This window comes from Fundulus heteroclitus, chromosome 20, assembly GCF_011125445.2.
Source record: "Fundulus heteroclitus isolate FHET01 chromosome 20, MU-UCD_Fhet_4.1, whole genome shotgun sequence".
NCBI lineage: Eukaryota > Metazoa > Chordata > Actinopteri > Cyprinodontiformes > Fundulidae > Fundulus > Fundulus heteroclitus.
This window is the reverse complement of record NC_046380.1, coordinates 9,225,887-9,510,795: the sequence shown is the minus strand read 5'-3', so window position 1 is coordinate 9,510,795 and position 284,909 is coordinate 9,225,887. Positions and strand designations below refer to the sequence as shown.

Genomic DNA, 284,909 nt, shown 5'->3' with positions numbered 1-284,909 from the left:
AAGGAGATACCAGTGTGTTCTGTGCCCTAATGCCGAGATTATTATCCCTCTTATTTTGACTTGATTTATCTGTAAATATGGAGGCATTTTATGTTATACAAGACTTTGGCAAACACTTGTTATTTTAAAATCTTTAAAATAATTTGATTAAACTTGAATTTGTGTTATCTATACTTCTCAAGAAGGTTTTCAGAGATATATTAAATATATTAAAAATATTACTCAGAGAAGTTATTGAAAACTTCAGGATTTTGAAAACAGGCATTTTTACCTGTTTATGTTGTATTATTAAGAGATATAAATCATGTATAATTAATATAACGAAACACATTCTGTTCATGAATATTTCTTTAGATTATTACGTTCATATTTATGGTAAACAATTACACTGATACAAAAACTAAAAAAAACACTACTGAATTTATAATAATGTCTTCAGCTTTTCACTCTGCCTGCCACATCTAGCATAACCCTGGTGTACAGAATGCAGAGATATGTCACCATGTTTTATTTACAGTTTGCTTGAAAATGGCATTCAGATTTTATAGTCTATGCATACAAACACACTGAGCAAGCCTGGCACCTCAGAGATCCTACACATGACGAAATCCCAGATTAACCCCTTCTTTTTTGAGATGCTGCAGCGGATGGCTGCTGGTAGAGAACGGCAGCAATGCACATGAGGCAACATGAGATGATCTGGCAGTGAGTGAAAGAATGAGGCAGGCATAAGTAGGCTGGGGTACAGGTGAGTAGAGTTGACACTAATTGATTGCAGCAGGTGGAGCGGATCAGGAGCTGAATGACTGATGACTGAGGAGCGGACTGAGCTTATTGGATGGTGACAGATGGTCGTTGGCTGAGGAGACTAATAAGTCCAGAAAAGTCCAAAGGAAACAAAAACGTCAAATCATGACATGTCAAATTGTTACAGAAGACACATAGGACTCGTCCACACAAAGACAGGTTTAGCTGTATCCAACAAGTTTCTTGAAGAGATAGGAGGTCCCGACCAGACAAAGTGGCCACGAAACAACATTTGAAACCTTCTCCCAGAGTGGGAAAGTTTAAAGTCCCAACAAGGCAGTCCCCACAATTAATTTTAGTCTGTTAACTTTTTTTATTCAGGGAGGGAGTTCTCCTTTTTTTACTCTAGCTGGTGTTTGCATCCCAGCACAAGCCTCATCTCACCACAAGCCTCAGAGGCTGAAAACATTTTGCTGACACCAGATGTGGGGGGAAATTTTCTGAGTGTTTTTGTTTTTCACAAAATATAGACAAATGGACAATTGAGAAATTGAGAATATTAAAAAGATTGAGGATTTCAATGCAAATATTTAGGTTAGCACTTCAGTACAAAATTACATGTTACGAATGCCTAGGTTTTAAAAAACGGAAGTTTCAAAACATTCACATGTAAAAATATGAATTTTAGAAATATTTTTTCTCTGATTATGGCAAAAAGCAAAGAGAAATAAGTCAGAAATTATGGCAGCTGTTAAGTCTTACACACGATCTCAATCCCCCTCAATTAATGCTGAGGAAATGAGTGTTGGTGAGTGAGTCAACACAAAGGTTTAACTTTTTTGCTAGTTTATCTTAACTATGCAGCAAATCTGACAGTCATTCAGAAAGTTATGGTTATATCTCTGAGGGTATATCAGCTACAGAAATTGCTGTTTTAGGGGATTTTCTTTATTAAAATTATCTTTTTTTTTTCTTGTCTTTACTTGCTGGAGGAGGTAAGAATAGGTGAAGTGGAGCTCTTTGCACAGTTTGACAAGTGTGGAGCCTGGAGAGATTACATTGCAGTGAAATCTACAAAAATATAACAATTTCTTACCCCTGACCTGGAGGCTGTAGTTGTCATTCTCAGATACCTTCACTTAAAATATGGAGATTAAATGCTTAACAGCTGAAAAGCATATAAAACTGGTTACATTTCCAAACATCTTTTATCTAGTTTCTGTAACTTTCTAATTTAGATAAACTAAAAAGGGTTTTGAGGTTGGACAAGTAGTTGTTGATCAGAAACGGTTGGCATGATGGATGGTGAGAGATATAAATAACAGAGATATTTATTTCCTAGGTTTCTTCCAATTAAAGAACAGCTAAAATCTTATGAATAATCCTCAAGCTCCCAGGCCTCCCAGGCCAGATTAAATTCATGGTAGGAAATAGGCATAGAACTTTTCTTTTCTCTTGAATATAGAACTTATTGCAAATTTTAAAGCAGGGTACCTTGGTACTACTAAAACTGATTTCATGTTCAAACAGTTTCAGAGTCAAAATAATTACATGATGTTTTATTAAGCTCCATGTCTCTGTTTTGTTCATCTGATGTAACGCAGACAAATATGCAAGAAAAGTCCCCATTTAGAACTCTAAAAAACTAATACAGGGCTTGTGAGGCTCATCATTTTAAAAACCGGTGTGTGAAAATTTCAGGGTTAGCAGCGCTTGAAATATAAAGTTTGACAGTGATATATTTTTTTTAAATTTAACAAAGAACAGACAAGCTTACTGTATGAGTTGGGCAAACTCATCACCTGGCGAGGCAAATTACAAAAATATTTCACGCTGACATCATATAAATAAATAATCTTGTTACACAGTGTATTTCTAGTTAGAGAGCATGTTTTGGTGCAGAGAATTCTCAATTGTAATTTTTTTTTCACGTTACAGGTAGCTGGTTTACGTCAGCGTACAGGCAACATAGCACTAATCAAACAAACAAATGTGTTATGTATTCTTGAAGCAAGATAAGGCAAGGATAACATTGTGAAAAATCCCATGACAGATCTGTGTCAGCTAAGCAAAAATACATTTAAAAAAAGGACACTATTGAATTATTGAGCTGACCAGGATTCAGTATGTTATGGTGGATATGAGGGATTGCTGCAAAGCCATGGACAATGCAGACGACTGTCCCTGTGGCTCTACGCTCTTTCAGGAGGAGTGAATGCTGCTTGTCAAGACTTGATGCAATCTACTGGGTTTCCTTAGAGAGGAAATTATTTTTGACCAATCTGGAGAATCTGATTGAATTTGCTTTTGAGATGGCATGTTTCATGAATTGGTGCTACATAGATAAAATTTAATTGAATGGTCTTGGCAATGGGCATAGTTTCTGAGGAAGAGAATGAGTCCATTCGAAGTAATTCAATCCATATTTTGCTCATAGGCTTCAAATATAGAATGTTGTCTGGGATCGGAATATATAGATAATCTTATAAAGTTTTGTTGTAAACATATCCAATTTCTGATGTAGCCTATATATCTATATAGGCTGCAATAAAGTGATGTTTTTGTAAGAACCCTTACAAAAAAGTGATGCCTTCCCCCTGCGATAAAACGAGAAATGTGGAGCATCTTGTAACGTGATATCAGTTTCACAAATACGGAAATCTTTTTGCACATCGGCATTAAATCAACTTGCGATCCCGAAGAGGTGTCTCGTGGCCCCCCCCAGGGGCTCCCATCCCCCACTTTGGGACCCCTTGCACTGAAGTAGATCAGCCTGCTTGAAGAACTTCACATTTTTGAAGGTGCAATACCACTGAATATCATCAGCATAAAACAGATCTTCACTAAACCCCACTTTGCTAATTCAATGTGACTTTTATTGATAAATGGATTTGAATTAACCCCGCCTCTTGCCCAGTGAACGCGCTGGAGATAGGCACCAGCAACCCCCGCGACCCCATGAGGGATTAAGCGGGTTAGAAAATGGATGGATGGATGGTTTTGAATTAAAATAGGTCACTAACCAACACCATCACACCTCATGTGATGTTCATAAAGTTGGCAAACGCAATAGTCAGGCTCAGATGTGCATGCTACTGGTGAATGAAATTCCTCCACAGTGTGGAGAATTCAGTCCTATGGATTTCTTTTCACATGAGACTTCCAAGAGAAAGGTCCTTTACTTTAGAAATATTTCTATATAAGGAATATATTCCTACCACAAAGGCTAGTCTGTCATTACTGCTGTGCAGGGGTCCATTATTGTACAAGAGTTATTGTTCCTGTCCCTACTAACACTGCAGTACTCAACAACTCCTATAAGGATGAGTTATGGTGACCAAGACGGAGAGATATATTACAGCCAGGCATCACATGATGGATCACCGCTTTGCCTGGGCTGATTTTGTTGGTACTTAGGGCTGGCTGTGATATATACCAAAAGCTGTGGCCCAGTACAAAGGCGGATTGTCTATCAGGTCAGTTAACATACAGGCCATTAAACTCAGTGGAAGAAGGCAGAACATAACGATAAGATTTATTTACTTATTTATCTGTTTTTTTGTGTTTTTTACTATTAAATAGGCAATTATTTTGCCATTCCACCAACTCAATTTACTTGCAGCAGAAATGCATTTAAAATACATTATTTGAATTGCTGAAATATTAATCTAGTTTCAATAACACATGCACAAGTGCAACAATAAATATGTGAATGCATTCTTATTAAGGAAATGCTCATCAGTAATGAGTTTCTCTCTGTCTCATTGCCAGTATGAGAAATATAAGTGAAACCCTCATTGCTGTTAATTCATCAGTTCAACCCTTTAGTCCCAATTTTCTTAAAATGTTAACAAAGAGCAAATGTTACCAAACAATTTTTGTCATTGCAGGTTTTATGTATTTCTCTATTAATGTTTATATTCTAACAGTAACAAGCCACTTCATTCCACTTCTCTCCAACATTCTGCTGGTGAAGTCTCAGTTTTTTGTTGTTGTTTTTTTATTATACATTTATGGATAATCTCTATGCGGACTACAAAAAAACAACAACAGTCATCTCGTACATTGGAATTCACACACTGAAACAAATCAGTTAACATGGGACCTTTTTATGCATCACCATATCCATATTCCACTACATTGGGGCTAATAACATAGATTAACGGCTGTTAAGAGGAGACAGGAGGCAAACAGTCCAGTGTTTTCCCATTTGCCCACACAACCTATTTGTGACTAAAAACTTGTATTATGTCTTTTGAAATATTCAATGTATCTTTAATTTAAAAACATCAAGCAAAACTTTTGCATGTGTAGCAATGGTCAGTGAAGCTCTATTCTAGGATTGGTGGCCTGGTGTTCTGCTACATCTAGACTCTAGCTCATTTTCATCATTTAGTCTAATAACTCTAAATACAGGGAACATGATCATGTTATTCACTTGGGAAGGTCTTGGGCTGACACCTGAAAAAAAAAAGATGAAGTTATTGTTTATCAATGATGTAAAGTTAAACAAATTTGTATTTCAAACTCATTTTGTGACAAAATATCATAATTATAATGAAATGGATTTTTAAAAAACCGAATCATTCAAATGATTTGCTTGGCCATATTTGTAGCAGAACATTTTAAATGCAGAACATTTAAATGCAATGAAAATATTTTAAGGGTAGTTAATGTCATTACATTTTCCATATGTATGTATTAAGAGAGTGGTTACCATTCAGGCACACATGATCTTTATATATACACTAGTACATTGGCATGTTGTGTAAGGTCTGGCCAAAGGCTAAAATTTATTTCTTGGGTTTTATAACATACATTAAAAAAACCTGTCTGAAATGAGGGAAGGTATTTTCTTAATAATCCTGTTCAATCACTGGTGTTGAAAGAACATTTCTAACTCTGATGCTTGAAATTATTTTCTCAAAAATAATAATATGCAAATTATCTTAAAAGTGCCCTGTGGGGTAATTCACAATGCAGCCTTTTGTTAGATTACACATTAAGGTGAAGGCATGAATTCAGCAGAGCCACTTTTAAAACCATCTTTACAAAGTCGCTTTATAATGTCCTTTCCTTTTTCTCCTTTTTGCAGTTTACTGCTTGGATTTGTGCTTCAAGAATAAAACAAGCCAAATACTAAAATATTCAAATAATATTGCAACCCTGATGGAATCCATCCATCCATCCTTTTTCTGACCCGCTTAATCCCTCATGGGGCCGCGGCCCTGGTGGAATCAAACAAACTATTCCAAAAAACAAAATTGAGAAAAAGCAACAAAAACTTTAGGTCAACTGTATCAACACGGTCTTTATAAAAAAATAAAAAAATACTTGGGATAGTTTTCTAATCTTGGGTTGAATTCTGTTAATGTTTTTGCCATTTCACAATGAACATTTTAGATATGTTCTTCTTTCATCATTACCAGTCCACAAATCAATCCATCCATCCATCCATCCATCCATCCATCCATCCAGAATATTTTTATTTCGCTACAATAAATGGCAACATGTAAACATTGTCGTTTAGTTTTCGTCAGTTTTACATTTCTTTTGCTTTATTACTTGTAATACTCTTGCATAAAATCTGTTTTATAATCTTATTTCTTGATAACAGGACAGAAAAGTTTTTATTTTAGCGAGCCTTATTTATTTAATTTTGCAAATCTTATTTATGTGGCAGACTTCAATTGACCTATCACTTTCGAACTAAAATAGTTTTGGATTGTAACCTGCCATTTTAGGGACCAACAACAGAGACTCATGTCATCTATGAAACAAGTTTGTTAAAGTTCAGACCCGTCCATTATTTTCTACACACTGACTCATCAAACCACACTGCTCTGCATCTCATAAGCACTTGGTGACCATTTAAATATAGAAGTATTTTATAATGCTCTTGGATTTTCTAAGATGCATCTTATTGAATATATTTTCCTTTTGAAATACCCTTTATATAGGCCCTGTGATGAAGTTGTGGCCTCTCCAGTTGTACACCTTTGACTGGTGATAATGGGCACACACCCACCCTGCCACCCCAGCAACTCTGGACAGGATTGTGTAGGAATAGAAACTGTGTGGATATATTATATACATTATTTCAAAAAACAAACAAACAGTAATGCACCAAAGGTGGTTCAGACTATAGTTTTGTCTGTTTGTATATGGAAGTCCCACAGGATCTTAGCTCTGTCATTCTCCACCACCTTGGGAGGTGACTCCCATTTTAACCTGGGGGTCTGCAGTTGAGACTCAGACTGTAAAATCTTCATGTTTTTCTGAGGACTTCTCAAGCTGAGCTTTCTTTTTAGTATATAACTCATTAATTTCTTAGCAGGATGCCTATCACTGGAGGGTAATATAATACATTAAAGTGTAACAATGCCATCTAGTGGCAACCCCAATAATATTAATGAGTTCAGCCATAAACGTGTGCCTCTGACCGCTAATCCTTCCTCTCTGAAAGTAACGCAAGTTTCTCAGTTCAAATGAGTTTTTCAATCATTGATCCATAATGTTGTTCCATAATGCTGACAAGGTCCTGTATGACTTGTCCTCATCTAGGCACTCTGTGGAAATTGGATATGTGTTTTTTTTTGCTGCTGCTCAGCACTATCAGTTTTCGAAGAACTATTTTAAACCTCAGTGGCCAAACATAGACTACATACATGGGAACCAAACCTTCATCTCGCTCTGACACTGCAACCATAAAGGTTCAAGACAGAAGGCATAAATAATGCTCTTAAGGTTTTGATCAATATCAGACCTGAAGGTCTAATGCTTCTTGTGCAGTTTTAGCCAAATGTATAATAATGTTAATATACACTTGTGCTACTGCGGTGGTGGTAGATTTAATCAAGTATTTAACAGTTTACCTGTGGGTTAGTACTTGTGATAGATTATAATGCACTTCCTCTCTTTCCTGGTCACTAATTCAGTAGCTATGTTTATATGCACATACTTTCCCAATCAGATAAAAATGTGTTTGGATTAAAAAACAAAAAATAATTGTACCATTTATATGGGCACACAGTCAATGAATCAGATCATAATGTGCATTTATATGTACCTGGCTTTATTCAGAATAGAACCACTCTGACATGCACAGTTATCAAATTCCCCTAAAAACAAAAACAGAGAAGAACTACCGTCTTTGCTGAACAACAAAAAATAGAAAGCAAAACAGTATTGAATGAGTTTGTTTTTCTTCCGACAGCCCAGGATGGACTTGCACCAGCTTCTTATTATGGTTAAGACGTTACTGAAAAATAATTGGAGCTCTTTCAATGTTTCAAATAGAAAGGTTGTATCGACCCAGCAGTTTTCAATTCAATTCAATTCAATTTTATTTATCTAGCGCCAATTCATGAAACATGTCATCTCAAGGCACTTTACAAAGTCAAATTCAATCAGATTATACAGATTGGGTCAGATTATACAGATTGGTCACAAATGTCCTATATAAGGGAACCAGTTGATTGCATCAAAGTCCCGACAAGCAGCATTCACTCCTGGAGAAGCGTAGAGCTACAGGGAGAGTCGTCTGCATTGTCCATGGCTTTGCAGCAATCCCTCATACTGAGCAAGCGTGAAGTGACAGTGGAAAGAAAAACTCCCCATTAACGGGAAGGAAAAACATCCAGCAGAACAAGGCTCAGTATGAACGGTCATCTGCCTCGACCCACTGAGGGTTACAGAAGACAGAGCACAAACACAACAAGACAAAAAAGCACAGAAGCACACATTGATCCAGTAATCTGTTTTACATTAGATGGTAATAGTGGGTGATCTGTTTACCCTGGATGATGCCACATGTAACAGAACGCCAGACCAGGTGTACCTACTATGAAGAAAAAAAGAGAGATAACAAAAAGTTAAAAGCTGAAATGACAACAGTCATTTCAATGTAATACAATGCAAAACTGGAGAACAGCAGACTGCAGAACAGTAGAAATCAGTAGAGTGAGAAAAATAGGCCCTGATGTCCTCCAGCAGCCTAAGCCTATAGCAGCATAACTATAGAGGTAGCTCAGGGTAACATGAGCCACTCTAACTATAAGCTTTGTCAAAAAGGAAAGTTTTAAGAAGTTGCTTGCCGATGTATTTCCACTACACAACAACGCGGAACTACGTCACGTTTACGTCGGGCGCACATGCACACTCGGGTCAGTTTGCTACATTCAGAATAACTTGGTCCTGACAAGCGATTATATGCACATTGAGCGGTTTATCAATAAGCATAAACCACCCCTCTCATTCAGATTACACTTTGATTCCAGTTGAGCTTAATCCAATAACAATATTCAGATTGGCTTGTTTACACATTTTTACGCATTTTTTTTCCCGATCGGCCCTTTATTCCAATTACTTTAGTCTACATCAATGTAGCCAATGTCAACCAACAGTATCTACAGTCTGCCTTTAATTCCTACCACAATCTACCAATATAAAGGAGATCAGAACTTTTTCATTAAACCACTGTTTTACAGTTTTTCTGAAAGCATAAAACTAATCTGCAAATAATGCTGCTATCTATGCTTCACAGTTTTCTTTTTAATCAGATGACCTTGATTGTCTTCTTTACTAATATGATCACTGTAAACATCTACATAAACATCACGTTACATATACCACTGGTCTTTAATTCAAAACAGTATATTCAGGATTATATTTTTAGCTGTAAAAATATACAGGAAACTCTGGAACGGAATCTTTTAAAAAGAGTGAAACTGTAAAAAATGGAAAGGCTGTCTATATGAGGGTGTGCAGGCAGCTCAAATGTCAAAGGCGCCTGTGTTTACTGTTACACAGGAATTAAGTTGAAATAGGTCAGAAGCTCTGGAGCAGAGTATCATCCATCATCTTCTGGGCAGAATAGGACAAGGGGAAACTGGTGACACTCAGGCTATTCAAGCTAATGATAAAAAATTAAGAAGATGCTGAGAGATTAATCACTCCATAACATGTTTAGAACCTGCAGGTTAGGGATGGGTAATTTATAAAAACTGACCATCTAACAAAACTGGATGATTTGGCAATCATTAAAATGTTTTTTCAAAGTTGTATTGTAATCTTAACATATCTGTGTTATGATGTCAAAATGATACAATTGTTGTTTTTCACTGATAGGTTTCTCATTAAAATGCCGTAGATGTTACGATATACAGAAGGACCTTGATATAATCTACCATTAGTTGGATTTTGCTCTGGTTTCTTTGCATTTTATACAATGAAGTGGGGAGACATTTTGTTGGGTGAGCTGGGGATATTAGGAATTCATGTGTTACTTGTTAAAAACTACCATAATTCACTCACTTTACCTATACTGCAGCAGTAAACTATTGCTTCATCATTTTCTATTCAAACACAAGCAATATAAGGATGATTGCTAGAGAAAAAAAAGTTATAGATACAATTAATGTAAAATATTAACGCAAAATCCCCAGCAACAGAAATGTTGAAATGTTTAAAACTACAGAAAATGTTCACCGCTATAATTATCAAAACACTTTTCAAATCCCCCCCTAACAAAAACAAAATAAAAAAAATATTTAAAGACATCATAAAATATTCTTCTGTTTTTGAAAAAATTACTCACTGCAGTTTTAAACAGTCATTTTCTATAATAATTGTTAGTTTGAACGTAACACAAAACAGACCTAGAAGTTGAGTTTAGCTATATTATTTAAAAAAAAGTTTGACATATAATACATCCATGTTTTATTTAGTAAAGCTAAGTTGCTATAGTATTCAGGAAGGGTGTTAGTTCCCCTGCTAGTGGTTATAATGTTTTATACATTTTTGGAGCTTTCTATTACTTTTGTAGTTTTCAGGAGGAGGTAAACGAAACAATTGTGATTATGAATAAGGATAAGACAGCTTGATCTCACAGTGTCCCGATAACGATAAGAAAAGTCTTTAAGCTTGGATCAGTTTCCACTGTGACATCTAATGACAACAAATAAAGTGTCAGGAATTTAAGATTCAAAGTTTAATAGCTCATGTGTTGCTTCACTTTATTGTTTCAAACCATTTAGGGCTATTTCATCAAGTTTAATTTGTGAACCTTCTAAATATAAGCAGAAGTTGTTGTGTGATTTTAAGAAAACACATCAACCTAAGCTGCCTAATGTAAGTTCTTTTCATGTTATCGACTTCACTCTTATCATTTGTCATACTATAGATATCTACAAAACACAAGTTTCAAATTATTGTGCAAAAGAAACTGTAGACATTGTGGGAATTGGAAAGTTTATCCATCTATCTATCCATCTTCTCTAAATGACGATTGATATATGTTCAAGGAGAAAAACAAAGCCAGTCCTGGCGTGATGCAAGGCAGGGGATAGAGAATGATCTTTGTTGGGCCAGTTTTGAATTTGACCCATTATGATTTTTGTAATAATAAAAACATTATGTGTCATTAGATTCTCCTAAAACATTTTAAAAGTACTGTATGTGTAGGAAAAGCAGGAGCTGGGACAAAAGCTTTTCAGCTTCTGATCTAAAGTGTTCATGTTAAATCTCCCATCTGTTAGCAGTGGATTTAGTAGCAATAATTGGACTCATGTCACCGGTAAAAGGATACTGTTGTGTAAGGAGTAGATTACTGGTGCCAAGTTTGCAGTATCCCAAGTTAAGTGTTGCGGCATGCACCAGAAACAGGTGGCGCCGTTATGAGTGCTCCAAGTGTTGCATGACATAAACAGCTATGGGTTTATTGCCATGAGGGGAGAGGAGGAGGGAAGAGAAAGCTAATGCTAGTGGAAGATAAGCAAAAACTGTTAACAAGAAAACAGTGAGAGCACAGAGTATAATAAACATACAGGAATTCTTTTTTTCCTTTTTTCTGATTTATTATATGGTTCAATGTTGCTTCTAGGCTGAAAATGAGTTCTTACAGTCATTCCAAACTTCTGTCTACGTGACCTGTAATGAATTCCAGGCAAGGGATACTATCCTCGACCTCAGGGACCCTTGAAGCTAAAACAGATTCAGGTTGTGACTTGAGCAAAAAAAAAAAAAAAAAAAAAAAAGACATAAAAATAAAATGGAAAATATTCAAACAAAACAGAATTCTTGTCAATGTCAAAAATATTAATTAGCCAGGTATAATGTGTAACCAGCCTGCATAAACCAAAGCAGTAATGATAAATATAACATGTAATGACTAAAGAGAAACCATATATTAACTACAAATCAATCCTGATCCATGAAAAATGGCAAATGTAAAACTGAAGGAATTTGTTTCTCTTTTCTATCCATACCGAGCACTAAAAGTGCTTACTCTGAACAACCGCACCCACAAACATATACACAGCCATACAAATAAACACAGATCAGTAGGCCACTTGAAGTTTAGTGCCTTGCCCGAGAGCACATTGACATGTGGCGGTGGAAAACCAGGCTTGCAATCTTTTAGATTGCCGACAGAGCGAAAGGCATTGTTAAGAAGAGAGGAGGGGGTCTTTCTGGTCGTGTTACAATTAAAGAGATACTTCGCTAACTGTTGGGATGCAACCTTATCAGCTCCCTTGGGATAATGCACAAGTTCTTTCGATAGCAGTGTATGCTCCCAAGTCTGCAAAACGTGGAAGCAGCCTCTGACATGATCCACAGTGTTAGCAGCAAAGTACAAAGAGAACATTCTAAAGCCCTTTTTCTAATTTCAGGGGACTTCAACCATGCATCCTTGTCCCCCCCCCCCCCCCCCCCCCCCCCCCCCCACCACCTTAAATCAATATGTTACCTGCAACAGTAGAGATCATAAAACACTAGACTTACTGTATGTAAATTTCAAAGAGGCATACAGTTCATGAGCCCTCCCTCCCCTGGAGGCTAAGATCATAACCTGGTGCACCTCATCCAGCCTGTGTACACAGAGTACACAGAGAACCAGCTGTAACACGCATAGTGAGGAAATGGTCTGAGGAGGTCAAAGAAGCCCTGAGAGACTGCATCAGCTCCACCGCGTGAGATGAACTCTGCTATCCTCGCGGGGAGGACATCAATGGAATTACTGAATGCATCACGGACTATATCAATTTCTGTGTGGACCCTACTGTGCCCCCTCGTGAAAGTCAGGCGTTTCTCCGACAACAATTCATGGACAGACCCTGACATAAAAGCTTTGCTCAGGGAAAAGACGAGGGCTCTCAGGTCAGGAAAGAGAGAAAAACGGAACGTTTTGCAGAGGGGGCTGAGGAAAAAGATCAGAGAAGGAATATACAGCTATGGGAAGAAAATGGAGGATCTGCTGCAGTAAAACAACATCAGACGAGCCTGAAAACAATTTCAGGTCACAATCAGAACACCCAGACATTAGGTGACTTGGGCTACGTGAATGAACTGAATCAGTACTTTCTGACGGTTGAGTAGCCAGACGTTCCTCCCTCAACCCAGTCTAACATGCTGCAGACACCCTCATCTCTGACAACTGCCTGTTCTTTTACCCAGAACTGGTACATTGCTCAGCACCCCCTCTGCTTCACATGACTCCATGAAACAGCACCCTTCTACCACTCTGTCTTTCTCAGCACTCCAGGTGAGGAATGTACTGGGAAAGAGCAAAGTTAGCGCAGGTCCGGATGCTCAGGTTGGCTGTGTGGCATCATGGGACACATCTTCATCATCAGTCTGAAGCTCAGCAAAGTACGAGATCAAGAAGACCTCCTGTGTGGTACCGGTGCCTAGGACTGTACACCCAAAGGACCTCAGCAGCTACAGGCCAGTAGGAATAACATCACACGGCTGTTTGCCTACCAGCCTGGCATCAGGATGGATGATGCCATCATCTTTGTGCTACACTGAGCCGTGGCCCACCTGGAGAAGTCTAGGCGCACTGTGAGGATCATGATCTTTGATTTTTCCAGTGCTTCCAACACCATCTAACCACAGCTTCTGAAGGATAGCTGCAGAGGTCAGGAGTGGACCGCCACCTGTCGTAGTGGATAGTGGATTACTTCACTGGTTGACCGCAGTGCGTGAGGATACAGAGCTGTGTCTCTGACAGGGTGGTCTGCAGTACGGGCGCACCGCAGGGAACTGTGCCGATATCGTTTATGTTCACCTTTTACACTGCAGACTTCTTCATCAGCTCCCCAGGCTGCCATATACAAAAGCTCTCTGATGACTTAGTCATAGTCGGCCTCATCATAGATGATGTTGGTGGACTTTCAAAGGCACAGACCAACCTTGCGGTCACTAGTGAACATCCAGAGAACTGATGTTGAGATAGTGGACTCTTACACATACCTGGGTGGTCACCTGAACAATAAACTGAGCAGGAGTCACAATACTGACCCTTTATAGGAAGAGTCAGAGCAGACTATACCTGCTGGGGAGACTGGTATTTTGGAGTACAAGGGGCACTCGTGAAGACCTTCTTTAACTCTGAGCTTTCCTCTCAGCTGCTGTGGGACACTAAAATCTATGCTGCTCCCAGCAAACTCAATAAAGAGTCTAAAACATGCTACTGGTTATGGTGGTATTTATTGGTGGTATTTATTTTCTTTCCCATACATTCCATTACAATTGCTCAACGTGTAAAATTAGCTTTCCTCTATTTACCCTCCTTTCCCTCCTCTACCACACTACCAACCCCAAGTTTCAGTATCTGTACAGTATGATGTTTTTTTTTCTGAAATTCTTTGTTAGTTTCATGCCATATGTAACAGAATGCACACTTTCTCAAACGTTTCACTTTTGTCTTATCAGTTCACAGCATACTTTTCCAAAAGTCTTGGTAATTATCGAGATAGAAATCGTGAAGATGGGCCTTTTTAATCTTTTAGATCCACAGTGGTTTTCACCTGGGAACTTGCCCATGGATGCCGTTTGTGCACGACGTCTTCCCTTTTGTTGAAACATTAATACTGACTTTAACTGGGGAAAGAGAGACCTGGGGTACTATATATATTGTTGTGGATTGTTTTAGGACCTCTCGGATGGGTCTTCAAGGCCCTCTAGCAATAATTATGATAGTTAGGTAATCCTTTGAGGGTTGACCGCTGTTCCATGTTTTCTCTATTTGTGGCTATTGGCTCTCCCTATGGTCCACAAAAGTCCAAAAGGATTAGATATAGCTATGTAACCTCTTGCATTCTGATAAATGTCAATGACTTTGTTTGATATCTGTTCTTAAATTTCTATAGATTGGAGCTTGATGTGTTTTTGAGCTCGTCAGCCTACCTCATGTTGTCATGCAGGTTCTATTTCAATGATTTATTGATTGTACAGGTCTGGTAATATTTCTGCCTATGTGTGGCAATTCCAACCTTACACATACATTTTAATGTTGATGTAGAATAGCTTTACTCATCTTCAAGATAATGTTGTTCCCCATACTTTTCCTTTTTTTAATGTTTGCCAGTGCAGTCTCCTATTTTATACAAATGTTTTTCATGGTGAAATTTTCAGCTATAGGAATGTAAGCCTGCTTTACAAAAAGTCATTTTAGGTTTTAATTCAGGAACAGAGACTTCTGTGGGAGAAAATAGTCATCAGAGCGGTTTTCTCAGGCCTTTTGTGATTTTGGGTTCATGTTATATGTACAAAATGTTAATAACTGCACTTGTCTGACTTTCATATCTGAAGCAGCATGTGTTCAGCTTACTGCAGAAGCCAGCTGTGAGCCCTGTTTTTTTTTTTTTCTTCTTTACATGTTTTGGGTAGTACAGAGCAAAACGGGATGGAGTTTTTCAAATTAACAAGCAGATAATGGGTATGTTTTATGTGCAAAGTTGCAGTGTTATCAGTAATGATGCACTGCTCTCTAAAAAACCGGCAAGCCTCCCACTCCAGCAGTGGGGGGTTTGTAAAGACATTGACCGAGAGACTGGTTAATTTCAGCTTGACTATAGATCACAGTGCACCACATTCAAAGTTCAATAAATTTCAACTTTCACCACAGACAGCGCATGGTTTGCTAAACGTCACACTGTGCCTGATGCGGCACAAGACTGGAGTTCAAGGACGTGCAATAAAAATGTCACTGGTGCTGCTTTTGTTGTGAGAACCTTTTTTAGAAATACTTCCTAAGCACGTTTTATCCAAAGTTAGACAGAGCTAACACCGCATACTCTACAAAGAGGGGGAAAAAAAATATTTATTTTGGTGTGATAAGACTTTTACACAGACAGGTGTCTTTGATTAGTGTCTTGTGGTTCTGCAGTGAAGCAATATTTTAAAAATGTAATTCACCCCAATTTGAGCTTTCCATGCTGTTGAGTCCGTGACAGGGACACGATGAGCACCACTTAAAGATCAGAGAAGTGTGAAGAGCAAACATTAAATTATTCTAGATCTAAAGTAAGAGGTTTAGCAGCTTCTTATTCCACAGTGGATGAATATGTGACGGCTTGAAAAGAGGAGTTCAGGGGTCAAATGGAGGCCAGCTGTAGCCAGACACAAAACATTTTTACCTTACTGCCTTTAAACTTGTAAATAGCACAGAGACATATTTTACACCAACAATTTTTTTCACATTACATGCACTCCAAAGATAGAATAAGAACTGATCTATAAAACATCTATAAAATCTGGTATATCTAAGACAAAGGAATATAAAATGCTTCCTGATTTATCTATATGCTGCTGTGGTCTGAGTCCCAGGCTGTGTGTGTGTTAGTACTGTAAAGCTAGCGGAGCAGTAAATCAAACTCATGTTGGGACCTCATCAGACACTGCCCGCTTACAAGGACTGGAGGCATCAATTTCCCTGATCGCATGGTGCATTCCCCAATGCTTTAAAACATTATGAGAGGCTGATAAAAATGTCTCACTGATTATGAGACTATTAAAATTATCTAGATAAAAAGATACGGTGCAGTCACCCAGAAAAGGAGAGCTAGTGACCCGCACAGCTGCCTGGAAGAAAAAGCGTTTCATGTTGAGCTGATCTTAATTATGAATGAACTCTGATATTCTTTAATTTGTAAAGTTTGATCAATCAAAAGAAGCAAAGGGAAAAAAAATAAAATAAAATCTTAACAGGTAGTAATAAAGCTGTGAAATACTGTTGTGACCCAAAATGATTAATTGAAAGAGCAGGTAGGACACACATGGAGGGAGCGGACTGCATGATATTTTAAAAGGTTTAAAGCTGGATGGAGAAATGAAAGTGAGAACTCTGAGAAACACCATTAGCTGCCAGTAAAGAGTGACTTCACTTGAGATTTGGTGAGGTATACACCATTAAATAAATATATTTCTGAATAAGAAGAAAATGCCATAACATAAGTCATTTGTAATTGTACTTAAAAGTAATTGTTCTGAAGACAGCAAATATCTCAAGTAAAGGGACGTTACAGAGATACAAATCTAAATCATGTTACAAACATACTGCATTTACTGCGTGTGATACACACTCCTCAGTGTAGAAACTGTTACTGAGAAAAGACGAGTCAAAGGTTACTATGTTCAGCTACAGCAAAGTGTTTAAATATTAAAGTCAGAGAAAGCACACAGATGAGAAGCAACTCAATAGAAAACTGTACATGAAAAAGAAAAAGAGAGATTAACAACGTACGATTTTTGATAGTTAGAAGTCCTAAAGTCCTTAACTAAGTACAGAATATGTGCTTGGTTTGATCCATTTGTGCTTTAAAAGGTAAAGTGGTCAGTTTTTCCAGAAGTTTCTTCAAGTCCCTTTTTGAATAACTGCCCACCGTCTTACCTTCTCTTCCGCTCTTCCGGGGGTTCATGTGAAACAAAATCTCCCAAATCCACTCTGGTATCATTTTTATTCTACTGAGGCCTTCCTCTTCTTTTCATAAATATGAACACGGTTTGCTTCTTGCGACTCTCACCCATGTTCAAAGTACAGTATTTCTTGGACTATAAGGCCATTAATTCGATGCGCCTTATGGTCCAACAAATATGGTCAATGGTTAGAGCAGCGGAGCTACAATGAACGGCTAACACCACAGCTAACCGGATACATAAACACTAGGAGTGCGCATGTGCAGCCAGCAAGTGGAAACTAACAAGGAATGTGCACGCACAATGGTGTTATGTGAGCGCGTCAGATTGATTGGCATGTGGGACAACCAATAGAAAAGGTGATACCCCCAGAACTTGAGGGACAGAGGGAGGGCAGGACCAATCAATATTTTTTAACCTGCTTTTTCTGAATGCATAATATATTTACTACTGTCAGGATGGAAGGACCGTTTCACCCAGAAAACAAAAAGTGTTTCCTAACAGGATTACCAACTATAACTTTAACTTCAGTTTTCCTTGTAACCTTTTAGAAATCTCAGTTCTATCTTTATATAAAGTACATGGCGAATGCGCTTTAATAAAAATATATATATTTCTGTAGTAATGGACTCTACTCAAGCCAATTGCTAATATAATGCTAAAGGAATTTTAAAATGTTACCTACATAATGATATTTTCTTTGTTTAAAAAAATAATAATAATAAAATAAATGTTTTACATCGACTCTTATCCAAAAAATTACTTCTCTACTGACTTGACTGAGCTACCAAAATACTTCATAAGAACTGAAAATGTACTACCAGCAAAGGTAACAGTTTCCGATAAGTACTGTTATGATCACGATTTCATGCAGTCTTCAAAAAAAGAACACTATAAATCATGTTGAATTATCATTAACTTTGTAATTGTGAGTGCACTAATATTTGTTTTTTCTCATGTCCGTATTTTGCTTGCACATTGTGTGAATGTTTTCTTCTGATCAAAGCCGGTAAAAAAATAGGCCTTTGGCTTTTAAATTTCTAACCTAAGGACCTTATCCTGCAAAACAACACAAGGAATTAACCCTTGTCATTAGGTTAAAAATTGTATATCCCTAAACATAAGAAACTGAAAAACCTGACCAAGTCAATGTATCAAACAGCAACATTTGTCAGATGTGTTTGACGGTCAATAAATAATTATCAAGCAGGTTAAAAAAGCACAAAAACTGAAAGTTTCTTTCTGGTAAATGGGTATGAAGTGTAACACTAACCCTATAATAATTTACTAGTCATGTTTCTGAGCCTAAACAGACATTTCTATAAGAGCGGCTCCTGAAAAATGACACTTGGAAGTAGAGTTCTTTACGTACCGTGTTTCAGATTTATGGCAGTTGTGTACTGAAGTCAAACTTTACAGCTAAAGCCATAAAGGTTGTGGGAATGCAGTAAGACTGGCATGTTCTTAAAAAAACACATTTAAAGGGCTTATGCTATACTGTGTCTGTTTGCTCAAGGGTGTTTGGAAATACTTGTGGGTGGCTTTACTATCTTCTATATGCATTATATAACATTAAACCAAAACACATTTGAATGTAAAATATGGTTATGCTGATACTACTGGTAAGGTACACTTTAAACATTATTTAGTTAATAAGACTAACCACTGTAAGAATTAGATATTGTGAGTATCTCCGTCATTGACTGTTAAACAGTAAGTATCAAATTGCCCTGTCTGTCAAAAGAGTCTTTTAATAGCATCGTCCATTCTATGTGCATTTGTGAAGGTGGATGTTCAGTTGTCTGAGCAACCCGTGCTTGTAAATGCTTTAGATCAAATTTCAGATGTTAATAGAAACAACATAACCTTCCTGGCTCCGGTAGAAGCAGCACCTGCGATGAGTGGAACAATGTGAGACAAGCCCTTTGCCTCTTTATTTAAGCCTTTCTGGACAGCAACCGACAACTCTCTTCTCTTAAAATAATTCAGCGACTGACATTGACTAAATGTAGTATCAGAAGCTCTGATACAGCACGAGACACAAACATGTTTCCTACTGCAGTCCTCGAGCTTGATTTGGAAAAAGTGTTTTTTAAAGACGTTTTAAACTTGCTGTTGTCTTAATATTATTACACGATAACTAGCTCAGTTCTAAAGACTCTGCAATTTTTTTTTTAAAAAGAGCGCATTCCCCTTTATATCAAATTTCACCCAATAAACATTTTCATCATTGCTTTCACCCCAATTTGTCAAAAATATATCAACCATTTAGAGACAGCTTATTTTGTCAATTTAAGTTGTCAGGATTGTAATCAGTATATTCAAGTCATCAAGGATCTATTACTTTTAATCAATGTCTAAATCACTCTGTGAGTTCATAAATGCATGAAGCAGCACTGAGCAAATACTCCTGTTTATGTTTGATATCCTTGAGGCTTATTAAGCCAACAAAGTGATTGTACCGAAGCATCGTACGTCTCATCATGAATGTTGTTTCTCTAGTGAAGCCTGCTGTCTTGTTTGCTGAATGTATTTTGTAATTTCTATGAATAAAACACAGAAACAAAATTATTTAAAATCTATTCAGTAACACCTTAAGAATAATAATGTCAGACTTTAAACATTCACTGTTTGTATCCCACAGGGCATATTTTCACCTCTGCTCTTAGACTCCAACTTAAGAACCCAGACTTTGAGCCTACAAAAAACAACCTCCTCATTTGTGTCACTTTATCTGCTCCATAAGAACAAATGATCCTTTAAGAAGCATTTAACGTGATCTTTGACCCACCCTTAATACCTCCCACCCTGCTTCACTGCCCACTTGACCTCCATTGCCTTTGGAGTCATCACAGACATGAAAAAAAAGAAGCCTAAATGGCTTTTGGCAGTCGCTGGGTCTGAGCAGAAGTGAAGCATCAAGCACCGGCTTGCAAGCTGCAAGAAGGATCTATTACGCTTTAAAAAAATAGGGGAAGGCACAGCGTGACCAGAGTTCTGTCTGAAAGAGAAGAGAGCAGGTAGGTGGTCCGGAAAACGAAGGCTTAATCAGAAATTTTACTCAGCTAGGGAGAAAAATATATTTTAAAAAGTTGTGTATGTTCCCACATGCTAATATCCAGATAAATGCTATATGTCAAATTACTGTGACTTAAACAGATAAGTGCATTATTCTAAGCAGATGCAGCAAAAGTGTAGGAAAGCATGTTTTGGTAATCTCATCAAAGAATAAAGCTTGCTGTTTTAAACTCAATACATTGCACACTTGGAAAATAACATTTTTATTTGGAATTACATTGCAGACTGTTTCAAAATCATTAAGCTATAGATTCAATGTTAGATATGTATTGCTGATGCATGAAATGACCTTAGCAAGACATGCTTGCATCTACATTTAAATTTCACTTTATTAAATCTGGGAAGTTGGATCCAAGCAGTATGGTCAGAAATGTGAAGCTGTTTGGTGATAACTAATTTTAGACAGAGGTATCAAATCAATATGTAACCTGAGATTTAGGGACCTGCAAGGAAGGAGTCGGCTGCAGTTTGGCAGATGATCAATTTCTTTTTACATTAAAGAATCTGCAGAGCCGCGGTTCATGTGGTCTTCTCCATACATCTTTAGGCTCTGCACTTTAAAAAGTGTGCGTGCCAAGACTGTTGTAAGCAGCATAAAAAGGCACAAATATTACATGTAAACAATTAAAACAAATGCACAATTCTAAAGGGAGAAAAATGCAGAGAGGCAAAACATTCTTTTTTTCTTTATTTACTTCTGAACACAAGAGCAAAGGGATGTTCATTTAGCACCGCTGGAGCTCATTTGTCACCAAAGATCTTCCCATCAAGACAACGTTTGTGTTCGTTACATTGCTGAAGCAGCTTTCTGTCTGGTTCACTCTGCTGCGATCACTGACATGTTGGGGGGAAAAAAAGCAAGGAGTGACATTTGAGAAGCTACTAAATGCCATTTCCAGAGTACATGGTCAGTGGTGCAGTCAGCTGAAGTGGGTGGAAGCCTGATGTCACCTACTGCTAATATATTAAGCATGTTCTGACTTTGTGTGTGCGAGGAGTTTAGACACTTTTATTTACTTTAAGATGGAGTTTTTTTCTTTTTATAGGAAGTGGTACAGCAGAGCCAAAGGCAAGTTATAAAGACAGTAAAAGAATCCAAGATAATTAACCTGTTATTTATGCAAATGTTAATCTTTTCTATGTGTGATTATCTTAGGTCATATGCTATCAAAGTGCATACTAAATTACCTACAGGGGAAAAAACATATATTAAAATTAAAAGTTTGCAATCCATACCTACAAATGTCAGCAGAAAAATTATAGAGTTTTATACCTCAAAGGTTGTGAGATGACCTGAAACTACAAAACTCTTCTGGACCAGATGTATCAAGGCAAAGAGTTTAAAGAGTTTGAACTGAATTATCAAGACGTGGGGTGCAAAGTAGCATCACAAATGTGAAGACACTGTTTAAGTATGCTGATGAAGTGTATGGGGACTGTCTTTGAAGGAGTGGGCCGCCTGGAAAGAGAAACAGCAAGACAAGGCTGGGATATGTCAATATTACTCAAACGCTGAAATGAGATTTTGTAGCAAAAGTCTTTTTTGATTAGTTCAATGTTTTTGGTTAATCAGGTTTTGAATATGTACACAGCAGATCAAATATAAGTCCAACTGTTAGTGGCATGGTTTGGTGTAAGCATTTAAGCCAGTGCAGTCAAAACTGATTCAATCACAAATGTAGGAACAACTTAGCAAAGAATTGTTGATTAGGTTCCTAATATGCAACACTTTCAGAAAAGGGTCTGATACACGACAGCATGAGAATGATCCAAATGAAGACGGGCAGTCACTGAAAGAAGGTTTGTGTCTGTAAATGTCAGTTCAATTCAAATCAACTGAGCTTATTTATGTACCACTAACTCAAGACATTCCACCAGGCACTTTACAAAAACAGATATTACATAGACAGAAATATTTAACCAATTTAGTAAAATTATGGAGGTTGATTAAAGTCGATTAAATACATACCAGTTCAACCCTAGTTACAAAACATTGCAGTCAAGTTTGGTTTATCATGTCGATTGATGAAAGGTTTTCTAAGTAAACCCAGCCAACTGCATCAAAGGTTCTGGTTATTTTAAGGAGAAAAGTGAAAATATTCACTAAAACCTTTCAGCATCATACAGATCTCTTTTTTCCCTATGCATACTGTATACATACTTAATGCTCATATTGCACAATATATTATCATACCTGATTCCTACTTGCTTGAACAAACATAGTAAATAAGGAGCAGTTTAATGTAATATCCTGAAAACAGATTTTCAGCAGTGAAGGGAAACTGCAGCAGAAATGCAGAAATATGGTTTCTGTCTGCAGAAGTTCAACATTTCAGAAAGTCTTTATCTTATTATAATCCCAACAACTTTTTAGGTTATCATCAGTGACAATCTGACTTGTGGTAGGCTGGGTATGTGTAATGATGTTAACAGGCATGCATTTTTCCCCTCTCTCCAAACCATATAAGTATCTGCTGAAATGTAGCCTGCAGCACAAATCAAGGAGAGTGATGTTTAGGGTGGATTGAAAACTATTTTGTCTTGAACACTCCTCCTCTACAAGTCAGAATGTGTTAAAGCAGATAGAAAATGCCTAACGGTGCACTCTACATGCAATGAGCTAAAGCAAAGCTGGAAATGGAAATGAAGGGTGGATTTATTTCACTGCACAGAACCTTTGCTTTTACTATATGTGGTTTATATAAATATAACATTTCAAAAAGCCAACCTTGCTGTGAGAGACATTTTATTACCAATGCAAAAGCACATCTAGTAAAAAACATGCAGCAAATGTGTAAAAAAATTTAATTGTTAAAAAGTTAATTTTAAAAGTAAACAGAAAAAACAATACAGATTTTTCATTTAGGATGAATGTCCTAATAAAATATGGAAAAAAACAAACAAACAGAAAAACTAACCATTTAAATTTAAGCTTTAAAAAAAATTGTGCAGTCCCCATAATATCTAAATAAAAAATCAAAGCCATGTAAGTTATTCTCAAAAGGTATTTTAACATAGCTCACCCTCATCAGGGTGTAAATGGGTGAATGTAGTATAAAGTGTTTTGGGGTTGTCAGACTAGTTAAAGTGCTGTACAAGTACAAGCCATTTACCATTTAAGGATTTAACCAAATTAGTGAATGTAAAAAGAATTGTGCAATTGTCATTTATTTCAGTTTGGTTTTAAAAATGTAATTTAGCATACATACCAGTGAAAAAGCAATGGAGATCTGCATAATGTATAAGTTATCCCAAAAAATAAATAAATAAGTATCAAGAATATTTTATTGCCACCACATGTTACCGCAGCAAAATTTCTCTTTGGCCACTGCAGTTCACATTACACATAATGAGGTACTGACACACAAACAGCCAATGAACAAGGGATACAATTATTTATTATTTTTTTAGGGTTCAGGAGAATCACAGATGACACATAATGAGATGGTAGGGTTTAAAATTGTGGTTAAACTGTCACTAAACAGCAACACAATGTTACATTTTTATTTTAAAATAATGAACCAGCGTACTGATTTAAACCTGAAATATAATCATTGCAGGGTGCCAGAGATTAGGGTGATGGTCAGGAGGCCTTTGGAGCTCACTGAAAAAGAAAAATTGTCAAATGCCAGGGGAAATAAACAAATAGCTGGTCAGCAACAGCTGCGTAATTCCTATAAGGGAAACAAAAATATTTCCACAAATTATTGGGAACGGTATAATTATATTTGATAATTATAGTCTTATTAAATGCAACAATGTTCCAACATTTGGTCTTAAGTGTGTACTCTGCAGTTGTGATAAACAAGAGTGGATTTTACCTTTAATTTGCTCAGTTACAGAGAGGAGCATAAAAAAGATTATCTAAAAATGTAGAGTAAACACAACCACTCTCTATCATTTGTTCATCTATCCAAAAGGGCTGTCCTTGAGAGCGACACGGGAAAAACAGCATGGAGCGTTTGTCAGGCCATCATAAAACAACCACAACAACAGGGAGAGAAAAAACAACAACCAATGAACCAGTTTTCCCACAGTTTGGTCACAAAGTAGCCTAATGGTTACATGACATTGACCAAGACCCCGATGAGTTGCTTACACATGTTTGTTGCATGTTCATGTGTCCCGATACATTTTTCATTTAAACGACTGTGCAAAAATAAACAGGGAAGAAATAACAGGAGAACATTGAAAAACATAATTTCAATTCAATTAGATTCAGTTCAAATATACTTTATTAGTCCCAAAGGGAGATTAAATGCTGTTGCAACTCATGTTTTGGGGTTTCTTCAACGAGTTATTGTAGATACGGAAGCAGGAAGAATCTTCTGTAGCGGTCTGTCTTACAGCACATCTGAAGAAGCCTCTGACTGAAGACACTGCTGTTGAACGACAGACTGATGAAGAGGAAGCTCGGGGTTGTCTCTAATATTCTTTATTTTATGAAGAATACTTCTTTGTAAAATAATCTGCAGAGGTTCCAGAGGAGTACCCAGAACAGAGCTTGCCTACTTCAAAAGCTCATTTAGCTTCTTTAGGTGAATTGTTCTGATGCAGCTTCCCCAACAAATGATGGCAGAGGACCTCACACTCTCCACCACAGACTTATAGAAGATCTGCAGCATCTTGCTACACTGAAGGACCTAAGCTTCCTCAGGAATTACAGTGTGCTCTTTACCTTCTTGTGGACAGCTTCCCAGTTGCGTCTCCAGTCCAGTTTGTTGTCCAGGTGAACACAGAGGGATTTATACTCCACCACCGCCTCCACTTCTCCCAGGATGGTGATAGAGCTGAACCTACAATCCTCTCCTTTGTTTTATCCACATTCAGAATGAGATGATTGCTTCCCCCTGATGCCACAAAGCAGTCCACCAGCTCCCTGTACTCAGCAGTGGAGAAAGCAGAGCAGGGTAGAGCAGACTCAGCACAGCGTGAATATCTAATATCCAACTTATAAGAAAAAAAAAATCATTGTCGTCAAAAGTCCGCAGTTTTGCCCTTTGAAGTCCCTCTCGATGTTCTTGCCATGGAAGAGGCAAAAGCCCCCTCAAGAAGGAATATATGGAATAGTGTAGGGTCTGTGTAATAGATGCTATAGATTCCTGTGATGGAAAGTATGACCCTTGCAGTCAGTTTGGGGTTTGCATAAAGACAAAGAACACAATGTTGCTTCAGTTCAAATACCTCTACAAGGTTCTGCAAAGCTCCCGAGGCACGGTACCTGCAAATGTTATTTTCGTCCGCCTTCTCGGCATGCTTTTTTATCTTCTGCTGTACATTTTTCACACCAAGCTTTAGATATAACGGTCGCCCAGACAATGCCACTTTGTGTCGTATTTGAAAGCAAAGCTTAATTCTTCTTGCTGTATTTTTTTTTAAGGCTTCTCTGAGATCTGGGCTTAATTTACAGCTGCCTACGAAGACATCATGAAAAAGGAATTCAAAGCATGTTATGACCAACGGTTACTGTAAATAGCACCGGCTGCTGCCTCTAACTGACGGGTTTCGGTAACTGCACCCAGTGTGGAGGAGTGGTGTGACCAAAAAGCTTTCTGAGCATTAAATTAAAAAAAAAAAAAATCTCAGAAAATGGTTGCTATTTCTGTGAGAATCTTTTACTTGTATGTGCCTATATTTTGAGAGCGAATCATCAATAATAAAATATAAGCCATCTCAAAGATAAGGCCATCTCCTCAACATCTAAAGAGAATACACAAATGTATGAGGCGCTAAGGATTTTTGTGTTTTATCTCTCTGTCTTTTGTTCAGAGCCCCCTTCTGATTCTGCTGATCTCAAGGAGAACTAAAGATGTGGAAGAAGACAAAGGTGGCGGACGAAACTGCCGCTGGGCAGGCGGGTAAGTGCAGAAGCCGGGCAAAGGTTGGTATTCCAGCTGCCTCTCCCCTGTATTTTCTTTTGTCCCAGAGATGGTGATCAACAAGATTCAACTCAGCTACACGTTTCAAGGAAAATGTATAGATTCATTAAAGGTTACAACCAGGCATAAAAAAAAAAATTGTACAACATATGGAAAAGGCACAACAAAACAGCAGCAACAAAGAAGACAGTGTGTCAGTGTTGCGTAATCTTAAGAGGAACACAACATTTTTGGTTAATGCTGCGGAAAGCTGATCTGCTGAGATAAAAACACAGAGCAACAAGTGGAGGCACCCCGAGTATCAATGGCAACTTGTGTGCTCGTTTATCTTTAACGCTAAGAAAGCTTGTCAAAGAAGACCTTTTCATACGGACAGAAACGGGGATGACACCGTTCGACGCCAATTTCCCAAAGAAGCAACTATCAAGTTACACCAGTGAGGATGCTTCTCTTCCCCAGAGAACAGAAACCACCAAAGTGTCCAAGAAGATGAAATGGAAGCAAGCTGTTATCACCAAAGAAAAATCTATTAAAAAAAACTTTGTTCCTGATGAAATGTGAAAACAAAGGATTCCTGAAGGTACAACACGGGACCTGATGGCCACATGGGAGTCAATGCACCACACTAGGGACCCTTTCAAATATGCACAGAAATGAAACAATATCTTTATAAAATTAATTTTCTTACAGCTTCTTTTTTCCAAGTATTACCTGAATTTATGTCAAGCACCACGCAGGAATCGCGCTGAGAAGTCTGCCATGTGAAACTATGTAAGCGAGCTTCGTGTTGAGTCAGATCAACAGTTGCACGGCACAACTGTTTGTTTCCACGCTGCGGGAAACGCCACCCGCTAACACGCTGTATTACCTTTCATCTGTCACTAACGGTTTCTGTTGTGTTGTCAGTCTCTGCATATTTTGGTCTGCGGGTATTCTGTGTTGTGTTTGTCTGCCCCGGTCTTGGGTTATAGATTGTATATTCTGTGGTCTCTTGTGTTTCTTACGTGTCCCACAATCCTGTCAAAGTTCCAACCTGCCATGGTGCTTCTGTCAGGATTTATATTTACCTGTCCTGTGCCCTCTCCTTCTGTCATGTTGCGTGTTAAATCGACGGTTCTGAGGGAGTTCACCAGGACGACAAAGGTACGCAAGAAAAAAAAAAAAAAAGGAAATCAAATTCCAAATGATTCATGTTCCGCATGCATGATGCCATGTTCGGCTTAGTTGCATGAACAATGACATCTTCATCATCCTCATTGTCACCTTCACCATCCTTGAAAGGTGTTTTCCAACAATGGATGGCACACCTTTCTGTGGCACAATGGATGCATTTCATTGTGACTTTTTCCATCAACCTCCATACTGTGTGAAAACTTGCGACATGCTGTTGCAAGAGGGCGCTGTGAATGATTGTCATGTCTCTACCATAGCTTGTGAGTCAATGGGAAAATGCCACTTTTATTATGTCGACATGTTTGAATCCAGATCAGCCCTGTGAAAGATGTGGTCACAGCTCGATCTCAATACATGGACTTACTTTGCAGAAAAATAACGGATCCAATAAGCCATTGTTATTCCATTTAAACTGACAATAATGATAGATCTAAATTTTGAATTTTTATCAGCAAAGTTCACCCACGTTAAATTTGATATAAGCAAAGTTAACCATATGATGGCTGTTACTTAGAGAAAAATACCAAAAAAATATTTAAATATCAACTTCCCAATCATCTGACGTGTTCGTGCTCTCTGACATGTAGCTGTCAAATAGTTACCTGATGCAGTCATCTTCATACATTGAGGGTTTATGAATAAAAAAAGCTGAAAGAACAGTAATCTCTCTCTCTCTCTCTCTCTCTCTCTCTCTCTCTCTCTCTCTCTATATATATATATATATATATATATATATATATATATATATATATATATATATATATATACACACACACACACACACACACAAGCTCTGAAGCCTCATTTATAATACCTTGTAAAATAGTTTATCTTTTCATATTATTTCATGTTACAGCCTTCAATGAATGTTATTTGGATTTATGACAGGCCAAAAAACAATAGGGTCAATTTGTGATGTGGTTTTCATTTGTGTTGAGCCCCTCTAAGTTTTTGATTTTCTTCTATGGAAAAACAAACAGCTAACGTTATCTTTATTTAACAATGGGGAAATATTAAGGTAAATTCACAAATCATAAGCTAAAAGCTTGTAGCAACAGATAGGAAAGGGGGAGCACTCTGTGCTTTTGTGTGTGATTAGATTAAAAAGGAGTTTAAACATATCACATAATTTAAAAAAAGTAATAATTCAGTTTAATAATTTAGCCCCCAAACATCATCTCAAGGTACTTTACAAAAAAATAAAAATAAAATAACAAATCCAATATATAGTGTAAAAAAGAGATACAAAGAAAAATAGTCAACTCAATTAAATTGTACATACAGACTTCAAATACATTAGATACATTTTAATTTGATCCTAGTCATAAAAATGCTGTAAAATTCAGTTTATTTCAATTGGCAAAATAAATTTGTGTACCAGGAAACCCATACGACTGGATCGAGTCTCTGACTTTCCAGCAATCCCCCCTCCTGAACATGTATGTAGCTCTCACAATTGCTGTTTTAAAGAGGGTTAAACATTGAGAAAAAAAGTGTCAAGTGCATAATCTATAGAAAGGGAAGAGAAAATATTTGGCAAAAATTGTTGAACTGGTAAACCACTGCAGGAAGGTGTCACAGCTAAAAAAGATGCCATGCCTGTTGTAATGTCCATGAAGAGAACATACGTATAAAGCTTTATCAAAAAGTAATGCTTTGTAGCTTGTACTAATACTGGGAAAGGCTGTCTGCCTCACAGAGAGAAGCTTGATAACTAAAAGATAAGCCTTCCATCTGATATTCTGAAAGTTTAGACGCCACCAGTAAACCTGCAGTCAGGCAGCAAAGTGCTCCATTTGGAACATATGGACCAATCAGATGAATGATATACAATGCAGCTTGATTATTTAAGGATTTTTATACACAAATGGCATTTATTTATATCCTGGATGTAACTCAGAGCCAATGGTAAGAAGTTAAAATGAGGAATATCTTATCTTTGTTTTTTACATTTTATCAGAACTTCCTTCTGGGGTTTAAACATGTGATGTTTTTAAAATGCGACACATCTTGATAACCACTTTTCTGTAACCAGGTAACATAGAAAACTTGGAAGACAAAAGATGCAAGAGCAGGGGCAGAGCAAAAACCCAGTGTTTAAGTTTTTTTTTAACTCAGCATTAAGAATCTACATGTTTTTAATAAGTCTCCCTGAAGCAGCACCTCAGTGACGGACAAACTAGACTAAGACATTAGCTCTTATTAAACATTTGGCTCTTTGCTGTTTAGAGGACAGTAACATTATTTTCAACTAAATTTGTTTCTACATAAGGACTACATAAAACACTTGCTGCCCTTTACAGCAAGCTTACACATCTTTAATCTAAAATCCCTTTAAAATTCTTAAATAAAAACATTGCTTTTTCAGGACCAACATAAATTACAGACATGCATAAGTTTTAGAGTTCATGAAATGTGTGGGTCACACTAGTCCATTCCCAGAATTATGACTTTTCATTCTGTGTCATGAATCACCAAGGATTTATGAAAAATGCTCTTTATTTTTTACTGACACATGAGATTAATTCTACATTTATGCAATCTAAACTTAAATTATGATCGATATTTATATACAGACATGTTGGCCTTTAATTAGTTGCGATCCCAAACTGGGAATGTTCAACTTTAGCCTTAAAACGTATTTCTTTTATTGGATGGATACATTAATAAAACTAGTTAACTAGAATGGTGTCCAGCATTCAATGAAGTTGCTGACGGTTTGTCAGGTCTTGAAACTATGGGATCTTGGCACAGAACCACAACCTTGGATTCCAATAATTTATTGTAATCTATACAGCTCAGGATTTGAGCTACATCAAAGCAAAGCATTTCATGGCAATGTTGCATTTCAAAGGCACTTTCCACACGTCTAAATATCACATCCAAAAATTCAGCTGCCCGGGACAATATTGAAAGCACATTTACTCATCATCTTTGCAGTTTCAGGATTATGTACCAGAATGTAAAAATTCCCTCTATTTTAACCCAACTGTGAATATAGATTGTATTCCTGTAAAAGAAGAAGAAAAAAAAGAAACATTAAATAGTCTGTCTTGCTCGTTCGCAGGAAGCATTTTCCATTAACTCTCCTCTATGTTACACGTGTTGGGAAGGGTCAGGGAAAAGTGAATATAGAACAAAGCAAAGCAGGTAGTGATGGAAAAATAACCAAGCGGCGTTTATTAGTTCTCCTGACAACCCAGGGTCCAGACCAGAAAGCAGCCATAGTTTAGCACACATCTCTGCAGCTTCTGTACTGCTACCCACCCATTACCCCGTTTAGACAGTGGCATGCCCGAGGCCCAAATCAAATAGATTAAAAACCAATATAAAAGAAGCAAAATCTCATAAAAATATTATGAGTCATTAGAATTATGACTAAGAATGAACAGAAACCTGGCTGCAGCAAGAAAATTATGTTAGTATAAATGAGTCAACTCCTAATTATTTAAATTTCCCCATTCTCTAAAATACTGGGTGAGAAGGTAGAGTAGCAACCATCTTTTAGTCTGATTTATTAATTAGTCCATTAATAGCTACAATTCCTTTGAACAGTTAACCCTACGTTCCCCTCATCCAAATTGCAAAGCATTAAAACCACTACAGTCTGATGCTTTACATTGTCGACCAGGCCCTTACTCTCTGTTTCTAGATCAGCTCTTATCTGATTTAGTGTTAATTAAGCTCATTATAGGGGGGGGGGGGGTTTAACATTCATTCAACCCTGAAAGTGATTGCCTAAATGTAGTCGTTAAGGCCATCTTAGACTCAACAGGCTTTGTTCAAAATATCCGCTCACCTACTGACTTTCGTATTCATACTTTGACCTTGTCCTGACATATGGCGTTGATTGTTAAGAAATATTTCCTCATAACGCTGCCCTTTCTAAACGTTTTGTTTAATAAAACAGTTATCCTACTCTGAAAGAAAATATACTTATTGTAGCTCATTATCAAATAATGGTGTATACAATTTTAAAGAACGTATTTTATTTATAATGTTCTCAGTATCACAGAAAACCACAGAAAGGGCATATTTTTTATCATTATTAGTGGAGAATAAGAATCATCCTAAGGTTTTTTGTTAGTACATTTACCATATTTACACAGACTAACAGGTCTGTTGAGCCATCCTCTCCCTTAGCTCTCAGCAGCAATGACTTCTTTATGAATACAATTGATTCTATTACAAATAAAAATCACAAGTTAAAATCATAAATCCTGATGAATCTGAACAGACTGCAGGCATTTCTTGAATACATGAAAAACTGGGGGACATTTAATGTTCTGCTTTCAAATTCAGACATGACAAAAAAGAAACTGCTTAGTCAATTACTTAATCTAGTTGGCATTAAACAGCCCTCAGGTAAGGAGGTAAATAACTTTGGTGTGATTTTTGACCAGCAAATGATATTTAAATCTCATATTAAACAGGTTTCTAGAGTTTCCTTCTTTCACCTCCAGAATATTGCCACAATTATAAAGATCCTGTCCAGGAGTGATGTTGAAAAACGGGTCCATGCATTTGTTATTTAAAGGCCGGACTATTGTAATTATTTATTAGTGCTTCTGTTACCTTTTTTGTACGTATACTCTGTCTTCTCATACCCCCAGTAGGTCGTAGCAGATGGCTGGTTACATTCAGCCTGGTTCTGCTGGAGGTTCAGTTAAAAGGGAGTTTTCCTCTCCACTGTCGCTACGTGCATCCCCGGCATGAGGGATTGCTGCAAGGTCAATGACACAATGAAAGCGACTGTCCACTCTCGCTACATGCTCATCCAGGAGGAGTGAACGCTGCAAGTCATTGACTCAATGCAATCTGCTGGGTTTCCTTAGATATATTTTTTTTATAAACCAGTCTGTCTGTATGATTTAATTGAACTGACTTCATAAAGTGCCTTGAAATGACATGTGCTGTAAATTGCCGTTATATAAAAACAAACAGAACTGTATTATATTTTATTCTCATGAAAAGAGCTGTAAGGTTGATGAAAACTACGACTGCAAGCTAAAAAAAATATACTGGGTCAAACAACATCCATTCACTTCATATTGGAGCTGGCTGAGAGAGAAGTATTGGTTAGCTTAGTACCATGGTATTACTACAAAGCAAAATAGTGTAAAAACGGTCTTTTGTGGGGTTTTAAAATAACATGTCTGGGGCACAGTGTGATCTGCTATAGTGGCATTTTCCCATAAGGATCATACTTTCTCTTCAGATAAACATGTATGTCTGATATTAAGGTCCCCTTCACACCAGATTAAGACTACACACTAGCATAAAAAAGAAAACGTGCAGGGTCCAGGGAGTTCTGCTGTTGAATATTAAGAGCGCAGTGAACTTTCCTTCATGCATTATAGGGCATGAGGGTTCCCTGACTGTTTTGAACTTCGACACAAGTTTTGTGGGGGAATTGTGCCAAAGGTACAGTATATTGTAATGCCAGCATATTGTAAGTCCTTGGGGAGGCATGGGAGAATGTAGTGGCAGCAGTAGCAATATATTCATTATGTGGAGCGGACACACCTGTGAGGCTTGTTCCACAGACAATAAGAAGCTGCACTACCCACGCAGACCCCGTATGAAGGCTACTATAGCACTCATGTCATGGCACTGTGGCTGCCATGTACAGTGCATCATGCCACTTCTTTAGCCAAAAGGACATTATTATGTCGATGCTAGAACACTGTATTCAGAGTTACGTTTATCCCTCTGCAGAAGGGCACACAGTTAGGGAATATATCATACCCCTACAAATCTACCCCAGGCTGTGTTAATTATTGGGAGATTGAGGGAAGACTTGGATTTTTCAGGCTGTACTTTAAATTTAAAATGTACAGTGTGTACACTGAATGGTATACTGTACAGTATAATTTCACAATACTGTCTAAGGACTCAACCTAGGCTTTAGCCGCTTCGCTTGATTGGTCCACCATGATTAGTAAAATAGTATTTAAGATTTTGTGGACATGGTTCGTCTGGCTGCGCCCTCAAGGTGTCCCTCATGGAGATTACTATTTGTGCTCCAGGTGGAATGGTGCACAGCAGTCTGTATAAACTGCTGTATCCTCCCATGCTTTTAGGACGCTGAAAACAATACATGTTTCATCCCTCAAAGTAAGGCTGAAGCAGACAGTGCACGTATAAAGGGAAAGTGGACGTTTAGGAACTATTCAAAGACAATTCTTTCTGAAGATGTGCATCTCAAGGAATTGCTACTTTGGTAGGATGACCAGCAAAGCAGAAGAGAAAATAAAATGAGTCCAGGACAAGGAAAAAAAAAACAGAGGTATGACTAACTTTAAACTAAAAGGTTTTCCAAATAATCCGCAATGCAGTCATGTTTGAACTCTCGTGCAGGTCTTTGAGACCACACAGCGGTCATAACCTGGTGTGAGTGGGCCTTACAAAGACAAACGTATATCCTATTGTTAACTGTTGTTTGCTTTCAATATAAAATAAATGTGAAGGTAGTCCAATTGCTTTTTTAAAAGGTATGTCCCTGAATGGATAAAAAAAAAAAACAATGCATAATATCTGCCATGATTAAAGCAATCATATTTGAATTAATTTCTGCTTACGTTTAACTGTGCGCTTACACTTGGTTTTGCTACAACCTGTTTATGAGCTTTAACAGGCATCTTAGAAATAGTGAGTGTATCTAACGCTAATCCTCTTTGATTAATTTAGGCATCAAGAAGAAATCAAAAGTGCCTGGTGTCATGATTACCCAGTTTCTGGAGGAACTCCCAGAAGGAAAAACAACTCCAGATTTCACCCGAAAACCCATAGCCCTTACTATTCAGGAGGGTAAGATGTTCTACAGATATGGTGTGTTCTTTATCACAATAATTACCTGGAAAGGGGCAAAATGGTTGAGGACAGATAACAAGAGCTCAAAACCTTGAATTTGGGTTAGTTTAGGTTTAAGAACCAAATTTACCCATATCAGACAACTTAGAATACTTGCACCTTCGAGGGGATTTTGCACAGCCTTTTGTCCAATGAACTGCATTCCCACCACAAGGCACAGCTAGAAAATCAATACTCTAAGCAAGGATAAAGTACTCCAAAACACCACAAAGTAATATATTGTAAGTATTTTGTCATTGCAATATCTATTTGTGCAGTGCGAATATTAAAAAGGGCTGCTTGTAATAAAGTAATGGTTATTATATCCCAAGTTTCAGGAATTTAAAGTTTGCAAATACTATATACTGCCTGTTTGGCGGATTCCATAGATCCTCTCTCGTAATGATCAAAATTATAACAATTACATTTTTTACACTTAAAAAAGCATTATATTGTAAAAAAAAAAAGCATGACAAGGAAGAAAGAAGGTAGCGAGAGAAATGCTGATTTATTAAATTTGATATAATTGCAATATTTAACAATAATTTTCCCAATGTATGATTTTCACCATCCAATATTTAAGTATCTTGTATTCTCAGTGTTTATATTTTACTGTTCTCTTTCAGTTTTCCATATGTCTTTAGGGCAGTGTTTGCGGTCAAAACCTTGACAAACCCACCAGAGTAACTTATTCATATTCATGTTTTATTTAAAGCACTGCTCTTCATTATATCACAATAGAATGAAGCAGAATAAGTTGTGGCAAAGTAAAATGTTTTTTTTCCCCAAAACATTATTTGCACTGTCAGAAATAAAAAATCAAACGGAAACTACAAAAGCTCAGCTTCCCTATGGGAAGGTTGCACCTTGCCAAGGGGTATGACTCAGGCAAAAGTGGATGTGATTTCTTTTTTAAAGCTTTCAAAGTTTGTTTCCTGTTGTTCAAACCGACTGCTCACACAGACGAGCTCCGCTAAATATAACAGAATAACAAGCTGTTTGATCCTTCCAGGATGTTTTTTGATCCTTCCAGGATGTTTTTTTTCTTCTCTCATCTGTATTTCAACAGAAAGGCTCTTAGGCTAAAAGCACCAGATTTTTGTAGTTAAAACAGATGTTTTCTGACTACAATAATAATAAAAAAAATCTCAGTTGTTTCTAACATTGTCTAAAAAAACTAAACGATATTTTCATGTTGTCTTTCTCTTTTCATAATTCAAATAAATATTTTTTTTTAAATTTCACAATCAATATTGTTAAAGGCAATTAAAAACAATCTGCATTACTGACTGTTTCATTCTTAAAAGCTGGGATTTTTATTTAACTTTATGCAAAATTTTAATTTTATTGCAAATTCGTTTTAATTTATTTAACGTTAGACATTTAATTTTATTACATGTTGGACATTTTGCTAGACACCCACACTTTGGTGCTTTAGAGTCTTAAACATAACAGCCAGCAGTCCTATTAAACAAGAAACTGCAATTGAAATATAATCAAGTGACAGGCATAATGTGCTTTACAATCGTATTTAAAAAAAAAAAATCAACTCGCGTATCTACACGTAACTTGCACTTACGTATAGATACAACTATTGTTGTTAGAGACCAGGATCTACTATCTGCCAGACCAAACTGACAGAATGACTAAAATTGAATCCTAAAAAGTAAAAAAAAAAAAAAAACAATCCAAATGATTAATAGATATATTTAGCCACTTTAATAAGCAAAAGTCCAGTTTTACCTTTAGTTGCTGCTCAGCTTATTCTGAAGTTAGTTTTTTTTTGTTTCTTTTCATTTTTCATCTAAATACAAAATGAAACACAAAGAAGCGCTAAACTTATTTGTTGTTAATGAAGACTTTGTGGTTACAGGCAAATTTGCATTCTTTAAAGCCATTGTGGTGGGTGATCCAACACCTACTGTAACATGGGGAAGAGCGAAAGGAGAACTCGTTTTTCACCCTGATGTGTGCCAGCAAAAATACGATGAGGCATCCAATGAACATACCCTTGAGGTAAGTTTAGAAAACAACATAACCGGCAAATTACAGTCATCTGAAATAAATCTAAAACATTAAAATGCAATAATGAGTTATTGACAATATAAACTATAAATAAGTAATGTGTCAGACCCTTCATTTCCCTCTGTTAGTTCCCTAAGGTAGCTCCGGAGGATGCTGACACCTACAAGTGTTTTGCAACTAATGAATATGGGAGAGCGGTTTGCACTGTTGTTCTGAACGTTATTGAGGGTATGATTGATTATTCACTGTGTTAGACTGGAGTCTTTCAGTCTGACACACACACACACATACGTATACACACACATAAATATGTATACAAATGTTGACACATTGGGAAGCAAAATTACAAGTTTTGTATCATTGTTCACAGTTGGATTTTCCAAAGCAAGGGAGCTTCAGAAGGTACAAACAGAAGGTACAGTATCAAATAGAGACCTACATTTTGACATTATGAAATCATACTGGTACTTTATTTGTTCTTGTTAGTGTACGGATATACATATTCATCACATTCTAGAATTTTGGCATCCCTAATAAAGATGTGTAAAAGTCTTACAATCAATAAATATTTTATAAAAAACAGATTTTTGGTTTTTAATCAAATCAACCATTTGATTTCACTAATTTTATTCCGTGAGGAAAATATTCCCACATTTAGAGATAATGTATGTGTTTTCTATTGTTTTTGTAACACTAGGGCCGCACGTTCTGGCTCCTATTACAAATCCTATAAAAGTAATGTGACTGAACAATTTTGTACTTTTTACTTAATCTAGGAACTTCTAAAAAGTAATCTATGACTCTTAGCTTTCTTGTAGTATATTTAAATATAAGTACTGGCAAACAGATTTCTGTTAGCAACTGTTTAGAATGGTAAAGTCAGGAGAACATGCAATTCTTCCAGGCAAATGTGCGATAACTTAGGAAATAGTGACAAGAAAATATTTCTTCAGGAATCTTTATCGTCATTATAAAATTTTGGTAAGACACCATTTTATAATCCACCCAGATTCTGTTTACAAAACTGTCCCATATCTACAGTCAGTGCGATAAAGCAAATTTTTAACTGGAACTGCGAATATACTAAGCAGTTTTTTTTTTTGTCATGTTTTCTTAGATGCAACAGAGCTCAGAAAAAAACTTAAAAAACGGTAAGTAAAACATATCATTTAAGGCAGCCTTTTCAAGAGTTTCTTTTCTAGCATAAGATTAAACGTTTTAGTGGAGCTTCACAATAAATAAATAAAAAATAAATAAAAAAATGTCTCACTCTGCAGTAATCCAGATGGAACACGTGAGGAGAAGGCCATGGATGACCATGAAAAGGTCTGGGAAATCCTGCTTAGTGCAGAAAAGAAAGATTACGAGAAAATCTGTTCCGATTATGGCATAACAGACTTCCGTGGCATGCTGAAGAAACTCACTGAAATGAAAAAAGAACGAGAAGAGGAGATTGCACAGGTACAATGTCTGGAGCATCTTGATTTGATTACATATGTTGCTCTTCAACAGCGAAACATATTCTTGAATTTTTTTTTTTTTTACCATTTTAATAAGTTTTCACCTTTTCGTTTTTGCGACAGTTCATCTCACATATTAGGACACTCAAACCTGTTGAAGTCAAAGACAATGACTGTGCAACAATTGAGTTGGATATGGACCTCGTAGATTCTGGCAGCAAAATCTTTCTGTATAAGGTGAGGTATACACACAGATTTTATTCAGAATTTGTTGAATTGAAGTTTTCCAATCAGCATAAAAATATATCATATGTCTGAAAATCTTTGCAGAATGGTGTCATGGTGCCATTCTCTAAGGAAGAGAGTGAAGGAGTTAAGCACAACTTAAGACAAGTTGGCAAAAAATACGTGTTCACAATTAAAAACCTAAGTAAAGAAGATGCTGGGCTCTACTCAGTGGATGTTGAGGGAATCAATGTATTTTCCACAGATTTTAAAGGTAAGGCAAGGCAAACTTATTTGTATAGCACATTTCAGTACAGAGACAATGCAAAGTGCTTTACATGATTAAATTTTGGAAAATAAACAGAATAAAAAGTAGGAATAAAATGTAGAAACAAAATAGAACATAGGAGAAAAGAAAGTAAAAGAAAATATTAAAAACAGTTGGACTATGAAGTTGAACTAATGATGTTTCAGTAAAACTAGAACAGTTGAAGGCAGTCCTAAACAAATGTGTTTTAATCTTGATTTCAAGAAATTCAGGCTTTCAGCACTTTTACAGTTTTCTGGAAGTTTGTTCCAGATAAGTGGAGCATAGGCACTAAATGCTGCTTCTCCATGTTTGGTTCTGGTTCTGGGAATGCAGAGGCAGAAGACCTGAGTGGTCTGGAGGGTTGATACACTGATAACAAGTCTGTGATGCATTTAGGTGCTAAACCATTCAGGGATTTATAGACTAACAGAAGTATTTTAAATTCTATTCTCTGAGATACAGGGTAAGAACAGATTGGTAAGAAGTTCTAATCTGGTAGGAAAATTTTTATCCTGCCGTATGAAAATGTGACAACAGTGGTCTATTGATAGCAGCTGAGTACTTAACTTTTCAGCATTCCCTCACACGGATCATGCATATGACGACAGTGGAAAGGAAAACACACCTGGCTCTGTCTGATTACCCATCTGCTTCAACCAACTGAGAGATTGAGAAGACAGACCAGACATACAAAAACAGGGAACTGGTGCAGGTGGACTTGCTTTGTCAAAGAAAATATAGTTAGTGCCAGTAATAGCTCCTTTTGCGCTTTCTGATAAGAGGGAAACAGCCAAACAGATAAGCTGTTAACAAGTAGGAAAATCCATGGGATGAAAGGCAGAGTACCACAACTTAGAGGAAGCAACAGCTCCTTTAATTGCTTTTTCAAGAAGAAAAATAGGGTTAATAACTGAAAGACGAGGTCAAGTGTATCACCTCTTGAGAGAAGATATAAAGTTGCTGGTAGCAATATTTCGGTGGATGCCCCCTTTCCTGGGCCAAGACAGATTTAGCTTCTATGAAACGGTAAAAAAAAACAAAAAAACAAAAAAAAAAAACAAAAAAAAAAAAAAAAACTGCTATAAAATAATTTTGCTTTTGAAATAGTTAAAGGATTTAACTGACATCAAAAGGATGTTTGAAATGTAATCAAATGTACACAAAGAAAGTGTCCATCAATAAATGACTGAACCAAATAGGACTTTATGAAAATGTATAGAAGTAATGAAAGCTATTTGTCTTCTTTTGTGTTTTTTTTTCCTCTTTAAATTCTGCAGTGCCTGAAGTTGACTTTGCTGTCAAAATTCAAGAGGTCAAAGCCGAAGAACGAGAGGATGCTCTCTTTCAATGTGTCCTCACTGCACCAATGAATGAGATCAAATGGTATGGCAAAAGCGCTCTTCTGACAAATGATGAGAAGCATGAGATAATTGTATCTGAAGATAAACTCATCCACAAGCTGATTGTGCGGGACTGTCTGCCTTTGGATGGTGGTATCTATGCTGCTGTGGCAGGAATCAAGTCTTGCAATGCCTGGCTTGTGGTTGAAGGTGAGAAAACTTTTACTGTCCATTTCCCAGCTTTGAAGAGTTAAGACAAGAAACAATGAAGGCTTCCAATTAAATAAGCTGCTCAGAGTTTAAAGATAATTCATAAAACGGCATGATAACAGACTATTGTTTATTATTTTCTTCATATTTTTTACAGTGGAAAAAGATCCAGCCAAAAAGGCAAAAAAGGCAGCACGCAAAACCACCATTGCTGGAGCTGGCAATGATGACGAACTGATGAAAATAGCAAAGGAACAGCAAGAAAGATATCAGAAAGAACTGGAAGAAAAAATAGAACTTGCCAAAAAAACTCAAGCGGAGAAGGAAGTGGCAGATGCAGCTGCCCGGGCAAAGGAAGAGGAAGAGGCTGAGGCCAAAGCTGCAGCAAAGGCAGCGGCCAAAGCTGCAGCAAAGGCAAAGAGAGCAGCAGCTGGAAAAGATGGAGCTGTTAGGAAAACTAAGAAAAAAGGAAGTGGTGCTGCGGGAGCAGGATCCGCCTTAGATGGGGCCAGTGGAGCCACAGGAGGAGCTCTGGGGGTTGGTCCTGGTGGGGCAGGTGGAGTTGCAGGTGGAGCTGCAGGTGGAGCTGCAGGTGGAGCTGCAGGTGGGGCTGCAGGTGGGGTTGCAGGTGGGGCTGCAGGTGGGGCTGCAGGTGGAGTTGCAGGTGGAGCTGCAGGTGGAGCTGCAGGTGGAGTTGCAGGTGGGGCTGCAGGTGGGGCTGCAGGTGGAGTTGCAGGTGGGGCTGCAGGTGGAGTTGCAGGTGGAGCTGCAGGTGGGGTTGCAGGTGGGGCTGCAGGTGGGGCTGCAGGTGGAGCTGCAGGTGGGGCTGCAGGTGGAGCTGCAGGTGGAGTTGCAGGTGGGGCTGCAGGTGGAGTTGCAGGTGGAGTTGCAGGTGGAGCAGCTGCTGGTGCCCATGGTGCAGGTGGAGCTGCTGCTGGTGCCCATGGTGCTGGTGGAGCAGCTGCTGGTGCCCATGGTGCTGGTGGAGCTGCTGCTGGAGCATTAGCAGGAGTTAAAGGTGGCACTAGAGCTGGGACTGGAGGCATTGAGGGTGAAGATTTGGATGAATATTCTGATGAAGAATATGATGACGATTCGTTTGAGGATTCAGACGAAGACATTGAGGGACAAGGAAAAGGAGGGGAAAGAGGAAAGAGAGGTGTGGGAGGTGAAGGAGAAGGAGAAGAGGAAGGAGAGGAAGGAGAGGAAGGAGAAGGAGGGGAAAAAGGAGGGAAACGGAGGAAACGAGTAAGAGCTGGCCCACTGGTTCCTGATACAGTTACAGGTAAGAGAATAACCCTTAAATTGTATAATTCACATTCATCTCCATTTAAACTTAGTTTTCCTTTAGGTTTATTATGATCTAGCACAAAGTTTATAAATGTAGAACATGATTTTTTTAAATCAAATTTTAAAAGTTAATTGTTTTTCTTTTCTAGTTTTACAACATCTTGGACATTTTATTAAAAAAAACAATATTGACTTCCTGTCAGTCTATAATCAACATAAAACTACTTTACATTTTTAAATTATTATGGAGCTTTGTATTTCAAACAATGTTTATTGTTATGTTTTATGTTGACTTAAGATGTTTCTGTATATAAAGGCACTTTACTATGACTTATAGGAGCTAAAAAAATGTGAAAAATGAAAAATCCAAAAACATGGAAATCTGGAAAAAAAGAGAAAACATAAAATAAGTTAAGGACCTTCTTGCTGCAAGGCAACAGTGCTACCCACTGCGCCACTGTGCTGCCAATGTATAACATCGCTAGCACATCTTCATGTATAACTTTTTTTTTTTTGGACAAGCAAAATGAAAAAAAAAATACAGCCACATTGGTGTCCTGGCCACTTGTACAAATAGCCACAAGATATGTGAGTGGGTCCTTTTATTATATCAAGATGGTACGGAAAGGAGAAAATCAAATCTACTAAAAAGGTAATTGACTTTGAGTGCAACATTTACAATTCACACCACACAGGGATTAACATGGTGCCATCTCTGCAGAAAATTGTGTATTCTATACTTAATTTCTTTTTTAACCTTTTACGGTAACATAAACGTTTTATATATTTGCATTTTCTGTGTAATAAGTGTGCTATTATGTCTGTAGAAATGTTTGTCTTTATTCATTTTATAGACGTCTTGTTTGGTTAATGAGGATGGTGTACAATTAACCAGGATGTAAAGAGAAAAGAGGAAGAAAAAAAACAAACCTAGATATGCACTTAGATATATTAAAGGAAATAGTTTGACCCAGCAAATTGTATTTAAAGAAAGATACAAGAGAAATGCAAGGGTTCAGCTTTCGTACAACTGTTGCTGCTGTTTACCGTCTCGCTATTGGTTTTTACTTTAAATGTTTTTTTTTACTAATGTTATTTGTCGGGCTAACTTGACAGTAAATCAACAATGTTGGCTTGGTGTTATTTACCATCATACCCACTAAAATGAAAAGTCAGTAACAGTAGAAGATGTGGCCGAGGTGGGAGTTGCATTGGACAAGCAGCAAGCTGGGATGGTGAGGGTGCAGAAGGAGGTGAGCCAAGAGCAGCTGGCAAATGTTCAGGCCGTGCACGGCACGTCCCATTTATCAAGCAGAGAGTTTGTGGTAAGATTGCTGGCCACTGCATTCATTGCTGCATGGGGGAGGTATCATCACTGCGCAAATAATTTAATGCTATGATGACATTTACAGGGAATTGCAGGTTGAAAGAATAGGTTTGCAACCACCAAGGAAAAATGCTAGTTGTTTCTCACCATTTAACATTAAACGTAAAATATTAAACACTTAATTAAACCATGGTCATGCCTGAGAGGAATGCTAAATATATCCAATTCTAAATTATTTTTTTAAATGTTTGCCTCAATATATATCACTCATGCCTGTGAATATTAGAGACTGATTAGTTATTAACTGTGTTTCTTTGACCTGCAGGTTGGACATCAGCAGAAAAATCTTCTGTTTGTCTCAACATGTGCCGTTTTATGGAAAATTGGGATGCTTTTGTGCTGTTTGTGCCTCTGTGTTTATATTCCTGCTTGGTGTTTATGACATTAATTCAGGCTCCATTGAGCTAAATTATTTTAACACAGAACAAAAAAAGGATAATACTACTGAAACAGTAAGTGCGTACATGGGGTTTTACATAACGGAAAAATCAAGGAAGAGACGTGAAATTTACTGAACACTAATTTGCCATTAGTATATAAATACTTCAAATAAAGAAGGAACTGTCAGTACTGAGAGGAAGATTTCATTTGTTAACAGCTTTCTTAAGACTTTATTTTAAGCTTAGAAATTTCAACTTATCAAACTGAAGAAAGCATCTAGATAGCAGGCCACTTAAGTTTTATATTCATGAAGACTTCATCAATTCAAATGATGGCAAAACACACTCAAATGATATTGTTCTAACCTCATACATCACATCTGTCTGTGAAATGATGAAAACTATATTACTTTAAATGCTATACTTTGGCAGGTAAGTCAGCATACAGGGAAAGAATACCATTCATTTTTTCAAATTCACACAGTTAAAACCAGATATTTACATACACTGTTGGTATATTTAACTGCCTGGAATGAAATCAGGCTTTTGTTTTTCATTTTAAGGTCATTTAGGATTACAAATGCTTATTTCTACTTGCTAAATGCCAAAACTTTGATTTTTTTTTTACTTTATTCAAATTCTAAAGTTGTCATACATTTCCTTAGCATTTAGTCTAACTTCGTTTTAAACTGACTTGGGTCAAAAAGGTAACCTTCAGCTAGCTTTTAACAATAGTTGTAGAATGCTGTCTATTCCTGCTGACAGAAACGGCGTAAACAAGTCAGGGTTGTAAGCCACTTTGCTCACACACACATTTTCAGCTCTGCCAACACATCTTCTATGGGACTGAGATGCATAGGGTCAATGTACATTTGAAAGACCTATTTGTGCCCAAGCTTCAGTATTTCCAAATAATGTTATTTCCTGTTATTAACTGTAACAGGTGCATTCAAGGCAAAAGTTTAAGACATATTTCTTCCTGCAGTAATGCTTGTTTCCCTCTGAGTGGTCATCCAGCCTCTAGGTTGGGGACAAGAATAGTGACAATGTCAGTAATGACACTCATTACCAGTTTTAGCCAGCATTTCTCAAGGTCTTTTGTTTATATTTGTCTATTCTGGAAAATATTTGCCAGCTTCAGGCATCTGGAAATTGTACCAAAGAATATACACAATTCTTTTCCTGATATGTTAGCTGATTTACTCTGATGTCACCCATGGGAGTAGTATGCTTGAGGTGTTGGCTTAAAAAGCAAACAGGTGAAGTCATCATCTAGAAGATGTCATTGGTTTGTCAAATTATATATAAGCACAGAAATAAGGCAAGACTCTTGAATTTGGATTTTTTTTTTCTAATAAAATCTCTCTCTCTCATTATTATGGTATTTAGCAAATATATATAATATTGGTTAACCTAACTGACCTAAAACTGAATTGTATTCTGTCAGACAGTGACAAATATTAGGTATTTTTCTGGTTTTAACTACAGTCATGTGTTAATTTATTGTGGATATTAGTTCATACCTACACAAAGAAGAGGCAAATTAACAAAACAGGAATGTGCAATGATGGCAATATGTGCATTTAATAAATTGCTTGTTTCTCAGACCCAGGAGTTCACTTTCACGCTGGTCTTTCTGACTGCAAAGCCATTATGGGAGAAGCCGCCGAGCTGGAGTGTAAAGTAAGCAGCGAAGAGTGTGTAGGGACATGGTACAAAGACGGAGCTGAGGTAAGCTAAAAGTCCTAAAGCAGTCATTTTCAGGACTGTGTTCTTGAATGATACTGAACCAATAAAGAACAGTATTTTTTTCCTCCCAGATTCAGTCATCTGAGAATTTAGCAATTTCAAAAGACGGATGTTTCCATAGGCTGAAAATTCTCAAAGTCACAGAGGAATATGCTGGGAAATATAAATTTGAAGCTGATGGCCGGAAGACTGAGTCTGAAATTGTTGTTGAGGGTAAAAGTTGACATAATTGATCAGAGTGTGAATGCAGGTCTTTAATCTCAAATGTAAACATCTTTGTGCATTTTCTTGATTTCAGATCCCCCACGATTTGACACGGAGGAGCTTGAAGCATTTAAAACCGCAGTGACTGTAAAGAAGGGACACAAAGCTACTTATAAACTGTCCTACATTGGCAGGGAACCAATAAAGGTCCAGTGGTACCTCGAGGGAGAAGAGCTTTCAAGTGAAGGCAATATAAATATTGACACTTCAGACGGAGAGAGCCGTTTGCTTCTGATGAAGCTGCAGCGAAAGGACAGCGGTGAAGTCAAGATAAAACTCAAAAATGAGTTTGGCACGATTGAGGCTGTAAGCCAGCTAAATGTACTGGGTATGTATTTGACAGATGTGACATTTTAGTATAGAATGATCTGTTCAGATGAAACGATTGTGTTACATACTACACTGGATTCTGACAGATAAACCCACACCTCCAATGGGACCTCTGGAGATTGTTGAGGCCTCCTCCTCTGTAATTGAATTCAAGTGGAGACCCCCAAAGGACAGTGGCGGCTGCAAGGTACAAAACTACATCGTTGAGCGGCAGCAGGTTGGCCGGAACACCTGGAAGAAGATCGGGCCTATTGGTCCCGCGGCAAAATACAGAGATTCCGACGTGGACCATGGGAGGAGGTACTGCTATCGCATCAGAGTGGAGACCGAAATGGGAACCAGCGAGTTGATGGAAACAGAAGACATTCAAGCAGGAACAAAAGGTAATATCCAGTTAAAAGTACCTAAAGACACCTTTAACCTTAAAAGCAACCTGACCATACTAACGTTTGTGTAATTCCTCTCCAGGTTTGACATGTTCTACAACAAAAAAAAAAACAGAAATATACATTTTTTACATGGCACTTCACTGGTTATGGTAGTTAGAGACGAGCCAACAAGACTTTCACTGACTAGTTGACTGGTACATAGTTACAGACAGAGTGATGGTAAAAAGAACATGTCCCCATGCATTAAATATTGTTTTAATGCATGATCGATCTGGACTCACTCTCTAAAATAATTTAAATCTTATCCCAAGTACCTCAAACCACACACCAGAGATCTGACCATGTTATTTGTTACGAAGCACAAACACAAAATGGACAACTTAGTGAAATAACAATAATGTCTACCTTTCAAACTCATTGACATAAACAAATGACATACTTTCTTTTCACATGCGTCACATTTTCTAGTAAATCCCTATTCTATAATCTCATGGAATTTACACAACCAGGTCACAAAACAAGGAAAAATAAGGTTATCAACGCAAATATATTAAACAAAACATATTCCACTGGAATCAACAACCATTGAGGCATTTTATTTTATTTCTAGGTTAATCCCTGTATTGATATTACTTATTTCCCCCTTAAATAACCCTCTTGTTAAAGGAAATGACAATCACTTTTTGGAGCAAATAAACCTTACTTATTTGTTTTATGTTTTCATTTAGTTTAAATGTCAGGTTATTTATATTGTATAGATGTTTCTCCCCCCACACCTCATTAGTTATTGCCCAATAACACCAGAATTTATAATGTGACAGAGGAATCTGACATGGGGTTAAATCAGGGAATTAAAGCAAGGCTGTGCCAATGGCATACCAACTCATTTAAAAACAAACTTGAAACAAATGCATGCTTGTTGTGTGTACAGCATATCCTGGACCTCCATCAGCACCAAAGGTTGCCAGCGCCTTCAAGGACTGCATCAACCTCACATGGTCCCCTCCTGCCGACACTGGAGGAACCAACATTCTGGGTTACAACCTGGAGAAACGCAAGAAGGGCAGCAATCTCTGGGGCCCGGTAAACCCTCCCAATGAGATTATTAAAGGTTACTTCACCACTTATCTACGCTTTCAGTTAACTCTGGCAATATTAATAGTTTTCGGCGATAAACTAATGAGGTGTAGATATCAATTTTCCTGTTCAGGTAAAGGATGTGCGGTTAAAGAGGTGGTTGAAGGCATGGAGTACGAGTTCCGTGTGTCTGCAATCAATGGCTCCGGAGCTGGTGAATTCAGCAATCCATCCGAGTTTGTTTTTGCCAGAGACCCTAAAAGTAGGTGGATGATTACAAATATTATGACAGAACTGTCATTGTTAATCTACATAAGATATTAGTGTGACATCAAAAGTGACATCCGAATCATGTGTTTCAGAGCCGCCTGGTAAAGTGCTCGATTTGAAAGTGACAGATTCCACCTACACAACCCTATCCCTGTCTTGGAACAAGCCCAAGGATATTAAGGGGGTTGAGGATGAAGCGAAGGGATATTTTGTGGAGATCAGGCCTGCAGAAAATACAGACTGGGATCGATGCAATTCCAATGCAATAACCATGACTTCATATACGGCAAAGGGCATGAAGTCACTGGCCATGTACTGGGTGAGAGTTATTGCTACTAATGATGGAGGCGAGGGAGAGCCTCAGGAGCTGGACAATTACATTCTCGCTATGCCGCCTCCTGGTAAGTACATTTGCACCTAAATCAACCTCTAAAAATACATTTAAAGAAACACCAGGCAAAACTAGGCAGTCAGTATTGATTGATACATACATACATACATACATACACACACACACACATACACACACACACATATATATATATATATATATATATATATATATATATATATATATATATATATATATATATATATATATATATATATATATATATATATATATATATATTTCTTAGGGCAGAGATTCCCAAAACTCCCACTAGGCAGTGTGCGACATGAAAAATGTAATGGTGGTCTGGCAGTGTTTTTTTCCCCACACCATAAATAAACGAATAAATAAAATATGTGTAAATAAACATTTTCTTTGTAAAAAATTCAAATCAAAAACTAAATTTAATAAATAAATAAATATGTATTTATTGCTAAGTGCTGTTGCACACTTAATGGTTCTTTAAGTTAGGTTGTTTTGGGGTTATACTGGAAGAAAGGTGTGGCTCCCAGGGGGAGGAGTGGTGGTTCGGGGGACTGGCGGGGTGAAAGCTGTCCCGTTCTGTTCGCTTCACGTCATTTACGCCAATAAAGGGAGAATTGAATTTGGGCCAAAAGTTTTATTTACAAGATTAAATTCAGTGACTAGGTCTCTCTATCGATCGCGCAGCATCTACAAACAGCTCTGCCCATGGTGCCGTGACTCACCATGCTACAAGCACTGATGTCACACGCACACCGCTGCTGCTGTTGGAAAAATTGGTGGTAAACAGGATTTCTTAACTTGTATTACAGCTCTGAGGCTCACGCACAGAGTTGTAATACTTTTGTGATTCAGACAGGTGCAGTTAATTTTAAAGATGCAGTTTTAGCGCATATTCAGGGTGGAACAGGGAAACTGGCAACCGGCGGTGGGGGAGTGCGATGGTGGGGCTGCGGGGAGCTGAGGTGTATTGCCATGGCAGCGTTTACCTGCTGGATGTAACCACTATGAAAAAAATCTGAAAAAAGTTTTATTTCTCTGATTAATAACCGTTTTAGAGTTATTATTACTCTATGCCGCTCTGTCAAAGTGTTATATCCCTCTCTATCTCGTCATCGGGCACAAATTAAACATCTTCGTGTTTGTATTTTGCGGCATAAATCGTGAGTCAGACCCAGATTTAGAAGCTGGTAAATGAAATAAAGTGAGAACACACACAGGTAGATCATCAGAGTTTAGTCTGTGAATCCACCTGGATGGTCTCTGCTTCAGAGACGTTTCAGGTTGTCTGTGGAGGTGTGACCGATCTGAGAGTCTCTTTCTTTCTCTGGCTCCAGGCTGAGCCACCGATGCACCTGAAAATCCTCAGGATTCTGTTGTGGATATTGTGTATAACTTTATTGCAATTTAATTCAAATTATGATCTAATTTTATTTCCTTAACCTTTGTTATGATGGTTGTGTTATTCGTTATTGCAACTGCAATTTATTTTTTCTAATGTGTGTTCTGGTCATTCGAGCATGATTAAACATGCCGCCTTTAATATAGCTATAAAAAAAAACTTGTTCCACTTATTATTTTTTTGTGTTGTTCATTTTGAAGATTAGGGGTGTGTCAATCCGGTTGGGACACAGAAAGGGTTGCGTGGCTAAAAAGGTTTGGGAATCGCTGCAAGTTAGAAATTGAATTAAGGAAATCAAAAGATAGAAATCGAATTTAAGAAAAGAAAAAAACAGATCATCCCACAAATCAAAATCCTCCAGATGATCTTGAGACCACCTTTAAATCAGGCAACACACTGAATGCTTGGATCTTTTTCTCAATGATAGATGTTTTGTAAAAGTTGTTCTTCTGCTTTGTATCATCACATGTGAAAAGTGTTCTTGCTAAAAAAAAAAAAAAAAAAAAAAAAAGACTATGACTCTATAAACATATTCATATAAACTTGTTTTTTTGTCCGACATAGTGAGACCACGCTTCACTGACGCCAAAATCCAAAGTTTCATGATTGTGAGAGCGGGAAATTCTGCACGATTCAACATTAATTTTCAGGTAATTAATCAAGTGAAAATGCAGTCATATTCAATAAATTAGAATATGCATTTCTAAGAAACTTGTTTGTCAGATTAAAAAAAGCAACCTTTAAGCTGGTATTAAACATACTTTTCATCAAGTTCCCATTTCTGCATGAAAAATATTGCTTTTTTTTATTGGTCTGATACAATGCTGTTATCTTAAGTGCTACATTTTTATTAGCTGGAGGTGGAAGAAAAATCATAATTAGCAGAGATAAAGACTTTAAACATCATCACTCTGTGTTAATCTATATAATGTGTTTCCCTTTATGAATTGATTTACTGAAATAAATGAACTTTTCAATAGTATTCTACATTCTACCTGGGGGAGTGCTGGCCTAGTGGTTAGAGCAGTGCGCTTGCACTCAGAGAAGGATGCAAGTACCCGGTTCGATCCCCAGCGCCTGCACTCTGGGTCCCTGAGCAAGACCCTTAACCCCAGAACCTATCCTAGGGGATAGGTTAAAAGCAGAGAACACATTTCGTTGCTTGTACTTGTGACAGTTCAATGACAGTAAAATTTAATTATATTCTATTCTTCTATTCTGCATTATTAAGCATGGCTGCACGTAGCTCTAACCTAATTGAATGTTCTTGCAAATCTGAAATAAGTCAGGTTGTCATATTTTTTAGGCTTCACCCTGGCCAGAGGTAACCTGGCTAAAGGATGGAGTGCCAGTGTCTAAAAAGGTGACCATCAGCAACGCTGAGGGTGCATCCCAGCTTCTGATCCCTTCATCGGAGCGGACCGATACCGGCATCTATACCATCATTGTCAAAAACATTGTAGGACAGGAAACATTCAGCATTGAAATTAGAGTCACTGGTGAGTGAAATATAGTGATTTACTCTTTTCCATTGATGTAGAATTCAATACAGCGAGTTAAAATAAATAAAAAAAATCTCTCACTCCAGATGAGCCAAAGCCGGCAGGTCCTGTGGAGCTCGATGAAAACGTGCCTGGCACAGTAACCATCTCATGGGCCGCTTCTCCCGATGAGAAGCGCGATGACAGGCTGCACTACATGGTGACAAAGCGGGATTCGGTCAAGAGAAGCTGGCACACCATAGCGGATCGAATCTTCAACAATAAATTTACGGCCTGCAACATCTTGCCAGGCCGAGAATACCAGTTTAGAGTCTATGCAAAGAACGACATGGGCTCCTCCAAACCATCAGAATCAGCAAAGTGGCTGATTCCTGCCAAAAAAGGTGACATAAAAAACAGCTTTTCAGGTTTGCTTAAGAGTTTAGAGTTGCTTAATGCACTTGTGTCAATACTGTATAAGCGTTACAAATCTCAATTTAAATTCAATATGTTAACTTTTACTTGTGTTCAAATAATAGGTAATGACATATAACTTATAAAGACTTTTCTATACATCATGTCTGTCATAAGCATAATGAACATTAATAGTTTGAAGAATTGCTTCTTCTATTGTCATGTTTCGAAGCAGTCTTAATATATTTTTTCCTGCAGAGAAATTCACTGTGACGATGCCAGAGTCCAAGGCCTGTGACCTGCAGTGTGCTCCCAAATTCCTCGTCCCACTGAAAATGCACACCGCCCCTCAAGGCTATGAATGCTACATGAGCTGTGCCGTGAAAGGAGACCCAACGCCTCACGTGACATGGCTCCGTAACAACATCAGTCTGAATACCAACACCAACTACTTAATCTCCAACACCTGTGGGGTCTGTTCTATGCTGATATTGAGGGTTGGACCAAAAGACATGGGGGAATACAAGGTGGTTGCAGAAAATGCTTTGGGGAGAGCGGAGAGTTCAACTAAACTCACTGTCAGAGGTAAGTTCTTAGAATGCTTTGAAGAGCTAAACATGGTTGGTGCTGTTGTACACACATGTGCCTCTTAATAAAAATAAAAAAAAGCATAACATCCAAAACTCAATTTATTTTAGTAATTTAAGTAAAAAGTGACAGATGTAATCCAAAATAACATTTTCAAGTGTTTATTTCTGTTTTTCCTAAAGATTATGGCTCATAGCTAATGCAAACTGAAAGTTCAGTTTCTTTGAAAAGTAGAATATTTCATAAGTAGAGGGAGAAATAGCATAATGAAATAAAGTTAAACACAAAAACGTTTAGTTACGGCTTACCTGGTCTAGGACTGTTGGCACGACAGTGGTCATGCAGGCATAACCTGACAACAGCCAGCTGCATGTATCGCTCCGCCTAGCTCCACTCACATACATCTGGGACACCGCCATAGGCATTGCCTTTACTGAAGGCTGGGCCTTATCAAAACTCCTTGCATATGATTGGATAAGCCACTTGTCTGTCATCTTTATCGACGTGCTATTTCAACCACTCACACCGAAGCTAACCCGTGACGCTGATGAGACCGACGCCGGAAAAAAAAACCTTTTTTTTTTTTTATGTGTTTGCGGCTCTAGTCACTAGAGCCGGCTAGGGTTTCCCGCAGCGCTATCTTGGCGAGGCGGCCGCGGAAAACGTGTCGTCCACAACCCCCCCCCCCCCCCCCCCCCCCGCTCCCGCTCCGCGAGCCGGTCCGCGGAGAAAAAGTCATCCACCCACAGCCCCCCCCCCCCCCCGCGAGTCGGTCCGCCTCGCATAAGCAAATTCCTGCGGGAAACACTGTAGTGGCACACCTTTTATTGACAGTGAGCTGACAGGAAGAGGGGGGAGACAGGCGGCAAAGCGCCGCGGGTCGGAGTCGATCCCGCGCCGACCGCGTTGAGGACTAAAGGCCTCCCAATATGGTTAGCGCTAACCGCTAACCGCTCCGGGGCGCGTCCACGTTGCGCATCCGCGCCCCGGAAAACAAAACTTGCCAAATCCGGTCGGGAGAAGGGCGAAAACATGGTTTCCCCCAACAAAAGCCTTCAGAGGCGTTCTCTGATGTTCTTTTAATGAAACAATATCAGATAGATTGGACAACACGGAAGAAATAGCAGCATCAATGCTAACGCTTGCTTCCTCGATGCGAGCCGCCATTGTTGTTGGAATCTCACGGTGGCTTCTCCACTACGTCACATCCATGAAACACCCGCCCTGCGTCCTGATTGGCCAGACCAAAAATTTGGTTGGGGAAATCATTTTCAATGAGCCGTGTCCCAGATGTATGTGAGTGGAGCTAGGCGGAGCGATACATGCAGCTGGCTGTTGTCAGGTTAATGCAGGCAGGCATTGACGCCCTCCAAAAGTAGATTAACACAAAAAGGTTAACGGCTAAAGAAGCAAGCTTTTCACAGAGGGTCTGTAGCCAAAAATATTACAATAAAGTTAAGTGGAAGGAAAACATGGGGTAAAAGAAAGCTGCACAAACAGGATAACAGCATCCTCTGAGATGCATTTTTTTTTATTTTTTTGTAAAGCCACTTCTTTTAACTGTGTGAAGAGGAAAACAAGTTTTGTGCAGTCCTCCAAAGTCCCCCTTTTCAAATCAGTCAATTTAGCATTTTATTTGGGAATTCAGTTCCAAGAAACTGGATGAAGAAAAAATGTTGCATGGGGCCCGGTATGAAGTCTCTACAGTGATGACAAGGGGAAGCATGCCATCTGTTGGTGCAGACACAGTGTTTTTATATGTCTTATTTCGGTGCAGCTGTCTACCGAGACATTTTAAAGAACCTCATGCTTCTCCCTGCTGCCAAGCTTTATTGAAATGCTGATTACATTTTAAGGGAGGACTTGGCACCTGACCAAACAGCCAGAAATACCAATACCTGCTTTAAAGACCATGGTATCACTGTGCTTTTGGCCAGCAGACTGACCGGACTTAAACCCTACAGAGAATTTACAAGGAGAAAGATGACACAAACTGGACCCAACAATGCAGACGTGTTGGATTCTGCTATTACAGCAAAGTTAGCTTAATTAGTGCCTCAGGGGGGGGATCACCTCAATGCTGTGCTGTACTCCTGTCGTGTTTAATGCAACAGGAGCACCTATTAAACACTGAGAGCATGCAGCATGCTGTATAATACATGGTTATGCTCATGTACTATGCAGTATTAGAAATATATTTATTCATGTTATGCAGTATTCACATTTTCTGAGAAACTGAATCCTGGGTTTTTATTAGCTGCAAGCTAAATTAATCAGAATTAACAAAGAAACATTTGCAATTTTTCACATTGTGTAATAAATCTATATAACCATGAGTTTTCCCTTGTGTGTTGAAGTACTGAAATACATTTTTATATTAATGATATTCTTATTTACCTGGAAGTTAAACAAAATACACTAATGACATCTTTCTTTGCAGAATAAATGGATCCACAGAAGCCAAGTAGCTGGAAACTGACGTGTGTGTGTCTTACAGAGCCAAGCAAATTCCAATTTACATTGTGTAAAATGTAAATTCAATTCTGGTGAAACCGTTTTAACCTTAAACATTTAATTTTTTTTAAACCTTGAAAAATGTGTCAAGTCAAAATGACAAGGTTTCCACATATTCTCTAAAAATATATCTGATCTGTTGTACTTAACCAATTGAATTTTGTCAAAATAACAATTCCTGGTGTTATAAAAGACTTTCACGATCTTAACATAAAGGCAATGTGATCTCTGGCTGTTTGCCATCAGGCTCTTTGACAACATAACCGGCTGCCATCATTTTAATCTCTCACACGTTTTGCTCTTGTTGCTTTTTGTTTGCATTTGTTTCTGTTAGCAGGTTGCACAAGTATTATATTGACTCATGAGATATTGTGTAAAGACAAAACAACTATAATGACAATCAAGAATGAGTTGATACAGGAAGTTGCTTTTTGTTGTTGCATCAGAATCCAGTCACACATGTAGGTTTTGGGTAAATTTGTTAGGCTACTCTGAGGCCTTTATAGGGCTCCCAAATGCCGACAAGAGCTTAACCCATGTTAGTGCATGCAATGCTGCATTTTTATGATAATTTGCAAAAGAAATGAAACTCTTCATGGTTAGTATGTTTTTAATGTTCTAATTTGTGTGGAAAGTTTGAAAAAAATATTCAGTTTAAGTTAAAAGTTGAATGTTCCATTTTGATGAAACTTTAAAAAAAACTAATCTAAGTTATTCAAGTACTTCAGACTCATACAGTGCCCAGTATACACAATGGTTTCTTCAAATTAATTCACTAAAAATTACATGCATGACCCCCCTGTAACATGTCTTTATGTAAAATGTCTCAAAATTCATACCATGTGTCAAGCAACATTAAAATCTACCATTCTCAAGTGTTGACTACTAGAATGTTTTTGAACTGTCAGACGTCCGTTTTTTAGAGTGATGGGAGAGAGGGTTCACACTCTGAGCAACAAAAACACAAATAGCGTCTGTGTGAGACTTTTAGAAACTGTCCAATCAACAAACAGGTTAAAACGGGTTGGTTTGTAGAGTTTAGTTTTCATAGGAAATGCTCATAGCTCCAAGTTTGGGAAAGTCTTTCAGCAGCCTACCCATAGTCCAATGCGGGCGTTTTTTAACTTGAAAATCCAGTGAGGTATTGGAGTAAAATAAAAAATAAAAGTCTTACCTCTTGTGTAATGTAGAAAGAAATATGGCCGAGCCTTTATGTGTTTCTACCCATGAGAATAAAAAAAGCTACCCATGAGAACTCTTTCTACATCATCCCAAAGCATCCTGCTGCCATCCCACAGCTATGACTCCCAGGTTTGAGAAAAGGAGACTTACAGATATTCTCTGCTGCTGTTCCACTGGCGTTCCTCTTTCATCAACCTATAGCACTTTAGGGTGAGGGAGCATTTGCTAGTAAGCCTATCTCTATGTGCAACTGGAAAAAAAGCAGTGGGTTGGGTTGCTCGGAGTGTCATAAAAGCCTTTATGGCCTCTTAAAAGGAAGAGACCACACTCAAGAATCAACTGGATCCAGGCTGGCACCAGACTGCAAAGCAAAGTGGCTAACGATAAAAAATAGTAAGTACATGTATGGAAGGATCTGTTATTTGCAGCATATTTTGGGATTTCATGTGTGTATTTCATGTTCTGTGTATGTTGAATGTAAATTAACTTCATACATAATGTAAGCAAATGCAGCGAGGTCTATCAGTTGGTGAGAATAGCCTTAAGGTTTTATCATGAAATGTCAAAAATGGCTCCATAGCTGTGTATTTACGTTCCTTGTTGGGGGGAAATGAGGATAGTTATTGAAAGCCTAATTATTGATTATTGACGACGATATGCTCTGATTCCATATTGTTGTTAAAAGCTGTAGCTGCAAATTAAAATGATACTTCACCAGTGGGTCATGCTACGAGACACATTTTAATCCTGCAAAAAACCAATAAAATGCCTGCTCCGTTTTAAGAGGGAGCTCTGAAAGTAACGGTGGAAAGCTGGCATTCACAAATCATTTCACTCATAACACCCTTGGCAAAGGTATTTTCTCTCTCAGAAAATGTGGCTTCAAGGCAGCCCAGCATGTGTACTAAATTGGAAAATATGTAGCTACTTCAGTCACACGAGAGCTCTGCTTGATCCTTTCAGTCTAAATTTACTTGTAATAATTTAAACTGCTATTATGTATACTTAATTAATTAGAAAGATGTTCCTCTAGGACTGGATTCCAAATGGACTGAAAAAAGTAAATGAGGTCAGAACTGAGCAATTAAAATATAGAGAGAATGATAGAATATGCCATCAGTCACACTAATACCTGTAAATTATTGCAATTAAAAGTGTTTCTTTTCAGAAACTTTTTATTAATGTGAAGTTCTGTTTAGAATAAATTAGTTTACGGTATATGCTGCGTATCATCGCAGACATCGGACAATATAATTTACCAAATATTTCAGGGACTTATTGTGATGTCTAGAGGTCAAAATAGATTTAAAACACATGACATAACTGCATATAAAAACAGAACTTTTAAAGTACATATATAGCATATACTGTAATGATTTTTTTTTTATGTTCAGTGGCTAAAGGTTATAAAACAGGAGGCTTTTGTAAGTAAAACTGTAAATATAGTTTGATGAAGTATTTACCCAGGCACCTTTTTTATTTACGTAAAAATAATGATTCCCTAACAGAATTAAAGGTTGTCATGGCATATGTGCATAAAACTATTGCTTTATTCAGTACCGTGTACAACTTAAATTTGCTTTACATTTTTTGCAAACCTAGTGAAAAAAAATAGCTCCCTCCAACACTGCATTTTCTAAAAACACATCCAACCATAAACCTCCAGATTCCATGATGATAAGTGATACCCAGAACATATTTAGACCATCTGGAACACATAAATTATTTTTAAGACAGTGGTCAGCTTCAGAACTCGCTGGAATTCAGTAATATGGAGTGCACAGAATTGGAAGCAAATGGCCCCGGCATTTACTCAAAATAATGAAGACGAATTGTTATACAAATTGTAACGGGGGAAACATGACAGTGGCATATGTAGTTTTAAAAGTTTCTTGTAATATTTTTGCATAAACAGAGAAACTGGAGTGAAGATGTTTAAGATTCGCAAAGCAAAGGATGAGCAGCCAACTGCTCCTGGGCAGGGTAAGCAAAATAAACCACAAACAATTATGAAAAGACAATATATTTCTGAATGTGTAGCTAAATTATAAGTTATACGATTAAATCTGTAAACAGGCAGTTCAGACTGGAGTTCTTTGAAAAACAACTGACAGTATGAAATGTATCAATGCTCTGCTGGAATCTTTTTCTTCACAAATTTCTGAAATATCATCCTGTCTTCTGCTTAATGGCAGTGAAAATTAAAAAGAAGTCCCGGGTGCCTGGAGTTATGATCACTCAATATGTGGAAGAATTACCAGATGGCATGACCACTCCAGATTTCACTCGGAAACCTATCGCTCTCACGATTCAAGAAGGTGAAATCTGTTAGGAGTGCCATTTCCTTTAACTATGATATTATAATACCTGTTTTAAATTGTTTCTGGTATGTCTGTAGGAAAAATGGCCTTTTTCAGAGCTATAGTTACCGGTAATCCAACACCAACTGTCACCTGGGTGAGAAATAATGGGGAAATCGATGAGGAGAGATACAAGTTTGCATATGATTCAGTTTCTGGTGAACATCAGCTACAGGTATAATCACTATTTTTCATTCTCGTTTAAGGTATGAATGACGACACAGTTCTCTTTTTGCAAAAACTAATTTTCTTTTATTTCGTAACAGATGCCCAATGTATGCGCAGATCAATCGGATACCTACAAATGTTATGCTAGAAATCAGTTTGGAAAAGCACTTGTAACTGTTACTCTCAATGTCATTGAAAGTAAGATGTTTTGTGTTTAATGCACTTTTATTTTCTTTAAAATAACTATTCTAACACGATTCAATTTTTGCTTTATTTAGTTGGCTATAAGAAGAGCAAAGCGATGAAAGAATCCAGAACAGGTATACAAACTGCATCTTTTAAAACAAATGTATTATTTAACTTAATCATTTGTTAAAAATAATAAACATTTTGAATAAATATTCATAACCCAGCTGTTTGGTTTGTTTTTTTATTTTGTCTAATTGTGGTAATTTTAGCAATCCGAGAGTTACCCGAAGACTTCAAAAAGAACTTGAGAAGCACGTAAGTGGGCAACTTCAGATTTTGTCCTTGAATCTGTGTTTTCGCTTTTTCCAAAGCAAACCAGTGTTTTATGGATCCGTTGTTTGATTATTTGTTTAAGGACACAATGCAAGCGATATTCCACTGTCGCTGCAGGCTTGTCCATGACGAGTGAATGTTGCAAGTCGATGGAATCCGCTGGAATTCCTTAAATGGAAAACTTTTTGACCAATCTGAAGATTATACTTAAATTGACTGCACTTGAATTGGAATATGTTTATATGATTCTTTTGAATTTCCTTTCTTGTAAGATTCCTTGAGACGGCGTGTTATGAACCGGAGCTAATTAAGTAAACTGACTTAAATTGCATTGAATGGTTTGTTTGTTTCCCTTTTGAGGGCGGACATAGAACCCAAGGAAGAGAAAAAGCGGGAAGTTGATGACCAGTTCTGGGAACTGTTGATGAGTGCAGATAAGAAAGACTATGAGAGCATTTGTGCTGAATATGGGGTCACCAATTTCCGTTGGATGCTAAAGAAGCTAAATGAGAAGAAGATACAGAGAGAGCAGGAGCAGGAGAAGGTTTGTATTCACACTGTCCACAGAAACCAAATATGCAACCAAAGATTTGTAATACTGAATAATAACGTTTTTATACAATATATTTTTTTCATTATTAAAATGATTTTAGGTTGTTGAAAAGCTCTGTAACCTGAAGCCTATTGAACTGAAACCTACTGGTGCTGCAGAGTTTGAACTTGAGATGTCACTGAAAGACCCAACCAGCAAAATCTTTTTATTCAAGGTGACTATTTATCACTAATTATAGAAAGTGGTAAAACTAAAACTTCTCAATTTGTTCTAATATACCCCCAATAACAACGGAAAATCCTATTTTTATATCGTTTCATCTTCACGGCCTGTCTTGTTACAACAGGATGGAGTTATGATTCCTTTTGATGTCGACACCGAGGTGAAACACGGACTTAAGAGAGTAGGAAAGAAGTTTGTGTTTAGCATCAATGGAGTTAATCCTGAAGATGCAGGATTATACCAACTGGAAATTGATGGAGTTAAAATATTCTCAACTGAATTAAAAAGTAAGAGCATACACAACTGAATATTTTTTTTTAATATTTTACAGAACAGTGTTCATTCAAGAAGTTGTGCATAACCATTCTTTCAAAATTTGACAAAATATGTTAAATGTCATGTGCTAAATAACGTTCATTTTTGCTTCGTCTAGTTCCAGATGTGGACTTCTTGGTTAAGATTCAAGATGTGAAAGCAGAGGAAAGAGAGGATGCAGTGTTCCAGTGTGTGCTCTCACATCCAATGAAAAAAATCACTTGGATGGGGAAAAGTAACCCAGTGGAGCAGGGAGAAAAATATGATATTACCACGTCGGACGACCTGCTGATTCACACTTTAGTGGTGAAAGATTGTCTGCTACTGGACAAAGGAATCTATTCAGCTGTGGCTGGAATAAAATCCTGCAGTGCCTGGCTCATAGTGGAGGGTGAGGATTAATTATGTTAAATGATGCATTCGAAGTGTCAAGCAGGTTTATTAGGTTAACGCTGTTTTACATTTGAATTCCTATTCTGTAAATAGCCAACTGACACAAAAACTGGTCATTGCAAACGAACCGATCATTTGATTGGCAAAAAGATAATTGTTTCAAAGCAGTAACATTAGCCAATTATTGTTTACAACTAAGATGTTTGGATGGCTATTGTAGCTTTTACATATTAGAAAGCAACTGTACAAAGTGTACACACACACACACACACACACACACATATATATATATACACACAACAGACCTCTTTATGTAGTTCTACAGGTAGCGTATGGCTTTTTCTTGAATACAAAAAAATAAAAAATAAAAATAATATATATCCATATGCAAAAAGATACTAGGCTTCATGTAAACATCATATAACATTTTCCTCCCACTGTGTATTCTCTTTTAGGTAACAAGGATCCAAATATGGTTGGAAAGAAGAAAGCTCGCAAGACAACCCGTGCAGGGGGTGGTGGAGAGGACCTTCTCAAGGTTGCTCAGGAGCAGCAGGAGAAATTACAAAAAGAGCGAGATGAGTTGATTGCCAAAGCAAAGGAAAGGGCAGAGGAAGAGGCAGCAGCAGAAGCTAGAACAGAGGTAGAAGACAGACCTGAACCCCAACCACAGAAACAGGTGAAGGTGAAGCCAGAGACAAAAGCAGACGTGGTGGCAGATTCAGAGCCAATAGTTGTAGAAGAGGAAATGTCAAAACCCGAAGAACCTGCACCAGCAAAAGAGGAAGAGGATGTTCTTGAAGAAGAAGAATCCGTTCAAAGGAAAAGACAAAGAGTGAGAACCGGCCCACTTATCCCAGAAACTGTTATTGGTGAGATGCTTTAGAAAGCAAAATGTATTCAGGTACAGTTGGACATATTGTACTTGTATATCCAATGGTTTGACTGTTTTTCCTTCAGACCCAGGAGTTCATTTCACTAGCGGACTCTTAGATGTGACTGTGGTTATTGGTACTGATGCAGAACTGCTTTGCAAGCTCAGCAGGGAGGACTGCGATGCAATCTGGTACAAAGATGGAAAAGAGGTACAGCTCCTTCAAAGTAATGGAGTAACTACTTCGCCTTAATCGTATGTGATGCGGAACTCTTTACATTTGTGTGCATCAATTTCAGATAACAGCCACAGAGGACGTTAACATCATTAAAGAAGGCACTTGTCGCAAACTAGTTATTAAAAACTGTACAGAAGAGGATGCCGGGATGTATAAATGTGAAGCTGACGGGCGTAAAACAGAAGCCATGATAAATGTCTCAGGTAATATAATCTCTCTGAAGTAATCTGCTCAAGGTTTGTGGAAAGACTACTCAGCTAAAATGAGCCAGTTAAAACTCTAAGTTCAGCTAAGCTGACTTTATTTAAAAAAAATATTAAGTTCATTGTTTTTCCCCTCAAATAGATCCTCCAAGAATCAACCCCGAGGACCTTGCTGAGTTTATGAAACCTGTAACAATCAAAGCAGGAAAAGATGCGTCCTTTAAGCTAACATTCGTTGGCCGTGAGCCCATGAAAATCCAATGGTACAATGACGAGGAAGAGCTGATGGAGGAGACTAATGTTAAGATTGAGAAGTCTTCCTCACATAGCCGCCTGTGGTTAACCAAGTGCCAACGCAGAACCACTGGAGAAATTAAGATTAAAATTAAAAATGAATGTGGAACGGTTGAAGCCATCACGCAACTTAATGTCCTAGGTATGGTTGTACCACCACACTTTGAGAACTGCATGTTGTAGTCGCTTCAGAGTTAAAATATCAAATTACATACAGTCCATGTCTTAATACAGATAAGCCAACACCACCACAGGGGCCTGTGGATATCACTGAAAGTTCGTCCTCTTGCATTGAGTTTAAATGGAGACCTCCCAAAGACAGTGGTGGTTGCCCTGTAGCCGACTACATTCTGGAGCGACAGCAAATTGGACGTAACAGCTGGCAAAAGCTGGGCAACATTGGCTTGGAGCCCAAGTTCAGGGACACAGATGTAGATCATGGCAGGAAATACTGCTACCACATCAGGGCAGAAACCGATCACGGCATCAGTGAAATGATAGAGACAGATGACATCCAGGCTGGGACAAAGGGTGAGTTTTCTCTTGAGTGAAAACACGGCAGTTCAGAGAAACTTTTTACATTTGTAAAAATGACATCTACTTGTTAATTGATTTAGCATACCCCGGACCTCCTTCATCACCAAGAATTGTCAGTGCTTTCAAGGACTGTATCAATCTCGCTTGGACCGCACCAGCAAATACAGGGGGAACAAATATTTTGGGATACAATGTGGAAAAACGCAAGAATGGGAGTAATCTGTGGGGCATGGTCAACGCACCAGATGAGCCCATCAAAGGTTAAGACACTCTAATATTACTGATTATTTATGTCCATCTAAAAGTACATGCATTCCATTTTAATGCATTGAAATGTTTCATCTCAACAGCAAAGCAATATGCAGTAAAGGATGTTGTTGAAGGTATTGAGTATGAGTTCAGAGTGTCAGCTATTAATATGTCTGGAGTTGGGGAGCCAAGTGTACCTTCTGAATTTGTTATTGCAAGAGATCCAAAGAGTAAGTAATCATTACGCAAAAACAACAAAAACATGTTTCAAGACTTTACTCTCAACGTACACCTGATTACACTTTCAGAACCTCCTGGTAAAATTACTGACCTGAAGGTGACAGACTCCACGTACACCACCTTGTCGCTGAGCTGGACCAAACCAGTAGAAGAAGAGGGTGTCCAAGATGAGGCCAAAGGATACTTTGTGGAACTACGACCAGCTGAAAACCCTGAATGGGGTCGCTGTAACACCAGCCCCATCGTCATGACCACCTATACTATTGTGGGTCTCAAGTCCATGGCGATGTACTGGGTAAGAGTTTTAGCCACCAATGACGGTGGAGACGGTGAGCCTCAAGAGTTAGACAACTACATCATTGCAATGCCTCCACCAGGTGAGTCACTGAACGTTACAAAACTGTTTTATACCTTTTCAAACAATCACTGTCTAAAAGGCTTTTCTCATCTTTACAGTTAGACCCCAATTCACTGACAGAAAAATGAAGAACTTTATGGTAGTGAGGGCAGGGAACTCTGTTCGAATCAACTTCAACTTTAAGGTACCATTGTCTTAATAAAATTATAATTTACTTACTGTGTTGATAAGTCTAAATAGCTATTTAAGGATGGGTATCATAGGTTTGTTTCCTAATACAAATGCTAAAACAAAACCAGTGTTAGTTTTTTTTTTTACGCCGTTTATATTGAATGAGTTACTGCCCTTCTGTTCCATAAAAATGACTTGCTTTTTAACTGGAATGCAACATTTTGTGTGTTTGGGAGTGAATGTTAAAGTTTTTAATGCACACAGCAAAGTTAAAAAAATTTTTTTGTGAAAAACCTATAAAACAACAGATTTTGCTATATAGCTAACAACAGTGTACTGCAAATGAGATAGCAGGTAATAGCCGTTGTTGCCAGCTAACGATAGCTAACAGCAGGCAACTGCCAATAGCTACTTGTATGTATGCAGTCATGTGGACATGCATGCCTGCATGGCTACTCTATCTTTTACACCCTGTTTGAAGCCCAGGCATTAAAGATGAACTGTAGCAAGTTGTTAAATGCCTCTCCACTCATTTACATTCTGATAATTGAGTGAATGAACACAGGAAACCAAGATGAAAAAGTGGTGGCTTACAACAATACTTTGCTACTTTACATGAATACAGACTCCCATCCTTCATTGTATCTCTTGTTTGTTTTTTTTTGACAGGCCTCTCCAATGCCAGTGATCACATGGCTAAAGGATGGCTTGCCTCTCCCCAAATATGTGACAGTGAGCAACACAGACACATCATCACAGCTAATGATACCCTCATCAGAGCGCCATGATACTGGGATCTACACAATCATCGTCAAGAACCTTGTTGGTCAGGAGACGTCCAGTGTTGAAATAAGAGTCACAGGTACATAGAAACTGCTTTTATATCTATCAAAACAATCAATAAGCGACAATGAAATGATTCAGTAGATTTTTGTTCCCCAATAGTTGCTGAGCAACATTTGTTTTCACTTCTATAACCAGAAATAATTTATTGTATTTGTTTTTCCTCATTTTGGTCATAATAAGGGTAAAGATTAGAAGTATTTGTTTACATTTCTGTAGATGATCCTAAGCCTCCAGGTCCTGTGGAACTGGAAGAGAATGTGTCGGGAACTGTGACCGTTTTGTGGACTCCATCTCCGGACGAGAAGAAAGACGACAGACTGCACTATGTGGTCACCAAGCACGACTCTGTTAAACGCACTTGGCACACCGTGGCTGATCATCTCTTCAACAACAGGTTCACTGCTGTCAATATTATGCCAGGAAGGCAGTACAAGTTCAGGATCTACGCCAAGAATGACATGGGACTTTCTGCAGCATCTGAGTCACCGGTCTGGGAGGTGAAAAAAAAGAAAGGCAAGTTTTTACCACAATGCAGTAAACATATACAGTCCTTCAAGAACTGATTTAAAAAAACAACAATGTTTTCTTTTACTGACCTGTGCAGAGGCTAAACAAATCAAATATTAGAAAACACAAAGATTTTTAAAAGTTTTGACATAACTCAAATGTCCTTCGATAAAAGTTAATTTTATGTCTGTAACAGGTATTTGGATATTCCTCTGTAAAACTAATCCAAGTGTTATGGTGCGTTCAGACCAAACATGATTTCAGTTGTTGTTTTAATACAAAGTCTATGGTGGACGTGTGTCTCGGGGCATTGAGATGTCCTGCAGCATGTTTTACGTGTCTGGTGCAGCGCGTTTTGATGTGTTGTGTGCGTCGAACCGATCAGAGGAGGTCAGCCTTGTGACGTAGTGCTGAATTTTATCATGGGACGGAAGGACCAGGAAAGACCAGGAAGAATCTGGGAAATCCCTCATCTAGGCACAGCTCCTGGAGCAAATGGTGAAATTCACCAAACTCTGGTGAATTCAGACACGGTTCAGAATTGCTAGATGAAGACGTTTTCTTCATGTATTCTTGATTGCAACTGTACACGAGATTGGCAAAGAAAAAGAACGGAGTAGCTCCTCCTAAAATGTCAGATAGTTGCGTCTAGAGCATCAAAAATGCTCTAGATGTGCATCAGCCTGAATGCAACATTAAAGGTTAGAGTGTAAAAGCCTGTACTTGCTATCCCATTATTGTTAGTGTTAATAATTACACAATTTGCTGCAATTACAGATGAAAACTTTACAAATGACTACATTAAGGTATAAATAAAGATTTAGCCATTTAGTGAACTGTAGGAAGATAACCAAATCTCCACATTAAAATGTACAAAATGTAATACAAAAACTGTAAAACAACTCTTCAATGGCACCCCATTGAAGAGTTGTTTTAATAACCATTTGTTTTAACTTTGAGTCATGTACTTCATATGTACATGACTCAAAGTTACTCTGGAGAAAAAAATAATGGATGAATTTGTTTTCACTCATCCAGTAAAGTGTTGGCGTGTTATTGGAAACAGGCATACAGGCAATTTTTACTAACCTACATCCCATCTTTAAAAAAAGACAATTTCTGGATCTATTCTGAGAAAGTAACAGGCTACAATACCTGTGTTTTGCCTCACAAATAATTACTCATCAGCAATGCCGATGATACTTTGTCACTGCCAATGAGCATGTTGCTTTACTTACAAATCATGCATTTAGGAAGGTAAACATGTTAACTTCACAGCATATGCCTAATTTTGGTAACGTCATTAGCAGACAAAACAAACTGAGTTGTCACAAGTACAGTCATTATGTCTTACAGATGTTTTTTCTTCTTTACTTCCAGAGAGATTTTCTTTGAAACTTCCAGCTTCCAAGAACTGCAACTTTGAGACGCCTCCATCATTTTCTGTTCCTCTAAAAATGCATCAAAGCCCCGAGAGCTACGAGTGCCACATTAGTTGTGCCGTGACAGGGAACCCCAGACCCCATGTTACCTGGTACAAAGATAACATCAGCCTAAACACCAACACCAACTACTACATCACCAACACCTGTGGAGTCTGCTCCATGCTAATACTCAATGTTGGGCCCAAGGACAGCGGGGATTACACTGCTGTTGCAGAAAATTATTTGGGCAGAGCAGAGTGCTCAACAAAACTTGTTGTTAAAGGTAAAAAAATAATAACTTAATACAAAATGAAATACATTCAAGTTAATACCAGCTAAATAAAATAAATCATTTAATTCTTCTCCTCCTCTACTTCATTAGATTAGAATGCTGCAGCAGCCCTGAACTTCAAGATCCCTGATCCATCAAAATGAATTGAGCCGCATTCATTGGTTTGAAATCTGGCTGACATCTGTATTGATTTTGTCTTGTGTGTGAAATAATGTATTGTATTTAAATAAAGTGTGACAAAATAAAGTATAATACAGGAAATTAATACTATCACCGAAAAATAAAGTTTTAAATCACATAAAACTGGTAGCTTTATTAAAGTCTGATATTCAACCTTCTGATACTCAACCTTGCTGATACTGATACTCAATATGAAAATGATGCCTAGTTACATACTGAACAGAGATACATTAGATTAAATGACAGGTACATAAAAAAACATATAAAGTAAAACAGTTACAGATAACTGAGGCTGTCTCAAATTCTTTAATTTTCAACTTAAAAGCATTTAAGAATAAAAACTCAGCCAACTTCCAGTCCCCATTGTAAAAAAATCCACGAGCAAGGAGCTGCGTAGATAAAGGCTATCTTCCCTAGCTCTGTGCGGGTAAAAGGAATAGTGAGCAACAGCTGATCGCTGGATCTCAGGGCTATGCTTTTCTGTGTAAGTAAGGTACAAATGTAAGAGGAAAAAATAGCAATTATTAAACCATTGTTGAAATGGTGAATGTAATTATGTTTTCTAGAAGTGGTCCATAAAGTTTTGTTTGAAAAAACTCTAATTAAAAAAAAACTAAAACGCGGATACCGGCCCACATCTCTCCTTGTTATTTTTATAAAGCTGTTGAGCAATGGGAGCTGGCAGTGTTAAGGAAAGAAGAAAGCAGCACAGCTATTAATGGTCTTTTATGGAGCGCTAACAGCTGCTACTGTTTGTTGATGTGTAGTTGGAGACAGGAAGGTGACATGAAAGATGGTTAGAATGAGACATGACAGTTCAGACTGCGAACGCTTTGAAAAATATCCAATTTGTATCCGGATTAGTACCACATTTGGACGTGGCACAAATCATGTTTTTTTGGTGTTGAAAAGATCCGGATTGGGTCACATACAGTATGGGCAAAAAGATCAGATTTGGACTGCTTTTCCCTGCAGTGTGAAGGTAACCGAAGTTGGCCTTTTATCACCTGAAGGATATTTCCAGGATTAAAGGACTAATGTCTCAGCAGGATCTTGAAAAACTCATCCATGCATTTTTGTCATATTGATTGCAACGGTGTTTTCACAGGTCTGCCTAAAAAGTGGATCAGACAGCTGCAGCTGATCCAGAACGCTGGTGCCCGCGTCCTCACTAAGACTAAGAAAGTAGAGCACATCACCCCAGTTCTAAAGTCCTTACACTGACTCCCTGTATCTCAGAGAATAGACTTTAAAATACTTCTGTTAGTCTATAAATCCCTGAATGGCTTAGCACCTAAATACATCACAGACCTGTTATCAGTGTATCAACCCTCCAGACCACTAGGATCGTCTGGCTCCGGCCTACTCTGCGTTCCTAGAACCAAAACCAGACAACGGAGAAGCAGCATTTAGTTCCTATGCTCCACTTATCTGGAACAAACTTCCGGAAAGCTGTAAAAGTGCTGAAACCATGAGTTCCTTTAAATCAAGGTTAAAAAGACATTTGTTTAGGATTGCCTTTGACTATTCTAGTTAAACTGTTAACTGAAACATTATTAGTTCAACTCTGTAGTCCAACTGTTTTTAAAATCATAAATATTTGCTTTTAGTTTCCGCTTATTTTTTTCCATGTTCATTTTCTAACACGTCTATCCCTTGTGGGTGAGGGTGCTGGTGCCTATCACCAGCATTTCAATGGGCGAGAGGCAGGGTACACCCTGAACAGGTCGCCAGTCTATCGCAGGGCAACACAGAGACAAACAACCATTCTCGCTCACCCTCGCACCTAACAAGATTATAGAGAGACCAATTAACCAATAGTCATGTTTTTTGGACTGTGGGAGGAAGCCCCCCAGAGAGAACATGCAAACTCAAACTTCAAATTTCGTACATCTTATTCCAACTGTTTTTTTACTTGCTTTTAATCTTTTTTTTTTTGTTTTCCTGTTTTAATCATGTGAAGCATTTTGCATTGTCCTTGTTCTAAAATGTGCTATACAAATAAACTTGCCTTGCCTTGGCTTGCCTTTCCTCTTTGATGAAGGAATAACCCAGATAAATAAATAAAATAAAACAAAATAACATTTCTGTTTTATTAGCATTTTTACTAAAAATAATCAATTGAAAACTATTTATACCATTTTTAATAATTAAGTTTACAATCTTTTTGGATTTACAGTAATCAAACGCTCTGTAAAATTGTGGCCAAGTGATTTGCATGATTCCACTGGTATGTTTAACTATTCATCTTTTATGAAGAATTTAGTATCTCTGATGCTGGAAAGCCTCCTTGCCATCATTTCATCTTTCGTCAAAATAAATTCAGACTATTTACATAGCACCAAGTCACGACAAATGTGATCCCATATACATAAACACATAACTTGATCCAATCGTATAAATAATTTTAATTACATTATGATATAATGCTGTCAAATTAATTTTATAATGTCAAGTATTATATAGTTTTCCATCTATGGAAATCCCTCTTACATTGAGTTATTGATTTTGCAGCAATCCCTGTGAATGTGGCGTCAGAGGATGGTTCATTTCCTCAAACTGTTAGCTCTGCACCAATCCCTCATACTAAGTAAGCCTGTGACGACAGTGGAAAGAAATGACTCAGTTTATTTTATTTATTTTAGCAGAACCCGGCACAGTGCCAGCTGCTTTCTTCCACTACCAACTGGGGGTTGGAAAAGACAGACGCACACAAGCAAAGACACACTGGCCCAGGAGTACCTTTCAATATGAAACAACCAGAACACTCGAAAACTAAAGGATTATTTCAAATCTAAATTTGCAAGAATCTGCATGGATAACCAGGTCTAGCTGTATGAACATGGACATCTGAGAAAATGAACCATGCAATTAAATGTGTATGTGCTCCCAGAGATTGTCCTCCAAACATAATTTCAACAGCGAGACTCATATTTGACTTTTATGAGAAAGCTCTCTGTTAATTAAAAAATATAATTGGAAAAGTTTAATTGAAATTTGTACATGGTTCATTGTACCATGGTGTCATGCCTCAAAGTTAAAAACAATAAAAATTGGGACTATTTCATGCCCTATTATTCACCTTGTGTGGATTGTCTAGTTCTATGAGTGTTTGGTTTATTTCAAAATTCGAAAACCAACAAAAAAATAATTAGAAAATTGACGTGATTAAAAACCTAATACATTTACAACATTTAAAGAGCAATGTTACTGAATTAGATTAGACTAGAGAATAGATTAGAAGAGTTAAAAGGTCTGCACTGAAGACAAACAAAAAGTAAGCATGGCTACCAATGCTAATTCACTATAAATAATTTTAAAACTGTTTAGAATCTAGTAGGAGCAAAGATTAAATCGTAACAAAACAGAACCTGCAAAGGCATTACAAAGCATTAACTGTAAAAATAAATAAATAAATAAAAAACAGTGGGTGGGAGATTGGCTACTGAGAGAAACATAATAAAATGACAATAATTTCACAACAAATGAATACATTGCAAATTTCCCAGAGTGTGCCATCAAGTCCTTAGTTTTAAAAGGAAATTAGTTTCTCTTGAAACAGTGGGAGTAGCCCTATGAGAGGGCAAAGAAAATACATCGTTTTCTTATGTAAGCTATTTCAAGTACCAAGCTCTGTAAGAACAAACAAGATTTTTCTTGGCTAGCATTATTCAAGAGAAGTAAAGGAAGCACAAATATGTATTCAATGATTTACTTTACACGGTACCAACATTAAATAAATATATTTATACATTTTAGTTTTGATCTGACTGTTATAAAGTATATGAAGAGAAAAAAGAACTCATGGATATGACTGCCAAATTTAAATTCTCAAAAAATAAAATGCATGTCCTTCTGTGGCTACTATAGTTCTCTTTGGATTTCATAGCTTTTGTCCTTTCAAGAGATTGTGGTTTATGTCGAAAACATTAAAGTAAATCCCTTTTCTTGGCAAACACGAGGACTGACAATGTGAGCCCTTGTCAAAGAGCATATGGTATTCATGTAAGGATTTAATGGCTTTTTAGACCGGGAAGACAACACCCACATAGCAGACAAGGAGAAAAGCTCCACAGAGGAGGATCACAGAGGAGCTTAGTTGAGCGCAATATTCATCCAACATGCAGCCCCTGATGGAGGTGTTAAACATTGAGAGATGGCTGCTGTTTTAGCACGTCATTCCAACATGTCAATGTGAATTTCAAGGTCAATTTCATTGTTGTAGCACTTTTTTTATTAAGTTAACCAAAAAGCTTTAGAAGATTAAAAAAGCACTAGAGATAAAAAGGTAAAATAAAATACAGTACACTGCTCAATAGATAAATCACATCTCAATTGTAAAAAAAAATAATGTGTCTGTATATCCATATTGAGATGGAATGGCTGAAGTGGGAGGAATAGGAGGATCCCACATCATCTAATGAAAATGATCAATCAACAGAGGGCTTAATCAAAAGTCACCAAGTAAAGTGAAACTGAAAAGCTGATGTGGAAAGCTAGTCCAATTTTCTGAAAGGACTTTGCAGCAACTCAAAAAAGATACTTGGTGGTTTGTATGCCATCCTGGTGGAGTTGGACTGCCTGTGCCACCTCTGCAGGGTCCAGATATTTTTAATTTAATCCAATGCAAGACAGAGAAACACTAATAATACCTTATTTCATACCCTTTTTTCACAGTTATCAAATAATACAATGTACCATTAATAAGCTATGGGCAAGTTCTTAGTTATTTTTACTCAATCAAAATCTTAATATGATTGTAGTTCTGCTGTAGCAATTATCTGGTGTCTGCACTCTTGCAGTCCCTAAAGTTATACACGATAGTTTAACCTAATATTACAAATTATACAAAATTGACGACTTAAACTACTTCCATTGCTCTAATCAGCCTAAGCTCTAAAATATAGGCATAAGCTTTTGTAAATTGGCTTTAGCTGTGCCTTGCATCAAATAATTTCAGTGTGCTCGGTCTGAGTAAATGGGAGTATAGCCCCCTGCTGGGTACAGCATTCGTCACAGAAGCAGCTGGTGGCCTTAAGAGCAGAAGCCAGCAACAGCCACATAAATTTACTTAAGATTCAGAAATAAACACATAATGCACAGCCCTCTCAAAGCAATGGCAACGTATGCATTGAACCCCACTACTCAAAACAAATATTAAATCTTGAAATTATATTAAAATTCAGGTTTCAAAATGCTTCCCGAGTTAATATATTGACCTTTAGTACCACCATTATTACAGACATAATAACATTTATTTAAATGTGCATCTTTCATACCTGAACCTATTATGACCATAATACATATGAGCTTTATGGAACCAAACATAGAGAAAATGACTTGTTATATTGGGAGTAAGTGAACACAGTAGGATTTGGAGCTAGAGTATAAATTATCTAAGTGTCTTGCCTCAAAATGCCAGAGGATGTAACTAAAAAGGTTATGCATTTGTTGCATGGCATGTTTCATTATGCAACCACTCAGTCATGATGTCAACTGTGACTACTAAGCACACACAGATGTTTAAGGTGAGAGGTTCATAGTTTAATGTACCATGTGACATATCATATGACTAGTTTACTCATCTTCCAGCGGTCCCGTGCCATTGAAACCCAGGAATATCACATGTCTGTGGCAGATTGTGATAACTTTGGGCAAAGACAGTATGGGGAGCTGTAGTGGAAAATTAATCATGACACCAATCACTCTTAATCTTCAGCCTGTCCTCTTTATAGCAAAAATAACATTTTAATAAAATATATACAACATTGTAATTGAAGATCTTTATGAAACTAAAGTAACAGCTTTGGCCACATTCATTTTACCAATTGCAAAGCATTTTGCACGTCCACAAAGATGGTCAAAAAGCCAGGGATCAGCATCCCAGGGCTCCCGTTTTGGATCAATCTGAAAGCTCCAGCAATTACTGCCGCATTTTGTAGTCTGTAGGGGAGTCACTTTGTCACACAGGGCCAATAGATTAGGCTTTTCTCCCCCTTAATAATAAAAACCTTTACTCATGTTGTCTTTGACCAATTTTCTCATTTGATGATGTTTTGAAACCCTTAACTGTGAAAACATGCAAACAATAAGAAATTAGAATTTTCTTTCAGTCTCAATGGTGGTCAAAGAGAAAAATAGACATTGTGTTTGTCACTAGTGTGTCCAAACAAACTTTCTGAGCAGGATTTTCTGGTTTGGTAACTACATTCCACTGTAACGGGGGGGTTCCAGAAGACAGTCAGTCTCCCTGCTGGTCAAAGGCTGGATGGTTGTAGATAAAGAGATTTATTCTGCCTGTGCAGGGAAATACATCAGACAACACATGTCAAGTGAATGAGTGTAAGATTGTAACTGTCCATCAACAGCCTTACTGATAATACTTAATAATGCAATAAAGTAATATCGGCTAAGAACAAAAAAAAGGAAGAAAATCATGTTCTGCTTTTGTCATTTCTTATCGATTCATACACATTTGCCATTTCTTACTAAGCTAATAGAGATGTGGTAAAGGACAAAAAAATCCACTCTAGGGTTTACGGTCAGGTTTAGATTTGCAGATATTTAAAACCGGGCACAAGGTCACAGTCGGAAGTGAGATAACAAGATTACTTCTTGAAAAACCTGAGCTAAAAAAAAACAGTTTTGCTGGTGTTGACTGGCTGTGCTTTGTGTGTCATTGACATGACTGAGTTGGATGAAGATGACCTTCCGCTGATATCAAAACCTGCGATTATATGGGCGGGCCAGAATTCTGCCTTTAACTCATGCCCTTTTAGCCTCAGGAGTCCTTGGTGTAAGAATGGCACTGAGTGTACAGACAAAGGAGGAGTTTAGACTGGGAGGGAGCCTAATTACAGCTGCCTGCTGCTCAAATACTGTCCGCGGACGGACACATGGGAAATAAAGATCAAACGAAAAAACCCATTTGGTGCTGTCGAGGACACATCTCAACTTGTCGTTTTCGGTATGAAAACTAATGAGAAAAAGAAAGAGAAGAAAAAAAAAACATAGGAGTTATTTTTCTTTTCCACTACTCAAAGCCCCTTTTATACGAGATTTTATCTTACTGAAATTACAAAACACATTTATAACAACACGCGTTTCTAAGAGATAGACCCGGTCCACCAGAGGGATCGAGGGAAGATTGAAAACGACATCATCGGTAAATTGAATGTGACCCTTCTGATGATGACAGTTCAGCTGTTACCAACTATAGGATAGAATGGCAGCATACAGGACACAATCTCTAGGGGAAACACAGGAATATGTCGGCTCAAAAGCCCTCTCTCAGAAACAGGAACTTTGTGGACAGAAATAATTGCAATTATCAAATCTACACAGAAGATCCTGAGGGGATCACTGATATGGTTGCACCTGACTAAATTATTAAGTGTAGAAACACATTTAAAACTCAATAAAAGCTATAATTCTACTTCCCTACCAGGGGGCTAGTGGAAACAAACCCCATAATGGAAACAATCCATTTGTTTTTGTTTTTTTGTTTTTGTGTGTTTTTCATTAAACTGGAACCATCTTTTAATCCCCCATGAAACATTGTTGTCAGAACAGAAAATTCTGAATGTGTGAAAATCAGAAAGTATGAATTGATATAAAACCTTATTTGTGTACTTCTTATTGTCATATTGTTAATATTACCCTAGCATTAAAACCACATCATATTCTCCAATGAGTTAATTGCAGCATACATCAGCAGGAACAGATAGGGGTCTAAAAATAGACCCTATTATTTTCTATCAAACAACCCACACCGACTGTGTCTGGTCGGCGGCCAACGCTCCAGGGCACAGCACCCTTTGATTCATGTCTAATCTGTTCTATTTAGAAGCACTGACACTACTATAAAAACTCCAAGGCTTATGTTCAGTATCATGTCCTGTCTTGGTTTTCGCCACCACAAAGCACATAATGTAAAGTTGTCAATCAACGCCGGTAATGATTGAGTTACAATGATTGAGTGGCATGCCCAACGTGCGCTCTCCTTTACTTGCTTCTTTTATGTGGTATGTATCTAGTAAAGGGATATCCTTCAATGGGAAGTTTTACTAAAAGTTTAAAAGTTGTTAAAATATCACTACCTGTTCATAACATATAAAATCCTGTTTGAGTATGACTCCAGAATAGTCAGACCTAAAGCCTGATGGCGACCAAGACCAAAGGAGACTTGGGCCACCTTCACACAACTCCAAACTCAAACTTGTAATCGCAGTTAATACAAACACTTGTATGAACTTTTAAACCAAAGTCACGTTTGCATTGGATGGAGAGGTGAAAATTATTTACACAGGAAATAAAGGTAGAAGGTGGTGGAACCAGTGTGCTGAAAATTAAATGTGAAGCTATTCTATTCAGAGTAACTGTGTGATATAAAAGTAGTGGTTCAGATTAATGTTATTTATCTTTACACACAGCCATACTTTTTAATAAGTTGATCTGACCGAACATTAATTACCTATTCCATTCCCAGTACGTTCTACACAGAAAGATCACTGTTGGAGCAAAGCTCACATATTTTCTGTCTGAAAAAATATGTATCCCTCTCTGTAAATAAGATGCAAACATAACTTTGGTTTAAAGGTTCGGAAATTAGCATTTTCTTAAACAGCATTAAATGTTTTAAATTTCAAGTTAGTTTGAAGTGAAATCTACTACAGTCTTTGCTGCTCTTGGTAGAGCTGGGAATAACTAACTGGGGTTTATACTGAATGATGAAAGTTTATACACCAACTCTTGAATATGTCCAGTTGTTTAGTGTCTGTCACTCAAAATCAAGTAGCAACTGTAGTATGCTTTTATAATTGTGTTAGAATATACATTCATCGTCCCTGAAAACAAATTTTTATTGTTTGAAAATATAAATAAATAAATAAGAATTAAAAAAAATTATGTGATGAATATTTCGTATAAGTTCAAAACAAGTAGTGGAAATTATGGAGGATTCCTCCAAATGTTTCTCTGAACTTTATGGCCATTTTGCATCATTATTTTGCACTGCCAACATTGCTGAACGTTTACTGTACTTTTGCACAATTATTATTTTGCACTGCCAACATTGAACTTTTCAAATTAATGCCATTTTTTGCACCACTATTTTTGCACTATAGACACAGTGGAACATTCTTCTGCACACTTTTTTAAAAACTGTTTTCTCCTGCACTGTTACATTCTTATCACTGCTGCACTTTATATTGTAATGTCATTTTATTTCAGTTGCAATCTCATTACATTGTCGGAAGCTGTATGCTATAAAATTACATTTTGTATGCACTCTGTACATACAAAATGACAATAAAATGTAAGTCTCAGTCTAATATTTGTAGGTATCCAAGGATACCTACTAATTTCTATTTTATATCTCCTTGGGAGAGAAATAATGTTTTGGTCAACCCTTCAGAAAAGCCAAAGAGTTGGACTGTAACAAAGAAATCTGTGCAGGTTTAAACGTCTCTTTAACATAATTAAATAAGTCCTAAAAATACAATTATTGCATTTTTTTTTAAATTACTGTTCCTCAATTATTTAGTGATCATTCACGGATATAAAATCCTCAATAGATCTATAAACAGCATTAAATATGTTAACATGGATTTTGAGAAGCTCGTCAAGCACTAATGCCAGAAAATGTTTGCTCCAAGTACATACTGGAATTTCTGTTCTATATCCACATGCAAACATTTCCCTGAATCTGAAAATGTTTGCATTATCTTTTACTTCATTTAAAGTCAGTAGCTAAAGAGATTGTTAGTCATGTGCAGACTAAATCTAAAATGTTTACTCCAAACTAAGCTAACGAGCTGACATGCTACTCAGTTCATTTTCCAACATCCATCCCAAGCAGCATAGCTATCTGTGACCTGTTTCACACATCACCAAGCCAGGAGAAGAAAGTTCATATCTGATAGTTTCAGGCTTTCTGACGAGCAAATGTCTGCCGGCCCTATATAAGAGCTTATCTCATTTCCTCAACCAGGTCAGGGGTAGCATTTCTGTTAATCTGTACAAATGTCACCTTCTTTAACAAGCTTGGTGTTACTTCTCACACTGTCTGGAAACTTCATGCATCTTTAACCTATGACAATATAAACTGAAAAACCCACTCTGTGCACAGTGTCCAGAGCATCCAGAACTCAGTGATTAACAATCTTTTTATAATGCAACAGCAGGTCCAGTGTGACCCATGAAACACCGCAGGCCTGCTGTGAGATTTATAGGAAGGATAACTGGAACAGTGGATCCACTAATACCAAAAATGGGATCATTTTACTGAATAAAATGTCTCACGTTATTCTTAATAGACCAATAAAGTCCACACTTGAGTGGTCATATTACTAAAAAGCTTATGACGTTGCCAGTGTAAACCTTTTGGTTGGCTGTTTTGCGTGCTTTATGACAAAAGCTAAAACACGTACATAATGCAGAGTTATATATCAGATTATTAACAGTGCCGTACATGTGCTAATAGTGACGCATAAGAAATAATAATAGTTGTATATTCCTGATAATAATATAAATTGCCAGTGTTTTCTTTTACGGTCTTAACATAAATGGAAGAAAAAATGTTGACTTGATATGTCTAATATCAGATTGAATGTACAGTCATAACATCTTTCCGGTGCCAGCTGCAAACTGATCGCTTTCAGAGAGATATCCTTTCACGCGGCGATAAAAAAGGGATTTCACCAACTACCCATGTAGGGAGTTATTAAGCATTCCAAACCTTGATCACCAAACAAAAAGGGGAGACACATCTGCAGCATCGCCCAGTCAGAGGCGCAGAAGCTAAACGCGTAGCTGAGCAAAACCAGCGGAGGATTGAAAGTAAGTGGGATTTTTTTTTATATACATACATTTACTGGGAAAGGTTCTACAATCGGTAATTACTAGAGATAAAATCTTTAGTAAACAATGTTTCAATTAGTTCTTTAATAAGAAATTTGGATTGTCTAAAACTTACATAAACAGAACATGTTATAAATTCATAATCTGATGAAAAATGCTTGACCAAAATGTCTTTATCAGACTGAATACTGTATTTGTAATTAGGTAGAATGGTAAACGTGTATTTAATTGACAAATCAAATATATTTACAAGTTATTTCAGATACATGAAAGGTGTAGTGGCCAGGGTAAACAAGGAGTTGTAATGTCAAATGCCAGTAATCCTGGCAGAGGTATGGTCCACTGTTAAACTTTTAATACATTTGTGCTTTTAAGGAAAAAAGAACTAATAAAATAAAGCCTTACCTGTTATGAGCAGGCCTAAAAAATTCATAGTTTGAACTTCCTGAAAATAGCCTTACTTCTGATCAAAGATTGAAAAAAAGGAAAGTGACAGAGGAATGTGACCTTTACGAATGAGCAGGAGTCTGTGATCATTTTGTCAAACAGAATGTGTGACACATCAAAGTCTTAATATACTTTTCCAAGGCCATAGATGTTGAAGGACAGATATGCCTTTTGAAAAATTACACTTTGTCTCTTTATATCTCAAAAGTTAAAACACTGAAAGAAAATGCTCTAGGCGATAATTTTTACACAAAGCTCGCTTCTCTTTTGTTCTTTTAATTAAATGCCTTTACACTCCGCTTATATTAGAATCATTCAGCTAAATAAATAAATAAATCCCTATGCAAATCATTTTCTGGATAGAGGTTTGACAAGCCATGAAATTCGGTCCCACACATTTCAGTGAGTCAAATACTATAGTTTGTAAATATATTATAGTACAAAACAAAATTGGTTGTAACTTTAATTTGTGTATATTAAAAGATTGTTTGCAACAACTTTCCATTTTAAAGTTAAAGCATAGAACATAGGCATGAAAAAGCTTAATGGTGACTTAAAATGTGCCTCTTATTTGACTGGATGCTGAGACATGCCTTCACTTTCTATGTTTGGACCTGAAGCAGTTAAATTGCTGGCAAGTGAGGCACAAGGTGGGATTTCACATTCCTCATTTACAGTTTCCCAGTTTGTCTCCAACTGTCTCCACAAGTCACGCAGCACTCAAGGCATCCCAGTTGAGAGACTGATGTCATATGGCAGCATGTGTTTCATGGGAAGCTTTAACAGTGTTTCTTAACCTTTCCCGTGGCATGACTCTGTTTTTAGGTGTTCCAGGTTATCGTAACATCATTACATCAGTACTTCATTTAAAACTGTGGGGAAATAGTTCAAATTATATGAGAATGATTAGAATCGCGAGGGCTAAACTATTCATTTATTATCCAGTTTATTGCCGTTTTGTCATTTTCAGGTTTAACAAACATAAAATAATTAGAACCATGTTAGCAAATTTGAAATCAAGGCTCACACATTTAAAAAAAAAAAAAAAAAAAACATGGCAAGTCGGATGAAATTGATCTATATTTGATGCCTGTTATTTATGTTAAAAATATCACAGTTGGTCAGTGCTCATTGTTTGTATTTATTATTTACAATTGTTGGTCTTGAATTCATCTTAATTGTCCAAAGCTCCAATCTGACTACAATAAATATTAATGTAGTCAATGGCATATTCCTTTCAAGTTGGAATAGATCATTTTCTTGAACAATAGGGGAATAAAGGTGGTACTTAGCAGTAATGTTTTAAAATTTACTAGAATATACTATCAACCTCGTAAAGGCAGACAATTTCTTGTTTGTATTTTAATGTATTCACATTTTTTGTAGTGGCATACCCAGGATTAAAATGTCATGCCTTTTACACATTATTATTATTGAATTTAGTGAAAAAAGCAAAAATCCACATTTGAGTCATTTAACCTTTGCCAATCTGATTTTATTTAAAATAATCCTTTATTTAAAATAATCCTATTTTGAAATCCTTCAAAATATACAATAAGTAATCAATTAACAAGAACAAAATGGAACAAAGAAATGCATAAAGTATAGACATAAGAATATAGATATATATATACCATAATAAAACATGTCACAGCTGCAATTCCATTTTTCTCCCCATCTCTTTTTTTCAGGTTTAGCCGAAAAGCGATAACAAGTCTTTACTCACTTAAATCAACAAACTACAGCTACAATGAGTTCTAAAACTCCTAAAAACGAGCCAAAAACAGGTACGTTGAATTAAGTCTTTATGTTGCCATTTTGTTTCTTTTCTTTTGCGTGTGTTTTGTTTTCTGAATGGTGCTATGGAACAGTTATTAGCACTAATGCCTTGTAGCATGAGGGTCCTGGGTTCAATTCCTGGCAAAATGTCTTTCTCCAAGGATTTTACGCATTTTCCTGTATCCATGTGGGGTCCTGCAGCTTCCTCCCAATCTCATAAATATTAGATTAATCAGTCTCTAAATTGTCCTTTGGAGTAGGTGTGAGCATGTGTGGTTGTTTGTTCTGTGTGTCTCTTTGTTGCCCTGGCGACCTGTCCAGGGTGTACCCTGCATCTCGCCTGATGATCATTGGACATGGGCGCCAACCCCTCCCGCGACCCTGCAAGTATTAACGGCCATAAAGGGTGGATGGATGGATAGATGGATACCTATGCAGGAATTATTTAAACATTTTAAGACTTTCATATATACTGCATTTGTCTCTCCATAGTTTGAGATAAATATCTGCCATGGTAAAGTTATTTAGAATTTGTAACATTTTTACATCTCTATGACAGCAAGGCTCCATAAGTCCTGGCCTGCTGACCTTCAAACTTGATACTAGGACATTTGAAACGTGATGAGACAACAGATACATGATGTCCTATTTATAGGAAAGAGTCAGCAACTGGCATTCTTGGATACTAAATGTCCACAGTTTGGACATTTACAGGTTTATTTATGAGTTTTCTGGTAACCAGAGTTTGGAGTTTGACCCAGGATATTTGTTTGATAAAAATGTGCAAAATATCACTACATTATGCACACCAGACCTTTAAAAAATGCCTGGAAATGCAACACACCGGTCCCTCTAACCCCTCTCTGAAGACGAGTCTGAGAGCCTTCTCACTCAATTGGTATCATGCTTGAAAAAAACAAAGATGGAGAGTTTGAAGATGATCCATCAGTATTAGACCTCCGTCCTGACAATGGAGGCAGCCATAAAGCTCAACTTGTATGTATGAGCAGAATAGGTGAGCAGTGAGAGTAATTCCCCTCGCCAAACTATGTTGTTGTTCTTTTCCACCTCATCCCAAATGCCATTTTTATGAGCTCACTGAGCTGCACCAGTGACTCTGCATGTTTATTAAAGTGGAACATCAGTAGCTTCACAAGGACGTTTGCTTTTAAGCTGATAAGGAACTGTTGTGTGAAACACAGCTAATGATAACCATGGCCTTCGCTGCCATTTTCGCAGATGTTACTGGCATAAAGTTAAACAGGGTTCAAATATGCATAAAATATGATCTAAAAGTAAGAACAGAGGTTTTATGTACATAATACCCAGTGTGCTCACACTGTAGCAACTGGTAAAATGGTAAGTGACCCCAAAGTGCTTCACACTACATTCAGTCATTCACCCACAGGTGGTGGTGAGCTACATTGTAGCCACAGCTGCCCTGGGGTAAACAGAAGCGGCACTGCCATACAATTGGCACCACTAAGCCCTTCAGCCTTGTCAGCAGGGAGGCCTTGCCCAAGGACACAATGACAGAGATGGTTGGTGCAGGGGATTGAACCGCCAACCCATGACAAACTCCTAATTCCTGTGCTGTCCTGTCACAGGAATTAAAGCAATAAAGACAAACAAAAGTATACAACCATTAACTGAACCGGAAGCCTGGAAGTGTCGAACGATCTGCACCCAGAGTGTAAATAAACACACCTTCCCATCCTACTGAAAGTTGTCAGTCGGCATTTTTCACAAGCGTTAATTTCACAAAGTTAGTAAATTATGTGTGCAAAATGGCGGAAACGTTTTCAAATGGCCTCCAACCTTATATGTTCGAGCCCAAATATGAATCTGGGGAGTCAGGGTTCAAAAACGGGAACTTAAGTGACAGCGATGACGACAGCCTGGTGCAGTTGGTACGTCACAATTCAGAATATTCTGCCGTGATTTGATTTGCCGAGATCATAGCCCCTCTGAAAAGCACATAGGATAAAAAAAATACAGTTTTGATCTATATAGGTGCTCATTGGTACAAAATTACTAGTGATAATACTTAAGTTAACCATTGTATAATGAATGGAAAAAATAACATTTCCAAGTTTGTTTGTCTTTTTCTTCAAGCTTAAAAGCAAAACTTATCATTCACAAAAGGATTTTTTTGTTTTGTTTAATACCTAATAATGAAATAATAACATAAACACGTGTGTAAAACAAAGAGGAAACATCGTTATTTCCAATGCAATTATGAAAAGCTAAACTTCCACAAACTACAGTTTTTCCATTACTAAACAATAACAACTATTTATTTCTTAACAACTGGCAACAATACATTTTATGGAAACAATCAACAACAAATTATTTAAAAAAAAAATTTATGAAGCTGAAAGGAAAAAGAAAAGGTGCAACCGTATCCATTTTATGTAGTTAATGAAAGGGACCATTTCATTTTCTACCTCCAAGAAACAATACTTCAAAGTGTCTGAAAGCAATTCACAGTCGTTCTTAAGGCAAACGGTGGTGGCTCAAAATGCTTTATGACAGGAATATGTGCTTGTACAGCCAACACATTTTTTTTAATGGAAGATATTCTCTGGCTTTCTGCTGCCCAAATCCAACGGTTTTTCCGGGAGCAATTGGTATGCAGAAGGAAACGACAGACTGCTATCAGAACAGACTTGGATTTTGAGAGAATCAATGCTTAAGGAACAAGGTTACAAGAATCCTCCCTGCATTCAGATGATATAAGAACATAAACCAGCCCCCTGGAGAGATGACACACACAATTTGATGAATATTCAATGCAAGCCCTAAAGCTGCGGTACGGCAGCTGGGAAAATAATTATGCCAAATGGATAGTCTAAAAATGACTCACAGAGGACAAAGTGCAATAATGAATAAGCCCTGGACTTAACTGCATATTTACACAAATTAAACAGTTGCTTAGACTAATTTGAATGACTTCCCAGAAAATATATGCTCTTAATATGTATTTTCCATGACCCCAAAAGGCTCCCTAACAAGTTAGCATGTGATGTTCTTAGGTAAACAAATGAGATACCTTTTAGTGAAAGAGGAGACATAGTTCACCAGAGGTTTGATGTTTCACACAGCAGTTCTGCGGGGTGAGTAGATCTTTGACCTATTCATATACAGCGGCAGTAAAGTCATACGTAATGGGCACGCCACAGGGTAACAGGAGCAGTTCAGAGGTGATGCGCTGAAACAGATGGTCTGCTGGTGTTTGTTCAGTAGCTGTTGGCTAAAATTATTGTCTACTAAGCCATTTGAAACCAGACTGGGAAATTCATGATCACACCTTTTCCTCCCTCTTAATAACTTTATTTGGGCAACATATTCTACCTTTCTGCACATTTTCAGCGACTTTATCAATAAATAAATGGCTTTCAGGTACTGCTAAATTGAAAGGCAGTTTAACTCATCAAGTTAATCAACACGATCCATCAGTCTGATGCAACTGTTATTATTCACAAAAGGAAAGGCAAGAGTGACCCCTAGTGTTACTCTGATGTTAAACTGCAGAAAGCACATACAGAGTACTGCAAATTTATTCTTTTCTCTTGAATATCTTTGAATTTTCTCCAGTAATAACTGCAAGCTTCAATGTATTTTATTGAGATTTGTTAGACAAACACGATGTAGGGCATAAACTGTGATGGAGAAATACATTTTTATGTAATTTTCACATTTACTAATATGTCTGTAGCCTGTGTATCTTTTGCAACTAACTGTTGTGTGTAACTTATTATCTGTACATTATTCCACAACTACAGCTTGTAAAATAATATTTAGAGAATGAAGAGTGACAGGTTTCCACAACATGGCGCCGTGGGAAACCTTTTTTTTAGTGCATAAATATAAGTTGTTCAGAGTTAATGGGAAGACGGTTGGAGCTAAATATAGGGCAAACCTGGAAGAAAATCTGTTATAGGTGAAAAAGGATTTTTGACTGGGGACGGGGTCGATCTTCCAGGAGGGGAGACACCGTCAGGATACAGCACATCCATGTGTAACAATAGCTCAGAACTAAATCTTTTCAAGAATGTTGGGGAAAAAGTTTAAAATTGATGTTCACAGATCTGACTAAGTACATCTATTTTCCTTTCACTTCAAAATCGCATGTTGCCTTTGTTCCAGTTATAAAATATTGAAGTTTGTTTGCAAGGCACTCCAAAGCATAAAGTAGGTCAATATTCTCACTATGGGGTTTACTCCAAAAACAATATTGACATTAATTTTACTGTTAAACTAAATTTGTGAAACAAAGTTTTCAGTTTATGGTTGGCCTCATGAAATGTAGAAGACGGATCTTGCAGATATATAGCAATATATATTTTATTTGACAGTAAGCTGGCAGAAATGGGGGTTGAGAGAGAGGGGAAAGACATGTGGCAATGGTCCAGGGGCCGAGACTTCAACCCATGGCTACGTCGAGAACTGAGGCCTCCAGATATGGGTCATGCATGCTACCCCTGCACCACCGCCACGCCCCAAATATGCTTATTTCAAGTAAATTGTAGCTAGTTTTGTTTAGAATTGTTAAGTTGTACACATAAAGTACATGACCCGGTTTTAAGTATGTTGCTTATCTCGCTCAGGAAAAGCTCACATTTAAGAGATATCTGTACGCATCTTTCAGTTTCTTTTAAGTTCCCAGTCTACGATTCACTCCCAGTCAAATGTACAGCTAAGCTTCTGCCACATCAAATATATTTTTTTAAATCCCTACAGTGGCTATCAAGAAAAGGTCCCGAGTCCCTGGTGTAATGATAACTCAGTTTGTAGAGCAACTTCCACCGGGAAAATCCATACCCGACTTTGCCCGAAAACCAATGACTACAACTGTTCAAGAGGGTAAAGTAAAGTAGTGCACAGTATATTTAAACAACAAAAATATCAAATGCTACAAGTTACAGGATCCCTGTTTCACAGCTGTCCTTTTTTTTTCTAGGTAAAAAAGCCTTTTTTAAGGCTATGGTGAGTGGAGAGCCACCACCAGCCGTTACATGGGGCCGCACCAAAGGTGAAATGAATGACCCGGAAAAGTACAGCACCAGATATGATGAAAGATCTCGGGAACATGTTCTTGAGGTAAGTGAAGAAAGCGGGTGAAAAAAATGTCCCATGCCTGCTTCTCTCAACACCTCATAAAATCCAATATGTGGCGTTATTTGATATTTGATTCGCCCGTTTGCCATGGGGCTGCCAATTAGCATTCAGCCAAGCAAATGAAAAACAATATCAAAAAAGTGGCAACATCAGATTCTCTAGAAGCAGTGAAGTAAAATCTGGGAAAAGAGAAAGAAAGGATGGCTTAATGTTCAACTAGTCACTAAAAAGAAAATTGTGTTGGACATCTGAAATGCTCGTATTTTCTAACCTAGGCTGAGAACACGGAGAAGCAGTATTGTGTTTACCTGAGTAACTGAAATATATTATAAACATCATCATAAACAGAAAAAAGTGGCATTTACATGACATCCTTACAGATCTACTTTAGAATTGATTGTTTGGAAAAAAAAAATAGAACACCTAGTTAGTAAGACTTTGGCTCCATGCATATAAGAACAGTAAAACACCTTTTTTTGGAGGGAAGTATTTTCTTGTACCTCAGCTGAACATTCTACATGTTAATGTTGCTTTAACAGATACTCAGTGTAAAACTTGACGAAGCGGACAGTTACAAGTGCTTCGCAACCAATGAGTATGGACAAGCAGTCTGTGCCGTCACACTGAACGTCAATGAAGGTGAGATTTCATAATTTTACATCTTTATAGCCAATTATTGTATTTTACTGCTGTTGTTTGTTTTTGTCATTTTAATGTGTTCTTGGCGTTTTGTGTTCTTCCACAGCCTTCAACAAGAAAACCCAAAACGGTATGAAATGTAAATACTATTGAGATGTATCTTTTTCAACTTTTTCAAATTCATCATTTGTGAATGATTTATTTTTAACTCACCAACTTTGATAGTCTTGAGGCTACCAAAATTAAAAGGCCTTACAGTGATTTAAATTAAATAAAAGATGATTATGACATATTTTTCCCCCATACGGAACATTTCACTTTTCAGCAAATGGGTCAAAGGAGCCGGCCACACAAAATTTCAGAGCAATGCTTAAGAAAACGTAAGTCCATCTTTAGGTCAGGCATATTCACCGATTAAATAGAATAAAACGTACCAGATGATATTAATGTTCATCTCTTCTCAGAACTGTAGTCACCAGAAAAAAACAACTCCCTGTACAAAAAGAGGGAGAAATTGATCCTAAACTCTTGGAACTGCTTTTGAGTGCACATAAGAAAGATTATGAAAGAATCTGTTTGGAGTTTGGAGTTACCGACTTTCGCTGGTTACTGAAGAAACTCAAGCAGATGAAAAAGGAGAGGGAAGATGAGCAATCAAAGGTAATGACTAACATTATTGATAACTATTTTTCAACCAGCACAATAGATCTTTAAGCAAGCGCAGAAATTGATTTGTATTTTCAGATGCAACATTTGCCAGAAAACCAAGACAGATTTGCTTAATTTTAGATTTTTCTTTCCTTTACAGGAAGACTTCTTTGCCCTGCAGCTAAACCAGCCCATAACATCTTAGGGGAAAGATGCAATGCCAAGGGCTGCAAATAGTAAAACAGTCATATTAAAATATGTGTTATATCTTTCTATTGTAGGTTGTAGAAAAGCTGGAAAATGTGAAACAAATTGAAATGAAATCAACTGGACGAGCTGAATTTAGCTTCGACATGAAACTACGAGATCCCAACAGTGCAGTTAATTTATACAAGGTGACATGATATGTCTTATTTCAGCCTTAAAACAACATCTGAATGAACAAATAATATTCAATAAATATTTTCATCTGACCAGGATGGGACAATGATTCAATATGATGATGACAAAAACTCGAAGCACAGCCTTCAGAAAACAGACACAAACTATCTTTTCAGCATCAAAGACCCTCAGCAAGAGGATGCTGGATTTTATCAGGTTGATGTTGAAGAGACCAATGTTCTTACAACTGACTTTCAAGGTAAACACTGATTATTTCTCTGAATATCCATCTCTCTATATCTATATATCTACCCGATTGATCGATAGATATAAATATATAGATATACATGTAGATAAATGTTACCTGTATAGATACAGATAGAGGTTGGTAGGAGATACGTATAACAAAGTTATTTTCATCTCTCCTAGTACCGGATGTGGGGTTTGAGGCAAAACTTAAGGACACTAAGGTCACTCTAAATAAGGATGCCATCTTCCAGTGTGTTTTGTCAACACCACTCAACAAAATTACTTGGTCAAAGGAGGACACATCACTTGAATCTGGTGGTAAATATGAGATCACCATCTCAGAGGACAAACTTACTCACACACTGCGGATAAAGGATTGCCAGTTGGCGGATAAGGGAACATACTATGCCATTGCTGGCATTACCTCCAGCAGTGCCTCACTTGCAGTCCAAGGTAGAGAATACTGGCCTTTTTCAAAATACTGGAATATTGATATATTAATAGAATATAAGCATGATCTAATTTTCTGTCTACAAAATCTGCAAAAAAAGTGTAATGTTCAATCATTTATTAATATTTTTTCTAATTTTGTGTTCCAATTATCATTCAGATGATTCAAGTGGACGTAAGAGCACCAAGGCCAGTGACAAGACTAAACAGGTGTCAGAGCAGCAGCTGAAGTTTCCAGAAGAAGGCACTGAGAATGATGATTCAGATAAATCAGACAAAGTTGCACAGGGAAACGTAGATGATGGCAAAGGACGAGATGGAGGGGGTGGGGATGATGGTAATGGTGAAGGAATTGATGACGGAACAGGCAAAGAAAATGATGGAGACAAGGGTGATGAAGATAAGAGCACAACAGATGATGGCAGTGATAAGAACAAGAAAAAATCCAGAGCTGCTCTTTTGGGTGACGACTCTATGTTAGGTAAAACTTTGTAAACACTGAATATTGAAAATCATTCATAGGTTAAAGTTATGCATGTGTTGTTAGCTGTAAATATCCTGAAACTGAATATTAATCCAGACTAACTCATACTAACAGTGATATATGTGTGATGGTTACAGCATATTTAGTAAAACAAAAACAAAAAACTCTCCCTGTAGCTCTATGCTTCTTCAGGAGGAGTGAATGCTGCTTGTCAAGACTTTGATGCAATCAACTGGGTTCCCTTATATAGGACATTTTTTGACCAATCTGTATAATCTGACCCAATCTGTGTAATCTGGTTGAATTTGAATTTGGAAAGAGCCTTCAGATGACATGTTTCATGAATTGGTGCTATATAAATAAAATTGAATTGAATTAAATTGAATTGAATATCTAAACCATTTGGATGGAAAAATAGTAAACTATTTTACATATTTTAATAAGTTCAGAGTGCATATCTCAGTTAAATTTCATATTCCAATAACTTAGTTATAAGATTAAATGATTCATTACTGTCTGAAATTCAGTGGTCAGATTTGCAACAAGATTATCCGTAAGCAAATAATTTGGCCTAGGACTAGAGATGCACCGATCCAATCCGATACCGATAACCTGGACTGAGCATATCGGCCAATACCCGATACTGATCCGACACTACAGTTGAATGAATAAACCAAACACCTTGCGTGAGGCTTGACAGAAACATAAAAAAAAAATGTCCATGTGGTGTTGGCGTGGTGCTTTTGGAGGTGCTTGGTTAAGTTTGTGGTGCTGAATTTATCAACTTTATCTCATCCCTTGCAGCTTTTGCATTGCAAATATTGCATGTTGAAGTTGGACTTGTTGGCGTATCAAGTTTGAAATTTTGAAAAACAACTTAGCTTGGTCCGGGGCTTGCTCCATGTTGCTCTGTTTGCTCATCACTAGCTGCTGTGTGTGCTCTGCATGATGACGTAACCGCTGCTGCAAATGTAGAATTGAAGCGACGTGATCGCCAAAAATATATTGCTGTGTATGATATTAATTTAAAAAAAAGAAGTGACTGGATCAGAATACTTGATCGGCACCATTCAGCTGATATCCAATCCAGCTAATTAGTCAATATCAGAGCCGATATCCGATTTGGGTAATCGGATCAGTGCATCTCTATTTAGGGCAGCTACACCTACCAGAGTGGACAGGTAAAAACTGAGCATGAATATTTTGTTATGACAACTTTAGGATTGGTGAATGACAGATCTTCAGATGACAAAAAAAGCAGCACAATTTTTCTGAAAACTATTTCATGTTTTTACATGGTCAAAATGCAGATCGCAGAGCTCAGTTTGTCCGAGGATTGTCAGATCTGAATGCCAAAGTTGGGGAACGAGCAGAGCTGTCCTGCAAACTAAATAATGAGACTTCTGAAGGACGCTGGTATAAAAATGGAAAGCTGGTAAGACAACAACAGAGTTGTGCAGTATAGAAGAAAAATTATTTTAAATTATTTTTTTCTCATTACCTGATACCTTGGTATAATTTTTAACTGATAAGCTGACAGAGGAGGATGGTGTAAAGATAATCAAAGATGGAGCCTGTCACATACTGGTGATTGAATGCTGTAAAGAAGATGACACTGCTGTGTACCGCTTTGAAGCCGAAGGGCGCAAATCAGAGGCAACGCTGAATGTTCAAGGTCAGAGTGATAAGGGGATCTTTGAAAAAAAATATTTCAAATGGGAAGATCATCAAACCTTTTTTTTCTTTCCTTTTACCCTACAGACCCACCACGAATTGATCCTGATGCACTAGGCAAATTCACAAATCCAGTCATTGTTAGGGTAGGAGAGAATGCCGAATGGAAGCTGCCATATACTGGTGGAGCACCAATGAACATACAGTGGTACAAGAATGATGACGAGCTTCTACCGGCCATCAATGTAAAAATTGACAAATCTGACAATGAGAGCCAGCTGCGCCTTACCAAGTGTCAAAGGAAAGACACTGGAGAAGTCAAGATCAAAATAAAGAACGAGTTTGGCGTCATAGAAGCAGTGTCAAAGCTTATAGTACTTGGTAAGTTCATGGTGACAAAATTCAGTCTGAGTTTTGTTTTGAGAATAGATCAGTCTTTTATTATCCTTAGAAAATTATCATCTTTACTCTTTTTGCCAACAGACAAACCAACACCCCCACAAGGCCCTGTAGAGATAGTAGAAAGTGCTGTAACTTCTGTTGAATTCAAATGGAAACCACCTAAAGACAACGGTGGTTGTCCGATCACAAACTATATCATAGAACGGCAACAAGTTGGTAGAAATAAGTGGTCAAACCTTGGAGAGATCCCTGGCAACCCTAGCTACAAAGACACTGATGTGGATCCTGGCCGAAGATACTGCTACAGGATCAGGGCCAAGAACGCTGAGGGCATCAGTGATTACCTGCAGACAGCGGACATACCAGCTGGTGTATTATGTAAATCATTAAACAAAGCCTAATTTATGTGTGGGCTAAGTGTGGTATATTGTGGCAAAAAGTGCAATCTGCTAATTTGTATTGTTGATGAAGACAGATATAAGTTTAGACATTGATTCAGTGACAAAACAATTGCAAAACAATCTTTAATAGAATACCAAATATGGACTGTATAATCATTGAGATGACTTCTGTGCATATTACCTTTTATACTTTAACCCAGACTTTCAGTAAACAGTAAACAAAATAATCTACAATGTTTGCTACAGCTTATCCTGGACAACCATCAACACCCAAAGTGGTGAGTGCCTTCAGAGACTGCATCAACCTGTCATGGTGTCCACTGTGTGATACAGGGGGAACCAAAATATTGGGATACAATTTAGAGAAGAACAAGACAGGCACAAATTACTGGAGCCTTGTAAACCAAAAAGGGCCAATTACAGGTAGGAAGCAATTTACAAGAGTTTACAGAGCAGTGTATGGCATCTGTCTACTCAAATAAAGACAGTGAGTGATACAACAGCAACTTTTTTCCTTTCTTCCAAGATACAAAGTTTGCAGTGAAAGATGTCTTTGAGGGTGCTGCATATCGATTCAGAGTGTCTGCCATCAATCTATCTGGCGCTGGAGAACCCAGTATCCCATGTGAGGCAGTTATTGCAAGAGATCCCAAGAGTAAGCCGGTCACACGCATTGCCTCTGAATTTTGTCAAAGGTTTTACACCAGGAAAAAAGAAATCAAAACAGTATACCAAAAAGGAAATGGAGTTATTTTGTTGCTTTGTGCTTTACCTCTCTATGGTGTGCTTTCAGAACCTCCGGGGAAAGTGACAGACCTTAAATTAACATCCTCCAGCTACACAACATTTTCATTGTCTTGGACTAAACCCAAAGAAGTGAAAGGCATAGAAGATGAGGCCCAGGGTTATTATGTGGAGATCAGACCAATAGAGAGCCTTGAATGGACGCGCTGTAATGCCACTCCAATTAGTTTAACTTCCTACACTGTGCTGGGCCTCAAAGCCATGGCTGCATACTGGGTGAGAGTAATTGCCACAAATTATGGAGGGGATGGAGAACCTCAAGGCTTTGATAATTACCTCATTGCCATGCCACCTCCTGGTAAGACATTTGATTTGTTAAAAGTTTATTAATACTGCAGGATCTTTTTTCCCCCTCTTTTTTAATTCAGGTAACTTTTTTATTCAATGTGTATATTTAGTTGTGTATATGTCTTTGAAAATGCTTAAATCGTTGGGTCTTTTTTTAAATTAGTACAATAACGCATCATGTACAGTCACCAAATCAGTTTTACTGGTCTTTGGATATTTTAAGTTTGGATTTTTAAAGTTGGAATACTGGCAACAAACAATGGAAAATGTCTGAGAATAAAATGTTGATGGTGCTTTTGTTTGCTCCCTAATGAAGCGCCTGTCACGCCAGGTCTTTTCCCCAAAAACCCCTTCTCATGCAACCAGGATTTCAATCCAGGTCCACCATATAAAAAAATCAGATTTAGCAGACTAGACCATTGATATACTGTATATTACTGAAAAGGACATGCTTTTTTAACCATTATTGCTAGTGAAGTGCACACACAGGCGCCATTACTGCATTGAATTTAATCTACAAAACCATGCTGTTCTAATGTGAAATGAGTATATTAAAGAGAAGAAAATTGCTCATGTCATAATACTTAAACATATGTACTATTCTTAAAGATAAATCCATAAGCAATGTGGGAACAGTGTAATTATAGTGTTGACAGGTAAATCTACCTTGCTATAAAGATTACTATGTTGTCAATTTATTTTTAACAGCTCAAGCTGCATTATTGTATCACAGTGTGTTGGTTTTTGACCTTGAAGCTGACATTTCTAAACTGATATAGGTTAATAAAAGAGGGTTTCAGTACCATCGGGACATTTAGTGATGTGTTAGCCTATCTCTCACTTCTGATCTAACCCTAGTCGGCTAAGCTAGTGGCGAAACCAAAAGCTTGGTTCGGATCCCGCATGATTTTTTGAAGCTTAGTTGTAAATGATAGGACGGAAAATGATAAACAAAGGCCTGAAAATGGATCTGGTTTATGAATGTCTTTGTCCCAGCCTTCACACAAATTATTGTTTCCTATTCTACAGCTCTGAGAATACTAAATAAACCAGATAAGATAAGATAAGACAAAATAAGATAGGATAAGATAAGATAAGATAAGATAGGGCTTTATTGATCTCACAATGGAGAAATTTACTTGTCACACGTCGGCTTAATAAACAAAATAAAAGGTGCTAAAAGGAGGAAAGGTGCATACGGTATATACAGTGTATCCACATATGTACAATCTACAATATTAATCATACTCTGCTTTCTTGTAAAGTAAGAAATCTGTATTATATTTTTTAAATTCAACTTACAGTGAGGCCAAGGTTTAAGGACCGCAATATGAAGACTTTGATGGTGGTAAAATCTGGAAATACTGTTCGACTCAACATCAATTTTGAGGTATACCATATTCTACAATAGCTTCTGTTCATGTAGTAATGGGCCTCATCCAATATTTTTATTTTGTTTGTCTCATCTACAGGCTTCCCCGATGCCTGATATCTCTTGGGTAAAGGATGGAATTCCTTTACTCAAACATGTGACCATAACCAACTCAGATCGAGGATCTCAGTTGTTAATTCCCACATCTGAGAGGTCAGATAGTGGCATCTACACAATCACAGTGAAGAACATTGTTGGTCAGGAAAGCTTCAGTGTGGAAATCAGAGTTACAGGTAAAATGTCAGCATTTATCAAAACCAATTAGTATTGTTAGGACAGCACTCTTTAGGTTTAGCACATCTAAATATATAGAGAAATATATACAAAGAAATTAACCACAAGATTATATCCATTGTTGTAGATTTGAAGAAAATTTACTCAATCTCTTATCAAGCTTATCTGTTTAAGCATTGGTTCTACATAGGGATAGAAATGCCGACCAAGTCTATATAGCCAAATACATGCATGAAAAAAGGATCCCATCCTGCAACCAAAACTTGCAGAGATCACAAGACATCCTCAAAACTTCTATGTCCACAGATTACAACTTAAAATATGTGGGGATTTGGATGGTTATGGCTAATAACTAAGCCGAAGTTTAATAATTTGTACATAGTTACAAATGTGTTTTTTATAGATATATTTAATGTGGTGTTTTAGCTGTAATTGTCGAATCTGTCAAATTAAATAACTGAAGTTATATAATAAGCACCGAGCTATACTATACCCACGTATGTCATTGTCACAAAGTAACAAAGTCAAGAACAGGCCGTGGCATCATCAAACATGGGGTAAAATGCATGACCCCCTGTATCAGCCCGGAAACAATAGCAATGCGTCATATCAAATACATTTTAAATGTATGAGTCACCAGACATCCAATACAGTTATATAATACCTGTATCACAACTGAAACATTGTATGCTGGCAAAAAGCCTTTAAACTTGCCAGAAAAGTGAACCTTTAGTCGGCATGGGCCAGTATAGAATTCCCCTTGATTTAAAATGCCATGATTTCATGGCATCATAATGTGAACGAAAGCAACAATTATTCCTTCTGCTTCTAAAGTAATATAACATTGAATCTTACAGGTATAACATTAACTATAATCTACATTTGTTGTTTTCATTTGGATCTACAGACTTTGGCAGAGTTAATGTATGAACATCAACAAAATTTATTAGAACTTTTCTGCCTTTTGTGCCAAATATTATTTTTTTCCCATTGTGAACCACATAGTACTACATTAGTAGTGCATAGCTGTCAGTAACATAAAGGTTAGGTACTTGTGTAGCCATCCTGGTTAATTGCCATGCTGGCTGTAGCATGTAGCTTGCCAACTGTAGTTTTAAAAACAGAGTAAACTTAATAAAAAAGGGATGATTTATGCTACTTTAGATGTCAAACTACATGACTATTTGTTTTTTGAAATCCCAAGTATTTCCAAAGCAATTTTTTCTTTCTTATTTCTTTCTTTTCTTACCTTTATTCAGCTAGCTAACTCGTGTGAGTAGCACCAAGTGGGGGAGGGGCTATGCTGTGTTACTCTGTGCTCCATACAAATAGAAAAATCTACAGTCATTAACCATCCAAGAGTGATCTGGAAATACATTTTCAAAACCTTTTTATTCTTCGATACTGGTAACCATCCCATGTCGAGTTAAGACTGGAGCATTTTGGCAGGTGGAGTTTCTAAAACATTCTATTCCCCAATTCAGGCATTAACCAGTATTTCTGCACACTGATCTTTTTTAGATGATCCTAAGCCTCCAGGTCCCATAGAGCTGGATCAAAACATTCCAGGAACGGTGACCCTCAGTTGGACCCCTTCTCCAGATGAGAAAAGAGATGACAGACTACACTACATGGTATCCAAGAGGGACTCCTTCAAACGCACTTGGAGGACAGTAGCTGACAACCTGTTCAACAACAAGTTCACGGTTGTCAACATTATGCCTGGACGGGAGTACTACTTCAGGGTGTTTGCGAAAAACGACATGGGCCTGTCACCACCATCTGAATCCCCCATGTTTGCTTTAAAAAAGGAAAAAGGTTTGTGTCAATTTCTACGTGTCCTTTTAGAGGAAACTGACACCCAGCATCCTTCCAAATTATGAACCCCAAAATGTTATTTTATTAGAACAAATACACAAACATATTCATCTTAAATAACGGAAGGTATCGTCTACATCCAGTTGTTACTTTTAAAACAGAACATATTCAGAAACAGGTGATAAATGTAAGAATCCCTTCAAAGGCCTAAGGCAGGGTTAAAAGAGAATGTGTTGATCACTCTAGCCACATTTGCATATGATCTTTGCTTTTCGTGAATGCACCCTCTGGGACAAATGTGTCCTGGTCTAAAATGAGGAACTGCCAGAAGACTCACTCTGACATATATATTTTATCACATAATTGTACAAATATCTGGCAGCTATGTAAATGTACACATCTGTCATAGTCTGGGATGTTTTATTTTTTCAGCCTGGATTGATTTTCTTTCACCAAAGCTGGGAAGAGTCTAAATATTGAGGTTTTTACTCATTTTACATATATAGGGTTTCATTACAAATATAATGAAAATCACAATAGTAACTACAAACAATACATATATTCATTCCATACTCGCATGTTAATGCATAAATACATAGGCAACCCGAGAGGAAAGCAGTGATAGTGAAATGTCTAGCTCATATATAAAAAAAAAAAATTATATGATAATTTGTTGAGTGAGGAAGTCTGTAGAGATGTTGGCTGAGAGCAGAATAGTAGCTTGAGTGCATAATGGACTGGCACCCTACTTACACATGTAAAAGCACTTTGGGTGAATATCCACAAATAATAATAATGATAAAATTATCTGCTTAGTTGTTTGACTCGAGAAGGCCACAGAAAATACTCATTCTGTTTCATACTATTTCATGTTGTTTTTATATGATTCAAATGTTCATCAATAACTATAAATATGCCTTTATATCTTCATGTGGCCCCTTGTTACATGCAAACTATGTTTAATTTGTAAAATATATTTGGAAACTAAACAAAATCTACAACAAAGGACTTTTATGAATTGCAGTTATACAGATACAATAAAAAAATATATGTGTGGGCCCTGACTCTTATTTCAGTGTCAATATATAGAAACATTATCCCCGTACGTCAGGAAAAGGGCTTCTAACATATCTGCAGACCCCACACATCCTGCACGCAAACTGTCTGGACTTCTACCTTCAGGTCAGCGCTATAGTGGTATTATGCAAAAACCAGCCACCACAGAGACAGTTTCTTCCTCCAGGCTGTCACTCTGAGGTACACAATGAACACCTCACAGTCTGAGTAGTCAGCTACACTGCTGTCAAATAAGTAAATCGCACTTTTACAACTCAGAATCTCCCGTTTTCTTTTCTTTTTTTTTTTACATATAAAGAAGAAACATCCAAGGTGTTTATACATGTGTACCATATTTATACGCACTGAGCACAGTAACTGAAGTAAAATTTCAAGGTGGTTCTGACGATAACCCTAATGAATTTATGTTTCAGAAAAGTTCAAAGTTGACATGCCTCAGATGAAAGCCCTGGATTTTCAATCACCTCCATCGTTCATTATTCCCCTAAAGAGACGCACGGCACCTAAAGGCTACGAATGCGAAATGAGCTGCGCCGTAAAAGGGAATCCAGCTCCGCGTGTTACATGGTACCACAACAACATCAGCCTCAACACAAACACAAACTACCACATAACAAACGTATGCGGAGTCTGCTCCTTGCTCATCCTACGAGTGGCACCCCAAGACAACGGGGAATACAAAGTCATCATTGAGAACAAACTGGGGAGCGCAGAGTCCACAATGACACTGAATGTTAGAGGTAAGCTATCAAAAACAGGTCAGAAATCATGTAATGGAAAAACGTGGCGAGCCGGCATGATGAAACATTCGAGTGTTGGGGATACACATTTGACTACTCGAATATATAAATGTGTTTCTTTGCAGAATGAAGCGGATCGGTAACATCAAGAATCAGCCTGAACTGAGAGATTCCTCACTGCGCTTCAAATCAATGATGGAAACTTATAGGAATTTTAAACTGCTACTCTTCTCAATAACGCAGTCCATCAGTATTTAAACCCTACAAACAAACATATGAATCTTCTAATCTATCAACGTTTGGAAATCATAATAAAAATGTGACGTTATATTTGTTCCTTGGTTTGATATTCATTCTATCATGCACATTTTAAACCTCCATCTTCAGCCAAATACACACATTGTACATGTCAGATCTGTTTAATACGCATAAAACATGTTTTTTTTTCTGAAAAGGACTTAAGCACATTGATAGTGTTTGTACAAAGATAGTGTTTGTACAAATTATGCATTTATATCAAGGTATTTGCCACTCTAGAATTAATTTGCCACAGAAAAAAAAAAGTTCATGAGACAACGTATAACTTTCAGATCAATCTGGAGTGTGATGAATGACTAAGCAACATAGCTACATATTTTGTAAAAACCATGCCATAAAGGCTCTATGTCTGCATATATGATGTAACTGTATTTAGTTAGACTGACTGACAGATTAACGGGTATTTTAACCCAGGACCCTGCTTCTGCAAGGCAACAGTGCTAGAAACTGTGCCAATGTGCAGCCATTACTATAACCCTAATCTCTGAAATCATATCTAAATTATTATTAGTATTTTGACTCCAAATTCAAAAACCTGTTACAAAAAAAGAAAAGGCCTAAATATCCTTGATGATCGCAAGAGGGCACACATCCAAGCATTGCAGATGCATAACTGATGTTATGAAGCTTTTTAGGGATTTGGTATTTTTAAATAAGATGTAGTTTAAATCAAATTGTAAAATGGTAAAATAATAATAAAACGTCAGCAAATAAATGCTGAAAATTGCCATTAATTGGCTTTAATTTTGACTTTTATGACTTTAGTGTGGCTTAAACACTGTAAATCTGTTGTCCTGCTAATTACAGGCACATTTTATTTAATATTCCAACTTTTTTGTGTGCAGCTCTTTTATATCACGCGGGTCTGATTACAGGGCTAACAGGTCTAACAGAAGGGAAACATACCATTTGCCAGCCGGGCCAGTTGCTGTCTCTCCGGGGACACATGCTTCCCGTGCTCCAGTCCTTTTACCCCCACTGCCGGGAGCCACAAGTCAAAGAAGATGCTTCTAAAAGAGGTTTTCAACTTTTCAGAGACACAAGTAGTGCTGAAGTCAATGAGTATTTCTGAACCCTCCCAGTGGCTTCCATACAAGCATTAGAAACGAAGGTGGTTTTGTACAAATAACGCAAAGCTTCGACTCATTTTCACAACTGCAGGACAAGGAATGGCCAACTACCAGCAGGTGGCGGTGATTACAGGTGAGCAGATTGACTTCCTGTTCCTCTGCGGGACACGAGCGGGAAGCAGTCATAATGATCAGATTAAGAGTAGGTCATATCTATTTAAATGACAAATTATATTTAATAGGGAGGAAAAATAAAGATAAATGTGAACGATGTGGAGAGAAAGAAAATGTAGAACATGTATTGATGAACTGTAAAACATATTAACCTTAAAGGGAGAAATTGAGAAGAATAGTTGGAAGGACAAGTCAAGAATGGAGTCTTAAAAGAATTTTGGGGAATGAATGAAATATAAAAGATATTTACAGAAAAAGGAAAGCATCATTTATTTATCTTCAGAATATAAAATAAAAAAGTAGAATTATACGTGATACGAGAAAGCAACGTTTGAGTCAATTTCTAGTTGGTAAAATTTATACAGATTTTAAACACTTACTTAAATAGACGTGTTTCAATTGTAATTCTCTGTCTACGTCTATCCAGAAATGTTTTTTAAACATCTGCCTATTGTTGAAGTTGTTTGTATGATTAAAAGGTCTCTATCTGTATCTGAAAATGTATTAATTCTAAAGTTCTGTTACTGCTGTTTTAAGAGGGTTGAAGGAAAATAAAAAGAGTGAACCCAGAAAGTAATTCATAGCATCAAAGTACAGAAAGAAATGTTTAGAGGTTGCAGTTTCTTTCTAACATACTTATATATATATATATATATATATATATATATATATATATATATATATATATATATATATATATATATAAGTATGTTAATTGTATCTTCATCATGTGTAGCACCACAGCAGCTTCCTCGGACGTGTAAAATACTGCCTGGCACTGAAGCTCATTCTGAGTCTGCTGGTTGTTGTAAGTACATACAACAACCAGCAGATGGCGCTTGTATGCAGCTGTGAAAATGAACGGTAAAAAAAAACGTGAAAGACAATTATAAGTGTCTGAAAAGGGCAAGAGTGGCACCTCTATTCTCCCAGAGTCTGATTGATGGGTTTAAATACCAATACATAATGTTGCTCTTGTATTATTATTTTATCTACTCAAACAACCAGGAAAAAAAAAATCAGCTAATACTAAATCTACATTTTTTAAGTCCAATAATTTAAAGTGTCTTGCAAGTGTTCTGATTCCTTGAACTTTTTCACATTGCAACCCCAACCTTTAATGTATTATATGTTTTTTTGGGGGGTTTTTTCAGGTGAAATCCAAACAGAAAGTGTCAGTGGTCATGGTAACAATACTGGTGAAGCAAAAGTAACAACAACTTGAAAGAATAAATAAGCATCTAACAACCTTGCCATTTATTTGTATTTTACACACCCTTTACTGTGACACCCATAAATACATTCAAATCAGCCAACTGCCCTCAGAAGTCGCCTGATTAGTAAGTAATGTCTCCTTGTGCATAATTTAATCTCAGTACAAATCCACTTGTTTCCCGCAGGCCTTAGTTATTTGTGACAGAACATCTGTGAACTGTTACATGTCTGCAGGACATGTTTGTGGTGTTTTTCTTCCTCCTCCTGTTTCCTGTTTCCCCACAGGTTCGGTGTGCGGGCTGGTGCCAATCGCCCTAATTGGCGCATGGACTGAGAGGAGCCAATCAAGACTCAAGACAGCCCTATATGAGGTGTTCATCTGAGGCCAGCAGGAGAGGGGATGTGGCCTAATCAACACTTGTTGTGCCGCTTGACTTTCCTTGTGTAGAAGGTTGTGGTGGGAGTTTGGGGACTAGGCATGTTTGGGGTACCTTATACATTTCTACAATGTAGGTTGAGTTCTTTTTTTTTGTTATATATACTAGGTAAGTAGGCTGGTGCCACCTATGTAAAGTTTTGTGACCCTTTTGTTAGACTAGGGATTTTCTTTTCCTTTATTTTTACTTAGATTATATGACAGGTAGGCCATGTTTTGTTTTATTTATTTCCTTGATTCGGTACAGCCTGTCTCTTTTCTCCCCCACAGTTTGTACAACCTTTTCTGGGATTTTTGCGAAGATCAATAAATCCTCTTATTTTTACACATTCACAAAGATCCTGTCTCATAACTGTGGTTGTCGTGTTACCCTCCCTCCTTCCTTCAGTTGGTTGGGGCCCGTAACAGAAACAAATAATTATTTGGGCCCAAGGACCCCAGCAGAGATGCCAGGGATAAAGCTGTGGAAGATGTTTGAAACAGGATTGTTGAGTTCTAAAACAACATTCCAGGCTATGAACACCTCACAGAATACCATTCAATCCATCATCTGAAAACAGAATGGGGGATACCACAACTGCGGACCTACAGGTGGCATGGCGTGCCGCCTAAACTGACTGCCTAGAAGAGCATTAATACAAACTAAGTACGGTATAGAACATCGCTCTTATAAACCAGCCCAATAACGACCCTAACGACTCCCCATTGCAGAGACGTGGACCAGTTTTGGTTTAATTTGCAGGCCTACAATGACCTTAACGACTCCCCATTACTAAGTGGGTGGACCTGTTTCTGTTCAATTTGCATGTTATCTAAGCCATTACAAGGCCTTTGTTGGGCTGTAGTATAAAGCTTGCAACTTCACACTACTCCAGACATTTTGAATTGAGAAAGCTTTCTGGATGGGAAGCGAAACGTCTTCAGACTTCGGAAAAAAACTTCCTGTTGTTTTTTGTTTTTTTTTACTTTTTTGGAATGACCATGACCTGGATGACTGAGAATCTTCACCAGCATATAAAATGTATTCACTTATTTCTTTAAAATTTGTCAAACCGCGTCAGAAACATTGTGAACAACTTCCTTTAAACCCATGTGTACACACATATAAACACACTCACAGGCACAGCCTAAAGCCCGCCTACTCCCTCCACTCCCCCACGTTCTCAAACTCGTGTTCTTTCACTCGCATCTGATATGCTTCTCCATCTCATGAAGATCACGCTGGCTTTCTTCAAACTGAGACGATCTTACCTGAATCCCATTTCAGACTGGGCGATCTTACTTTATCAAACTTGTACTTTTCTTTTTTTTTCTCCGTTTGGCATTTTGTGTCACAGTGCATCTGTATGCAGTGGGTCCAGCAGTGCAGGAGCAATGTCATCTCTACTTTCTCAAAACAAAGATGAGCCACTTATCAGAAAATCCCTCTCTGACTCTTTTCCGGCTTCGTCTGCTGCCAACACCAGGAGCCTGAGGGTAAGGCCTGCTTTTATCTTTTCTTTGTCTGTTTAGTTGGAGGAAATGCCTCAACAGAGTTAATCCAAACACACTTTTTTATGAATAGCGGTTTATAAATAACTGAACAAAAGTGTATCTTTACTGATTTTAAAAGAAAATAAAACATGATTTAGAAAAACAAAAATACTTGAATTGTTGGACTTTTTCTACTGTGGTATTTTTCACCTTTTGCTTTAAATATGACTCAAGCAAAGGTATAGTAAGATAGAGGCTCTGTAAATGTGATTTAATAGCTCCTTGAGTTTCAATGTGACATGGTTATACTATACATCTTACATTTTCGTACCTATGTGACTAAGGTGGCGATTTTACAACTTATAACTTTCTTTCACAATAGAAAACTGTTAATGAGTTAGATTATGAGGTGTTCTTTAAGATCAATACTATGTTTATCATTGTACAGAGGCAGAGCTGACCTATATGTTTAGCATGTGTTTAAAATACCCAGCACAGAAGTTCAAAGCAGTTTTTATTATCTCAAAAACTGCAACGGATATGATTTGTTAGCCGATATCCTAATGACTCTGAGCAGACATGGTGGAAATATTTTGGTCTTATCTATTTGCGTAAAACTCACTTGACGCAAAAGACGGATGGATGTAGATTATATCAGCATGTAAGAAAAAGTAAGAGAAGAACAGAACAGTGAAAAAAAAGACAGTTGTGAAGGCAGGATGACAAGAAAAAGAGCAAGAGCGGGACAAAAGGTTCAGAGGACTGTGATGGTGGGAACTGAAAGTATTTATAGATGTTTATGTCTCAGCTAATCCTAAGGGAAGCTAATATTTTCCACTGGTCAGCTGGAATAAAAAAAAGTCTCTCAAGGGATGTAGGAGGTCCAGAGGAAAACTCAGAGACAGGGAAACACTTTAAAGCAGGGGTGGTGGGATGGTTAATTAGACAAATTTGTCGGTAGCTGTTAAGTGATGCCCCACAGTTCAAACCAAATTGTTTTGCTCTTTAATTAAAAGCTTTTTACCAGTCATAGCCACATGTCCTGAGACACCCTTTAAGGGGATGATTTTAGAGCGTGGTGAAGATCCAGAGGTTCTGCAAATGTCTAAGCAGAGGCACTGCAGTGTTTACACAAAGTGTCTGTAACATGAAGTTGTGTTTCTTCTTTCTATTTAAACTTCCAGTTAATTCTGCTTGACATAAATCTCTTTAAGCACGGCTGACCTCATTTCAAAATGGCGCCACAGATGGACACCTCGGTACAATGCTCGCTCGTACTTTTGTTTTTCTGTACGCCGTGAGTGCTTAAAACTGAAGTCGGTATCCTTTCTGAACACAATCTTAGCCAATAAAGCAGAATTGGATTCTAGTTTGTTTTCATGTTGAGGTTTTTAAGGTGTATCTTTTGAAATAGAGAGAACCCTTACTCTGTAAATGAAGTTATCCTTGGGATATTTATTAAGTTGCATTCACATTTATTCAAATGAAGCCATAACTCAAATGTTGGCTTTTATAACTCAAAATAAGATCTGTATGTGTCTGTAAAAAGACTGGTAGAGTAGATTAGATTATACTTTATTGTCCTCATAGGGGGAATTTGTCTTGGACTTTATCTGCTAAAAATAAAATGAAATAAAACAGCTACCATAAAATACAATAAATAAACACCCGATACACAACAAACACGCGTATTGCTCTGTAAAAACATAAAAAACACAAAATACACCAGACTACATATATTCCAACAACAAACAACCAACACGGCAAACCAAATCATCAAAATAGCCTTCATACATCCACTCACTAAATGTCTACCTTAGTTATTAACCTGATGGAGGTAGGGATGAATGAGTATTTATTTCTATTAAGTTTGCACGGTTTTCCAGAAGGTAGCAATTCACACTGTGAATTAAATTATGTTATCAGATTATGTTTCTGTTAGAATAAGTGTGATGACAGGGCGTTCAAGGATTAAGAGATTTTTTTATGCTTCAAAAGTAACACGAATAAATACCTTTCAGCCAGTTGAGTCGTTTGGTTAGACTTTATCTGCACAGCTTATCCTTAGCTGAATTAGAATAAAATCAAGCTTACAAGGAATACCAATGCAGCACATTTGAGCAGGAGGTCATGTTTACCACGGGGTAACAGCAGCAGCAAATCACTTATAAGTGAAGAAGCTACTTTATGGTATCAGTAATTCAGGTACAAATACTGAAAACCACTGAACATACAATAATTATGCGAATAACTATATGACATCCCCAATAAAATGAATAAAACGTTTTGCACATAGGAAAGATGGTTTTGGAATATTTGGATGAAGGAATGTACAAGATGCAAAGCACTTTTACTTTGAGTCTTCTTCTCCCAGCCATACTCAGTAATGTGAACAGATTAATGCATTGATGCAGAGGTAATGGTAGTAGCACTGAACACACAGTTCAGTGTTTTGCCCAAGAGCACTTGGAATATGCTCTGAGGGAAGATGGGATCAAACTTATTATAATGACTAATCTTTCCACTGAGCCACAGTTAACCCTACATAAATCCCAAGGGATGATATTTACCTGAATCTCTCTGGATCAGTGGATTCTGCTCAGACCAGCGTCCTTTGTCAACCTTTAGTAATACACTGTAAATTAACCAGGATGGACTCCTTTTCTTTTTTAACAGAGGACTGCTCATCTTTCTCTTATGTATTTAATGTCATTTTAACAAGGAATTCATAAAAAAAGATTTTAGACTATCTCATGTAAAACATTTTCTCATTATACAGTTTAGCAACATGTGAAACAACTGGGTGAAACCCTCCACAGTGAAAATGTTCTTTTCACAACTTCCACATGTGGACATTTTATTGTTCATGACGTACAAACACATGTTTTACATGTTGAAAAAACATTTTTTAGTACTATGCGAGAAACACACTTTCACAGGCCTGTCACAGAATCTTTCTATCCCAGAGAGACACAGAGATGCGGGAAAAACAACCAGTCATCCAGAAATAAGCAGAGATTCACACAAGCAGAGATCAGAGCAGCTTTTCAAAGGTATTTCACATTTGGAAACGCTATCTTCTAACAATGTTGGAAACAAATGTGGACAAAACGCTTTCCAGTTTGTGTTTCACGTTTGGACGTACTATGGGTTGTTACGTATGAAGAAACATGTTTCACAGTGTGAGTTATGTTGGGTAGTAACATGTGCAACAGTCATGGGGAAAATATCTACAAATATACAATTTTTACTATGTGTTTTCCATTTGAAAATTAGGCTGTATTAACATATGAAACATGTGCAAAAAACATCCCACATGTATTGTATACCCATGAAGACATTTTCACACAAAGGTTGTGCATGATATAACTGGTTGGATACTACTGTTACTGCTTATTGACATATTTACTACTATTTTTGTATTCTATTTATGAAATATTATATACTCTATTTTTTTTAAATAATAATAAAAATACAATCCATTCATATGTTTGCAATATGCACTTATGTCTCTTGATGGCATTATCTCTAACACAAATTACTTTTATTTCCTCCCTTTTTTGTATCTAATGGGTGTTTTATGTAAAATCTCCTGACAATTCGTTTGCACTTTTAACTTATTTAAATGGTGTCATTGCTTTGACAAATGTTATTGCTTGAAATTCTCTGAGGACATACACCACACAACCTTTCCTTACTAAGCAGGGAATAGTGCACAAAATGTGAGAGTCACTGCCGGAGTTATTACCTTTTTTGGATATGTTTAGCTATCTCTGCTTGTCAGCTTATTTAAGGGATCATTTCCTCTCTCCTCCTTTAACTTGCTGTGGTATGTCTGCCTGTCATACATGTTTAACTGGAACTCATAAAAATGCTTTAGATTATGGGTAAAGTGACATTACTGCAGCAGAAACTGTGGGCAGATATGAATGAAATGTTAACTGATTAATATTGTTAAAAGGTCTGCTTTTATTATGAAAGGTGAGGCTAGGTTGACCTTCACAGCAGCTGAAGTGAATGTAAAACAAATAGAAATGTGTTTACAGCAAAGAAAAAGCACTGACATGCTTTTATATTGCAACTTTTCAAAACGTATGATGCTGTGTTCTAAAGCATATTTTCTCTATTCCAGCATGAAAGGCTGTCTAGGTAAGCTTCCTATGATGTTTACTACTGAAACACAAGTAATATCTACACGTTGCAAGTATGTTTTGCTAAAGATGGAGAGTAACTGATAATGAGAAGCTCTTGTTTCTTTAGATTGGAGTCCTCCAGCTCATCCGACGTCTCCAACGACACGTCAACAAACCATGCAGAGTCCTACTTTTTACGCAGGGAAAACAGGCTGTCGGCAAAGAAAAAGGCAGAAGAAGAGAAACTGAACAGTGACTATAAAAAGGCAAATAATGCAATTTAACTGTTGGTTTTATTTCATGTGCTGTTCTTCTATAGTCATGTTGAAAAGAAAATACACCTTGTGTCAATTATTTGATTTTTATACAGTTCAATAATAATAATTATGTGATACATACTGTACCTGTGCAAATTCTCAGTTATCCGGGTCATCGCAACAGCTTAAATTAATAACAACCGGACATTGGCTCAGTTCTTTCTCAAAATGTTTCGACACCTATCAATGAGTCTTTCTCAACTGGGGTGGCTCGCACCCTATGTGATACATAATTACATGTTATATTATGCTTATAAAAAAGGTTTGGCCTTTGCCAGGTTTAGAAGCACGCATCACAGATATCACCACGGGGTTGTTCAGTAAACAAAGATGAGGCAAAGAAAGAAGAGTGCACCCAAAAAAACTATGACAAGTAACCAAAAAACCCTATATGAAGTGAATTCCATTTTTTAAACTTAAGTCCTGCCATTTTTACTATCAAGAAATATTGTTTTACAATACCAACGAACAATTGAAAATGTCACAACAAATTGATTTGTAATTGTAAAGCATCCAGTCAATAAATATGCTGCAGGCATTCATCCTCTACATTTGAACCAACAACGGAGAAATAGCAAATTTGAAGTGTAGTTATGCTTTGCTAAGAGTGAACCATTTCTGTGTAAATTTGCATGAAATCCAAACAATAAAAGTACTTTCATCCAAACAGAATACATAAACGTCCCTCTTGATCCCTAATAGGCAGTTGGTTGCATGCTAACCCAGTCAATCAATGAAATGTCACCAAATGTCATGATGGAGATTTTTTATATTGGCACCAAATGTATGTTGTCAGTACAGAAAATAGTTTAACTGGTTCAAAAGCAATCTAGACTGGTATCAACTTTCCCTTCAAAAAGAGATTGTTGATCCTAATGGTGATTTCCATAAAGGCATAATAAAAAAGTAATTAAAATTAGTACCTTAGATTTGATTGTATTGGAAGTAATATTTTATTATGATCATAAATTAAAGAAATAAAGAAATTAAACTACCACAAACAAAACCATTAATTGAGTTGATATCAGTGACCTATATGTATTTAATTTTATTGTATTTTAAATATTTAATAATCAATGAGAATTCTTATACAGCATTCTCACTTATTGTTTTCTTTAATAATCATTTTTCCTTGCTCTGTTTTTGTAATTTTATTTGTATAATTCTTCTCGTCTGTGAACATGAATCTGTGGAGATCAAAACGTATGTAAATCTTACAGATGTACGAAAAGGCCCTGGCAACAAATCAAAGGCTCAAGTCCCGACTGGAGACCAGTAAACAAGATCTGGCTATGGTTCAGGACCAGCTGCAGGGCACACAGGTATACACATTCAGTTTATTTTGGGCATAATAATAATAATAATAATAATAATAATAATAATAATAATAATAATAATAATAATAATAATAATAATAATAATAATAATAATAATAATCTCATTGTCACAGCAAGGGAAACAAGATGATTGTAGCTCGAAAATGCTTGAAGCAGAGAAAAAGGTACACACGCTTCAGCCTTTTAGTGTGTTTGTTTTTGTGAAGCTATCTTAATCATATTTAGTATATGATCTTCACAGGAAAGTTGGAGCCTTAAAAAGAGGATATCGGATATGGAAGAACAATTAAAGGTAATTTTTATTAAGAGTATTAATGATTAATATTGTTAGCCTTACTAAACACGCACAAACTGCATAAATGTTGAGATGTTTTGTGGATGATGGTCTTAGGTGGTATCGCTTGTCACCATTCTGCTGTGTTGGCTTTAGAAGCCGTGAGTCCATCAACACCCCAGCTATAGTGAGCCGTAATCGTTCACCATGGCATCACAACGGTCGGCTCTGTGCTGTCCCAGAAGATCCTAACAAAAGCTTTTTGTGTTCTGTCAATGACACGTCTAAACAGATATAGGATGAAAATGAACCCTCACACAAGTGGAACACTGTGTCTGTCTGTGTGTGTGTGTATGTGTGTGTGTGTGTGTGTGTGTGGGGGGGGGGTATACAGAAGATGCATGATTGTTTTACCGTAATAAATCACCCCGGTACTTCCAGATCAGTGTGACCTGTGTTTTTGTCACTATTGAAAATCAAGGTTCCAAGCTTGTGATGCTTTTCACCTTCAGTGCTGAGTCATACGCAGTGATATACTAACTATACCTGTTATCTGCTACTGAATGATTATGTGAGCAAATTCTAAAGTATATGAACCATTTCAGGTTTGTTGGCTGGTTCTGATTCTGATTAACAACCTTAAATATAGCTCCTAGTATGTGAGCGAGGGAATTAACAAATCTGAGAACTGAACTATTGTGGAATCTTCATCTACATTTTCAAATACAGCTCATGTGGGAGGCTTTTAACAAAGCTACCGGATCTAATGTTAAATCAAATGCTGGTGATCAAAGATTACAGAGACTGAAGTAAAATTATTTTAGCGTCAGCAATGTCTGCATTGTACCCCGCTGATCTACTTTCACACTCGGGAACTACTTATAGCTCCTCTGTTTTGCTTTTATACATAATAATTAAAGACAGGATTTTAGTTCATGCTGGTCATGTTTGAAACTATTTCTGTAATAATCTCTCCAAAGCAGTTAATTAAACTGTTGAGAAATATAATTTACGTTCTTTGCATAACGTGTGCTTTTTGTGTACAACAAAGGGACACAAATAAGACCTTAGTTTCACAGCATTTTCAGATAATAATATTTTGCCTAAGTAAATACTGGCTAAGAGAACAAGTTTCCTTCCTATCTGAAGACTGGCGGGAACGGCAGCGAGGGCTAGATGATAGTTATTCAGGAAAAGTAGTTTTTACTCAGATTATTCTACTTTTCACTCAGCGTGTATTTAGTTCCATAAAAAATATGTTTGAATGATAAAAACTGTAAATTTGGTATAAAAAATGTATGTGAATGAAAAGTTAAACAGACTAAACTTTTATAAAAAAGAGGAACAACTATTTTAGCTTTCATTGCGGTCATGCTTAGAGGAAAACAATTTTTATCAAAATGATGGAAAAAGAAATTTGAAAAGCTGCTTTAGTTACATAACCCTCATCATAACCACTATTCGTCCATCTAGTGTCTAGACCCACTGCAGGGTCGTGGAGGGGGCTGGTGCCAATCTCCAGCAGTCACTGGACCAGAGTTGGGGTAAACCCTGGAAATATAACCAGTCACAGCAAAATTTCCAGCAAGAAAACTGACCTCTGCTGTCTAATTTAAATTTGAACTTTGCGTTGGTTTAGGCTTTTTTGTGCTTTTTTTTTTTTTTTCGTAGGTGAAAGCGGAGCTGAAACTGGAGAACCAGAGGCTGAAGGATGAGAACGGGGCTTTAATCCGTGTCATCACTAAGCTATCCAAGTAAAACAGGAAGCAGGCGGGGGCGAGGAAGGGGGAAGACATAAAGGGCTATTTTTATATCCATTAAAGGAATAAGTCAACCTCTGAAGTAACGCAAGAAAAGACTGTAGTTCTGCTCAAATACCCTTGATCCCTTCTTGTCATATTTGTTGTATAAAATATTAATAAAGGTGTGTTTAACATGCTGCTGTTCTGGTTTTTATATATATATATATATATATATATATATATATATATATATATATATATATATATATATATATATATATATATTTTATTTTTATTTTTTTGCAGTGATGTGAAATCCTCCAAACGCTCATATTTCTGCTGTTTTATATAGAGTAGGAACACATTTGGACACTCAAAACATTCAGTTTTCTGTACAGCTAAAAAAGCATAACCTATGAGAGTTAAAACTCATAATGGAAAAGAAATCTAATAGCAAATAGTGTGTCTCCTTACTAAATGTTTTACTTTAAACGCTGATACATCATTATACACTGCCTTGGATTCATACCCCTTTTTCATAGTTCTAAACTTTTCCATATCTTCCCACATTTAACCGCAAACTTCAATGCATTTTTTTAGAGGATTTTATATAACTGACCTCTAAAGTACTGCATAGTGTGAATTGGAAGAAAAATTATACAGCGGGTTGAAAAAAGTATTGAATGTGGAAACGATTTTTTTCAGCCAATATATTTCTATTTGCTGGACATGGACACCAGATGTAGGCAGCAACCCAACCCGTACATGTAGATACAGTAAAAGGGAAAATGTGCTCTGACTTTTTGTCCATTTTAAATTGGTGCTGAATACAGTGAATTAACTCAATTGAATTTAATTGCCCAAATGCCATTATACTGTAGGTTAAAAAATTTAATCGACACAAGTATTTGACAAACTAAATGTTCTAAATAGTAGATGCCTTTTTTTTTTTTTAGCTAATGACAACTTTAAGTCATCTGTATGGAGAAACTGATCCCCTGCTCTACTCAGCTGTGACTTTGACCCATTCTTCCACACAAACTCAAACCAGGAAGGTTCTGCGGGTCCTTTCTGTGCACTTTTCTCTTTTTGAAGTTATTTAGAAGTGCTCCTTGACTCTTAGTAACTCATTTGATTCTTCTTTTGACTCTTTCAAAAGTATCATGATAGGCACCTGACCATAGCTGGGAAATTGTGAAATTATGTTATTTTATTTACAAATTATGGCTCCAACACTGCTAACTGGAACATTCAGAGGTTGACAAATGCCGCTATTACCGCTAACAGTGTGTTTTGCAGCATTTTTAAGGAAGGTATCTTTGCTCTTACGCTACTGCTCTATAAAATACTATAATTTAATGCAATTTAATTCAGTAATACATTATTAATCCCAAAGGAAAATTAAATGTTGTAACTCCTGGAACCTATTCCTGAGCCTGTAAAAAAACACTCACTTCGATAAATAATTTAAACCTTTCTCTGTTGTCCGTAGTTGTACCCTGCCACAGGGTCTCATTAACAAACGCAATGACATTAAGGGTAATAAAGGAGATTAAATGCAAAGATTTGGCACACTTTTTTGATTTTAAGTAAAAATGCCCTTAAAACCAGTTTAATTTCTTGTTCTCTTTTTGTTGGTCTGTTACGTTAAAAGGCCACTGAAGCTTGTGGTTATTATGTGAAGAGTTGTGAATGTGTGAATGCTTTTTGCAAAGCACTGTTTATTTTTCTTTCCAGTAGCACGAGATTAATTCTCATATATCAGATCTCTTGTCTATGATATGACTGAATTTAAAGTTGATATGATGATGAATGTAACATGCAATACTCAGTTTGAAAAGGAATTCACTTTTCACAAAAGTTAAACATTTATAAAACATAAATGAACAACATTGATTTGGGTAAATTAACGTTTTATGGGAAACACATCAAATGACAACTGGTGACTTTTCTTAAAATGTGGAGAGTGCAGAGAATGGATAAAGCTCCAAAATCCAAGATTTTGGAGCTTTATCGTGATGCATTAAATCTTTTAATGCATCACGCATTAGATGCATTTGCATCTTATGTACACAAGAAAAAAACAAACAAAAAACAAACAAACAGAAACTTTCAACACATAGAATATAAAGTAAGAGTAACATGCTTCCTTTAAACTGTCTAGTTAAGCACTAATAAAAACAAATCTTGAAAAGGAAACCAAACAGCCTGATCTAAAAAGTCAGCTAAAGAGTTTCTGATTTTATCACATTCTGTACTTCTTGCAACTAATGGATGGGGGGAAGTGTGACAGTTCATGTCAAATAATATGTTAAAAATCTGTTATAGATCACTATTCTACGGACGCACAACATGACATATATCCATAAACCTAAACTCAGATCATTGCTATTTCATCATTACGGTGCAAATGTGTGAGAAATGGATTTGTTTGTCAATAAGCTCTGCCCTCCCACTTTGAGTTCCCCAAAGATAAACTGTTCAACACTGCCATCCAGTGGCCATAAGATGAAAAGCACCATCTCTATTTTTCTCCACATCACACATGACACTGATACTCAAAAATGTTTTTTTTTTATTTTCTACGATTACAGTTTGACAACACACAGATATGTCCTTCTTCCTTGAGTGCTTGATGTCTACTAGAGTTGATTCATGTCTACGGGTTTTAAGTCTTGTTGTTGCTGGAAGAAAAATGACTTTCCAATAAAAAAAAATCATGCATGTCACAAAAAGGCACATCTATTAATACTCTTCTACAGTGGACCAAAAGTGTGGGGTGACAAGTGTTCACCTTGCCTATGCGTGACAGGATGCGAGCTTGGTGATGCTCAGCGCCGGATGCGATGCTGACAGGTAACGGTCGGCTTTTGAAGAGGATCTTGGCAGTATTGCATCGAGAATGGTGATTTTCGGGTCGGCTCAGTGCTTGAGAGGCCCAGGAAGACATGAGATTCTGTTGTCTGCGTTGCAGCGAAAACTCGTATTTCAGCAACGGAACCCAAACAAACAACTTTGGTCTTTTTAAGTAATGTAGGGTGAAATGAGAAAGGGGGGGCAGAAAGCCTTGACACATTTTAGAGATGTTTCTAATGAGTTCCCTCCCACACACATACAAAAAAAACAACTTTCTAAAACCAATGCAACATGCAACTTATTTTGTCTCCCTCTTAGCTCCTCAGATGAGCTAACTGCTATGCAAAATATGTCATAAGAGCAAGGTTGCAGTGGATCTTCAGATAACAGAAACTGAAAATGACTGGAAACAAAGACACGAACCAAAGCATGCAAACGTGCCACGACGCCACCTCTTCTAATTGCAATCCATTAGAAAACAGGGTTTTCATACAGAGATCGACATTTGAGATGAGAGGACTATGGCTGAGCAAGAGCATCAACATGGTGTGATAATCTTTAACAGTAACACACATTGTTTTACCAATAAAAGGTGGATAATGCGACGTAATATTCAGATACAAAGAAGACAACAGCTTACGCGGACCGAAATGCGGTGAGGAGCTACAGTAGTTTTTTTTTTTCTTTTTATGTATATCTATCCGACTCTCATTTGGCAGGAATGAGTAAAGGAAACACTTAAGGACACACTGAGACAAAAAGTGCTTTAAATATATACAGACTACTGCTTAGTGACAAACACACAGTGCTATCAGAAACAAACATTAACTGATTTTCAGTCAGGTTATATCTCAACACACACAAAATGACGGCAATAAAACACACACTCATGCAGTATTTCTGAAGACTTCGAAAAACCTTAGCACTTAACACAGGAAATAAACACGCTGTTAACTCAGATTATCCAGTCATACACACGGTCCCATGAGAAAAAAATACATAGACTTTTCAGTCAGTGCGTACGTTTGTTTTTTTTTACTCCATTTTATTATCAAAAGATGACACGGAACACAAACAAACACATACGCATCGTAGTTGTAGATTCTCTTTAAAACATGCTAATATTTACATCATCTTGTAATTACATGCTGTAGACTATTAACAACTCGGCGTAATGCATAAGTTCTGCAGCAGACGGTAGCAGTGTGGATGAACCCACTAGCGTTTTCAACTTTATTTGGATACTTCAGACATGAAGGCGAATTTATACTTTAGGAAAGGTGAAAATAAACCCGAGCTTCGTTCTATCAAGGCGTTTAATGGGACATTTTATCTAACTACTGGGTTTACACAGATCTGCCTTTATTTGGCATAAATCCCTTTCTCTGAACTGTGTTTCAGTCAGAGGAGAGAAACTTTTAGCTATCAAAAAACTTCTATTTTTTTTTGTCGGGCAGGAAAAGGGAACAAACAGATGTAATCAATTAAATCAATGGCTCTTAAAGTAAAATACCTTGTATATATCTTTGAATTACTGCCATTAAAATTTTAAGATTAGGGTTTTGTAATGCTTAATACACACAAACTGGTATTCAGCGGGGGAAAAAAGCATTTTCTTTTCTTCAAACCTATGTACGTTAACACAAAGCACAACTCGTGTACGATGAAGCTGTGACACTGGATCACAAACCTTATGTTTCTGACTGAGCAACTCCTTTAACCAAATTCACCGTGAAGCATGACAAATGCTAAAATCTTCAGGGTTGTTTTTTGGTTCTAGCCCACGGTCCAGGACCTGTGTGCTGTATTGCATGTTTGACGCAGCAGTTGCCATGTTAATAATCTACAAAGTTCCATTTTATACATGAATTCACATTCAATTAAAAAGAGAGGCTACATTTTACATGTCTGATCCTCCTCTCTCTAAAAAAAATAAAAATGTTTCTCCTTTGACAGAGAGTGCATGTTAAGTACCACACATCAACCAAAGACGTACTAGAGCCTCCAGACTAAAACAAGTTTGTAATAGCAGCATTTGAAAAGAAGCAAAATGTACTTGTTTGAGCATAAGTGGGAATCCCTCTGGTGTCCAACCTTCTTTCATAGATTTTAACATCCATAGGGTGAACACAGCCCAAGAGTAAATTCAGATGGCACAATCGTAGAGTCGCTTACATCCCTACAATAAGGTTCAGCCTTTTGAACGTAGACAATAAAACCAGTTCTATGTGTCAAACATCAAATCAGGAAGGCACACTCATATCCCCACTCTGCGTCTGATCTGCCATTTGTGTTTCAACCTTGAATGCATAGATGGGAGACAAACAGGCAACTCTCAGGCCAGGCCATTTGTCATCCTTGCCAATCTGCGAATGAAATTTTGACATATAACTCATGAAAAGAAACTGCAGCACTGTTTGCTGCATTCAGTGACTTCCGTTCTAGACATATCTGCTGACGCTAATGGATGTAAACCAGCCCTTTACTCCACACTATCACACTTTCTATTGCAGGGCATAGCACACTTATAAGCAACGTACAATACCGGGTATGCTGTGCGCAGAGCAGAGGGGGAGGTAAGTAAAGCATGCTCCATAAACTAAGCTAATCTTTAACATTATTTTCACCCATTTTCAGCACCCTGTAAATCAGCTTCTTCAAATCAAAAAGACCAAAAAAACAATCGTTCAAAAACTACTGACCTAACAACTCGCCACTAACTTTCTTGGCACGAACTGAGATCTTATGCTTGAAAAGAGTTTCCATCAACTTAACTGTGTGTAACGGGTTATCCTAAGATGTCTCTTTTTTTGCTGAGCAGGATTTATGACGAGTAGTCATTTGTTAAGTCACAGGAATCATGCAAAGTAGGGATGAGTTTTTCCGAGTAAGAGCAATAGGTGGCTGATGAGGCTTGTTATTTCTTTGCTGCCAGCGCTGCTAGCTGACCATCGATATCCTCCTCTGGCTGCAGCGGGTGCCACTGGGCAATTGGGCGGCGGGGATTAGCCAGCATGTCTGACCAGTGCTTCAGACCCAAGCCTGTGGCCTTGCTGCCAACAAAGATCTTCCCAATGGCGTCGTTCTTACCTATCTTGTCGTAATCAAACACTGTGATAACCACCAAGATTTTCTGGTAACAAAGGAAATGGGGAAAAAACACAAGATATTTCATTAACATTTGGGCAACTCAGCCACTAAATATACATGTTTTCCTTCACCATTGTAGCTTAGCGCCACTTAAATAGATCTTTATTAGGTCACATTAGCGCAAGAGCTAAATAAAAGGAGCAATAAGCGATATTTCACCACTAGGTGGAGCTTGAGCACTATCTGTAGACCAAAACAAGATTTGCATCAAGCCACGCCTCTTTCTGACTTGTCCAGGACTCTGAACCCATTTCACCTTCTCACCCATCAGCTCGTATGAGCTTAATTGCTTATTTGCAAAGGATAACTACACAGCAAAACAGCATCACCTTTCAGAGGAACACGTCTAGTGAAGAAGTAAGTAACTCATGACTTTATAAAGCTGTTAGCAAGAGAACGTTTTGACACGATAGGCGTGCTCTCCGCCATTTTGTGCCAGGCGGTGGCATTTTATAGGGCAAGGAGTGGGTAAGACCCTAGTGGCAGCTGTTCACGTGCACGTACGTGCACACGCGGCCGGCCCGGCTATGGAAACAAGAGATTGGAGAACAAGACAGCGAGACAGCAGATAATGTGTAACCATAGTCAATCTAAAAAGATACCTTTAGTTCTTCACAAAACATTTTTTTATTCTTTCTATCTAAAATAATGAAATTTTGCTTTCTGCTTCTTTAAGGAGGAATGTGTTACTGGCTATATCCGTTCAGACTGTTACAGACGTATAAAAGCCTTTGTCTACCATGGTAAATGGTAAATAGCTCATACTTGTACAGCGCCCTAACTAGTTGTCAGTGTTTCACACTAGAATCAGTCATTCACACCCTGACAGTGGTGAGCTTTGTGAGAAGGACACAACCGCTGAGATGGTCAGAGCGGGGGATTGACCCGGCAACCGGCCAATTGCAGGACAAACTTCCTAACCCGTGTGCCAAAGTGTCACTGTCGCACCATGAAAAAAGTCTGACTTTTTAAGGGAAAACTTTTCTTGCTAGACCTTGAAAAGACAATTTCCCTGAGTAATCAGCTCATGATTTCTGAATATGATGTTATCTGTGTGTCAAAAGTAATTTCATGGGCCTTTGATCACTCCAACTCAAAAGCCATTTGCCTAGTAGTAAAGAAAAAAAAAAAACTCAACTTTATAAGGGTAAACTTCAAATCTCAGTCAAATATATTTCTAAAAATGTCTCTCAACGGGATTCAGAATGTCATATTGGACTTCTACTGTACCTGCATCTGTTCCAGTGGGATTTCAAAGCTGAATGATTCATTGTAATATGGATTCAGGGTGTTCTTCTTCACAGTTGTCTTCTTTTTCTTCAAGCGCTTTCCTCCCTGCAGTAACTGGATCTTCACATAGGGATCTGGATATCAGATTAGATAATGAGAAGGGAATAACTTTTTTCAACTCGCTGAGGATAAATGTCGCTTTCGTATGTGAAAAGCTTTTTCTTTGTTTCTTCTTTTTTTTTGCAAACTAAGGTTCCTGCTTTTAGTACATACAAATTTACATGAAACTAACATCTTTGGAGAAAGCAAAGTCAGAATTTACATCTGACTTTGCTACATCTTATGAATCAGCACCTTTTCCCAGTAAAATTGCTGCAATCCAAAAATAGCTTTACCGGACAAGCCACAGGCATCCATCTTCTTCAGATTCTTTGCCTCCAGGATGCAGACGGTGAGCTTTCCAGCAGTGGGGACATAACGGAGGGAGATGCAGATGTCCCCAAGCTTCTCAGGCTGAGCAGCCACCGACAAGCAAAGAATAAAGAAAAGCAGAGGGGCTCATTAAACAACAACAAACTGCCTGTTGTAAAGCAAATTCATACACACAAATGCCCTCTCTTCTTTCTCTCTTATCAGGGTTACACACACACACACACATATATATATATATATATATATATATATATATATATTTTTTTTTTTTTTTTGTTAATTGATGTATTAATTAAGTATTTTTTTATATATTTTGTAGTCAGGTGAAGCTTCCTTGGGTTTCTGTTTTATTTGGAACCTTTAATAAGGTGTAGACTAGAGGTTCGAAGAGTGTAGCTTGCCCGACACTTAAAATGGAAAATGTCAGCATGCCATGTGTTAAAAGAACACATTTCATACAATCGGCTTAATCTGTAAGATGATTCACCTCGCAAAGTTAAACACAATGTTGCTTTATAACAGGAGTCTGCAACCTTTACAAGCCAAAGAGCCATGTTTCCCCTCAGTCTAGGTGAATAAAACTCATTTAGGGCTGCAAATTTTGCATGACCTTTTGAAAAAGACAACTTTAAATTTTCTGATAAATAGCTCCTATGTGACATTTGCAGTACTTTTTAAAGAAAGCGCTATTTTATTTGTAGTATTTAGGTTTTAAAATCACAAATAAACATAAGTTTTGCAACAGGAGGATGCATGCATTTGCTTCTATTGAATGCTGATATTTGTGGAGGGTCCAAATAGAAACTTTTCTATAAAAAAAAAAATCAGTTCTGATGAGTTGATAAAGTGCATTATAACTTTTCAGCTGTTGAAGCTATTCAAGACAAACTGAACATCTCTTGGGTAAAATTTGTAACACCAATTAGTTTTTGCTGCATCTCTGCATAAGTCAGATTGACAGTAAATAGCCTCTAATGGACACATTTGAAACAGACGATGGTGTGATGGAGCCGTCGGTTCTGTTTGCATCTACATTTTTGTGAATGCGTTCCTCTCTAATACTTGGGTTTAACACATTAACAGAAGCATGTTGTTTCATGTGTTTGCATTTTATGCAACTGTGGAAACAGAATTTTGCCAAAAATGTAGAAAGAGGGGTTTGAATAAGCTTAAAGCATAAATGCACCTCCTCTTGATCAGCACTCTCCAGGTCCCGCCATTCTTCATTAGGACGTCCAAAGTCAATGGTGTTCATGGGGATCTTCACTTCCCCGATGACGTCATGCTTGGAAAATCTGTCATAGTCGTACACTGACATTGTTAGGATCTTTCCACCCAGCTCCTCATAGGGCACCTGATGGAAAGAAACAGAATGGGTTTTCAAGGTAACTATTTCCTCTTGTTTTGTAGATTTCAGGAAACATGTTATTGTGGTCAGAGTTGATTTTATTCTGAACTTCATTAAATGCAATGTGATGAAATCATTGAAATTAGGGGGAGGGGGGAAAGATACACGTGAAAATATGACAAATGACAAAGAGCTGAAAAAAGTGACAATCTATCAATCAAAGAACGAATTTATATTGATTTTGCCAATTTCAAATGTACACCACAAAAATACACAAGGAAACAAATTAACAAATGTACCCATTCTGATGTAAAGGCTGTTAAACTGAACGTGAAAAGAGGTTTTGATATTGTAACAGATTTTAAGTCTTAATTTTGGGTTTCTAAACACAATTATACTCTCACACATTTTTCTTCTTTTTCAATTTGCAAATTGGTTCAGCTGCCAGCATAAACTAATGGTACTCTGGGGGGCTTGTTAGCAAACAGTGCAGAGAGAAAGCTGAAACTGGTTCAAGGATCTTTATAATCCTGATGGTGGGGGGACAGTGGTAGTTCTAGACCAAATTTACCCCAAGGTGGGCCCAGAGTTTTTTCAACAAAAAAATTAAATGATAAAACAGGGCAATATTTAATCGTTTAATAACATTAAGTGAGCCACTTGTGGCTCTGGAACTGCAGGTTTAAGACCCCTGATCTAGCAGGTGAAAACTGTGAACCCAGCTCAATACGGCTGAAGCTAAAAGTGAAATGCCTGAATTCTTTTAATTCTTGTTAGACTAAAACTGTAAAGGTAAAAAATAAAATCGGTCAAAGTGACCAATTACTTATAATTTCTTCACCAGTGCATATAATCATAAGAAGTGTATTTAATGTTATGTTTTTAGTAAAGGGGCAATGACAAGAGCCATGACCAGTTCTACAGGGGTACTGGCCCCCGTTGGCCCCTGTCTAGAACCGCCCCTGGTGAGGGACAGTTTGGAGTGACCATTTCTGTATTAAAATACTAACTCAGTCTCTATGTTCTTGGAGTTGCAGGTTATCAAACCGTGGGAAACCTACCTTGAAAACAAAGGTCTCATTGAAGACTGGATTCAGGGTCTTCTTGTGCACTTTGGTGTCATACTTCTTCTTCTTATCGGGGAAAAGAAGGACCCTAACGTAAGGATCAGAGGTTCCACCAGAGTCCATTGACATGAGATCTGCAGCTTGAAGGATGCCAACGGTCAACTGTGTACAGATTGTATGAAGAAGAAAAGTTATGGAGTTATTATTCTTTTTTTGAAATAGCTCAAATGCTTCAATGTTTAAATCTATGACGTGATCTGACAGTTCCAACTACATGGATCTTTGTTAAAGGCAGGTCAGCTTGGACTGTTTTTATGGGGTTAACTACCAGAAACTTGTGCACACTTTTTCCCATGTACTTAAAAATGTTTCTTTTTACCAGTTCTTAGAAGTATATTTATTCTTAAAGAGTTATTGTTTTCATTCTATCACACTTTTAAAGCTTTGCAATTAATTTAAAAGTGACGACCACAGACCTTTGTATTCTCAAAGTCATAATCTATAGAGTATTGGAGCTTTCCCAGCTTTTCTTCTTCTTTCTCCTCTTCCTCTTTCTCCTCCTCTGTCAGTCCGGTCTCTCCTTCTTCTTCGTCGTCATCATCCTGGAGTTTCTGTGGCGTGAAGGTGAGAAAAATAAAGTGTTGCATGAAATACTGTTAAACGCAGATTTGCACCACAGGGATTCCTCACAACCATCAGCATGCCACAGACACTGGAGCTCCAGGAGTTTTCACATGGGAGATACATGTCTTGGTTAGGACTTACCTGCACAAGACCTCATGATCAAGACAAAGTATTCACAGTTTCAAAGAGGAGGAGATATAAGTTGGTTTCGAATGTGTTTCTAGTTTTGTTTATCCCTCACTCCTCGTCCTCTCAGTATTTTTGGGTCTGTGGGCATTTCTTTTGACATGCTTGAGCAGAACAGTGACAGCCAGAGTCTTTGGAGGCATTGCATGCTAGTTCAACTAAGGGCGCTAAAAAACAAAATAAAAAAGAGTTCTCCTGTTTGTCAAATGTTAGATATCACTAAATGAACAGTGATGCATGTTCAGATTAGATCCCAAAGGAACTAGCTTCCATAGTTTAGAACAGAATTACAAAATTATAAAACACAAAATACTATGCACAGAGATTTATATTTGAACAGCCAAGATAAACATAGCCAGTTTCTAGAAACCATGTACACATTATAGTCTCAATCACAAACCATTATTTTTATTGGACTGGCATCCCCTGTGTCTCACAGATCTGGTTTCAGAGACTAAGCACTTAAGGTTTTTTTAGAAACCTGGATAGACTACACTGATTAATACTGCAGTTTCTGAATATTTTATATATATATATATATATATATATATATATATATATATATATATATATATATATTTATATATAAATGTTTTTGTGTGTGTGTGTATACGTTACGTGTATACGTTATGTACAATAACAAAAAGAGAGATGCCTTTTAAAGTTAACTGTAAAATGTAATTAGCGTAAATAACCCCGGCCCCCATTTATTCCCACTTAAAATGGCTAAAATCTTGCATAGAGTATTTGATGAGAATAATATTGCTCAATACTTTAAATGAGACCTACCTTATTTAAAATTCAGACTTTTAGTTTGATGTGCTCCTTACTGTTGAAATGAGAGTGAACACCATGGATAGATTAAAACAAAGATGTGTGAGGCTTTTAAAAGGAAGGTGACGGCAGCTTATAAGCGTAGTAAATCATTTATTCTATGGGATGGAAGAAAGTCAACTGGAATACATTCAAAACCACTGCTAACATGACCTCTATCTAACCTAGAAGAAACCTCCAGTACCTCTACAGTGCCATCATGGGGCCTACAGCACAATCTTGCTGCTGTTGTTGTGAGTGGATGCCTGTACAATCAGAAACAGCACTGCACATGATTAACTTTCATGAAGAGATGGTTATAGAGGTGACCATCTGGGACTGTTCAGGTTTATAATCATGGGGGGTATTACTATTAACTGAAGTGAAAGACTGAAACTCACAAGGTCATTTGAAATTCTGGAGTAAAAATGATTCAACAACTGTAAACATGAAAAATAAGGAGTTTGGATATGTCCATGGTTTCTAGAAATGGAAAAGTGAAAGAAAAAAAATACTTCTACTCAGTAAAATTGGAGATCATTAGGACCCGTGTTAAGCCTTTTTAACCCATTAATTATGTGGCTCAAAACATCACTTTTAGCACCCATCTTTTTCACAGCAAAGTGTTAAGAATCGCAGGGCACAGCCACCTATTTGCATGCTTAAATAATTGTTGCTGAAGTTAATTTCGTAACCGATTAAAAACACTCTTTTCAAAGTGATGTTGACTTAGTTATCTTATTTAGTGCCATTAGATGTCTCCACGTCCTCCGATCTCTATGAGTATTGCCATCAAAAGGTTTGTTTTTGTTTGTTTGTTTTTTGGTTCTTTTTTTTTTTTTTAAAGCCATGTCATGCAACTGCATGTGGTCATGCAGTTTCATCATCACCATTTCCATGTCTCCCAAACAACCAACCATGCCCTTCATCACATGCATAGATTAATGGTGTTAACAGTGTCTTGCACATCATTTTGTGAGGTCCAGTTACATTGTCCAACAAACAATGTGTTGAATGGTTAGACTCTCCTCTCCTGGGTTTATGGAGGACATCATAGCTTTCCTATTGTTACATTCTCAGGCTATCATAACAGAATTAACTCAACTAAAGGGGGGAGGAGGGGGAGGGGGCAATGGCAGCAAAGGAAGCTACGACTTTCATTCCATGAAACCCGCCTCTGCCCTTGGGACAGAAGGTATCAACACGAGCAATCCACCTACCGTAGAGCAGGGGTCCACCACAGTCAAGAAACACGAGGCACACACAAGACAGAAACAAAGCGGAAAAAAAGGAGGAGAGCAGAGAGAGGAAGAGATTCAACTCACAAGACACCAAACACACAACCAAAAAAGAGGCGATCAAAACCACCACAACCACAGCTAGGACGAGAAATGACACACCCGAGACGATGAAGACCGACACGTCCGACTCTTAAATCACAGCAAATGGATCACACACAACTGGCAACATCAGCTGAATTATTTTCATTTGTTTTCATTCAAGCAATTCTTTTTCTTTGATAACCAAACACAATTTCCCCTCATAGGGTTCTTCATTTATTGCCACCTCATCACAACGTGTGTCATTTTTCACCACAGGGTCACGATAGAGTACGTCACATTAAAAAACAACAACAACATCAAATAAACGGAGGGGACGAGAGCTCTCCTTGCGTCCTTTACTGCCTGGCCTAAAAGAGCTGCTGGTGAAAAATCAAACTTGGTTAGCCAAACTTATTCAGGGCCAAATATGTCAGAATTTACAAGAGAAAATGTAATAATGTACACAAGAAAGAAGGAAGCTTCCAACTTTTTGCTACGCTGACTGTCAGGGGTGTAGGAAGCTCAATGCGTCATACCTCGCCACCCTGCATGTTCTTCATGTTGAAGCCGTCCTTGCCCTTCTTTCCTTTCTTGTTCTTCTTCTTCTTACAGCAGCATTTCTTGATTATGCAGAAGCAACAAGTGAGGACGAGCAACGCCGCCACCACAGCAATAGCAATCAAGGCCCATGGAGGAACTGGTTTGAAAAGGCAAAGGTTAATCATCATAATTCGACTGTAAACTTCTTGCCAGTTTTTTTTATGCCAGTGTGGTGTAACTTACGTGGGATTTTGTCAATTTCATTCAAGAATTTGCTTTTGATCTCCTCAAACATGTCATTCTTGCTAATCTCTGTGTTGTTGGAGCCTGAAGTGTCCGCAGCAGTGGTGGAGATTGAGACCGAGGAGGGAGTCACGCTGACGGTGGTGGCACCAGTTGGCTCAGCCGCCGCAACGGCCTGAGACTTTTTGAACAGGTTGAACTTCATTGTGATGATGAGAGGCTATGTCCCTGAAACACAAAGGATGGGCTAAGCAATCGTGCACATGGCTACAAAGGCTTTAAAGGTAAATTCTGTAAACATTTAAGAAAACAAATCCACTTGTTTGGGTTGTGCAGATCAGTGATTTAAACTATCCAGCTTCTTATAATGTCTTTAGACCCATTTTGATTTTATTATGTTCTTGCTGTGAAAAAAAATTATATTTGATGTGCCAAACATATTCCGTCCGAACCGTCGGTCTCCCATGGTGCCTATAATCCCAATGATGTTGTATATTATTCAGCACAGTTGTTTTTTAAAATACACATATAACTAAAATCTAAAAAAAAAAAAACAGCTTTATGTTCAAGATGATTAGCTATTGTAAGTTTATTTTTTTTTTTGTTTGAATCCATTTTTATGAGTAAAGAATGTGAATGTGAATAAATTTCAACCTTTTGGGACCCTAGAAAATAAAAAATAAATGTCGTTAAAGACTCCACAATTAATTAAGCAATTGGAAATAGATGGATAGCAATCTAACCAGACATAGACAAAACTGAGACTACACTCAAAAGGACTACAAGATCAGCTATATATATATATATATATATATATATATATATATATATATATATATATATATATATATATATATATATATATATATATATATATATATAAAGTGAAGTCGCTTATTTGGGCTCTAAAATAAGTGACGACAATCAGGAGACCTGCTTGCACTACAGACACTACTACAGAGTAAAATCAGCTGAAATATCCCTCTGCCATAGGAGCCGAGGGAGTAAAGGCAGAGGGAGCAACTATCTTCTTCAGTTCACAGCTGCAATAATTGGTGATAACTGCTGAAAGTAGATTACGTGGTGCAGATCACCATTTTGAGCAGAGATTGGTTCAGAAAATTAATTTTTACGTGCTGATAACATTGCAGAAACCCAGCCCATAAACCATACATTAATGCTTCATTAATTTGTCTTTGTATTTGACAAACTAAGGCTGAATCACATTGACAAATTAAATACCCTGGAGTTACAATGTCAGTTTCCCAACAGTTCTCTTTCAAGGGTGTTAAGCTCCTGCCCCAGTTGCAAGCAAAATGTAAGACTCTGGAATGACCTGGAAATTTAAAACCTTTTTCCAGGCTTTAAAAACAGCATGCAAAAATATACAAAGCAATTATTGTTGTTGTTGTGTAAGCTCAGGATTAGATGTATGAGAGAGTGTAAAAAAATGGACATTGAAACTTGCGACTTTATTAAAATGTACAATTTATTAATTTATATGTATGAACAATAAAAATAAACAATGAAACTTACGACTTTATTAATTTATTAATTTATATGTATATGCGTAACACCATGTCTATGTTTGTTTAAGAGGCGAAAAAATATCTGGATGTGAAAACAAGTATTTATGTACACATATGTTTACACATTGTGTAAACATCGGGGCGTTATGATTAGCGATTTAGCCATTATAGGCAAGAGTTTAACATTTTATGGCACCAGGATGTTTTCATTTCAATTCTGAAAAGTGCTTGAAAAATTAAAAATAAAAATTGTACGAGCATGTTTTTTATTAGTGTCATTTATTGCAATATTGCATATTAAGATGCCCAAATAGGCTTTTACACTTTCAGAAATAAAAGGATAAAATAGGGATTAATTTGCAATTAATCTTGAGTTAACTATTGATATTATGTGATTAATTGCGATTAAAATGTTTAAACCCCAATGTATATATACATATATATATATATTCATATATATATATTCATATATATATATATATATATATATATATATATATATATATATATATATATATATATATATATATATATATATATATATGTCTCCATCTGACATGATGGAGACATATGACTCGTGGTGAAAACCCTGAGGTTTGAAAAACCAAAAGTAGAAGATATCAATATGTTGTGACATAACAGCCGTAAGAATGGTCTTACTAGTGCATCTTGACAGCTGACAAAATTAAGTTAGTTCCCAAGCTCCCAAGCTTCTCCCAGGGTGTGACAGTTTATTACACTGTTGCACTATTAAAATGCACTGCCGAGCACAATGGTGCCAGCGTTCTGCTCTCTAATTGAGTAATGTTGCTTGGTTGCAAGGCAAAAAGAAAAAAAGAAAAAAAAAAACGTTTCCCATCAAGTATCTGGCAGCATCACTGTTCTCTAATTAAGAGAGGCAATAAAGAGAGATCCTGTGCAAACTAAGGAGTTTCTTCACCTTTTGGTGACCATTCTCAGAATATTAAAAAAACTCAGATAATTACTGAATAGTTTGGCTATTTGACTACTATTGAGAAATATGTTTATTTCACTGCAGTATGATACATACTGCATATAGCCTGGCTGTGGAGGCCACCTTTCAGCTTCTGTGCTCACCACAAGACCAACGAAGCAGCTGAGAATAACTGACAACTCATTATGGAGCCACACTGCCTGGGGGTAAAGTAACAAAACAAAAACATGTTTTGCAGCAGCATGAAAATAATACGTAGTCAAGCAAGCGCAAAGACAATTAATCCCACAGTTTGTTTTGTAATTATGATGCTAAAGAGCTAAAACTGAATTTATGTGATAGTACATGTAAATCCATTCATGCAGGTGTGATCAAATTAAATGAATAGATAAAAGTGAAATAATCTATGTTAGAGTTAAATTCAATTCAATTTATCATATAGGAGCAATTCACAACACATGTCATGTCGAGGCACTTTGTCAATCATACAGACAGGTTGGTTATAGTTTTCTCTCTAAGGAAACCCAGCAGATTGCATTGTGTCGTTCACTTTGCAGCAATCTCTCATACCAGGCATGCATGTAGCGACAGTGGAGAGGAAATCTCCTCTTTAACAGAAAGAGCCCTACAGCAGAACCAGGCCCAGTGGTAGTTGAGCTTAGATATAGTTGAAAACATGAGGTTGAGTATACAAATGTCTGTGCGTAAACATTTTTTTTCTAACCTTACGGTGTCTACTAGTAATAGCAGTAGGTCACAGGAAACAAGAAAGTGAGATACAGTGAGTCTGTTGGGAGAAGCATTGTGGTATATGAGAACATTTAATTACCGATATAAAGTAAATTATCTCCAAATGCCCAACACAGTTACGTCTCTTCCCCCTTATGGGTTCACAGACAACGGATCAATGGTTATTGTATTCCAGAAATGTGCAGCGTAGCGTATGTCTCGGAGTAGCGTGCCTCAAAGTCCAATTCCCTTTTTTTCCTGTACACTACAAACATGTGATTAGGCCCCAGAGATCATTGTTACAAAGCAATCCTGACATCCTCCATCAGCAATCCAGAACGGCTCAACGCCTGTCTATAGCTCAGGTGACCAGCCTGTCGAATAACCACCTGGATTCAGGCCAAAACATGAATCCGTGCCCAAATCATGAGCCAGAGGACGGTATGAATGCAGACTTCTGTCGCTGAGCTGCTTTGCCTTATTGATGTGAATAAAGTTGCAGACACAAACATATTACTACAGTCCCACTTGACCACAAAATCATTACCTTTGACATACGGCAAACAGGCTAAGAAAACATTGTAAATATTGATCTACTGCCTAAAGAACTTAGTTTTCAGATGTCTATAACTTAAACCCTGAGCTTTTCTTATTTTATTAGAAAAACAGTACACCCAAACAAGTTCTAGCCAGCTTCTGTTGTTTTGGGCCTGAATTCTTACCTGTCTACTACAATCGCTCACTCCATACCTGCCTGAGATTTTACTGTCTGTGACAACAAACCAGCGGCACTCGGCCGAGGAAAGAGAGAGGCACCGGCACATTGTCATCGCTAAATATCCTCAGGTGCAGAGAAGGTAGTCATACGTGAATAGTTTTATTAAGTAAACGCGCTTCATTCTCACATTCTGGTTCCATTCGGGTGATGCAACGCTCCTGAATCAAATCAAATGAAGTGAACGCTATCAATCCAAAAAAAAAAAAAAAAAAAAAAACAACCACTCACCAGTCAGACGAGGTAGTCCGCCCCCGTGAAGTGGCCCATTCAATAAGTGTTTGGGATACAGTTCCTCAGAGCTGTGGCCACATAGTCTGATCGCTCCCATTAGCAGAGACTGCAGTCTCCTCTCACTTCTCTCCACTGCAGCAATACACCTCCTCCTCCTCCTCCTCCTCCTCCGTCCAACGCTCACCATCTCCCCCATATTCCACCCTCCCCGTCACACACCTCCCCGCTTCCACTCTCCTTCTCCCTCTATGTACTTACGTACGCAACCTCTTTACCTCGTTCTCCCCATCCATCTCTGTTTCCCCCCAGCCTCATTTGCGATGCTCCTCACACAGCTGATTGCAGCATGCCACTTCTGTCTGGGATCCGAGGGCAGTTAGAAGAGATCAATAAGCACAAGCTCCAGGGTAAGGGCCATCTGAGCACGGCCAGTTTACAGAAGTGAGGGGGGGAAACAAGCAAAATATCCATCAGGAATGCTGACAAACTCCTGAGGGCCTGCAGACTGTGCCATACCAGCCCTACTACGGGTATTACATTAAGCTGATATAATTAACTGGATTGTAACAAATGGTCTTAGAAATGTGATTTAACTTTCCACAGAGGCATCTCTGTGTTATTATGCCAAACAGCTGAAAAGCAGAAATGGAAACTTTCCAGTCTGTCAATAAGAAAAATTGGTCTTGATGTCTGAAAGGGAGCCAGCTACAAAGTGTCTTCACACATTTCAGTAGAAGCTAAATTGATGAGCTGAGCCCTCCATGTTTTGCTAACACAACCAAATTGTGAAACCCTGCATCTGTGACCAAGAAACTACTAAAAACTGACTGTACACATTTGGAAAAAGTTGAATTAAACGTGACTGTGGCCGATGTTTCTGTGTCTTCATGAGAAACTGGTGATTAGTGTCTATCATGAATAGAGAGGCGCCAATCTAGCTATTCCTGGCCTGAGGTGTCAGCTTTTCTTCTAGATCTGCCAATTTTGATTTGTTTGTTTTTACTTACCCTCAAATGTCAGAACACATAGAAGTAAAAAGATGGACTGAAGATTATTTGATGATGGTAACAGAAACACAACTACAAAAAATGCATGTATTTATTACTTTGAACGTACAATACATTCAAAATAACCGCTTTTGTGATCTAGCATTCAGCCTTTCCTCCAGTTTTTCTCAAAACATCCCTTCTGTCTCTGCTCACCTTGGGGAAATACCTAAGTGTGTGCACAAGTTGAGCTGACAGCTGGCCTGCATGAGGTGGCATGTAATCTCAGGTTATGATGTAATTCATCCTTTCTGCCACAAGAGGGCGTTCGTCTCCAACAAAACTGCTGCATCACAGATGCAGGACGTTTCTATTTATTTATTTATTTTCTTTGAGGGTAGAGCAAAGTTGAAGACATTTATCATCCATGTTTTCTCCCCAGCCTGTTTTCAACCGCTGAATACATTTAGCAGCAATGCTTAAAGAGCCACGGACGAACAAAATAAATAACGAAATGAAATACTTAAAAAGTTCACAAATATTGTATGCTTCAGTAAACACCATTAATTCGTAGCACAGCATTAAACTACGACTCGACAAGGTAAGGAGTGGATAATTGCAGATGAACAGAACTTCTGCAATTTTGTTCCGGAAACACTGCACAATTTTAACACAAAGTGACATGATTAAGCAGCAAGTTTTTATATCGCCTTTCCCCACTTTGTGCTAATATGGGGCAGGAGTTGTCTCCTTAGCAGAATTATGCTATTCACAGATGCCAGACAACCAAGCTGAAGCTCCATTTATAAGAAACCTGCACAGGCACACACCCGCACAATTTAAACACGACAGACAGCAAGCACCTGCGTTGACTGGAGCAGGGACGTTTGGGCTGAGACGACTTGCCTCCTCTGAGGCAGCAGAAAGGCATGTGGAAAATACTGCACCTCTCACAGCTCCTGCAGGGAGTGCTGCAATGCAGGGGAGTAACGGAACAACACAAAGCTGCAAGGGAGGATTTCCAAAAGTCAGTGCCTCAATCTCCTAAAACCATGCCTCATTTCTCTGTGTCTTATTATTATTATTATTATTATTATTATTATTATTATTTGTTTGTTTGTGTTTGTCTTTTACTTTCTAGTAGGCTTTTTTCATCACATAACCTACACACGCTTCACACATGATTAGGTCAGCATCCATTCACTGGTCAGTCATTACTGCAGTAGTAAACAGGAATCATCACTTCGTTGCAGTTGACTTTATACAGATCACTTCAGTTTTTGCTCACTTGTTCTCTATACACTTCAGATGTTGTTAAAAGCAGCCTTTTTTTGTGCCAATATGTTTTGTTTTTGCTATTGTTTGCTTTTTGGCCTTTTTCAACCTGATTTACAGTTATGTTGACACAATTCTGTCATTTTCTAAGGTTGCCACTCCGATAAACCATGTAATCATTATTGGATAGTATTATTAAAACTTAAAGTAGCTTATTTTCTTTCTCAAAATATGCTTCATAAACTATGAATTATTGTCAATAAAGGAGCTTGGAAGATAAAAATCTACCAAAAACAACCAACCAAACCTATAAACAAAACTAAAACGGAAGGAAGGATAAATCTAAACCTGAACTACCGCACATGTGGGGCAATCCTTACATGGCAGACATTAAACAACAGGAAGACACCTTTAGCAGTAACAGTGAGGCAGTTATATTCAGAATAAATCCTAACAAGAGTATTGTGAATAATTTTGCTCGGTTCCGTTTGGCTTTTAAAATATATCCTGATGTGGATATTTGAACTCACCCAACCTAACTATGTTCCATTTTCAAGTAGGAAAATCAGTTGGATTTGCAATTAACTCTACTAATACATGGTGGTAATAACAATACTATATATATATAACAAAAACCCAATATGCTGCACATATATATATATATATATATATATATATATATATATATATATATATATATATATATATATATATATATATATATATATATATATATATATCCCCATCAATCCATCATGCTTATCCCTTGTGGGGTTGCGAGGGGTGCTGGTGCCTATCTCCAGCACTTAATGGGCGAGAGGCAGGGTACACCCTGGACAGGTCACCAGTCTGATCAGTGCTTCAGTGCTGTCCTTCAGTCCAGCCCTCTCTAGCCATTGGTAGGATTTGGTCATATCAGCCACTCCAGTTATCTGTCGGTGGTACATCCCATGCAGGGGTTTTCCTCCCACAATGGTTCCTTCAGTTCCTTCTATTCCAGCTTTCATTGTTTGAGACATTCACTGAGTGCTTCATCCATTGGGGCCAACTTCCTGATAAATTCCTGGAACTTGGATATTTCATCTTCAACGGTGCATCTGATGCTCACTTGGCCTCTGCCGCCTTTTTTGGGCTTAGTGTATAGCCTGTGGATGCTTGATTTGGGGTGGAATCCACCATCATGGTGAATAGCCTTTGTGTCTCAACATCAGCGGTCTGTATTTCCTCCACTGGCCAACTTATTATCCCAGCACGGTATCTGATTACTGGCAAGGCATACCTGTTGATTGCCTGGACCTTGTTCTTGCCAATGAGCTGACTTCTCAGAACTTTCCTTACTCATTGCAGGAATTTGGCTGTGGCTAATATCCTTGTGGACTCTTCATGGATGCCATTTGTTTGTGGTATTCTAAGATACTTATAGCTGTCATCAACATCTGCTATTCTCCCTTCTGGGAAGCCAATTCCCTCTGTGTGGATTACCTTCCCTCTCTATGTCACCATACGGCCACATTTCTCTAGCCTGAATGACATTCCGATGTCCCTGCCATAGATCCTGGTGGTGTGGATCATGACCTGGTGGTCAATGTCTCGCTCACTCTTAGCATATAGCTTTATGTCATCCATGTCCAGCAGGTGGCTGATAGTGGCCTAATTTCTGAGTCAGTGTCCATAGCCAGACTTGTTGATTATTTGGCTGAGGGGGTTCAGGCCTATGCAGAACAGCAGAGGGGACGGAGAATCTCCTTGGTATAGTCCACATTTGATGGAGATTTGTGCAATTGGCTTGACCTTGTACAGCTTCAGGCATTCCAGGATCCATATGTGTGGCATTGGATCATAGGCTTTCTTGTAATCAATCCAGGCAATGCACATGTTTGTTTGTCTGCTTTTGAGGTCTAGGGTGACTGTTCTATCATCCAGTAGCTGGTGTTTGGCTCCTCTGGTGTTTTTACCTTTACCTTTCTGGGCCTCTGTCATGTGTTGATCAATGTGCCCAATTATCTTAGCCACTACGGTACCTGATAGGAGCGTTCATGTTGTGGAGAGACAGGTTATTGGTATTAGGACTGTTCTGCCCTCTTTCAGCCATTCAGGGTGGGTCCCATTCATCAGCAGTTGGTTTGTTTGTGACACTATGTGGTCATGGAGAGAAGTGAGCTTCTTCAGCCAATAGGCTGGATAATATCCAGGTCGGATGTTTTCCAGTTATTCATGCCTGACAGTCTTTGTTGGATGTCTCCTATTGTGATGTTCACTGGACTGTTTTCAGGGAGATTATTGTGGTTTGATGTTCTATTATTCTATTAACCCATTGTGCATCATTGTTATCTTTCTCCCATATCCCTTTCCAGTGTCTTTTGTCCTAGTATATATATATATATATATATATATATTCCGAGATTAATACATTTATTAATATATATTTATATATATATATATATATATATATATATATATAAGATTAATACATTTATTAATGAAGGCCTATTGAGACTTATGAACTTTATAGCTCCACTTCTTGTGACGATAATAGCAAACAAAGGTTGATGTGAGTCATGTTTCATTTGACTATATATCTTAACATTATTACCATTATACTGCTATAATCCAGATGCAGAAGACAGAAACCCTAAGTTGAAAAGCACGCAAACATGGCATTCATTACACAAACAAAACGGCAGACTGGGAGATTCAGTCTCCTACTCAATGATATTAATTTGTTCCTGAAGCACTCTAAATTAATCTGCTGAGAAATATTGATCTTTTCCCTCAAAAGATTATTGAGGTTGGACTCAAACTGTTCGTGCGGAAAAATTTCTCAAGGAAATGAAATTGAAATTCTACGATAAGTAGTACATCCCTTACTGTTTGGGGTTGAATTGTAACCTCTGTTTAGGATGAGGTGAGCTGCTTTGTTCGGTATTTGATGAACAAAATGTTTTGTGCATTTGTCTCAGCTCATTTTGTCTACTCTATTACTTCAGTACAGCTTTCTATGTACCTGCTGTTATTGATATCAGAGGAAGAGGTGTAACATCTATAAATGTGTTGGCTGCTGTCTGAAAGTTCAAACATACTAGGCTTGCAAATAGAAAGAAGGTACAACCTTGCATTATTAATATTGGTAATTGTCTTATGTCAAACCCCATATTTATTAAAGTCTAGACCACTGATAATCTTATTCTGTCCGATGACACTTTTGTGTGGCCAGCCAGTTTTTTTTATTTATCATTTGTTGTACATTCCTCTTTCTGTACTATTGTACCATCTCCTTGTTGTCGACATTTTGCTGCACTTTAATTATCTGTCCTCGTGGCAGACCTTAGATATTACCATTCCCCAGCTGACCACAAAAAGCTCAGACTTGATCAAAATTTTATGACCCTTTGATTGTCTTACACACATAGCGAATTAAGTCCAGGGAAGATTCATCACCTGAGCAACAGGTATTGATAATACTTCTCCAGCACCAGTCATAAATAGAAATCTCCTCTCCTCTTTCCTGTGGGAGTGCTGAGTTATACTGGTTTCACTCGGCCAACACACACGCTAGAAACACCAACAACTGTTTCGGTTTTGCAGGCATCCATCTGCATTTATAAAATATTTATTGACTTTTTTTTTTCTTAAGTTGTCCATCTATAATTTTGTGTTTATACATAATCTACAAGCATGTATAATGAGATAAATATATCCCAATGATTCTTTCAGATGTCCGATGTGTCTATGACTGAGGACAGTTTATATTATACAGTTTAGGGACCGTCAAGGCGCCAGGAGGTCTTAACATTCAGACCTGTCTGTAGGAGGGGCTAAACTGTTCACAACAAGCTCACTTTATATTCAGCAATAGTAATATAGTAATAGTAATATCATCTTTATTGTCATTGAAACATACATTGAAACATACATTACAACGAAATTTGTTCTCTGCATTTAACCCATCACCCTTGGGGAGCAGTGGGCTGCCATGTGCGGCGCCCAGGAAGCATTCTGGGGTTACGGGTCTTGCTCAGGGACCCAGAGTGCAGGCACATCGACATGTGGCAAGGGGAAGCTGGAATCGAACCCACAACCTTCTGATTGCCAGACGACTACTCAACCCATCAAGCCACAGGCAAAATGAAAACACAAGGTTGAGGTGTGTATGGTGTCCTTAACAAATGTAAGCATTTGTGGGGTCTGACCAGTTAAGATTCTTGTATCGACATGACAGAATAAAACCAGTAGACATGCTAGCTCCTCTGTGAATCCAGTTACTGTCTTGATTTGGGTTTTTTGTTCATGTTCTCGGACTGGTTTTGGTGGTGTTCTCACTCCATGCTAATCATCTCCTCCTGCTGCAGCTAATTAATATCAACTCTGCTCACCTGTCACTCTGACTATATATATATATACCTGCCTCATACAGTCACTCTCCACCAGAATGTCTTGTCTTGTCTTGTTGCATGCATGTTGGTTCCTGGTGTTTTCTCAGCGTTCTGCCAGTTTGCTCCTTTGGACCTGTTCTCGTCCTGCCCCCAATAGTTTGGTTTAACTAGTGCTTGTGTACACTGCCTGGAAAAAGTTTCTCCTGGGATTTTTGTGTCTCACTTTTACCGCTCTGGCAACACGTCGACACCTTCTAGTCAAGTCTGGTTCTGCCTGCAACATCGCCTGCTTTGCATGATCAAGTCAACCTCTGCATGCATCGTCTGTTGATGTCCGCTTCTGTCTGCATCATCAGGTCAGCCATCACAGCTATTTTCAGTCATCATTATCATCTGGTCATCTACCTTTTTCTGTTCACCATTCAACTATTCTAAAAAAACAAAACAAAAAAAAACTTTATTAAGATTCACTGTGTCCGGCTCAAATATCGGGTTCTTCTCGTACCAGTTCATTAGTTACGCTGACGTCACACTCTTTCCTCTCCTGTCGTGTGAGCTACTATTTAAAGAAACAATTAAAATAGGGTATAAATAAGAGGAAATTACATTTTACGGGACTTTAAATAATAACCATCTCTCCTTTTATATGCTGAAGAAAAGCTTCCTAGCATGTGATTCTTCCACCACCATGTTTCACTGAAGAGATGGTGTCCATGGGGTGATGTGCAGTGTTGGACTTCCACCACACTTCGCATTTTGCTCATAGGTCAAAAGCCAAGCTTTTGGCCTCATCAGATCCTTATTATGACCGTCTAACAATGGTTTTCTTTGACTCACTCTTCCATTAAAAATCCAGGTTAGTGCAGTTTACAACTAACTGCTGTTCTGTCAACAGATTATCCCACCTGAGCTGTGGATCTCTACAGCTTCTCCAGAGCGACACATTCTGATAGATGCTCTCCTAACCCCCTTGTCTTACTTGCTTGATATAATCCTGATAGAAAACATTAAACTGTGTGGCTGTAATGTAGCAAAATGTGAAAAACGTGAAGGAGTAAGAGTACTATTGTAAGGCACTGTAGATATAGTTTCAAGCAAGTGAGTTATATATTTTGTAGATTGAACAGCCACTCAGATTGGATAGGTGTATTTTGAAAAGGTCTAAGAGAGAATTACATGAAAAGCATCATGCAGGTCAAACTGACAAGAACAAGCCAACTGCCATTACTCCGCTTAGATTCTGTTTACATGATGTTTTCTGGTGAAAACAGAACAGCTTTTGTACCGTTCACTTACACAAGGCCAAATGTGTGTTTTTTTATACAATGGCACAGTTTGAAAATGGGGTCCAGGCTGTAATGGTTCGAAAACATCCCAGTTTCTGTTTTTTTAGGTAAACAGGAAAATATCAAAGACTTCAAAGTCTATGGTGAGACCAGCGGAGCTCCAATGAACGGCTAACACCAAAGCTAACCACTAAGCTAACCGGATACACGCACACTGGCGTTATGTGAGCTTGTCAGAATGACTGGCATGTGGGACAACCAATAGAAAAAGTGATACCCCAGGAAACTGAGGGACAGAGGGAGGTGGCAGCAGGACCAGAACTCTGACAAATCCATCCCTGCTCTTCGGTGCGAATGGCAGTGATTGGTCAGAGTCTTTACAGGCCTGCAGCTCCCACAGATATACAGTAGATTTTTAACCTCCTTTTTCTAAATGTATAATGTATTTACAATTTTCAGGATGGAAGGACCATTTCAGTCAGTAAACCAAAAAGAGTTTCTGAGCAGGATTACCAACCATAGCTTTACGCAACAGTTGAACCTCATCGTCTGTCCACAGGAAAACTTTATTCTCAGCCATCTTGAAAGTTTATTAGTTATGGTGGCTTTTATGCTGTATGCACGCTGACTGCTCTCAAGTGTCATGCAATGACCAGGAGACACATGCATCTGTCTGTTTGGTAAAAAGACGCAACTGCAGTGCAAAAATACAGCATGGGCTCCGCGCTGCATTGGTGGAAATGCTCTATCAGAGCTCATTCTAAGCCTCACCCTCTGTAGAACTGTTTCTGACTTTTTCACAGCTTGCTGGGCATCTGTAGTTACTGCCACTGTTAGCATCAGGAGAGTAGTTTCATTTTTAGTGGATCGTTGTCATGTAAACAGGGCCTTAGAGGGTCTACCAAACAACACAATCAAAACAAAACTTGGCAAGACCAGTGACCTTTTGACCAAATTTAACTGGAAAGTTTAATTGTTTTTAATTCCATTTTTAATTTCATCACTAAGAAATGTTTGTTAGGTATCTCTGTTTTGGAGGAATTATGGTCTGATGGGGGAGCTGAACACATGTGATCTGTGATTGTCCAGTAGTCTACTATTGCACTACCGGCAGGATATATATAAGGAGACGTTTAAAAATTAATGAGCATGGCTAATCCAATGGACCCTTTGGCGTGTTTATTGAATGTACTACCCCAGAATGTTGCTGGGAAAGCAGAGATACTCCTTATATTGTCTTATTCAATAAGATTAATAACATTAACAGAAATGCATCCCACTGCAATGCAAGCACTATAGGCTGAGAGAACTGTCAACACAATGGAGTACATGAAATTAAAATTGCAATATGCACATGTTGCTTGTTAGATATACTCCAGTCCATTGATGGTGTATTTGCATGTCTAAGCCCTTAAAAGGCAACAACAGGATCTGTAAATGCGGTGACACCTTGTAAGAAGAAATTGATCAGCTTTGTTTGTGAGATTGGTGCAACTTTTAAGATGATGCCGGATTGACTGTATTACCAGAAGGCTCACTCACTGCTGCCAAGCTGCGTGACAGGCACATGCACAGGTAGACCCCTAGTCGTACTGAAGCACTTGAGATTTTGCCCTGGAGGAGAAAAATGACTTTTCTGCTGGAGTCCAGTTTTATCCTTCATTAGTTATTATGTAATTGTAAAAATTACTTTTGTTGCCATCATTTTCCCCCCAAAAGTGTTTTGATATTTCAAAGCACATGTGAGAATCATGCATGGGGCTGGCACGGCACACACGAGCCTGCACTTTGCCCCTCTCTCCTCCTCCTCCACTAGCCAAACCACTCTGCGGCTGCCACACTTCTCCTCTGACCTGTAACATCAGACATACAGGTAATATCCATGTTTTGTGGAATCTCCTAACCTGACTCTAGCCAGATGGATTTCATTCCACAGAGCTCCACACTGCTCCACACATACATTTGGAATCGCTGCCATTGGCTCGTCCATATTACCACATAAAATGGACACACAAATCAGGATCGCCGGACAGGATTTTCGTAGATGTGACCTATCAGAGAAGCGACTGTTTGGATTCAGTCAACAATGGCGTCTCGTAGCGAGGACGCAAGCGGTAAAATTGATGCTGTGCATAATGTAGCCTTTTTAGGCAACTGTGGCGTGATGGGTTGAGTAGTCGTCTTTCAATCAGAAGGTTGTGGGTTTGATTCCAGCTTCCCCTTGTCACATGTCAATGTGCCCCAGTGAAAGGCACTTAACCCCATGTTGCCTGCGAGCTGTGTATCGGTGTATGAAGGTGTGCGCGTTAGTGAGTGCGATTGGGTGAATGTGGCTCTAGTGTACAGCACTCAGTAACGATTATGGACAAGTGGTTTATCCAACTATATGCAAGGATTTTTGATAAGGCCCCTCCTTCTGAAATACATCTCCAATGGAACCATACCAGAGGGATGTGTGGAGCTCATCTGCCGAAAGTCAGGTAAGGAATCTCTATCCTGGCCAGCCAGACTCAGTTTCGCGCTAGCTTTACTATACAGCGAACTGTGTCTGGAACTGCTACCATAGATCCCTCTTTCCTGATACCGACCAATCACAGGTGTGGGCGGGCTTTATATGTTGAGTGACAAGCGTCCGTGAATCCCTCAGCCAAAACAAACAAGATAGCCGATGCTACGGAACATTTGTTTGCTAGTGCGCTTTCTTCTGTTTTAAAAAGATTCATTCACCATAGTTTTCGCTCATTCGCGGCTCGCCATGTTGAATTATATTGTGACATGTTGACAGCAGAAGTCTGATTGTGCCTTTTTTACGCCACGTCCGCAGTTTCTCTGATTGGCTTACTTTGTGCCTGTTGCCCCGCCCCAGAAAAAAAGCCCTCTATGGGAGCAGTTACAGACTAACTTCATCCGTTTGGAAGAGAGGCAAATGTTAGTTTGGCTGACCAGGCTAAGGAATCTCCAGCGTTGTTCAGTGCAAAATTAACCACAATGCTTAACATTATGGTGCAGCTGAAAACATTACGCTCATGAGTTCTGTAGTTCCAAGGTGGATTTGAAGTGAAAGGTAGCTTTTAGTAAGGAGTTTTGAGAAAATTGTGGACTTAGCCTGAATATTTTAACAAACACACCTTACAGGTCCCTGCACCTTGCTCTTGCTGCGCTGCAACCCTCTCCACAGCTCCTCCCCCATAGCGGAGCTTGCAGTGCTGCTTTGTTGTTAACCTGTCTTTGTTTCCTGAACAGGTGCCACTCCGGAAATTGGCAGTTTTCCTGTAAAGCAGGTTGTTTTTCCACCATTTCTGCACACAGCTGCAGTCCACTGGTAATCTTGAGCTTGAATGATGGCAGCTCTATGCGGGGGAAGGGCTCTGAGCAACGTGTGCACAAGAGTGATCGACAATGGTAACAACCAATCAACCCTAGACACTCGTCTCTGCTCTGATTGGTTGTTTCTATCTGGGAGCGGTGTATTTCAGCAAATGGCAGTAGCAGGACCACTGGTAGGAGCCAGAAATGGTTGAATTGTATTACAGAATATTTTTCTCATATTTTACTGTCAGAACATAGTGACAGTTTTAACAAATTTGTAAAAAAATTTTTTATAAATTAACCAAAAGTGACCTACTGCAAATTTAAATTGCGCTACACGACAGTCTGGTAAAGTACATTGACATTGATGATGGTATATTATTAGTGCAATGATTCATCTCTGTCAGAAAAGATTGAAATAATATAGCTGTATTCCCAGCCTTATGGAAGATTCAGAACTCTTATTATGCACATCACAGCTATGCGCATCTTTCTCCATGTTTCATAATTATGCAAAGAAAGGAGAGGTTACAAATATAATAAATATATCCTACTGTTATATACAGTTATATACTACTATATCCTTCACAATCTTAAATATGATTTTATATTTTATTTTTAGTCTCAAAATTGATTTTGAAAACAAATATATTTAATCTTTTTTAGGTGTATCTTTGAAAGGAAATTATTGCAATAATAATAGTGTTTTATAAGGTATTGTATTCAAGGATTAACATGCAGATTGGATCATTTCATTTCAATTAACAACTCTTTAAATATTATTTCCTTGAAATTTATTTATTTATTTAAATTGATATATACTTCAATGGTTTAGTCATCTCATCATGCTATACAAAATAGTAAAAGGTAGAATTCAAATGTAACAAATATAAAGCCAAATGAAATACAGTTCTGTGTAATCCGCTGCAGTATAGTCACATTTGAACCAAATTAATTCTGTTCATTCCAGTCTGCATTCAGTTCAGGTGCAAACGGACATATAAATGTTAATGTCAGTCTTTATGTTGTACAATTAAAACAACTCAAGTTAATCTTTCCCACGAATACAGACAACTTCAGAGAATTAAACATGGAGACACAAATTAAATAAATACATATAGAAGACATAAGTTTTACATAAGTCTTCAAAACTTATGATAGGTGTTAAGTAACTACTACAAACTTCAATTTATTTTGTTAGAGGATAACTCTGAATGAAGGTCATACCCTGCACCATTCTCAGGATGTAAATTACCTCAACAAAGTCACGAGGAGCTATCTCTCCCAGGCACAGCTTCCAGCTGGTTTTCGTACAAACACAAACTACATAACTCTTAATTGGGTTGAACTTAAAATGAACTGCTATAGGGAGTAAATACATGCCAATACACTTTGCATGAAAGTTTCAGGCACCGCAACGGTGAAGTTTGTTTGTATGTGGCTCCATTTACTTGATAATTGTAAATACGACCCGGTGCAAAGAACTGCCTTTAAAAGTCACATTAGTAGTAAATAGAGTTAATCTGTGAGTAATAATATAGCTTTCCTAAGAACGCTACAGAGGTTTCTTAGAGAATGCACGACCACAAAAATAACTTAAACACTAACAAGGCCTGGCAGTCCACATAACTGACCAGGCCAGAATCAGACAAAAGCCCCATGGTAACTCTGGAGGAGCTACAGAGATCCGCTGCTCAGTCCTGGATACCCATACGGTCATTGTGAACCTAACTACCCAGTTAGAAGTTCTTTTGCAGGACATGTTCAGAGCAGAGCGTGTGGCAAAAAACATCTCTGCAACGATCCAAGTCAGTTTGGCAACACAACTGGCACCGTCTGTGGATCTCAAGAGTCAGGAGTATTTCATTGTATTAGTTTTTTTATAGCAGTTTATCTGAGGGCCTGAAGATGTGCGGCTATGTTTCCAACCAGAAAAAATCTCCCATTTGGTCTTACATATTTAAAAATAATCTTCTAATAATTTAACACATAACCCTCATCCCTTATTAGTCAACATTTTTACTGTACCCAGTTCATCCATCCTTCACAATCTGTCTTTCTTTCAACGCCACCTTCCTCTATCTTCAGTCGGACATCAACCTTATCTCTCATCCTTCCTCCTCTTCATCCCATCACCATCACTAATTTCTCCACTTCCTAGTGTCTTTCTTCATCTACATCCACTCTTCTTTGGTGCAGGGTCCATCCGAGGGGTCATAAGTTGGCTTTGGTAAAGCCTGTTTCCTGATTCTACATGCCCCACGCTGAGTTTCCTTCTCCCTGGCATTCATCAGCGAGTCTCCCCAGGTGACCCATCTTCATGTCCGATCCATCCTCTCTACCCTTCTGTTCAATAATCCTTTAAACTTATATTGTTGTGACATGTAAGTTGCTAGTGAAAAGAAGAAAACAATAAACTATTTGAAGATCTTTCATGTGATTTGCCGGTTTTTGTTTGTTGGTATACAAGTACTTTGCTTTATTTGTTTCTATTGCATGAAAACAGCTTAAAAAATAACTCTTTGTGTGTACGGTGAACATCTAAATGCACAAAATGTTTCTATATACCACACGTTTAAACCAAAATTCTTATTTGATTATTGATAAAAAGCCGTTTTATGCAAAGTTACAAGGTTAATGGCCTGTTTGTATTTTGTACAAGAATATAGGCACCCTCAAGAAAAAAAGATGAATGAACGAACACCACCATGTCCAAGGAAGACACCAGAATGGTCAAGTGTAAAGCACTGGATTTTAAAGCGAAAAGCTCCAACGGTACAGGTAAGAGAATCTGTCGACAGGGTTAAAAATGACTCTTGCAGTCAACAAAGTACACTTTTTCTAGAAGTGTGAAACAGAGAACCATAGCTGTAAAAAAAAAAAAAAGCCCTCAGAAGTCCAGTTTTCTTAAGCCATTTAGTAGTCTTGGCAAACATGTGATGGTGCTCTAGTGCTAAATTTTTTGGTCAACACGCAAAATGCTGTTTTTGGCCAACACTGCACATTCGTCTGTGGTGAAACATTGTCGTGACAGCATGCTGTGGGGATGCTTTTCCTCGGCAAAGACAGGGAAGCTGGGGAGAGTTAGTGGGAAGACGGATAGAGCTAAACACTGTTAACAAAATGTTGGAGGCAGCAAAAGACTTGATGCTGGGTTGGGGGGGGGTTAGCTTTCAGCAGGGCAGTGACCCTAAACATGGCTAAAAATACAACACGGCTTCAATACAACAGTTTAAATCAAAATGCATTTATGTTTTGGAATAGGCCAGTCAAAGTCCAGACCTAAATCCAATCAGGAGTCTCTGGTGGGATGTGACGGTTGATGTGCTCAAACATGCTCCAACCAACCTGCCTGAGCTTTAGCTATTTTGCAAAGAGGAACGGACAACATATTTATTTTCCAATTTCACTGTACCTCTACAGACTTGCAGCTGTAAAGATTCAAAGATTCTTTATTGTCACCTCGTGTTACTGTGGTGAAATTTCTTATTGCACTGCAAAAATAGAACTAAAAATAAGAAAAATCTTCTTGAAATGAGAGTATTTTTCCTTGATTTTGAGCATGTAAATAAGATTATTTGCCAAAGGAATAAGATTTTTGCACTTAAAATAGGGACAATTCATCTCCATCATCTTATTTCAAGTGCTGTATATGTAATTATATTATTTTAGGGGTAAAAATACTAATACCATTGGCAGATAATCTTATTTACCAGCTCAAATCAAGGGCAAACACATTAATTTCAAGAAAATTCTACTTATTTTTAGTTCTCTTTTTGCAGTGTGGACGCTCAGGCTAAGAGTACACAGATAACAGGCAACAGGCAGTGGCTGTTGTATGTTTCTATAAAGTGTTGAATCAAGGGCCTGAGTAGAAAGGCACAACACACTTTCTTTTATTTCAATTGGTAAAAAATGGAAAACTATACATTCTTTTTAAAATTTATTTCAGAATAATGATTAACTTTGTGCTGACGTGTCACATAAAGTCCCAATAAAATACACTAAGGGTTATTGTTGTTGACAAAAGGTGGGATATAAACGCCATTGCATAAGTCAGTAAATTAATCTAAAATAGTTTTATCGTCAGTTATTTGAAGATACTTGGATCTGAAAGTCCAGTTTGTTTGACCTTGTCAAGCATCTGCTGAAGCCCTCCAAATCACCAGCCCGTCTCTTTGTTTGAACGAAGACACCTCGGAGTTTCCTGCACCCTCTGACTGACCTCAGCTGGCGCCAGAAAAACCACTTCTTATTAGGAACACCCATTCTGGATTGTTCCAGCACAGAGAAAGCACTGCGTCACCTGAATACCACTGAAAACACTGATCCTTTTCAAACCCATGGCCTTACATTTTTTATTTTTTCATTTTATTTAGCAAATTAATTTGAAATGAAAAACAAAATGTGAGGCGTCCGTTGCAGATGATCGCAAAGAAAAATAAGGAGATGAAAAAAGAAAATCTTAAGCTGCATTGCTACAAAATCATTCTCTGTTGGAGACTGTTTTGTAAATAAAAAATAAAAAAGTCAGACCCAAACTAATAATGAAAATATTTCTCCCTGCTGCTCATTGAAGGGAACCCTTTGCTAATAGGTTTCCAAATGTAAGACTGCAGTGAAACAGTTTAACAGCACCACCGAGATTTATCTGAACTGTGAAGAAGCTCAGCAGACAGATGTGGACCACACTTGCTGGCTCAGCAAATTTGGTTTCCCTCTCTCTGTGCTCTCGAAGCGAGGTGACTCAAACCATCCATCTAAAAACTTGACACGCCGTAAAAACAAGCCAATTGGAGATAAGTAAAAAACAGCTTTTGTCAATTTCCAATGAAGTTAATGTTTGCATGTCAGTCTTTATTCTTTGCTGTCCATCTTTGGTGTAGTCAACCACGAAGAAGTACTTCATTGTTGTTTCACTTCAACTTCTCCCTCGTGTTCTCCCGTCAGTCATCCACACTTATTTTTTATTATGTAACAATACACTGCAGCACTCTGAGGCTACGCACCAGGCAGCAGGACTCACCGGCAGGCTCTAAAAGTTGGCAGATTGCTGCAGGACTGTCTGCGGTAAAATGAAAGGGGACTGGCATGGTGTTAGCGCCATCTGCTCTAATTACCTCTGGACCATTTATTCTCTGTGTTTCTCTCCGCAGAGCTTTTTTTTCCACATTCAGGCAGGATGTGTGTAATGAGGCTAGGTGCCTCTGTGACAACCTGCCACGCAGAAAAAGCTGCAGTAATAGATGCTGCAGCCCTCTACATAGAAAAAAAAAAAGAAAAGCTGCTTACCTCAAGGAGTAGTGGAAGCAGAAAACAGGGTCGGATACGTGCTTGATTTAAAAAAATATATATATATATCTCAACAATCAGCTTTTAGGATCCTCCCACCCTGGAAAGGCATTGCAAATAATGGAGGAGAAAAAAAAAAGTAATAATATACCCCCAGCAGTGGCAAATCCCACAATCACGTGGGTTCTTGTGGTCCAAAGAGGCACTCACAAACAAGATTTCTTGGCTCGGGGTGCTGCTGATGTAAGCTCAAATGAGGACGAGAGGACAGGAAACACTCCCGTGGATTAATGTATAGTTCTAACACTGAGATCAGCTCCAGCATCAGGACCGGCGGAGTTCCACTGCTGTATTTCCCGGCACTGCTCACTGATTGGCTGAGGAGCTACTCAATAAAAAGCCTCTGTGTCATCGACTGGGTAGGGAGGGAGGCAGGTTTTCTTTGACGCACTAACAACCGTGCACCTCCTCTTTTCCTTTCTTTGCACTATCACTTTCTTTTTTTTTTTCTTCCTTTCTCCTTGGCACATGCAGACGAGGAGTGCTGAGGTTGGAGAATTAGATGCAGGAGGAAAAAGGAGGTGGAAGGCGTGGAGAGAGGCAGGCAAATCGATGAGTGACGGAAAGAGGGGGGAAGACGGTAACCAGCGGTCTGCAGTGGTTATCAGAGAGATTGGTTTAGGTCTGCTAGCTGCTGCTGCTGGGTGCCGTGAATCTGCAGGATCCTCGGGTTCAGTGAGGTGTGATGAGCTGCATACCAGGCTGCTTTTACTGCAGCAGGAGGGAAAGTTGAAGCCTCCCCCCTTTTTTGTCTGACTTTTCTTCTTCACATGCATTTAACCTGCAACTCGTAAATGATTTAAAAGAAACGAAGATAAGCTGTGAAAATGAATCCGTCAGAGGCAGATCACTACGTCAGCAGATTTAGGGATAGTTTTTATACTATGTGTGTTTGGCTGCAGACAAAATTTGCCTTTGGTCACATCCAGTTGTTTTTTTAAAAAAAAGCTCAGAGAATCTTTTTTGCTTTTTTGCCACATTTCCCCCCACCCCAAAACATTTTATTTCCTCAGTGTGAAACTAAATTGAATTGACTGAAGCACGCCTCATTCCATTTGAAATCAATAGAGCTGACGTCCAGCTCAGTCGGGACAGCTGCAGTGAGCTGCATCACTCTGGCACCTCGTATTTCACTGTAAATGAAAAAAAAAGAAGGGATTGTGTGTCATGGTACTGTGTGTAGCATTATTTGCACTATTTTGACACAACTGATCTAAATTACTAATGGAACAGAATGGGCCACTGTATCACTCTCTACCTATTCCTACGGAAAGAAAAGGAAAAGTGTGCTGTGACAGCCTGTCTAGCTGATTTAGAAGCTAAACATTTGTCAATGGAAAGCAGCTGATGTGAGTGCCAGCTTCCCACTTATACTTATTAGAGGCTTTGGGAATGACGCCAGATATCCGCAACAAAAGCTAACCAGGCTCCCTTTAAGGGTGGGTGGGGGGTTGGGGGGGTGGGGGGGGCACTTAATTTCATTGCCTTTGGAGTTCCCCTTGATGAAGCGGTGACCGGGCACTGCTCGATGCATCACCAACGATCAGAGAAACGCCACTGGATGAGTCAGAAATGCTGCGTCACTTAAGAACACCGACTTTGATGTGGCCCTCAAACCCCTCTAGGGTTGTTTAGTGTTGAGAGTAACTGAAACTGCATCTGATTATGTGGGGAAAACTTATTTATTGTTTATTTATTGCAAGATTCTCAGCTGTATTTGAGTGAAGGTTTTGACTTTTGTATACAAATACATAAATCTGTTTGGTTCTAAACCATTTTAGTGTACCACTGGCTGCATGTTTAGGGTTATTGGGACGCTCCGTGGTGAAGCGCCCCCCATTTTTAATTTTTCAGAAGTTCTAACAGGTTTTCTTTTGCCTTGTATTTACATCTATTCGTTTTTTCATCAGCTCTCACCAAGTTTTTTTTGTGTCATCAGGCTGTTTAAGGTTTTTAGCTTAAGGCCTCACAAAGTGTTTTGTCCTTACTTTTAATGTTCCTCTCATCACTCTAAAGGCTATATTTGTGTAGCTCACCATTACCATTTAGGTTCTCCCAACTAAGCAGATGCACCATGGGGCTCTTAGCATCTTCTCTGATCAATCCCTTGCATTGCCGGGTTCAGGAGGACGGCCTTGTCTTGGCAGGTTTACAGCTGTAACTTCCATCCATCCATCCATCCATCCATTTTCCGACCGATTATCCCTTGTTGGAGTTGTGAGGGGTTGCTGGTTCATGTCTCTGGCTGTCAGTGGGCGAGAGGCGGGTACACCCTGGACAGGTCGCCAGTCTATCGCAGGGCAACACAGAGACAAACAGGACAAACGACCATTCACACAAACACTCACACCTAAGGACAATTTAGAGAAGCCAATTAACCTAACAGTCATGTTTATGGATCTGTGGGAGGAAGCCGGAGTATCCAGAGAGAACCCACACATGCACAGGGAGAACATGCAAACTCCATTCAGAAATAACCAGGGTCGGACTCAAATCCAGAACCTTCTTGCTGCAAGGCACTGTGCAGCCTCCCCCCCCAACTGTAACATATTCTTGACAATTTTAGATGGTGCTCTGTGAGATGGGATAAGGCTCGGCATATTTTTCTGTCAATTCTATTATTCAATGTTCACATCTCTCTGTGGTTCCATTTATGCAAATCAGGGGTAAATGTGTGTGTGTGAATTTAGACTTACTAACAAAGTACTTTTTTATTATTTACAAAAAAGTTTTATCTTTAAAGAAGAGTTTAAAAGAAAGAGAATATGCCATACTCTTGGTTCATCACAAAATCCATAAAAAATACATTGGAGTCTGTCATTGTAATTGTAAAGAAAATGAAAAAGCATAAAGTTTATGGACACTTAATCAATTATGTAATAACTAAATCAGTGCCATTTTGTAGAGTGTTTTTTCCCCCAAGTATTCATAAAGAGAATCTGATTACCTAAGTATTTGTATCACATTAAGTTCACATTTTTATTCACTTCTACAAATTGCATATAGTAATTTAAGATATTTCTCATACAGACGGCAAAAAGAACTTACATAATTTCTGATCTGTGGTTTAATACATTGGACTGATTTTTAAACTTTGTATAAAATGGGCCATATTGATAAAATAAATACAGACACTTGGAGGAAACTTGCCAATGATCACTATTCTGTAAAAGTGCTGTAAGCCTGAGTTCTTTTAAATCAAGATTAAAGACACATTTGTTTGTTTGTTTGTTTGTTTGTTGCTTTTGATTGTTCCAGTTAAAATGTTTTACTGAAGCATCATTAGTTGAACTTTGTAGTCCAACTGGTTTTAATATTTTCTTCCTACTTGTTTTTATTCTGGTTTTATTTTCCTATGTTCTAACCATGTAAAGCACTTTGCATTGTCTTTTTATTGAAACGTGCTATACAAGTAAACTTCCTTGACTTGCCTTGGCCAGGTCTATGAAGATCATTGTCAAGTAATGTGGTTAATTACTGCCAACACAAATGAAAAAACTAAACTCTTAGGCAGAAGTAAATATGTCAATATATTCTCTAGAAATTCTGCCTTCACTGGATCTGCACAAATTAGGAAAAAAATATTTAATAACCATTAAGAATGAAGCATTTGTATTTTTCATCTTCAATTTAGATTGTTGTGGTGTCATGGATTTAAGCTAAAATAAAATAAAAGAAAAGAAAATAGTATAGTGTAGTTTGAAATTTTAATCCCAGGTTCTTGAATTGAGTTATTCTGTCACCATCTTGGTTGTCCTTATTTGTCCTAATCTTTTTACCAGGTGCAGTCTAGTTAAGCTGTTATGTTCTTTATTAACTTTTTGTTTAGTTTAGTGGTTTACCTTCAATTTACCTGCTCACACTTAAGTGATCCCCTCTCCTAGTAGGTATACACATTGATAAGTTTAGATCGTAATCAAGTGCTGATTGTTTAGTTAAAAAGCAAATTATTACTGTTACAAATTGAATATCTTAATTTATTTACTTATTTTGTATATATTGTTTATATATAAAGATATTGTGATCTGACCTCCCCCTTGACCCTTCTCTTAATGTTTGGTAAATGGCTTTAATTTTGATTTTCTTAAAGCTTTTTTTTCTGTGCAGGATCTAAATTAGCAAAGAGATCTCTTGTTCTGTGACCTTGTTGGAGCATGTCAGCACCCAGGGACTCATCAGAAATAGGCTTCAGACCCATTATGGATCATAGCCTAAAGGTTAAAGCGACGCCGCACATACTTCAGAAGGGAACAGTTATAAAGCTGTATACTACTGGGAATAATTTAACTGTTTAAGATGCATAATATTTTGTGAACTTACTCATGTATTTTAAGATCCTCATTTAGCTGAAAAGTCGTTTATTGTTTACCAGTGTCATTACCGGATTAGGCCACTAGAGGACGCCAATTTCAAAGTGATTTTGCTCAGAAGTTCTGCCTAAATTCATCTTTGTTCTTTCTATACTGTGATGGGAGGCATCTAGCAGTGTGAAATGGTACTTTGCCACAAAAATAAAAAAATAAAATAAAATAAAGCAAGCCTTAGGAGAAGAGCATTTGTGTTTTAGTCCTGAACAAAAATAAAAATGAAAAAGAATAACTTGAAACAGATGAGATAAGATTGTCTTTCTAGGTGTTTGCGTCAGTTTTTATCCTTTATTTGCGGTTTCCGCACTCAGATGCAGTAACCTACACCGCAGAAGTACATTTTAGAAGATGAGCCACCCGGTCCTAAAATAACTTCAACAAGATGGAGCAGCAGGGCTAATTTTGTCGAGCCTCTGGGTCAACGCTTGTGTTTCTGTAACCTCGATATCTCTGGCACGCAAGCCCCATCACTATGCCTGTAACTCCAAGATGAAATAGTTACAAGATCAGTACTTTAGGTTGGTATTATTATTGTAGTGTTCCTGCCATACTGAGGCGGAATAGTTAGCCCAGTGGAGCTAGATGAATCTGGTTGCTGTCTCCTGGTGAAAATGTATCTTCTGCAAAAAACTAACAAACTGCTGGACCACTCTGTTTGACAAAATATGAAATTATATGGAAAAGAGATTAGTTTTAATTTTATCTAGAAATTCCTTTTGTTATATTGATGTATATTTACCTTTTTTAAAAGAAAAAAATGGTCCAGTCTTACAATCATTTTTGTATATTTTTAAATTTGTGGAAAACTGTCAGGTGCTTAGAGGAACATTGTGATTTTGCACATTTATGTAGTAAAGTGACCTATATTTCTTTAACAATTATGAGTACAGTTCCAAGTACAGTTGTGAAAAGGTTCAATAGCTTTGAACTAATTTCAGAAAGTGAAACCCATAGATCAATTACACAAAAAGTCAAACATTTCAAGCCTATTTTTCCTGTGTTATTTGAATCATTACAGATGATGAAAACCCAAATTTTATGGTCTGTGAAAATGTGATGTTTTATACTGCTTCTGAAAAGTTTGGTTATTTCTATGCACATAATCCCTAGCCGGGCCTCCTTTCGCATAAATCACCGCATTAATACACCATGGCATGGAGGCTATCACCCTGTGTTCCCCCTGAGGCGTAATAGAAGCCCAGGTTGTTCTGATAATGGCATTCGGGTCATCTGCTTGTTGGTTCTGGTGTCTCTCATCTTCCTGTTGATGACACTCCATTTATTATCTACGGGTTTCAGGTCCAGCATAGTAACACTCTGGTCAGGGAAGCAGTTTTTGGTACCTTTAGCCGGCGTGCACAGGTGTCAAGTCCAGCTGGAAAATTAAAATCAGCATCTCCATACAACTTGTCAGCAGAAGAAAGCATGAATTGCTCTAGGTTGTCTGGTATGTCTGGGTCAACTGTGGAAAACTTGGGACTTTGTAGATGGCATGGCACCCACAAATGATCACTAGTGGACATTTTACACTGGACCTAAAGTAATATTTATTATGTGCCTCTTAATCCAAACTCTAGAACCTTGATTTCCAAATGAAATTCAAACTTTACTTTCATCTTCTCTTCTATTTTAACTTGAACATTGCATTTTTACCTGAATATGCTGTACTATCTATTAGTAATTGGGCAGAATTGTTTTCTCCCTTTTGATAAGTTTTTGCTGATCTTCTTTACAGGTTAACTTTAAATAATCTTTTTTTATTCATGCCATTTGATGTAGTGTTTATGTCTAGTGCCTTCCATGTATTTTTTCCACTGTCATGCCTAATTTTCTATTGCTTGACAATAGAAACCTGGGTGTGCCTTTTCCCACCACACTTTTACCTTCCATTCAACTTTGTATGTATGTCACTTTTCCACAATATTCAATTTTTTCAGAGACACTGAATTTTGGGTTTCTAATACCTATAAGCAATAATCGTCAAAATAACAATTTTGATAGATGTGTAACTATTTCACTTTCTGAAAAAGTAAATAAAGTATCCAACATTTTCACCATATAAATTTTTTTTTAGCTGTATTTGTACTGTTACTAAACACGGACTCATTAACCTGACATCACCAGTATTAAAAGATTGTCTTTGTATTTTCAATCATGGACGATGAGTGAATACTTTGATATATAAACTTTTTAATCCAAACGCATCCATCTCTCTAGGACAAACGGAATCTAGATTTATTACCTCCTTAAATAACTAACTGCTTAAAGAGAAACCTAACATTTCTGGAAAAGATAATTAAAAGCTGGATGATTAAAACATTCACCCTTCATCTTGCCAGAAAATCTCTTCCATACAGCCCCGTTTTTTTCTTTAGCCACAAAACGGCACTGAGGCTGCATCTGCAATTGTTTTTAAGGTCAGACATCCTACCAATGACACTTTGGTTAACTAATTAGTTCAGTTATTGACACAGTTAGGTATTTTGCAGATTATGCTAAACAGTGCAAGTAAAGAGGATTCACTGCTGCAGTGCTAAATCAGTTTAAATCATTAAGTGCAGCTCAGGATTAATTTGTGTCATTTGCAAGTTCTAAATCTAAGACATCAAAGATTACAGGTGTGTATCCTTAATACACTCTTCGCAGATCAATCTAACATATCTCTGAGCTTAAATGATGGAGTAATATTATGCTGTTTGCCACGAATGCTAATCACGCAGCTCAAAACTTTTGTTTTATCACGTCTACAGTCCCTTTACCGGCACTGATTAACTGTGTCCCATAACACCAACAAGTGCTTAGGCCACAAATGCACCCAGCCCAGTTCTAGAAATGTTTATAAATGGTAAATCATTATTAAAAATAATAATAATAAAATTGCCATTCAGTAAGACTCAATGCCAAAAAGTTTCTAGGCATGTCAGAAATCAAGCCTATGGGCTCTCATCTCGGTTTTAACAACCACATAACGACAATTACTAATTCAGGAGGCTATCAATTTAAAAATATTACAATAATTATGTTGTTCTGTTCAAAATTAGACACAGCAAAGTTACTGCATGCCTTCTAGGAGGTTTGATTTTTAATGATGTCCATAGGGATGTCAAGAAAATAAAAATAAGCAGCTGCACTACATCTAAAACTCTGCTGGCTTTAGTCTTGTCCAACACACCTGATACACTTGGACTATTTCTCTGTTTTTTTGGAGAAGAGTGATTTTAAAAAGGCACCAAATATTCCGAGGTTCTAATAAATCCTCAGAAATTCAAAAAGCATTTTCATTGTATTGATATTAACCTTCTTTCACATCTTCCTTAATCTTTTTAATAGTAAGGCCTATGTTTCATTCTAATTCTTTCAGTGTATTTTTTTTTATATAGTTAAAATATCTCTAAGTTGTTCACAAAAGATGCAGAACAAATCAGCTCATATTGATAAAATCAGCTATTTATTGCACCTGCCAGTATTACTGAGGGGATATATATAATAATAATAATTATTATTATTGTATACATAGGTTTTGGTTTAATGCCACGCGATGAATGTTTTGAAAATAACTTAAAAGTGACACAATTTTAGTGTATTAAAAAAACAAAACCAGAAATTAAATTATTTATTGATATAAACACATTGATGTTACATGTAGTTCTCCTATGAGGAACAGTATATTATTTTGAGTAAGACTGACAAGTTGTTTAAGTAGTACAATGTTTGAACAGGTTACAATGTAATGGTTATGACTCAGCGTATCGTTGAGGGTGGAAACAAATTGTGGACATGGATATGGACTTAATATTGTAGGCATGAAGCGATGAAATAAATCCTTCATCTTAATGGATGTTTAAACTCGGTAGGACGTCACAGGCTTAAGCCTGCTGGCAGTGAAATCACCAGCCACCGATACGCGTTCTTCCAGGAATCCAACCGATCCTGTGACGACAGAGAAATCGTTTTAATTCCAACATCTGTTTTAATAGCTGTGGATAAGGACTTTAGAAAAAAAAAAAAAAACACTTAACGGGACACACACCTTAAACTGCAAAGACCGTGTACCTTCTGCTCCTAATTTTAGGATTCCACCAGAACCGAGAAAAAGAAACAGGAGAAAACATGTGATTAATGATGCAGGGGTATTTCCTGCCATTTAGAAGTTTATGTAAAACACTTTTACACAAATACCAGCTTCTAAATATCTTTTGTGTTGGCATTAAGACATTAATGCTTACGCATTAAATTACTGTGTGTTCCGAAAGACGGCCTTGCTGCTGCTGCCACTGCTGAGTCAAGGAAATGTGATTAAGTCAGCTGACTGAGTGCAGCAGGACTCATTACAAATTTAATTTATGGACGCTCCCGCTTAGTCCCTCTCAGTGCCAGAGGCCAACTATTCCAAGTTTAGTGACCTCCATGTATGGAAAGCCTTCTCCATTTAAGTAAAAGAGGACGCAGGCGCTACCTCAGCCCTCATGTACAGTTTGTCACTTGAACTACATGGAGTTCATGTTTCATTTGTAAGGCAAACGAGTGCCAGAGATCCAGGTACAACCGCGGCGTTAGTAAGACCTATTCTGTACTCTCTTCCATAAAACACAATTCAGGCCTTTCAGATCATTTTGTCACCTGTGTTATTAAAGACGTCAATCTATTTCTTTTCTGCGTCTGGATTCACTGGCTCTGTAGAACAGAAGGTGGAAGTTACTGACATGTGAAACTCTAGCACGCAGTTTGGCACAGTGCTTAAACCTTGAACGCTGTGCTTACGTTTGACGTCCAGCTTGCAGCTGACGATGGCCTCTCCATGGTCGTTCTTGGCTCTGCAGGAGTAGACGCCGCCGTCGAAGTTTCCGGGTTTCCGGATCTCCAGGGAACAGATGCCCTGGACGCAGATCTGCCTGTACTTGGGGTCGTCTCCGATGATCATCTGGTTCTTCATCCACTCAACCTTCGGCTTTTGGAAAACACATTAGCACAATGTCACGTCGCGGAACCAGCTAAAACAATTAGCGTGCCTTTGTTGTTGGTTTTTTTTCAGGCTCGAGCCACATGCCGAGACAAATCAAGCTTCGATTTGGCAAGAGGCGCGGCCCACTCCTGGTATAGGGCTTTTAATGACGAAGATATGGTGAGAATCTCCCAGGGCCTCAGACGGAATGTCATACATCTCTCCAAGCTCCCCCGTCCCCTACGCGTCTCCTCTTCCCGTGCCTCAAAAAAGAATTCTGTTGACATTTCGCCCTGCTGGTGACCCAGCGGACGACGAGCCAAAAGAAAGGGCGAGAGGCTCAGGCGGCAAGCTAAAGAAGGCAGGTGAATATCTTCCACATTGTCAGGTCAAAGCCTGGGCACCGACAGCAATGCTGGAGCAGCGGCTGGAACGTGTCGATGCTGACAAGCGGCCAAAGCCAAAATCTTTGCTGTTGTTTGAGCGATTGCATTCTCATTGATCATTTCTGCTTACAAAAAAAAATCCATTTCCTGCAATGGTCCTGCTGTTGAAATACCCAATTGAGACATTATCAATACCTAGACCTTTTCTGACCCAGGCACTGATAACAGAATTCTAGTAATAATAATAACATGACTTAGGAGCTTCTTAGTTTTATTTTGGACAGTGAATTATATCTTCGCTCATATATTAGAGTGACTTATGAAGTCAATTTATCATCATTTCCGTACATACCAAAGGTAAACATTATTCAACAGAAGAGACATCGTTACTCTGAGGTCCATAACAGTGGTAAAAATCACTAAATTGATTTTTTTTTTTTATAATTCGGTTTGCTTTCACTGTTTGCCAGTGCTGTGAAGCCACCGAATTGCCATTGGGAAATATCCATATATCTACACAAATTTAAAGATGAAAAAAAAACAGAAAAAGTTTTGAAATAAGTGCAATGAGGAAGTGCGAGGTCTTAAAATGGTTAAAAACGCCGTTCCAAAACGAACCGAGCTTTCCTCTCATCTTCCCTCTAAAGTACAGAATTCCCTCTTTACCCGTTCTTTCCCCAACATAATGCCAAAACAACCTTACTCCACCCCCTCCTCCCTTGCTGCTTACATACATTTTGAACGTGTCAACTTGGAGATACTCCTTAAAGTATCGTAAACGTACCTTAGGGAATCCCCTGACGGAGCATAGCAGCTTGGTGTTGTAGCCGACAGTGGTGGCTCTGTCGGACAGAGACGTGGTGAACTTGGGCGCTTCGCTGAAGTCGTGCTCCTTGTATTCCGGAGGCTTGTAGTCAATACCTGAAGAGTTGAGAAGATCAGTTCAGGGCTTACTTTGTATTGATGTTGCTGAGGTTCCCAGGTACAAATTGGGAAGAAAAAAAAAAAAACTGCCAAAATATGAGCATATGAGCGATATAGTTCACGAACAGAAAAATGTGCCTATACTTTACACCGCTGGTTTAAAGTATCAATTAAGAAAATGTAAATACTTTTGTCTGCACATATAAGGGGGTGTTAGAGCCACAGCAACAGCAGGATTGAGCTTACCGAGCAGCCAATGCCTTGGCAGCCCAGATTGGTATGTTGTAATTTTGTGAAAAAAAAAAAAAAAAAAAAAAAAAAACAGAATGCTAGTTAAGTGGTAGGTAGGGATACATGGTAGGGATGGGAATTTTTATCTTTCCATCTCAAAATGCAATTGAAAGAAGATTTGCTTGAGACATACTTATCTTTTTCCAAACTACTGTTCATTTACAATTTGTTGTGGTAAAAAAAAATACTTGGAAGAAGACCTTTAAGATGGCTTTGAAGAAGTATTTAGGGCAAATATATAGAAGACAAGCATTTTATGTAGAAAAAGCAAATCTGTGACCATATTTAGTTCAGTATATATAATTCAGTATTTAATGAAGAATAGACCTAGACATTTTCCCCATAGAGTAAAAAGGACTTAATGCTACTACTTTCCACTTACCGCTTTTCATATCTCTCCATTTTAATTCTTGCAATTTAAGTTCTTTCAATATTTTACTGGTTTTGTCAAGAATTTGTTCAACGTGTTTCATCTTTTCTTAATTTCGCAAGAATGTCATTAGAAGAACTAATGGGCTTTAAACGGCAGAAATTCATGGCCTTTTGACCAGTCAACACATGCTTAATTAAGATTGGATTCCTTTCGACATTCATGGAATATTTTTTTTTGCTCCTAAAGATCACACCGCAAAGCAGAAGCACCAAATACTGGAAGACAAACTATTACCCGTCTTTGAGATCTTGGCCTCTTCCTTTGTAACAGCAGCGGACTCGCTTATTCCACACTTGTTCTCGGAAAATACTCTAAACTTGTAGGTGTTGCCCATGATGAGGTCAGAGATGGTGGCATTCAGTCTGTGGTAATGCTCCAACACGGAGAACCAGTCCTGGAAAACCAAGATAGCAAACAGTGCAGTGCCTTGAATTTCTAGAAAGTCTCTTTGCACGTTTGTTTTTTGGCCATATAACACCGATATGCCTAAATAAAACCCAGTGCTATCAATTGCATTTGAAAAATCCCCTAACAAGTTAATTAAATTGAATTCCAAAATACAGAGAATGCTCAGGGTCATCTGTGATATTATTCATTGTTATAAAACATCATTATTTGCAAAGTCAGAGTGGGCCTCCTTTACCGGTTGTTGAGCTTTTTGTTTTGTTGCAACACCCAGTCTGCAAATTAAAGTCCATTTGTGCTTGGTTCAATTTGAACACAAACCTAGGTGTTCTTGAAAGGCCTTGGATGTTTTCTATGACATGATAAAGTTAGGGAGATGTTTAAAACAGGACAAGGTAAAAAACAAATAATAATAATACTGCAAATTCTGAAAATCTCGTGGAGAAAACGGAAAGTTAAAAAAGTTTGACGCAACTACATATCCGCTGATACATGCCCTGAGCTGAGCCACTAGGCCAGGAAAGCAGTAATCAGAGAAGTAACCAAGAGGCCCAGGGCAACTCAGGAGGAGCTGCAGAGATCCGCTGCTCAGGAGGGAGAACTAATAATCATAAACTCGTGTAGCGGAAACCACGAACATGCAGATGAAAGTTTAGTTCTCTTACTCCAGTCTTTTTGTCGGCCTTCTGAATCGTGTATCCTGTGATCTCAGTGTTTCCGTTGTCTTTGGGTGGCGTCCACTCCAGAGCAACATTGAAGCCCCAGGTATCAACGATCTTCACACTGGCAGGAGGCCCTGGCAGCTCTGTGGGTCATTATGAATACACTGAATGTCAGATTGTCCCCTTTTTTCCCCCCCCCCCCCCCCCCCACTCCCACTGTGTTACTCACCAACAATCTGAAGGGTGACTGGGGCCTTGTCTTCAAAGTCCTCCACCTTCACGCTCATCTCATACACTCCGGAGTCATCTCTCTCGGCTGCACGGATGAACAGGATGCTGTCTTTGTCGGTGCTGCGGATGTTCACTCTCTTCGGGTCCAGTGGTCCGCCGTTCTTTGTCCAGGACACCACAGGTTTGGGTTTGCCCTGAGGTAAAAAAAAAAAAAAAAAACATACAGTGAGCTGTAATTTGTTGTTTATTGTGTATGATGAGATGCATGAAGATATTGTGTGCTTACCGTGAAAGGGATGGTCAGGTTGATCTTTTCCCCAACTTGAGCGACGTATCTCTGCCTGAGGAACCTTGGCAAACGGACCTTGGGACGATCTGAAAAACGTAATAAACAAAAGCTAATAAGTTCTTTGAAAATGAACATCATGCAGAGTTTAGTAGGATCTAGCTTTTCACATAATTTACTCATTAAGATGTTTAAATACTGCTTTCCCCTACATAAGAGGTTATCTCAGCAAACAGAACATGGAACCAACTGATTTGTGTACCACTGATAACAAAAGTAATTAAAACTCAGTGTAGTCTGTTAAAAATAAACTAAAGGGGTCTATATTATATGTCCTTTGATTTAACTGAGTTTTTCATCTGTGAACGAGTATCTATATGTTGTTGTACATGGAGTTAATGAGCAAATCTGTTTTGCTGAGCAGTCTGGATGCAACACTTCAACAGATGATTTTAAATGTACGTTCAAAAGTCTTTAACATTTACCTATTCACCCTTTTCTGATTCAACATTCGTTGAATCAAAACACATTCGAAACAAAAACACCTTTTTAGAGAATGTCTTAATACCGTCTTCCAAATTCAGAAGATTAAATGCATTTTGTAATATTTGGTAAAATTAGCTTTTTTAAAATGTATTATTTAGGGCAAAGACTTGCCTCCATAAGCATCTAACAATAATTTATTAGAATTTATGCCCCTCGACAATAAAATGTAAAAATCAGATGTGTATGAGCAGGACCTTGGCACATTTTTGATAATTTTCAGTCCATTGTTTTTCCATATGATTATGTGTTAAATGAAGAGTACTTTTTTTTTTGGGGGGGGGGGGATTTTTCATGGCTCTAGTGGCTTTCTTTTTATGACAGTAGGCTGACAGGAAGGGGGGAGACATGCGGCAAAAGACCGTGGGTTGGGTTTGAACCCAGATCAACTACGACTTTCACAAGTGGACAAGATAAAAGGAAGAGAATGATAAAACAATTATTGAAAAAAACATGTACTTCATTTAATTGAAAATATGCAGTTCCTATATTGTCCACGAGGGGTGCTGTGTTTTAATTAGCAGATTAAGCTTCAGGTGTGGAAAAATTCAAATAATTTCTTAATTTTTATCTGTTTGATGTATTTTATCATGCAGGACAGTGTTTTTAAGTTCCAAAAAATTTGAATAAATGTTTTTCAACATTGTATAATCACTGTGATCAGTTCTTATGCATAATGCACTTAAGTAAATGTTTAACTGAGTAAAAGTATTGTTGAAATTGCACATACTTTTCTTAAAAACGCTGAGGTTATTCATAATATATTGTGTAAAAGTGAAATTAATTTAATATAAAAATCAACAACAAGTCCACATTTATTAGTTCTATTTAATCTTGCAATGAGTTAACTCGTGTGGCCCTCTTGAGATCAGATTAAGCTGAATGCGGCCCCTCAACCAAAATGAGTTTGACACCCCTGAGTTAGACACTTGATCAGTAATGAAAAACAAGTGAATCTAAAGTTACGTTCTAAAGCAACAGAGAAGGAACTTACCATAAAGGAAAAAATAAAAAAGAAAGCATTGCACAAATATGGATATGATGGAATAAGTTTGCTGCTACAATGCTTTTGCACAAACAAGGTCTTTTTAAATGATCAAAAATAACTTTGATTTCTAATCGGCATTTATCCAGAATCATATTGATCTGACATTGAGTTGTGCCACAGTGAATAGGACTGCATTCATTCTAGCTGTCCTAATTGAGCTGGAGTGCACTCCGGGAGAAAAACAACAATTACGTTTTACATGACAAAATTTGTACAAAAAAACTAAAACAGACTCTTATGACTTAATCATGCTCCAATTTTGCAGGGATGCTTTCACATTTGGTGAAACGTTACCTCCATTATGCACAAAAAGATGCCCAATCTAGCCCACTAAAATGCACAACTTCTGCACACACAACATATTTCAGTGCAAAAACTGCTACTGCAAATCACCACGGCAAGACTTGTTTTCTTGCATGTTTTATACCGTTAAAACTAAAACGGGTGATGTTGTATTAGAGACGACTTCCATTTAGACACTGGAGCTAAACAGTAAAATGAGAGACATAACCAATTGTGAAAGGCTGTCTACTCCATCGTTCCTGTACTCTTGCCAAACAATGCCCTATCTTATGGAAAGTAGCTCATAATCCCTTTAATATATTACATGGATAGTTAGCCACTGTGACTTCTGTGGTGATACCAAAGCCTGCGTTGGGCACTTGGAAGACGCCTGCTGGAGCTGGCCACCTGCTGAGTTTAGCACAGCAACATTTGTCAGGACTCTAAATAAAGAATGGATACTGTAGCACTCACTATGTCAGCTCTTGACATTAAAGTTGCAGATTAAGTAGTATGAGAAAGAATCAAAGTCTTTGATTAATTATTTTTTTTTAAAAATCATTAAAAAAACAGCACGTTAAAGTAGAAAGGCAGCTCGTTTCTAGACATTAAAGCCAATGCACAGTGAAATATTTGGTTTGGGAAATTAATTAATATTTTAGTATGCCTGCGACACTAAAATAAATTTTACAGTTAGTGCCTGTTGACACAGAACAGATAAGCATCAGGCTTAATGATCATTGACTTTGCAAAGTCTGTAGCATGTTGCAAAATAAACAGCGAATAGCAGGAGCTGCCATTAGATTTGGATGCAACCTGAGAAGACAGAGCCACCACCCCTTTTCTTGGAGACGGGTCTGCTGGAATTTCCCTCCCCCGCTCCTCTCCTCTTCACAGCCCCCACCTGCTTAGAGTCGGATCACTTGACACCATCGATCTTGCAGCATTTAGCCTGACCCTTCCCTCAGCATGAATGCCGGCGAGGATCCCTACGCACTCCCAACTCCCAGAGAAAACCGTTTGTTACCGGCACGTATAGCACGGCTATTTTCCAAAGATTTGGAGCACTCCTGCCAGAAACAATTCACCTAACTGCTGCTAATTGTGGACCATGTGGAATGGAGAACGCCGAACGGGAGGACTGCTGGGATCGTGTTGCCATTCCACTCACTTAGCCTCCACGTCTTTAAGCGTAACAACAACCTGAGGGATAACCAAAGTGACACAGCTCATCCTGTTCAATCCTCGGGGTCCAATCATCATTTTGCCACAAATTGCTACAGATTAACACCGTTGGGCGTTCAGCTTTAGGAAAACTACCAACTTATCACATACTGAGCAGGGCGGGTCGGGGTTTCAATTGAAAGTGGAAATGAGTCAGTGGGACACCCTTTTATCCCTTTAATGCTGCAGGTATGAGCCAATCAGCTGAATAAATAGCATTACTGAGTTTTTTTCCAACTTTACAGTGCCTCCTACTTATAACTATTTGGTTTAAGACATATAGGCCAGACCAGATTAAATGTGTTCCAAAGGCGTTTAAATAAAATGTATTAATTTTGTACTCAAGCACCTGGGGAAAAGAGAATACCAATGTAGTGTTTTTTCCTACATCTCTTTGCTATGCATCTGTCTGATGGCTTGAGTTTTGTCCTTACTCCTGCTCTAACCAAGGCGCAGTTAACTTTTTGTAAAACGAGGACGAGAAAATGCAAATAAAAGTCTGACAAAGATGTCTTGTTTGATTCCTCCATCACCCCCCACTTTTCTCACCAGCGACCTCCTTCACCAGGACGGGCTCTGGGAGGGCGACAGGGGGGCTGCGGCCTCCTTCATTCACAGCCACCACGCGGATCAACAGGCGGTCACCGGTGGTCTGGTTCTTGATTACGTAGCGACAGGCCTTCTGCAGATCCTCATTAACAGCCTTCCAGTCCTGAGCTGGATGGGAAAAAAAACAACACAGCAAATAGGGAAGTTTACAGAGGTGTGAGAGAAGTGTGCAAAAATACAAATTTGCATTCAATCATGCAAACCAATAAATGATGTCCTATAGATGTAAGGGCTTTTTCATTTTATCTGGATATATTGTTCTTGAGACCACCAAAATACAGATCTGATTATAATTCTGATTCATGCATTTTTTCCCGTTTCCTAGCATCCAGCCTGTCTGCAAGAGCACACTTATGTGCGAACGTGCGATGCTGTAGTATTGTATTAAAAGAGTTTTAAATTTAAGGAACACAATTTAGGGCTGGATGATAATTCAATAAGAATAAAAAAGGGTCAAAAAAAGTTAAATAGAATAACAGTTTCCATTCCTTTTGCATTCAACCCTTGAGGATTAATAATACATCCATTACATCCTCCCAACCAATCACAAACACAGATCCAGGAATTAAGCTCCGCCCCCTTCAAAGAGTTCAGAGAGCACTCGTTCTTTTTTCTTTTTTAAAAACTTGCAGTTTTGGTAAAAAGTTGCTTGAGTAAAGGGTTGAGTTTGAATTCAGTGTTTGTGTGTTCTGTATCTAAAAATAGGTCGCTAAGCAACAGAGTAAAATGGTCATGGCTGCACTTAAAATATATGTTTAGAATTTGTTGAGAATTATAAATATTGATCAATATGATTTCTACTTTATTGATATGCTTTTTTCTATATCATCCAGCCCTACTGCAATCGTCATTCATGTTTTATCCTCGTGAATTTCATTGACAGTATAACCTTTACAAATAGCCACACTAACTGTTCTGGTGCACGCATTTGTGTTTGCTTCTTGCTTTTTTTGCTACTTTAATCCCAAAATTCCAAGTTAATTTATATTGTTTAGACCTTCATGCATGTTTGAACTAGTTTTTTATTTGCAAGAAAAAAAAACACCCAGTAGCTATGGACAAAGCCTACATTTGACAAAAATGTTTACTGTGTCAGCTTCAGGAGATGTAAATAACCTTTACAACGTTATTCAAAAATAAAATAAAATAAAAATATGAAATACTGCATTTTTAGACAATGTTTTGTTAGTTTGCTTATTGTGTTCACTAATTTACAGTCTTAGTTAAGACACTTTGGTTCACCATCTCGTTTTACTCTCAAGTTAGGCATTCTTTTTTTCTGAACTTTCTACTGAGCAGTGCAGCCTGTTGCCCTTTTATAGGAATTTCCATATTTTTTTTCAAGCTAACTCTGAATTTATGGTAACGTGGGACATACCATTCTAAGAGCAAAGGTTTAAGTTGTTTGGCACGTCATGACAAGTCATAAATCTATTACAGTTGTAAATTAGAAACAATCTCAGGATAGGTCTTTAAGATAATTTAGGTAAATAAGGCCAGGTAAAGGACTGCCAACTGTGAAGCTTTGTAACTGAAATAAAAGTAAATTTTACATCTTGTTCATTTAAAATTCAAACGCTTTATCGGCATTTGCTAAATGAAGCCTTCACTCAACCACAGCTGAGATCAACTTAGTACTGTAAGTCTAAAAGCGGGACCTCCAGCAGGACCACACCAGCCCTGGAATGCCTCTTCCCTTCTAGGGAGAAGTTAGGCAGCTCATGATATAACTTTGAGACTGACACTTCAGGGACAGCTGCAACTGATATGGCTGACTGACCCACATTAAAACACCAGTTTCGCATTTTCCTCAACGGATCTAAAACACTATTGGCCATTGTGTCGAAAACCGAGCTGTAAATACACTTGCAGAAGTCAAAACCTAAAATTAGCCGTCCACATGGCGGCTTTCACGAGATAATTCAAAGGTCAGCCTTTTCGTGCACACGGTTCAAGGCAGAGAGCGACTTACTTCCCTCCTTGCAAACTTCAATGACATATCCGTCCAGACCAGTGGGCCCGATGTTCTCGGGCTGACTCCAGAGAATGGTCACTGAATTGTCATTTTTGTCTTCAACGAACAGATCCACAGGGGCACTTGTGGGCTCTAGAAAAAAACATTAAAACATTGGTTACCTAAAGGCAATTTCATTCTTATCCGCTTTTTTTTTCTTTTCTTTCAGAGCCAAACCTCACCTTTGGGTGGAGGAGGTGGAGGAGAGGGTGCTTTCGGCTCTTCTGGTGCAGGAGCCTCAGCAGGAGCTTCTCCTGGCGGTGAACAGACAGTTGTGTTATTGTTTGAAAAGAAATACTGGTAATAATAGCAGTTTTACTTAAATGCAGGTATTTTGTACGTCTGTACTCCTATTTTTTTTTTTTTTTTTGTAAAAAGATGAGGGTAATCGAAACACTTTTCCAGGGTGGTTTACCATCAGCAGGGGCTTCAGACTCTGCAGCAGGAGCAGCTTCCTCTGTGGCTGGAGCAGCGGCAGCTATTATTAAATGTTAGATATTAATAATTAGTGCTTAAAGCAGATGGGACATGTTCTGACAAATGATTATGCATGTGTTGCGGCAGCAGACTTGAGAAACCATCATAAAGAAGCCTGGTAGTGACTTTGGCTTTAGCAAGAACAGGATAAAGACTTGGATTTCTTTTTTCCAATTGAATTTTTTTTTTTGTATTATACCATTAGCAGGGGCATCAGCAGCAGCAGCAGAGCCTGGGGTTTCCTCTGTAGCAACTGGTTATGTTAGGGGTTAAAAGACAGTACATATTGGAGAAGCTAGCTTCCCTGTAACGGGATGACGGTTTAAGATTAGATGCTCCGCTTGCTGTTGTTATACTTTTAGCAGGAACCACAGCTGCAGCAGCAGCTGATGATTCCTCAGTGACAGGTGCAGCAGCTGACATTCACAGAGGACCAAAAAGCACCACAATAATAAAATGAATTTAAAAAAATCCTCATTAGAAAGATGTGACAAGATTTAATTCCAATCGGGAGAAACGCACAAGTGGTGTTTAAGCTACACAATTAGGCACAGGCAAACTTAAAATACAATATAGTATTATTTCAATTGTGTATATTATTATTCATGGATGTACTTTGCAGCACGTTATGAATTTATTTTGTCTTACAGATAAACTGCCTCTTAAAGTTAGTGGGTGAATCTAATGTTGCTGTGGTCAAGATAATTGATTACTGTTAAGATTAACCAATCAGATGTTGTATATTTGACAAGCCACCATGACAGTTAAATTACTTCATGGTGCACTGCAGTAAAAGGCACTATGGGATAAATGAACAAACACTGAAATAAACACTGGACTTAACAGCGTTGTTTGATAACTAAGTCCAATTAGAATGGACTCTAACTAGAATCTGTCTGCATGATTTAATTGGATTGCCTGTTTTTATTGCAAACTGCTTTTAGACAATGCGTTGTGAATTGGCGCTATTGAAATAAACTCAACATAACTTAAACTGAATTGAAGTGAATAAATATAACTTTTAAATAATAACAAATAATTAATATTGTGGATTCAATACTTTATTACTTTTAAATCACTATTTTTAATAACCGTTAGAAGCATCCTTTTAATGATTGGCACTCCATAAGCGGCTAGAGGAAACAGGGAGTTACTATCCTTAACAGGATATCCTGCCTCAGCAGGAGGTCATATTCATTTGTAATTGGAACGAGTGAGATTGCTACTAAAACAGCAGTCGGCTGAAATGCAGTAAAGCTTATCAATCAAAGCAGAGAAGTGGCTGATTTGCTGTAACAGAAGCGGCAGCTTTATTAGTGAAAGCAGGGGAGCTGGAGTAGAATTAAAATAGTTATCAAATAAAATAGTTTTTATTCTTATCCGTGACATTAAAAAAAGTTTTTAATGAGTAGCATATCAGGTTTTAGCAAGTCCTTGACACGAAGCCTAAATGTGCCCTTTATAACCCTCCAGATCTGATAAAAGTGGTACTTTAAATGCCCTTTATTAAAATGATTAATTATTTATTAAAATTGTTAATTCTGAGGAACGAGAAGTGCGATTATGATTCCCACAAGATTTTTTTTTTTTTTTTTGGTGTATTTTATAGGTTGGAACATCTCACTACTTTTTTTTTCTTCCTCACTATACCGTCCTACGTGCGTAAAAGTCGCCGAGATCTTACAACGCACAGACACATTACGTTCAAATTCACTTCATTATCAACATATCCAAGGTTCATCCACGGAGGAGGGAAAACATAAACTGGAGTCGTCCTGAATGAATCGGTGAGACCCGGGCATGACGCGCCGCTGCGCCCTGGACATTACCCTCTGCAGGGGCAGCGCCCTCCGCAGGCGCTTCTCCTTCGGCCGGGGCGTCCACAGCCGGGGCAGGAGCAGGCTCGGCCACCGGGGCGGGTTCAGGAGCCGGCTCTGGAGCTTTTTCCTCCTCTTTCTTGGCTGGTTCTTTCTTGGCCGCCTTCTTGATCGGGGCAGGCTTGGACGGCATGTTGGAGGTCGCAGCGAATTCCCAACTCAGTTAAGTCCCTCAGACTGTATCCAATGCCATCATCCCCCTGTGGGGGACAGCGCTTATATATGGCTCAGCATGAGAAGTCACCGCCCCTTTAATGAGCCGCATGTAATAGATCCTAAACAGAACGGATGACTCAGAAAAAGTCTGAATAGACTGCATCTTTAGAGCGTTCTTCACGTCATATTCTGACATTAGTATCTGTAGTTTATAGGCCTACAACCTTACGCACTTTACCTGTTTTGTTCAGACCTACTCACCTTACCTGTAATGCTAACCGAGTCAAACTGCACACATGCAGACAGAATAAATATGACATGTAGTTTATTAAATGCCAACAAACAGTGATGAGTGGATGAAAGCCTAGTTCAGGAGCACCGTTCACCCTTCTGCTGGACCCAACTCTGGTGAAATATATAGATTTCTATAGGATACTGTCTTGTTTTCCCTCCTCCTCAACAATTGTTGCTGCATCCAGAATGTTGACCAACTGTATTTACAGTCTTTACATTGACGTCCTGTACAAAGTAGATAAATCAAGTTTTACAAAGGATTATTATTAAAAAAAAAAGACAACCCAGAAATATCAAATATTTGAGTATTTAAAAAAAAAGTAAATGTCTAGATTTTTTTCCCCCCTAAAGTAAATGGTAAGGTGAACATTTTTTGTCTCATCACATAGCAAGTTTACATGCATTTACAACACCTATGAACCCTTAACATATGCACGTCCGTGACATTACAAACAGCAAAACTTTTGTTTAAATCTTACTAGCTTAACAAGCTTTGCAAAAATATGACTATTCAGCAACCTGTATTGGCCTAAGAAATCAGATTTAGAGCTGATTTAGGCTCATGATTTGATCTTAAATTGCCTGGTGACAATTTAGAGCGCAAGTTACATTTCATCTCTTTGCCATTCATAAACACAAAATGTATCAAACATCTTACATTTCATACCTATAATTGAAACCCTGTCTTTAAATCCTAACTCCTTTAAGGCTATGTCCGACTGGATGAAACAAGCTTCTATTCCTTTTTTTTTGTTGTTGTTCTTCTTCTTGTGATGCATTTTCATCCAAATCAGGAACTTAGAAAAGACCAGATGAGAACACAAAGCAGCTGCATGCGAAGTTAAGACCTCTGCCAATTGTCGACACCAGTAGAAGTTGCTGCATAGTCCTGAAACACCAGTAAGCAAACACAAATCACAGCTTATACGTAGCAACAGGCACAACAACCAGAAAATGAGATGAAAAGCTGGACCCGATGGCTTTAATCAACCTGTAGAAACGGACCGGACTGTGGCCGCCGGCCACTATCACTGTTTGATACCTGGAATATTTACAGCAACACCGCTGATTGACGTTATTCATCCCCCTAATCCATCGTTTTGTGCCGGTCAGAGCAGCAGGAACACAATCTGAACGTTTACACTTCCGTATGGCGCTGTCACTGAAGCGGTACCACATTCAATCAGCTAAAACATTGGCCACTTTGGGATGATGGATATTGCACAACCATATACCCTACATTTCATGTACTTTAATAGGACCTCTTTACACAAATCAACATTGAGCACCTAATAATCTGTGTTCGTATAACACTGTCTTTTTTTTTTTTGTTTTTCCCCGTGTCGCGTGCCCAGAATATTCTCAAAAGAATACGGCACGACATTTATGAGGGAGAACACGACACAATGTCTCACGTGACTTCAGAACGTCTTCAACACTGTTTCACATGTAGGTCGTACGCCCGGTGTGAAAGGAACGACGCTAAACCTTTTGCTAACCTACACTGCAATGCAATCCCTAAAACAGTTTGGGGCCAAGGTTTAAGGAGCTAACCAATACTAATATGCATGACTGGTGAGAGGCTGTTTCAGTTTGTTAAGTGTAAGAACTGCGGCGGAGGAACTCCCCACGCGCAGCTCCAGGGTCAGCCATCGTTAAAACGTGTTTTGCAGTCGCTCTTAAATAAGGCTCTTTTTAAAAGCACCTACTACGTGATACCATTGTACACTTAAGTGTTTGATAAACATTCATAGCTGAACTTAAAACTCCTAACTTGACAGTCAATATGCAAGGTTAAAATAAAATATTTGGTTCAGTATAACTCTTTTTTTTTTTGCACCAACTAATGCAGATTAACTGCAACACAGCCTGTTTGTATGTACAGAGCTATATATATATATATATATATATATATATATATATATATATATATATATATATATATATATATATATATATATATATATATATCTCATGGGAAACATTTGAAACAAATGTGCTCTTTCTAAGATACAATCTGAATTGGATTCAGTAAGCATTCACGCGTCTGATGTCATCAAACGGCGTTTCTCATCTTATATTATCCCTGTGTAGTAAGTATCTCATACCTGATATTTATGGCAGCCTTCTATGGAATAAAACTATGATAAGTGCGTCGTAAAAGTGGCGTGCAAAGCCACAGAGCAATTAAATCACATCGTTGATATTCAAGCTCAGTTTTTTTTTTTTTTTTTTTTAAACAAAAGAGTATGACAGCAATAGTTCCTATAAAACCGAAAAAGACTGAAAGTTGAATTGTTCTGTTACAAAGCAATAAGGATGAACTGAAATGCTAAAATACAGAGATCTGGGGAAATAAACAGTTCCTGACTGTGATAGCTGTGATAATATTGAGGAAAGCACCAGAGGAACTCTGCTTAGGTTGAGGTTAAACGAACATCTCTGCTGTTAAGGCATTTTCTTTTTTTCACCTGCTTGAGTTGTAAAGTTCAGGATTGCATATGTATCAAGAATGAGCCCTCAGAGGCTTTCTTAACACAGTAGATATGTAGTAAAAACGTCTGCGTCGAACAGTAGTGTCTGTCATGCTGTCATACTCTTTTTCAAAGCAAGGTAATCGTCGGCGAGATTAGAGTCGTTTGATGAGGACTCAGCATCCCAGGTTGCACTTAGGGAGAAAACAGGATGGTCGGTGTAAACAGTTAGCACCAATCTAATAGTACTGAGCGCTGATGCGGTGGGAAATTGTTGTATATAATCTTGTTACTGAACATAACCTTCTATCTAATAGAGCTTTAGTGTCCATGCTTTTTGTGACTTAATAATCTGAATCTAAACTGTAAAAGCTTCATCCTCACATTGTGGCAACGGTCGCTAAACGGAACCCTTTCATGTTTTGAGGTTGACTTCTTCCTGATTCTGCACTGCTCCGACACAGTGAAACACATACAGTTAAATAAAATCTTTAGTGCTGGGTCGCCAAGAGCGGGTTCCTCGGTTCAAAGTTTAGGCAGATCTTCCTTGTCTGGAGATTCGATGTAATTGGCGGCCTCTTGAAGTTTCAGAAGCATTGCCATCTACAAAAAAAAAAAAAAAAAAGAGAGAGAAAATGGTACAGAAACAAAGAACAAACGTCAGAAAAGGGATTTAAAATCATAAAAAAGAAATACTGTCACCACACGCTGTTTCCTACCAGAGGATCCGATTCCATAGAGCTGGGTGGAGTTTCTTTGTGAGGACGCTCCTCACTGGACTGACATGGGCTGCTGGAGCTGATACTTGGAGGAGGTAGATGGAAGAGCTTGGCCTGGTCCTGCTGCGCGGACGGCCATGGCAGGGTACCTCTCACCCACTCCACCGGGTCCTCCCATACTGCCTTCTGCCCGTGGACCTGAGGCACAAAAAAAATCCAGAAATTCAATTTAAGGCGCAATATTTAAGGCCTTTTAACACAAACCCAACATTGAAAAACAAAGGGTACTGAAAATAAAAAAACTGATCTGCTGTTCTTTAGGGCAGCCTAATAAACGCTGGTGTAGCTTTTTTTCACTGGTTTCACTGCACTTTAGTCAAGTTAAGTGGTCTCTTTTCAGCGCTGCAGCTGCATAAAGTTCAGAGCAAGGCAGCGAAAGAAAAGGCAGTAAAGTTGAAATTAGGGAGACCTAAGCTTGGGGAAAGTTGTCATCTGTCTGGACGTGTTGGAAGAAAATGACGCACACAAACACACCAGATTTCCCCTTTCACCTACAACAACTACAGGCTAAATACCAGGAGCTCATTTAGGTAAGTTTGGTCCATCAACAGCATTTTAAACAAATGCTCAACACGGTTATGTCTCAATGTCTGTCAAACTTACTTTTTATGGTAGAAATTCAGGAATCTCTGAAATACTTTATTAACATTTCATGATTAGTTTTAACGTAAAATGTTGATGTGTGATTTGTTGATGTTAATTCCCTTTAACCTGCGGCTGGATTATCCGCCTTTTGCGATAACTCCACTTCTGGAAGCACATGCTGGCACAAGGGGAGTTAAGGGAGACGCCGTACGGAAGAACCTCAGAAGAACCCAAGAAGAAGGTTTGTCCAACTGGATCAGAGAGACTGATTGCCCATTCAGAACTGGCTGTAATAACTGTTTTTTTTTTTCACTTAGCTACGTTTACTTAATTTAGCCTGAACTTTCTTCCTTATATGTGTTGTTAGTTAGTTCCTTTAAGCGAGTCACGGCATTCTGAATTCAATCTGGGGGAACTGTAGAACATCTAAAAGCTCAGGGCTAGAAGAAACCACTGCAAAAAGGGAACTAAAAGTAAGTAAAATCTTCTTGAAATGTATCTTTCATTTACTAGAGCGGGTAAATAAGACTATTTTCTAATGGAATGCATATTTTACCAGTAAAATAAGAATAATTCAACTGCACCTTCTTATTTCAAGTGCAGGATATCTAATTATCTTATTTTAGGAGTAAAATACCCATTCCACTGGCAAATAGTCTTATTTAGCTGCTCAAATCAAGCAACAATATACTAATTTCAAGAAAATTTTACTCAATTTTAGTTCCCTTTTTGCAATGCGCTTGCCATTTCAGAGAGACCTGCTGTTGTTATCCCTCCAACCCAGACAGAAGCAGAGGTGATGGAAATCGCCGGAGGAGAGAAAACAAGTCGGTTCTAATTTCTGCTGTTGAGACCAAATGGATTAAAAGGTGTTTCTGAGAATTTATGGTCCTCCTCCCTTTTTATTTTTTCCTGTACACTCAAACTACGTCACAAGTCCTTCCACTTCATCTTCACTCTCAGAAGCAACGTGTAAACTGTTGCTCACATCAGGCTAAGTTAAAAGTTCTAATCCACAGTTATAAAGCTTCTTTCAACAAAGATTAGTAGTTTGCAGACTTTATTGAGCATGTTTTCACATTAATTTGTTTTTGTTTCTGTTAAGATAGTAATTTATAGTGCAGATTTCTGTGATTGTGAGAATGATTGTCGTATAACTTTAAAAAATTTAACTCTTGCTACGCACAAACATGCCGTGCAAGTGCTCTGATGCCATCAACACTAAATATTCTATTCAGGCAAAAGCCCCATTGGTGACGAGATCTCACCTTGATGCCATCTTTTGCTCCTTCTTGCAGATACGGAATAATAGAGTGGTTCCACAGATCAATGAACCAAGACCGAAACTCATCAACTGAAACTGGGCATGACAGGAAAAAGCAAGGGCCTGGAGAGAAGGCGGAAGAAAGAAGAAGAAGAATATAAATTGCGCACATAATTGCTTAAGCCACGTGATTTTTGTTTTTGTTTTGCTTTTTCTGTACCAATGAGAAAGTCGGACGTGCTGTGCTTCTCGAGGAAGGTGTGCAAATGATACCACAGTTTGGGAACCCAGTCTAAAACCCTGATCAGGTCTTCGTTGGTTAAACTCCTTTCATCTTCGGACTCCAACAGCTTCCGGTGCAAATATCGTGTGAGGAAGCCATTAGCTGGTTCCACGTTGTTGGAGAAGGTCACCATCCTGATTAAACAGAAAATATGTCCACAAGGCCATCACACGGGGGAAAATACGTGAGATACAGCTGTTTTTCCTCTTAGTCATTGTCCTTTATCATAAAAGAAGTGTCACAGAGGTGATGGTGTCGGATGTTTTCCATATTACACAGAAGGAATCTTCAACTTTATTGAGATGGACCGTTTAAACCGACCTGAAGCTTAGATGCAGGCTGTGGTTGGCCGTCATCTTCACCGGCTGATTGCTTGTTCCAATAATATAAGGACTACATGCAGAGACAAGGTTTCACACGTCAGACCATTTCACTATTGGCATCGATTAAAAATCTCTGAATGTGCTTTCGGTCGGTGGCGGGGGTTTTACCATTTGTGGTATTTGCAGGTAAGAGCACCATTAACAAGTTCACTGATGGAAACTGGATTGTGAACGTCATCTAAAATAACCACCAGCGGGACCTCTGATGAACTGCTTTCCCGATCGATTTGATTGGCCAGGTTAGAAAGATAAAGCTGCAGATCCTGTAAGGAAAGAGGGGTAAAGAAAAAAAAAAGGGAAGCAGTGGTGAAAAGGGCATCCCGACAGACCAAATAAAGTCAATGGCGTGTTGAGTTGAACGAAAAGTCACGTTTGCGCTACCTTGCACGACTGCCGGTGCATGTTAAAAGTGACCACGATGCCGTCCGTGATTTCGCGGGCGCTGCGGTCCACCAGGTACTCGGCCAACCGGGACGCAAGGTACGTCTTGCCCGTCCCGCTCGGTCCGGACAGGATGAGACGGCGGTGTTTGAGCAGGAGGCTTATGTAATGTTGCATCATGGGTTTGGGGATGAGGGTCTCGAACACAAGGCTGTCCACACACTTCTCTTTCAAACCTGATCAGAACCAGAGGAGGCGAGAATGACCTGATGAAGAACTGCTGCAATAAACAATAAGGCTGATTACTATCCATTAACCCGTGGGATAGATGATAAAGAGCAGCGTTAAACTTCGGCTCAAATCCATAACACATGGAATCTCCGTTACACGAGGCTGCGTCTTGGCAAGACCAGGCCACGAAGACAGATTTTTATCACCTTGCATGTCTTTCTTAAGCCTCACTAAGCTCAGGCACTTCGCTCTGAAAATAACTCCGGTTCAAATGTAGGAAGTCTTTGCACCCCCCCTTTACCCCCCTTTCCCCCAGGCTGCAGGAGAGCGATCTGCTTTGCACTTCTTTGGGGCCCATGTGTCTGAGGCTGGTTGACCAGCTGGATCTGACAGCACTGAGATCAGGTTGCTCAAAGCTCTGCCTGAGCCGTCGCTACTGGTGCAGCTCGCCTGCCGTTCCTGCATGCAAAGATGGAAGAGGACCTGACTGCCTGCCTACCACCCCTCAGTTAGTTATTCTTTGGCTGAGATAAATCGAATGCAATCGTCTGCCTACCGTAATGTATTCTGATCTAAAATCGGACATTCAAAATCACTTGTTCATCAACTCTGCAGACCTTTTAGCGCCACTGTGATGCCGCCGGGGCCTCGCGACATGCAACGGGATGGCTGTGTCTCTGGGGCTTCGCCTCCTAGCACCCTTTTAATGTGGCCCATGCTGTAACTGTAGATCGAGTCGGTAGAAAGACCAAGGCTAGAGGTGGGGTCCACCTTCGCTATATAGACCTGCGACGAAAAACAACAGAAAATCCAAATATATTTTAGTTTTAAATTGAAATGCTAGGTTTGCAGATAGAAAATAAAAACACATTGAATTTCAATACTTACTCCAATTAGGATTAGTGCTTTAAGTAAAATGTTCTTAAAGTTAGTGTATTTATCCTTAATTTGAGTAGGTAAAATGGATTATTTGCCAATGGAATAAGTATTTTGACCCCTAAAATAAGATAATTAGACATCTTGCACTTGAAATAAGATGATGTAGATGAGTTGTTCTTATTTTAAGTGCAAAAATCTTATTCCATTGGCAAATCATCTTATTTACCTGCTCAAATCAAGGACAAATACACTCATTTTAAGAACATTTTACTTATTTCTAGTTCTGTTTTTGCAGTGTGTAAGGCAATTTGATTTACTCAGAACAAGATGGGCTACAAACTGAACACTGTTCAGTGTTTTTCACAACTTAGAAACCATGTTTTCTAAAAAAAAAAAAAAAAAAAAAAAAAAATTTACATTTAGGCTGTCTGAAAATTGGATCTCACTTTAAAAGCCTGGCTGACAGCAGAATCCAACATGACCCAGTCCATCCTCCCATTCACCCTGACAGTACCGATGAAGAAATCCTGCGGTTTAGCCTCCTGTTGAGGCAAAGGGGCAAATGTTACGGAATGAAGGCAGAGCAAAGATTCGTGAAAACTATAAAAAAAAAAAAAAGATAGAAACAACAGCATACGCACGTCTTTAAAAACCCGTAAATCTGCAACACAAACTACCACTTTCACACGATGATCGTCTCTCTGTGAGGGAAGGCTGAGGGAATCAGCAGGGTGGACATCTACTGCGGAGCACAGGTAAGAGGAAAAAAAGAAGCAGAGCTCAAGAACTAAGAAAAGGAATGTTTTTTATATTATAAATAAGTTACGTTTTCAGTCCCCAGTTTTTCTGCTTATTTTTAGACTGTTTGTTTTTGATGTGAAATCATTCACTGGTTACTCAGTGCTATTCTGCAGCGCAACAGATCCGTTGATTGGTCTATTAGATTAGCTTTCAAGCTGAAAAAGTTATCAGCCTTTAGTTCAAGAGGTTCCAAAATGGTTTTATCTTTCTTTCAGACTATTTTTAACCTGGAATATTGTTTCGTTCTTTAGGTTGTTTGTGTCCTTCACAAGGGACTCAAAGTAAAAACATGTAAGAAAAGAAAGCTTTTTCTATAACTTTTTTTAAGTTGCAACTTATATAAGCTACACTTATGAAATAGAACCGTTTGATAGTGTCCATCAAACGGTTCTGGCTTTGCTCTTCCTGTCGGACACAGGACCACAGGACTGTACCTGCGCTGCTCGCCTCGCTCAGCCCTCTGCTGTAGCTTTTGGGCATGTTCAAGGCTACTGACTGACGTGGGGATGAACTCCCCAGGGCTGTGAGACCTGAGGACTGAGACACAGAGCTGGAGGGTCCAGGAGACGGACAGGGAGACAGACTACCTGTCTTCAGCTTATCGTTCTCAGTCTTCAGGTTCTCCACTGTCCTCTGCAAAAAAAGACAAAAGCACACGAGTCACAGGACAGCTCTTTAGAAAACGTGCTGTGAACATGTCTTGAGTGATGGTTTATGCATATTCTGAAACTTTCTGTACAGTCTGAAATGTTCCTAAATATAAAGGCACACACCTGCATGTTGGTCATGGCCTCCTGCAGCTGCTCCAGCTGATGTGCAGAGCTTAAGGCCTCCAGCCTGATGTCGGTCAGCTTTCGCTCCTTCTCCCACAGCTCTGAGCGCAGTTCCGTCACGACTTTATCATCTCCCACGTCATCTCCATCAGAAAGTCTGGAGAGAAAAACAAAAAAAACATCACAAAAGATAATATAAAAACCAAGCACATACAGTGTAGACATCTATCGTCACCTCTAGCTTTGACTATGATACTCGTAAAAACCCAAATGTGGACATTGAGACTTTAGTTCATGGATGCTTACCCCGCCGACGAAGCAGAGGCGGAGGATTTTAACGGCTGCTGAGGGTTATCTCCAACAATGTGGACCTTCGGGGAAGAAGGTGCAGAGGACTCCGGAGTGGCGATCTCTTCGATGTCGGCATACGGCCCCGACTTTGTGCCTTTCTTACTGAAAGCTTTGTTGAAGGAGCTACGCAGCTGTTCAGGGGAAATGCAAACCCGGAACAGCGTGAACCAACAATAAAATCTGCAGAATGCTCAATGCGCAAAGCTTGGCAGATTGTATTACATGAAACGTCGTTAAGTTTTGGAAGGCAGTTGAATGGAAAAGTTTGTCTGACGTGTGTTTGTAAGTTATGAGGAAATGGTGGGTCAAGTGAAATAGATGATTTGGAGCTGATGCCCAACAGAAGCGGTTATGAAATTAAATTAAATCTGTGAAAAAAATGTATTTGAGTAAATGTATTTACATAAAAATGGACTTGAACAACTGAAACACATGCGGACTGATGTGCCAGATCATGTGATGAGATGACAATATGAGGAGTTTAATAATAATTAAAAAAAAAGCAAAGAAAAAAATGCAAACGCAAGTTTTTTAAATGATTTCTAAGTATGACTCCTTAAAGCATGCAGGCTGGAGATCCAGGAGAGGGTTTAGATTTTGCTTAAGGTTGCAACATCACTCACCTCAAAGACCTAAAATTAAATAAAGGGAGAATGAGGGAAAGAATAGAGTCATACTTAATAGCATGTCGATAAAAATAGGACGAGAATCATAAGCATGCATGATAATGCAGGATCGTTGTCTAGTTTCTGTTGTCATCTTTGGATTTAGAGACGCTTTATCTGTGCTTGAGTGTTTTTTCCTGATCTGGCTCCTATGGCGTTGTATTTTTTTACTGAGTTGGTCAGCGTTCTTCGAATGTGTTCATGTTTGCTAGGTTTCATCTTAAGCTCAACCTTGTTTTTTGGGGTTCAATGTGTGTTCTTTCATTGGTTTGCTTCGTGCTTCCCACAAGTCCTTAAGTTTTCTCATCGAGATGTGATGTGTAAGCCTGTCGCAATAAGCAATAAATCAATTAATGGCATGATAAATTAAAATGAGTTGAATGATTTCAATTATCCCAGGGAGGAGGGAACTCTTGCGTCAGGTATTTGCCATGCGCATGGTCGTCTCGTTTTACGTGGCTCATAGTGTAGCATTAGAGCCCCGTGTGGAGTAGAGAGCCAGAGGTACGCTAGACGAGATTTGGAAAAACAGAGATGGAATTAGTTTCAGAGCCGAATGCGTCCGCTGCGGCGTGGGAGAACTTTGGATTCAAACCGGATGACCGTGGTGAACTACTTACCCCCCGCGTGCCGGTACATCGCATTAGTTGTACAATCGTAGCAAGTAAACGCGGTAATACGACAAACATGCATCTGTTCCTAAAACATAATCACCCCACGCAGCTTTTCCAACTGGGGGGGAATAAAACTACAACCGAGGGCCGTCTCGGTCTTCCACAATCACTATTTTTTTAATGGACAAACAAAATACAAAATGGGAAGTGCAGAATGTTGCTCACTTGCAGAAAGTGTAGTTTAGGGTGACCAGACATCCCTGATTTCTGCTCACAGTCCCCTTTTTTGGACGACCCATCCCCGGCTAAAGCTATCCCCAAATTCAGCGTTTTATGAGTGAGAACTAAATGTTGTGCACAACAACAGTTATTATGGTTGCTGGTCACGCTGCTGTTAGCGTTACAGGTAGAAGACAGTGTTTGCAGTCCCTTTGTTAAATGTTCTTTAGAAGTTAAGATTCATTGAACTTTGAGAGGGTGTCCTTACATTATTATGTCATTATCATCATTTTAGTTGAAAATGCTGTACAGACGACATTATCGTTCATCATAATTATTTCAAGGACAATTTATTGTCCAGCGACATCTGTTATTGTGACAGGCGTGATGATGTGTGTTCTTTATGCTTCTACGTCATCATGTGTCTTTAGTTTTGTCGTTTCAGCTTTCTGTGTCTTGTTGAAACACTCACAGCATACGTGAACACTGGGCCAATCAGATCTGTTGATACATCTGTTAAATTGACTTACAAGCTAGACAAGTTACCTTTCTTTTGGACCATAAGGTGCACTTTAAATCCTTAAATTTTCTCAGAAATTGATGGTGCGCCTTATATATGATTACCGTTGTGGTTACTGGCTGATTTCATGCGGTACTATGTGCTCACAAATCTGTTAAAATGTATAAGTATGACTTTGGTTAGCAACGAAGCCGCTCAGCTTAATGGATATTCATATCATTACGGTACACTGTGTCACTACCTTATAGGGCCCCTGAGCTGTCTACAAGACTGCCTGACTGTAATGTCTAAACTAGAAGTGCATTCATGTAACGTGAGTATGTGCTAGCAACAATAAACCAAGTAAGTTAATTAAATATAAAAGCTCAGTTTATTTTGTCCTTCAGTGGCAGTGTCGTCCAACTACTCTGTCCTCCCGATAGAGACGGATAGAGAGCTGTTGATATGGAGGAGCGAAGTGATATTACACATGTGGGAAGAATATTTAATGCGCCTTATAATCCGGTGTATCTTATGTGTGGACAAAGACACATAGACAGGTTAATTCACCGTGTGCCGTATAATTCGGTGCTCTTTATGGTCCAAAAAATATGGTATTAGTCTGTAGCTCAAAATATTTCCAAGTTTTTATGTTTTCATTGTTATTTTCTTGCAAAAACATGTGACTATACCGGGGTTTTCACTGGACATATAATGATATAAAGAATGTAGAATTTCAATGAGAACTTATAGAAACATTACAAAATCTGTTTATTTAATATTGCCTGGCTATGAATTATTCAAGAGAAGCTTATAACAAAGAGTCCCCTTGCTCATCTAAATAACTGTTAGCCGTTTATGTAAAGTAAACTCCTAAAATATGTAACTTTAGGCTTCTTGTGATCTAATTGGTCAAGCTGGGGAATGTTCAAGCTTTTGTTTCCTCACCCAGCTCTTCTTTTTCTTCTTCTTGGCCTCCTGCTCCTTGAGGCTTCCCATGCTGGAGTGACTCGTGGTGCTCGTGAGACTGGAGATGCTCTCTGATGAGTTCTGTCGATTTATCAGCAGCTCTGGATGACAGCAGGAAACAAAACTGTTGAAATGCTCCCGGAAGCGCTAACCGGGAGTCAAAAATCTGGCATCCCGTGCTGTACCTTTAGGTGTGATTTCTGGGTTACTGAGAGCCGTCTGGATGATCTCTTGGGCTTCTGTGTTTTTGGCTTTTAGGACCTCAATGGTCTGCTTCAGTTCGGTGAGCTCGGAGTCCTGGAGAAGGGAAACAATGTCAGTTCACCACAGCTGACAGGCTGCACACAGGCGGTCCTCGAGCTCTCACTCAGGCTTTCAGGTTGTGTTTAGTGCTTGACGACAACATGGATTATCCTGCCATGTAAACTGTGACCCTCATCCGTTTTCCTGGACAAACGTCAGCGCTCCACCCCAGACTTTACAGAGCCTGGAAGGTTCTAGATCATGACGGTACAAATCTAACAAGACTGAACAAGTTTGCCTCAAAGGGTTAAAGTTCTACAAAGCTGTGTGTAATTGAACATGCAAAACCTTGTAAACAATGGACGGATGAAACCATTATAAAGATGTTTCTCAAAATGTCATGACTGGAGAAAGGAAAAGACAGCAGATCAGCACTAAGGATTCATACCAGCTGTCACATACGGTGGTGGAGAGGGGATGATTTGGGCTTGTTTACTGTCTGCGGGACCCTTTGTCACAGACAAATGTGAAACAACGCCCTCACAATAATAATTCATCACTCCGGTGAAATGATCTACTCTGCAGTAACTCAGTGTTTGTGTCTTCACTCCTCTCAGGTCTGGCCTCCTCGTGAGGCAGAACGGAATTCATCAGGTGCGCAACATCAACAGGATACCTTTTGTTCGGAGGAGACCGACAGAGTCTGCAGGCGGGCCGTCATCAGGGCCAGACTCTGCTCAAACGCTGCAACCAGATTGGCCTGCGAGAGGAAAACAGAGGCGTAAGCGGCCGTAAAAGGGACACGCAGCATGCAGATAGGAACGCGCGGTCAGTGTGAGTCAGAAGCTGAATCGGACCGGTCTGGAAACCGTCACCCAGCACGTCAGAGAGATAGCTCTGTGCGGCTGACCGGGAGAGGAAGGAGGGGACGGAGCAGTCAAACAGCTGTGGATGATGTCAGAGATGAAAGCAGACATTAAGGTAATGATGGGGAGGCAGAGCAGCGATGTGAAGATAACCTCGTGGAGCAAGTTTGACTCGCTGGCGAGGAAACGACAGACGACAGCCAGGGAGCAAAGAGTAAGTTTGTGTTTTTTTTTAGAGAATTAAAGAAATATTTGAGAGACCCAGGATGCTGATGTCAAGAATTAGCCGAGAAATCCCCAAATCCTTCTGGATATGGGGCTTACAATGCTTATGTAGATTTAAAACTAGCAGCCCAGCATTCTGATTTTCTTTTTCAAACAGTTTTCCCTTTTCCCTGCTTCTTGCAATTCATATTTTTACTCATGGGAAGACAAAATAAAACGTTTTCTAGGATGTTGTTGGTACTAAAATCTAATAAATTGTCTTCCAACTATTTTTTTTTTAGCAGATGTTTAAGATCAGTAGGCAACATTTGCTCAAAGCTTGCCTTTTTTAACAAATGCCTCTGATGCCATATTCCAAAAACGCAAGTCCGGGGTTCAAATCTAAGACGGTGCTTCTTTTATGATGTTATGCTATCAGGTGTTTCCCCGGCAGCTTGTTTACCTCTATCTGCCACATGTTAAAGCTGGTCACTTTATAGAAGGTTTCTAAAGCCACAAGTTTCAAAAATAATATTTGGTCCCTGCTATGATCCCCCATTCTTGTAAGGTAGAAAACATATATCTTAATCAGAATTAAGCTCACTTTGATCATTTGATGGATGAGTGATTAAAACATTTTTTATCACATGCAAGCATTAAACTACATGATTAGAGACTGACTGGTCGCACCATCCTTATGATTTCATGCCTTCTTTTTTTATAAAAACAAGTGAGACAGGAAATTGAAAGGCAGGGAAACAAAAGAGGTGGAATGGCATGCGACACGACTCCAACCAGCTGAGAACTGTGCTTAGGAGTAAATCCTGAGGGAAGTTGTTTTTCCACCCATGTGGTATGCATCGTGACCATGATCTCTCACAATTAAAAACTAGTTGGAATGGCTGCTATGAAAAACACTTAGACAATTATAAGATAAAAGATTTGTTTTCTTTATAAGGAAATACTATGTCTGTGCTCCATGAAAACAGGAAACATACAGAAGCCACGAAGGCTGCAAAGAAGTTGTGCAAAAAAAAAAAAAAAAAACAGTAAAGAAACTGTTACAATTTAGAAAGCAGATGCTTGTTTTAACCAAAGAGGTGAATAAAGAATATGAAAATTATTAATGATTGTAGTTCCAGCCAAAAGGGATGCACCATACCACATCACAAGCCCAACAGAAAGTTACAGTTCATCACAAAGTTACCCTCTAAACCAACCTGGCCTAGCTGCTACACCCAGCATCCAGAGGTGTGAGTCAGTGGGATGCAGGCAGGGGGCAGCAGTGAGTCCAGCAGTCAATACAGCCAAGGTATAAAGAAAGGGACAGTTGCATTAGATCTGGGGAACAAATCTCATATGCAGTCACATAAAGAAAAACACACGCGTAAAAAAAGGTGGGCATCATACGCTTACTCAAACGAACACACCAACCAAAAACTAGAGAGTAAATTTGCAGAAAAAGTAAAAAATAAAACCTGCTTCTTTTATAGATTTGTTGCTGGAGAGGCAGCATCACAATTCTGACTTTGTGCCATGTTAACGTGCCAGATTCATGCATTAAAAGCTGCGCATAAGAAACGAGAAGAAGAAGCAAGGATGGGAAAGTTTCCAGGTACAAATAAGGACAAAAACAGGAAGTCATAAACGGGTTTGAGGTTTAAAGGGAAGCACAAAGTGAAGCATGTTTCAAGTGGATGAGTTACCGAGTTAGGCGTGTAATGACACTGTTGGATTGTAGAATTGATTACTTATTTTATATCTCTCCTACTAAAGGATAACAAAACTTATAATTAAGTTACTTCTGACCAAACGAAAGCAACAACTGTACATACATTGGCAGAAAGCTGCATAGTCAGGTCAGCCACCTTTTCCTGGGACGACTCCAGCTCTCGTCTCAACTTGCGGATTTGCTGCAGACAAATTTCAAATCAGGTCTAAGATGCAAGACAAACTGTTTTTTCAGAAGAAAAACAAACGCAAAAGTATTGAGCGCTCTGCTGCAATGGTGAATTGTGTTAAAAATGCGCCTTTGTTTTGTTTTCAACCAAAACACACACACACACACAAAATAATATGGAGATTACTGCACCACAAGAAGGAAAGATTAAAAAATGGATTTAAATGTACTCCAATACCTGGATATGAAGCATGCACTGAGAAATGTATTGGGTCTGGACTGACTTTATTACATTTTGGGGAGGGGTACTGGAGAGCAAAGAATATTAGAGATAAAACAAAATGGAGTGAGTTATGAGCTTCTGAGATAAAGATCAGCAGACTCATTGGAAAACTGAACACCGTTGGGTGACTGGACAAAGTCCAACAAGTCTGACAGATGACACAGCCGATGGGCATAACATGAGCCTTACCTCGCCTTGTATTCTTTCCTCATTCTTAGGAAGCATCAAGACAAGAAAAGGGGATAGGGCGCAGGATTAAGTCTAATTGCATTTATAACCAAAAATGTATCTACATTAACACTGGTCCAATTTAAACTGTTTAGAGATCAAATATGAAACCTTCAGCAGTTAAACAAAAAGTGGCTTTTTTTCCCACAGTCTTTGCTCAAAAGTAACAAGAACATTCTTTAATAAAGCAGTCTTTGCCATGTTGAAATACTGTAATAAACTTCATGGAAACGGAAAAAAAGACTATTAATATTCTTTACCATAAAACAGTTTTTTACAAGATTTTCCTGTAAGAACTAAAGCACAGCCAACATTATATGTATATAAAAACAGTTATGTATTGTAAAAAAGCTATGTTGACTCACCGCAGAATAGTTAGATGAAGCATTGGACGCCAAAGAGAGCACAGAACCATGCACTGAAAAACACAAAGTAAAGATATCACCTATTGCCAAGAATCAACAGTGTTTCATTAACATAAATGCTGATTTATTCAGTAAAGGCACTAACAATTTACTTCTAATTAATTACAAATCTCTCATGAATCAATTTGGAGGTATAACTAAATAATTATTAGGATAAAACATTTTTTAAAAGTGTCAAACTTCCGGATTGCAACAAATGATTAAGGGGTTGTTTTTAGCCCCTTAACCTTAATGATTAAGGGGCTGTACAGTTTATTTTGTCAAATAGTATTTGACAAAATAAGAGTATGTTTTGTGCAATTTTGTTTGGTGTAATTTTGAAATGGTGGGAAATTTTGAACGACCCGTACAGAAATATTTCTGATGCTATAATTTAATAATAGGACCGTCCTTATGATTATTAGAAAAATAAATAAACCTGGGTTGACATGAATTTCTTTCTATTGTGTGCAGCTTTGCTTACAGAAATGAACAATAGTAAACTAAATGAACGTGTGAATACACACTGTAATCAATGCCTGTGCAAATTCTCTGTTATCCGGGTCATAGCAGCAGCAAACAGGTTTAAATCGGAGGCGACTTGACACTCGCAACAACTCAGCAAAAGTCCAGTTGCCTTCGATTTAAGCCTGTTTAGTGTAATCAAACACTTGAAAAAGCAGAAAAGTCCATTAGGATGTCCAACTGTTAAAATATGTGTTACAAAACCTGCTAAACTGGATTACAACTTTGGACTCTACCCCTTTAAATCCTGACGTAAAGGACTAGCAGTCTAAAAGGACTAAACTAAGACCTCTCTCCATTTTGCCTGGGCATGAGAACAAACTGCTTGCGTTGACATATTCAACCAGAAGACAGCATAAACAAGAACATTTACCGTCCTCCCCGGGTTCGCGGAAGGACCCGGACCGCAGCATGCTTTTTGGCCGGTCGGCCAGAGACATGCTGCTGCCCAGGGGGGAGGATCCGTACAGATCGCAGGCGGATTCGCCGGGGGGGCCTGTGCTGTTGGAGCGTGATATCCTGGGGCTGCCGCAGGAAATTGGGGCAACTACAGAAAGAAAGGATAAAACTCAATGCCACATCCACAAAAATAGCAAGCAGGACTTTGCCCAAATATTAGACCTGGGTTTTGAAAACTGATCTAAAAGGGCTACATTGAGGGGATTGGGATCTTGATTTGATCCCAGATTTGAACACCTCAGTTATTATGCAGACTTATTCCTCAGAATTAACCCAAATTCTCAGTTAATCACGGACCCTTGCAACATTAGGAGATGTTTGTCGGATCTGGAACAGAGACACTCACCGATGTTCGTCAGAGTCGCTTTGCTGGAGGAAGGGTGGAGAAGGCGGGTGGGGGAAGGCAGCTGAGGGGGGGTGCTGCTCTCCGTCATGCTCACTATGGTGTGAGAGTGACGCCTTCCCGGCTTGCTTCCATCGCTGTCTGAGAGGCTCGAGCCGTAGCGCCTAAAGATGAGAAGGTCGGCGTGAGTCAATACACATTAGATGGGGAGAATTTAGAAAAACATGCAGAGCTACGCAGACTCACTCTAAGCCTTTCTTCGGCAAAGTGTTCCGGTCCGTCTGCAAGCTTAAAAAAAACAAAAAAAAAACAGAATAAAACATTTAACATGGGATTAATTCCTGCAAAATAAATGTCTTAGTTTTGCAGAATCACCGTCACAAGCAGAAATATGTCGTGATTTATTAGAATCATTGCTGTTTATCACAACATGTAAGCCTTAAAACAGAGCAAGCGTTGCAGCAAGCGATGCGTCCCGTTCTCTAAATGTGCCGTTTCGTTTGCCAGAAAATAGATTGGATGATCTTCACGTCGAGAGAACAGCAATTCTGCGATGCAGCCAAACGTTCACCCCCGTTTTAAAAAAATAAAATGACAGCTCACACTCTTTGTTCCCATAAAAGCCACGCAAAATGGAAATGGATGTTAGCCGGCTGCCAAGAGACCCGGCATTTGTGCTTACTTTACTAAAACAGCAAATCATCGGTGGCAAGGACAAATGCAGTTCTTTCTGCCAACAGTGCTCCGGCGCTCGAAGCAGTCAGTTGTCCTTGGATGGGAACTTTGTTCCACTTCATCCATCTTTGACTCGGATCAAACCAAACGGCCCCCGGAGAGCCACCGGTTCAGTCAAAAGCAGATTTTAACCCCACAGATATCCTCCCAGGGCCTTAAAAAGTAGGTTATGACCTCACGGATTGTTATGGTCAAAAGTTCAGTGCCTGTCGGTTAGACATTATAGTTGTTGTACGAATAATCTTATCGATATCTCCAGAGACGCTGTACGCGTAGGCAGGTGCACAACCCGACTCAGGTGTTACAGTATGGAGCTCCGTTTGTTCTGTAGAGCTGCTGTCTGGTCACAGAAAGGGTCACAGAAGAGCTCCTGATCTATAGATCCTTCTCCTTTTTATCCCCCTGATCTTCATTAAACAGAAGTTAAACATTAGAATTAGACCTAGGCCACACAAAAGGCTCCTGAAAACCCAATAAACACCTAATAATTACCGGTTTCTAAGTAATTTAGATGAGTGTATTTTGAATATTAATATCCTAATCAAGGATATTTCTCCTTTTAGTGATAAATGTTTGTCATTTCATTTCTTGTCTCTTTTTTTAAGTCCTGTGTAGATGATGTCTCATTAGCAATAAATTTGATTTGTTTTTAAATTAAATTTGATTGTAAATATAGTAACTTAGCTTTGTTCGATCTTAATTGAATGATAAATTTATTGTTGCCTTAATTTTGAAGTTAATTTTGAAGAGCTCCATGCATATATATACATATACTTCTTGAAACATAATTTAAACCAGTTATGAGACTTATGGATTTTTTAATATTAATAAAATTAAATGCAGCTTATAATCACTGCATGCTTTTCTTTGTTCTCTGACTTCCTCCCAGACCAGTGTCTAAAAGGTTTCCTTCCAACGGCATGGGTGAGGGGTTTTACGCTACTTTTAACTAGATGATTTGAATTTAAGAGTCACAGCATCAGCAATTTGCTTTATACAAGAAAATGAAGATACCAAAGAAGGTTATGGGAACCTATTTCGCCACAGCCAATTTTTGAAAACAATGTGCAAACTTGCCTTTCGGAGAGGTTGAGCGATGTCCTACTCCCTCCCCTCCAGGTCGCTGCTCCCCTCTCTTCCTTGTCGCTGGTATCTGGCGGCACCAGCCTCACACTGGAGGGCACACTCATCTGGAGGGGCAAAGACTCCAAGCTGCGGTGCATGCCAGACAGTTTGGGGTAAAGCATGGGGGATCCGCTCAAGCTCAGGCTTTCGCTGGTGTAAGAGGGAGAATCGATGTGGAGGACGGGCGCCGGGCTCGGAGTGAGACGGGTGGATGTGTGGGAAGCAGCCAAGTCCTGAAGCTTAGAGTACGGTGGTATTTTAGGCGGAAGGTCCTGGATGGTCACGCACGAGTCGAGACTGTTCGAATTCATCTTGTCCAGGTGAGCCAAGCTGGGCGGACGACCCAGAGACTTAGTGTTCAGCATCCTGGGAATCAGAAAAGAGACAAGATGTCAGAACTAGCAGGGGGGAAAATGGCTTTTTCGTGTGGTTTCTTCGTTTTCTCAAATGAATCACTGCTTTTATCCAAAATTAAAACCATGCACGGTGCGTGTATTTAAGGGTGCCCACATAGTTGCACTTTTAAAGAACTCGGTTGAACTGTTTTCAAGGTTTTATCGCTATCTGCAGCATAGTTGAAACCAAATTCCCATTACAAAGATTTCCTTGAACAGCTTTTTAGCCTGCCTGTTGAATTATTACTGTTGATGCTAGATCAGGGGTGTCAAACAAACGGCCCGCGGGCGGCCCCCGGATCCCGCGGGCCGCCAAACAATTTAGTCCGGCCCTGTGGCTAAATGCATTATCATTACAAAAAAAAAAAAATAAATAAATAAAAAATGTATTTATTTTTTTATTTTTTTTCCCAGTGTCCTGTCTGGCAATGTGGCAATAAGATGCCACAAAGAGCTCATCAGATTTGACTGAGCTGTGTTTTAATTAGCAGATTAAGCTTCAGGTGTGGAAAAATTTAAATAATTTCTTAATTTTTATCTGTTTGATGTATTTTATCATGCAGGACAGTGTTTTTAAGTTCCAAAAAATGTGAATAAATGTTTTTCAACATTGTATAATCACTGTGATCAGTTCTTATGCATAATGCACAAGTAAATGTTTAACTGAGTAAAAGTATTGTTGAAATTGCACATACTTTTTTTAAAAACGCTGAGGTTATTCATAATATATTGTGTAAAAGTGAAATTAACTTAATATAAAAATCAACAAGTCCACATTTATTACTTCTATTTAATCTTGCAATGAGTTAACTCGTGTGGCCCTCTTGAGATCAGATTAAGCTGAATGCGGCCCCTAAACCAAAATGAGTTTGACACCCCTGTGCTAGATAGATAATTACTTTATTGATCCCCGATAGGGGAAATTCATCTGCCCGATAGCATAGATATAAACAGAAAATTGGATTAAGAAAAAAATAAAAATAATAATAATAAAAACGCAGTCCTTCAAGAGGCATTAAACTGTCTCATGGCCGCCAGGACAAACAAACTATATATGCTATAACAAATGGAGAACTTTTTCTTTAAGCCAACATGGCTTCGTTTTGCCAATACAAGTCAAAATGATCCTAAACCCAAATTTCATGGTTTATAAAACTGAAAAGTGTTTTGAAAAGTGTTTTTTTTTGTGATCTGCGTGAGCTGTAGATTAATGCGAGACCTGGGTGTTGTGGGCGAGGACAGTTCGTGGTATCTGCTGCTGCTTGTCCGTCTCAGACCGTGCAGTTTCACCGAAGACTCTCCCGCACACTCGGACTGGCCGTCCTCTCCCTTCAGAGAGCCGCAGTCCAGCTCGGCACCGACAGCCTTAGCCTTGGCCCGTTCCTTCTCCTTCTCCCTGTCTGTCTGGTTCACCGGGCCCGTGCTCGTTCTGCTCATCAGTTTACCACCGCAGCCGCTTGGCTCCTTCATCCTGGGCCCTGTGGAGGCCATGGGCACAGGCTTCAAACTCAACAGAGTGGGGTCAATGGTACCGCTGACAGGGCGAGCTGCTGGCCGTCCAATCACACTCAGAGTGCTCGACTTGGCTGGCCGAGGAAGGCTGCGGTACTGGATGCTGTTTCGGGCGTTTGGCCCCAGGAAGCCGTGCTCGCTGCTGGCATCGAAACTGTTCTTTCTGCTCAAGCTGGTTCCTCCGCCGACGGGCTTGACAGGGATGCCGGACGACTTGGGAGTTTTCCCCACGGTGGCAGAGCCCCCGGGGATGTGGGAGCCCCCTGCTGTCATAACTGTTGCGGTGCCGGTGGCTGCTGACGGTTTCCTGTAGCCAAAGGAGCCTCCGGCGGATGGTTTGACCAAACCTGACGGGGGCTTGCGGTGCTCCCCGTGGATATCTCTACCGGCGTCCGAACGGGACCGTTGCAGGCCAGCGGTTTTGATGGAAATTTTGGATTTGTCCAGAGGTTTCTCACTTTTAGGTGCTACAGAAAGAAAGAAAAAAACAGAATAAAACATATACTGAGACATGTAGGAAAAGTTCTAGTATTTGTCCTTTGGACATTTGAATTTGGACTTGCAGACTTTACCCTAACCCCATGCCTTTGGCAGCAGGACTTTTTTTTTTTTTTTCAATAAACTGAGGTTCAATAAATACTTGGATGCCAAGTTTCCTGACTCACTATTTGTTAGCCAACTGTCATTGGCACTGGATTTTATAAAAATATTTTATGACAGACTAGACAGAGAATATTTGGAATATTGAGCCATATTTCAGAATACCAATGAATAGCAATGAGAAGACGGTAGAAAGCTGCAGTTATCCCTCAAATCCGTTTCCTGCCTGTGAGATGTGCTTTTTCTTTTCTACATTTAAAAATGCAGAACAGCTTTCAGGAACGCTCCACTGCTTTTCAGGTGTTTGACAAAAAACAACAGTGAGTTGGAGTTGCCCCTTCGGTACGGACACATTTTTATATTATTTAAATATCAGCATCTAAAAACTCCACACATCATTGTTCTAAAATGTAGCTGCACCACGTTGGATACATAAATGTTGAGAGTTTTTTCCTATCGAAGTGCAGACAAAACGCGGAGAATCGGATCTCATTTATTAACTTAGGTCAAAACACCAAGAAATTCAACAGAGTGCTTCTGCAGACAGATAGTAACAGATAATGGGAGCACGAGCGCATAACTCTACGGTGACATTGTTCTTTTTTTCCAAGTAGCGCGCGGCATGAACCCGAGCCAGACTTACACTAACAAATACATCTGTTCATTCTTCCAGATAACCGGCAGAGATTTGGCTCGACTCTTATACATAAACACACCGGTTCACGTCCGCCTTTAGAAATCAGTTAATTGATGACATGGATTTTCATGTTGAAACAAGTTCAAAGCAAGAGCAGTGGGCAGAATGCCTGAGATAAGACAAACGGGAGGCGTCTCAAGAATCCTGGATAAGAAAAACCCTCTCACCTGCCACTTTGAGCATACTCTGAGACGTGTGTGTGATGGGGGAGGTCACGCCCACCGGAGGATTTCTGCCCTTCTTGAAGCTTCCCGGTTGACCCAAGTTCTGAGGCTTCTTCAGATCCCCTTTAAGGCCAAAGTCTTCGCTGAGGCTCGGCGGCTTCTTTCTCCACTTGCTCGGCGCTTCTGTTTTGAGGCTTCCTGAGTTGAAGCTGCAGCTGTCCAGCTTGTGGCTGGCTTTGCCGTCCTCGCTGTACCAAGAGAGGCCGCTTTCCACCAGGGATCGCTTCTCTGCATCGGTGCGGAGCTGAGGAAAGAAATGGAGGAGGCACAGTGCGGGCTGCAGTCAGATGTAGGCCTTTGTTCTCTGTACAATCAACTGCTTCCTGTAATCTGTTCAGTATACAAGCTGCATTTAAGAGGAAAGATAAATAGATAAATTCATAGACCATACGAGGACTGAAGGCAACCATGGATGATGACAAATGAAGGAGAAAAAGAGAAAAATGGATTTAAAATTGAAGACAACAGGAGCAAATATCGAGCTGGGAAATGTGCTATTTTTAGAAGAAGGACGGTTACATGTTAATAGATATCATGTGGTGGAAGTGGAGGTGGCACTAAGGACACAATCAGGCAAGCTGTTTCTTGGCATGTTATTAAAGTGATATAAAGATGGCAGATGGCTCATGGAGTGGCGGTAATGGCCATGTCTTCCAACCGAGCATTCTCCAGCTTAGTGAAAGCAAATCTATTGTTTGTCTACAGGAAAGGTAGAACCAATACTGACTAAAACAAAGTGAATATTAAACAATTTAAGTCAACTTTAAACACGTTTTTACTCCAAATTTAACAAATTCCATTATAGCAAAACAGTCAGTATCATCAGACTACAGGAAATAAGTCCAGAAATGTACGGATTCGTTTTCTTTTGTTGTGGGGTTGCATTTTTTGCACCAAAACAAAATCATCTATGCAACACATAACCCATCCGCTTGCTGAACTGGACCATATATTAATATTTGGATGTATACTTGAACAGAATAAGATGATACATTGTGCTAAATAATAAATCAGAGTTGTAGAGGTCTTTTTTTGATATCTTGGATGAATTCTTTTAGTAGTTTTTTTTTTTTTTTTTACATGATGCTACACAAGGAAGTATTGTGTTTGATATTTGCCTTAAGGGGGGCATATCATGCTTTTAAATCCTCCCTTTTCACATTAAACCATTCAGTTGTGGTCTAGTTCATTCGTGTGTGGCAGTCTAGAATTTAGAGCAGAGCGATTGCAACCCTTAGATGTCTGCAAGTTGCTGGTTCGAACCCCACAGGTTGCCACTATGGGTCCCTGAGCAAGACCCTTAACTCCAGATTGCCTCTGCAAGCTGCTCACTGCTCACTAAGGGCAATGGGTTGAATACAGAAGACAAATTTTGTTGGAATGTACAATTATCAATTATCACTTTAACCGCAGTAACTTAATGGATAGATCCTCATTCATGCCCGAAGGAAATAAAGTCTTTAAATAAAATATCCAGAATGCCCCTCTCTTTTTCCTGATTGAATTATTATGAAATGCTGTAGTTAGCAAATAAAGTTGTCTCCCAGAAATTCAAGCATTGCTTAAGTCTTCACTTCAACAGATCTTTGACCCTCTCCATGCATGGGAGTCAGGACTTTTATATATTTGAATTACATTTACAGGTCCACCTCTATTTAATTAAAATGTTGTGAATTTACTGAAGTGCTATGTCACTATCTGAGACACCCTATATTATTTCAAGTCATAGTTATCTTATTAGTGTTTAAACTTTTGAAATTGAAGAGAAATAAGAAGAATTTTCTGAACAGTAAAAAAAATAAATAATGTCTTCTTTTAAACGGTTTGGGTTAACATCTGGTTTCAACAATATAACGCTTGAATAATCAGCCTGATTGGCAAGTGTGTCTGTGCTTTTATGTGTGAGTATGAGAGTAAGTGATTTTTCATACACAGATTGCATAAGATGAGTGGGAAAAATGTACACCTGATTGCTACTAATTATCAGTAATTTATACATTGTTACATAACAGTAATGTTGCAAAAGGATAATAACTGTATTTCTTACAAAGATAAAACAAAACGCAATTGACAGCAGGAAGGATTAAAATAATTAGTAAATAGGCCAAGAATCGTGAGTAATAAATGAGCACATTTTCCATCCCTATCCCATACATATCTCAAAGGAAAAAAATGTGTTCTTTTGGCTTGAGGCAGGCTTGTTATGAAGACTTTTTTGCATCATATCTTTTTGTGATTCCTCAAAGAGATGATGCATTGTTTATATCCTGCATGATTTCCCTTAAACCATTTCAAAATGTCTCAAATGCAACTGGGATCATAATTTGCTTCCAAACAATTAACGTCACACAAAACGTCACACAGTCTATCCGTTTCACACCAAGATTTAAAGGTGCATTGTGCAAGTTCCAGAGTTTTTACACAGGTCTGCCCCCTCTGGCGACAAGTTGTAATGACACCAGTGTTGTGCAGGTCCATGGGAGAAGAGGAAAAGCATCTGCCGCTGCGACTGCACAGGTCGTTTGTTTAGACGCGTGATGTCTTCTGAGGTTAGAATGTTATAAATATTGAAGTTAGCCGTGTTCTCTCGCTAATTGCATAAATGGTCGACAGAGACTCAGCCAAGCAGCCAGATGAACAAGAGAATGCAGCGCGTCACACCCAGAGAATTTGTCCTGAATCACTCCCTCATGAACTGACTAATGGAGCCTATAGAGGCGACTGTGGTAAATAGAGGAAAACTCAATTTACACGTCGGGCAATTGTAAGAGCATGTATGGGAGAGGAAAAAAAAAAGTTAAACTTGTGCAACGCTCCTTCAAGGCCCTGCTAACAAACTCTTTATGCACATCACTAGTCACAGACAGGTTTCACATCCAAGGGGTAATAAAGACCAGCAGACCTTATATTATTGGAAGGGACATTCATTCATTCACACTGGTGTGGAGTGGCGTTTTCACAGCTCACCATAACAGAAGAGCTCCGTCTCGATCCCAAAGGTGTGCTGGGCAGGGAGTTCAGAGATGAGCTGGCATTAAATTCCTCTGAGCTGAGATTCTCTGAACCATCACCGTCACCATCACTGAGTCCGCTGCTGATGGAGCTACTTTCATCCCAGCTGAAACAAAACAAGATAATCACTAAGAAAAGTAAAACGTAAGTAAAAAAAAAATAATGAAAAACGGATGTCTGTACAGTACGGACATGTCTATCTGTAGGCTTTAGATAGGCTCTAGAGTCAAAGAAACCACTACTTAAACAAGGCCAGAGCTTTAAGCCACCTAATGCAATGCACCAATATCACAACATAATTTTTTTTAAATTCTATAAAAATCTGACTTTTTTCACGCACAAACACGCTATATGTGAAGTTCCAGTTTCATGGTATAAATGCGAGCTGAAATAAAAATTATTGATAGTGGGAAATACTTAAAAAACTTAAAACAAAAATGAAAAATCAATGATTAACATCACAAGTTTAGTTTGAGAAAGAAAAACCCTTGATTATGTCAAACTGCATTGCAGAGTTTAATTTGTTGGAATAAGGTCATAAATCAGCTAAAACAGTCTGACATCAAAAGGACATCATGTGTGGTCTACCATGTTTTGCAGTGGCAAGACAAGTAAAAGAGGAGTGAATAGCTTTGTAATGCCTCCTGAGCGTTTCCTTCATGTCTCAATTAGCTTTGTTGGCCAGGACTGTGAGCGATTTACAGCATGTGCTTACAGCATACAGACAAAAATGTATTAACTTTAGAGGGAACAAAATAAAGGATAGAAGAACCAGTTAAAACATGCACGTATGTGTATGTACAGCCAATTATATTTTCCTTATAAGGACAAGAAAAAGAGAAAGACAGGCAGGTTTTTGTAGAGCAATCTGCTAATTTTCCTTTGCAGCAAAAAGAAGCTGACTTCTCCGGCTGTAAGACGGTCATCGTGTTCATCGGAGAGACAGTCTGGGGGAAGAAACTCTCTCTGTGGCGACTGGTTTTGGCAAATAGTGCTCGGTTGTGCCAATCTAAAAGTTAAAAGCCAAAACAGCTATGCGCAGGATTTGTGGTGCCTGCAGAGATGTTAGCAGCACTTTTCCTGACCCTTGACCTCTAAAAGTCCTGGATGCTCACCTTAACTCCAAAGCAGACTGTCCCTTTGAGCCACCTCCTCCATACTGATACTTAAGATCAACCTCTTATCCAAACTTTGCCTTTAGTAATAACATTCAGGAACTAATTGACACCATACAGAGACCAATCGTTGTTTCAATACTAAACTTTTAAAAAACTGTTTCCTTGAGCGGTTGTCCTGCATGTGGGACAAATGGGTCATTAGCTGAGAAGCTGCTTTTCAGCTTCCCACTGTAGCGTCTCTGAGCTGTCCTGATACCCTTGCTCAGTTGCTTTATGGCCTGCTAATACGGGGTCCGGTCCCCACCGCTGTGAGGCTTCAGCCAGCTTCAACAGATGTGAAGTCAACCACGATTTGTTGCTGCTGTATGTATGAAAGATCTTGGTCTGCACACATGTCATCACCAAAACCGACATGTCGTGTCACAGTTTCTCGACAGTAACTCCAGGTAAGAGGCTGAAGCCTGAAAACGTTCCAACTTGTGCAGTCTGAGCAGGCTTTTAACATCCGCTTTAACTCATCAGGGTTTTTCAATTGTTGCCTGTTGAATACATTGAAATAGGGCTGGAGAATAATTCAATAACAATATATATATCGATCGATAGATTTATATCGATGATAGAAAAAGGGGTCAATAAAAAGTTTAATAGAGTAACAGTTTTCCTTCCTTATGCATTCTAGTCATGTAGGTTAATATTACAGCCATTACATCCTCCCAACCAATCACGACGCAGACCCAGGAACGCTCTGTCAACGAGACCCGCCCCCTTCAAAGAGTTCAGAGAGCTTTTTTTTTTTTTTTAAACTTGCAGTTTTGGTAAAAAGTTGCTTGAATAAAGGGTTGAGTTTGAATTCAGTGTTTGTGTGTTCTGTATCTAAAAATAGGTCGCTAGGCAACAGCATAAAATGGCCAGGGCTGCACTTAAAATTTTAATTTCTTGATGGTTATCGATATCGCTCAATATTATTTCTATTTTATCTATATGCTTTTTTTTTCCTATATCGTCCAGCCCTGCATTGAAAAGCAAGTCATCATGCTGAGTTCATGTGCAAACCTTCAGTCAACCTAAGACATCCCCAGAGGATGAAACCGTTTAAGTCTAACTCAAATCTAGTTTACAGCTTTGGACACAGCTTGAATACAAATGTACTCCAATAAAGCAAAATTGTATCTCCTGAGAGCATCGAAGGAAGTCCTGCTCAGATCCTGTATAATTATGATCTCCATCATTATTATTGGCGACCACAGTTTGTAATAAAATTTGTATTGGCACACAAACGTGGCACAGTGGAGAAGGTAAATTAATATCATCATTTAAAGCTGAGTCATTGCTTGAGTTGAATCAGTTCTTTTCCTCTTCTTTGGTTTCTCCCCTGAGCTGAAAATGCTCTTTGTGGGTCTGAAGTCTGCAATTAGCGAAGCCATGGAACATGGGATTGCACAGAAAAACACGGGCAGACAAAAATGGCTTGTGCACGTTCAGAATGGGATATAATCACATGGCAGGAAATGAGTGGCATGGTTGAAGTTGTAAAACAGAGACGGAGCCGTGAATTACACTGCTTTAAGGTGCTGATTTGGGCCATTTATATAAGTAATGGTTTACTAACTGATTTGTGGCTATGGGTGCATAACATCAAAGTCTGCGTTCAAAAACACGAGGACAAAGGTTTGATTTAAATTGAAGAAAAAAAAAAAAGGTTTCCAACACCATCAACCCCTAGATTAGTTTAACGATTCCCACTCAGTGCAAATTTTTGTGGTATTCTCAGACAATAACTCCTCTGTGAGGGGCGACACAGAGGGGCCGTGAATAACCCCAGAGAGATGTCAAAGTCATAGAGGAAGGTCTGTGGGTTGTTGATATTACAAGCCAAGTTGTCTGCTCTGTGAGGTAAAACCCAGACAGGGAGAGCGTGGGAGTACAACAACGAAGCGCATGCTTCATGTGGCAATTAACTTTTTTTTTGCTTTCTATGGCACCCCTCCAGGGTTCTTCTAATATGTTAGTCTAAGATGTAATTCACTAAGAGTGTTTAAGAAGTCTGTGGGGTTTGAGAATGTAGGAAGGTGAGAACATTTCCATAAATTTTCAGGCTTGTTAGTATATAAAAGCATCTTCCCGGTTGCCTTTATGCAAAGAAAGTGTTGACAAGCATTGCTAATGTAAGCAAAACAGGGTTATTACTAAGGAAACACTATCATTAATTGTAAAACAATATTATTGTAAAACAATATTATCTCGGGGGGCTCTTAAAACGCTACGCATCTCCAGTAAAATGGAGGGTTTTGTAAGAAAAAAAGTCATAAATCATCTTAAGGCTTTTTCCACATACAATGTGTCATTTATTTTGTGCTGTTCAACAAAAAAAAATATGTTAGACGAAAAATGTTTTAAAAAAAGGTCCAATAACCCAGTTTAATTGGTGTGATGAATGTATATTTTGTCGAAGCGCCTTCGATTCAATTTCAGTGTTTCGTTTTCTTTAATATGGGTCTATTAACATCCCTCATCTTGCCAATATTTACCCATGCTGCTCTGCAAATATTCCCCAAATGTCCTGTCCACAGGTGACCCTCACAAGCTGTCAAATGTATATCTAGATATGGCTGGGCCTTCCAAAAAAATGTGAATTCTCCTCTCAAAAATGTATTCTGTTGTTTAGAATTCCTTCTTGGATGCACTATGAGGCTGAAAAAGTGAAATCTCTCTTCATCTTCTGCTTTCTAACAAATATGATATATTATTGCCAGTGGTGGGCATAGCTAACTAATAAATGAGCCTAACAAAGTCATATCCCACAAACAAAAATATTAGCTTTACTACAGTGAAACCGATGATATGTAAGGAAATTGGAAGTAGCTAACGCTAGCCGCTAACAGACAACCAATGGCTGTCACTCATCTTCAGACAAAATATGCTGCATACATGTGCATGATGAACATGTGCAGTGCTGCATGTTTGAGAGAATAGCTGTTTTATTTCAGGATAAATGACTTAACTTTTACACGACAGGGAAAAACATTTGAAAAGAATAATCTATCATTCTGTGTCCAGGCAGCTGCATTTTTAGGGAAAAAATGTGCAAGTTTGGGCAGCCAGTGTTGTCAGTTCTTACAAGAGAAACAAGCAACCAGCTCTATTACCTCGACCTTATAAACAGTATAAATGATCAAGCCCAAAGTTGCTTATAATAAGAGGACGTGGCGACATTGCTGGAAGCATGGAAAACAGTGCTGAGCATTTTCCGGACATCCCTTTTCCCCTCTCTCATCAGACTCTAACAATCATGCAATAAATCGTGGGTTACTTGTTGATGCAACGTCAATAACATCAATACAGCTATATTTAACGGGCACTATTTTTCAATTGAAACGCATAAATAAACATCTGTTTCGTCACTGCTGTGTGAAAACATGTTTTCTCATCCTACATGCGGCAATCCAAAAGTCCAGCTCTGACTGCAGTCTCCTTCCACCTCATGTGGTCCTGGCATCGCACCAAGAAAGCTCGGTCACACAATTAAATAAAGGGTTGGTGTGACACAGTGGTGCACTGTTTACAGAAAACATATAGAAAAATTAAAAACCTGCGAATAGCAGCGCCTTTGTTTCTTCACAATGGGAGCCGACATTAATAAGATCATTAGATATGAAGAAGACAATGGGTAGGAAGAAAACAGCACCAGTTAAAGGAGCTATAAGGAATAATGACACCTAGTTGTTAAAATCAGATCAACACATACACAATGCCTTTCATGGAGACCCACCATTTACCCAATGGTCCTGCAGCTGTAAAACTCCACAGAATTTTTTTTTTTCCCCACAGGACAGGTATATGATGTTGTATTTTGTTCTATGTCTTGTCCGTTTCTCTAACTGGATTCCATGTTAGCAGGCTGCTGCTCTTTTGCCAAAATAAAATACCAAATGCTGCACTCCGTTTTGAGAACCCTGAGAACTCTCATATGATTGGCTCAGCAACCAGGAGGTAAACACGGGCTACACTCTGAACCGAAGTGTTTCCAGACCGTACCTCTAGGTTTGAAAGGAGAAAAACATGACTAAGACATTGTTGATGAAGAGGACCGATTGTATAGGGAATCTTACTTCCATCCCAGGTGACAGACGACAATGATTTAGGTTGATTTTACAGTAAATATCTGACTTATAGCTCCTTTAACAAAGGTTTTTATGTAACCATGGCTGCTACTGTTGTGTGGAGAAGTATGTGTGGATGTCTATCGTGTAGTGACAGCCCTGACAGTGATGTAAACAGGGGAGAAATATCTTTGTTATCGTACCTACAGGTATCAAAAACCCAATAAAGTGGACGCTAACTGGTCAGTAAACAGTTTCTAAAATTACAGTTTAAGATAACGCAATGAACAAAAAGTTATTTTTAGATTAGCAAGGCTGTTCCCACCAATGCATAGAGAGAGCAATATGCCTACTGATGGATAAGGGTGACAGCTTAAACAAATTGATATGTAGCAGTGCTCGACCATTAAATACACTGTTTGTAACAAAACAATATTTATTCCTCTGCCCATACATCAGCTAAATAATTGATTTTAATTTTAATTAAATGTAAGCACTTCCTAATGATTTTTTTTTTTTTTTTTTTGTGGTACTTTTGGAACTCCATACAGAGAGGGCACTTAAGAAAGCGCCGCGCTGGAGTTTCCACGCAGAATGAAATCTTTTTTCACAAACATTAATCCTGCAGCCCAAATGGTGTTTTAAATTAAACTGTTGCTTGTACAGATTTTTTTTCGCTTTTAAAATCCCCAACACGCAAGCATTTCGCTTCATTTCAGTTCCTATATTCCAGCAGTCCTAGACAACGGACAACGTGTAATAAAAAAAAGAAGTCAAATAAAGACAGAGAAAATAGAATGGGGAGCAAATCCGCGGGTTTAAATGTACCGGGGAGGAAAAAAAAAAAAAAAAACATGCATTCAGGGATTACCTTGCTGCAAAAAGTAAAGTCCGCCCTGCTCCTGTCGCTGACCGCAGCGGAGGCACTTTTAAAACACGACCGCTCATTTGTGTCTTTTCTAGCTTTTACATTAAAGCGACAGTAATTCCCTTTATTTATCCGCGAGCGACTCCTATTCACATCCTCCGTGAGCAAAGACCCATTCTCACCACCCATTCAGCCTGCAGAAAGGAGCCAGGCTACACCCATCCCCAATGACAAAAAAACGAGAGAGAGAGAGAGAGAGAGAGAGAGAGAGAGAGAGAGAGAGAGAGAGAGAGAGAGACTGCAGCATTAAGAACACCATTATGTTTTTATCAATATGATTTGGCAAGCACATCTATCAGATTTTACGAATTAACTGTAGCTCAGAGAAAAAAGTTTCTTCAAATCTGAAAGTTGTGGGTTTGATTCCAGCATCCTCCTGCCCTATGTCGAGGGTGAGGCACTTTACCCCAAGTTGCCTACCAATCTGTGTACCCGTTTATGAATATGCACATTTGTGAGAACAGTTGCATGTGACTGTGAATATTGCTGTAGTGTAAAGCTAATTGGTTCCCTTTAATTTAAAATGTGTCTTTTATAAAGCCCCGGATAGCCATGCTCTTAGTATCAGAATGTCCATTTATTCCCAAAACAGTGCCCTGCAGGTTCTCGGGCTTCCCAGAGTGTCTAAAAGTCACAATCAGAAATCAGGGGAGGAGAAAAAAAAAAAAAAGAAAAAAAAAGAATTATCATTATCTTTATTAGCCATGATTATGCACAATAAATTAATTTGACATTGCATACACTGCTTAAAGTGTACAGATATGTGTTACACATATATAAATAGTATTTTTTAGTTTGTTTCTGTCCATCCATCCATTTTCCTACACGCTTTATCCCTGCTGGGGTTGGGAGGGCTGCTGGTGCCTATCTCCAGCTGTCAATGGGCGAGAGGCGTGATACACCCTGGATAGGTCGCCAGTCTATCGCAGTTAGTTTGTTTCTGTTTTTCTTTTTTACTTTTTACTGTAAAAGTAAAATCGAGATTAAAAACACATTTGTTTAGGACTGAAACATCATTAGTTCAACTTTTTAGTCCAACTGTTTTTAATATTTGCTTTTAGTTTCTATTGTTCCATGTTTTATTTTTGTTTCAACATTTTAGTCCAACTTGCTTTTATTCTGTTTTATTTTCCTTTATTTTAATCATGTAAAGCACTTTGCATTGTCTTTGTAATGAAATGTGCTATACAAATAAATTTGCCTTTACCTTGCCTATGCAGAGAAAAGAAAAAAGGCAAGTTTATAATAATCACCATCTTTATTGTCACTGCAACACACATTCCAACAAAACGAGTACTCTGCATTTAACCCATCGCTCAGCGAGCAATGGGCTGCCGCTGTAAGGCGCCCAGGGAGCACTCTGGGGCTGAGGGTCTTTCTCAGGCAACCAGAATGGGAGTCTGTGGGAGTTGAACCAGGCACCCTGCGCTCTAACAATTAGGCCACCATGTCTCCACAAGTTGTGAATTATATTAATTTTGTTTCACAGCAGTGTAGTTGCCCCCGACAGGCTGTGAGGTGCCCGTTGTGTTCATCAGAGAGACGGCCTGTGGCGAGAAACTGTCTCTGTGGCAGCTGCTTTTTTGCAAATAGAGCTTTGTAGCACCAGCCTGAAGGTAAAAGCTTAGAAAAAGTTGAGGACCATCTCAAGTCGGGAGAAAGGCAGGTTCATAGGAAGCGGACATGATTCCCAGTAGCAACCGTGTTGTTGAGGATGGTGAGGGGAGGCAGTGTGGGAGAATTTCTCCAGAAAAGTGCGATGGGAATCAAATCAGTCCGTTATTAGGCACCCCGGGCCGCCTCAGCAGATGGCCTCTGACACCTCGGTCCTGTTTGTGCTTTATTTCTTTCAAAAGGGGGTCACTTCTTACGTTTACGTTCACTTTTTTTCCAAACCATGAAAGATTGCGTTAAAATGGTTTTAATGCAATGGTGTGATGCAATTTTCTGTCCACTGGCGCCACTTGCTTGCTCAGTATCACGCTTGCTGTAGCGTCAATGACTCCGTGCAATTGTTAGGCTTCCTTACATAGACAACGTTTGACAAGTTGGCATTTTAAACTGAACCAAGGCCGTAGCTATGGGGGTGGGGGGGTTGGGGTGGGCCTTGATGGGCCTAAGCCAACCCACTTTGTATCAGGGCCCACCCAATGAGATGCTGGAAACACTCACATTTGTTGAGAAACTGTCAGCATGTGAAGGTGGTGATGCATATTGTCATGATGTGAGGAAAACAGCACTTTCCTATCAGGGGGCGTAGAGAAACAGAAGAGCACCAGATGCAGCTCTGGGGTAGGGGAGCTGTGGGGCTGCTGCGTCACCTTGCGCTTTAATTCAGGTGAACGTACTTAATTTAATCACACGATAATGTCCGTGTGTATATTAAGGGGCATTTTTAGGGTCTTGTAACATTGGGAGCTTAAACCACAAAGATGTGAACATTGAGTCATTATGATTATGTTGGATGTGAGGTGTTGTTTTGTGTAATGTTGTTAGGATTGTGTAAAATGTTAATGGTTGTCTTTTATACTGTATTTTATATATGATTGTGCAATGTGAGCTACGTTTTAGGAAAATGTATTTTATAAAGGCCTGACTGGGGACTGGGGTTGCAAATTAGCCTATAGGCTAGAAACCTTTCATGCAACACATTTACACATTTTGTTATGGCTCTGCCTATTACAATTATGAATGTAATAATGTGCGCTGCATTGTCCCTGACAAATAAACTAATAAATAAATAAAAAAAAATAAAAAACCCAAGACCCCTCATTCCTCTTCCTCTTTAAAAAGAGCGCATTACCCACTATGTTCATCCCTTGCACACAGCGCAGAACTGAAAAAAAGAATTGTATCCGCACCGCTCACCACCTCAACCTGCTATCATTGAACATAAATTATGCTGAAACAGGACAATCAATTCCCAAATAGCCTATTGTTTTTCTACAGGTATCTAGGCTGTGTAGAAAAGTGAGACGCAGTGAAGCTTTGCCGCCAGAGACTTTGGGGTTACGATACATAAATAAATGTGTTATTTCCTATAGTGGCATGTTTCCTGTAGGTTTAAGACATCTTGCTAGTGGATTAAAGGAGAAGCAGGAGTCTCACTGAGTCCGCTTGGAGTACAAACATGAAACATCTGCTCGGAGAAAAACTTCAAACTCAAATACAGTGGACATGATGTCTGTTCAGGTTTGTGGTTGAGATTACAAACCTGTCGCTGTGAAAGGTGACGACAAAGGTTATGAAATGTAACAATCGACAGGAGCAGATCAGAGGAAAGCTCAGCAGCAGGATAATGCGTAAAGACGCAGCGTAACAACCGCTGCATGCTTCACTTCTATTTTCCCCTTTTTAAACTGTTGACTGTAATATTGTGTTTAATAAAAGAAAAGAAAATAGCAGAAGTTTTCCATCCATCAACAAAAATGGTTTTCTATATTGTGGGCATCTGGATCGATGAAATAATGACTTTGACAGGCTGCCACAGTTTAAATAATCCAGAAGCTACTTATGTTTTTTGCTCTAAATCATTTTACAGGTAATAGGTCCTTATTTTGTTTTTCTTCCCCGCTTTCATTTCAAGGATGTTCACTTGACCAGAGAAGGTCTTTTCTCCTTCCCCTCAGCCTGTGTCTTCTCCGTGAAATTACAAGCGTGCAACTTAAAAATAAACTCACTTTCAACTATAATTATTTGGCCCACCCATTTTTTTTATTAGGCCCGGCCGAAAAGCAATTTCTGGCTACACCGCTGAACTGAATCTAAATTTAAAAAAAGTACAGGCCTGTTTATTAGCAGATCTACAGTAATCTATATATGGGATTGGATGGATTACGTTGGTAAAAAAAATCCAATTAATATATGTATTTCTGTATCATTGGACATGGATTTAATCTGATTTTCTTGTCAAACACCCCAAGGTGACACCCAAAGGACAAAAACAAGCAGTTTCCAGTAACGTGTGTTCAGCTAGTTTATTATATGTGAGCTACAACGCCTTTCCTTTCAGAGCTCGCCCCAGACTGCTGGGGCACTAAACAGAATTTGATTTTGGGACTTTCAACTAACCATTGCTCACTACAGTTTAGCTAATATATCCTTCACGCTATTCATATTTTATGGTTTGTCGTATGTATTTATTGTGAAATTTAGGATACACACTGCCTTATCTTCTGGAGGTCAGCAGTTCATGCTGGCTAATCAGATGATGAGCGTAATACAACAGTATGTTGTTTTTGTACTCACTTGACATGAGCGAGTCTAGTGTTTCAGACCATGATAACCTGGTTAATCCACGGTTAATCCAATTACCTGCATGCCTGACCACGTTCGAAAGTCTCATAGCTTCCCAAATACTCGTGTGGGAAAACAAAGGTGGTTCATTTGAAGTCAGAAACTAGGAATTTGTAGTTTTAAGTAAGAAGTACATCAATGCAATTATTCTATTAAATTTTTATTTATTTATTTGTTGTAGAGGTCAAACGTGGCCTTGTCCCAAACAACTTTTGCCAAGTTATTGTTGTTTTCTCTAATTAGTTTAGCAACTTTACAATTGTGAGTCAATATTAGACTTTTTGGAGTGGGATTAGTCAATTAGTTGAGCTGTTTCTTGGTTAAAAAGTAAAATTTATAAGGAATTCATTTTAATTCCCATCATTATTTTTGTTTTCTTAAACTTTACTTATTTTTTTTTAACCTGTTTTAGAACCTCAAGACAAAAGTACAAAAAAACACTAATATCTACTGTTTAAAAAAAACTTATTCTCTAAACAAACACTAGAAAATACATTATAATGATCTGAATTGATGACACTTTAAAAGATAATACCTGAAATTCAGTTTAGTAAACAGTGTTCTGCAAAGAATGATTAACTACCATACATGAAGATATTTTCTTAATTGCAGAATGGAAAAAAAAGTGCAGTTCAAGGTAAAAATCTAAATCCCTGCAAGGGAAACCACAAGGCCGCAAATGACACAAGGATCTCCGGTGATGCATGAGCAGCCTTGGCAAAGCCAGCCTCCCCTCTCATTAGTAGTGGAACAGTCATATTCATCGCAGTTTCTGGTGATCTCAGCTCAGTAAAACACTCCAGGAGTTCAAAGCTTTGGGCCAAGACACGACTGTATGCTGTCCACGTCATCAGTCAAGATATCTTCATCCACTGAGTTTTTTATAATAAAAATGAGGCAACAGGGGGGCTGTACGTGGCCAAATCATCATAAATAAAAAGTATCAGAAAGGAAATAATTACATTATTATTTATTCAGTTTAAAACAAAGCTTACGTAAGCATGTTATTACAGTTAAACATATTTTCACACATTGCTCCATTTTCTAAAATAATAATTAAAAATCAATAAAGATTCATGATGAACTTCTTTCTTTTAATAAAACAATTGTGTATGAGTCAAAGTAGTAGATAGGATCTTATATAATAGAAGAAAAGACCCAATAAAGGCTGTTTTTTTAGCTTTCTAAAATTAACCTCCTTTCTCTGATAAGAATTGATTGGGAAAAAAAATGTTGTGTCATTTATTGCCACCAAAAAATATCGGAAATATCCAGCCTATAATTTTTATTCACCAAAAAAACCTAATTATGTTAAATGTATTATATAAGAAAACCTATACTTCAGTTAATTGGATTCCTAAGAATTTAATTAAATGAAAGCTAAATGAAGTGTGGTTTTCCCACAGATTCGTAGCTTATTCAGTTCATCAGTATGTGTAGTATCTTTTAATTAGCCACCCCTGAAGTTCAGTTTCTTTGGGGTAAGGGTATGCTAACTTTATAATCAAAATTGCCATTTTTCCTCTGTTCCCCTTTAATGTAAAATGTATTTAGAGCCAGAAAACGTGTTCCCGCTTTGAAATTATGCTTACACAGCCCATTTAAAAAAAGAAAAAAATTTATAAAAGTTATGAAAAGGGAAAAAGGTCAGCTCTTCTCTAAATTATTTTCTTTTTTTTCTTTTTGCAGTGTCATGCTAGGTGTACAAGCTCTACCTTACATTTCAGCCTCAGCAAATCAAATCAGTTAAGTTGAAAATATCTTTCTTGTGTTTTGTGTGAACGCTATGGCCATAGTGAATAAAATTACATAGAAAAGCTTAACATTCCTATTTTAATTAAAATATGCCAATGTTAAAAGTTCTGTGTATTTTGGTTTAAGTTATAAAGGGCGACTTCAAAGGGGGTAAAGACTCTCTCAATGCAGACCTCAAAAAAGAGCAACACTAAAATCAGACAACAGGAAGGCTAAATAAAGCTGCTCTGTTTTATTCTTTTGTGCTTTTTTTAAAAAAAAAAAAAAAAAAAAAAAAAAAGTTTGTATCGGGAGGTCAAAGCTTTAGAAAATTGGGAGGCCAGAAATGTGCTACAAAAATTCTGCTTAGTTTATCTTTAATGCTGAGGCTCGTAAGTAGGGCTGTACGACTATGCCACAAATCTAAATTGTGATATATTTCAACCATAATTGCGATTTAATTTTGACTTTTCTCTGCATTAACCACAAGCAACAAAAATGGCCTGTAGATAAAGATGTTTGTAACACTCTAGGTTTTCCTGCCTGTCGCTTTGCTCACAAACATTATAAATTGTTTGTATACATACTTGTTGATCACTTAAGGCATTCAATCTTTAATGCCCAAAAATGCATATTTGTTTGTCAGGAATGATATCTGATCTAAACTGTTTACAGCAAGAAAAAAAAAAGATCCACATATCCTGTTTATGTCAGCCAGACCACACTGCTGCAAAAAGGCTGTCATCCAAACAGCCTTCGAGCCATGTTTGCACTTTATAGCAACAACTGAACTACACTGATAAGCAAATGAGCTGTGTAAAAAATAACCTCTCTACATTTGTTTCGCGTGTTTTGTAAAGCTGCCTACTTGAGGTCTTGGGACATTTACACGTGGTAAAAGCAGAGAGAAATCAAAGCATTTGGCTTTGGCAGAGGTACAAAAAAAAAAAAGTATTCTCCCAGTATGGCCTTTAATTTGACTCGCTTTTGATCTCTTACTGTTGCAGTCTCCTTCTCTTGTGGTAAACTGGGGTTGCAACATGTTTGATCGGCTGGTCAAGTTACATTAAAACAATATCAGACGGAATAAAAGACAGGTTGACGGGTTGGAAAAGAAGTCAATGAATGTGCGCTGCGTGTCCAAGATACTTCAACTGGCAAAGAACGTCAATGCTTCGCCTTGTGAATGTTGTTGTTTGGCGACCTTTAATCCTGCAGGACGCTTTTGCGCCATACCGTGCAGTTCCTAATCGTTCTAAAGTCACGCTGAGCTTAATTTCTTTTTAATACATTTTAAAAATCTATAATTGCTAGATGCACTGCATCCAAACATAGAAATTTTGAATCTCTGCAGTATTCATGTCATGTAATAATACTACGCTTCCACCAGGGGGCAGAAATAATTCAAGCTCACCCTGGCATCTAGTGGAAATGTGGCGTGTGCCTCCTCTTTCACAGTGTATCAAAGTGAAGCACCACTTGGCATTCAGGAAGCTGAATGGCTTTTGAACCTCTTAATGCATGTGAGGAGTGGACATTTGTCTGTTGCATTCAGTTCTGAAGAAATGACTTCAGAGGCAAAGCATCAGCGCATAGCCCCCCCTGTGCAGGGAATTCATGTGGCCGTAAATATATTTGATTCCGAAGGAATAAAGATGAAAAACAGGCATATCTCAGATCCTCTGAGTGCATGATTTTGATCTGTAACAAGGTTGACCATGGCCAAACAAATAGGATCAGGCAGCTCTCGTTGCAGACCAGTGGAAAGGTTGTGTGATCAGTGCAGCATCAGTGACTGTGTCATAGACTGTATCCTCTGTACTGCTGAGGGGCCCAGAAACATGGACATGCTGGTCGACTACTGGCCTAATAAAATAATCTGGAGTCAAGATCAATCTGAGAAATCTTCGGATGAAGCCTGCAATGATTCAGCCATCAGAAAGAGAGAAAGTCCAATGCCGCTCCCGATCTGCAGACAACGACTCAGTTTTGTTAAATACTTTTTAATATCAATGTTCTGGATTGCTCTAACTTCTGTTTGTTTAAAATGTTTTGTTTTTTTTGCTGAGTAACTGCTTGTTTTTTACCAGATTAATAACAATTTTTGCAGATTAGGCAAATAATGATTCAACTAAACAGTTAAACCACTAAAAATAATCTGACACGTCTGTACCAATTTCAGCAAAAAACAAAAACAAAAAAAAACATGCCATATGATTTACACATTTAAACATATAAGATAAAATAAAACTCTTTTCACCTGGGGCTGAGTGGCAAACACCGTGTTGCGTACCCAGACGACCACACGCAGACATGATCCAGGATGATTCATACTCCCTGGGGAGCAGCTGTGATGGTTTATTATTCACAGCGCTGAGGACGCTGGTGAACGTGAAGGCACATTTGGTTTCGGGGGAGTCTTTGTAAGTCACTATTTAAATGACCCTTGTTGAGAGCTGCATATTGACTCCAGATGTGTTTTAAAGCTGTGGGAGAAAACTGTGGGAGAGTGTGTGCTCTATTGGTTCAACAGTTCAACTAATGTCATGCCATAATATAAACTGTAGAATTTTATCTGTTAGACAAATGTAAAATGCACTTTTGCATAATTTTTAAACGATGCACTCATAGTCAAGAAGGACTCAGGATTTAGTGTTTACCAAACCCACCTGAAGCTGTGACCTCATGAAATTGTAATCTCACAACTGACTACCAGGGACCAAAAGCAGCAAGGCTGATCAGCAACTTTTGCACGGGTAGGGAAAAAATGGGTCAGAAAAACACAAGAGAGCTTTAAGAGTCAGGGAGGTGAGCAAGACCAGAACGCAGACAGGAACGGGAAATTGAACACAGACTGCTGAGGGGAAACTGATCCAGGATGGGATGACTACAGAAAACTCTGGGCGCGTTTGTCCATACACGGTTTCCATGAGCGAGGCTGTTAGTGTTCCATCATTTGGAAAACCGACCTGAATATGCATGGCACATGCTCAGCATTTAAGAGATGCACTAACTACAGTGGAAATGCCTTTGCTGATGTTGCATTTTTTTTTTTTTTTTTTGCAGTTCATAGAAGTAATGCCAAAAGGTATCAGATACATTCAGAATATTAATGTGTGCGTGTCATTCATCTATGCATTAGAAAAAGCAGCATGTTCTGAATTCATCTAAGCCAACTAAAAAATAAATATTTCCCCCACAATTAGTGTCATTGCTAATCTGGGGAATCCCATTTTACAAATAATCTGTCGGAAACAACCTATATGCACACTGTGTTGTCCCCTAACGACTAATTATAAAACGATCTAATTAATCTGTCTCATCACAGCATAGTTTAACAACAACAACGTAAAGTGCTGCTTTTTTCTTTTTTCACCCCTTTTTTCCTTTTTCACACAAACCGTCAGCTGAATCTCACACATGCGTCCTCCACACATTCATTTGCTCAGCAGCTACCACGCTGACACACAAGGCGGCCCATCACTGGGTCAGTGGAGGACGGTTGCCATGGCAGCCCATCCCGAGCTGTGCTGGTGCACGATTGTGATCAGTAGTGATGCTGCTGCCGAACCAGCCCTCTTCCTCTGCTCTGCACCGCTGCCTCAGGGCTGTGGCAGAGACAAAAGGTCCATAACACACCACGATCATCTTGTTTTACATGATGGAATCTAAGCGACTGAAAACTGAAATATCCAAATGTCTTCATTTTATTTCAAATTGAACAGCGGAGACGGTAGCTTTGGAGAAAGAAAATGGATGTAAAAGACTGACGACCTGTCTTGGATGATCCCCGTGACTTGCCCTACAGAATACGTTAACTCAGGGGTCTGCAACCTGTGGCTCTGGAGCTGCAAGTGGCTCTTTGGACGTTCAACAGTGGCTCTTAATAACTTTGGCTACAAATTAGATTTTTATTATGGTATTTAAATGTAATAATGATAATAAACGCAGGTTTTATTTTTTTTTTTTTCTTGGAATAATTGCTTTTAATTTTCACAATAGAATCATGCTACAAGTGAGTCAAACCAGTAATATTTAATTTTAAATCAATATTTTTTCATTATGATGACTAATCATTATCCATAAATATCAACATCCCATCCATCATCTTTTTTTAAACCTCAAAACAGACATAAAAGGGTGTTTCTTTAATGATGACAACATATTTTCTACAGTAGATCTTTATCACAAATTATAACTTGCCTTTTTTCAAAAGGCCAGGCGACATTTGCGGCTTTGAACGGGTTTAATTCAAGTGGACTGTAGACAAAACGACTCTTTGGAGTACAAAGGTTGTAGGACCCTGCATTAACTATTAGAAAGAGAGATTATTGCTGAATTCCCTGCTTAACTGCCTACAGAACAGGATTTCTGTTCTATGTTTCTGAGAAATCCACCCATTTGTCTTTAGACAAACCAATCCAATCCAACAGTTCAAGCAAGCTTCTCCTTCAAGACCTTCATTTTAAATCTGTTTAATGTTTCCCATTTAGTCTTGATGCCAAAATCATATGCAACATTTAGACATGTTGGATGTGCATAGGACATAACAATTTAAAGGAAAACAGCACTTATTTAAGGCAGTTTAAAGTGACCAACAATCTGCTGATTGGCCCGAAACTACGGACACATCTGTAGTTGTCCTGCAGCACTAAGATACAGACAGACGGGAGGATTTCCATGTTGAAAGAAATATGACTCCGAGCAAATCCAAATATATATTTTGTGTGTTGTGCATGTAAACCTGCAATGGCGTTCTAATGCGTCGGGTGTTTCAGGAGTATGAACTAATAATGCATCAGGGTGTTTTCTGCTCCTCGGTGGTCGAAACATTATTTATTGTAGGTTTCTCATGTCTGTAGATGAAACATAGCAACTGATATATGCTTGTACAGACCATGGTTTAAACTGTAAAGGAAAGTTTGTAAATCATTGAAAATGCAGGCGGTTTAGGTAATGATTTGTTTTGAGAAATAAAAAAAAAAAATGACCAGGCAGCTAAAGGGTTTTACTTTAAGTTCTGCTTTCCTCTTCTAGTGCTTCAGATTTCAGGGAACAAAAATATACAAAAATGTCGGTGGAAGAAAAGCAACAACTGACCTCTTCACTTGTAATTACAGTTATCTGTGATTCTTTATTGCAACCAGTAATCTTCCTGTTTCTGTTCCCAGTTAGTCAAAGAGCTTTGGAATAAACCAAACATATTTTTTTCCCCTGCAGATTTAAGGTTTTAAAGTTTGTTTTTGCTAAAGTAATATGTAAATCTGTCATATACTGTACGTTTGGCAGAGTCATGCAAATGGACCTCCAGATGAATGCACATTTTCTGCTTTTAGCACCAGGCTTGCATTTCTCCTGTCAACAAAAGAACATTAGGAGGGGAAAAAAAAGAAACTTCTGCCGAGAACATCTGTTTGACATTTAAATTCTAACCTGAACCACACAGAGCTGACCGCCTCTGGAACATCAACTATAAATGACTCAATAACACAAGAATGACACCAACAACTGAGTAGTATTAGCAATATAAATAATCAATATAGTGAATTCTTTCACGTACCAATAATATTGAATGTTATGATTAAAGGATGGTTTATCAGCCACTAAGAAAACACAATGGATGCATTTGTGAGTAATTGATAATGTCTGCCATTGTGGTTTACAGGATGTAATTACAGGGGATATTTGTGATTCTTGACGAAGTGGATGAGTTACACTATGCAGGATGAAACCGGACACATAATAACTGGTTATCCTACTTGCCTGTGCAAATTCTCAGTTATCCAGGTCATCGCAACAGCAAACAGCAACCTTAAATCGCAGGTCCGGTTGCCCCCGATTAAAGCCTGTTTGCGGTTATCCAACTAATAACGGTTTCAAATAAATACTCCAAATGTTTTCAATTGGGAATTTTGAGCTAACATATAGTTAAAGAGGAGGTTCCAACTAATTGTTGAACCTCAGATCCAGGGGGATCGATGTGCTTTTTGGAAGAGCGGACCAGATGTTTTCCCTTGTTGAAATGCTGTGGATCATGAGGATAAAGTGCTTTATGTGTCATTATTCATATATCTGATCGTAGATCAGATGGAGGGTTAGCCTGAGTTGCTGCGACTGAGCAAACTGCTACTAGCCGACCTGACCAGCTTTTAGTGGTAGAAGAAACTGGAGCGCCCGGGGGGAGCTTACGCAGACACGGGGAGAACGTGCAAACTCCACACAGAGACCCCTGTCGAGAACAACATTCAGCTGGTTTCTTGGTCTTACAAACCAATCTATAGTGTATTAAGGAACCTACATTTCTGGTTTGTGAAAAAGCATTCCTGTCTAATGTTTAAGTGTTGAAGAACAGATTATACATACACGTCTGACACATTGTCACTTCCTTATTGTGTATGGATAATTGAAATCATTTCGGACTAAACTGAGGACAAGGCTAAGGCAATGTATAGTAGACTATGTTGTTGTATCAGATCACCAATGTCAGAGACAAGCTGTGATTACAGTTATACAGCACAGTTATTGTATATTTAGACAGCCAGTCTTGCCCAGACTTAAATCAATACTTATTACACAATCCGTATTGTGCTGAGCACAACGTGTCTATGTTTTATTACAACATACTGGATCTATATGTACAATCATTGTCATGTTAACAGTTTTGTGACCAGACGTTATTTGTAATAAATCAAGTGAAAGTTACTTTGTTAAGTATAATCTAATACTATAGAACTGTGTGAAAATGAGAAAAAGCTGAGCTTTTACTGAAAGGGAACAGAAATTGCACCTCCTCTTTACAGTCGATTTTCAGCTGGTTCCCATGGTTACCATGCAAGAGCCCGGTCTATTTTCAAAAGCAGGGAGCTAATGGTTCTCAATGAGCTGTACTGTAAGTGTGTGTAGGGGGGGATGTAGTAAGAAAGCAAATGGATCACACATTTTGCAGGAGAAGACTGGAAGCACGGGCTTCTGCGTTCGCCTCAGAAACTGGATTAGCTATTTATCTTCTCCAAAGCTTCTTGGGGTATTTATGAGGTAGAGTTAATACATGTTACAGAGCACCACCATACCAGTAATTCAGCTGCAGGAATAAGTACCCTTTCCACTGATCGTATGCAAAAGATAAAAAGGATAAAAGCCTTAGAACTTAGGCTTTAAACCACTTCCAAGTTTAAGTATTTGAATCACCCTAGATCAGGGGTCACCATCACGGTGTCCGCAGGCACCAGGTGGCCCCCAAGAACCGCATGTGGTGCCATCGAACCTGTTCTAAAAATGCCACAACCATCCAGTGAGTTTTGCATCTAAAATTTTATTTTATGCCGTTACGCTTACTTTGTAATCACACCTGCGTTTAAACAGATTTAAAAATTACATCATCTAAAAACAAAAAAAAAGCATAAAGATTTGTTTATTTTACATAAAGTTAAGATGATCTCTGACTCGACCCGTTCAAAGGTTAGTACTGGTAGCTCTTCGTATGACACAGTATCGATGAATTAGCTCTCAGTTTCAAAACGGTTAGTGACCCCTGCCCTTGATCATAAAGAAAATCTCCTAAATGCACTTAGTATGGGAAAAATGACGTCGCAAGTCATCTGTTTGTGTGTGCATGTGTGTATGTCATGGTGCGGTGGGGGTGGCGTATCAGACTTTCGTAGCTTGGCACAGACCATGATGCTGATGATGAGCTGATCTTAAAAAAAATAGATTGTTTGTAGAAATGTTTGCATATTATCTTGGCTTGTCTAAAAAGCAAAGCTAAGGGAGCACATTCAAACTTTCCCATGAATGCAACTGGACCGATATATGTTACAGAAAAATGTTATAGACTAGAAAAAGCTGTTCCTACGCAACAGCGAGTGAGAATGCTAATATGCAGAATGATTTGAGAAGATGCAGAAGTCTCATGCAGAAGAGAAAAAAAGCTGAAAAACATTGAAGAATTTGAAAAATTTGAAGAAATTGAACAATTTGAAGTAATTTGTAGTAGTAGTAGTAGTAGTAGTATCAGTTGTAGTAGTAATAGTAGTAGTAGTAGTATCAGTAGTAGTAGTAGTAGTAGTAGTATCAGTAGTAGTAGAAGTAGTAGTAGTTGTGTCAGTAGTAGTGGTATCAGTAGTAGTAGTAGTTGTATCAGTTTTTAAAGAATTTGAAGGAATTTGAAGTAATTTGTAGTAGTAGTAGTAGTAGTATCAGTAGTAGTATTAGTAGTAGTAGTAGTATCAGTAGTATTAGAAGTAGTAGTAGTAGTAGTATCAGTAGTAGTAGTATCAGTAGTAGTAGTAGTTGTATCAGTTTTTAAAGAATTTGAAGAAATTTGAAGAATTTGAAGGAATTTGTAGTAGTAGTAGTAGTAGTAGTATCAGTAGTACTAGTAGTAGCAGTTGTTGTATTAGTAGTAGTATCAGTAGTACTAGTAGTAGCAGTTGTTGTATTAGTAGTAGTAATAGTAGTAGTACCAGTAGTCGTAGGAGTAGTATCAGTAGTAGTAGTAGTAGTAGTATCAGTTTTTAAAGAATTTGAAGGAATTTGGAGAATTTGAAGGAATTTGTAATAGTAGTAGTAGTTGTAGTACTAGTAGTAGTAGTATCAGTAGTACTAGTAAAAGTATTTGTTGTATTAGTAGTAGTAATAGTAGTAGTATCAGTAGTAGTGGTAGTATCAGTTTTTAAAGAATTTGAAGGAATTTTGTAGTAGTAGTACTAGTAGTAGTAGTAGTAGTATCAGTAGTACTACTACTAGTAGTAGTTGTATTAGTAGTAGTAATAGTAGTAGTATTAGTATTAGTAGTAGTATTAGTAGTAGTAGTATCAGTTTTTAAAGAATTTGAAGGAATTTTATAGTAGTAGTACTAGTAGTAGTAGTATCAGTAGTACTAGTAGTAGTAGTTGTATTAGTAGTAGTAATAGTAGTAGTAGCAGTAGTAGTTGTTGTAGTAGTAGTAGTAGCAGTAGCAGCAGTAGTATCATTAGTAGTAGTAGTTGTATCAGTAGTAGTAGTAGTAGTTAGTAGTATCAGTAGTAGTAGTAGTAGTAGTAGTAGTAGTAGTAGTAGTAGTAGTAGTATCAGTAGTACTAGTAGTAGTAGTTGTATTAGTAGTAGTAATAGTAGTAGTAGCAGTAGTAGTTGTTGTAGTAGTAGTAGTAGCAGTAGCAGCAGTAGTATCATTAGTAGTAGTAGTTGTATCAGTAGTAGTAGTAGTAGTTAGTAGTATCAGTAGTAGTAGTAGTAGTAGTAATAGTAGTAGTATCAGTAGTAGTGGTAGTATCAGTTTTTAAAGAATTTTAAGGAATATGTAGTAGTAGTAGTAGTAGCAGCAGTAGTAGTATTAGTAGTAGTATCAGTAGTACTAGTAGTGGTAGTAGTTATATTAGTAGTAGTTATAGTAGTAGTAGCAGTAGTAGTTGTAGTATCAGCAGTAGCATCAGTAGTAGTAGCAGTAGCAGCAGTAGTATCATTAGTAGTAGTAGTAGTAGTAGTAGTATCAGTAGTACTAGTAGTAGTAGTAGTTGTATTAGTAGTAGTAATAGTAGTAGTAGTAGTTTCAGTAGTAGTAGTAGCAGTAGTAGTATCAGTAGTAGTAGTATTAGTAGTAGTACTAGAAGTATCAATAGTAGTAGGAGTAGTATCAGTAGTAGTAGTAGTAGTAGTAGTAGTAGTATCAGTTTTTAAAGAATTTGAAGGAATTTGAAGAATTTGAAGGAATTTGTAGTAGTAGTAGTAGTATCAGTAGTACTAGTAGTAGTAGTAGTTGTATTAGTAGTAGTAATAGTTGTAGTAGCAGTATTAGTTGTTGTAGTAGCAGTAGCAGCAGTAGTATCATTGGTAGTATCAGTAGTAGTAGTATCAATAGTAGTAGTAGTAGTAGTAGTAGTATCAGTAGTACTAGTAGTAGTAGTAGTTGTATTAGTAGTAGCAATAGTAGTAGTATCAGTAGTAGTTGTAGTATCAGCAGTAGCATCAGTAGTAGTAGCAGTAGCAGCAGTAGTATCATTAGTAGTAAAAGTAGTAGTAGTAGTAGTAGTAGTATCAGTAGTAGTAGTAGTAGTAGTAGTTGTAGTAGTTGCAGTATCTGTTGTAGTAATAGTATTGATATAAGTTGTATCAGAAGAACTAGAAGGAATTTGAAGAATTTGAAAAATTTGAAGGAATTTGCATTCATTTCAATGGGAGCAAAAAACGCACAAAAAGTACAAATACTTCAAAAAGTATAAAAGTTACCATAACCATGAGACATAGCAGTAATGTCGAGAACGAGCCGAACGTTTTGGTACGAAAATCGTTGAAATCGGTTGAAGTATGCAGGAGTAGTTAGACGCACAAAAACGTACGGAATAATAATAATAATAATAATAATAAAGAAAAACAGGAAAACAATAAGTGAGAATGCTGTATAGCATTCTCACTGATTATATGGACATGGATCTAACTATAAAAAATACAATATACTGGAAATAAACCTCTGTATAATCTGGACTTCTACTTAGTCATTTTCCTTTTATCCACCTTCTTCATCCTAGTTTTACAAACCAAATTCCAACTTGCTCCACTTTAATTGTTCCATTTTTCTTTCTCCCTTTTTTTTTTTACTTGCTCTGATTTCAAATAACTTTAAATGTGTGTCACCTCTTTTCCTCTTCTTACCACACACAGTAAGAATGTGACCTGGCATGCAGGGCCTCGGGAGTGCTCCAGAGGCTGAGCTTAAATCCCTCCACATGTGCCACAAAGATAAAGCTGCTTCTCTACTCTAGAGGACTGCCCTTGATTCTTTTTATGCCACTCTCTGAGTCTCACCGTCTTCTGTCAAATTGAGGGAGGAAATTAGATGAAGGCACACAAAGGACAAGGACTGAGCAGTGCTGTGGTGACAGTCCAGAGTGCAGAGAAGAAAAGCAAAAAAATAAATAAAATAAATGCAAACACATTGAAAGAAACAGCTTTTTATCTGTGAGACGTAAACTATTTGGTGCATCTGGCACTTGCTGCAATGGTCTTTGCACCAAGTGAGGGGCCGTTTACTTTGTAACCTGATGATCCTTTAGCAAAAATACAAGAATGTCAGCAAATAGTCACTTTGGAAAAATCTTTAAAGGGTAGGGGAAAAATGTGGCAATGCAAAGTCGAAACGAAAACCATTTAATAACCCAGGCAAGAACGTACCAGTACCAGCCATGGGCATATCAAGGTTTAGTTTAGTTTCAAAGCAACTAAAATAATTTGTCCCAGTGATCTGACTATTTTAAAGTCATTTTAATAGGAGACAATTGTTGAATTTTCCTGGACAACTACAATGTGAAAACTGAAGGAGATCCATCTTATTAATGTACTGTTTAAAAAATACATTTGGCAACCGAGCAGGATGTTTCTTAAGCAGTGGCTGCAGGCTGGCCACCAAACCAGACTGCCTGACTGACTAACCTACCCGATTTCTTATACTTTTCTTACCTTAAAAACCATAAATAAATAATACTAAGTTCAATGAATGAGAAAATGTCAGAGTCCAAGTTAAGATTGAAATAACAATAAATTTAGAAACATTTTTCCAACTGTTATGATTGGTATTTTACACCAGGTTACCGGCGGGAGAAATATCTGATGGCCTTTTGTCTTAAATAAAACAATGTACAATGATTGTATACATACTGTAATAATTTAACTCAAATTTATCATAGAGTATGCATCTTGTCAGCACAATATTCAGATTTATGATGCTTGCATCAAAGGTTTCACTCATGAAAGTTGAGTTAGAAATGTCTTGGGTCTGCTGATACAGCTAGAGAAGGGGTGTCCAAACCTTTTGTCACAGGGGCAAAAATTGTGTAGTCAAAAGCAAAAATATTATTAAAATGACTAAACTTTGAAATATTATCACTAAACAAAGTAGTCAGTTTTTATTTAGGAAAGGGATGTGTAAATCATTGGGGATAAAAAATTAAAAGGCTTTTACATAGTGGCCTTATTGAAATATGGCCGTCCAGTTTGCAAATTCTTTTGTGCTTCATTGAAAAAAATAGTCAGAAATTTAGTCTGTTCTCAGCAATAAAAAAGAAATTGAGTCAGTCTTTATTTGAAGACCCTTGTAATTTAGGCAATTTTAATACATTAATTAAAAACAGAGCCTGCATTTGAGTAATAGTCATTGGATATATGTGGTTTTGTTTACTATGAAATTAAAAATAATGTAAAAAGTGAGGTTATTAAGACAGTTATTTTGTGTTGTACCATTTTATAGTGCAAGATTTTGACTTTTCTGTAATAAACCTTCTCTAATTAAAGCTGGAAAAAAAAGCCGCTATCTGCATCAACCATCGGTGCCGGTGGGCCAAACTGTCATAGTTTGAGTTTCTGCCTTAGCTTAGGCTCTGTTTTGGGTTCTTTCTTGTTTGGTTTCTGTTAGTTTTTGTTCTGTCTTAGTCTTGATTTGAGTTCTGTCAGGATCTCGGCACTGATGCCTGGTCCGATTACTCACTCCACACACCTGCTTAGCTCCGCCCAGTTCTCGTTACCCGCTCATCTGATCCACCTGCATTAGTCACTATATAAACAGCTTTCAGACCAGTCATCCGTGCCAGATCATTACAAGCCATTCGGTGAGTTTTATCCAGCGTTCACATTTCTGTCTGACCTGTCGATATGGACCCGAATAGCTAACGGATTTCTGAGCCAGCCTGATTCCGGATTACCTGATTTTCCTGCCTGTTTCGACCGTTATCCTGTGTGTCAGACCTAGCCTGTACCTGGACTTGGTGAGCTTGTCCAGGGGCCACAAACAGCCCCCAGGCTGCACTTTGGACACCCCTGAGTTAGAGGAAATGTCCAGCACCACTAAGACATGCATTCAAAATAGGCAATTAAGTGGTACTTAAAAGAACCAGGTAGCCCCCGTTTGTTTGAACTTAGGTACATCCAAAGTATGGCAAGACATTGGTGCCAAAAATCAAACTGTTCTAACCAGCTCTTTTTCCACTGTTTAATAAGGCAGCCAAGAACGTACCAGTTCAAATATGACAACAGTCACATTGCTGTATAGCTATGATACATTACAGCCCTCTTTAGCTTCTGCTGTTATGGTAAAAGTTTAAAAGCTCCTTCTCTTACCCGTTAGCCAAGTTATCATCGTCATCATCTGGCAGGCTCTTGCCTTGAAGGTCCGTATCACTCAGGTAACCAGACTTAAGGTCAGGATCGTCGTCAAGGCCTTCAATGAGCTCGATGCGAGATGTGCTACTGAGACGGCTGGAGCAGCGAGCAGGCATGGTATGAGCCGTGTATTGGGAGGAGCTCTTACTGCCGTGGTATCCGCCAACCGTGGAGGAAGGGGCATCGCCAGCCTGAAGGCGAGGACTGGACTGACCGTGGCGCCAGGACAGAGGTGAAGAGCGGTTAGACATGCTGGAAATGCTGCGAGCATTGGTCTCATCACTGTCGTAACCCGGGTTGCTGCTGTCCAGACAGCTAGAGAGACAGAGAAGAGGAGGGTCGGAAGGATTCACATTACTATTTGAGTCAGAAATATGACCAAGTCCTTCAAAGACACTGTCTTTAATTTGCTCTTGAAATGTCAGGGAACGATTCATGACGAATTATCGCATAGACCATGAGGCCAAAAACATTGATGACCTGATGTCATTGTCCTGAAATCTTTCAATGCAGTTAAACACAGCCGTAGGTGTATGAGAATCATAACGTTTACTTGTTTTAGAAGTAGGTCAGGGTTAACAACATCAAGCAAATGGCCTTGAGCATCTGCAGTGCTTGAGAATTGCATAACTGGATGAACCAAGTCACCCACATAAATAATGGAAAGTCTGTAAGTATTTTTAACTATTCTTCATGGATAATTCATCATTATTGAGAACGAGAATTTTTGATTTTGATCCAGAAACAGATGGAGATTTACTTTGACACAGTAGGTTTAGAAAAATTAATCTAGTAGAAAAAAATAAGCTAAAAAAATGGCTAACCAATTCTTTTGTTCATTATCTGACATTAAAAGGACTGGAGATAGGGTGTATAGGAAATTGTACTAGTTTTATTTTGATATCTGTTCATATGTTACTTTTGTCATGAAATTTTAAACCATATGTTGGGACACTTAAAATTACAATTTCTAAAAGCAATTACACATTTCTATTTGTTTAAACATGTCTCTCTTGTAAACAAGACACTGAGTTTCAATGGACTAACTTTTATAAATAAAGAATTAATAAAAAAAATTAAAATAATGGTTGACCCAGCAATGAAATAATACAATAACAATTTGTAAGAGCATGTTTGGATTTCAGCCAGAAAAACCCCCATGGGTTTTTTTAGGCAGAAAAAAAAAAACATCAAAAACAAATTACATTGATTTTATTCATCACAAAAAAATCAAGGAATGAGTTAAACTGATGATCAAATTTTGAATTAGGATTAATATAACCACACACGTTGAGGCCTTTTTACCAATCTGCCAAAAACTAAGATTCCTGAAATGAAAGCATGATCACAAAAAAAAGATGGAAGCCAGATGTGCACCAGGTGGAAATTTCCCAAGAAACTTCAGCACAACTGTTTACTTTTGAATATGTTACATGTTGATTCATTCAGTGAGTTTTTCTTCTACAACAGGGCTAGAATCGAGTTGAAAAAAAGGCATCCAAAAGGCAGAAGCACAGGTACATGCAGTGCATCAAGGACCACTTCAGCGACAACAACCCACGCGACATGTGGAGAGGCATCAGGGACATCGCAGGCATCAGGCACAGCGACCAGCAGCCCAGCAATGACCCAGCTCTCCTTGACATCTTAAACAGCTTCTTTGCACACTTTGACTCTCCAAGCAGCAGGGAGCCTGAACATCTTCCCCAGCCAGAGGAGCGCCCTCAGCCTCAGCAGGTCCAGACATGGTGTCAGGTCGGACGCTTAAATCGTGTGCTGACCCATTAGCAGGGGTCTTTCTGGACATCTTCAAGCTCTCCCTGCAGCTCCACAGTTCCTGCCTGCCTGAAATCATCTATCATCATGCCTGTTCCCAAAAAAATCATCACCTGCCCTAACGATTAATGTCCAGTTGCTCTGAACCCCGTCATCATGAATTGAGAGGCTCCTCCTGAAACACATCAAGGATGGCATGCATGCTGGCCTCCAGAGCCTGCAGTTCGCCTGCAGGGAGAATCTGTCCATGGAGGATGCTGCATCGTTAGCACTTCACTCAGCTCTGATTTATCTACAGCACTCCAACACCTATTTTAGGGTGGACTTCACTGACTGCAGCTCAGCCTTCAACACCGAGCGCCCAGACATGCTGGCTCTGAAACTCCACAACCTGGGATTATCCACACCACTCTGCTCCTGGATCAGTGATTTCCTCACCAACAGGACCCAGGTGGTGAGGAATTGGGAAACGCATATCTGCCCCACTGAACCTTGATACCGGCATGCCGCAGGGTCATGTCCTCAGCCTTTCTCTCTTCTTCCTTCTCACCCAAGACTGTTCTGCTGTGCACTTCGCAAACATAATAGGTACGTTTACGGACGGCACCACTGTGGTGGGTCTCCCCTCCAACATTGATGACACCCACTACAGAATGGAGGTCCACAATATCACACAGAGGTGCCCCAAGAACTGATCCCGAACACCAGAAAAACCCAGGAGGTAATAATGGACAACAGGAGGTCCAGGAAGGCCGAACACGCTCCTGTCTGCATACAGGGGGAGGTGGTAAAGTCTGTGGACAGCATCAAGTTCCTGGGCATCCACATCTCCTCTGACCTCTCCTGGTCCGTAAACACCTCCCACCTGGTGAAGGGGGCTTAATAACAGCTCTTCTTCCTCAGAAAACTAAAACGGACTGGACTTTCCACTAGGCTGCTAAAAAAACTTTAACATTGCTACAGTAGAAAGTGTCGTACGTCTTAGCATAACTGTGTGGTTGGGGAGCTACACAGTCCAGGAGAGGAAGGACTTAGCACGGGTGGTGACGACAGAACAGGGAATTGTGGGATGCCGTCTGCAAGAACTGGTCTCAGTTTATGCAGCACGAGTCCAGAGAAGAGCCAGACGTATTGCCACAGATCCCACCCACCAGGGCAATGCACTGCTTGCCCCTCTCCCATCAGGCAAACGTTTCAGGAACATCAAATCCAAAACTAAGACTCAAAAACAGATCCTTGGCAAAAGCTGTGAGGGCTATCGCCTCCTGCTGAGAAGACTGAGTCTGTTATACATCACAACACATATTGTTGCACAGTCTTAACTCATCAGGAATGTTTCGTTGCAGAATTCTGATATATGCCTCCAAGAACGCGTCATCCTACAGTCCACCACCCAGACCCTCAGATCCACAAACATTCTGCTCCACATCCCCAGTACCAGGCTCTCCACCAAGGGAGACCGAGCCTTCTGCTCAGCCGCACCACGCCTCTGGGACAGCCTTCCTACCCAGATGAGGGACCATTCAGAGCCTTGACTCTTTGAAAACAGGCCTGAAAACTTTTTTTATTCAAAAAGGCCTATGAATGCTAATCACGAACTGATCTTATTGCTTTACTGAGCATGTTTTTAATTCCCTTTATCTTGTTTTAACTTATTTTAACTCTGTTGCACTTTGAGATCTTGCTGATGAAAAGTGCATTAGAAATTAAATGGGTTAATATTATTATTATTGTTGTTATTATTATGAAGGTTGAAGAATATTGCACATAACTTACTGCAGGCATGAATGCATCATCAAAGAAGCTTCAAGTGACTAATGCATGCAACACAGTAAGTCGTATTTAAAAAAACGACTGACTTTCGGAACTCGGCACGAGACCAAGCAGACCCTAAAGACTGTTCTGTACACTTGGGCTTTTCAGTAAACGTGGTTGACCAGTGCAGCCACCTGACGGACTTAATCCCTATTTTGTTTTAATGTCTATGTCTGTTGTGTCCACCTGTACATATTTTTTGTGTGAATCCTAAGCCGGTGTCTGTATCAAAAATATTTCACCATTGTAACATGCGGTGACAGTAAAAGATTTTTGATTATTTCAGTCCAAGAATCTTCTTTGATTATTACTCCTGTCTGATTAAATAAAGCAAAGCTTAATCTTGTGTTTGTACAGAAACATGAGCGTGAACACCAAAAAGCAAACGCAGATCCAGATGTCTTTACCTGTGGGTCAGCTGGGAGCCCCGCAGACTCGACATTGTGTCTTCAAGATTCTGGCGGAGGTCCAGAACATTCTGCACGGTCCGCTTCCTCTGGGAATCTGGATCTGTGTGAGAAAAAAAAAAACTCATTTAAAAAAGTGCCTTCTGTTTTATTCAGGTTTGTGTGCGTATTTCAAGTGAGTTTGTCCACACAAACACTGCATACGCATGCTTACGAGCTGGCTTACATTAATAACATCTGCGCTGGTGTGCCAGCTGTTTTCCATGCAGGAACCCATCCAGTATATGTTCAGGTCATTAGGCGGAGTAATTTCACTCAATGGGCTGTTTCACCATGACAGACTACACCCCTCTGAACTGATGTGGTACCTCCTTAAGTTGTCTGTAACTTAGATTGCCCAGCAGGGGGATTCCCACCACACCCAAGATCTCTTTCAGATGTTTTCCTCCCAAAGTGTATTTTCCTGATCCGTTGAGCATTAGCTAACACTCACATGTCTCAACTCTTATAAGTACCACCGTGCTAAGTTACACCCAGAACAATTTTACTTCATGTCAGCTTATTTTCTCCAAGTTGCACGCTATGTAAAGTCACCGGGTTATGACCGTGTCAAATCAATATTGCAGTACAGCTAGGTGTGTTTTTGCGTTAGCTGTAAAAATGCGTATCTACAAAAGAATCTGGGGGTTTTCCACAGCACAGCTGAGGCAAAGGACCCAGGGGACCGACGAATGAACATTAAATGCATTAACTGGGAAAGCTGAGCAAGTGGTGAAGACGTCAGGGGACCCCACACGTCACAGAAATGTGCTGCTGGAATAGGAGGATGTTTAACTAAAGCAATGAGGTGTCCAAGGAACATGACTTGGAAAAAAAATCAACCAAGTAAAAGCAGATGTTGTGTGTTTAAGACTTGTTGTCTCACCTACTTATGAGTAAGACAGTGAAACAGGGGAAAAAAACTGCTTCTGGAGCTAGAGCTTTACCTATACAAGTTTGATCCAGTTATTTGACTTTAAAAATGCATCTTGTAGAAACTAGCTGTACTAAAAAAAATCTTTGCATTTAGTGCATTTGTAAACCATCACCATGTAGCTATGCCATTTAAAAAAATCTATGAAAGCTTTAAAGAACTAGATGCTCATTTAAACACTAAAATTAGATTTAAAATTCTGTGGAATTGACCGGTGACCTCTCCCATTACAACTTGCTTCTCGCCTAATGACAACTGGGGTAATGTAATTCTGGAAAGGCTAATGTAAGATTAGAAGAGAAATATATGCACACACTTTTCTTAAAGTTAGAATTATATCTTGACTGTTAAAGCAGAAGCTGAGCAACTGCTAGACGCCTAGACATATCTCGAACGTTTCTAAATCTCACACTTCTTTTTTGCCATTTCCTATATAAAAATCCACTCATGGTAAAAAGAAAGTATGCCCTTCTTTCAATTCTAGGGCCATAGTGAAAATAATCTGCTCTTTGCCAGAACAAAAGGTGAAACCAAAAAGAAGAAAGAGCAGAGAAAAGCTGAAAATAGAAATCCATGGTTGTAGAGTTTGTAGAAGCACCTTTAACAGCAATAACTTTAAGTAGTTTTCTTCAGGAATTCATCAGTCTCTCACATATCTTTCACGGAATGTTGGCTGACTCTTCTTTCCAACATCCCTTCAGGTTGTTGAACTGAATACAATCTTTCTCTGTGTAAAATTATGCACTTTGAATTGTTTAGAAATGGGATTATAATAGTCAGCAGATTGAGTAACATTATGGATGTCTTGTCTTCTTGGGATTTTGTTAACGGAAACCTGCATGTCCCAAAGCAGCAAACTACCAAGACCTCTGCTTTTAGAGACGCGCTCACAGCTGCTAATGATCAAAACACCCCTGTCTATGTTGAATCTTAAGAAGAAACAAAAAGTAGTTTCTTTAAGACACACACAGCTTTAAACTTTTGACTAATTCTTTTTTTTTTTATGAAAGCCTTGAATCCCTTGCATGTATATGGACCAGACTATTAATTTCATGATACATAAGACTAGTCCAACAGTTTTCCCACAACTTTATATAGAAAATGGAAAAAAATCTACATTTTGCATCTACAAACAGATATACTGTACTTTTTATACAGTTATTGGCACTTTTTCAGCTATAAAATGTACATATAAAACATGGCCTGAAGAAAATAGCGTGCGTTTCCTCTGGAAATTACTTTGCTCCAGTTCACGAAACACTTCTTTTTCAATGTAGAAGCTATTTCAACTAAAATGTGTGACAAACAAGAAACAGATTAAACATAAATGGTCGGAAACAATATATCTCATTAGACATTTAATACATTTTAATGTCTTCTGTTGCTTTTGTTGATATAATAGAAAAGAATAGGATAGAACACAATACAAATAAATAACAAATAACATAGCCTTTAATGTCCCTCAGAGGAAAATTCAGATGTGGGAAATTCAGAACTTCAGTGGTGCATGGACTTCATCTTTTCTCTATTAAATGTTTACAGTTTCTCTAACTAAAAGTAAAACTAAGGATATAACCATTTCCGGGACACTCTGGTGTTTCTTCTTTTGTTTTTTTCCTTTAACATGCCACCTGTCACCCAGAAAGCTCGAGGCAAACTCTTTCATAAGAAACAAAGAGGGATGGACATCCTTCAAAACATATTAATCCCAGGGAATGCAGTGAAGCAGGAATGCTTAATACAACACACGTGTGAATCCCATCTGCTTTGAATACATCCTGAATGAAGTATGCACTGCACCCCTGTGTAACAGCTGGTGGTTCTCTGGCATCCCACACTGCAGAAATGCCAACAACAGAAAGCACAAACTTGGACATAATTCTAAGGCAGATGTAGCATCTGTGAGCAATTGTCCACTCTCAGATAGTCTTACTCAGGGAAGTTATTTCCCACATTGAATGCTGCCACAGTCTGAGAGAGATGTGGCAGATCTGAATGAGGAACATTTAATGACTGATGAATAACTTCAGACAAAGTTCCAACTGATAGAGATGAAAATAAGTGTATGTAAAACTTCACAAAACAAACAATTGGAAATTGAAGATTAACGGTTCAAATATGGCTAAGTCAGACAATCATTGGCTTGCGCACTACATGAACTCATTCAGATATTATATGAAATAATCAAAGGTAGTAAGGAGAAGAATAGCTTTAATCAGTTTCCAGGCTTACTTTCAATCCTGCTTTGTTCCATTAACGCATAAAGAAATTAAGGTGGCTGTAATGAAAATAGAAACAGGTCTTTTTGTTGCTTATTACAATGGAAGGATAGCAAACAAGCAAGGAAGATTTCGTTATCTAATAGATAAATACTGTGCACTGTAAGTAATAAAGAGCTGGAAACTAATGTTAACAATTTCTAGCACATAGTATTGAAATTATTTCATCTTCAAATTATTTCTCTTGTATTTATTTATTTATTTGGTTCTCAGGCTAAATACCTAATCAGATCTGTCTTAGCAATGGATTAAAACCTTCACTTATGTTGTAGCTTTTAGATGGTATAATTCTTTGAAATAGATGAGTGACTTGATGAAAAAGATGTTCTAGTTTCCTTTCACAGCATGAGAAAAAGCAGAATGAAGCAGGTCTTTCATATATACAGATTTACTCATACAGAACACCGCAAGGAAAACTAAACTCTCTGTGGGATAAATTGAATACATTTAATCTTCAATGTGCTTTATTTACTTCAATTGATGTAATTAAACATTTCTGAGTCTTACGAGCATCTGATGTTTGAAACAGTGCAAACAATGACCACCGCTTGTCCCATTTACCTTTTCACTGCGATAACTAAAGGCCATTACAACATTTTGTGCAGATCTGGAATGACAGATCCCAGGCAATTATTTTGAAATGAAGATATATGTTTTTTGTTTTATATTTGCAATCAACAGTTGCTGGTTTCTAACAACACACACTCTTTAGAGATACAACCCAATAAAGCCACTGTCACTTTGAAAATGTTGAGCTTCTAATCTGAAGCAGAAAGAAGTTACACAGATGTTGACCTGATGTCTTGGCCCACTACCTTAAAAACACATTTTCCGTTCCCATCCTAAAGGTAGGCTTTGGATATTATATGTTCCTGTGCTATTTGGAGCATAAACTTACATGGACAGTTTAATAAATGAGACCATTAACTGACTCTATCATTCTCGACGTCCTGCTGGAAAACAAAGAGACCTTCTATGTTCAAAAGTAAAAGCCTTCTTTCAGGGAGCTCATAATGAGGTATGCTACTTAAGCAGCTCAGTAGTAAGCATTGACCTGGCCCTGAATGACCAACAGACCATAAATATAAAGCTATTTACAGCAACATGTATGTGGACTGTACATTAATGTCTCAGTAATTTAACGCAAACTGATATACAGTGGTGGGCAAAGCTAACCAAAAAGGTAGCTTTGCCCACCACTGTAAGCCACTGTAAGCTAACCAAAAAGATAGCACAGCGGTAATGCATCCAGAGATGCATTACCGCAGTGGAGCGTTGGTTAGTGCAGCTCATAGAGGGCTGTTCATCACGCTAATAACAGCTAGCATTAGCTGCACAAGAGCTTTACTGACTTTTCTAAAACATCCATGTTGTATTGTTCGATGTTTTACTGTCAAAAGACAGTAATCAGCGTAACGGTCTAATTTCAGTGTAACTTTTACGATTTTCAGTGTATTGGTCCATTACGCTGATATGCGCTGGCAATAACCCTGATTACATCTGCCTTGTAGACAGTGTAAAGGGAAAAACCCCAAAGTCACTGATAATAAGCAGACATGGCAACACTGCTGTAAGTAGGGTGCCAACTGTCCTGTTTTGGCCAGGATGTCCTATTTTTGAGCCAAATAGAGGTGTCCTGAATTTGACACTCTTTTTGTAATTTTTTGACTGGAGCCTGCAATCTGTATGGACACTGGACGGAACGCTACACCTTACTTTCCAAGACCTATTTAAGGAAGTGGCATTGAAGCAGGTAGGGACTATTGGAGACGCAAGATTTTGACTGGCCAGCTCCAACCGTGCAGCCCTGAGGTTGTCCTGTATTCGATCAGTGCCGAGTTGGCAAACTAGCTGAAAGCTTTGAACACAGAGCCGAACACTTCTATCATCATTCTTTAACCCTAACTGTCATAATTTATATTTATATTTAGTAGGATCTCTTCTTCAGAAGGGTCAAATCATTGCTCTTCATAAGGAGACAGAACACAGACACTAACAACTGCTCACCAAATAATAAAAAAAACTTCTAACTTCTATTGTCATTGAGGTTAAAACATTAGGAGGTTTTTATTTCTTAGAAAAATAGAAACAGGTTTCTAAAAAAAAGAAAAAAGGAGTTCAGAACCACTCCAGGTTGATGGTCGTGTCAGAGTTACTTGTCCAAATTTACGGCCAGCTATGTTATGTACATAAACAATGAGGTCAGGTAACTACATACACAATTTAAGCAGTCAGATTTTCCAGCTTTGGATATTCAGTCTTGATGTGCCAAGACAACATTACATTAAAACAGTGAGTTATGGAATCATATTTAAATACACTGTAACAAACCCATGGCCTTGTTTTTTTCCCTCTTTCTGAAATTAAATAGAAAAATTAAAAAAAAATTGAATATTTCCAGTTTTCTTGTTTTCCTTCAACTTTAAAAGTTTATAAATATGTCTTCTGTATTTGGTAGATGCCTGTGCAAATTCTTAGTTATCCATGTCGTCGCAACAGTAAACAGGCTTAAATCGGCGGCAACCGGACTTTCGCACAGTTCTTTCTAAAAACATTTCGGCACCTATCCCCGAGTCTTTGTCAATTCTGGTTGCTTGTGTGTTTACGCAAATAAAGGAGGGTGAACAAACACTATTATCACAGAAAATCGCTGCTTCCTGGACCTGAAATACATAACTGTTACTTGCCACTCCCATTGTCTGCTGAGAGGATTCACTGTGGTTGTGATTACTGCTATCTGTATCATGCTAAAGGCTAATATTAGCACAGCTCTGGACTAATTGCAAACTGCTGTCAGTAAACAACAAAAGACTCGGTCAGACGGAATGTTTGTGGTAGCAGTAGACCTCAGTAGAGCTAAGCTAAAGTCTGTGCACCCTAAATTACATAAACACATCCAATGTCCCATAGGAAGAGAAAACATAATCAAACATGTGCCCAGTGAGATTAACATAGATCTAAAACAATCGCTCTACCTCATCTGGGTCTGTCTGATCATTATACCTTGTTTTTAACACCATCATACAAGCCTCTTGTCCCTTTAGGAACATTTGGATGGGGTCTGAGAGCATCTGAGCAGCTACAGACTTGCTATAGTGGCACTAACTGGTATGTGTTTAGGGAGTACCACACTGACACTTATACATCATATGTGCGGTTTTGCTTTAAATAAATGCTGTATGGGGAATGGGACCATAATGAGACAAATCTGTGTGTTCACAAACAACAGACCATGGATGACCAAGGAAGTCAGTGTGCTACTGAAAGCACATGACGAGGCTTTTTTTGTCCTGGTGATGCCACATGCTACAGAAGAGCTCAATCAAACTTCAAATGGGGGATCAGAGAGGCTATTGACAGGAAATTGAGAACCCCTTTGACAACTTGGACCATCTGCCAAATGGCAGGGTATTTGTCGCATAATTAGCCAATGCAGTCAAGTTAGCCAGTTTCCAGCAGTGACCCCCTCTCTTGCAGAGCAGCTGAACCCCTGAAAACAGCCTCTATGAGGATCTGAGACCAAAGACGGCACCAACCACCAGACAGGCATTTCTTACCAGCAACCAAGGTTGCATCCTTTAACCTACAGACGTCATGCTTACACTCAAGAAGATCAATACCTGAATAGTGGCCGGACTCGTCAGTGTATATGGGATTCGAGGACTGAGCAGGACCTCATCTGGACATCAAACACCAGCTCACTGATAAAAAAAGTGCAACAACGACTGAACTTCCTCAGAACACTCAGTAGTTTTGGACAGTCACAACATCTCTTAGTCCCCTTCTACCACTGTTCCATTGAGTGTTTTGACCTTTGGGATCCTCATATCCTCATATGCTCTTTGCCATAATCCTCATGGTATAGGAACAGCTCACCAGCAAACCAAAAGTCTCTTTAACGAGTCATAAAGACTGTGGGACACATCATCGATACAAACCTGCTCACCATGTAGGACATTTACACCTCACAAGGCCTCTGGAACGACTCAAGCATCGCCAGGGACTGCAGACAAACTGTTTGATCTTCTCCCCTCTGGCAAGAAATATGGGTCCATTAAAGCACCAGCCACAAGACTGACTAAGATTTTATCTGAAAGCCATTGCCACATTGAAATGTGCAGTAACATGTGCATTAATGTAACATTGTGCAACAATCCTTCAATACTGCCCAGAACAGCTAGCACTGAGTAACTTAACACAGTGAATAAATTAACATTGTGTTGTAATATAGCATAACGTTTTGCAGGAAACTTAACATTGTGCACCAACTTGCTGCTGTGTGAGGCATGACTCAAAACCGCCATCACTCAACACTGTGGGTAAAATAACTTGGAACCGAAACAATGTGGCATCTGCTGGGTTTCCTTAGATAGAAAACTTTTAAACCAATTGTTCTGTGTACATTTTATTTTATTGATTTGGCCTAGAGATGACATGTAGTGTGAATTGGTGCTAAATAAATAAACTGAATTGAATTAAACTTTGGATGTATTTATGGAGAGGGTGGGATTCTCTGAGACTGTACAATGTGGTAAAATTCCTTTACCTTATGGAACGGTACTTTTATATTGTCTTTTTCTTCCTACCTGGGCACTAGTTGTGTCACAAACCTGTATCTCGTTGTGTAGGCTCTATCGACACAGTAATAGTCAAGGAATCTCATCGTATCGATATATAGAACTTCCTTCACTGTGGATGATGACACTCTCATGTCAGCTTAGCAAACATCGTCACTAGAACTTTTGCTTTTGTTTTGAGGTTGATGTGCATATTTCACACTAAAACTTGTTTATCTTTGGTACAGTGCAAAATAACTTGTTTTCTATCTCATCTATACAATGGAAAGACCTTCCCATGATGTATTTGCATGTTGCGATGTGGACCCTTCAGACATCTGGAAATTGTAACAAAGGGGTCCATGATTCTCTTGATATATTGGCCGATTACCTCTAGTTCCCAATGACATCACACAAGGAAGCACAGTTTGACCCGTGCTTTAAAAATATCGACAAGTGTGCCTAAAATTACCTAAAATGTAGTAAATTAATAAATTAGATGTTTTAAAAAGCCTAAAAATAATTACCTAAGCTTTCTCAAATCCTTTAAACACATAGTTAGGTTTAATATGTGAAGCTATGACTTAAAACGTGACCCAAAAGAAGAAACTTGTTTAAAATGAGGGTTATTTTCAAATGTTTTTAAACAATGGCTTTTGGGTTGATATGAAGACATTTTGGCAGTTAAATAGATAAAAAAAAATAGGGAACGATAAGTGTTGCGCTACAATTCCGAGCAGTCCCAGAAAGGACGTGGAAGTGTGGATGGTGCCATCTGCCCTGTGTCGTCGTAGAGTTCTCACTGACTGGTAAATAATTTGTGACAAACTTGAATGATTGATTTCTATACTGGTTAATGAGGCATGGGTAACATGTCGAATTGCAACAGATGTGTTCATTAAAAAGCAAGAGGACTCATGTTGATGATACAAAGTGAACAGCATGTGACCAAATGCATGCTGGTAAATCTATGTTGTAATGTTGGGCTAATATAGTGGTGTTTAAAATTGTCTAGAATCAACAGAGTGATCCACATTCATTAATGGCATTAAAATTAAGCGAAATATGGTTGCCTCCGATTCAAGCCCGTTTGCTATTAAAATTAGACATGCCACTCTGACTATATTTAGAGGAAAGTTCCATCTTTGCAGGCAATGTTTTATTTGTAATTAAGTAACATAAAAGCAGAGACACCTCATTTTTAGGAATGACTGAGTGGATGTTAAACCTAATGAATGCAGGCTTTGTGTTGAACAACATCTGGCAGATTTCCAAAGATAATGCTTTTGTTCTCTTATGTGACTACAGGTGATAATGCTCCACTTCCCAATGAATACAAAAGGCCCTGCGTGTGTAAAGGTAGACAAAACACAAAAGAATCAGCCATCGGAATCCTAATCATCACCTCGGATGATTAAAATCCTCCTTTCAAAACCCGACCTACGCCTACAGTAATAAAGCCTTGTCTTTTCCACCACAGTAGTAGAGCGGTTGTAAACAATATGTCAGAACTCTGGAGACGATTAGAGCTCAGAAGATGCTTCAGGCACGTCTGACAAAGGTGCTCAATATGGCAAGCTGTCATTTCCAGCATTTTATTCTCACCATTTATTTGGAAGCATGCACGGACGGGTGGATGGAGCTTTGGGTGCATCGGCACATTTTACAGCAAATGAGAGCTTTAGAAGGATGATAGTAACCCCACCCCCCCCACCCACCCCCACTCAGGCTACATGCAGCCACCCTGTAATGTTAGGACGACGGAAGAGCATATCTCAGACAATCTAAGCCTTCGAGCAGCAGACATGTGAGTCACATGCTGGAGGAGTGGGGACAATGGAGTGTCGCGGTGCACAACTATCTGAACATATGTCCATGAAATAGCTCAGCTAAGACAGCGTTCAAGAAAACAATAGGAGGACCAGCTCCCTCCCACTTGTGAACTGCGTAACACCCACTCGGGAGAAATGTCGACCTGCAGCAGAAGCAGGTGCCGTGTTGCTGTATCAAAGGGGGGCGTGGTGCTGGGGAAGGAGACGCTGTAGCATGATGAGGTCCTCCGGCTCACAGAATGACACCCAAACCTACTTTTGGGGGCTCCGCCGTACTTACCTAACATCTGACTGAAAAGCAGCTGCTCCAGGTCTCCCAGAACGGTCACCACCAGCTCCGGGTCCACCTTCAGGAAGGGCTTATCCCCCCCTTCCTCGCCCTGGCCCTTGGAGCCGGATTCTCCTCCTGCCCCGGCTCCGGCTTTCTTTGGGATGGCCTTTGCTTTGCTGGAGAGGATTTCATCGTCTGACTTTCCGTCCTCCGGTGCCTTGCCCAAAGGCTTCACCTCAGCGAAAGGACCACGAGGTATGCGGCTCTGCTTGCTGAGGGCAGAGGGAGCAGCCAGGGCGCTGAAGGGTTTGGGTTTTCCCTGGAACAGTGAATGTTCAGATTTGGACAGGTTGCGAGAAAGGGGGGCACCCCCGCCGGCACTGCTGCCACCCCCTGTGGCTTTTGGCTTGCTGGTTTTGGTCTGCCCCGCTCCAGGCTTGGCCATGTCATCGCACCACTTTGGCTCATATAGGTGCAGCTTCTTCTCGGCGTCAGTGAGGACGGCCAGGTTCGTCATTGACCTCTGCTTGCGAAGATTGGAGGGCACCGGTATCCTGCCCTCAGAACTGCCTGCCCGATAAACCTTCAGCTCCCCACGCTGTGCGCTCTGGGGCACTCCAGACTTGGCCCTCTTAGCTGCCATGCCCACTCCTTTGCCATCTGCCTGGCCGTACGCCTTGGTGCTGTCCGTCCTCTCCATCTTCCGATCTCCTCCTTTGCCTTTCACACTATTTCCAAGCGAGCCTCCTGCGCGAGACCATCATCAAAATGCATCAGGAGGGAGAAAACGGTCTTCCTCAGTCAAACTCTTCTCCTTGTGAGGAATCATGCATGTAAATCTCCCCCCCACCCCTCCTCAAAGTCAATCCTGCTGCTTTCTTTTCCTTCCCTCTGTCTCCTTCTATCTCCCTCTTTCTTCCCTGACAGGCTGCTGCAGCTGCTGCAGTTGCAGTGCTGCCCAGGCGCTCCCTTTCTCTCCTTCTCCTCTTGTCCTCCTCTCCACCGTTTTTTCCACTCTCCTCCCTCCTGCACGCCCTCCTGCTGCTGAGCCGCGCAGCAGCAGAATGACAGCGGAGGCAAACGCAACAGCACTCCCTCCTCCTCCGTGCGCTTCGCTGTCTCCTGTTCGCCTCCGCCTTCCCTTCCATCCTCCTTCCGCCCGTCCCTTTTTTTCCCCCCCTTTGCTTTAAAGACGCTTCGCCGTCTCTCAGCAGAACAAGTTAAATGCAAGTCAACAATAAGGGAATGGATTTGTAACACGGGCAGGCATTTATCCTCTGACGCGTCCCGTTTCCCCACCATTTCCTGCGATTCCTTTGTTCTTCCCCCTCCCCCCATTCACCTCTAGGGTTCACTGTTCAATACCTCTGCTGAATGATTCCGGTTGGCGGTGTTATTAATTAGCAACGCTGCACAGATTCGGACGCACAGCTACAACATATAGCACATATTGTAATCACTGCCATCGTTCGGCACAATGCAACAACTGGAGCATCCAGATTATCTCTTGATCCTGTCTGAGCTGCATTATGATATCTATTCCAGAATTCCAAGCAGATAAATCATTTGCTGACCAATTCTGCAGTGTTTTCCAGCTGTTTTTTATATAAACACAGGCAATGAAAGATTATGTATGTAAAAAAAAAAAAAAAAAAAAAAAGACTGCAGCTAGCCAAACAAAAAGGACCTCACCAGGCTGCCAGCGTAAGCAAGTCACATCCCCAAAACCACACTTTGGAACAACCTTCAAGTCACTTTTAAATGCATCTAGGCACAGACACACACTTAAAACAGTATGATATATTTAAACAAATCCAGCTGTTAAAGCAAGGAATTATTTGCTTTATCCTTGTCTGATGATCTTTTAAAGATATTCCACACAGTGTCCCACAGGAAGAATTGAGGGGGGCTCTGCCGCATTCAAATGCAAGGCTGCACCATGGAAACCACCCTCTCCTGTAGCCTGCTTGCCATCTGCACTAGACTTCAGGGCTCAAGGACCAATCATGAAGTCCTATTTACCATTTCCACAGACTACTGTGACACAACCCACATGTCTGCGTAGGATCGTCCTAGGAAACTTAAAAAAAAAAAAGTTCCTAAATTCAGTAGCATGCTAAACTATCCTACATGTTGCTAATCTATGTGACTTAATGGACTTGTTAGCAGCTATGTCCAGAGGGGAGCTTTGCAATGCTCACAATCGGTTTCAACACACTCCGCTGCCCTCTTTATGTGAGTTTTAAGGTACCTGGGGTGACTTAGGCTCCACTAACTTTGTGATCTGGCAATCAGTGTGTGTGCAAACAATGTCAGGACTTATTCCTCATCATCACGAGTTCGCTCTCCAGCTGACTCAAGAACACCAGTGATGACCTTACATTCATTCAAGTGGTGAATAAGCGATTTGTTTCAGGGGGTGGGAATTTCGAAATGCATTGCAGCAAAACTAATTCATCCAGTTTTTTTAGGCATTTAGTACATCGGACAAAAAAAAAGTTTATATACTTTTTTTTTTCATAAATGGCAAAAGTCAAATAGTTTTTTATTCAATTTGGTTTAAACTAACCACTTTTCTTAATAAAATCACACAATATACACCATTCAGTAGTAGTAGGTTTAGTAGCAGTACAAGTAAGTCAACATTTCTATCAGTATGACCACTCAGCCATGATGGATTACTAAAATGTTGCTACGAATACTGGAAATAGACAATTAAACACCAGTTCTAACATTTCTTTAGGAAAACAGAACACGCACACACCACTAATTTCATAAAATATGACACATACTCTAATTTTCATCAGTGTAACCAGGTCAGGTAAGGACAAAATACAAGTAAAACAAAACTACACATGCAATGGTCAAACATTCAAATAGGGCTTCCACCTCAATCTGGTATAGCAGGCACAAAAAACTGGTTTCATGCTCATCCTTGGTAATTGTTATTTTGAGGATCTAATTTAGCATAAGGCGTAGAATGTTGTCCTTACTCAGTAAAAATGAGAACTCTCAGTTGTGGCCAAGCCTCTGGAGGGTAGGGTGGAGTTGAAATTTTCCCTTTCTCTCAAAATTGGGTTTGATTTATGTTCTCCAGCTGGCCATCCGTGTGACTCTGGAGAATCTGTGCGTGTCCACACACACACACACACACACACACACACACACACACACACACACACACACACACACACACACACACACACACACACACACACACACACAGCTGTTCTTTCCCTGGACAGCAGATGTGATTTTTTTTTTGGTGGGGGGGTTCTCAGCTGCTATGATGCAAATGAACTCAGTAACATTAGGGAGACCTCCACGTGTGCTTTAAAGGGGGAAAACCGCAAAAAAAGAAAACGTAAATGTGCTCTTAGTTACACAGCATGGAAGCCTCAGGCAGAAGACCGTTGCAAATTGACTCTGCAGGAAGGCAAGAAGACGACGCATGTCTCTAAATGTGTGTGTTTAATATAATCTAAACTACTACATGATTACAAAGGACAGGATCCGTTCTGGATTATGTTTAAATTGGGCAGTAAGAAAATAAACTCTTTTTAGGCTTTATATCGACTTTATTAAAATGGAAGGTAACTCACTGGTGATTGTTTTTTGTTTTTACTCATTCATTAACTCTTGATTCAAGGGATTTTCCCTTTTTCCCCACTTAAATATCATCCATCAAAGTTCTCTGAACTGGCATTAACAAGCTGAATCCTAGTATTGATTAAGCGGTGAATTTTAAGTGCTTTATAAATTGGTTATAATTGATCACGAGTGGAGTCAAGTTTCATTTAACCAAGGATCTATTTTTACTGTGATGCTGTTTATCACACAGTCCCTGTTAGTGGATTTAAAGGTTTTACTTGGGAATGCTGCTGTAGTGTTTTAAATGAGACATTTGCAAAATCCTTGTTAGCCCTTAAATACGTTTGTCGTGTACTTGGAGTCCGTAGAAGTGGGAGTGCAGAAAAGTTGAATGTAGCTAAACGAAGCCACAAACCTCTGGCTAACCAATTCTGCAAATCCACTGTGTTTATTTTTCACTGTGATTTTGTAGTCCAAGCTCAAGGATGCTAAAGCTACGCGTCGATAAGTCATGGGTGTATTAACCGACACAACCACAACACTGTCCTCCAGCATACTGTAAAGATGGCCGAACAGGGAGGAGTGGACCGCTCTGTGACCTGGTGGGAGTCGGGATGTGAAGTGCCACATCTGCATTAAAGAGACAGCACCAAAACGAGTTGCCCTCAGACGTACATCAGGGCTGGGGTGTATATATTTTGCTTGTTTTTGCTGCAATACAATTTTAGATTTTTATCTGTAAAAAGTGTCCATGCGATCAGTATTTGTTTTTTAAGTCAAAACTATGGCACCAATATTAACTTGAATTTCGGGGAAAAAAAGTTGAAAGACAATTTCATTGAAGACTATTGTGTTATATGTTATACCTTTTTACCTTTATCTCCCAAAAAAATAATTTACATTGCATGTTGCATCAGGAACAAGAAGCAAAAGTAAAAGTCTGAGATTACTTAAAGAAGCAATAAGCAAAATTTCAATATTTTAGCAAAAAATAATGATGTGAAGAACCAAAGGTAATATCTCAGATGGACTATGGTATGACGTCACACCGCAGCGTTGTTCTCCAATCTCTTGATTACATAGCCGGTCCGGACTGAACAGCTGCCACTCAGGGTTTAGCGCCTCCCTGCCCTAAAATACCACCGTCAGAGCAGCGCAGCGCTGGAGCAAAATGGCGGAGAGCTCCCAAGCAAATCAAAATGTTCTCCTGCTAGCAGCAGTTACGTACTTCTTTACTAGAAATGTTCCTCCGAAAGGTGAGGCTGTTTTGCTACGTTTTTTCCTTCACCAATAAGCGCTCTGGTAAGGAGCGGTAACACGGTGAGGTCTGACACGGTTAGAGCGGTCCGATGTGCTTTGGCTGAAGATGTTTGACCTTCTGTGCATGCGAAATGCAGAGCAGTTAACACCCGCAGTCTGAACGCACCATCTTGTTTTGGTCTACAGGCAGTGATCAAGCGCCGCCTAGTGGAGAAATGTCACTTATGGTCTTTTAAAAATAAATTAAAACTCTGAACATGAATAAGATAATTTACCCTGCTAGCAATATAGACAGCATTTCAAAACATTGCAGGTAAGTTTGTTTAATATTTTCATCGTTCCAATATAAAACAGCTAAGGTAAATACTGTTCTGTTCAATGCAATGTATTCATTTATAACATCAGCCTTCACATTCTTTAGTAAATTTCCCTTGAAGTTTTCAAAAAGCATGTCATTTTGACCAAACAATATTAACTTCTTTTTCGAAGCAAGATATTCTTTCCGTGAAAATTTACATTCTTGGAAATTCAAGGTTTTTGCCTAACAGCAACGTTACAACTGTTTACTCTTTGAGAGTAGTTCAGCAATTAGATTTATTTTTATAAATCCTTTAATAAAAAAACAAAATGCCAAAGCCACATTGAAACGTTGTTTTAACAGGTCACATGATGATTAATCTGTTGCAATAACCTCTACAACATATCCAGGGGAATTAGTGAGCTCGCTGGAATGCAACCAGCCTAAGGGATTAGAATTCAAAAGTGTTTTTTCCCCCCCTTCTGTCAACACTTTCTTTATTCACTATGTGAAAGTAAAGTTAACAGAAATTACAGCAAAGTTAAATCAAAAAAATAAAAAGTGATTAACTAGATAGCAACAATTAAAGTGCACTGATAAATTATTAATAATTTCCAAGATGTATTTCATCTTTCAACCACTTCACAGTTGGCACCAGACTGATGGTTAACGAAGAAACAAAAGGCCTTCTCAAGTGTCAAAAAAGCCTCTTAGTCCCAGACAGGGAATCCGATCTGCCCATCAAAATAGTCAGTCTCTCAGCCTCTAAGCTGCCCATCCTCTTCGAAAGACAGCTCATTTGTTGGTCTGCTCTCTCCCAGAGGAGACTGGCTGTAGGGTCTCGTCCCTCAGTCATTAGGATAATTAAGATGTCTGCTGGAGGGTTTCACGATCCTCGGTGCAAAGAGGTGAGGTCATCAGGAACGATTATTATACCAGACATGGCAGAAAAATTTATCTGATTTGAATTTGTTCTTTACTACTACAGACTAGCTACAGTTATTTGTAACAGTGATTAAAAAGAGAATTTAGTCAATGTGCATAATTAGATAACATAGTAAAAAGAAAAAAGATATTGTTTATTAGGATATTTTATGCATTGCATGCTGTCCTACTTTTAACAAATACTGCAGGCTTTATGTAGTTCTACTGATAGAGAAAAATTCAAACAAAATCCACCAGAGCAAAGCTGCTGCATACACAACATTTTGCCCCTGGAGCACCCAAAAACACATGGTAAAATGCTATTTGTGCATATTTGTTAAGTGGCCCAATCATACCCAATTAAAATAAATATTAACTACTGGCCACAGGTATAAATTACACAAGTGTAGTTGGATCCAGCACTTTTGAACACTGTTGCACTTAGAGTTCTTTTAGCTAAATTCCAAATCCCTTTACAAACTTGCTCAAAAACCTATCACCCAACTCTACAGAAGATGGATTTTACAGCACGCGTTCTGGTGGAATTACTCATTGGTAGAAAGTCCTGCAGAGATTCATCAGTACAGTAGAGAGGGTCATTGGTTCTGACCTTACTTTTATGGACTATATACATTAATACTAATACATAAACTATAGCTTGAAACACTGCAATCCTGTCAGTATCAGCAGTCGAATAACCACCATTTTCCCTTCCAACCAAGTTACTAGTTGCATTGCTGTTCATAAAATATTTTATTGTGGCATTTACATAACCTTAACCTGTGAATATTTTTATTATTTAGACTGGGTGGTTTGTTGAAGTTGTGCACATTGGTTGATTTAGAACAGTGTTCTTCACTTCCGGTCCTTGAGGGCAAGTGTCCTAAAACTTTAATTTGTTACTCTGCTTCAACACACCTGAGTCAAATAATCAGGTAATCGGCAAAAAAGTTGGCTCCAACCGAATAGCCTTAATTATAGCTCCTAGCTCCTGTTCCTAGCTCCTGTTCCTTGACCTTTCCTGGGGTCAACAGTACAAACTCTATCATGGGAAGGAAAGAAATTTTGGACTGCTGTGCTGAATTCGGACAGCCTTTAACTCTGTTGTCATCACGTGACGGAAACACACATTGATGATCCTAGCAAAACTAGCCGTGGGAGGAAGCATACAGGCTACTTTTCCTACCTCCTTCCTTACTGACTGCACTATTCAGACAGAACTTACCATGGTGACCGCTGCCGCCCCTGCGCTTTGGCTAAAGAGTCCTTGCTCTATAAATGTGTTCGGATTAAGCCCACAACTGCATATTAAGGAGGTAATTAAGCCATTCCATTCAGGTGTGTTGGACCAGGGACATGCTGAGGACCAGAATTGGGGATCACTGATATAGAGCTTTAAAATTGTATCATTGTTGATTGATCTCATATTAACAGCAAATTATTTCAGATTTTGTAAGTGGTAATGTAAACAATGTAAAATACCAAATTAGTCCTGTGGTAAAATCGTTTTCTCTTGAGTCTCTCACCTTAGATCAAATCCTTTATTTACAGTTGTCATCCTTTCTGCCTGTCATCTGTTGTTTCTGGCTCCTTACTACTCTCGGCGCTGGTCCACTCTGTTAATTAGGGTGAGCAGGTTCACCGGTTTTCACTCCTCATTACCTCCACTCATCTCACCTGTTGCTACGCCTTTAAGTACCTGCCTCCTACAGCCGCGAGTTGCCAGATTGTCTTCAAGCCTAGTGTGAGTTGCTGTCTAGTGTTTAGTGCGTATCGCCTGTTCTGACCAGTGTTTCCTTGTTTGTTGGATTCCTTGTTTTGCTTTCCCCTGGATGGATACCTCTGCTGCTCTCTGATACGACCTTGGACTGTTGTTGACCACTTTTGCCTGCCTTGCCTCTGGATCTGTCTGCCATTTTACCTCCTGCCTTTTCCGTGCTTGACCCAATTAGACCCTCGGACCTGCTCTCTGTCTCCAGCGCCGTCTGCCATCAACTCCTGCCATATTCAGCCTGCTGTCAGCACAAACTGTTCCCTGCTTCACACTAGACACAGGTTTTGTTTTATTTTGTATAAATCACATTTTTTAAGCACAGTGTCTGACTTAATTACAGGGTTCTCTGATTCACAGAGCATTACAACAGTAGGGCTTTAATCACGTACCTCATGCAAATTAAACATACTTGATTAAAATTGTCTCTGTTCCTTCTGTTAACGGTGATTTGAATGAATCTAAAATATAGACCAAGCTAAATACAAACTGAATTTGCAAGAAGGTTAATTGTGTGAAGTGCAGAGTTGAAGCGAGCTTCAGGTTAAACACCAAATTCAGCTTTCAAGTTTTCTTTCCCTTTCACTGCTCTGACAATAAAGTAACCTCAACATTAGAGACGTAAGAGAAAAAGAAAAACTGTTTCATTTAGACTGCTCTGTGGTTGGAGGTACGTGACATTTACTAGGCATAAGCAGTGGAGTATTTCGGGAAATCCTGATGCACAAAACGGGCAGCACATGCCGTATGAAGCTGTGACTGTCTGAGGTGAATTTTTGAGGAAAAACTGCAGCGTTGAACAGTCAGCAGTCTGCCTTGTAAAAATTTGGGTGTTACAGGATGCAATAAAAGACAAATGGAACAACTTTGTTCTGCATAACCAACTGGCCGACCTGAGTGAAGTTTGTAAAAGAAGTTTGTTTTCATGAGCTTTTATGAACTTCTTTGGGATGAGTGCAATAATGAGAAAAAAGTATTCTGTGCATAATATTTATAACATACTATACACCGCCTCAACAGACTCATTTCCCCTGGACATTTTCACATTCTATTACATAGCCTCAATAAATGCAGAAGCACATTCACTACAATTACAGCTGCAAGTATTTTTAAATATGGCCCTACCTGCTTTGCAGCAATTTCTAAGTCTTTCCACAGATTCTTAATTGAGTTTTGGTCTGTACTTTAACTGGGTAGCGTACTTTATGCTTTGATCTAAACCAGCCTGTAAAGCCCTAGCAGAAAGTTTAGGCTAATTTTCCTTCTGGAAAGTAAATTTCTGCCAAATAGTAAGTATTTTGTGGTGTCTTTGGTTGTCTTTTTGTATTTAGCTCCATCTTCCAATCAGCATTGTTGTCCCTATTGAAGAAAAGCTTCCCCATTGAAATTCAAGAGGTACGTGTACTACTTGAAGACATAAAGCATTTTATTTTTTAAATCCAGAGACACTCTTTATCTGCAGGTCTACATAAGTTTTTTCTTGTTTATCACACCTAATCGCAGATAATCATGTTTTGCCTTGCTATTTCTTTTCATTGAACCGAGAAAAACAACAGGGAAATACAGGATGTAACAATAACATTAAGACACATCATATGATGTTCTTCAATTGGATTTTTTAAATAAGAGGAAAACTCACAGAAAAGCAAAAATATTCTAGATACCGCCCTATAGCTTCAGGCAAGCCAGATAGTCCCAAATGATGAGAATGAAAGACGTAACGCTGCTGACTCACCTAAATCATCACAGCAGACCTCCATGGAATCAGAGGAACAGTCGCTCAGATCATCCAGGGTAGCATCTGCATCTTCACCGACCTGAAACCTACAGTCAAACACAAGAGCAGTTCAATAAAAGTATAAAATAATGAGAAAAAAATTGATTTAAAGGCCACAGAAGAGATAGTATCAGTGAAGATTTTCATTATTTCTGGTCATTAAATTAATTATCTGCCTATCATCCCCACTTAAAAAGTTGAAATACTGCCCTCACCTGAACGTAAAAGGAGCAACAGCAGCCGTGTTGATCTTTCCTGGCTCACTCCCTCTTCGTTTCATGTTAAACTTCTGGTAAGAATCCCTTGATTTGTTGCCAAGCGAATCCCCCACAAAGCCCCCCATGTCCTTGTTTGAGATGTTCCTCACTTCTCTATGGAAGTGCTCCAGTCGAGCAGAAGAAGGACGTGGTTTTTCATTCCCATTTGTTCCTTTTGCATAAAGAATGCGCCCTCTTTCTTGGCCTGAGTGAAAATCAGCTGAGAGCTTTGGAAAAGTTTCCCCCTCTCGTGCATTGTCCAGACTCCTTAGACGGCTTTTTCCAAAGGTCCAGTTCTTGTTGGTGTTTCTCCTTAACTGTAGGTCTCTCAGAGCCTTATGTGTCAGGGCACTGCTTTGGAGGTCCAACGTGTCTTTGGAACGAGGAACGTCCCTCTTTGGTATCTGAGGGCTGCTGTATGCCGAACACGTCCCATTGGTTCGCTCTGTAGCAGCTGGGCCTCTATTAGAACACATGCCAGTCTTTTGTCGCAGTAGGTTTGCTTTTAAAGCTTTACCTCTCACCACGTCTGCAGGACCTGAGGAAGCGGATGATGAAAAATAGGCAGGTTGTTGTCTGGCAGTGAGCTGATGCTGCACTGCGGGAATGGGGAGGCCGCTGTACTGCTTGGAATCCATCTTTGGCAGATGCATCATAGTTTGACGTAAAGGCAGACCCGAACTGACGGCTGCATCACTCTGGCTCTGGGATAGAACTTTGATGTTGGTGCCATTGTTCATGGTTAGTGGGAGTCACTGCGTCACCTGGGTGAAATTATAAAAAAGATTAAATTAAATTGACATGGTCAGGATCAACAAAAAGTGCATGATGCAAACAACAGCTGTAACGCTAAATTTAATCAACAAAAAAAACGATCCTATCTTATGACATTAAAACAGGCAACAGAAATCTACTGCCTAAAATCTTAAAATATCTCCCCATGGTTCATTATTCATGCTGTTGGCATCCATTAGCATTTAAAGTGGAAGTAGGTCAAGGCTGTATTCCCCTCTTGTGGCAGCTGAAGGATGTCACAGCTTTACGCAACAGAAACTTTAGTCTTAAGTAAATCTAATGCAAAGACTATTTTACTATACTGTAATATCTTTGTCAAAGATGCTACCTGCAGCAATGTTGTAGAGAACAAAAATAACAGCTGAAATCAAATCTCCACTTAGTTTTACAGTTTATTTATAGGCTAGAATTAGCACTGTAGCACAGCCAGCCCTCGCAAGAAGTTAGAAAAGATGCAGTTTAAATCTACAGTCATAAATCATTGCTTCCAAAGAACCATATTTTTCAGACTATGAGTCGCTCCAGAATATAAATTGAATCAGTCAAAAAGAGTCAGAAAGAGGAAAAAACACATATTTAAGTCGCACCAAACTATGAGTCGCAATTATTTCAAAATGTATTTCACACATTCCAAACTAAAAACTGACATTTAATCTGGTAAGGCAACTTATTCAATGACACAGCTGCATTCACAATCAACTGAATACTATGGAACATGTCTGGGAGATTGAATGGGGTAAATCAGTATAACAAGCCACCAGCTCCAACCTGGAAAGTTCTTCTCTGCTTATTTCAGTGCAGCGGTCCATTATGCTGAAAGTTGTCAAAATGACTCTGAAATTAGACCACGAGCGTAGCGGTGCTACATTCTAAGCTAACAATACGATACGGATGTTTGAGAGCAACATAAAGCGGACAACAGACCTGGAAGCTACAGCTATCTGCTATTAGCTTCACGGACAGCCCAATAACAGGGTTCTGTCTCCGCCTGAGTTTTCCTTTCGAGCTGCACCACATAACGCTCTGCTGCGTGAATGCTGACTGAAACAGTGAACAACATACATCTTATGTCTTTATTGTATATAAGTTAAAGTTTCAATACATTTTAAGTGGTAGAGGAGCGGCATATATTTTTCACAAGCCTAGTGTACCTTCTTGTGGCTGTAGACGTAGTGTAATGTAATGTTTACCACTCGGTTAATGTTGGTCATTATGATTTACCACTTAAAATGTATACATAAGCCACACCTACCTAAGTCGCAGGATCAGCCAAACTATGAAAACAGTGTACTTGTAGTCCAAAAATATAATTAATAACTTACGGGAATGTTCAAGGATTGTCAGTTAGTGTTTGACATGTGTCAAGCCTCTAAACAGTTATTCTAGTGTTGTTCAGTTTGCTCAGCAGGGTTGTGACCTGCCTCTTTTGCAGATTGATTACCAACAGGAGCAAAGACTCCTATGCGGTCAGTTATATGAAAAGCAAAGATACATCATTTAAATCCGAATGAAGTATATCTTCAAAAAAATCCTATTGCAATGACCTTCTTGATAGCCTGTCAATGCTAAAGTTGACCGATTGTTTTCTACAGGAACGATCTCTGCATCAGCAGAGCATTTCAAATATTACTGCTGCTCTGCTGACTATTTTTATTTTTTTTAAGAATACATTTTAAATAAAATATCTAAATACCAACTGGCTAAAAACAGAATTGGCCACTTTTAAACACCGCTTTGTGGTTGTTGCCAAAACATAATGGCTCAATTCTAAAATATTTTAGCCCTATATTTCTCCAAAATACTCAATAAATTCCCTGTCAGTAGAGGAAATACCACAAGAACAAATCCAAACAAATCCAAGATATATTTTAGTCTACCAATCTTGGAGTCTTGGTAATATTTACTTCTTAGATGCTCTTCAGGCATTAGTATTAAATAACTGGGGGATTGTATAAAGCAATGGAGCTGTGGGACCGCTAAGGCTCTCCCCATTATTTCTGTAATGGAGAGGTGCTACCTACTGCTCCAAACGGTGTTGGCATGGCCTGAAAGGAGCAGTTCCCCCTGCTGCACATGCCAAGTGGTGTCAGTCCGCCACCAGCCTTCACAGCACGTTTCGCACTGGAGATATGGACATAGGACTAATACCACATTAGGCAAAGCTGTTGAAACATATGCCATCTTTTCAGATAAATAATAGTGCTTTGATTGATTTATGTCTAGACTTTAACCTTTAGGTTCAAAGAAAAACTCATTTAAAATTGTTATACTCTAAAGGGGTTTATTTAATCTTAATTTAATTCAGTTTGTTTTCTTATTGCTATGCAACAATTCCAATTAGAAGAAATGCAATTAAAGATCAAATAAATGTCAACCAACTCACTTTTCTTAGTTTAGGAATTTGAAATGGTGGCTAGTCTGGAATCTGGACCTTTAAGCCTTTTTTAATGTTGTAACTCACATGTGATATAATATTCCTTTACCATTGTCTGCTCTCAGCTCTTTCACACCCTTACACTAGCATTCACTTAATTGGTCATGTGGTTAGAAACTGTCGCTGTGAAGCAGACATCCTGGAATGTGCAGCTGTTTCGCTGCATTTAGTGCAGCATAAATCCTAAGTGAAAGCGTGCTGTTTTCGCACAGTAAATAGCATAAACGGATGTCTAACCAGCCTCCCAGTTATAGCTCTGCACACTAGTGCGAGTGGTAAGGATCCCCAGAGGGTTGAATACTTATTCTAGCTCCCTGGGGATCCTGCACCCCGTCATGTTTTTTGAGCTTTTTGTATTATTTATCTGTAGATCCCTGTTTGTGTCATTAGTTTAATTTTCTGTTCAGAATTTATGTTTATAGTGTGTTTTTGTATCTGTGAGATTTGATTCCTGTTTTAGTCATCTTATGCTCGTCATGATTTCAGCAGTTGTGTTAGGTCTGTATTTTCTACCTGTGCTTCCTTAGTTTAGTTAAGAAAGAAAGAAAGAAAGAAAGCTTTATTTGTCATTGCATTTATACATTCCAATAAATTTTGTCTTCTACATTTAACCCATTCCATAGGGGGAGCTATGGGCAGCTGCTATAGCACCCAGGGAGGAATCTGGGGTAAAGGGTCTTGCTCAGGGACTCATAGTGGTAGTCTGTGGGGATCAAACCAGGTAGTTGCAACCTTCTCAGAGCGTAAGCGCTCTGCTCTAATCACAAGACCACCAGTAAGGATATAAGTTATTCTCTCATGTCTGGCCATTTCTCATGTTCCTTGTTAGATTCTCTTTTCTTTCTGCCTCAGTTCATCATCCTCTCTCCTTCAGCCTAATCACCTTTACTCATCTCACCTGTGTAATCTACTCCACCAGCTGCTCCTCCTCCATTTACATTGTTAGCTCAGCCATATCCACTTGTCAGGTCCTCCATCTAAAGCCAGCTTCACACTCACTACCTTCGCTCCATCCGTTCACTGCAAACTGTGCTGGACAGCAATCCAAACTGGATCAGTTCATGCAGCCAGATAGTGTGCCATAACGTATCAGCACACGGAAATCAATGAAAATGTCCATAGAGAAGAGAGCGTGCACTTTGTAGTTCATTTTTTTGGAAGGCTGGATGATGACTTGCATCATCCATGTGCGTTTTCCTCATGTCATGACGTAGGAGTTAAAGGGTGTCCGAATACAGCACAGCAGTCTGAAGCTCCTTTCATCCCCACGATAGGTTCTTACTGTAACCCCATGAAAGGTCAATGAACAGGAGGAGCAGGAGCTAGGAGCGAGTATCAAGGGTATATGGATGGAGCCAGGATCTATCTTACTGACAGATGTTGGAGGAGGGTCCTCTGTCACGCCGTTGCACCACTGTGCTGGTAGGAAATGCCCCATTGACTAAAAAGGCTTTTATGTTTGACGTAAAGGAGAACGCACGGATGACGGAGTATATGTGAATGAGGGGTAACTACTAAAGTTCTGGTTTCTTCTTTGCTGTGTTCCTGTTCCCTTTCATCCTGTAAGCTTTTTTTTTTAATTTTACCTGATAAGTCTTCACTTCAATAAGACTTCACTCAACAAGCGTCTTCCGAGCTCTTGTCTGTGCTTTGGTCCAAAGCCAACAATTCTGACAAGTAAATACTTTGGTTTTTAGTCAACTATAAGTTTTTTGCCAATTTAATAAATCTAAACTGAAGAATGTGCATTATATAAGAAAATGGATTGAATTTATATAGGGCTTTTCTAGTCATACAGACCACTCAAAGCATATTTACACTATACCATCATTCAGCCAATCGCACTTACATTCATACACCAATCAGTAGTTATAATATGCCATATTAATAATTGTGCAATATTTACTCCGGTATTTATTTTTACTTTTATGTTTGCCGCTTCTGATAAACCTTGTCCTTTAGATTATATCAGCTTTTTCCCAACTGCTGTAAACTGTGTGTAACTCTGACTGTGTCTTTGCTACTCTCACACCTGAATTTCCCCAAAAATAAATTTCTTATACGGAGAAAGTATTCTACACTTTGAATCACTGCCAGTATGCAACACTTTTACTGCTTTTTTCCCTCTCAGTTCCTATAATTTTATCCACTGAACCTATACTTTTTGTATGTTGCCTAGATTTGCTTCCGGAACCTTTGGATCGAAGTTTTGGCGGTTGACTTCTTTCAGTCGCTATTAGAGCATTCTTTTACACATCAGATATTAAAAGTGATCATCTTCACTCTGTGTTTTGTTCTGTTCTCTTCTACTAATCAGATAAATTGCATATTTCAATAATTTTCAGTTCAGAACAACCACAAACAAACAAAGTAAAATTCAGATTACTTCTCATGATCAGTAGCATTAATTCTGAAAATGAATGATGGTTAAAACATGGCAGCACACCCGCTAACTCGGAGTTATAATTTGATTATGGATAGTTTATTCTGCCGAGAGCTTTGGCAAAGAAAAAGAAAAAAAGATTGAAATTATTTTCCTCCTCCTACCTGGGTTAATAACGCTCCAACATCGGTCAGTATTCCATGCAGAGACAAACAGGAGGCAGAAGGATGGCGCAGTGCAGCCAACTGGCCTACAACAGCCAACCCACACTTAACTGTATCACACAGAGTACAGTAACACAATTTAGACCCGCATGGTGCCTTCCAGCGGGTGGGGGGGGGATCGATGCTGGGAGTGATGCTTCTAATGTTTCATCCAGTTTTTCCCCCCCTTTTCTTCCTGAAGCCATTCACACATTTCAGCCATTATGACCAGACAGATTATAGTGACTCATATTTCAGTCTGTCTGGTGACATCATGCATAGTTTTCCCTGTGGTGCTCATGGTTCTGTCACAGCTTGAATGCCACTGTTCATCTCCTTGTGTTCCTCTTACATACATTGAGAGCATGCAGCCGGGGCTACAAGGAGCCAAAAGTGCTCCATATTTCCTGAACGTATAATCCAGGCCCCTGGGGGAGTTAGACCAAAGATACTTTAAAGAACTGTGTCGCCCCATGATTCCCTTACTCTAGCAAAATGTCGCAGAGCTCTGCACAGCAGAAAGCTAAGCTAAAACCTTACAAAATCACTACATTTTTATTATTAACAATATGGCTCCTCCACCGCTGAAAATGTTTGCCATATTAACCTCTGAACAGGTGACCAGAGCAACAAGGGCCACATACCAGGGTCAGTCTGGCAAACCTAAAACTATAACTGAACGGAATAAATTCCTGAAATTTTGTTCCTTAAATCTTCTTTTGGAGATGCGTTCTTTAGGGTTTTGTATTCCAGTCTTCATCGGTTAGGGCCTTAGTTTGGGTTGAGGATTAGCCGACATCTTCATGGACACCTTATTGGATCCCTCAGCACAACAAAAGGAAAGATTTATGCTCAGATTTGAATTTTTAGGAGCTAATAATCTTAAATTTGTGATCATCTGATTAAATACCATCTTGAGTTTAAATGCAGTTTTCAATAATTTGTCCGCTCCGTTTTCTCTGTTTTCTCTTTTGCTTCTATTACTTTCAACGAGGTTGTAATCCACTGCTGCCTGAAATATCAATACTTGTAATTTCTTCTGTAAGATTTTATTTACAACTATAAAATCAAGTCAGTTTTTCAAAAGCTAAAAATATAATCTTTTTTATGTTTTAACCTGAATCCAAATATTATATTGTGTGGCGTCATCTTTTCATAGATTGTCATCTTACTGACTTTATTCACTGGCAAAGACTAATTTTTGCAAACGTTGAAAATCTTTCCTAGGACCAAAAGATAACTGAGCGGACTTGAAATAGAATAGAAATTGCCTTTATTTTAGATTATATCCAATCTGCTGGCTTAATGGCTTTAACGACCGCCCATTACTAAGGGGTGGACCTGTTTCGGTTGAATTTGCATGTTATCTAAGCCTTTACAAGGCCTTTGTTTGGCAGTAGTATAAAGCTTGCTACTCCACATTACTCCAGACTTTTTGAATTGAGAAAGCTTCCTGGAGAGGAAGCGAAACGTCTTCTACTACGGATAACAAGTCCAGTTGCTTTGTTTTTTTACTTGTTCTTGGAATGACCATGACCTGGATGACTGAGAATCTTTACCAGCAATATCCTTTATTGTCCCTCAGTGGGGATTGGTAGTTCTAGCTAAATGGAAACAAGCAGATTCACACTGAACGTGTATACCAGAACATTATGAACTTTAATTTCCTAAAAGTAAGACCGCAATGCTAGTCCTACAAGACTCCTGACCTTATTTTAAAATATAGCACCGAGTCCCAGATTCCTCCTTTTCCAAATCAGCTCATGTCCTGGCTTTGTCATAGAGGACTAACTCATGCAGGCAGGATTTTAAGATATAGCACACGCACCAGACTGATTAACAGCACACACACTCAGCTGGACCAATAAAGAGTGAAGGAAAGGACGGCTCTCTATTCATTTTGTGACAAATGATTCCAGTGGGGTGACAGCGCTTAAACTGCTGTCAATTTTGCTTTATAACATACCTTTCTTGAATTTATTGTTAATTGTTTTAACAGTTCAGATGAAAGAGGTACATTTTTTAAATCTTAAAAACACTACACCACTTTTCTTTTACTTATAAATTTCTAAACTGTCCTCAGTATTTTGCAGTTTGTTTGTTGCCGGCCAAGTATAGATTTCAGCCAGAGTTGTCCGGTCACATTGCCTCTCTGATGTCAATAATAGTCCCTCTTCCTCCCATCATACATGCTAACAAAATTACAGCACTCTGCTGCAGCACTTATCTGCAGTGTGTATCTGTTTACAACTGAAGGCACGCAGACTGTTAAACAATGTCTTGTTCTTCTAGTTAAAGATTAAAATAACATTAATAATTAACATTGTAGCTTTGTTTATTTTGTTCTTTTTTTTTTCCCTGGCATCCAGGATTAGGGTGGGCTTTTTTAAGAGTGGATTAATCTGCTGTCTGATTAAAGGGATTTAGCCTTTAACTATAAGTCACGTTAATTGATTAATGACATTAAGTAATGCCATAAAGTGATCAACAGTATGAGTCCTGTTAGCACTTTAAAAACTCCTCAGGGATAATTGGGCTGGAATAAGGTTATCCTAGAAGGAGCGAAATCCACACTGAACCTGATATTCATCACCAAAGTGTTAATGTGGCTTCTACTCGCAGCCAGCATCAGGAGGGAGACACTTCTGCTACGTGTAGCTGGCATAAATGTTGAGCATGTGTAGCTAATAATAAGGTATTATTTATCACCTTTATTTAAAAGGAACAATTAATATAACTTGAAACTAAGTTAGCCTGATTTGTCATGCAGGTAAATCCTTACGTTTTATCAACTGTGCAGTCATTTCTTTCCTGGATATTCTCGTCATCACTCTTCTCCGATTAATGCAGTTCAGTTGGACTTTCTCATCGCAGCCAAACATTGTTGGAGCTGATCACCTAAAATAACGTTGGAGCTTCTTTGCAGTACAAAGCTGTGTTGCTGGTCTGCTCTCCTGTCACACCTGGTCAGGATTAGCTGATCATCACGTGCTTCAAATCAACTAATTAACTCCCACCATGTTTTAAACACACTTCTTTTTTTTAATGATGTCATGCTCTGATTTTTTTTTTTACTTGACTGAATGATCTGAATGTAGATGACTCTCAGGATATATTGCATTTTGTTTAATTGAATCTGATCAGCTATCTTGACCTCTCATCCCTTGTATATACGGGTACATCTCAAACTATTAGAATCTTACATAAAAGTGCAGAAGTGCTTTTGCCAGTCATCTCAGAAAGTGACACTCACATATTATGCAGAATCATTACAAACAGAGCGATTTATTCCAAGCCTTTGTTTCTTGTCATTTTGATGACAATGGCTCACAGATAATGAAAACCCAAAATTCAGTGTTTCAGAAAATTAGAATACTGTGTTATTAGCTCGACGCGCACCACATTCACGCTGCTTCTTTCCTTCGAGCTGCACGACACAATGCCTCACCCCCCTGCACACCTCCAGCAACTTACCACCACACCTACTGGCAGGATTATCTCATTTTCTGAGGGAAAGCCCTGCCTTTGAGAAGTAAAACTGTTATCAGGTCTCCACTGTCACAGATGAAATGCAGCTATAGGGTTGAATTTATAGGACTAGCACTGACTAATTATATTTCTTAAATATAACCTATATTATTTGATAAGAACAATAGCAAACAATTTAAATTGGGTGTATTTCTGGTGTTCCTCTACATTCAGAAATAAAATAAAATCCACTGGACTTGGATATGCTGGTTCCTTTAAAAAATACAATTTTGTGCAATGAATCAATTATGGCTGGATGACTAGACCACTTAAATATGAAAGTTTCAGTCAGTACTGCTCTGAGGATTTCCAAAAGCTCCTCCATCTTTCCTTTGAGAACAGAAGCCATTATGGCTGTGTAACTCTGAAAGCATAGAAAGCAACCTTATGGTTGCGTACTGTTTGAAATAAGGGTCATTAAGTTCACCTCTCGCTGACATTGTCAGACACTTTCTTCTGTTTGCATAACTTGTTTCACCTAACCTGAAAACAAGAGAAGAGATGGGCCCCGAAGGATCAGCCTGGGAACTTAAGTGGTTCAGAAAGTTGAATGTGAAATCCCTAAAGCAAACTACACCAGCCCGCTGCTGCGGTTATGCAGCTCTTATGCAACTGACACAGTTTTCTGAGGTGAAATCAAGCCTGTGCAGAAATAACCCGCATTTGCATACTCCAGCCGAGCGATGTCTGAGAATTTGGACGGGTTTTCATGCTGGATCTCAGGAGTTGGGATCCAGCGAAACCAAACACATGACGTGCGCTGGATGTAAGCCGGAGTCACACAGTCGCGCAGTCCTCATTTCTGCACCCCTTAAAATAGTACAAGGTGTTTCATTCATGCAAAAGGAAACACAACATGCTTAGTCACTATTATCCAAGAAGCCCATAAGACTGAAGCTGTTCACCTATTGGCTTTCCATGCAAATATTTCTAGATACGATGTAACCCTGTTTTGTTGGATACAAAAATGTGTCACAATATTGTGTAAATAATCAGTGTTGACTGATGAAATTATCAAGTCTTTTTTTGGAGCCCTGAGAAAATGTACATGTTTTATCCAACAGTTTTTTGAGGAGTTTGCTTTTTTTAAGCCATGTAGTAAAGCAGATCTGACAAGAACACTTCTAATATTAAAAGACAAAGAGGCTAATTATAAATGTTGCTGTTAGATAGGGTGAATACTAATAGTCATGATTGTTGCTCAGTAAAACTGGGCATTTTAATTGGGAACCAGAGAAAAAAAGAATAGAGGTTCATATTTGAAATTTAGGTTGATATCTGGGTCAGTGATAACTATCATGGAAAATGCTACTCTTTCATTTGAGCTTATCTTGTCCCTACTCAGATCAGAAACACTAGTTGTTTCTGGTCTGGTTTCCAGGCCAGATTTGATTTGTAACTAGGAAAAAAATATATATATTTTTACCAATTCACATCAGATTTTCTTTTAAAATGTAACCCAAAATGTCAGCTAAAATATGCTTGATTTGAATCTTCTAAGTAGCATCAGTAGTGTTTTATTTGGGGTTTTGCTCCTATACTCAGAGGAATAATAATATTCAAACAATGACATAAAACCAAAGATTTCCATGAGGTCAGTCTGGAAAGCCTTTCATTTCCCTTTTGTTCTTCAACTATTTATACAGTGGTGCAATGTTTGATTCTTGTAATTTATTTTAGCTACTTACAATTGCCAGTAGTTTCTATCACTTCTATTCATTTTGGGGAAACATTGCATAAATGTGGAAAAATATTTAATAGTTTCATTTTCAGAACATGAAGCCTAATTGTCTACAATTCATTTAACTCTGAAAGTATGCCATGTTACATTAAAATAGGTGAAATTGTTTCTCTCTTTTTTTCAAGAAGATGGAGCCTATTCTAACATTAAGTTCTCACGGAACAATGGAAAAGGTCTGATACCTGCTAATATACTGTATTTACAGAAAGTTAAAGGGTGCCTGAGATTATTTCTCAGCTCAGACACATTCAGTGGAAATTATTTAATTAGCTGTAACTTTTGACAATCTGATGCCATGCCCATGAATGCTTTAGTCAACCTGTGGTGTGTGAAATTAATATGTTTTTGGGCCCACAAGCTACAAGATGTCCTCATGCAGCCGCAAAGTCTGCTTGTATCATGGATACTTATTTATGACTTATTTGAAAAGTTGTTCAGTCAATACCTTGTGTAAAAGTCTAAAAATGCATCCTTAATAATGTTTTTTTCTTTACATAAACTAACTACAGCGTTGCATACATAAAAGGTTTTGCACTTTATGTCACTTTCACAGTTTCCTGGTTGTACAGTCCCAAGACAGAATGACCAAAGTTTTGACATCTAAAATTTAACTGATTGACACTGAAACCGCTGTCTTTCCTGACATATATAATCATCAGCTCACACTGCAACTGCAACACACTGAGTAAGGCAGTTCTTTAGGAAAAGGAAATTGCTTTATAAGTTATGGGAGTCTAGGTGCTTTATAGGTTTCAGTAACCAAACTGGAACTCCATGTTCTCTGAATTCTGAGCGCTAAATCGACGCGATCTACGGTCTCAGTTCCTTCCTTCTGGGAAAAAAGCTTCTTTAAACTAAAAATTTAGTCAGTGTCTCCAGCCTTTTAGCTGACCTTAAACCAAACTTTACTTTGGACATTGAGCAGAACATTCACACACTCAGCATGGGGTTTATGATTTCCAGATCCTGTCATCCAGTGTCTGATTTATGTTTTCAGAAAGAGATTTTTTTTTGTACAGTTGTACAAAGAACTCTTAGAGTTCCCATCAATGTTCTTTATGTTTTTTTGAATGTCTGGTTTAGCTTCACTGCTGCACTAAAAATGTTAGCAGTTCGTTCAGGCACAAAAGCTGCAAAATGCACCTCAGTATCAACCAAAGTTTTCATGTGTTTATCAGACAGTCATTTTAAGAATTTTATTACATTTCATGAAAATCACTGCTTTTTTTGCTTTTTTTTTTTTTTTCGTTTTGATGATCTCTCTTCTTCTCATCTTTGTGTTCTGTTTCCTCCAAGTCTCGATTTTTGCTCTCCGTTCACGTCAGATCCTGGTTTTCTAATTACCACATCTGCAATGAATCAGTTGTTTCCTCACCAAGGATCTTCTGTCCCAGGTTTCTAATTCCTTCCTGGCAAATCTTTGAATTTGCACAAAGCAAACATGAGCTCTAACATCTGGAAATAGATTCAAATGACAATATATATATATATTTAAGGCTAAAAGTAAATACTTCATGTAGCCCCTATATTAGGTACACCTTTTAAGGTAGCTAGTGACAGACAGACAGGCTGGCATGAGTGCTTCAGAAACAACTGATCTAATAGGAGTTTCACACTCAACCCTCTCCTGGGTTGACAGCGCGAGTTTCCATTGAGTGGCAGTTGTGAGGATAAAAACGTCTTCTTGACTTGGCGGTCAGGGGGATCAAAATGACAGAAAGGCAACAGTAGCTCAAGTATTCACTTGTTTCAACCAACGTATCAGGAATACTATCTCTAAATGTACAATACATCACAACTATGGCCCAATTTTGAACCAGATGGGTTTCAACACCAGAAGATAACACTGGCTGCCTCCCCTGCCGGCTAAGAACAGAAAACCAAGGCAACAAATAACAGACTCAACAGCATCTCTTGAAACAATTTAGGAAAATTGTGCCTGATTGTTGTGTCATAATCTGGCATAAACAGCATCCAAACACTGACCTATGCTGTCTTGTTGGAACTGTTCAGGTTTGGGATTAATGAAATATAAATTGAATTGTCACCCGTTAGGCCCGTTGGTTTCAAATGAGCATTATTTTGATGTCGCGGCCCACACTGAGTTCTGCTGGTGTCCATGTCCAAACTGGCTCTTGTTCATGGAAATGCATTTACTGTGCAATGGCCTCCACAGTCACCAGATCTCATCCAACAGAAGACGTTTGGAAAGTAGCAGAACTAGAAATCTGCATCATGAGTGTGCAGCTGACAAATCTGCAGCAAATGCGTTATGCCATCATGTCAATATAGACCATTATCTTATGATGCTTAGCCTCCATTTATTGTATTTACAACAAGCTCTTTCTTTTGAAAACCCAGAACTGAAGAAGAAAGGTTTACCCCTGACATTTAGCCACAGGTCTCATATGACTGTACTGCTTCTGGCAGCCTTTAGATTCTGCATCAAAACATGATAAATCAATATCATTCACAATAGGTCACCCACTCCACATGCATTATGTTGTTCCTGATCCCAAATATATATATATATATATATATATATATATATATATATATATATATATATATATATATATATGTGTGTGTATTTTTGTTGTTGTTTTTATCAAAGTTTTATATAAGCGTATAAAATATGTAACAGCCTTTCTGTGGTCAGCACACATGTCATTTTGGGTTAGCCAAAGGGGAACAAGTCCAGCAGTGGAGCGTGTCTGTGGACTAGATTTTCCAAACAAGACAACCAACGGACACACAGTTGGATTCAGGACACAAACAGACGTGGCATTTACAAAAGGGAAAAAATGCCCTTTGAGTATGCAAACCTGTGGCATTTAAAAGACAGCTTCATGACATCTCTGTGCATGCTAGGTCTTTTATGATTATCAGAAGTACTTTAATGAGAAATTTAAAATCGGACACGGATTTTCTCCGAGTTGCAAAACATCATCATTGCTGTCTCTCTGGGGAAAAAAAACTAAAACATGAAAGGGCGTGCAAAGCATCTGCAAATCCTGTGGGTCTAAATGTGTCTGGAACAGAAGGCAGGAGACAGAATAGTGCCTTAAGCAGCACATTTTGTTTTACCACCAACTCTTTCACAGTATATGCTGATAGACCACAGGGACCTATTTATGTGTGCTCATACCTATAATCCAGAATGGCAATTGAAAGTTAAGTTACAAAGTGGAGCGAGTTGCACACGATGAATCTATTTTATTGGCACTGACATCACCCAACATTAGTGGTATTCCTCTCGGTTTTGCATGGGCTGCCAGCACTGAATTGAATTATTTTATGGTACACACTGTGTGCATTAACAACTGCTGTATCCATTTAAGGTACTTTGGTATGTGTTTTGTGTATAAATTACATACCTCTTTTGCAGCAAATCATTAATAATTAGAAAAGACCCTAACGTTGGTACCAATTAGCAAATTAGGATGGTGAAAGTGGAATTTTCTCAGAAAATGTTAGGATACATCGTCTAACGATCAGGACCACTCTTCAAGATTTGGACATTACACTAGATAACCAGAAGCTAAATTTATACTTATTTGTATAAATGTAACAAAATTGATGCTATTTCTTCAGAGGTCCTCTGTAAAGCTGGCAAGTCGGCAACATTCAGGTTTACTGCTCTCAGTTTCAAAAATTTTACTGCAAACATTGATTCAGCATAGTTGAATATTGGTGATATGAATAAGTCTTTAAATATTTATAAACTATGAGTACCCTTTTCGGTAATTTGTTTTTGTAAAGGACAGCTTAGCTGTTGAGAGCTGACTTTTATATTTATAGAAATTTTTGCTTGGAGCAATTTATGGACACTGACGCGAGTGGTGAAACTGAACAGAGTCTAAACAATGTTGTAAAATCAAAATTGCATTGAAATTGCATTGAAACCCATTTATGTTTGAAAAATCTGCCAACTCAGCCAACAGGATTACAGGAAGAAGATTGAAACTGACGCATTAAGCTCTTGAACCAGCATACTGGGTAAGTTAGAGACAGGATAAGAAAAGTGATGCAGCTCTGCAACACAACCATGTCTTTACACCACCATGGCCACTTCTAACGCCGCTTCTGTCAGAGGTTTCTTCCTGTTTAAACTGAGTTTTTTCCTTTCCAACATTTCCTTGTGGTTGGTCAGAAGAGACTTTGAAAGTGAAAATTTAACGCAAGCTGCTGGTTTCCTGTTCTACATTTTTATTACTAATTGAATTTGTTTTGTCAACTGAGCCAGAAATTATTGTAATTGGATAAAATAAACAGTGAATACAATCATATTATAATCTGGTTGTTTTTGGAAGGACTGGAACTTTGAACTGAACTAATTTGGACTTAGACTTGGATATTAGTCGAACCTGTTTATCTTGTTAAAGTACACTGAGATATTTGTCGTGACCTGGCTCTGTATGGACAATCTAAACTAAACTGATTTCCTCAAGTTTGTATCTATTTGAGTCATCTAAAACACTGAAATACCTTCATTATTTTAAAGACTACATCTGCCAACAATACACATGCTCAAGCATTTTTTTAAAGCAGCAGCGGACCCTGTTCAGAGATTGCCTCCCCTTCTGTTTCCCTTGGTTAATTTGGATCTGCCTGTGAAAGTGATGGAAGGAGCTGCTATATACAGTTACTGCCAAATTTCAAGATAGAATACAGCAGCCAGATTTCTGAAAGTCCTCATGGACTGATTTTCCTGCGATGAATGATGGTACATGGCCTGTACTTGTATGGCGCTTTATCGATCGCGAAGTGCTTTACACTACATTTAGTCATTCACACATTCACACACTGACAGTCATAAGCTACATTGTAGCCACAGCTTCCCTGGGACACACTGACAGAAGCGAGGCTGCCATACATCGGCGCCACACCGGGCCCTCTGACAACCGCCAGCAGGCAATGTGGGAGAAGTGTCTTACCCAAGGACACGACGACTGAGACGATCAGAGCGGGGTTTCGAACCAGGAATCAGCCAGTTACTGTAATTCAATTCAACTTCATTTAGCGCCAATTCACAACACGCATCATCTCAAGGCACTTTACAAAGTTCAGTTCAATTCAATGTTATTTATATAGCGCTAATTAATGGTATATTTTATCTCAAGGCACTTTACAAATTCAAATCCAATCAGATTATACAGATTGGTCAAAAAGTTTCCTCTCTAAGGAAACCCAGTAGGTTGTATCAAGTCTTGACAAACAGCATTCACTCCTCCTGAAAGAGCGTAGAGCCACAGTGGACAGTCGTCTGCATTGTTGATGGCTTTGCAGCAATCCCTCATACTGAGCAAGCATGAAGCGACAGTGGAGAGGAAAACTCCCCTTTAACGGGAAGGAAAACCTCCAGCAGAACCGGGCTCAGTGTGAACGCTCATCTGCCTCGACCCACTGGGGCTTACAGAAGACAGAGCAGACCCACAGAAGCACACATTTATCCAGGCATCAATGTGTACACCCCAACTCCAGTGCCACGGTCATCCCATGATGAAAACTTAAAAAAAAAATACAAAAATTCTGTTTTTAAAATACTACTACTGCAGTTTTTTTTTCTTCATAATAAAAAATATCGTACAGTTATTAAAAACAACTTGTGAATTTTGGACACCGGCGCTTAAATACTAATATAGGTCATTACTATATAAAGCTGATTATTATGGACAAAATATGGTTGGATGGTGCAGTTTGTTTTGTAATGCAATCTGTCTTAAGATTCTGAACAGGCGTTACGTTCAAAACCCCTATATGTCCTTTTTTCTGTCCTTTAACGCAGAAGTTCAGACGTTTGGGTTGTTAGAAGTGACGCATCGTTCAGTCTTCTGACACCTTGGTCAGAAGGCGTCAAGGAAAAAGCCCCACGGGATAATTCGCACATTACAGCCAACAGGTTTCTTTATCAGTTTTTTTTTTTTAAGGTGTGCATGTGTGAAACAAGCTTCAAAGTCATTTAACTGTTCCTCATCACAGGAACCCATGCAATAAAAAAAAAATCTTATCCAGCTTCCACACATTCACATTAGCCAGGTCTAACAATCATCAAACACATTCATATTTGTTCATTTCATCAGTTTGAATCCAGTCCAAGATTCAGACTCACCCACAATGAAGCTGAGAAAACCTGCTGTGATGAAATCAGGTGTGAGTCAAATCATTTGAGTGATGAGCAGTACAGACAGGTGTCCATTACTCCGTTCTGAAGAAAAAACTCAGTTGTGTGCCCCGTTGCCTCTGAGGCACCAAGCAGCACCTTCCAGCTCCAGAGCATCTAAGCTTCTGTCCGATGTCTAGATCAAAGCGGCGCTGCTCTCCTCCTGCTTGCATAACAATACTCTAGACAGATCCCATGCTGCAGTTGCTGAAAGTGGATCAGACCACTTTAGCCACAAGGCACGCTCTCTGCCTTGCAAATGGACCTGGCGTCGTTCCAGTCCACTTCCCCCCTGAACCAAAGTAACAAGCTAAAACTGGACCGAATACCTGGTGAAATACTCAAACTGTCTTCTGCTCAGATGATTATTTTTTTCCCCCCCATCCTAGCCTCTTTACAACCCCCCGACTGAAGCACTGCTGGTTTTGCGTGTGCATCTTTTCTGTCCTGAGTCACTGCCAGAGCCAGTGAGCCGGACTAATTTGAATTGTCACTGCATATTTGTAGCTGGCTGCCTACGGGCTGCAGGCTGCCTCAAATCAAACCTCGGTGAGAATCTGGGCCAAACGGGAGCCGATTCAGAGGTGTCGGTTCAGGAATAAAAAAAGAGTGACAGGGACAATGACGTGTCGGATTCCCACTCTCTTTCTTTGGCTCTTCAAAGTAGGGATTACATCCTGCCACTAGGAGAACCCCCCCCCCCCCCCCCATGTGACTGCTGTGGGTAAACATTGTAAAATCACCCAACTTGGAAGGCAGATTAAAGCAAGGACAACTGCAGGAGTAAATTTAGTGTCTGCCCTGAGCCACAAAACGACATATGCACTTGTGAAGACGGAAGCCGACGGGTGGTTTTTGCTGCCGTGACGTGATGTGGTTGAAGCTCAGTCGAGGAAATTTGCTTGCACTCGAAGTTAAATCGCCTTGCAGGATGAATAAAGTCTATGGAGATGGCGGCGTAGCAATTTGAAAATAATCACTCCACTTCTGACTGGAGATAAGAGGATTACAGACAAGAATGTGCAAACGACCCTCAGAAAAGGGAGAATTATCTACACACCTTTTTAGGTACTTTCGGTTTGACCTTGACAAAGAAAATCTTGCCTTTATCATGAGATCAATCACGCTGGCCTCAGCTAAATCCCTGCCTAATTAAAGGTGCCTACTTAAGCAATTAGCGGGTCTACAGGAAGGTACAAACTGAGCAAGTGAGCTGATGAGAAAATCTCCAATGCTTCACTTTTCTTTCTCTCTCTGCACGCTGTTTTTTTTTCCTGCTTCAGTGCTCGCATGTTCTGCTTTGGGCAGTGACCCTTGTCACCCTTTGCATCAATGCCACGAGTAACACACACCAAATCCAGAGAGCTGCAGAAATCAGGATACAGGGTGTGTCCCAGAAGCCAAGGAAACCTTCTTTTAGCCCACGTCTGACCTCTGCTGGCCAATGTGCGGAACTGCACGCCTGTTCATGACTGGTCAGCAGAGGAGGAGTCAAGCAGAGCAGACCGGATCCAGCAAACATTAAAGGGTCATTCACTGCAAACATCCCTACCCTGGAGACATTCATCTCGTTTGCTTAAATGAAGATTAATGCAAACGTCGTTTATGACTGAATTTGATATTTTACAGTCGTCCACCCTAATGGCATTAGACATGTGACACCATCAGCTTGTATATGTTGGCTGACTTTTCTAGGCGCTAAGAAGGCACGCATGTCTCCTCTGTTGTACTATGTCGTCGGAGAAAGAGAAGAACAGATTTGTGAAGGCAGATTTTGACTTTAAAGATACACAGTTCTAGTTTAGTGTCACAGATGTGAACGTCCCCCCCAAAAACATTCAGCTAAATCGGACATAATATTAGCAAAATCAGATATAATATTAGCATTTTAAAGAAAATGATACACGTTATTTATATTTACCTTGGTGAACACACAAGCTACAGTAGAAAATTAAGCATGAGCCACTCAGCCAAACACATTCATGCTCACAGCATGCAGTCATCTTACCTCTTCCTGCTCCTCCTTCTAACCTGGTGACTTGGCAACGCTTTAGTGCAAAGTGCTTCCAGAAGAAGAATCATTAGTAGAGCGCCGCTGTCTTAAAGTCAGGACAAATGCTGCAAACAAAAAACAGCTGAACTTCTCCGTGAAACTCCACGGATCAACCATCGCTCCTCGTGGATTGATGGACCAAAGCACAGCCCCGTGCCTGCCTCCTCTCTTCCTTTGCCTCCAATCCTCTCTCTTTCCAGCGGATTATTCAGCTCAGTCTCTCCGGGTCTGGCTCTCTGCTCCACGCGTTTCTCTCTTTGTCGTGAGGGCAATCACATGCGTGCATACCACAACAAGGCTAGGCGGATCTCCACAGAGCACACAGACAGAGGGCTAGTGTTGGCCATCGCCGGCTATAAATAGGCTTCTTGAGTTCATCATTGTCTCTTCCGATGATGGTGAAGAGCCTGGAGGGCTGGGAGAGGGAGGAAGACAGACCAAACAGCATCCTTCTCTGCCAGCTATGCTGCCGTTTGGCTTCACCTTTCCTCGTCCTCCCTTCGTTGGGGAGATAAGGCGTGCACTTCAGAAATGCATTATCGCTCTAACTGAATAATGAAGCGAAATGGGGAAAGTAATCGATGATCCAAGAGACAGGCCCTCTGCGTTTTCTTTGGAATAATGGCGGGCGATAACATTATGAAGGGTCACATGGTCAATTTCTCCACCAAGGAGGGACGGATTGTGAATGTCTTCTTCTACGGTTGTTGAATGTCACAGGGCAAAAGATCACCAGCAAACTGTCCACCATGCTTTGGACGTAAATAGCTTAAACTCTGTTTCCCCATATGCTGTGTCCGCATGAACATTTTCATCACTTAGCAGAATTGACTTTGTATCTCTTAGACTGGAAAGAAAACATGTCTTCATGATATTCATAGATATGTTGGTAGAAAAAGAAACATGACTAGTAACATCCATATTGCATTTCGTTAATGACTGCAGATGTTGCTTTTGAGGATTAGAATGCAAAATGTTTTAGATTATGGTTGATGACAGCTTGTGTGGCAACAGTAAAAAAAATAGTGTCTTGTAATTACTGATTTCTTACCTTTCAGCAGCTGTTGACATAAGATTTCTTTAGACGACGTTTTATTTAGTAATTTGCTTGAAAAAAAAGAAACCCCTTTACAGAAAGGGGAAGTATTCTTCAAAGTCATAGTATCTTCATTTGTCTTGCTAGGGAGAAATTTACTTTGGACAGAGGGGTTCACTGCGCCCCCATACATTGCATCCATCCATAACTTAGCATACATAAATAAATGAATAAATAAAACAATTCCTTACAAAAAAAAAACCCTGTTGGTTAAAATATATCACTCGCAAAAAACACTTTAAACAGTGCCACAGTTAGTTTCCTCCTGGATGAAAGATAACCCATGCTGCCCTCCTGTCCGCCTACCTACTCAGACACATGACCTCATAACTAAAGCGATTAATGGAGATTTAATTACCTGTGTGACTTTTCAGGTTCTCTGGCTGGCTGGCTGTCTGATGATGGGATGAATAAATGTTTTACTGGTTGTTTACAAAGGAAAACTCTGCACCTGCTTCCTGAGTTCAGTGATGTATATATTCAGAGTGCTGAACATGAAAAATGTCTGATGTTAGCCTGTTTGAAGAGGTCTTGGGAGTGTGAGGACCCGTTGTATCCATGATCTTTCCTGCCTTCTTGAACAATCTTAAAATCTGGGCTCCAACAAGTGTTTATCTGTCCTTTCTCCATTTCTCTTACTCTGTCCTTGTTATTCCTCTTCCCATCTTCCGTTGTCAAGTTTGGCATAATTTTGTGCAAAATAATTTTACTGGAACAAAATATATCATCAAGGAAGGATTTATGGTTATAAAACCTCTGTTGTTAAAGTAAATCTGTTTGGCATAACTAACCCAGCTGGACGTAACAAGGGAGGAAAAAAATAAATACATGCCTGGTGAGGTGCGTTGTTGTAGAACAACAAATTAAGGAGTACATTTACAAACAGGTGTTCTGAAAGAAGAAATACTGCACACAGAAAAAACACAAACAACTCTCTCCAAAAGCAAGAATTTATGAGACACATAATTCAGCTTCCAGGTAAAATATTTTATTCCAGGACCTATTTAACTAGACTAGTGACAGTTAACCAAAATACCAAGCAAAACTGAAACCAATAATTGATAAACGGATGCATAGAAATCCCCCCTCAGAGTGAATATGTATGTAAATAATATTTTAAGGAATTAGGATTATGGTCAAATTAGCCTTGAAAGGACAACAATGCTGTGTATCAAGCAACCAGCTCACAATGGTAAGCAGAGGAGAAAGTAAAAGTGTAAATAAATTCATGTTTTAAAAATAATCAAAGATCAATAAAATTTTGGAAAATTGATTCTTAATGTCGTCAATTTCCCTGAGCTATCTTTGTAGTTATGCTGCTATAGGCTTAGGCTGCTGGAGGACATCAGGGTCAATTTCTCTCACTCTGCTGAGTTCTCCTACTGTTCTCCAATTTGCATTGTTTGTTGTTTACAATGTTTAACTTTTTGTTTTCTGTCTTTTTTCTCTTCATCGTAGGTACACCTACGATCATCTGGTATTACCATATAACGTAGAAAGGATTCCTGGATCAATGTGAGCTTCTGAGCTTTCTGTGTCTCTGCTCTGTCTTCTCTAAGCCCCAGTGGGTCGAGGCAGATGAGCGTTCACACTGAGCCTGGTTCTGGTTCTGCTGGAGGTTCTCCTCCCTGTTAAAGGCGAGTTTTCCTCTCCACTGTCGCTTCATGCATGCTCAGTATGAGGGATTGTTTCAAAGCCATCAACAATGCAGACAACTGTCCACTGTGGCTCTACGCTCTTTCAGGAGGAGTGAATGCTGCTTGGAGAGACTTGATACAACCTGCTGGGTTTCCTTAGAGAGGAAACTTTCTGACCAATCTGTATGATTTGATTAAGTTTGACTTTATAAAGTGCCTTGAGATGTTGTGTGCTGTGAATTGGTGCTATATGCATAAAAATTAATTGAATTTAAATTTAATTGAATTTAGTAGGAAGGAAGTGATGAACTACAAAAATGATGGCTTAAACCAGATAAATAATTTGTCTATCTTGACAACAGGAGTGATGATGTCACACACGTAATTGGCAGCTCAGCTAACGGAAAAGAAATAATTTAGCTGCAGCGTTGCTTAGCAACCCCTAAAGTCCCACATGTACCTAAAATATCAATGAATATGTGAGCGATGCACATACAGCACCAGCTATGTAGTAAACACAGGAGAACAGATGATGGCCACCATCTATAGCATTTGCAGAGCTTTTAGCTTTAGCATCAGGGATAAGTTAGACACAATGCAGCACATATTTAAGTACTATGTGGACATATTTTATTGAGAGGAATTGAAGGACAAACACTGGCAGAACAAGTTAAAATTACTGGACTATCAGTGCTCATTGTGATAAAGTTTGAATCACAGAATCACCGACTTGCTCTGGGCCCGCTCCGCTCCAACACGATTTAAGCATCAAAGCAAACTTAAAACAAAAAGACATTAATAACATTTAAATCATGTTATGCCAAAATATTTTTTTTTTCCGCTCAGACACAGCCTGTTACATTGCTCTCATTCTGTTGAACAGAGGAGGACAGCCGAAGGCCAGTAACTCACATGGCGGTCCGATAAACAAAGACGCGGCGGCTGCTCTCGGTCCAGCGTCAGGGGGAATCATCTGGTCCCCGCAGACAGTTTGCTGAGCTGCCGTCTCAATGCCATCATCCTCACGCAGTAAAGACAAAATTCTTTGTTGGAGACAAAGGCTCTTCTTGGGTAATCTATTAATCTTTCATATTGTTTCCTGCAGGAGCTCAGGACCAGCCAAGTTTGGTTGGATAGTCTTATTATCCGCCGTCACTGGGTGCCGTCACCGCAGGCCATTCTTTTTTTGGATCCAAGGTTACTTCGAAGATGCAGGCTTTTACTCAGCCAGTAAGATCAAGCCACCAAGCCCATGTGCCCCCATGCAGTCTTGTTGAGTTGTGGGAAAAGAGGAATAATAATAATAATAATAATAATAATAATAATAATAATAATAATAAATAAGCTGTCCATCAGCATGGTAAGTACGATGTATTCTGGGATTCAGGTTCACGGTTTTCAGGATCTATATTAAGCAATAAGTCCTAAGAATTACACATAAAATCTGCTCCGATGAAGCAGAGATGACCTAGTAATGCGGTTGTTTTATGAAACACAGAGCCTAGCAGAGAGAATATGTTCATCAGTTCGCTTTTTAGATCAGTATAAAGTTCTGACTTCTAGAATATTATGTGGCTTTGTACACTCTTTGCTGGTTTCCATTGAATGCTATTAACCCAGCAGGTCTTTAGGATCAAGCAGTAGAGTTGCTTTGTAAATTGTTTTGGCTGAACAGTTTAATTTAAAAGCTCCCCTGTGCCTTTGATTCATTTGTCCATGGCATTGTCATTTCCTTTGTTGCATTACAACAGCAAATTGCTCATTTATTTCTACTTTTTACATTCATGGTGCGATATTTTAAAATAAATCTTTCACAGATAAAAGGTTACGTTGATTAATTTCTTGCCCACCTGCAGGCTTATAATGAATATTCATGTTTTATCTACTACTGTCAGAGGTGGGAAGTAACTGGTTGCATTTACTTGAGTAACTTTTTGCACAAAATGTACTTTTGGAAGTAGTTTTATTGCGCTGTACGTTTTACTTTTACTTGAGTCACATTATTACTCCATTATTGTTACCCTTACTTAAGTAAATGTTCTGGCTACTCTACCTGCTGCGAGTAACTTCATGAATAAAGAACATTTGTCTTAACCAGAAATACACCAGAGACAAAAACCCAGAGTTTATGTTAAAGTGAGACTTCTAATTTGTACACAAGCTTTGTTATTTTACTGTTACTTTCTGCCTGCTGAGCTCATTGAGCCATTTGGAGGTAAGATGACCGTACAGTAAACAGTAGATAGTGTCACTGGAAGTACTTTCTAACATATTGTATATATACGTTAACTGCTGTAAGTGTTGCTTTAATGGCCAACGTTGAAAAAGATTATTTAGAAGAGTTTCTTCTGCCTGAATTTGTCATTTTGTAATTATATTATTCTTTGTATATTTGTTAGTTTTTGTCTTTAAAATACCAGATTTTGTCCATGACCTTGTATTCTTGTCTGTTCGGTAACATAATTTTTTAAATATTAAATCATCAGCTGTTATGATTAGTCACTGAGTAGTTGAGTAGCCTTCTTACTGAAAACTTATTTTACTCTTACTTGAGTAGTTTCTTGGCTGACTACTTTTCACTTTTACTTGAGTAAAAATACGTTGAAGTAGTGCTACTCTTACTTGAGTACAATCTCTGGCTACTGTAACGTTTATTCCTGTAGGCTTTCTGCCTGCAATTTCAATGACTTAATCCAAGAAGAATCACAGAGGGAGTGAAACTCCTTCATCTCCTTCCTGCCCTCCTCAGACTACACTCACTGTCTTCCACCTCCTTTTTCCTCCCTCCTCCTCTCGCTCTGTGCCTCTCTGTCCCGACTCCTCCCTTATTTTAGGCTGATGTCCACAGCCGCGCTCATCTATTCCTCATCAAACCAAATATCTGTTCTCAGCTCGGTTGTCTAACAGTTCCAGGAAGAAAAAAAAAAAAGCCAGTAGCAGTCAACGTTTTACTTCAGGACAGGTAAGTCTGGAGTTGAATAGCTGTTGAATAATCAATGAATGGCTTTCAGTAAGGACGTGTTTCATACATTTTCTTCTATTTAAACGTGCAGCTTCCTGTACTTAGAAATAAGTACATATATAATTAGGGCAATTTTTAATGTTAGAGTTAAATTATGCATGTTCCAAACTTTGCTCAGGGAGTTTCATGTTTTTTTCAGATGGCTTTTGGAGAGAAATGTCTGTTTGTACACTAACTACACACTGATGCTGTTCTAATATTTCAGAATGTAATTGTCAATGAAAAAAAAAAAAAAAAAAGAGGAGGAAACCCAAACATCTATGTATGTATGTATGCAGAGTCTGACAGCTTATCCAGGCGGTTTCAGTGATATCTGTGTCATGCTAAGAGCTTCTTTGCATTTTACAATACTTTCTGAACAGCTCCTCAGATATCCACTGCTGCCAGCAGGCTGAAGCAGCGGGGAGGGAAAGAAACCAATACATCAGAGCAAACTGACGCTTGTCCTTTTATAGTTATTGTTGTATCAAGCCCAGAGTGTTCTGTCTGAACATCAGATACACAGTGAGCGGGGAATGTACACAAGCCGGTGTCCTGTGCTTGCAGAATGCCTTTTGGAGGAGGAAACAAGTGCGGCTGCTGCCAGAAAACTGTCTTCTTCGCCGAGGAAGTGCAGTGTGAAGGGAAGAGCTGGCATAAATCCTGTTTTCTTTGCAGTGAGTACTTAAAATTCACCAGTAATCTGCTTAGAATTTCTTTACACTGCCTTCACTCATACCAAATTCCCTGCTGGAATGCAGGGAATTTGGTATGCGCGTGGAGAAGAGAGCATCCACAGGTTTCCACTCAAGCATCTCAGACCTTATTTGGATCTAGAGTAAACGTAACAAAAGGTTTGGTCGTCCTTATATGGAGCGAAAGGTTAAACAGCGCATATCTCATCTGAATGGGCGGAAAGCTGTGTCGTCATATCATTTTGTTCCTTTAAGCGTCGCACAAAAATAGGGTTCAGATAGTTTTGATCACGGTAATTTGTTTTTGAAATGCACTTTTCAGAAGATGCTTTATCATAAATGCCTGACGATAACTGGAGAGTTATAAATACAAGTTGTTGTTTTTTTCTTATTATCACCATTGTCAGTGGTCTGCAAGAAGAACTTGGACAGCACGACGGTGGCCGTGCATGGAGACGAGATCTACTGCAAGTCGTGCTATGGCAAGAAGTATGGGCCAAAAGGCTACGGCTTTGGAGGCGGAGCCGGCACCCTGAGCATGGACACGGGTGAAGGACTCGGAATCAAGCCTGAAGTGTAAGCAAAATACGATTTCCTTTAACCATTTAAACCTTTGAGTGGAATGTAGAACTCCATAAGCACGACAGGTTCCCGTTACCTCAAAATGAAGGAGGAATTAGGTTTACAGGAAATGCTGTATAGTTGATCACAAAAAAAAAAATTGCGAATGAATATTTTGAGCCTCTTTAGATTGTTCCACCTCCTCCCTGGATATTTATATCAAATAAACAAAAGTCTTTCTCCTGATAGACAAGCTCCTCATAAACCTACGAATAATCCCAACGCTTCCAAGTTCGCCCAGAAAGCAGCGGGATCAGAAGTGTGTCCACGATGTGGGAAAACCGTGTATGCAGCGGAAAAGGTCATTGGGGGAGGCAATGTGAGAGAAGTCTTAAATATTACCTCAATGTTTGATTTTTTCAAAACATGAGCAAATGTGAAAGATAACTCACTGTCACATTTTTCTTTCTTTCTTTGTGCTTTTGTTTTATTAGTCATGGCATAAGGGCTGCTTTCGCTGTGCCAAGTGTGGTAAAGGCCTGGAGTCCACAACCCTTGCTGACAGGGATGGAGAGATCTACTGTAAAGGTTTGTCTACCAGAGCTGGAAGTGAAACAGTTATTTGATTGGTTGCCAGGTGGAAAATCATCTATTTTTAGGTTAAGATAAAAAAATACCCAACGGTTACTGACAACTTTATCAACCATTTAAAGTCACTTGACTTTAAATGATTATTACTTAACAATTGTCAGAAAATTCTGATATTTCCCAGTCAAACAGCTATATTGGGCTTTTGCAGCCATTTAACTGTAACTAAAAGGATTTGGGATGTCTTATAAAATGGGCTGCATGGTGGCACACTTGGTAGCAGTGCTGCTACCTGGGTCACCTCCTATGACTGATTGAGATAAGCACCAGAAAAAACAGTACCATTTGCTAAAGAACAAAGTTACAGTCTCAACTCTTGATTAATAAAATCAAAAGCTATCCTTATAACAAACCTTAAAATTGCAGACTTGCTCTGCACCTGCATCATTTAACTAACCAAAGAACAAACATCTGTTGGCCTGTCTGGCTCCCGAGGTGTTAGCTTTATAGTTTAAGTTTGTCATTATCCTCCTAACTTTTGATTCAATTTATTTATTTTTTTATCCTCAGGGTGCTACGCAAAGAACTTTGGCCCGAAAGGCTTCGGCTTTGGTCAGGGTGCAGGAGCTCTGGCTCATTCGCAGTGAAGCTGGAGGCCGGAGTGACATCTGGTGTGCTCTGATATTGCAGCTTCCCGGGTCTTTGCATCGATATCTAACCTTTTTTCTATGTTCCGATTTTATCCTCTCACGTTGTGCTGTTAGTAAGCAATGAAGCATGAAAGAAGTGGCTTTTTCTACACATTTACCAGGCAGACTGGAGTGCTTTAAATGGTGGCACATGTGTTCACCATTATAAAAAAAAAATAAATAAATAAAAATGTGTCTGTATTTGAATGAGCATGTTATGTGCTTCACTTTAGTGTTTAACAATCTAGCATGAAAATTAAAGATTACACGTGCAATGCAAACATGTTATGGTTTGGATTAATATTACAGATGTTAAAGGGAGCATGAACATACTGAAGTTAACTTACGTCCATGGCCGATTCAAACTGTTAGATTATTAAGGTGTGATCAAAACTCCTGTGTTGAACAGCATGATTTATCTTCACATTTGTTTTGACAAAAAACTTGATGTCTTGCAGAGCAATACAAGCATAAAATTCTCTTTTTCTTCCCTTGACACATTTAGACAAAACGTCATCTTTTATCTGTGAGTCCTTGGCCGTGCTGGCGGCTCTTCTGGATCTTTATCCATGTGCCGAGTGAAAGCAAGCTGTTGTTGAGAACAACAAAGCCATAGTGCTCTGCTCCATCTCTGGCCGTGCCGAAGGGTTGGCACACTGGCCGGAGTGCCGTGCAGCTGTGGGGGTGGAGGTGGGTGGTCAGGGTGGGGGCTGGAACCCATACAGAGAGTAAAATGTTCTTATCAAAAGCAGGGATCTGTTTAGAGTGGATTGAAAAGCTTGACCGTGTCCTTGTTGATAGATTTTAAATAATACTAAAATTACTAAAGTAACTATAAAAGTAGCTCCCCACGCAGCTTCTCATTAAAGAGCCACAGGCGAGTAATGCAGCCAGGCGGTATAACACGAAACATGAAATGAAGTTGCCAAGTTTGGCTCAAATCAAAGAGAAAGCGTGCCTTTAATCCCGCTTTGAAATTTCTTCACCTGTCAGCAGCTTTTAACCGGAGAGCTAAAACGATTTACGGGTCCAAAGCAAGCAGCCACTGCAGATGTTTGATCTCCTCGACTTTTCTCTTTAGATCTTGGAACATCAAAAATCATGTTGTTGTTTGATCTGAGGTTTCCTTACGAAGCGCGAAAAACCCGGAGAAAGATCCCGTCGATTAGATAGGGTCAGACCACCAAGAACCAAACCAATAAATAAATAAAAACATCAACAAATGCTCAAAGGAATGCTGGATAGATTTATACTTTTTTTTCTTTTGCCCAAAAGCAGGTAGCAAATGTTACAATACTCAACTGGGGTTTCTAACCCCAAAAAATTAAAAATAATGGGAAAAGGACATCAGAACTGCTGGCCCAAATACCCGATCCTGTTCATTATATTAATATTCTTTAAATTTGTGGTAAAAAACTTAGCTAAAGGGAGAAATATTTTCTAATTTGGGCAGGATTTTCTTAGACAAGAATAATTATTATTATGTTGATTATTTATTAATATTACTGTTTAACATAAAGTATCAACTGCAATTTAGATGCTGAGAGAGTGAATGACAAACTTAACGTTAGAAATAACTATTTATTTTAACAAATGGAAGGTGGTAATACAATATTCAAAAACCTGGGGCTAATATTTTTAACAGCCTTTTGTTGATCGTGCAGTCATCGTCTCTATGGAATCATAATCAGCTGGTTGAGTCAATGACACAAATAAAATAGTCAGAATCTAAACACTAATCAGTCCTGATCTGATCGCCTGTATTGTTTTATGATTTTGCTACGATGAATTGGTGGGCCAATCAGAACAAGTTCCTGCAGTCTTGTAAAGCTCACTAGAGGACTCCCAGACCGCCTCTGAATGTGTGACGCTAGTGGCATTATCCCATGCTCCTGTAAACTACGTATGAAGTTAAAATGATTTCCACCTTACAAACTTATGGTGACAAGAATTGGGCATTTTGGACAAGCTAACGTACTTTACAACCAGACAAAAGACTTTGGGTGTGTTGCCGTTCGTGGTTTCTCTTTTACAATGTTTTTACTGACAGCGTTTAAATAAACACGGAGAGTTTATTTGTGCAGCGTCGTTCGTTCAAGTAAATGAAAGTGCTTCATGGGTAAACAATAACGTAGAGATGAGGAAGATTACCTAACAAGAAATGGACTAAAAAAACAGATTAAAATATCACATAGAAAATAATTAGAATAATAGCTAAGGCTTGATCTGATAAAGTAATATTTACCTTTAACTGACAATAAGCAATTAACCTGATTTAAAGAAACAAACAGTTTATGGATACGTCAGTTTACAAAGGGTTTGCTCCATGGCTGAAGAGTATAAGTAAAGCAACTTCATATTAATCATTAAAATGGCTTATATACATTGTACTTGTGAACTAAGTTCTTCTTCTCACACTCAATTCTGTTTATTTTTTTCACCACAAACCCAACTCTAAGCAGACAGTCTCATGATCTGTGTTTGTCGAGGACCAAAAATGCAGTGAACGGCATGCAAAGCCATCATAAAGGGTAATAACAGGCCACAGGACGAGACTTCAGGTAAGGCTGACAGAGGGAAGTTAACAGAGGCTCCAGCACAGATTGAACAGAGCACAGGAACCTAAATACGCTGGCCAATAATCATCGAGATGACAAACAGATGCGACATGATCAACAGAAATAGCCACAGCAGGGAAGGTGACTAGGCAGTGAAATGAGAAGGGTATGAAACAGAGAAAAACACTTACTGATAAATGCATAATCCAAAGGAAAATAAAAAAGCTGATCAATAATGAAAACATTTTTTGGATTATGACAGACAGGAGCCCTTGTGTTACCTATGTTGTAGTGAATATTTTTGCCTATTTATTTCTTCTTGTCTGGATGTATCTGCCTCAAACATTCCAAAGGTCTATTGTTTTGTTCCTTTTATCTGTGAAAAAACGTAACAAAAAGAGGTTAAAAAGACTGCGCTGTAGGGTAGACATGAACAGGCATCAGCCAGAAGTGAGAATGGCAGCTTTATATGCAAGTGCATTTTAATAAAGTTTAACATTAGGCCCTAAAGTTTAGCTGTGAGGATGTTTAACATGTACACAATGGAAGTGGGATAAAGCCACTACTCAGTATAGTCTAACGTCATTATCCTGAACCGACCTGGTGAGACCTCTCAGAGAAGAGCAGCAAATATTTAAACTCCTTAATGTTAGAAAATGTCACAGAATTTGTTAACATATCGTGTGTCAGCCAAAGAGGCATTCCTTTGACATCACTGTAAAAACTGGGCAGGGGTGATGTGTCAACACAACACAAGCCACACAAACACTGTTATCCTGAGACAACCCCCTCTAGTAGTGGCTGTGTGGGCTTTCTATTTACGTCCCCTTGTGATAAAGATGGGAGGGGGAGAGAAAAGCAGGAGATAAATGTTCCAGTTCATTATTCTCTTCATCACATTTGCCTCCTTCTCCTGTAGCATCAACACAAAAAAGGTAAGAAGTAAATTGACTTTTACTACCGTATAAAGTGACTTTATGCCAGAGGATGGTGTGAACCTTTGGCTCAACAAGAAAGTTAACTATAGTTAGAACAAATAATTATACAGGTTAATGGAAAACTGTGTTTCAGCCGCAATTAATCCACACAATGTTTTTTTTTATTGTGTGTTGGTCTGAACGGCCATCTAAATATAATACCAGGTGCAGTTGCAAACCGGTTGTATATAAAAAAAATGTATTACCTATATTACAAAATATAACACACCTAAAAGAGAAAAGGAGAAAAAAAGCATTAAAATACCAATAAATGTGTATATGCATCTGTAGACTTTAAACAGACAGCTATTAGAATAGGGTCGGCCTGTTTATCTATAGGTTACAAGTATTTCAATTCACCATTAAACTCATTGTGTTTTTACCCATCAATGATAAAAGATGAATACATCGAGAATGGGTCTAAGATTTATATAATATGAGCAGAAACAACTTTTTTGTGTCTTAATTCTGCATTTATCCTTGTTTTGATCTTTGTGAATTCAAGATTTATTTATAATACATTCGCAAAAAGTCTTACAAACTGCAATCTGCACAAAATAATGTAAAGTCAGATTTATTTTATTAAAATATGCTAATTTGTCACATTAAAAGTACTATTTTAAGATAACATACTTCAAGCAGGGGTTGAACACGCTTTTTGTTAAGCCAACATTTATCGCCACCATTTTTCTACTGGTTTGATGTCATATTCTAATTTTAAATGTTTTCATGAGCTGTAAGCAGAAAATCATCACAGTTAACATAGGTAAACGCTCGACGCGTGTCTCTGTTATTAAGCCATACACTGTATTTTACAGTTAACTGAGTAATAAGTGAACTTGTTAATAATATTTTTATTTACTGAATGGGTTTTGTAAACCATGCCTGTTACTGATCTACCGCCCTATCTTTGTGAGATAGATCTGGCATTCTTAAACACAAAATGGTGTTCCAAGAATGAGGGGCCTGGTCTATATTTGTGTCTTTTTATCCAGCAGAGAAGTGGGGGTGAAAGCGGGAAGTCTAATCTATGTGGAAGCATTCCCACGTTGGGGGCTTTGCATGCTTCTCCCTGCCTGCCTTCACTCAGAGAGGGGGGGATTGGGTTATCAGCACTGAAAGGCGATTGGAGGACTTTGTCCAGAAGAGCCCATTGACCATGGAATAATGACTAGGAAAGCATAAATGTTTAATTTCTCTCTTCTTTTTTATTTAGCAAAGAAGTGACAGAAAGTAAAGGAACAGCGCTTGATGATTTGTACGATGTCTGTTCCCATTCATGTAAAACTCCCAGGGTGGCTGTAGTGTGATGAAAACATACTGGAGCTTAACTGGACATCATAATAAGAGCAACTGGAGCTCTAACAGCAGACTGTCTCCACTTCTAAGCTCTGTTAAAGAAAACAAATGTATTTCTGTCTTCCAGGGTTCATTGAACTAACCATGTTGCCTGAAAAGCCGTAAGTGTTCCTTTATTCTTGTATTTCCAGTGAGCTGTGTCAGTTTTATACAGCCAATGTAATTTATCCACATAAACATTCTTACCCTTGATAATAATTTGTTGTCGTTGTTTCTGTTCTGTTCACAGGCCAGAGGTGAGACTTTCAAAGACAATGTTTATCACAAAAAAAACCACAAACAGATAATTCTTATTAAAGTTAAAGTTCACTAATAACGTTTTTTTCCCCTTTTTTTCCCTTTTTTCTAATTTTTTCTCCTTTTTTTCTCTTTTTTCCCCTAATAATGTCTTAAACTATGATGTAAATCTGGCTTTTGCAGAGAAAATCTAAAATCTCGGCCTCTCGAAAGCTCATGCTAAAGGTAAGAACTTGCATTGAGAGCGTCTTCACTCTGACCCCAAATAGATTCTGATTCTTAGTTTTCTCTTTCTTGTTGTCGCGGTTGTTCTCAAGAGCATGATGGTTGTGAGAGCCAAGGAGGAACTGGAGCAGGAGATGGAGGAAAAAGAGGAGCAAAAAGCTAAATACCTTGAAGAGAAGGTTCCTCCGGTACAAGTCACTGGTTTGTCACAGGCGGAGCTAAAGGTAATTATTCCTGTTGCAACTCACTTTTGTTTGCCAGATATTGAGTTTTTGTTTGAATTAAAACTCTATATTTGTCTGTGCAGGCATTATGTGAAGAGCTGCATGCCAAAATAGATGTGGTGGATGAGGAACGGTATGATATTGAAGCCAAGGTCCTGCACAACACCAGAGAGGTAACAAGTATGCACCGTGAAAGAAACATTATAGATATTCAAACATTTCTAACAATACTTTAATATGCATTTTATCACATGGTTTAAAGGTGGAGCAGTCTGTGACAAATTATCTACTTTAAATTCCTCCAATGATTTAACCGCACAGATCAAAGATCTGAACATCAAGTTGCTGGACTTACGAGGGAAGTTCAAAAGGCCCAATCTGAGGCGGGTCCGGGTCTCCGCTGATGCCATCCTGCGCTCCCTACTGGGCTCCAAGCACAAGGTGTCAATGGATCTGAGAGCCAACCTCAAATCAGTCAAGAAGGAGGACACGGAAAAGGCGAGTCTTTGCAGAAATACAAAGGAAATGACAAGGAAAGCGGTGCAAAGGGTGTGCTTCCATGCTAGTTTGGCAGCAGATATTTCCATCTCCAAGCCCATTCCAGAGGGGGAGATAGATTAAAATGCACATTTTGATATTTTGTGATAAAAGAGTCATAAATTAAAAGAACAAATCTAATAAGTTCCAGCAAAATGTTTCAAAAATATACATGTAACCATGCAAAGATGCTGAATTTTCCTCCTACTGCCTCAAATTTCTCTGAACTTCCACAATGGTGCAGTTAGCACAAAGAGTGAAGCACAAATATTCACTTTCACATGACTAGACTGATGGTTATTCTGCAGGAGAAGACGGTGGAGGTGAGTGACTGGAGGAAGAACGTGGAAGCCAAGTCAGGCATGGAGGGCCGCAAGAAAATGTTCGACGCGGCCAAGGGCCAGACCCAGTAACGCGGCGGTCTCTGAAGGCTTTTCGTCTGCAGAAAGATCTCACTGTCAGTGCACAGAGTGTTGGATGTAGCAAAAAAAAAAACCTGAATTTCATGGTATTCTACACTGAATATTTTGTCACGATTGTTGTTGTTTTTTCTATATTACAAAAATAAAGAAATTCCAATATCTTCTGATTTTTCACTGTTACTTTTCGTCTGGCTCAGTTCAAAAGAGAACGTGGCTGTTTGTGAGCCTGTGCCTGCAGGACACAGTCTTTCACGACTGTCAGAGCAGACAAAGACATAATCAGGTAAACATTAAAACCAGGGAGATAAGATCCAGTTTGACCTAAATGATGATACCTATGGAGACACATCTGAGCTCGCCGTCGGTGAGAGGGTGAAGCTCTGTTTTCAGAACAGAAGTGATTACTGTGGGAAAACACTGCAGGCCACAAAGTCCATTTTCAGCTCATTTGATGATCAGGAACGTTTCAGCCCAGAGACAAGGGAGGGGTTCATAGCATATACTTTCATGGAAAGTCATGCAAAGTCCTCTGGGTTTTCCAGAATTTTTTTTCATGGTGGTTCAATTGTTAGTGCTGTCGTCTTGCTGCAATATTGTCATGGGTTTGACGCTCTTTCTGCATCGACTTTAGATATTCTCTCTGTGCAGGTGCCTGTTCTCTTTGGGTACTCCATTTTCCAAGATTGTGCATATTAGTTCAACTGATCTTTCAAAATTGCTCTTAGGATCCAGACTAAGATAAGCATGTGTTTTATTTTATTTTATTTTATTTTGCTCCGTGATTAACTGGCAAGCTGCCCCTTCTAAAGCCCAGTGACCACTGGAAAAAGGTACCAGACCCGTGCAAGGATGCAGACAGTAGATGGATCTATGCTCATTTATTGGTAACAGCCGATTCCTGTTTACAAAATGCTTGTTTTGTTTTTGTTTATTTCAGACAAAGAAGACCAAATTTGCCATTATCTGTTCTTACTGGGATATCATGACATGACCTTAGGTGGCTGGCATAAATTAAAACCACTGAATGATTTCTAAAATCCCCGTTCCTACATTTTAACTATCTACACAAATAAAATGCAATACACTCATTTGGGGTAACAACAACACGACAACTGTAAAATTTGATAAAAATGTGACAAACAGTGCTGGATTGGTTCTTTCAAGTCGAGATGATTATAGTGCAATGTGGTGATTATAGTAAATTGTTTTAGTTGTTCATCTTTTGCTAAATGAAGCACTCCAACACTAGTTTAGTCTATAAAACCAAAAAAAAAAAACCCCTTTGGTAGCATTCTACCCTGTTTCTCACTATTTTGGATCATCCTGATCTAATAATCTAAACGAAATAATCATCAACATTGTAAAGACTATTTATATGTAAAACTGTTTTTTGAGTGCACATGATGAACTATCTTTATTTTTTCAAACAAACTGCAAAGCCAGGATCAATGTTGATTGTGGAATTTCGTATGTTATGTTTAGTTTTTGTGTTTAACATATTTAAATAATTTAAATGTTAAAACTCAGCAGCTAAAGATTCTCATCAACTGTTTTCTTCTTGGCCTTAACAGCGGAAGAAAATATATTTTACTGAGGACTATTTTTTCTGCATCATGATATGACTTTTCAAATTATAATTAGGCACTTATTTAAACACTTATAGATAAATATATTTTCTGAACGAAATGATTCTTTTAAAAGATGTCGCAGCAACAAACTCTGGCCTGCATCGTGCTGGAGCTCATTTTGCCACAGGGGGGCAGTGTCGAGTTAAAAAAGGGCAGTTTGTAAACATGATGCACCTTTCGCCAACTGCTGTCACTGAAGCGGAACAAACTTGCGTTTTGCAAGCAAGGAGTGATGCGTGTTGAACAAATGCAGGTTGCTGTTGAAAACTTGGATGAGCTTAGAGATTCCAGCTGAGCTTAACAAACTGTGCTCAATGATTTTCTCTGTCTGACTTTGGCACCAGACGGGTGTGGCTGCAAGAAAGGGAATTATTTTTTCAACCAGAGGAAAATGGCTGGTAGAAAAAATGGGCCTCCATTAATGCCAGAAATATTTGATATGTCTAAGGAAAGGTGCATATGTGGCATGCTTAAGTAATGCAACACACCTATGTGTCTTCTATCTCAGGTGTCTATGTAGTGTGCTTATGTACCGTAATAGTCATAGTCATGTTACAATACATAAGCATACTACATATGCACCTTACATAGGCATGCAATAGTTATTTGGCCCATATGGAACCCCATAGTGGGTGGTCTTCTAATCATTTTAACTGAAGTTTCCATAAATCAAATGACCAAATGTCTTGAAATTATCATCCCAGTTTTAAAGACCAGGAACAGGAATGTTTTTGTTTTAATATGTTTAATTGTGGCTTTTTAGACTAGTATGTGTTCTCCACTTTTATAGTGACAGATATCAGTCAGTTAACAGCCAGATTTTAGAAAAACTTCGCTGCGTATCTTATTATTTGGTTGCAATCAAAGTTTACCCTCTTTCCAAATTGAATCATCTAAAAAAAGAGGATGGGCTTTCTAACCACCGAGCTTTATGGATGCAAACTGCAGCAGTGTCCCTGGCTTGGTTAACTAGTTTAAAAAAGACAGTTGTTGTTTTTTCAGGATAGCTTTAAGTTGATCTTTTGTTATTTTTTGAGAGTTAGAGTTGTTTTTGTCCAAAACAAAATATGAGAAATGTTTTCAAATCAGGAACACATTTGGCATAAAAAAGAGAGGTTTAGGACGAAGGGGAAACTCCCAGCCTGACAACTCCACAAACAGAGTTGCAGTTTGGCTTGAACTCAGAGGAGACATCTGAGTCATAATCCCCACTGTGGTGTCCAATGCAGCATTAAAGCAAACAGAGGGACTGTCAAAAGGCTTGGCATGGTCATAACAGCAGTTGTTGATAACATGTTATTGCTTGTGAGGGCAGAGATGAGATTAAAGGCGAAGAGCTAAAAGATCTAGCCCGCACAGGGCGTGATGCGTAATTCATTTTAACCCTTGGGAGGTTTTTATGGTAATGGTGCGCATTGACACATTTGCACGACCTGTCACTTTCAAGAGGCAACTGCAGGTTAGAGCGTTTAAATTTACCAACAAAATCACTGCATTTTGCGGTTGATTGACGTTAGCTGGCCCGGGAATCAGAGGGGTTTGAGCCAGGCCTTTGTTTGCACGTACACGTAGGTGCAGGTTTAGAGGGATTAAATGCAACATGCCCAGGTTAGGCCGGCCTGAAAGAGGGGAAACCTTTTTTTTTTCCAGAGCAAGAATCTTATGATCTGTTGCCGAAGCCCGGAAAGGTAAAAATAGGCAATGGATCCATGGAGAACGCATGTTCCCCTATTCTTGTTAAGCCCATCTACCATCTGTTTGTAGGTATGCGTCCATCAGTTGTGGTCATGGACTGTTTGCTGCCATGTGATCCTCTGCTGGGTTTAAAAGCTTAGGACCCAAAGAGAAGAACACAGTAGACAATTCCCCCACTGGCTGCTTCTCTGAAGCACAAATCAAAAGGACTGGGTGAGTTACAGCAGTGTAGGCTGGATATGTTCTTATGATTCAGTGTTGCTGCCATAAACGCAGACTTCCAAACCTAACTTTCACGGCGTGTAGGTGCTGTGTCCTTAAAGATGTCGGACACCGAAGAGGCCACATACGAGTGAGTGCTCTGTTTGTTTTTAACGGACAGGAGAACCCATTTCACACGCTGATGATGGCATCCGTTCAGACCAAATCTTTCTCTCTTCTTTCTTTTATTTTTTCAGAGGTGAGCATACGTCGGTGCTGTCAGTTCACTGAGCCCACGCACGAGCCAGATAAGTCTTCCCGTTTTGACTCTGAAGGGAATTTTACAAGCTGCAGATTCAGGCGGCTGCGTGAGAAAATCTGGTGCTCCTTCCAGCGGCTTTGGAAAGGAGCTGGACTTCTAATGTACGAATTTGGATTCAAAACGCTTTAGCTGTTTGAATTGTATGTGCAAGCTACAGAAATGCCAAAATTCTGTTGTGCAAAGAGGAATATTTCTCGGTTTAACATTGCAGTCCGTCTATTTAGAACAATGCACGTTGGCTTTTAACTGCATCGTCCGATATGTGGCTGCTGTCTCTGTCGCTTGGAATCATACTTCATACACTTGGGCTTTGCATTTAAAGACTCAAAATCACCAAGCTGCCTCGGCGCCGCTGCAGGTTTCACCGTGCAGGTTGTAGTATTTTCATCCGCTCGGCGCCACCGCTGAGGCAGCTGCTGTCTTTGGGCTTTTGTGCCTGGTTGACCCTTTTGCCCTTTGAGCCAGCGTGCTTTATCTGAAACAAGTTATCATCCCCGGGGGGGGGGATCTGCTCTTTCATTTCTCAGGGAGCATATAAGGTCACTATGAAATGGATAAATGGTCAGAGCTCTAAATCTGTCTGTGCGGGACACTGCCTGTGCATCCTGGCTGCTCCTGAAGCGAAGCAGCACCCGTCACCCCACCTTTTGTGGAGCACAGTGTTGTTACTGAGCCATGTAGGTCACCCAGTGTTCTCCACAGAGGACCTTGGGGAAGCAGGAGCCGGGGCACAATGCCCACTTTCATTTCTTGCCTTTCAGAGATCCTCCTAAATGCAGGTTGGCTTACCTTCTCTGCAGTGAAAACAGGTTTAGTTTCTGTGACTGGAGGGTCTTAATGTCTGAGGTATTTTTTTTTTTTCCTAAACAGGAGCTTAATGGGAGTAGCTGACGAAATGCAGCACTTTAACTATAAAAACATTAAAGGCCCTGGAAAAGCTGCAGGCAAAAATACAAAAAAAAAAAAAAGTTACCCTCCTTACAGTGTGTTGCAGAAATGTTGATATCTGTTGAACCTTTTCTAATTTTATTATGTTACAGCCGGAACCCCTCAACACAATTTATGGTGGGGGATTCAAGACACTACAAAGTAGAACAAAATTGTGACAAATACTGATCTGAAAGGTGCTGTCTGCATTTATATTTGGACCCCTTTATTTGATCCCCTTAAATAAATAACACTATATAATTGCCTTCAGAAGCCATCTAATTAGCAAACAGAGTCTAACTGTGTGGACGTTAATCTTAGGATAAACCCAGCTAATCTAGGAAGGCCTCAGAGGTTTGTTAGAAAACTTCACGAAGACCAGGAAGCCCGACAGACTGTCGGTGGTTAAAGCTCTGGTGAAGTTTTAAAGCAGGGTTAGGATATGAAACAACAACAATCTCACAGATCAGTGTGCATTGCATTCCGCGTCTGCCTGAGAAGAAAAAATATCAAGAAAATAAAAACTCTTTGAATAAAGAATTAAATTAGACATGAAAACAAATGTACATTAAGCAGCTGAGATTATGCGGCGGTTCTTTAACATAGCTCCACATTTAGGCTTGTTTTCTGCTACATCTGCGGTGTTACTGAGGTTAAACACGCCGCACATTCTTTCCCCTCCTATCTAAGATGACTTAGCTAGTCATGTTTTAGAAACTCTTAGGTTTTACATTTTCCCGTCCATTTAAATTCAAAGGATCTCTCACAGACTTGGGTGGAGAAAAGTCATGAATCACCAGTGATAGCCATCTAAAGATGGATTAGCAGGACCGTAACAGCGAAATGCATACATGCCTTTGTCTCGTGTCAGTCAGAGCTGACAGGTGATGGTCAGCACTAAAGGGTTAGCTGACACTCTCTCTGCAACAGTACCTGCCCGAGGCCTCTCCATCGCTGTTATTGACACGCAGCGCTTAGTGGAAGTCACAAAGACAACGGCCAAGGATTAGGCGTATGTCGCAGGCATGACCTGATAAATTGCATATGCATAAAGTCGTGACTTACTGCTCATCCAATCTTTCAACAGACACTGCAGAGGAACATGGAGGAGGCACAGGTAAGCCTTTGACAGGTGGCCGATCCTTATTGTTAACTTTACCTTACCCTCTTGTGTCTTACTTTGTTTTCTGATAAACAGATGATTCAAAGCCCAAGATAAAGTAAGTCTGGAGCTCAGAATTTTTTTCAACAAATCAGTGACTGTGTCTTATAAAAAGGATTCATACCCCATGAACCTTTCCAGTTTCTGCCATATTACAACCCCGACCTTCTAATTTATTTTGGGAGGAACCGAACGTGATGAACAAGCATGAAGGAACGACTAAATGTCAACTGAAAAGCAAAATGACACATGACCTAAATCTGAAAGGTGTGGCGCCAAAGCCATAGAACCACTCTTAAAGCTGCAGTTTTTATTTTTTATCCTTTTGGTTTACCAATTTTATGCTTTGAAGCTCAAAGCTGGTCCTTGCCCTGCTGAAAGGTGATCCTCGGCTCTAGTTTCAAGTCTTTGCAGCCTCTATCAGGTTTATTTTGCAGGATTGTCCTGTATTTAATATCACTATTAGGGTGGTTAGAGCAGCGCGCTTGCACTCAGGGAAGGATGCAAGTACCTGGTTCGATCCCCAGTCCCTGAGCAAGACCCTTAACCCCTGATTGCTCCCCAGGCGCCACACAGCTGCAGCCCACTGCTCCCCTAGGGGATGGGTTAAGATGCAGAAGTGAATTTCTCCATTGTGAGATCGATAAAGTTTAATTGTTATTATTATTTAGCTCTCTATTCATACTCCCATTAACTTAGACCTGCTTCCCTGTCCCTGCTGAAGGAAATCATCCCCACAGCGTAATGCCGTCGTCGCCATGTTTGTGTCAATCGTAATCATCATCACTATTTCTGATTGAGAGGTTTGTACATGCCAGTGAATTTTGTCCTCTGCATTTACTCCATCCCTTAGGGAGCAGTGGACCGTCAATGTGCGGCGCCTGGTGCATGCTGGGGCTGGGGGACTCAGAGTTGCAGTCTGTGGGATTCGAGCGAGGGAACCTGCAGCCTTTCCAGGGCTCTAACTAGGCCACCACACCCCCAGTGACATGCGGAGTTAGCTTTAAGTCATACGCAGTATTTGCAGACAAGCCCAGCGGTTGTAATTTTGGTCTTAACTAATTGAAGCACGGTGTTGTACGTGTTTGCTTTGTCACCTACTGTACATGTTGAACGTGGGTGAAGATTGACATTGTTTCAGAATCTAATCCTGCTTTACACATTTTACCATGGACCTGTATGTTCAAAAACCTCAAAGCGCAGCTGGATTTATACTGAGTTTACATTGCATAAGCTCATCAGATACAGACCTGAACACAAATGCATGCGACAGTGTTGTCATTTAGGTCTGCTGAAATATAAAAGTTTTAAATGCATCCTTTTGTTTTGAGTTCATAATTATGCACTCTTTTCAGTTGGCCTATCGCTTAAAATTCCAATAAAATATATCTAAGTTTGTGGTTTTTAACATGACGAAACATAAAAAGTTCAAATAGGTTCTGCATGCTACTTCACACCACGGATCCCAGTAAGAGAACTTCTGAGATCATTATGTTCCCCCTTAACTCTCAGGGCCACATTCGTGCCTGGCTTGGCCCCTCTTAAGATCCCAGATGGGGAAAAAGTGGACTTTGATGTGAGTTAATCTAAGAACTGATCCATTCTGTGACCTGCCAGCCGTTTTGGGCTTGCATAAGTTTTCTGCTAACATTTCGTTCCTGAATTCCAGGACATCCACAGGAAGCGTATGGAGAAGGATCTGACTGAGCTGCACACGCTGATTGAAGCTCACTTCGAGAAGCGCAAGAAGGAAGAAGAGGAGCTGCTTGTGCTCACAGATCGCATTGTATGTTTATTTCAACTCCTCTGATGCAAAGCAATCATAGTAACATAGTAAATTTAAAGGATCCGTCCTGTTCTTCAGGGTCTACCGCGTTATCTTTTTTTTTTTTCTAGGAAAAACGCAGGTCTGAGAGAGCTGAGCAGATGAAGATCCGAGCTGAGAGAGAACGAGAACGGCAGGCCAAACTAGCTGTGAGTGAAGGCTGAAAACATTTCCAGGCAAAAGGCTTTCAGCCGCTGACAGGGTTTAAAATGTAATGAGTTGGCTCGAAATCCTTGTAGCTGAAATGCAATCATAGATCAAAGGTTTTGTTTTTTTAATAATAAGGAAGAGAAAGCGAGAAAAGAGGACGAAGAAGCCAAGAAGAAGGCAGACGATGACGCAAGAAAGAAGATGATTTTGTCCAACCTGAGTTTCACCGGATACATGGGAGTAAGCCTGCCAACCGTGGAAAAAAACTAAATAAAATGTAAAGATACCCAACATGCTGTGTGGGGGGAAAATGCTTTACCGTTGGTCATCTATTTCCAGCAAACACAGCCGGGTGCCAAAAGACAAACGGAACGAGAGAAGAAGAAGAAGATCCTCACTGATCGCCGCAAGGAGCTGAACATCGATCAGTTGAAGGAGGACAAACTGAGGTATGGCTAAATGCCTCGCATACACAAAGACATAACGGTTCATCTTCCAGTTTCAAACAAATGAACTTATTCAACCTAAATTTTCCGGCCTCCGCACAGAGAGAAAGCCAAGGAGCTGTGGGACTCGATGCGGCAGCTCGAGGCAGAGAAATTTGAGCTTCAGTATAAGCACACAAAGCAGAAGTATGAGGTAAAATTGTTGCAATTCTTGTAGTCCTTGTGGCTTGTGCGTGAACACAAAAGAAAGTTTTTGGAACGGTCACATTCCAGGATGAGTACCAGAAAGGCTCTTAAAGCACCTGCAGAAGTTCTGTACAATACAGCGAAACCACATTCTCTGTTGTCACTAATGGAAGCCAGCCAGAGATCCCCAGCAGATAAAGCAGCTCCATTAACAGTCTGCAGCCACCGCACTGACATCTTTCAGCAGTCACATAAAGCAAAAATGCCCTTTTTGAACAATACTCTGTTATAAAGGAAAACATAGACTGATGAAACACTCTTCTGAGGCTTCTGGACTTCAGGGCTGCATAACCTTTAGGGTGGCTTTATATATTTAGTCTTTATGAATTCAGATCTACATAACATGACCAAAATATTAGGCAAGTCTTCATTTAGAGAAGTATGCTTTAGGGGATGCCTTGTTAGATTTACCTCTCAGATAATAGAGCAAGTAATTCAGAATTTGATTTATACAGCAATACCTCATGCACCTTTACTTCCTTTTGGCACCTTCTTTTGATTATTGAGCTGATGTGACAAGTGACTTTCTCCACTGTGAGATTAATAAAGTATATCTTATCTTATCTTAATAAGTGCATATTATTGCATAGCAAAGTATAAACACTATAACATTCCGCTTCTCATTTCGGCCATATGTTTTGTTGCTTTATGCATTAAACCATGCATTTTCTGCCTCTCCTGAGGTCTATCTGCCTCTCTGAGAGTGTTTTTTTTTTCTTGCCAACAGTTTTTTTGCACAAAATGCTATGCTTAGTTTGAAAGGCTTTGCATGTCTTTTTTTTTTTTTTTTATATTCTTTAGTCTAATCACAGACTTTTACAATATGTTTTTTTCAAGGTCCTTTTGCAGAGCTTACATGCTGACAAATTCCACCTGTCATTCCTCTGGCGGGGGTTGTTTCGGCCGTTAAACAAGAACTCCTGTCTTTACTGTAATTCTGTAGATTTAAGGAAGGGACAGAAAAAATAAAATATGTCTACACCCGCTTAACCTTGCAGGGTATCTTCAGCGGTTACTGGGAGAGAGGCAGGTGTTTGATCAGACATTGATAAAAAAGATGACAAATGATGTTTGGTGTTATTTTTCTATGGCCTGTTTTTATGTTTCTTTGCACAGATCACAGTGCTCAGGAATCGGGTCAGCGATCATCAGAAAATGTAAGTCTATTCTGTTGATCTAGGGAAATAATGACACATTCTCTTATGCCTATTTAAAAAAAAAAAAAATAAGTAAAACAATCACTGCTACAATAAGCCAACCGAACCGGGGCAGGAGCAGTGGAAGGCAGGGAAAACTACTGTTTTGCATTTTGTCACGCTGCCGTAGGTAACCTCAAGGCATTTAATTGAAAGAAAAGGACACATGGTTTTTTAAAATACAAATCTAGAAAATGTGGCGTGCAGTCATTCCTTTGTAGGACCACCATTCCCTGTAATTACAGATTCATTGTCCTGCGGAAACGTGAACCTCCCTCCTAGTTTTACGTCTATTTGCAGCTTCTTACAGTTTTTGTTCCTGGGCTTGGTCTGTATTTAGCTCCATCCAACTATATTATCTGCTCTGACAAGGTTCCCTTACCCTCCTGAAAAAGAAAAAAAAACATCCCCAATAGTTACCCTGTAAACAGAGTCTCCCATATGGGCTGTGGGCCTTTGTAGTTCCTCCGGAGTCACCACTGGCTTCTTGGCTGTTTTTTAAAATAAAATATTATAGATATATTGCTTTTTAGTTCCCCTTTTCACCCTGAAATCATTCAGTTGTGGTCCATATAAAGTGGAACTGCAATGCTTTGGTCTAAACCCCTCATTGATTTGCCCCCACATTCCTCCATTCTTACCCCATTTTTCAGGTCTTTCTGAGAGCAACTAATTTTGAGGCGGTCTCTTTAAATCTATATGAGACACTTCACGCCACGCCCCCCTCCAGGTTGCAGAGCATTCCTCTCCAACCCGATCGGGCGTGGTTGTAGTATGCTTGGCAACGGCGCAATAAACAACCGAACCTTTTCACTTATCCACCGGTAGCTTCAGCATCCTTGAACTTGGCTTACAAAATTGCTCCACGAAATACAAACAAACATGAAATTAACCTGAATGGCTTGAAAGATATGACCCAAAAATAATATAAAGATATCTATGCAGCTCCTTGATAGACTACATGTAAACTGTCTGCTTTCCTAGAAACTCAAAGTGCACAACAAGATGTATTTAAGGGCTGAAAAGTGGATTTTGCGTGATATGTCCTTCTTTTCTTCACCTTTAATCCTTACCCTTAATTACGTGACCTCTGAAGGCTGTTGGTGCTATCCCTTTTTTTTTTTTTTTTTAGAAAATCATAGGTAAAGGAACCTTAATGTGAATGTGCACCACCCTTAAAAAATAAATAAATATCCAAACACTTTTTGAAGAAAATGTTCAGATTTTTATTTGTACAAAATACTTGAAAATCTATATATTTCTCCCACTTTTGTGTTCCAAAAATATAAAACACATTGGTGTCGATCCACCACACGAAATCCAAATAAAACACATTTAATTTTGTGGCTGTAAAGTGAATACATGTGAGCAGATTCAGGCCGTAACTTTGCCGTCCAACACTGAGCCAATCATGCAGGCCATACAAAACAAAAAAAAAAAAAGTGTTTGACCAATCAGCAGCAAGAGGGTTCC

At 38.7% G+C, this 284,909-nt stretch overlaps 10 protein-coding genes and 1 long non-coding RNA gene across 30 annotated transcripts; 8 read left to right on the top strand and 3 right to left on the bottom strand.

Annotated features, from left to right (window-relative positions):
* The first annotated feature begins 20,317 nt into the window (after window positions 1-20,317).
* On the top strand, window positions 20,318-54,783 carry igfn1.1 (immunoglobulin like and fibronectin type III domain containing 1, tandem duplicate 1). Of its 7 annotated transcripts, none has more exons than XM_036151278.1 (25): window positions 20,319-20,468; window positions 26,296-26,384; window positions 34,269-34,388; window positions 36,304-36,446; window positions 36,584-36,683; window positions 36,826-36,870; window positions 37,573-37,606; window positions 37,733-37,916; window positions 38,039-38,152; window positions 38,246-38,414; window positions 39,728-40,000; window positions 40,158-40,556; window positions 40,725-41,285; window positions 44,664-44,788; window positions 44,878-45,019; window positions 45,105-45,398; window positions 45,487-45,783; window positions 46,721-46,900; window positions 47,000-47,128; window positions 47,229-47,537; window positions 49,476-49,561; window positions 50,218-50,410; window positions 50,500-50,796; window positions 51,065-51,391; window positions 53,835-54,783. In XM_036151278.1, the coding sequence occupies exons 2-25, from the start codon at window positions 26,336-26,338 to the stop codon at window positions 53,837-53,839; spliced, it is 4,575 nt and encodes a 1,524-aa protein (XP_036007171.1). In that variant the 5' UTR covers window positions 20,319-20,468; window positions 26,296-26,335; the 3' UTR covers window positions 53,840-54,783. The 7 variants fall into 7 exon arrangements, with proteins under 7 accessions (XP_036007172.1, XP_036007171.1, XP_036007170.1 ...); XM_036151277.1 differs by having other exon boundaries at window positions 40,689-41,285; XM_036151276.1 differs by having other exon boundaries at window positions 40,158-40,568; window positions 40,641-41,285.
* A 91-nt stretch (window positions 54,784-54,874) lies between these two features.
* LOC105928013 (immunoglobulin-like and fibronectin type III domain-containing protein 1) lies at window positions 54,875-66,159 on the top strand. The gene is made up of 24 exons (XM_021317855.2): window positions 54,875-55,483; window positions 57,006-57,073; window positions 57,286-57,408; window positions 57,489-57,625; window positions 57,717-57,816; window positions 57,897-57,938; window positions 58,077-58,122; window positions 58,501-58,684; window positions 58,794-58,907; window positions 59,040-59,202; window positions 59,349-59,621; window positions 60,079-60,495; window positions 60,584-60,708; window positions 60,797-60,938; window positions 61,081-61,374; window positions 61,467-61,763; window positions 61,850-62,029; window positions 62,120-62,248; window positions 62,327-62,635; window positions 62,715-62,800; window positions 63,457-63,649; window positions 63,850-64,146; window positions 65,521-65,847; window positions 65,947-66,159. Exons 2-24 carry the CDS (start codon window positions 57,022-57,024, stop codon window positions 65,949-65,951), a joined length of 4,035 nt encoding a protein of 1,344 aa, XP_021173530.2. The 5' UTR covers window positions 54,875-55,483; window positions 57,006-57,021; the 3' UTR covers window positions 65,952-66,159.
* Window positions 66,160-76,772: 10,613 nt separating this feature from the next.
* On the top strand, window positions 76,773-96,292 carry LOC105928019 (immunoglobulin-like and fibronectin type III domain-containing protein 1). Of its 2 annotated transcripts, XM_036124611.1 has the most exons (24): window positions 76,797-76,875; window positions 79,035-79,130; window positions 83,866-83,988; window positions 84,086-84,225; window positions 84,783-84,882; window positions 84,989-85,012; window positions 85,208-85,262; window positions 85,347-85,542; window positions 85,812-85,925; window positions 86,008-86,170; window positions 86,341-86,613; window positions 86,771-87,091; window positions 88,405-88,529; window positions 88,628-88,769; window positions 88,856-89,149; window positions 89,252-89,548; window positions 89,818-89,994; window positions 90,098-90,226; window positions 90,365-90,673; window positions 91,968-92,053; window positions 92,136-92,328; window positions 93,851-94,147; window positions 95,638-95,964; window positions 96,090-96,292. In XM_036124611.1, exons 2-24 carry the CDS (start codon window positions 79,094-79,096, stop codon window positions 96,092-96,094), a joined length of 3,927 nt encoding a protein of 1,308 aa, XP_035980504.1. In that variant the 5' UTR covers window positions 76,797-76,875; window positions 79,035-79,093; the 3' UTR covers window positions 96,095-96,292. The 2 variants fall into 2 exon arrangements, with proteins under 2 accessions (XP_035980505.1, XP_035980504.1); XM_036124612.1 differs by lacking the exon at window positions 79,035-79,130 and having other exon boundaries at window positions 76,773-76,875.
* A 3,944-nt stretch (window positions 96,293-100,236) lies between these two features.
* Window positions 100,237-106,486, top strand: LOC105928031 (protein phosphatase 1 regulatory subunit 12A). Its single transcript, XM_012865098.3, has 4 exons — window positions 100,237-100,653; window positions 104,783-104,799; window positions 104,911-105,049; window positions 106,321-106,486. Exons 1-4 carry the CDS (start codon window positions 100,372-100,374, stop codon window positions 106,450-106,452), a joined length of 570 nt encoding a protein of 189 aa, XP_012720552.2. The 5' UTR covers window positions 100,237-100,371; the 3' UTR covers window positions 106,453-106,486.
* Window positions 106,487-107,095: 609 nt separating this feature from the next.
* Window positions 107,096-108,652, top strand: LOC118556636. Its single transcript, XR_004927259.1, has 2 exons — window positions 107,096-108,255; window positions 108,383-108,652. It is a non-coding gene; the product is annotated as an uncharacterized LOC118556636 (long non-coding RNA).
* Window positions 108,653-111,010: 2,358 nt separating this feature from the next.
* Window positions 111,011-143,406, bottom strand: LOC105928064 (synaptotagmin-2). Of its 4 annotated transcripts, XM_021317857.2 has the most exons (10): window positions 143,159-143,406; window positions 143,008-143,048; window positions 122,265-122,492; window positions 122,018-122,178; window positions 119,013-119,147; window positions 118,531-118,698; window positions 117,308-117,475; window positions 116,085-116,202; window positions 115,690-115,823; window positions 111,011-114,442 (listed from the first exon to the last, which is right to left on the bottom strand). In XM_021317857.2, exons 3-10 carry the CDS (start codon window positions 122,467-122,469, stop codon window positions 114,227-114,229), a joined length of 1,305 nt encoding a protein of 434 aa, XP_021173532.1. In that variant the 5' UTR covers window positions 122,470-122,492; window positions 143,008-143,048; window positions 143,159-143,406; the 3' UTR covers window positions 111,011-114,226. The 4 variants fall into 4 exon arrangements, with proteins under 4 accessions (XP_021173532.1, XP_036007565.1, XP_012720615.1 ...); XM_036151672.1 differs by lacking the exon at window positions 143,008-143,048; XM_012865161.3 differs by having other exon boundaries at window positions 119,013-119,138; window positions 143,008-143,405.
* A 7,626-nt stretch (window positions 143,407-151,032) lies between these two features.
* mybphb (myosin binding protein Hb) lies at window positions 151,033-164,273 on the bottom strand. Of its 2 annotated transcripts, XM_036151314.1 has the most exons (14): window positions 164,021-164,273; window positions 162,130-162,192; window positions 161,897-161,968; window positions 161,673-161,807; window positions 159,641-159,808; window positions 155,995-156,083; window positions 155,707-155,902; window positions 155,481-155,620; window positions 154,645-154,804; window positions 153,547-153,683; window positions 152,196-152,382; window positions 152,055-152,108; window positions 151,465-151,496; window positions 151,033-151,364 (listed from the first exon to the last, which is right to left on the bottom strand). In XM_036151314.1, the coding sequence occupies exons 1-12, from the start codon at window positions 164,199-164,201 to the stop codon at window positions 152,077-152,079; spliced, it is 1,560 nt and encodes a 519-aa protein (XP_036007207.1). In that variant the 5' UTR covers window positions 164,202-164,273; the 3' UTR covers window positions 151,033-151,364; window positions 151,465-151,496; window positions 152,055-152,076. The 2 variants fall into 2 exon arrangements, with proteins under 2 accessions (XP_036007207.1, XP_036007208.1); XM_036151315.1 differs by lacking the exon at window positions 162,130-162,192.
* Window positions 164,274-164,532: 259 nt separating this feature from the next.
* On the bottom strand, window positions 164,533-259,101 carry nav1b (neuron navigator 1b). 8 transcript variants are annotated; one of them, XM_036151306.1, is made up of 33 exons: window positions 258,788-259,101; window positions 239,491-240,296; window positions 239,234-239,322; window positions 219,744-219,846; window positions 215,704-216,060; window positions 190,379-190,529; window positions 187,355-187,655; window positions 185,598-186,357; window positions 183,936-184,349; window positions 182,370-182,411; window positions 182,127-182,287; window positions 181,695-181,868; window positions 180,758-180,810; window positions 180,354-180,377; window positions 179,817-179,894; window positions 179,202-179,213; window positions 177,588-177,671; window positions 176,854-176,965; window positions 176,648-176,769; window positions 174,326-174,334; window positions 173,658-173,833; window positions 173,352-173,508; window positions 173,013-173,211; window positions 172,419-172,519; window positions 172,224-172,319; window positions 171,516-171,684; window positions 170,668-170,903; window positions 170,395-170,549; window positions 170,225-170,296; window positions 169,841-170,037; window positions 169,625-169,743; window positions 167,712-167,909; window positions 164,533-167,595 (listed from the first exon to the last, which is right to left on the bottom strand). In XM_036151306.1, the coding sequence occupies exons 2-33, from the start codon at window positions 240,270-240,272 to the stop codon at window positions 167,518-167,520; spliced, it is 5,781 nt and encodes a 1,926-aa protein (XP_036007199.1). In that variant the 5' UTR covers window positions 240,273-240,296; window positions 258,788-259,101; the 3' UTR covers window positions 164,533-167,517. The 8 variants fall into 8 exon arrangements, with proteins under 8 accessions (XP_036007199.1, XP_036007202.1, XP_036007201.1 ...); XM_036151307.1 differs by having other exon boundaries at window positions 166,728-167,595; window positions 179,202-179,210; window positions 258,788-259,100; XM_036151309.1 differs by lacking the exon at window positions 179,202-179,213.
* A 5,286-nt stretch (window positions 259,102-264,387) lies between these two features.
* Window positions 264,388-267,380, top strand: csrp1b (cysteine and glycine-rich protein 1b). Its single transcript, XM_012865186.3, has 6 exons — window positions 264,388-264,527; window positions 265,134-265,243; window positions 265,669-265,837; window positions 266,072-266,201; window positions 266,317-266,410; window positions 266,981-267,380. The coding sequence occupies exons 2-6, from the start codon at window positions 265,135-265,137 to the stop codon at window positions 267,055-267,057; spliced, it is 579 nt and encodes a 192-aa protein (XP_012720640.1). The 5' UTR covers window positions 264,388-264,527; window position 265,134; the 3' UTR covers window positions 267,058-267,380.
* A 3,117-nt stretch (window positions 267,381-270,497) lies between these two features.
* LOC105928078 (troponin I, slow skeletal muscle) lies at window positions 270,498-273,802 on the top strand. The gene is made up of 8 exons (XM_036151408.1): window positions 270,498-270,592; window positions 272,061-272,094; window positions 272,223-272,229; window positions 272,414-272,455; window positions 272,548-272,679; window positions 272,763-272,852; window positions 273,001-273,177; window positions 273,525-273,802. Exons 2-8 carry the CDS (start codon window positions 272,078-272,080, stop codon window positions 273,627-273,629), a joined length of 570 nt encoding a protein of 189 aa, XP_036007301.1. The 5' UTR covers window positions 270,498-270,592; window positions 272,061-272,077; the 3' UTR covers window positions 273,630-273,802.
* A 3,245-nt stretch (window positions 273,803-277,047) lies between these two features.
* Window positions 277,048-283,397, top strand: LOC105928077 (troponin T, cardiac muscle isoforms; the record flags this gene model as incomplete). 2 transcript variants are annotated; one of them, XM_036151406.1, is given in 11 exon segments in its annotated part: window positions 277,048-277,174; window positions 277,268-277,313; window positions 279,497-279,528; window positions 279,610-279,631; window positions 281,086-281,149; window positions 281,243-281,359; window positions 281,470-281,547; window positions 281,684-281,788; window positions 281,888-281,997; window positions 282,097-282,187; window positions 283,357-283,397. In XM_036151406.1, coding segments are annotated over 10 exon segments (689 nt in total), but the record flags the coding sequence as incomplete, so codon positions are not given.
* Between the last annotated feature and the right edge of the window lie 1,512 nt (window positions 283,398-284,909).

Excerpts from the sequence above, each read along its gene's own strand:
- mybphb (XM_036151314.1), bottom strand. The coding sequence starts at position 164,201 with ATGCCGTCCAAGCCTGCCCCGATCAAGAAGGCGGCCAAGAAAGAACCA. Across the intron at positions 162,193-164,020 it reads GGGCGCTGCCCCTGCAGAGG|CTGCCGCTGCTCCAGCCACA; the intron begins GTAATGTCCAGG and ends ATTTAATAATAG. Across the intron at positions 159,809-161,672 it reads TGAAGTTTGCAAGGAGGGAA|CTCAGGACTGGAAGGCTGTT; the intron begins GTAAGTCGCTCT and ends TTTCCCATCCAG.
- LOC105928078 (XM_036151408.1), top strand. Across the intron at positions 272,680-272,762 it reads TGTCACAGGCGGAGCTAAAG|GCATTATGTGAAGAGCTGCA; the intron begins GTAATTATTCCT and ends TTGTCTGTGCAG. Across the intron at positions 273,178-273,524 it reads AGAAGGAGGACACGGAAAAG|GAGAAGACGGTGGAGGTGAG; the intron begins GCGAGTCTTTGC and ends GTTATTCTGCAG.
- LOC105928031 (XM_012865098.3), top strand. The coding sequence starts at position 100,372 with ATGCTTCTCCATCTCATGAAGATCACGCTGGCTTTCTTCAAACTGAGA. Across the intron at positions 105,050-106,320 it reads TGAACAGTGACTATAAAAAG|ATGTACGAAAAGGCCCTGGC; the intron begins GCAAATAATGCA and ends TAAATCTTACAG.
- igfn1.1 (XM_036151273.1), top strand. The coding sequence starts at position 26,336 with ATGTGGAAGAAGACAAAGGTGGCGGACGAAACTGCCGCTGGGCAGGCG. Across the intron at positions 40,593-40,628 it reads AGCTGCAGGTGGAGCTGCAG|GTGGGGCTGCAGGTGGGGCT; the intron begins GTGGAGCTGCAG and ends GTGGGGTTGCAG. Across the intron at positions 49,562-50,217 it reads GATTCAACATTAATTTTCAG|GCTTCACCCTGGCCAGAGGT; the intron begins GTAATTAATCAA and ends CATATTTTTTAG.
- LOC105928064 (XM_021317857.2), bottom strand. The coding sequence starts at position 122,469 with ATGAAGTTCAACCTGTTCAAAAAGTCTCAGGCCGTTGCGGCGGCTGAG. Across the intron at positions 122,179-122,264 it reads TGAAATTGACAAAATCCCAC|TTCCTCCATGGGCCTTGATT; the intron begins GTAAGTTACACC and ends TTTTCAAACCAG. Across the intron at positions 114,443-115,689 it reads TCCCACTGGAACAGATGCAG|AAAATCTTGGTGGTTATCAC; the intron begins GTACAGTAGAAG and ends CTTTGTTACCAG.
- nav1b (XM_036151306.1), bottom strand. The coding sequence starts at position 240,272 with ATGAACAATGGCACCAACATCAAAGTTCTATCCCAGAGCCAGAGTGAT. Across the intron at positions 179,895-180,353 it reads AGGAAAGAATACAAGGCGAG|CAAATCCGCAAGTTGAGACG; the intron begins GTAAGGCTCATG and ends ATTTGTCTGCAG. Across the intron at positions 167,596-167,711 it reads CTATGGAATCGGATCCTCTG|ATGGCAATGCTTCTGAAACT; the intron begins GTAGGAAACAGC and ends TTTTTTTTGTAG.
- LOC105928019 (XM_036124611.1), top strand. The coding sequence starts at position 79,094 with ATGAGTTCTAAAACTCCTAAAAACGAGCCAAAAACAG. Across the intron at positions 86,171-86,340 it reads TCTTACAACTGACTTTCAAG|TACCGGATGTGGGGTTTGAG; the intron begins GTAAACACTGAT and ends CATCTCTCCTAG. Across the intron at positions 90,227-90,364 it reads TATTGCAAGAGATCCCAAGA|AACCTCCGGGGAAAGTGACA; the intron begins GTAAGCCGGTCA and ends GTGTGCTTTCAG.
- csrp1b (XM_012865186.3), top strand. The coding sequence starts at position 265,135 with ATGCCTTTTGGAGGAGGAAACAAGTGCGGCTGCTGCCAGAAAACTGTC. Across the intron at positions 265,244-265,668 it reads TAAATCCTGTTTTCTTTGCA|TGGTCTGCAAGAAGAACTTG; the intron begins GTGAGTACTTAA and ends CACCATTGTCAG. Across the intron at positions 266,202-266,316 it reads AGGTCATTGGGGGAGGCAAT|TCATGGCATAAGGGCTGCTT; the intron begins GTGAGAGAAGTC and ends TTGTTTTATTAG.
- LOC105928013 (XM_021317855.2), top strand. The coding sequence starts at position 57,022 with ATGTTTAAGATTCGCAAAGCAAAGGATGAGCAGCCAACTGCTCCTGGG. Across the intron at positions 61,375-61,466 it reads CACGCAACTTAATGTCCTAG|ATAAGCCAACACCACCACAG; the intron begins GTATGGTTGTAC and ends GTCTTAATACAG. Across the intron at positions 63,650-63,849 it reads TGTTGAAATAAGAGTCACAG|ATGATCCTAAGCCTCCAGGT; the intron begins GTACATAGAAAC and ends ACATTTCTGTAG.